Below are 243,793 nucleotides of genomic sequence, written 5' to 3' on the forward strand. Positions count from 1 at the left end.
AGTTTTGTGATCCCTCAGCACTTCGCCTTCACTCCCTCAGAGCACGTTGTACTGGAATTTATCTGCTTACTTCCGTATCTGTCTCTCCTACTGGTCTCTGAGCATTTCTAGGGAGAGAGCTACATAGGATCCCTCTTGTATCATCACCTCTCACCACAACACCTGACACTTAGATGATGGTCCAGTAATGATTACTGAGTATGTAGATGAGTACATTCTCTGAAGACAGCTCATGCTATACTTAAACAACTATAATCATTAGAAAATCCATCCTTACATTTTGCCTCCACCTCCTTTCCTGAAATTTCCATACAGTAGTCCTTATTCTGTCCTTGGACAAAGGGATAAAAGGACACTAGAATTCATCCAAACCTTCATTTTAACAGTTTTACATGAAGTCCAACTATTCTTCCATTAGCCATTCTTCCAATAGTTGTCATTTGCTTGGTTCCCATAATCCTCTCCTGAGCAAACTAACCTTTACCAGTGCCTTCCAAGTTCATCTACCTACGTGGCTTTAGCACCTCAACTCTGCAGTCATCCTGCTAGGGATGGGTTTCTCTTGGATAAGCCGAGCAAGTGCAGAGCTACTCAGAACTGCCCAGGTTTACTTCGAGCCCTTGGGATGCAATGCCTGCTGGGATAGTATGAGATGTTCATTCTCTGAGAGGACAGACACAAATGCTTAGGGGAAAAGGCAAAAGCTTCCCCTTAGTTCTGGCTACTTCAGTACTTCAGTTCTTCTCCGGACTTTCCTTCAAGCCAGCTTCAAGGGAAGGCCCTACGCAGCATCCTAGTGAATGAAGCAATAAACCTTAGAGCAAAGAGCCTGTACTCCACCCTGAGAGCCTGTGACATTCTCAGGCTCAGCCTTTTATTTGTAGGTCGATCAACAACATTTACTTCTAGTCTTGTCTGGGCCTATGATCTAACACAGGTTTAGTTCTCTTCCAACAGGAAACGTCTCTGCAAAGTGCTGCTGAGATAGGAATATATCCGTGTGTCTTAGCTGACTGGATCTCTCTCCTCAATACCCAGAGTACAAAGGAGAGGTGTGGTGAGGAAGTCAAATGACGCAGAAAGCAGGGAGATGGCCAAACCAGGCTTTATTGCACGGAACCAACCCCTGCCTTCACACTCACCAAAAGGCACTCATGAAACTTCTTTTCCTTACCATCTCCAGAGACAAATCTCTGAGCGTGTAGACCTGATTTTAGTCCCTCTCTTCACAACTGAAAGTTCTCTCCAGCCACTCCTTAATCATCTAAGTTCTTTTTCAGATTCCACTAAAAGGATGTCCTTATCAGAAATCCTACCAGGCTCTTGTTGGTTATATCAGCTTTCAAAACATGCCTGTCAAGTCAGAATAAAAGATCTGAATGCCTTTCTGAAGTCCAAGATACCACCTGTGCTTTGGAACCCACTCTGCATTTTGTAGTCTTCCATCCTACCATGGATTGAAATCAGTTATTTATACAAACATTTTCCCATGGGAATAGCCTATGAGCTTCTTCAGGGTAGGAACTTTATTTTGTCTTTGTATTAACAGGACCAAGTATAATCTCTGGCATGTAGGAAACACAGTCAGCACTGAGGAACAATTTGTAACAGCTCTCAAAATGCTTTCACACTGCTCACACCACAGGCTTGGTATATAGATGAGATTAATCTGGTAGAGAACTTTCTTTTTTATAAAAAAGATTTTATTTATTTATTTGAGAGGTAGAGTTACAGACAGAGAGAGGGCAAGACAGAGAGGAAGGTCTTTCATCCTCTGGTTCACTCCACAAATGTCCACAAGAGCCACACGAGTGCTGATCCAAAATCAGGAGCCAGGAGCTTCTTCCAGGTCTCCCACATAGGTGCAGAGGCCCAAGCACTTGTGCCATCTTCTACTGCTTTCCCAGGCCATTAGCAGAGAGCTGGATTGGGAGAGAAGTACCCAGTACTCTAACCAGCCCCCACTACACCACAGTGCTATCACCATGGAGAACTTTCTAGACATGTATAACATAATCTATTGATTCTGTTGTACTGGTAGGACCAGAAACTTGTATTGAATAAGCACCCAGATGATTCTGGTGTGGATATTCTTCATACCACATTTTGATAAGCAGGGACTATGCCACAACCTTCTTTCCCATCATGCTCTGGATTTAGGTAACTTCCTGTTTCAGATCCATAATGTTATTAGCCCAGCAGATTAGGGGCAAATTGTGGTATGTTAAATCTGGTACCAATTAAGGCAAGAGAGGCAGTCTCCTGGGAGACAGTGAGTTTAATAATAATTGGCTAGATATTATCAGTCAGGATAGGAGAGGGTATGCTGTGGTCACAAACAACCACAAAACTGCAGAAGCAAATGTAGTGAAATACTTCTCCCTCAGTGGGTGTAGCAGAGGACTCAGTTGTGTGTAGTCACTCAGGGAGCTGGAGTGGTAGAAGCTCCATAGCAACATGTGTTTCCAGAGTACAGGAGCATGGAGAAAATAATGTGGCAAGTCTTGCACTAGTCCCAAGGGTTTGGGCTGGAAGTGACACATCTTCATGTCATTAGTCAAAGCAAGCCCTGTGTCCACACCCAAACTCCAAGGGGAAGTGTAAACCTACAATGTGTCTGCAAGGAGGGAGCCCAAACACTAACAAACAGCAAAAATAGCTACCCATCTAAAATTGGAGAGGAGGCATCCGAGAGCCTAGTACAAAGTAGGGACTCAACAAACATTTACCAGATATGTAAAATAAGGAAAGCTAGCACCCATGTTGAGAATCCACTGTCACGGTCTTTCTGCTTAGGAAGAAGGTTATATTCTGTTTTAACACATGTTAAACGTTGTTGAGTGGGACACAGATTACAGGACATCTGCTGCTAGGGTTATGAATTCATTTAGGCTTACATATGTACACACAAGGCATGCAGAGAGAAATTAATGTTGTAAAGTGTGCATCATGAAGTTGTTAGTGTATTATTTTAGTCTTATGAGTTTTTAAGTAACTTTTCAAATTCTTTTTTTTTAAAGATTGATTTTATTTGTTTGAAAGACAGAGTTACAAAGAGAGGTAGAGACAGAGAGAAGGGTCTTCCATCCTCAGGTTCACTCCCCAGATGGTCCCAACTGCCGGAGCTGTGCTGATCTGAAGCCAGGAGCCAGGTCCCAAGGGCTTCCTCCAGGTCTCCCATGCGGGTGCAGGGGCCCAAGCACTTGGGCCATCTTCTACTGCTTTCCCAGACCATAGCAGAGAGCTGGATAAGAGGAGGAACAGCAAGGACTAGAACTGGTGTCCATATGGGATGCTGGTGCTTCAGGCCAGGGCTTTGACCCACTGCATCACAGCACCAGCCCCTCAAATTCTTTTTTCTCATAATATCTGGTATATTTTCAGTAAGTATGTTAATCACAGAATAACACTGAAGTCACTTGTGTTTTGGGAAAAGAATATACAAATCTCATTATCAGAGAATGAAATATACAATATCAATAAAAACATAAAAGGAAAAATATGAAAACAATATGATAATTACAAAAATATATAAAATAAGAGCAAGTTGAGAAAGCGACTGAGATACAAAACTGCCTTTCCAAGGATTTTCAGTGGGACACTTAGAGAAAATGTTATGATGTACATCACAAAATAAGTAAGTGCTCTAAGAATAACCTTGCCTCATGAAAACTATACAGGGCCCAGATGTAAGGGGTTCATAATGGCCAAACAGGGACAAGTAGAGCATTAAAATCACCAATTATAATGATGGGTTATAGCCCAATGAATAAAATAATCATTGGAGGCACATTACATTCAACACTCGTCACATGTTCTCAGTTCTCATATTACTTGATTGATCAAACTAGTCAACACAGATGGTCCCTCCCTCCCTCTTTAAATATTTCTTGCTAACTTTGCAGGATGAAATTATTCTGGCTTTCCTTCCAACTACTTACTTGCTCCTACTTCTCAGTCTTCTCCCTGTTTCTTTCTCCTCTCCTCATACTCAACATTGGATTCTCCAGGATTTTGTCCTCGGTTCTCTTCTCTTCTCACCTGCTCTTCTCTCATGATCTCCTATGGCTCATTGATTTAAACACCTACACATTGACAACTCCCAAATTTACATATACCATCCAAGCCTCTCTCTTATCCAATAGATGCATGTCTTTTCTTGGCCACTTAACAGCTGATGAACACCTAATGGACACCTCAAGTCCAATACATCCAAAACCAACCAACCAGTCCTTCTTCAAAAACCTACTCCACCCTCCACTTTGGCCCAAATTTGATGACATCTTCTTTATCCTTCTAGTTGCCCAAGTCAACACCCTGGAGCCTTCCACAGCTTCTCTTTTTCTCTCCCACTTTCCCACCTAATCTAACAGGAAATTTGGTGGGTTTTCTATCCAAATGTATCTAGAAACCAGTTGTCTTGTTACTTCCTTCACTGCTAGCTGTGAGTGTTTTGAATGCTCAGATAACCACTGGGCTCAATTCCTCACCTCAGTCAAGTTTTTACTCAGAAAACATCTTCATAGTAAGTCTACCTGTACCTGTTTGGATAAAAATGCATTCCAATCCCCAGTCCTTACACTGTTTGTTTGCTTTCTTCCTTCCTTTATTTTATTCTTTTTCTTCTTTGGTTGGAACATGTCACCTTCCTAGGTGCCATATGATTTGTTCTTCATTATGCTCATTGATGTCTGGCACAGCACAATATGAACTCCACAGCAAGTGGATCTTAACATAGGAGCTCTGATTTATTGCAGGTGCCACATAACAGACACTTAATAAAATTTGTTGATTGAAAATTACTATTAAAAGTTATCTATGACATATCATTGTATTTTATTGAGATTCTCCCAAGAAACAGAAGCTACTGCTTCTGCATGTGTGTATATGGATTTATTAGGGGATTGGCCAACATGATTCCCAAACCTGAAAGTTTCATAATAGGCTATTTGCAAGCTGAAGAACCAGAGAGGTTGGTAGCATGGTTCATTCCATGGGCATGAGAGCCTCAAAAGTAAGAAGGCCAGTGGTGCCACCTTCAGCCTAAGGCTGAAGGCCTGAGGGCTTCCAGACTTGTTGATCATAGTCACAGAGTGCAAAGGCTGAAGAAGCTGGAGTCTGATGTCCAAGGGCAGCAAGAAGAAAACCACACCTCTTTCCTTAAGGAAGACCTAGAGGGAGAGTCTCCTCCTTCTTCTGCTTTCCTAGTCCATCTGGGTTTTGGCCAATCAGATGGTGCTCACCAGCATTGAGGGAGGCTCTTCCCCACTCAAATCCCTGACCCACATGCCAATCTTCTCTGGAAATACCTTCCAGACATACCTAAAAGTAACATTTTACCGTTTGTCTAGGCATCCCTCAATCCAGTCAAGCTGACATCCAAAATTAACTGCTGTAATAGTTAGGGGGAAAGCCAATTACAAAACCATAGAGGTAAAATGATGATGTAGAAGGAGGAGGGGAATAGTGTATATGCAACAGACTATGTCATGGTGTAGAAGAACATTTAGCATGGTGTTTACAATGGCTTTCTCTGGGTAATGGGCTCCTTACATAGTATCTGCGCTCTTCTTTTGGCCTTTGGATTTGCTTTTAAAGAGCATGAATATTGTGTGTGGATGGCTCTTGTAGTGAGAAAAATGAATGCCTTTGTTTTTTCTTTTATGGAAAAAAATAAAATTAAAATATCATCCAGGAAACTACATATTTACGAAGAAATATGATGCATATTTATAACTAATTCCTGATGGGAATGAGGTTAGTGAGGGTGCTGTAGCATCATTGTTACGAATTTGGGGTTTGGATCCAGATTGTTGTATAACTTCTGATTCTACCACTTATTCTGACCTTAAGTTATTCCCTCATCAGTCTCTCTTGTCTTTCTGCCTTCAAACAAAATGTAAATAAGTAAATGTGTAAATTTTTTTTTTAATTTTTAAAAAGGTAAAAAAAAAAATCTAAATCTCTGTAAATCAAAGTTAACTGAGAAGCCCAAGTAAAACACTTTGTCTGGGATCTAAGTTAGTATCACAAATGCTGGCTTTATTACTTATCTCATACTACTTATCTTATTAAACCCTCCCAACAAGCTTAACAGGAGAAGTCATTAAGCCAGTTCTCAAATGAGGAAGGCAAGACTAAGTGGTTTCTTGTCCCAGTAAAGGTTAAATCCAAGATTTTCACCTCATTCTGCCTGATATAAGAACCCAGGCTCACAGCAGTGCACCATACTTCAATCCAAATCTGCACAAGCATCACAAAAGCTGTGGTTTGTCTGTGGACACAAAGGAATCAGTGAGAATCAGAGCATTTCTTCCCTGCATTTACTTTTTATTTAAGATTTGTTTATTTATTTGAAAGGCAGAATTACAGAGACAGACAGAGAGAGAGAGAGAGAGAGAGAGAGAGAGGTCTTCCATCCATTGATTCACTCCCAAATGGTTGCAATGGCCAGAGCTGGGCCAGCCCAAAGCCAGGAGCCAGTAACTTCTGCCAGTTCTCCCAATTGGTGCAGGGGTCCAACTACTTGGGTCATATTCCACTGATTTCCCAGAATCATTTATAGGGAGCTGGATCAGAAATGGAGCAGCCAGGATTCGAACTGGCACCCATATGGGATGCAGGTGCCACTGGTGGCGGTCTTACTTGCTCCACCACAGAACCGGGGTTCTTCTCTGCTGTTATTTTTAAGAGAGATAAAGTGGGTATCTAGAGTCATAGAGAGAGAGTGCTAAGAGTGTTTGGAGACATTGAGAGTAAGGAAATCAAGATATTGGGATTCATGGACTTTGCTAACATTGCCTGCCTGGGACCAGGCCTACAGCAGGTGTTGCTACCATCTGAGCCATTGAGCCAAGGTCCCTTCACACACTTCTGCAGGTGCCTGTGCTGCCTTGTGGGACCTCGTCCTCTCAGCCATATTTCCCCAGGGCCAAGAGCACAAGTCCTTCCTGTTTTCTTCCAAGCCTTGACTCATTTCCATGGGCCTCTATTGTTTCCATTTTTTTTTCTCTTGTCTTTAGTCTCTGAAACCCAACTAAGGAGCAGTTTGATACAAAGAGTGATTCTTGAATTGAGAAATAAATAAGAATGCATCTGCTAGGGGACAGCTGTGATGAGGGAAGAGAGACAGGCTCGAGAGCTTCCTCCCCTGTAGTTCATCTGGCCTTGAAAGGATCACTAGGAAAAAGGACTGGGACAGTCAGGGGAGTAAGAGAAAAATGAAATCTTAATTTTCAAAGAGCCCGGGGAATAAAGATTCTTAGAAAAAAGGTGATCCTTGCGAAGATAAGATGGAGAGAAGGGTCAATAAAACAAGTAGCTTTAAATGAAAACTTTTGACTGCTCTGTTTTCCAGTCTCATTCCCACCTGCCAGCATGCATTCATGCGCATTCATGTGCTCTCTCTCTCTCTCGGTCTCTCTCTCTCTGTCACACACACGTATATACAACTTGCTGCTATCATTATCATCATCACAGCACGTCCCAATTCAAGGTATTCTAATCGGCTGTGTATGTTGAGCTTCACTGGACAGACACTCTGGTCTAAAGAACACCTCTGCACACAGCACACATTCCACACGACTCTATCAGCTTTCTTTATCTCACTCCCGGTGGAAAACCACCTGATACTGAAGGTAGAGAGTCCCGTTTAACTAAACCAAAGAGAACTTAATGAAACTGTTCAACAGTTAACAGAAATGTCTTGAACCAGAAATCATGAGCTTCAAGCTTTATATCCTCACTTCATAAAATGTTGGGACCTCAAGCAATGGTTCCCTTTCCAAGTCCTCACCTGCCTCTATTGTGAAACAAAAGTGATAACACAATCTTGCCTACCATGAATCCCTTCCAGTTCTGAAATTTGTCTATTTAGTCAACAGTATTTTCTCTTTTTCCCCAGAAACCCTTAATTTAAGGAATACAAGCTTCATGTGTTTCATAAATAGAATTTAAGGAACATAGATAGTGATTCTTCCCACCATACCTGCCCTCCCACTCCCACTCCCACCCTTCTTCCTCCTCCCAATCCTATTCCCATCCTTATTTTTTACCAAGATCCTATTTTTTTTAAGATTTATTTATTTATTTGAAAGGCAGAGTTACACAGAGAGAGGAGAGGCAGAGAGAGAGAGAGAGGTCTTCCATCCGATGGTTCACTCTCCAATTGGCCACAACAGCTGGCGCTGCACCAATCTGAAGCCAGGATCCAGGAGCTTCTTCCAGGTCTCCCACACAGGTGCAGGGCCCCAAGAACTTGGGCCATCTTCCACTGCTCTACCAGGCTATAGTAGAGAGCGGGATCGGAAGTAGAGCAGCCAAGTCTCGAACCAGCGCCCATATGGGATGCTGGCACTTCAGGCCAGGGTGTTAACCTGCTGCACCACAGCACTGGCCCCATTAAGATCTACTTTTCAATTAACTTTATACACATGTGCTTAACTCTATATCAAGTAAAGAGTTCAACAAATTTTATGAAAAAATTTGTTCTTCAACAGTCAAGATAAGGGCTGTTCAAAGTCATTGCATTTTGAAGTGTTAATTTCACTTCTACAGATTATCCTTTAGGTGCTCCACTGGTTTTCACAAATCAGGGAAAGCATATGGTATTTGTCCTTTCGGGACTGGCTTATTTCACTAAGTATGATGTTTTCCAGTTTCATCCATTTTATTGCAAACAACAGGATTTCTTTTTTTTCACTGCTGTGTAGTATTCCACAGTTTCTTTATTCAGTCTTCAGTTGATGGACATTTGGGTTGATTCCATGTCTTAGCTACTGTGAATGGAGCTCCAGTAAACATGGGGGTAGAGATAACTCTTTCATATGTTGGTTTCATTTCCCTTGGATAAATTCCCAGGAGTGGGGTGGCTTGGTCATATAGTAGGGCTATATTCAGATTTCTGGGGCATCTCCATACTGTCTTCCACAGGGCTATACCGTTTTACCAGTGGCTGTATCAGTTTCTGTAGTATGAAATATCTTTTTACATCCTTTTACTTTCACTCTGAATGTATCTTTGTAGGAAAGATCTGTTTCTTTTAGGCAGCAAATAGATGGGTTATATTTTTAATCCATTTGGCCAGTCTGTATCTTTTAACTGGAAAGTTGAGGCCATTTACAATGAAGGTGACTATTGATAAGTAACAACTTGGCCCTGGCATTTTTCCATATATATTTCTATTGTTTACTTTGGATTTTCTTTGTACTTTTACTGGGAGATTTTCTCCCTTTGCCTTCATTCATAGTGTTGACCATGTTTCTGTGTTTCTGTGTGTAGCACATCCTTAAGCATCTTTTGTAAGGCTGGACAAGTGGTGACAAATTCTTTCAATTTCTGTTTGCTAGGAAGGTCATTATTTCACCTTCATTCATAAATAAGAGCTTTGCATGGTACAGTATTCTGGGTTGACAGTTTTTTATCTTTAGACGTGGAATATATATCAGCATTCTCTCCTAGCCTGTAGGGTTTTTGATGAGAAGTCAGATGTGAATCTAATTGGAGATACTCTGTAAATAATCTAGGTTTCTCTCATGTACATTTTAGAATCTTTTCTTTATGTTTTATTGTAGAGATTCTGACCTTAATGTGTCATGGTGAAGATCTTTTCTGGTCACATCATTAGGAGTTCTATGTGCTTCCTGTACTTGGATGTCCCTTTCTTTCTCCAAATTAGGGAACTTTTGTGTAATTATTTCACTAAAAAGGCCTTCTAATCCATTCTCTCTCTTTCCACTCCTTCAGGAACTTCTAAGACCCATATGCTGGGTCCTTTGATAGTATCCCATAAATGTCTGACACTGTTTCTTAGCTTTCTTATTTTTTTTTTTTTTTGGTCTGGATGTAAAATATCCAGAGATTTGTCTTCTAACTCAGATATTCTTTCTTCTGCCTCATTGAGTCTGTTCTTAAGGCTTCCCACTGTATTTTTTTATTTGTCCTATTGAATTTTTCATTTCCAATATTTCACTTTGATTTTTCTTTAAAATCTCAATGTCATGGGAAAAAATTTTATTCATGTCATGTACAGATTTCTTTAGTTCATGAATTTGATTTTTATTACTTCTAAGTAATCCTACAATCAGTTTTTTGAATTCCATTTATGGCATTTTATCAATCTCTTCATCTTAGCATTCTAGTATCTAAGTATTCTATTCTTTTGGGGGTGTCATGTTGTCTTCCTTATTCTTGTTTCTTGAATTGCTGCATTTATTATTAAGCATTTGTGGTGATACTTCTTAGCTTATTTTTCCTCTCTGATGGCTTTTGTCTTTGAACTATGCCTCTGTGGTTTAGTAGTGTCCACTCTTTCAGTGAATACCTAGAGGCATGTACTGGGTTTGCTCAGGGAGCTCTGTTCAGTGCTCCAGGATTAGGGGAGTGACTAAGGTGACGCCAAAGTTGGACATGGTAAATCTCTTTTTATTTTTTATCAGAGGGAAGGTTTGTTCAGATCTGTTGGCAAAGTCTCACACTCACCTCCTCTCCTCCAAGGAGACAAATGCCTGGATGCGGAAGGAGCAAGTCCATTCCCTAGGGTTAGGGAGGATAGCATCTCCAAAGGGACAAGAGGTCTCCCCCAAATCTGCTTCCTTCAGAAACTCTGGAAGCGTGAGCTCCTGGACTCCTCTGCTGAGCAAAGGTCACACGTTGGGAATTAAGGGAAAGAAACACCTCCCTTTTTTCCAAGACCCTGCTGGATTGCAGCTGCCTGTCTGGGGGCAGAGATTTTCCCAGAGTCTGGCTTCAGATGAGTCCTGTTTGTTCCCACCAGTTTCTCATGCAGAGAACTCTGGGAACAGCTCCCTTTCCAGCTCCTCAGAGAGTCACAATACAGCTTAGGAAGAAAACTTCCCTCTGGCTGCTCCCAACTGGGATCAGGGACCACATCCTCTTGACGCCAGGCAAACCTGTGGCTTGTCTGCCTGCGTGGAGCTTGCAAGGCCAAGCACTCTGACTGGAAGGAAATAAGCTAGTAAACAAATGAGCAAGCAAGGCTCCAAAATGCCTCGTAGACCTGCCTGCCAGCATGCCCCAAATCTTCCCTGTGTTCTCATCTTTTGAATCAGAACATTGAAATTTTATTTTATTTATTTATTTTTGACAGGCAGAGTGGATAGTGAGAGAGAGAGACAGAGAGGAAGGTCTTCCTTTTTGCCACTGGTTCACCCTCCAATGGCCGCTGCGGCCAGCGCATCTCGCTGATCCGAAGCCAGGAGCCAGGTGCTTCTCCTGGTCTCCTATGTGGGCGCAGGGCCCAAGGACTTGGGCCATCCTCCACTGCCTTCCCGGGCCATAGCAGAGAGCTGGCCTGGAAGAGGGGCAACCGGGACAGAATCCGGCGCCCCAACCGGGACTAGAACCTGGTGTGCCGGCGCCGCAAGGCGGAGGATTAGCCTGTTAAGCCACGGCGCCTGCCGAAATTGTATTTTTTTAAAAAGTAATTGCTTTTGGCGGGCGCCACGGCTCACTAGGCTAATCCTCTGCCTGCAGCACTGGCACTCTGGGTTCTAGTCCTGGTTGGGGCTCCGGTTCTGTCCCGGTTGCTCCTCTTCCAGTCCAGCTCTCTGCTGTGGTCCGAGAAGGCAGTGGAGGATGGCCCAGGTCCTTGGGCCCTGCACTCACATGGGAGACCGGGAGGAAGCACCTGGCTCCTGGCTTCAAATCAGCGCAGTGCACCAGCTGTGGCGACCATCTGGGGCGTGAACCAATGGAAGGAAGACCTTTCTCTCTATCTCTCTCTCTCACTGTCTAACTCTGCCTGTCCAAAAAAAAAAAAAAAAGTAATTGCTTTTGCTTTTGTATTTTAAAGATTGATTTATTTATCTGAAAGTCAGAGTTACAGTGAAAAAGAGAGAGGGACAGAGAGAGATGTTCCATCCACTGGCTTACCCCCAAGATGGCTGCCATGGCCAGGGCTGAGCCAGGCCAAAGCCAGGAGCCAGGAGCTTCTTCCAAGTCTCCCAGGTGGGTGGCAAGAACCTAAGCACTTGTGTTTTCCCCAGGCACATTAACTGAGTGCTGGATTGGAAGTGGAATATCCAGGACCTAAAGTGGTGCCCATGTGGGATGGCAACAACATAGACAGCAGCTTAACCGGCTATGCCACAGCTGCTGCTGCTGAAATTGCGTTAATAAACATGCAAACATGCAGTGTTAGAAACAAGTTAGAGTGTCTGCTTCAATGCTTGTAACAAATGGAGTGACCACCCCCGCCCCAAGAGATATGTCCACATCTTAATCCTGGAACACACACAGGACAAGGCCATGTGAAGATAGGGGCAGAGATTGGGATTATGAAGCCACAAACTGAGGATTGCCTGGAGCCCCCAGAAGCTGGAAGAGGCAAGATACGCTCCTCCCCTGGAGTCTCTGTAGAGTTGGCCCTGCCAGCAGCCTGACTTTGGACATTTCCACCTAGGCCTGCGAGAGAATAAATTTCTATTGTTTTAAGCCTCTGAGTTTGTACTAATTTATCACTGCAGGAACAATACAATACCTTAGTGTTCCTTTGCTATAATAGCTCCTGCTGCTTCCCTGGCCCTTACAGCTCTGGGGCCCCGGCACCTGCTGGTTTTATAGGGAAGGGAAAAGGAGCATCAGGGAGTGCTACAGAAGGAAGGTGTGAAGAGTGGACCCAGGCAGAGCACAGAAAGTGGCAGAGGGGCCACACCAGAACGCCCTGGGGAACAGGAGAACCAGGGCGCCTGGGGCTGAGTGCAAACAAGGCGCAGTAGGGAGGACCCCAACAGGGCACTAGGCGGGTAAACTCAACCAACCACACTCCTGTATACACTGGCCTGGATATTCCCACAGTTTCATGTCACTGCAGCTTCCAGCCCAAGGCTCTGGGAATTGGACTCATTCCCAGAAAGGACTTCGGGTCTCCCCGGAGGAGCAGCGGATCCAATCCAGCCTCTTCCAAACAGGCTCTGGGCTGAGCAAAATGATTGATTCACAGCCTCCGCGGCCTGCATTTCTCCAATGTGCAGACTTGAAGAGCCAGCTGACTTGTGTGTGAGGCAAGTTCACGGCTGTTGGCTTCCAAGGAAGAAGTCTCAGGCAGCCCAACCCCGATTTGGAAGACAGCTTGCCTGTGATTGTCACACAGAGCACTCTCCGGGGACGAGGCAGCAGTGCTGGAAGTAGCACTCTGGCACGTGTCCAGCTGTGAGTAGGAACATGGTCACCAGTCCAGGGCCCCAGACGGCTGAATCAGCCTGCCTGAATTCCTTTCCTCTGCTGAATTTGCAGGCAGTGATCAAACAGCCTCCTTGAGAAGCACCTTGGGGATACAGGGGAGAAGAAAGCTTCCTTTGGGGTTTCCAAAACACTCCCCTTTCGAGCTTATTTTTACTTAGTCATTGCCTCCCTCCTGGCCTCCAGCCCCGGAGCCTGCATCCTGCCTGTGCCAGGTAACCTGAGCTCTGAATGTGCACAAAGCACCACTATGCCCGAGTGATGTTATCAGGTAGGCCTGGCCTGCTCCACGCGGTAAGACAGCAGCTGAGCCAGGGTGGCCAGGCTTGGAGCTGAAACAGGACTCCCCATGCTGCTGACTGAGGACAGAGTGGCCTCTGTGAGGAGCAAATCATATTTAGGCTCAGTCCTTATTAACATTGCAGTCATCAGAGCATTTTCTTTCCCTACTTTTAGCTCTACAACTCTATAGGTTTCTGTAGGCTGTGGATCCGCCCTGGAATTGACATTGGATGGAATGGAAGACGTGACTCTCCTTGGCTCCAGTCTGGGAGCCCATCAGAATACTGAGTGTGACTATAAAGTTTGATGAGGAACAAACCTGGTGGCCAAACCGTAAAACGTGATTGGAAACTCAAGTAGAAAATCGTGTGATCATCACAGAGGAAAATGAAGTCTTTTATCAGTGAGACTGCAGGTTTTGGAACCATATGACCCTGTATATATCTTTGCACCCTCCCATAAATCAGCTATGTAGATTTGGTCAGGCCATAGCATCCTCACCTCTAAAATGCAGACAGCAGTATCTCTGGGTAGACAGTGCAGACAATTTGGCACATGATGATGGGTGCTCAAAGAAACAGTAGCTTTAGTATTCAGTGAGTTCTCCAGGTCTTTCTTCCATGAACTGCTAGTTCTCCATAGCTCTGTCACACTCATGGGTACTCATTGTAAGGTCTTAGCGATGTACAGTGTGGAATTTGACACAAATTAGGAGATGATCTGCAACTAAACCAGCAAGTGTATGAAAAGCCTCAAGTGTGATTGCATCATCCTTTAATTACAATAGGTTTTATGAGAAAGGTCATGTTGCATAAAAGGAAGAAATTCGTGCTTCAGCTTCTTAGTCTCCCACCTGCAACTCAGCTGACATCCACATGATCACACCTCCATATACAGGGCTTAGTCAGGGGGAACCTAATGACACAGCCATCAGGGACCTCCACTTGAAGTAATGTAAGAAGATAGCAAAGTGGTACAAAACTCAGCCTGAAAAAATAAGAGAGCCCCATGTCTTTGCCACACTTGCTAGCTATGTGACTTGGGTCATGTCGAATCACTTCTTGAATCTCAGCGTTCTCATCATACAAGGACAATAGCAGAAGTTCCTATCTCATGAGTAATTGTGAGTCCACAGACGTCCCCGTACATGGTGCTCACTATTTGCTGATTTAATGACTTTTTGGTGGGAATCAGGCTAGGAAGAAGAGAAAGGCAATAAAGGACACAATTGGAGGCAAGCGATGTTTGTGGGACTTCTTGTAGGTAGGAGGCAGAATGCCACTCAAATCAACATTCTTCTGTACATTTTGGAGAAAATGAGGCCAGCCTGAAACTTGACTCAGTGGAGAATGGGAAATGGGAAGGAAGTAGTGTTATTTATTGCCTGCTATATTCATGAAAGTGATACGGAAGATAGATAGATAGATAGATAGATAGATAGATAGATAGATAGATAGAGATAGCCATTTGGGGTGTGAACCAGTGCATGCAATCTCTCTCTCTCTCTCTCTCTCTCTCTCTCTCTCTCTCTCTCTCTCCCTCACCTTGTTTGTGACTCTGCCTTTCAAATAAGTAAACAGGTAGATAAGTAAATTTTTTTTAAATTCAAAGCCAAAATCATCTGATATCAAAATCCACGGGCTTTCTTCTCCTGCTCTATACATCGTCCACTAAACCAGTGGTTGCCAATATCTGGTATGCATCAGAATTGCCTGCAGAGTGTTTTTGGAAACTCAGATTATCAGACACTCCCCCCCCCCCCATTTACTGAATTAGAACTCCTGGGTCTGGGCTCAAGTTGAAGTGTTTTGTAACTGCTTCACAGGGCGTTTTTCACATGGCAAGGATGGAGAATCACTTCTCAAGCTGTGTTGAGTTTTCTTATGCTCTCCCAGGGTGTACTCTGAGGAGTAGAGTTCTCCCAGCCATGCCCAGGGCAGATGAACTTTGTCAAGCCTGGAGGCCACCTGGTCAGAACAGGAACTAGAGGAACTCTGGGAGAGGTCAGGGCATTTAACAAACCCACAACTTCTTTTGTCTTCACCGTTCTTGACCTTGAAGAAATAGCATAGTAAGAAATAAATGGGGGCCTAGAGAAACCATCCACAACTGTGTATGCATGTTCCCTTCTAATCTTGCTGTATGCTCAAAATTTTTATGCAATCAAAAACCTGGGGCAGATATTTTATTCCACTCTGTCACAGATATGAGCATTTCCCTATATTTTTATTTTTTGCATGTCTCTTTATAAGCTTTTTTTTATTAAACTTTTATTTAATGAATATAAATTTCCAAAGTATAGCTTATGGGTTACAATGGCTTCCCCCCTCCCATAACTTCCCTCCCGCCCACAACCCTCCCCTTTCCCACTCCCTTTCCCCTTCCATTCATGTAAAGATTCATTTTCAATTCTCTTTATATACAGAAGATCAGTTTAGTATATATTAGGTAAAGATTTCAACATTTTGCCCATATAGCAACATAAAGTGAAAAAACTACTATTGGATTACTAATTATAGCATTAAATAGCAATGTACAGCACATAAGCTTTATAACTATTTTCACTGGTGTGAAATATTCCTCTTAGTGGAAGGGTCATTAACCTTTTTCTCTACTGTTGGCCAACTTGGTATTCCTAATTTGTCAGTACAGGCTGAGTATCCCTTACCTGAAATGCTTGGGACCAGAAGTGCTTCTGATTTCAGCTTTTTTTTTCCAATGTGGGAATAGTTGTATATACTAGATATAATAAAATATCTCGGAGATGGGACCCAAATCTCAACACAAAATTTATTTATGCTTCATAAATACCTTATACACTTAGACTGAAGATAATTTTATACAATATTTTTACTGCACCTGTGTTTTGACTGTGTTGTGTCCCACGAGGTCAAATGTAGAATTTTCCACTTGTGACTTCATGCTGGTTCTCAGAAAGTTTCATACTTTGGACTTTCAGACCAGGGATGCCCAAATTACATTACGGATAATTTTGATGTGAGTACCTGCCCAGGAGTTTCAGTTCCCTCCTTTGCTTCCATCAATAGCCTCTATTTAACACCTGCTATCTACAGTTTCTACATTGAGCAATGGACAGAAAAACTGAAAAAGATCCAGCTCTAGCCTTTAAGATCATTTTCTAGAGAAAACGCTGGAAAAAGCAAGTTTTTAAAATACTTCAATTAAAACACAATGAGTAGATAATAAAAGTGGTTTGGTGAAACAAGGATATTGGACAAGAAAAAGGACACTAACTGTTCTGACTGGGGAGTTGGGGATGGCTTGGGCAAGGCTTCCCAGAGAAGGGGGTTATTGAGCTGTCTCCCACAGAGCCTATGGTCAGGGAAGATGAGCCGAAGGGGTGGTTTGGACTTGATTTCCTTTCAAATGAGCCTGTCAGCTTCCTTTCCCATTTGTAGAACAGACCTTCCTGCTGTTAGAGATGATAGGCAGGCTGCTCTTGTGAGACCAGCAACAGAGGCCCCATCACTTATGGGTAGAAGACCCTTCCACTGTCTGCCTAAGGCTGTGTTGGGCCCTTTTGGCTGTGTTGGATTCCCTTCTTGCTGTATAGGTTCAATAAAGGATTCTATGAAATGTTCTTAGTACTAGAGCTCCCTGACACCTGGCTGGCCAGCACACTTCACAGAGAATTTCATTCTTCCTTAAAGGCCAGGTCAAATCGCACCTTCCAGCCCCACCAGGAAAAACCCAGGGCTTATGCAACAGGTGTGCTCACAGCATATCCAGATTGTCTGAGATTAAAGCTTATTCAATTTATGGGAGGTGAAAAGGAGGACTTTTAAAAAACAAAGTACATAAAATTATAGTTCAATTTTGATAGGAAAGTAAATATTTATTGAGAACAAAGAAAGAAATATAAAAATTTAGAAACTGGAAAGTACAATAAACATCACAAAGTCAGGAAAACAATACATTTTTTATGAATTAACTATCTAATACATTTTTATAGCTTCCCATACATTTTTAGCTGCATATTATTTTGCATGTGTTTATATGTATATACTATTTTGTATTCATGCATACCATTACAATATTTTCTTTTTTAAATATTTATTTATTTATTTGAAAGGCAGAGTTACTGAGAGGCAGAGGTAGAGAGAGAGAGAGAGAAAGAGAGAGATATTCCATCTGCTAGTTTACTTCTCAAATAGCCACAACAACCTGGGCCAGGCCGAAGCCAGGAGCCAGGAACATCCTCTGGGTATCCAATGTGTTTTCAGGGACCCAAGCACTTAGGCTGTCTTCCACTGCTTTCCCAAGCACATTAGGGGACTTGGGTCAGAAGTGGAGTAGTCAGGACACAGCCAAGCACCCATACGGGATGCTGGCATCAAGGCAGCAGCTTTATCTGCTATGCCACAATGCTGGCCCCTATTCTAATACTTTATAAAAAAGAGAATTGAAAACTAGTTTACTCTGTATTTTAGGTTTGTTAAGTTAAAAAATTTTTAGATATTGGTAGCTAAGATGCATTAAAAGTATAAGTACATTGATTTACTTCATTTTATATATTTAATTTTTTTACATTTTTATTATTATTTGAAAGATACACACAGAAAGAAAGAAAGAGGAAAGCATTTTCTTCTACTGGTTGGCTCTCTAAATGCCCATAATATCCAGGATTAGGACTGCCCTGGAAGATAGGAACTCAACTCAGGCCTCCCACATGTGTGGCAGGGAACTAACAACTTGAAACATCACCACTGCCTGCATTAGCAGGAAGTTGGAGTCAGGAGTTGCAGCCAAGTATCAAAAGCAGGTACTCCAACACCGGGCACAGACACCTTAAAGCCAAATACTTGCCTTTAATTTTATATTATAGCTACTGAGTTGTCCCTCAAATCATAGGAATAAGGAACTCTGATCAATTCTCTCATGTAGTTACCATTTTACACACACACAAGACAAGAGACACACACACACACTCTACCTATGAAGTGGCTTAGCTGATAATTTCTCCAGGAAGTTGTTCCTGATGCCCTGGCCTGGAGAAGGTGTCCTGCCACCAGAGCCCCATGTGTCCGGACAGCAACCTGTCATTCCCTGGGATATAATCGCCTCTTTGTTGATCTGTCTCCCACTAGCCTATGTGCTCATTGAGGGCTAAAAGTACTTGAATAGTGATTGACAAACACCAGTGTCCTATAACTATTTGTCAATGGGCACACAAGTAAAGACAGGGTGAAAGTCAACTCTCCAACCCCTTGGCAGTATCAGAAGTGGCAGCATAAGGGTGAGAATCCTCTGGGACCATGGTTGGCGATTGGTCTGCTGGCTCAAAACCAAAGCAAACTTTCTCTGATCAGATGACAGAGGGCGAAAGGCCCACTCCCTGAGGGCCTCTCTTCAAGGACACCATTTGCTTAAGTCATTGACCCCAGACCTCAAAGGGCTTGCAGAGGTTGTTGAACTGAATGAAGGAACCTTGTACAGGTCAGGGATGCTTCCCTGATAACACAGTTCTCTCTGATGGCTGGGTGACCAGCCACACAAAGGAGCCTCAGGTGGTTGTAAGAGGTGTGGCATTCACTCAGTGGCCAGCCCTGGGGCCACTCTGAACAGGAAGAAGGGCTCTGCCTGCTATGGGAGCAGGGGGATAAAAGTGAGACATGGGTCATTAATCAGAAGACAAAGGCCCGAGGTCAGCCTTCTTTCAACCTGGGGGTACATCTCTAAGTTTCAGGATGTGGTCCACAAATCAACTTGTCTTCTGGAAAAGAGCCCACCTGTGCTTGGATAAGGCAGTGCGCAATGAAGCAGAAAGCCCCTTACGTCATGGGACTGTTTCTTAAAGATGCAACGGAGAGGCCACTTGACCCATTCCTGATTGTCCACTGTGGCCAGAAATTCCACAAGAACACACGTATTCCTTTCGTGTCATGTTTTCTCCCCTGATAGAATGCAAACATTCCTGGCAGTCTGTGCCTGGAGTCGTATCAGTCATTTACACTTTACGTCACTTGGAATCATGTACTCCTAGCCTTGGGATTTGCAGCCTGAGTCAAGAGATTTGGGAATACGCTGAAGAAGATTTCAACTATCAAAATCAATGTCCCACCTTATCAATTTTTCTAAGTGTTTTTCACCATACCTCATGTGGAATCCATGTTAGATACCAGAAATTCAATGATACTTTTTTCATATGGCTACTTAATCTTTTTCTTTCTCTGCACTTTCTACCTTCTCCATTGTTTCATTTTTTTATTGAATTCCTTCTGTGTTTCTCTTTCTACCATCAACAACAAGCCTACAGGAGCATTCATATACAAGGGTACTTCAAAAAGTTCAGGGGGAAATATAATTAAGTTTACTGGAGTACAAAATAATTCTTAAGTCTATACATAGTTTTTTCATTTATCCATCTTCCATGAATGTTTTGAAGACCTTGTGTGTATCCATGGACACTCTTTATTTTATTTATTTGACAGGTAGAGTTAGACAGTGAGAGAGAGAGAGACAGATAGAAAGGTCTTCCTTCCGTTGGTTCACCCCACAAATGGCCGTTACGGCCGGAACTACACTGATCCGAAGCCAGGAGCCAGGTGCTTCCTCCTGGTCTCCCACGACGGTGCAGGCACCCAAGCACTTGGGCCATCCTCCACTGCACTCCCAGGCCACAGCAGAGAGCTGGACTGGAACCCACTGCCCATATGGGATGCCAGTGCTGCAGGCAGAGGATTAACCGAGTGAGACACAGCGCCGGCCCTCCATGGACACTCTTTAACATAGGAGCAGTGGGGAGTATGATAAACAGCATAAAAGCTTTGAAGCCAGAAAGTCTGTCTTTAAACCTCAGTTTCATGGTTTGCTAGTTATATGATCTAGGATAAGTCAATAGTCTTATTTTCCTCATTTGGAAAATGATCAATAAAGTATACCAACCCAGCAGGGGTCTGTGAGGATTAAATGTCATGCAACCAATCTGTCTGTGTCCCATCAAATGCCTTCTCCTTTTCTCCCTATCTCCATCTGGGCCTGATAAGAGCACCAGTGAGCCCCATGAGCATTGCTCAGTGATGTCGACAGAAGATCATCGCTACCATGGGCCACTCTTATTTTTTTTTTCATTTTCCCTGATTTTAAACTCACCCTCACCCTAATAGTAGTTTTCTCAATGAGACTGCAATCACTCTGCAACATGTTAGTCTGATCTTGAAAATAAAGTTGCCTCTTCTGATCAACTGGCCAAATTGGAATAGAAGCCGTTTCAGAACAATGGCATCCGAAAGTGTAGAATTCGATTCAGCTACATCAGAATCTCTAGGCGCGTTGCAGAGCTGTGGACTTGTGGGCCCTATCCCACAGCTCCAAACGGGATCTCTGAGTACACAGCCGGGAATCCAAGTGATGCGGATACACTCTGAAGCTTGACATCTATTTCCCAGCAGGGTAAACCTAGGATCTAAACTGACTTTTCAAGGATAAAAAAGCATTCCCCAGCCCCACTGATCATTCCTAGCAGTGAGATGACCCTTTTCCCATGGCCAATGAAACCAAAGGCAATGACTTGCCTGAATGCCCGGAGCTGGTTAGTGATAGAAGAAAACCCAGGTCCTGTACTTCCAGGTGCAGCTGTCTTTCCACAGTACTGTGCTGTCTCACCCTCTTCCTGCTCTCAATCTTCCCCTCCAAAGAGTTCTTGGCACCTTACAAGGAACTCACAAGAGGCATAGAATCCATAGACAAAGGAATAAAACATGTGTGTGTGTGTGTGTGTGTGTGTAAAAAGAGAGACAGACACACAGAGGTACAGGGAGAGACAGACATATCTCCTTTTCCTTCCTGTGGTCATTACATTTTCTCTGAATTTCAAATCCCCCGTAGAGGGTAGATGCCTGATATGTTCTTTTTAAGTTCCTGAAAATGCAACTTCAGGTGAGTATAATCATAATTACATTCCATTACAGGGGAGGAATTTAGATGACTCACAGCAGTATTTCTTATAGATCTGATCTACCTGTCCATTTAGGTATCTTATGTGCTTCCTTATAGTTAGGAACTGTTCTATCAAGTTTCATGCTTCCACCTGATAAAAGATTTTTGGACCAAGGTAATCATTTAAAATATTAGCTATTATCTGACAGAGAAATTAATTTAATGAAGCCTTAGGAAGAGTGTAGTTGAAAGAGCAGTGATCTGAACACTAGCAGATCTTATATTCCAGCCCAAGGAATGAGCTCTAGAGCTCTGGAGTAAGTCACTTAGCCTCAGCAGGCCTCGGTTTCCCCATTGGAAAAATGAGACAGAAAAGCCAAGTGCATCTCTAACTACAAACATGTTGGCTGACATGTTCACTCCTGGGAAACATGGCATCCCAGTCTGGACACATAAGAGCTCTCAGAGGTTCTGAAGGGAAGAACCCAGTTTACCTTCTCTCATGTCCAGTTCACTCTCCTATTCAGGAAGTATTTGTTGAGCACCTGCTTTATACCAGTCACTCCTCCAGGAGCTGCAGATTCACCAGGGAACAGAACACCCAGAAATTCCTTCCTGCGGGGAACTTGCATCCTAGTGGAAGACACTTGTCACAAGCAAAAATGAAAATTAAATTATACAGCATATTAGGAAGTGGTGAGGCCTGTGGAATACAATGAATTAGGGAAGAGTACTGAGTTAGAAGGGAGGGTGAGTGAATAATAATATTCTTTGGGCCGGCGCTGTGGCACTGTGTATTAACGCCCTGGCCTGAAGCACGGCATCCCATATGGAAGCCAGTTCGAGTCCCGGCTGCTCCTCTTCTGATCCAGCTCTCTGCTATGGCCTGGGAAAGCAGTAGAAGATGGCCCAAGAGCTTGGGCCCCTGCACCCACGTGGGAGACCTGGAGGAAGCTCCTGGCTCCTGGCTTCGGATCAGCACAGCTCCAGCCATTGCAGTAAACTGGGGAGTGAACGAGCAGATGGAAGACCTCTCTCTCTGTGCCTATCCTCTCTCTGAGTAACTATGACTTTCAAATAAATAAATAAATACTTAAATGATAATAATATTCATTAAGATAATTCTCAGGGCAGGCATTTGGAGAAGCAGTTAAGATGCTGCTTGAGATGCCTGGGTCCCATATCAGAGGGTCCGGGTTCCAGTACTGGCTCCGCTCCTGATTCTAGCTTCCTACTAATGTACACCCTAGGAGGCAGACAGTGATGGCTCAAGTGCTTGGGTCCCTGCCACCCATTTAGGAGACCTAGATGAAGTTTCTGGCTCCTGGCGTTGGCCTGGCCCAGCCTCAGCTGTACAGGCATTTGGGGACAGGAACTGTGAATGGAAGATTCTCTCTCTCTCTCTCTCTCTCCCTCCCTCCCTCCCTCCCTCCCTCCCTCTCTTTTTCCCTTTATTCTATATCTATGTCTGCATTTCAGTTAAAGAAAAAGATTTTTAAAAGAATAATTATTTCTAATATCTCTGGATTTGACATGCAAAAATATGACCTGGGAAATCTCTGTACTCAAATATATTCCAGGGCCTTTCTTCTCCCCAAATCATCTACTTCTCCATGAATTATCTCACCAGGCATGTTACTGGTGAGTAGGGAGAGGAAGAACTTGTCTTTGGCAGGTTACTCCCACAGTATCACACAGTGGTGTAATTCAGTCCACTGACCCTAGCACTTAGCAAGATGCTGTTAGGAGACATGCTATGCAAGAGAGAGAAACCATTGCACCCACACCAGGCAGCAGAGAGTTTTGCTGGATGAAATCACTGAGAAGATAATTCTAGGCCAATGTCTGCAGTGCAGGGTGATACAGTGAAAGATATTAGGGAATAAATTATAAGGTTTATCATCCAGCATCATTTCTGCAACCCCAACCCAAATGAACCTCCATTCTGATGCACTGAAGATAAAGGTGTTGGACTAGGTGACCTCCTCAGTCACTTATACTGTTAAAACGCTATACTATATAATTGTATGTGAGATGGATTCCTTCACTTAGCAAGCATCTATTGGGTTCCCAGTGGTACTTGGCTCTAGAGACAAAATAAATAACCCAGGAACCCTTCTCTGATAAAACAAAAGCCACTCTCATTTAGTAATGCCATTGGATAACATTCACTAAGCAGTGACTAAGTGCCAAACACCATTCCGAATGCTTTTCATGCATAATTCAGAAACTTTTGAGTTAGACACAGTTGTGAGCTGTACTGTGGGAGGCAGGATTCTAAGATCCCCAATGACCCCCATCTTTGTAGCATGCCTCTGTTGAAGCTGTGTTGATGGGGCGGGGCTGGCGCTGTAGCACAGTGGGTTAAAGCTGTGGCCTGCAGCCCCAGCATCCCATATGGGCAGTGGTTTGAGTCCCAGCTGCTCCACTTCTGATCCAGCTCTCTGCTATGGCCTGGGAAAGCAGTAGAAGATGGCCCAACTCCTTGGGCCCCTGCACCCATGTGGGAGACCCAGAAGAAGTTCTTGGCTCCTGGCTTCAGATCAGTTCAGCTCTGGCCGTAGCAGTCATTTGGAAAGTGAACCAGCGGATGGAAGAACTCTCTCTCTCTCTCTCTCTCTCTCTCTCTGGCTCTACCTCTCTCTATAACTCTGTCTTTCAAATAAAATAAATCTTTTAAAAAAGGTGTGCTGAGATGTCACATCTGTGGCTGTGTGCAGGTGTCACCAATGTCTCTAGTCAACTTCAGGAAAGGGTGATTATCCCAAGTGAGCTTAACCCAATCAGATGGAATCTGAAAAGAGACGGGTCTTCCCAAAGAAATGCAAGGATGAGAGGGAGTTCATGAGAGAGAGAGAGAGAGAGATTGGCCACTGCTGGCTTGGACAAGGGAGAGGACCACACAGTGAAAGATGGAAAACAGCAACCAGGACTCTGGCCAACAGCCAGCAGAAAGGCAGGGACCTCAGCCCTGCAGCTGCAAGGAACTGCACTTGAACAAGTTTGCAAACAGATTCTTCCCTAATCAAATCCTCTAGATGAGAGTACAGTCTGGGGGACACCTTGCTTTCTACCTGCCAGGCCCCTGAGGCAAGGACCTGTGCCTGGGCTTCCTTTTTTTAAAAAAAAAAATTATTTATTTGAAAGATGGAGTTACAGAGAGTGAGAGAGAGAGAGAGAGGTGACACAGAAAGAGAGAGAGGTCTTTGATCTACTGGTTTACTCCCTAAATGGTCACAGTGGCTGCAGCTGAGCAATCCGAAGCCAGGAGCCAAGAGCTTCTTCCAGGTTTCCCAAGTCGGTGAAGGGGCCTGAGAACTTAAGCCATCCTCTGCTGCTTTCCCAGGTGCATTAGCAGGGAGCTGGATCAGAAGTGGAGCAGCCAGCACTCAAACAAGCTCACACATGGGATGCCGGTGCTGCAGGCCAGGACTTTAACCCACTGTGCCCCAGGGTCGGCCCCTTCCTTTTTTTTTTTTTTTAGATGAATTTATTTGAAAGGCAGAGAGCTAAAGGAAGGGAGAGAGACACACAAAGAGATCTTCCTCTTCCATCCACTGGTTTACTACCCAATTGGTCACAACAGCTTGGACTGGCCAGGTTAAAACCTAGATCTCCATCTGGGTCTCCCACATGGGTGGCAGGACCCAAGCAGTTGAGTCAGCATCCACTGCCTCCTCAGGTACATTAACAGGGAGCTGCATGGGAAGCCAGGACTTGAACCAGAACTCCAATATTGGATGCTGGCATTGCAAGTGGAGATTTAACCTACTGTGCCACAATGCCAGCCTCTATGCCCAGACTTTTGGCCAAAAAACCTATGGACTAATAAGTGGGTTCTGTTCTAGCAGTTGTGTTGATGGTGATTTATTGCACAGCGTCTTCATCTGTTTTCTGTTGCTATAGCAGAAGGCCTGAGACTGAGCTGTTTCTAATGGGAAGCAGTTTATTTAGTTTATGGTGCAGGAGGCTAGAAGTCCAAGATCAGGTAACATTGCATTTTGTGAGGGCCTAGTGGTGCACAACAACATAAGCAGAATGGTGGGAGGGCAAACGGGTTCCTGCGGAGAAACAAAACACAAGGGGAGACCTCATTTCATAACAAACCACTCTTGCAGTAACAAAACCTATCCCATGAGAAAAGCATTGAAATCCCTCTTAACAATCCAATCACCTCTTAAAGACCTTACATCTCAACACTGCCACAGCGTTGATCAAATTTCAGCATGAGTTTTGGAAAGGAGAAACCATAGCACAATCAAAACAGAACACAAAAACCAGATATACCCATTTTATGATTAGAAAACAGCCAGAAAAGGGTAAGCTGCTTGAGCAAGATCATATCACCAGGAAAAGCCAAGCCAGAATTATGAATCCATGTGTCTTGTTCCAGAGCCTGTGTTCTTATGCTCCACTTCCTAGAAGAGAACTAGACTATAATCAAGTACCTACATTACAGCTAACTAAGTACAATAACTAAAGTTAGTGGCTATAAAAATCAGTAGTTATCAACTCTATTAGGGAAATACATCAATCACGTCTTCAGCAGAATCCATTGTTAAATATTTAGGTGCTTTGCAAACTGGTCATTCAACGGTTGGCAGCTTTAAATAGATTATGGCAGAAGTATTGACCTCATGAAAATTGGTGATTACTCCAAATTGGGTTTCTTGCTTGTTCAGTGGAAGAGCAGGTTGACCAGCCCACCACTCAGATGAATGATTCTTCATATATAACACATGAAGACATATCATAGATAAGTGTTGTGCGGAATCTGAAGAAAGGATTATTGTGTGATAGGTCCAGTGAATGTTCTCATGAAAGATCAGAGCCTAGCTGGTTCATGGAATACAGCAGTGAATGTGGGAAGTGCATTTCAAAGGCAGGGGTGACACATTTGTACACTGGCACAGAGGTGGGGAGGAATGTCACATGTGTGAGCACCTGGAGCACAGTGTCGTGCTGGGCACATCATTCTCCATCATGAGATGCTGGCACGGCACTGCGTCATGAGAGCAGAGAGTGTTCTGCATGGGAGGGGCTTGGATGGATCCCAGCAACATACCAGATGGGGCAGGAGGTGGGGCGTTCATGACTGTCCATCATGTGAGACCCAGAGGCCCAGGGCATGGTATACTGGAATGGGAAGGTGGAGATCAGGGCCCCATCACAAAAGAAGAGTGCTAATATGAACCCAGCTTGAAACCAAGCTCATATCAGCTGGTACTGGCCTGGGTGTAGCTACTTGATGTAACAGATGCACTAACTGGACAATGGTTTAATTTCAGTCTTAATTTTTCCAATAATGGAAAAAGATAAAAATTGTTCAACATTTAATTGCACACCATTTATCAGAGCCTTACTGTATAAGGTGAAAATAATTTGTTGAAAAGAATAAATTTCAGTCTTACCCAGGTGTGTTATGGCTACATACAATAAAAACATCTTTGGGTGTGTTTTTTAATGTCCTCTATTGGACACCCCTTTTTACCTCTTTAGATCCTTTTAGCCAGCTGCTGCATCAAACTCCACAAAGGAATGATTGATAGTCCTCACATGACACCTTCACTTCTTGTGAAGAACTCCCATCTTTGGAGTTCTCTATTGACTCTGTGCCTTAAGACACTTCAGAAACCCATGTGAAACCCTCACCAGCACAACCCAGCATGCAAGGGTATTAATACTCTGACCAGTAGGAGACAGGAACCAGAGGCTAAGTCCTTTCCCTTTGCTCCCCCCATGAGTGGTCTTCAGATGTATGCCATAGGCTTCTCACACCATCCAGTGAGATCAAACAATCAGTCACCCATGTTGATGGCCAGCTCACCCCTCTCATGCTTTGTTATTCTTGTGCTACTCCCTGTAGCTCTACTCCCCAGAAGTTAGACTCAATTCTGCTTTCTGGGGAAGCCATGGTAAGACATATCTCAACTGGATGTGTTGTGATCATGTAGACATGAATATGGACAAAGGCTTTAATGACCAACCAACCTACCAGGAAGAGAGATTGCCACGATGGGACAATCATTAAAAACTTTCCAAGTGGAAAGCTAAATGGTTATGATTCTTCAATATTTCGTTCCCCAAACTTAGACCTATCCCATAAAGTTCAGATAACATGCAGCATGCTCACCATAGTTTAGAAGAGATAGTGCTTCATAGTTTAGGGAATACAAGAGTATCTTGTTTGGTTGTATTCGTAATGATGTGCTCAGAGCAGAATCACGCATACCATTGGAAAAAAGGAAATAGTTATATTGCTATAAATCTCTGACTTAATGAGTCTAAGAATTATGTTTATTTTGGAATATATTCTTTGGGTCACCTATTTTCCTCATTGCTTTGAAAATATACACATTCAAAGTTTAACAATTAACTTTCGTGGAGGGTTGTTTTTTTTTTTTTTGTTTGTTTGTTTTGACAGGCAGAGTGGACAGTGAGAGAGAGAGACAGAAAGAAAGGTCTTCCTTGTCCATTGGTTCACCCCTCAATGGCCGCTCTGGCCAGCGCACCGCACCGATCCAAAGCCAGGAGCCAGGTGCTTCTCCTGGTCTCCCATGCGGGTGCAGGGCCCAAGCACTTGGGCCATCCTCCACTGCACTCCCGGGCCACAGCAGAGAGCTGGACTAGAAGAGGAGCAACCGGGACAGAATCCGATGCCCTGACCAGGACTAGAACCTGGTGTGCCGGCGCTGCAGACAGAGGATTAGCCTAGTGAGCTGCGGTGCCAGCAAGGGTGTTTTTTTTTTTTGTTTGTTTTTGTTTTTGTTTTTTTAGGATTTATTTATTTGTTTGAAAGTCAGGTTCCTGAGTTACAGAGGAGAGGCAAAGAGAGAGAGAAAGAGAGAGAGATCTTCGACCCACTGGTGCACTCCCCAGATGGCTGCCACAGCCAGGTCTTGGCCAGGGCTGGGCCATGCCAAAGTTGATAGCAAGGATCTTCATCCGAGTCTCCCACATGGGATCAGGGGCCTAAGGACTTGGGCTATCTTCCACTGCTTTCCCAGGTGCATTAGCAGGGAGCTGGATCAGAAGTGGAGCAGCCAAAACTCAAACCAGTGCCCATATGGAATGCTGGTGCTGCAGGCAGTGGCCTGTCATATAATGGCTCTAACCAGGGAAAAGGGGCCCTGGTTGTTAGATCTGTTTGCTCACTAGCAAGGTGGGTCTTGGACTCAGCTACAAGATTCCTTACTTAACTGAGATACAATGAACAAACTTCTAATCCTGTCTCTGGGCATTTCTTCTCCTGGTGGATAGAGTGACACAGGGTTGATGGAGATGGAATGAGATGGTATAGTGACAGGGGGAGATTTCATGATGACCTCCCATGACTAGCAAAGGATGGCATACTATGATAGGAGGCTGAATAATGGCCCCCAGAGACGTCCATGTTCTAAAACTTAGAACCTGTGAATGTTACCTTACGTGCCAAGGTCTTGATTAAATTAAGGATTTGGGGAGGAGGCAGTTGGCTTGGGTTAAGCAGATGGATCCTAAATGTAACCATGAATGCCCTTATAAAGAGGGAGCAGAGAGCTCTTACTATAGAAGAGGGAGAGATGAGGGGGAAACAAGGGGCTGCAGCAATGGGAGGAGACAAGGAATGTTGGCAACCTCCAGAAGGTGGCAGGAGGTAAGGAGTAAATTCTCTCCCAGAGCCTCCAAAAGAAATTATCTCTGTGGATGTAAACCTTGACTGACCCCAAGAGACTCAGTTCAGACCTCTGGCTTCTTAACTGTAAGAGAACAGGCACAAGGTTTGTAGCTGTTTTGTTACAGCAGTTGTAGGAAACTCATCTGAGTGTTTATGATCTTGTGAACTGCTCCTATTGTCACTGTCCTGTCTGGTACCAAAACAGTATACCCCATTCTCATGCCTTTCCAAACAGGGCCTCAACTCATGCTTCCAAATAAGCCTTCTTTTGGATATGGTACCGTTTTTCTAGATAACGTCATCATTCTGCCTAACACTAATGGGACATACAGGAACCCAAATTTTCCAAAAATTCACATACATAGTACAGATTCTCCCAAATTCACAAAAGGAATAATAAAGACAGGAGACAGTTGAAGAAAACCCTAAAATGCTGCCTGTAATACATTTGTGTCAAACAAGCAACCGATCATCCATCCACCTGTTGGTCAACTGCTCATATCTGAGTAGTTGATGTATATGTGACAGTCACTGCAAGTCGACAAAAGGGTGCACAGCTTTCCTAAGGAAGAAACCAGTGTGCATTTGTGAGTCAACAGTAAAATGTAGTGCCAAAAAGTCTGGCCTCTAATTTGTCATATGGATTTGGGAAAGTCACCACCTTTCTGGGTCAGGCTTTTCCCTCTTCTTAAGAGTTGGGTTAGAACAGTAGATGACGTTTTCAGTTTTGCATTATCTTGCTTGCTATGTGAGCTTCTCTGTGAGTACCCACAACAGCACTGTAGGTGAAGTATTGTTAGGTTTATCTTAGAAGTGAGGAGTCGGGGCCGGAGCCGTGGCTCACTTGGTTAATCCTCCACCTGCCGGCATCCCATATGTGTGCCGGGTTCTAGTCCCGGCTGCTCCTCTTCCAGGCCAGCTCTCTGCTGTGGCCCGGGAAGGCAGTGGAGGATGGCCCAAGTGCTTGGGTCCCTGCACCCGCATGGGAGACCAGGAGAAGCACCTGGCTCCTGGCTTCGGATCTGTGCAGCCCCGGCCATAGCGGCCATTTGGGGAGTGAACCAATGGAAGGAAGACCTTTCTCTCTGTCTCTCTCTCTCTCATTTTCTATAACTCTACCTGTCAAATAAAAAAAAAAAGAAGTGAGGAGTCAAGCACCAGGTTCCCACACCTACAACTACCAAAATCAGTCCTATTCTCACTGCAGACTCCACTCTTTTCCCTTTGCATCACGGCACATGACATTAGTCAATCCCCATGGCCCCTCTTACCTTCAGCATTCTGTAGATCTCTCTGTGTTTGTCCAAACTATCTGTTCATTCTGCATAAAATGTACTTCCCTAGCCTTTGCTTGTTGAAAACCAACAAACACCATCACATCAATTTAGATTAATGACTCTTCTATGATATTTCATTAAAAACTTGCTTAAATCTTTTGTGTAATCCTTATTTAAGTTGATTTTGTAGAAAAACATTATGTCTGTTTAACTTCCCAAGCATATCATAAGACCAAAGGGTGGCCAGCACCATGGCTCACTAGGCTAATCCTCCACCTGCGACGCCAGTACTCCGGGTTCTATACCCGGTTGGGGTGCCAGATTCTATCCCGGTTGCCCCTCTTCCAGGCCAGCTCTCTGCTGTGGCCTGGGAAGGCAGTGGAGGATGGCCCAAGTGCTTGGGCCCTGCACCCGCATGGGAGACCAGGAGGAAGCACCTGGCTGCTGCTTCGGATCAGCACAGCATGCCGGCCATAGCAGCCATTTGGGGGGTGAACCAACAAAAGGAAGACCTTTCTCTCTGTCTCTCTCTCTCACTGTCTAACTCTGCCTGTGGAAAAAAAAAAAATAAAAAGACCAAAGGGCAATTATTTTGTACTCTCAAAGTGTAACTAGGTATATATGATTTAGACAGAAGGGGTGCATAGGAACAGGGGCAGAGACTCCCAAACCTTTTATTCTCTTGAGATTGTGTTTCAGAGGCTGTTCTAAGAAAGCTAATCTTGGAACATGGTACTCAGAGAGGGCCAGAACACCAGTTAGCCAAGGAAAGCTGCCAGAAACTCGTCTGAGTCAGAGTTTTCAACATCTAATGTATGACCATGTATGTTGCAAATAGGAAGAGCAGGAAGGGCCCTCCTGCTCCCAAATTTTTACATCCTGAACACTCCCCTAACCCTTGCTATAAAAGCCCTGGCAAAGTGCCTCTCAGGGAGGCAATCTCCTTAAGGTATGCATCTTTGCACTGTCATCTTTCTTTACCTCTATTAAGTATAGTTCTCCTCTGAGAAAATCTGAAGTTGATTATTTGGACCCCTTCTGTCTGCTCTCACCAGCACCATGTGTAACTCCCACACAGTGTGTACTCATTACCCATTAAATTAAATGTACAGTCTGGAACTGGGAGTCCAAGTGCCTAACTTCTAGATCCCTTGTTGCGTGGCTGCGTATGTGGGTGTTACACTGGTCTATGTATTCATGAATTTGGTCAAGCCTCCCCTTGACCAACCCTAATGTAACTGATTTCCTTCAAAGGATGTGTGTGTATCTGTGCCCAACATGAGTGTGTCAGAGAGCGTCAAGGCAGTGTATCGCCAGTGGGACTTCCCTATGCTTATAGGGCTGTAAGATCCAATTAAAGACATTTCTATAACATTCCAATTGTGAAACTAAGAAATGGTTCATATTTTCTCTAGATGAGTGGCATTTTTATCCCGAAAGAATAGGGACATACTGGAAATGAGTGACATAAGAGCAAGCTTCACAATGTCTAACCACTCCACTGTATAGTTCCAACTACTGTAGTGGAGGAGAAAGTCCTTCCGGTAGCCAGAGGATCTAAGAAACTGACATCTCTTTCATTCAGATGAGGAAGAGAATCCTGCAAACGTTGGGTGCTGTAACAGCAAGGATCGCGTGCATTCTTTGTGTCTCAGATTCCCTCATGAGGTCTGTGTAGCTCCTCTTATACAGGGATCCCTGGATCTACTCACTGCTGAGACAGGGCAGGGTGTTCCATCTCCAACACAGTGGTGGACCTATGTAACCCACAGACTGGATGATTTCTTTAGTATCTTGAGACACATTTCAAGAATATACAGCAAAATAAGGATGCCTCAAAAGTCAAAACCAAGGGAAGAGAGAGAGAAGCAGAATCCCAAAGCTATTACTCTGTCTGAAATCATATGCCTCACCCAGGATCTATGAGTTTAAATTTTATACCTTGCAGGACAAGCAGAATCACAGACAGACCAGGGAGTGCACAAGTTGTGGAGACTAGCAGGATATCTCAAATAAAGCTGGAACTCCAAAAGTTTGCAGCCTCAGTAGAGAGAGAAGAAGTCTTCCTCCATCCACCTAGGAAGAGGAAGGAAAATTAATGCTCACAAATCTGGGAGATGAAGTAAGCAAAAAGTCTTCCCTAAAAATTCAGCCAACCCTCATGGGAGTTTAAATCCAGACTCGGGTTGTCTGTGAAGTTCTGAGTCAAAAATGCAGTCATGGAGCAAGCCCCGGGTTGGTGGTATGTCCTGGTGAAATCAGACGTGACCCCTTAAAATCTACACAAAAATATGGACCTTTAAAGTTTCCCAGAAGTGCTATCTGGGGTGCCACATGTGCTACCAGAATTTGGGGTGCCATTCGATTTCACCATGAGCTTATTACTAAATCCCCAATGTTAATAAGCCTGAGAGGGTTCTTGCCTAATATTTAGAGAAGAATTCTAAATATCGGCACAGATGAATGAGGCAGCATGGTACGTTTTAGGCTTTATTAGTGAGAAAGATGCATAGGAGAGTGAGAGCTTTATTTAAGAGAGAGAGGTGAATAGGGGTTCATACCGAGCACCAGGAACCAGCCACGTGGATGAGCATCTAGGCCAGGGAGCCTAGAGCACATGGCCTAAAGGCCATGCACCCTGGAGGTGCAGGGATACAGCAAGCCCCCTCCTGGCAAGAGTCCAGGGAAGAAGAGAGCATAGACACACTGTGTCCCAGGCTTTTAACCCACTTCCAAAGGGGAGTGGTTAATTAGCCTGATTGGCTGGTTGGCACCCAGGTGTGGCCACATAGGGGGATGAGGTCACACAGGGGCATGGCAAAGGTATGGTCTTCCAGTTCACAAATCTAATCAATTTTAGCCTTTATGATTGCCTACTTCACTGGCACCTGCTACTTTCTGTCTGAAGGTGCCCATCTTCAGTTCAGGTCTCAAAGAATTCCCACAGATATGTGCCAAGCAAAGACCTCAGAATCAAAAAAAATTACAAAAGCTCAAAATTCCACAAGAAAACAAGGCACTGTGAGAACCAGTAGAAACAACGGATCAATCAGACCTGCCAAGACTTCAGCTGCTGAACCATTAGTCACACACCGTAAAATAAATATGCCAACTTGGTAAAAGAATGAAACATAAGAATTGAAAATCTGAGCCAGAAGTAAGAGACTATCAACTTCACCATACAGACTAAAAAAGACTAAGTAGGGGTTGAGGGATGTGCCTCATGACACAGTGGATTAAGCCACCTGTGACACCAGCATCCAACACCAGAGTGCTGGTTTGAGTCCTGGCTATTCCACTTCAAATCCAGCTCCCAAATAACGAGCCTGGGAAAGCAGCAGATGCCAATCCAAGTACTTGGATCCCTGCCACCCATGTGGGAGACCCAGATGGAGTTCCTGGCTCCTAGCTTCAGACTGGCCCAGCCCTGTTCAGGAGTTAACCAGTGAATGGAAGATCTCGCTCTCACACACACAAACTGCTTTTCAAATAAATAAATTGACTTATTTATTTATTTGAAAAGCAGAGTTGCAGAGAGGGAGAGGACGAAAGATAGAGATCTTCTATTCACTGGTTCACTCCCCAAATGACAGCAACAGCCAGGGCTGGACCAGGCCAGAGCCAAGAGCCATGGGCTTCTTCCCGGTCTTCCACATGGGTACAGGGGCCAAGTACTTGGGACATCTTCTGCTGCTTTCCCAGGCACATTATCAAAGAGTTGGATCCAAAGTGGAGCAGCAGGGGCTCAAACCAGTGCCCAGATGGGGTGCCAATGTTGCAGGCACCCACTATGCCGCAGTGCAGGCTCCATCATTTTTTTTAAAAAAGAAAAAGTAAATTGGGTTTCTAGAAAAAAAATGGATTTTTTAAATGGCTTTTGTTGCCAACAGCATGGTGGATTATATACTTGAACTAATCCTTTCCTTACATACAACTAAAAATGCTGATTTTTTTCTATCCTGCTAAATGCATCCATGAGCTAGTAAAAATGTAAGGAATTGTCAGGTCAACATCTAAGTGGAGGCAACCAAACCAGTTGTGTGAATTTGAACATCATTTTTCTCCGCTTTTCTAGGACCTGTGAGAGTTGCAACTTACTTGTCTACTATCAGTTCACCTACAAAGAATGGGGAACCCAGAGAGCCACAGGCTCAGCATAAAATCAGTTGTATCAAAGTCTGCATCGGAATGGAAGTCAGGTAATTATCTCCACTAAACACCAATGCTCAAGCAGGTTCTCATTCCACCCAGATGATTCAAAGGATCCTCAACCACAGTTCAACCTGTCCCAGAGTGACAGAAGCAAATGCAAATCTACCCGTAGAAACCCACCTCCATCCGGGCATTGGCTTTTCAAAGCTAAAATGTCAAAGAAAAACAAAAGCTCTCCATCAAAAATGATTATGTGGGGCCAGCACTCTGACAGTGTCAGCCTGTCAGCCTGCAGTGTCAGCATCCCATACGGATGCTGGTTCGATTCACAGCTGCTCCACTTCTGATCCAGCTTTCTATTATGTCCTGGAAAAGCAGTGGAAGATGGCCCAAGTGCTTGGGCCCCTGTATCCTTGTGGAAGATCTAGAAGAAGCTCCTGGCTCCTGGCTTCAAATTGGCCCAGCTCTGGCTGTTGTGGCCATTTGGGAATGGAAGACCTCCATCTCTCTGTCTCTGCCTCGTTCTCATTCTGCCTTTCAAATAAATAAATAAATCTTTAACAACAAGTGATTAAGTTACTGTGGAATCACACACCATGAGCAAATTCTGCATATGGCAAGATAAAATCTGCAAGTACATTAAAAATTAGAATTATCAACTCATGACTAGAGCCTAGGGAGATTACTGACGCCATGAACAGGAGTGTCAAATTGTTAAGTCAGCAACAGGAGTCACTGTGTACTTGCACCCCATGCGGGATCTGTCCCTAATGTGTCGTCTAAAGCCAAGTGATGCTATAACTAGTACTGAAACAGTATTTTTATACTTTGCGTTTCTGTGTGGGCACAAACTGATGAGGTCTTTACTAATTATATACTGAAGTGATCTTCTGTATATAAAGAGAATTGGAAATGAAAAAAAAAAAACAACAACATGGTGTTAAAATGGAAATGGCATAGAAAATTAATTAATTTGAAAAAAAATTATGTAGGATCTCTGTCTTTAATGTGCTGTACATTGCTATTTAATGCTATAATTAGTAATCAAAGGTAGTTTTTTCACTTTATGTTGCTATTTGGGCAAAATGTTGAAATCTTTACCTAATATATACTAAACTGATCTTCTGTATACAAAGAGAATTGAAAATGAATCTTTACATGAATGGAAGGGGAAAGGGAGCGGGAAAGGGGAGGGTTGCGGGCGGGAGGGAAGTTATGGGAGGGGGGAAGCCATTGTAACCCATAAGCTATACTTTGGAAATTTATATTCATTAAATAAAAGTTTAAAAAAAAAGAAATGCAAAAAAAAATTAGAATTATCATATGATAATATAAAATACGAGTAATAAAGTTTCAGCATACAAAACCTGAGAACTCAAAAAAATGCTGATGGAAATAATGAACCTAAATAGAATTCATAGGAGTAAAAAATAATCCCCCAAAGTGTCAACCATCAAAAATACAGTAAATTTAAATTAAAATTATCAATGTGTATTCACCAACAGAATTAAGAATGTAAAAAGAAAACCATAAGCTGGGAGAAGACATCTGTAACATGTATAAATAGACAAAGGGTTATATCTGGAATAGAGAACTCTTATCCATGCAAAATAACCAAAAAGTGCATCAAGACATAGTCCAGACATTTCACAGAAAAAATACAAAAGTGCTTCCATGAGCTCATGGAAAATAGAATGAAAATATGAGTTACCATTATAAAGTAAAAATAAATCACTGTTGTCAATTGAAGACTTTCTGTACTCATTAAATATTTGATGGATGAAAGAAAGGAGACAGGAAAGAAGGCAAGAAGGCAGGAAGTAAGACAGGACTGGAGGAAGAAGAAAGGAAGGAAGGGAGGGAGGGAGGGAGGGAGGGAGGCAGGGAGGGAGGGAGGGAAGGGCTGAGGGAGCACAGGTTCCATCTCAGGCTTTGCACTTTGCATTCTTGGGGTCTTTAAATTCCTATTCAGTTGCAATCCTGAGACTGAGTTTAGGCTCCGAGGTTTATAACCTTAGGAAGAAAATTAAATGCTAGGAACCTGTTTTCTGGGTTTAAAGAGGGCACAGACCCTATAGCTGTGTGTTGGAGAGGGTCAAGTGCAGCAAGGCTTGGAAGGCGGTGATCAGCTGGATGCAAATGTTAGTTGTTCCCTCAAGGCTTCAGCCCCAAGGTCTTAGACCTCCCTGTAAACAAGTTTCTGGATCATTGGTCTCCAGAGGCCCCAAGGGGTTTAAGCCCTGCCCCCTCCTTGGCCACAGCCTGAAATCCCTTGAATGGCAGACAAAGTCTTCCTCCTGCAAGCAGAGATAAGGAGACAGAAAGGGTGTTGACAATAAGCTTCATCAGACTCTAGGGACCTGCTTCCCGCAGGGGGCACAGCCAGGTCGGGAATAGACTTAGGTCAAGAAACTGAGAAGACCCCGGGGGCCAGGTTGAGGGCTGGAATTCAAACCCTTTCTTCACCTTAGGAGAAAGGCCTTCACCTGTGCCACTCACATACCCCCTGCCCCTGCACTCTGAAAGACTGGAGGCTTAGGAATGTCATCCAATCTGAGCCTAGCTGCAGTCCCAGACAGGAGGGCCTCAAGGATACAGGGAGGGAAGAATCATCCTGTGGCTCAAGCTTTCCCATCAGAAGAAGCCGGCATGTCCCAGAGGAGGGCTGCCTGAGAGCTGGGCAGAGACCCGCCAGCCAGCCCCTGTCCCAGGAGAGCGCATGTACTCCACACCCAAGGGCCAGGTGTTGGGACACTGCTGAAGAGTCTTCTCAGGTCAGTGGGACTCGGGCTGCAGGGCAGGTGGTAGCACGGCCACTTGAGCCACCCACTGTGCTGCGGCACAGGGAGTTACTCAGGTTCCTCAGGACAGGAAGGTACTGAGTCTGTCTTGTGAATCAGTGTGTCTGACTCCAGAACCCACTCTCCTAACTCTGCTCTTCTCCCTACTGGGAGCAGCAGTCTGTTCTGTGGTTAATTTTCTTTTATCTTCTTTTTTTTAAAGATTTATTTATTTATTTGAGAGGCACAGTTACAGAGAGGCAGAGGGAAAGAGAGAGAGAGGGAGGGAGAGGGGGAGGGAGAGAGAGAGAGAAGCCTTCCATCCACTGGTTCACTCCCCAGGTGGCTGCAATGGCTAGAGCTGCGCCGATCTGAAGCTAGGAACCAGGAGCTTCTGCCAGGTCTCCTACATGGGTGCAGGGGCCCAAGGACTTGGGCCATCTTCAACTGCTTTCCCATGCCACAGCAGAGAGCTGGATCGGAAGTGAAACAGCTGGGTTTTAAACCAGCACCCATATGGGATGCCAGCATTGCAGGTGGCAGCTTTACCCACTACACCACAGCCCTGGATAAATTTTTTGAAAAAAAAAAAAAGATTTATTTATTTATTTATTTGAAAGGCAGAGTTCCAGAGAGAGAGAGAGAGAATTTTCCATCTGCTTGTTCACTCTCCAAATGGCCACAGGAGGTGGGCCTGGGCTGGTCCAAAGCCAGGAGCCTGGAATTCCATACACATCTCTTGCTTGGGAGGCAAGAGCCCAAGCAGCATTTTCTGCTTTCCCAGGTGCATTAGCAGGGAGATGGGTTGGAAGAAGAGCAGCCAGGAATTGAATTGCTGCTCATTTGGGATGCTGGCATTGCTGGTGGTGACTTTAACCCACTGTACCACACCACCAGCCCCTGAAGTTGGTTTTCGGAACTGAGACCACTCTTATGAAGCCAGGAATAAGGCAGTGCCAGAATAGACAGGCCAAGCCCCCTCCTTTTGACAGACATCAGTGTTTGGAAGTGCCTGGCACAGGCTGGGAGCCAGAATATGAAATTGTGAGGCAGCCTTACCCTCACACAGCCTGTAACACAGCCCAGCCTGAGATTCCATGGAGGAGGGGCCGGCAGAGCCCTCAGAGAAGCAATATCTAATCTGCAACTTTAAGGTTGAGCTAATTAGCCAGGTGAGGGGAGAAGGTTTAGGGCCAACAACTATGCAAAGACCCAGTGCAGGGCATGGCTGGGAGGTGGGGAAAATGTGGAAAGAAAAGGCTTGATGTTTGAAGCTGGCAGTGACAGAACCAAATTTGCCTTCAAAAAATTGACTCTGGCTTCAGGGCATAAATGGGAAAAGAGGGTTATTACTCAACCTGGTCCGGGTGGTCAACAAGGAAGGAATAACAGTTACTGTGCCCAGGCTTCAGAGAAGGTATGGAGAAGGATCCCTAGAAGACTGGTAGAGCCTCTTTCTGCTCCCCATGGCCCCATAAACAGCCATCTGAGGAACCACAGAGCAGGCCTTTGGGGTCAAGAACCCACTCTCGCCATGCTCTGCCCCTAGGCCTGTTCCCAGAGGTATCCACAGAGGTACAAAGGCAGGTACCACGCTTAGGCTACCATGTCTGACCTGGCCAGAGAGCAAGCCCAGAGGAGCTGGGAAAAAGTGTCTGCCAGTTGTTACTGTTCACCATTTATTCTGGGGAGCATGGCGACCCACTCACCCACTACTTCCAGTCCCTTCTTCTCCAAATGATCCTTACATCTGCTGCCAGTGGGATATGGATGAACCATATCTCATCATTTCACTTTTCTGCTTAACAGAACTTCTGGAGCCTAAGCATGAACCCAGGCAGTAGCATCCAGCTGTGCTCAATCCTTGTCCTCCCTTCTGTATACTCTCATTGCATTAAAGAGGGATTGTTTAACTTAGCATTTAAAACACCAGCTAAGATGCTGGCATCCTATATTCAATTATCTGGATTCACTACTGGTAGCTTTGGGATCCACAGGAGAGAAGGCTCACATTCCGGGAATGGAGAGTCCCTACCCATAATCCAGGAATGAAAAGCCCTAGCAAAGGTCCCCATGGGCACCTAAAAGTCAACCAATGAGGATCAGACATACCTCAACTTTTAACCCCCACACCCTGTATCTACAAAAGGAGCCCTCCCAACCTCTGACACGCTATTTCCCCAGCTCTGTTGGGACTGGTGAACCGCACCCGGGAGTGGAATCCCAATAAAATCCTAGAAACTGATTCATTTGGCTGGGAAGATTTGTTACCCGCCTGACACCTTGCAACTACCTAGCTGTGAATCCTGGTTCTGGCTCCTTGGTAATGCAGACCTTGGGAGGCAGTGGGTGATAGCTCAGGAGGTTGGCTCCTTGTCACCCACATGGGAAACCTGGATTGGGTTCCTAGCTTTGGTCCAGCTCAGCCCTCACTCGTGTGGCCATTTGGGAGTGAACCAGCAGCTGGGAACTTTGTCTCTCTTTCTGTCTACATGTCTCTTCTTGTCTCTCCACCTCTCAAATAAATAAATTTAAAAGGTCATTTTCGCTTATGAATGTAATATATGAACCAATAAAAATTATTCCTTTCATTAAATCTCAAGCCTTGAGTACACATCTTTTTAATATTCAGAATGATGATAAACCCAGGAAGCATAAAACATGTGTGTGATTGCTGAAGTTGAGATGACTTAGCTGCTAGTGGAACAGCTCCCAATCGATGATGATATTAACAGATGTGATTTTTTAAAATATGGTGTAATAAAATTTGTCAACATTGGGAATATCTACATAACAGTGAACAACATTTTACAACATTTTCCAAAAGACCAATGAATAACATTGCAAAATTAAGCCTGGACTAAGAGACATATTCAAAGTCCAATATTGATCAGTGAGGGCGGATATGGGCTGCAGCGGTTAAAACCCAAGTTGGGTTGCCTGCATGGCATATGGGGGTGCCTGGTTTGAATCCTAGAAGCTACTATGTTTCCAATCCGGTTCCCTACTAATGTGCACCCTGGAAGGCAAGGGAAATTGCTCAAATACTGAGGTCCTTGTCACCTATGTGGGAGACGTAGATTGAGTTCTGGGCTCCTGGCTTTAGCTGGGCCCAACCATGGCTATTGCAGGCATCTGGGGAGGGAACCAGCTGATGGAAGATCTCTCTGTGTCTCTTTCTGGGTGTCTCTCTGCCTTTCTTTTTTTTTTAATTTTTTTTTTTGACAGGCAGAGTGGATAGTGAGAGAGAGAGACAGAGAGAAAGGTCTTCCTTTTTGCCGTTGGTTCACCCTCCAATGGCCGCCACGGCTGGCATATCTCGCTGATCCGAAGCCAGGAGCCAGGTGCTTCTCCTGGTCTCCCATGCGCGTGCAGGGCCCAAGGACTTGGGCCATCCTCCACTGCACTCCCGGGCCACAGCAGAGAACTGGCCTGGAAGAAGGGCAACCGGGACAGAATCCGGCGCCCCGACTGGGACTAGAACCTGGTGTGCGAGCGCCACAAGGTGGAGGATTAGCCTGTTAAGCCACGGCGCTGGCCCTCTCTGCCTTTCAATTGAAGTAAAAATAAATAAATAAAAAGTATAATAGCAGAGTAGTGAGTGGATTTTTTAAAATAAATTTTTATTTTTTAGAACAGGTTTAAATTTAGAGAAAAATGATAAAGATAGTACAAGGAGTTCCCATTTAACACACCAGCAGTTTCTCCTATTAAGATTTTAGCTGGCGCCATGGCTCACTAGACTAAGCCTCCACCTGTGGTGCCAGCACCCTGGGTTCTAGTCCCGGTCGGGGCGCTGGATGGCCCAAGTGCTTGGGCCCTGCCCCCACATGGGAGACCAGGAGGAAGCACCTGGCTCCTGGCTTCGGATCAGTGCAGCGCACCGGCTGTAGTGGCCATTTGGGGGGTGAACCAGCGGAAGGAAGACCTTTCTCTCTGTCTGTCTCTCTCTCACTGTCTAACTCTGCCTGGCCAAAAAAAAAAAAAATTTATATTGATGTGCTCCATTTGTGAAAGGTGATGAGCAGTGTTGATGCACTATTATTTATTAACTAAGTAATTTTTACTGTGGTTTCTTGGATTCTCCCTAATTCTCTTCTCCTGTTTGGTGTTTGGGTGTGTCTTGCAGGACACCACCTAACCTGCCATCTCCACGTCTCCTTGCACTCCTGTTGATCTGACTCCCCAGACTCTCCTTGTTTTGATGACCTTTACAAGTTTGAGGACTACTGACCGGGTATTTTGCAGACTGTCCTGGTGTTTTTCTCATGATTAAACTGGGGTCTGGTTTGTGAGATAAAGACCACAGAGGAACATTACCATTCTTACCTCATCGTTTGCAAGTTACTGTACCATCAGCCTGATTTATGAATGCTGATGCGACCTCAGGAACCTGCCGGAGCTCAGAGCTTGTGGTTTCTAAGCCTCTCCACTGTTGAGTTATCTTTTCCCCCCTTTTGTACTATCCTTTGTAAGGGAGTCACTGTCAAGCATTCTCACTTAAAGAATGTGTGAAGTTAAGGGAGTTAAACTCCACCTATCTAAGGGTACAGAATACATAGCAATTATGGGGAATTCATTTATTTATTCAATCATGCATTTATATCAATACAGATTCATGGGTATTTATTGGATTCTTAGAGTATCATTCAATACTATTTTTTAAAAAGATTTATTTATTTACTTAAAGGCGGACTGTCAGAGAGAAGGAGGGACAGATGGAGAGAGAGAAGAAATGTGTGCGTGTGAGAGAGAGAGAGAGTCAGAAAGATCTTCCATTTGCTGGTTCAGTCCTCAAATGGCCCAAATGGCTGGGACTGGGCCAAGCCTAACCCAGGAACTTGCTTTCCTAGGTGCACCATCTGTTACTTTCCTAAGTATATTAGCAGGTTGCTGGCTATGAAATGGAGTAGCTGGGACTGAAACTGGTACTCCGATAGGGGATGCCAGCATTGCAAGCAGTGCCACAACACCAGTCCCAATACCACTTGCTAATTCCGTTGTGTAAGTTGTGCTTCCTTTGGCCGTGACGTGCTGATCACTGCGAGTTTGAGTGTACACGTGTGCTATGAGTTTTGAACACCTCCTTACTTTCTGGTGTCACAAGATGCTCCAGGCTCATCCTGTATATTTCCTGCATAATATTTGGAATATATTGATTGTAATAAAACGTCTTGTTAACAGTATCCTTTTCTTTTACTCTTTTGTACACAGCTGCTGAAAGATGTGTAATTACGCAGGTGGCTGCCTGTATATTTTACTGGCCGGTGCAGATCTGGACCACAGCTTCAGCTCACCATCTGACAATCAGATTAGCAGAAGACCTGGTGTGAGTCATCCTTCCACCACACCCTGTTTCTCTACACTGGCCAGAAAACCCCTCCATTTAACTCTAAGCCAGGGCCCTGCCTGCCTTTGCAAAGCGAGGTAATTAACACAGGATCACTCAGAGCCAGCTCTTTCCCTCCCCTGATAACATCATGGGAACTCCCCACGTGAAAGGCAATCTCCCAGCAGATCTCAGGCTGGCCAGCAGGCAAGATGTGAGGACAAAGGAAGAACTGTTGATGGAATGTTCCAATCCTTACAGGAAGGTCAATCCAAATCTATCCTCTCTCCTCTCCTCCTGCACCTGTAGAGCTCCCCCTGAAAGTGACCCCCCATCTCTGAACCTCCCAGGCTTCGCCATGTGCCACAGATCTTAGTAGCAGCCCTGGGGTGGCAGGGAGAAGCCTTCTCACAAACGCCCTCTATGGAGTTCGCCTGGCCAGGTTGAATCCTAGACACCTGCCTGACATCCCACAAAGGGCTGGTTCAAATCCACTTCTCTGTTCTGAATATATTTGCCAAAGGCTATCTTTCTAAACCAAAGAGGAACACAGTGTTGTAGGATTTTCTCAGTGCTTCCTATTTTTTATATAAAATTATGTAGTTATTTTATTTGGAGGGCAAAGAGACAGTGAAAGAGAAACAGAAAGACACACAGACAGAGAGCTCTCCCACCTGCTGATTCACTCCCCAAATGTCCTCAACAGCTGGGTCTGGGCCAGGCCAAGCCCAGAAGCCAGGAACTCAGTCTGGGTCTCTCCCATGGGTGGCAGAGACCTAAGCATTGCAGCCGCCATCTGCTGCCAGGGCGCACCTTAACAGGAAGCTGGAATCAGCAGTGGAACCAGTGGAGTGCCCCCTGGCGCTCTTATGTGGGATACAGGTATCACAAGTGGTATTTTAACTGCTGTGCCCAACAGCTACCCTAGTGTTCCTGTTTTTAAGAGTACTCTCAGGGGCCGGCGCCGTGGCTCACTTGGTTAATCCTCCACCTGCGGCGCCAGCATCCCATATGGGCGCCAGGTTCTGGTCCCGGCTGCTCCTCTTCCAGGCCAGCTCTCTGCTGTGGCCCGGGAGTGCAGTGGAGGATGGCCCGGGTACTTGGGCCCCTGCACCCGCATGGGAGACCAGGAGGAGGTACCTGGTTCCTGGCTTCGGATTGGAGCAGCGCGCTGGCTGTAGCGGCCATTTGGAGGGGTGAACCTATGGAAGGAAGACTTTTCTGTCTCTCTCTTTCACTAACTCTACATGTCAAATTAAAAAAAAAAAAAAAAAAGAGTACTCTTAGGTTCCCAGTCACTAAAGTTCAAGATATCTTTAACTCTTGCTTGTCTGACAGGTGATCAACTCCAGTGACTTTTGCCACCAACTGACTCCGGAATCAGGAATCCTCTCTCTCCATTCCCACGGTCTTACATAAAGTCACCAGTGGGACTACAATAATTGCATGCATTCCTGGCAGCCACTTGTCTTGCACTTCTGTACCTTATACCTATCTGGAAAGCGGGCATCTTTATCCCCATCTGCTGATAACGAACAGGGATTTGACGGGGATAGAGTTATGGTATTAAATGGCGGATTTATAGCCTGAGTCTGTCTGATTCCAAAGCTTGTGCTCATTCCACACTGGTTTCCCTATCTCACTGTAATGAAAAAAGGGAATAGCTAAAGCCTCTTCTGTCTAAACTGTGTCCATTTATCCGCTGGTCCATGTCCGAGTGAAAGGTGAATAAGCTAATCCCTACCATCAGTTGTTTCAGGCATCCGGCTGTCAGGTTATGTGACAGCGACTGGAGGTCTGGCTTGCTGAGATTTATACTCAGGTCATGGTGATGTGGCTGACTTTGTTTTGTTTTATATGTATTCACTTTACACTTGTTGTTAAATAAATTGTCCTGTATGTGTTGTTAAATGTACTATAGATAATAATATGCCTTATCCCTTAACTTTTTTTAAAAGATTTATTTTTATTTATTTGAAAGACAGAGTAACAGAGAGAGGTAGAGACAGAGAGAGAGGTCTTCCATCTGCTGGTTCACTCCCCAGATGGCCGCAACGGCCGGAGCTGCATAGATCAGAAGCCAAGAGCCAGCAGCTTCTTCTGGGTTTCCCACGCTGGTGCAGGGGCCCAAGGACTTGGGCCATCTTCCACTGCTATCCCAGGCCATAGCAGAGAGCTGGATCAGAAGAGAAGCAGCTGGGACTATCAATGTCCATATGGGATGCTGGCACTTCAGGCCAGAGTGTTAACCTGCTGCGGCACAGTGCTGGCCCCTTACCCCTGACTTCTAAGCTTTGCAAGGCTAAAAGCTCCATCCTTGACTTACTGCATGTCATGGTACTGTCAGCTTCTAGCAGGTGCTCCACAAAGACCTGCTGATGCTTGGTAGCTAAAGCTCAATCTGTCAAGGAGGCATCCAAGGTCCTTCCCAAACTACCATGGCCCTAATTTCACAGCACTGTGGGACCCACTTCTCAACTACACTTCTTCATGCTTCCAACGTTGCAGCCATCTTTAACATAAACAGTAATTGTTGCTCATGCCCTAAATATTTCCTCTTTCTGGACTATCCTTCTCCACCCTGTATTCCTGGCATTCTCCTCACATTTCAAGGCCTAGATTAAATAGCACCTCCACTGTGATGCCATTCCTAACCGTCTTTGTTGACTTTGCCTTTGGAACTCTGCATATATCATAGTGAAGGACTCAATTGTCTCCTCGTGATGTTCACAGATCTTTTCTCACCAGATGAAAGTATTCTCTGCAAGGAGGATTATTTCCAGAACCCAGTGCATGAGGAAAACATATAACCCCCCCAACGTGATTTTATTCTATCTTAGCAATACTAAGCAAAAGTGTGTGAAGAAAGTTGCAGGATACAGACACAACATCTTAACCAGAAATATGATGGAGGAAAATATTTCCTCAGATTAAAATGGAAGTCCTTGGAGACCAGGAGAAGCACCTGGCTCCTGGCTTCGGATCAGTATGGTGCACCGGCCGCAGCGCACCGACCGCAGTGGCCATTGAGGGGTGAACCAATGGAAAAGGAAGACCTTTCTCTCTGTCTCTCTCTCTCATTGTCCACTCTGTCTGTCAAAAATAAAATAAAATAAAATATAAAAATAAAATGGAAGCCCTGGGGATAGGAGACCACAAAGTCTTCTTAGTAAAAGCTTTGGGAGACCTTAGAGAAATTACATCAAAATGTGCCCAGAGCATGGTGATAGATCATGATGGCTATGGACAAAGGTGTTGATGGTATTAATTACCATGATGGGTATTTCCCAGTGATGACAGAAGGCCCCTTCCTCTTATTCCTATGTTGTCTTAGCCTTTCTTAATCATGGCTGTAAAAAGGTCAGGCAGTTGGGTTAAGAAATCCAGTGTAGTGGGAAAGGGGGCTGAACCTAGATTATCATTCTGAAAACAGAAACGGCCAGGTGGGATTGGTGTCATGGTGTAGTGGATAAAGACGTTGCCTGTGACACCAACCTCCCATATGGGAGCCAGATTGTGCCCCGGCTGCTGCACTTCCAATCCAGCTCCCTGCTAATGGTCTGGGAAAAGCAGCAGAATGTGGACCAAGTGCTGGGGCCCCTGTCACCCAATGTGGGAGACCTGATGAAGCTCCTGGCTCCTGACTTCAGACCAACCCAGCCCTGGCCACAGCAGACATCTAGGGAGTGAACCAATGGATGGAATATCTCTCTCTCTCTCTCCTCTCTTTCTCTCTCTCCCCTCCCTTCTTCCTCCCTCTCTTTCTCTCCCTGTCTATCTGTATCTCTATCTCTACCTCTTTCTCCCCCTACTCTGTAACTCCGACTTTCAAATAAAATAAAATGAAGTCTTTAAAAAGTGTGGGGTGGGCAGATATGTGGTCCAGTGGTTATGTTGATGCTTGACACGGCCCCATCCCATATTGGTGTAGTGGGAAGGGGATTCCAGTCTAGGATACTCCACTTTCAATCCAGCTTACTGTAAATTCATACTCTGGAAGGCAGCAAGTGACGGCTCAAGTACTTGGGTCCCTGCCACCCACATGGGAGACCCAGATGGAGTTTCTGTCTCCTAGTTTTGGCCTGACCCAGCCCTAGCTATTGTGAGTATTTCAAGAGTGAACCAATGGGCAGATCTCTTTCCATCTGTCTTTGTCTCTCTCTGTCTGCCTTTCAAATAAAATTAAAATTTTTTAAATAAAGAGAGTTATAAATTTTACAAAGCTGTGTTTTTAAACTGAAATTCATACTCACTACCCTAGCCTAGTGACAGGCACAGTGAGTGTTAAGTGCATGAATGAAAATGGATTCACCGCACAATCGAGCCTTTTGTGGTGTGCCTGGTGATTACTCTATTATTGTAGTTTAAGGAGAACAATTAATAACATCATTGTCTTTGCTTCCCAAGATTGCAACTAACCAGAAAACATAAAGGAATTGGCCAAATTGAGTTTTGTTTTTTTTTTAAATTGGTCAAACTGAGGCAGAGTCAGGATCCCTGATGCAATCCCTTGAATGCAACTCTCCTTCAAACTTCATTTCTGCCTTACTAACCTCCACACAGATGAGCCAAGAACCCCAAGGTGCAGGCCACAGGGAGACAGTGGTGACCATAGATCCAGCAGTGCTAAGCCAAGCACACTGAGCTCCTCTACCTAAACCATCCAGCACATGCTTTCACCTCTTCCCACGGGGAGAAGCCGGTTAGTGATGAGAGCAGCCGGGAGTGTTTCTCTAGGAATTCTCCACACAGAAACCTGAGACCAGAGGAATGAAAGCCCCTCTCTAAAATCAACAAATACCTGCTTATTGACCTGACATACAAGTTGTGATGCATTCAGCTCCATGGGGCCTCCTGACTGCCTTAATCCTCTCCCAGTGCTGTTAGGTGGGTCCTCTACTCAGGCTGTCTGTTCGAGGTAGAGTGAGGTGAGGATCTTGGTGTCTTGAAGTCCTTGTTCCCACTTCAGAATGGACGCAAACTTTCTCCTCTCTTCTGCTCTTAGCCCCAGATTGCAGTTCATGGCTGGGAGAGGCTATCTTCACACCACAGGAGATGAAAAGAACAATTTGATTCTCTTTCATTCCTGTCTCTCCTGGATCCCTGACACACACACATACACACACACACAAAACCTGCCTCGGGTTTTGTCCAGATTATAATGTAGGGGGCTGGCATTAAGGGAGAACAACTGGCCAGCCATGGGACTGTGATGTCTAGCCAAAACTCCTTGTAAGACTGTGTGTATAAGCACATGTGTGTATGCAAACATGTCTGTATCCACAGACATGCATTTTATTAATAAAGTTACACTGAAACTGGAGTAAGCAGGAAATAGGATGTAAAATAGCTTGCTTATTTTCTTCCAGGAGGCTGGATAAGCTGATGAAATTCGGTATTGGTGGTGGATGCCCAAACTGTATTAGAGCATTTAGCAAAGTGTGTTGGGATGGCATGAGCAGGAAAACTGTCTCAATCTCCTTTAGAAGACAAAAGAACCCAACTGTAAATCCTGTGCCTTGCAGATCACCTGTACATTTGAAAGTCACGGGGTAATCATTCCATCTTCTGTCTACCTTGCCTTGGTGACTCCCACTACCTGAGATTGAGATTATATTGTCTTGATTTTTATCTCATTGGCATATACTGATATGCTTAGATTTTTTTTTCCTAACTACATTTGGCTGTGTGTATTGCTTAGGACTGGGTTTGGCTGTGAGTCAAAAAGCACAAAAAACAGTAACTTTAAAAAAGAGGAGTTTATTTCTCAAATTTTAAGTCAAGACATAGTTCAGAGTTGGATAGCAGCTTGGTTCCCTGGAGTCCGATGGAATCTAGGTGTCTTTTGCTTTGTTGTTTCACCATATGTGGTCTCCATTCACAGGTTCACCTCGTGGCCTACTGCAGTTGCTGTGGCTCCAGCCATCACATTTGCAGCCTAGCCGACCAGAAAGGAGCAAAATAGAAGAGGAAAAGGGCATGTGGCAGTTGTATTTCTGAAGAAGGTACCATGTGACACTTCTGTTATTTCACTGGCCAGGACACACTTTGCACTCTGAGAGATGTAGGCTTCAGTCCAAGTCACTTTGTGCTGGTGAAAAATGTCAGGTATCATTTTAAAGAGGTCATGGGAATGAGTACCAGCCTCAGTCACACAAGAAATAGAGCACCTTTGATCTGTACTGGAGAAATCCTGCCAATAGCCTGTCACCAACACCTTCACCATCAGCCTCAGCCAGGGCCTCTTATTCCACCAGAAGGTCTCTGTGCCTTCACATGTGACTATGGCTGACCTCTTCCCTCTGCAGTTTTACCTGCTCTGATCCTTTTGATTAGAACAGCAGCCTGTTTCCTCTCACCCTATCTGAATTCTTTGACGGCTCAGTGTAAGCTCCGCCTTCTTGGAGAACACTCTTTTTCCTTTCCTTTGTTCCGGGAATATCTCTCTTTGCGGAACTCCCATAGAACACGTTATCTACACCAGCAATCTCACACGTGCATAGGTAAACAAATGTGTTAAATTCATGTGACTGTCTTTCCCCTTTACCTAGACTGTAAGCTCCTTGTAGTCAGGAAAGATAGTCTAACTTCCCTGTGCCCCTCACAGTGCCTGGCCTGACAGATGCTCCTACACACCTTGTCACTTGGAAGTCAGGGCTTGGGAGACAAGCAGAGGAGCAGGAACCAGGAGAAATGAGTCAGAAACTCAGCTCGGACCCTAATTATCTCTGTGGTCTTGGGCAAAACACTTCTCTGAGAGTCAGGTTTCTCCCCTACAAAATGAAGAAGTACCTGCCTAACTAACCCAGAGGGCTGTAATAAGGAACCACACACACACACACACACACACACACCTTTGTATGGTATCAAACACTGCAAAAGCATGAAGGAATATAGCTTCCACGAGTATTTTCTTCTGCAAGTAACAGAGGCCACCAAGTCTGACTAACTGGAGCAGCAATGAGTCCCTATCAGACTAGCAGAGCAGACTGCTCATGGAATCATAGGGTATTTGGAGCCCAGTCTTGGACACAGATGGCTGCAGGGCAGCTCCAGGGGTCAGGTGGTGGGAACCGTCCGCCCCTCTCATCAGGCACATCGCCAGAGGTGAACTAGCTCCAAACCTCGCCAACATCGAGACCACTCTGTCAGATTCAAGTACCAGGAGGACATGGAAGGGGAGCTTTCTCTGCTCCTGGGGTATAGAAGCCCAGGTCACCTTGACTGACAGTCCTACAAAGACTGCCCACGATGGAGGAAGGTCAAGTTCCCCAAGGAAATCAGTGATGCTATCAGAAGGAGGGTGAGTGGATGCAAATGTCCTCTATGCAGGCTTAATAAACAGGTGATGAGTGAGTGACAGTGGCCCATTCCTTTGATTCTGAAGACATTCTGCAGACTCTACACTGCTTCTCTAGACCTTATCAGCAAACACCTTGGACAGCACCCATTAAACAGGTTCCTTCTACCCAGGGAAATTAGAACAAGACCTTAAGAAGGAGAAGCAGAATCACGACTTGACAGTGGGAGAGGTGACTAAAATCTCAGCTCTATTGGCACTGGCTCTGAGAAATCCTTTCCCACTTGCCTCCCTGCATTCTATTCTTACAGCTCTAAGCCTTCTTTGTGACTCACAATACAGCACATGTAAAATTTACTGGAATTTTTGGTCAATGGCTATTTTTTCCCATAAGCTATAATCTCCATGAGGCATAGCCAATGCTTCTTTTTGCACATGTCTTATTTCTATTACCTATCCAAGAGCCTGCCATACTCCAGATGTTTAATACTTATTAGATGGAGGAAATGAGTGAATAAATGAATCAATAATATACTAAAAGGGCCAAGGAAATTGGTCAGCTGCATAACTAACTGGCATAGTCGTTTCCACAACAAAACAGGGACGAACACCACCTTCCCTTCCTAAGCACAAGGAGTGACAGAAAGGAGGTAAAAAATAGTGATAGGTTAGCTAATGCACCACCCACTGGGGGCTGAGCCACACATGGCTCCTTTTCCAGAATTCTCCCCCAGGTCAGGGGTTGAGGTAGAAGGTTCATCAGGCAGTGGCAACTGTGATTTCCGGTGGCTGGAAGAGGAAAGACATTACTCGAAGTCTGATCAAGGATAGCCCCTCCTTGCAGGGGCAGCCTGCAAGCCGGAGCACTGTTTGTATGCATATCATGCCCCCCACCCCCCGCAGTGGCCCTATTCACAGGTGCCTCTTGAGACAAAATGCTAAGACACTGTCCAATTTGTATAAAACTTCACAGTCTGCAATGCTCTTTTGTGATTATTTCTTTGATGTTCACAAGGATCAAACCATAAGTTAGGCAAATGTTATTGGACTCATTTTATAGATGAAGAAATGAAGGCTCAGAGCTTTGCTTAAAGATACACATCTAGGGAACTCCACATACAACATTTATCAGGTCATCTTCAATTCTCCAAGCCATTCACTCACAGAAGGACTATATTTCACCGTTAGAGAGTTCGGGTCCTTCTGTTGAGCCCTAACACTAGCTCTCCCCTTCTAGTCACTGAACATAATGTTACAACATCACAGACAAGGAATTTACATTAATTTGGTTCTGACTCTGCTGCGACCCTGATGGTAAGTTTCATTGTTGTTAAATGATATTGCTTTTCATCCCAGGTTGAATTGAGTTAGAAAAAAAAAGACAGAAACGGATTTTGACTTCACTTGCAATTTGGTTAAAATTTTATTTTGTCTTTGGGTTTGGTCTGATGATTAACTGTATTTTCTTCTGAATTTTGATTCCTGTTAGGGCAACACAAATTTCTCCCAAGCAGTAGAGATTGTCTCTGGATCCAAGCTCTCCACTCTGCTCCCAGCCCTAATGTCTTCCTCTCTGATGCAAGTTGCGTAAAGGTGACACCGGTGGCTGGAGAAATCTCCTGTGACCTGACCACTTCTCCCAAGGGATCAGAGTGCTTAATGTGTCTTCACAATTGGATTTTACCCACATGCCTTGAGACCCAACACAAAATAAGCCACTCCCCCAAAATTCTGGCTCAAGCTGTGTAAGACTCTCACTGAGATTTAAGAAAGTTATGGTGAGAAGAGATGAGGGGACTCAGTGAACCAAGGTGTATTCTTTGTTTTCCTCAAATGTGGTCTGAGACCCCCAAAAGTCTTTAATCAATGGCCAAACCCCAAGGGCGGGTCTGGCTCATGGTTAGCAGCAAATGCATCTACTACTTACCATGTGCCAAGTGCAGGGCTAAGTGCTGTGCATGACTTTTCTCCCCTGTCTTCACAACCCCTTTGAGGCAGCAAAAAAGTATGATCTCTTTACCAAAAGCAAACAGTGTAGCAGAGAGAAGTATCTTGCCCACAGCCACACAGCCAGTAAGTGGAGGAGCTGGGATTTGGATCAGGACACAACCACTTCAGTTGCAAGGAGAGAAGAGAAAAGAAAACTGGCAACAACCAATCCCCAACAGGTTTGGAAGCCATGGGCAAAACCTTCATTCTGCATGGAGGAGAGGCAGCTTTCTTGCCCAGTTCCCTCCTGGGTCTTCTGCCTGAGTAAAACTGTATGTTTCTATCATGATTGAACTACTACAGCATTTGGAGATTTATTTGTTGCACTGAGTAGCATGAGCCTAATTCTCTACACAGGCACAAACCAGCCATTCAGGCTCCTTGAGAAGGCCAAGGACACTGAAGGACAAGTAGCTGGTTGTTGGTAACCAGGAGGGACAAAGGCAGGTGCAGGGGCTGGAGCAGGGAACTCAGGCCTGCTCAGTAGCGGACAGGCTGAGAAGCAGGCAGGTTCCTCGTGTCAGGGACAACAGGACTTGAACAACTGCAGATGAGAAAACATACACAGAATGATGCCACCATTTTAGTATGCCTCCTGCTCTTACATTAATACTGTTCCCTCACTTCTTTTCTCTACAGCCATAAAATTGCCCATCCATAAACATGCTGAATAGCCCTTATGGAAAATGCTTAGGACAAGAAATGCTTCTGATACCAGATTTTTTTGAGTATTTGCATAAACACAATACCTTGAAGATGAGGCTGAAGTCAAAACAAAACTTATTTGTTTCATAATCACTTTATATGACAGCCTGAAGGCAACTGTATACAATAGTCATATTTTTACTGCACCTATGTTTCAACTGCAACCTGCCACATGAGGTCAGGTGTGAAATTTTCCACTTCTTGCATCATGTCAGCATTCAGAGTTTCAGATTATATTTTGGATTTTCAAGATTAGGGGTGCTCAAACAACATCACATTTAAAATTGTAAATTAAATTTAAAATTTAAAAATGTAAAGTGCATTTGGCCCAGCAGTTAAGCTGCCAATTGGGACATCAGTGTCCCACACCTAAAGCTGGGTTGGATATCCAGTCTCAGCTTCAGATACCAACTTCTTGTTAATGCAGACTCTGGGAGGCAGTGGTGATGGCTCAAGTAATTGGGTTCTTGTCACCCACGTGGGAGACCAGGATTATGTGCTTGGTTCTTGCTTTTGACTTGGTTCAGCCTTGCCCATTCTAAGCCCTTGGAAACCAGTAGACAGCATATAAGAGTGTTTTGTGTGTGTGTGTGTGTGTTTCTATGTATCTGTTTCACTCAATCTCTCAAACAAAATAAAAATTTTAAATCATTGAGAATTTTGGAAGAATCTACCATGGAGCCACCATCTGCAGCTCTGCTCTCCCAACCTGGCCGGGCACCTGCCTTTAGCCCTGAATGGGGACTTTTTTTTCCTGCCCCATGACTCTGCCCTGACTTCCATGCACATGTTCATGCAATGCATGGTACAAAACACCATGCCACAAGTGCCCTCCATGGTGATGATGAAATGATCTCAGTGCCTGCTTCTGTGGGGGTGTGGTGATGACTGGGATCTCCATCCAACTGGCCGAAGGTGGAGGACCCCTTTCTCTGTATGTCTTGCTGCCATCATTCTCTCCATTCATTGAAAGCATGAAGACAAAACCCATCATGTGCCCCTGGTTGTCTGCCCATCATCCCAGCCCTGAATAAACAACAGTTCATTTGTGAGAGGTTTTTAATTTCATCTCGGTTTGCCATTAAGGAGTGGAATAAGGATCTCTATTCATTTTCACTCACATAGGATCTGCTACATTCTCCAACTGATCTTTACCACAGTAACCTGTGGAGCCACACAGCAGCTGTATAATTTCCACACATCACACTGATTTGCATTTCTTGGTGGTTTGCATAAATTATAAACAAGAGCACAAAAATCACACAACACAGACTCTATCATAAGGGACATGATCCCTCTAGCCTTGCAGAGAGTAGAGGGCATGTGTCGCTGAGTTCAAGACTCTGATGATGTCCCCAGAGATGAGAACAAGCCTGTCACAGCCCCTCTGAGACAAGTCCAAGCTGACCCTCTGTTTCTCCACCTACACACTCTGGCTTCCCAAGAAGACTCCTAACACAGAAGGTCCCCTCCTAGCACCACAATGGGAGATCAAGGTATAGAACTGGCTTCCTGTACAATGGCTGCTGGGTAATCTGTGCTCCAGGTCAGACAAGTGAGCCCAGAGGAAGAATTCTGGGTTTCTCTGTGAGCTTCCCTGTCTCCATGAGCTCTATGAGGTTGTTGAAAAACAAGACTCTCTACAATATGGGTCCTCAACCATGTTTCTACTGAGATGGCAAATCTCTCAGGCTATCTGGGCCACATACAATCATCACATTTTCCTTATTTTTTTTTTAATAATAATCCCTTAAAAAATAAAAATCAGGCCCTGAGGCCATAATTTATCCCTACCACGCCCTCTCCATGCCCTCAGCCTAGCCTCTTCTCCCTTGAAGGATGAAGCATCTCCCAAGTTGCCCCAGCTGCTGTTCCTGCCAGCCCAGGCAGTACAGAGGGAACTGGAAGGCAGTGCTGCCTTCCTGCTCTGCCTGCCGAATGGTGTGGGTGCATTTGAAGCCAACATCAGGTATCAGTCTCAGCTCTGCCCATGTGTCTTGGGGGTGCACTAACTCTGGGGTCCCCCGTGAGGTAGGTGTGTACTGTTAGCCTCATCCTCACTTGCAGATGCTGAAGCTCAAGGGCAGAACTGACCTTCCCAACACTGCCTGACAACCATGTGTCAGAACTGACAAGCAAGCCCAAGAGTCTGGGCTTCCCATTTTCCAAGAACATGATATGGGGTTGCTCCATCCCACCCCAGCCCAGTAATTCAACCCCCAAGTGAGCAAAAATCCACAAGAGAACACTATCAGCCACCTAGAGTTGCCTTCCAGACCTCAGTGACACTCTAAAGACAGAATAAACTCAAGCACTCAAAGCTACGGGGCTGGGTGGAGCGGCCCCCTCTGCCCTGCCGACAAGTCTCTTCAAACTAAAAATAAAGTTTATAAAAGTAAATTATCTCATTTTATAACTTAAGTGCATCAAGCATTTCCTTAAATATAGTTCACACTGAAAATAAAGTTACTTTTGCTGTACAGTTGGTGTCTGTTATAATTAGGAATAAACTTTGATGATAAAGTATGAAAGGTCACACACTCACACATCTATCTATCTGTCTGCCTATGGCGTGTAGGTGGATAGACATATGCACCTCTTGACAAGAGCTTCCCCAAAATGGCGGGAAGTTGTTAGGAGTCCCTAGGTATCTAGTTTGCATGAGAAGATCTATATTAAAAGTCCCTGTCCTTAATGATAAACACATCTTCATATCTAATGCTAAGACTCTTAATAGAAACATTAAACTATGCAATCCATAATGTATTCAGTTTTTGGAAATGCTGAACTACCCCATATCATTATACAACAGCATCTCCAACAAAACTCCCTCCCCAGCCCGCCGCTTTCCTAGCCTCCTGTCCTCAAGCCAGCAACCCCTTCCAAACTGTGGTGGTTGTTCCACGTGGGAGCCTAGCCATGGAACTCTAGGAAAAGACTCAAGAGGTGAAGTAAGAATTCTGCATGGAATACAGGTGGTCAATGGGGTTTCCCACTCTGGACTGCAGGGGCCCAGCTTCCGAGGTTGCTAGAAAACAGTCACCCAGGTTACTGAGGGAGGTGTCGTCACTATCCAGGTCATGGAAAAGGGGTTCAGCACCTGAAATGGAAATAAAACACTGGCATGAGGAGACGTCTAGAAGTGATTCAGGGTAGGTTTAGGAAATACAGCTGAATTCAACAGGGGTCCACCCCCAGGTGAAACTGTTGATTGGGTGCTGGGGAGCAGGTAGGGGTATGCAGGAGAACTACGCAGAAAACCAGGAGGTGGGCATCATCCTGAGCTCTGTAGCCTCTTTGTAGTACTTGTGTCCAAAGTGCAACAAGCGAAAACAGCACAAACTGAAATGTGACACGGTGCTTAATGGAGGGCAGCATAAGCAAATGTCCGATGTCCAGACAGTGAGCAGTGGGTGTAGGCAGGACTTTCACTAGAGATGGAGCCACAGGAGAGGGCTCATCCAGGACTTGGGCCTCAAAAATGGTTCTTCAAGGAGGATGCTAAGAAAACTAACGTCAGTTGTTTGAGTGAGGCTAAGGAAATCTCCCATGATAACATTTATCCTTTCAAATAGCTGATGTACCCTGATGCCGGCTACTTCCCAGACTTGTATTGCAGAGCAGAGGGAGGTCAGGATCCTGCACTCAGTTCATTTACATCCTTGTGGAGAAGCCAGCGGGGCCTCCTGTGAAATAGCTGGGGGACCACTGCAACCAGGACTTGGAGCAGTGTGTTTTACCTCTCCACTTCAAGTAAACAGGGCAGGGGAAAACCAGAGCTCATAAAACTTGTCATGGGGCTTTAGAAATTCATCTTGCTGGCCTGTGCCGCAGCTCAATAGGCTTATCCTCCACCTGGGGCGCTGGCACACTGGGTTCTAGTCCCAGTCAGGGCGCCAGATTCTGTCCCGGTTGCTCCTCTTCCAGTGCAGCTCTCTGCTATGGCCCGGGAATGCAGTGGAGGATGGCCCAAGTGCTTGGGCCCTGCACCCAATGGGAGACCAGGAGAAGCACCTGCCTCCTGGCTTCAGATCAGCACAGTACGCCATTGGAGGGTGAACCAATGGGAAAAGGAAGACCTTTCTCTCTGTCTCTCTCTCTCACTGTCCACTCTGCCTGTCAAAAAAAAAAAAATCATCTTGCTAAAGGACTCATCACAGAGCTTTTGTATGTAACAGGATCCTTGAGACTCTCACGCTTTCAGAATTTGCAAAAAACTGTTTGCCTCATTTTCCTATAGCTATGGAGTGAAGAATGATTCAAACATGGCTTGAGTCTTCCAAGGAAGTGCACAGGATGGATGTCACCAGACATCCCATACACATGTGTATTTACAGGTCTTTGAATGAATGAGGTTGGTCAACAAATGCCCTGCCAAGGCATTAAAAAATGGCTGCTGAATGTGTGCTGTGGGAAGGAAGGGTGATTTTTAATTGAACTTTTTTAAAAGAAAGGAAAAAAGAAGTTATTTGACAAAATCTGTGAGCTTTGGCATATGTCTCTGATATTAATGTCTTGCAGACCTGCTGAATAAAACTTTATTTTTTAGCTATCAGGGTACATTACCACAAATGACACAGTATAGATCAATGTGTTCCATTCACTACATACACCAGGGACTTTTTCTGTATAAAAATGTAGTAGTCTAGATTGTGGCCCAGAGGCTGAACCTGAGCCTTCACTCCCGAGTTCACCAGTTCACCCTACCCCACAAGACTCTCCAGACCCCAGCTGTTGTCTGTTGGCTTACATAGCAATTTGGGCAAGTGGTGGAAGCTCAGCTATGGACACACACAGCACTTAAATCAACCCAGTTCGAGAGAGGTGAACACAGGAAAGATATTTTTCACTTTACAAGACAGTTTATGTTTCATACAATTAGAGCCCCTACTAGTAGGACTATCCAATTAGAAACTCTGTCTTCTGTGCTTTCATGTATTTCATTTCTTTAGGTAAATGTTTGCTTAATTAAGGCCTTCTGCCTGTGTCAGCACTACTGTTCCCTGCAAATATGTAAATTGGTACCTGGCATGAAAGTTGTAGAATTCAAGCACAAGCTTCAGGTGCCCAATGAAAGCACAACTTCCTACTTAAAACCAACCAAAAACTGCTTGAAAAACTGGAATCAAATGGAAGTATACAAAATATGTGCACGGGTCTTTCTTTGGTAAGCCATTTGTGTCCATCTGTTATCCATGTAGGAGGGAATCTAGCGGTTTTTTGTAGGGCACTTATTCTGCTTTGTAGAGCTAGAAACTGCACAGATGTCTTTGGGAGAGGAGAAACTCACACTAACAAGTTGTGAGAGGGTCCCATGGGGCTTGAGAACCTCTTACCATAGGGGTGCATGTGGTCTCCAGGCATCTGGGGTGGAGTGAGACCCTGTCGGAAGGGATCGGAGCTGTAGACACTCTGCTCAATGGCCAGCAGCTGCTGTGGGGTGGGCAGGGCCGTGTAGGGGTTCATGATCCCTTCCATCCCAGCACTCCCGCTGCCATTTGTCTGAGCTGTGGGGCAAAGAAGAAGGCAGGTGACTCAGTGTGCAGCCCAGTGTCCCATGCTGAGAGACCATGGAGGGCCATGGAGCATCCTCACTGGCAGGTGTACGGAGCATCCTCGCTGGCAGGTGCATGGAGTATCTTCACTGGCAGGTGCTCACCCTTTTGCAGTGTGTGCACCTCTCCACAGGCTGTTTGAGCAGTCTCACAATCTGGCAGCCTGCATCCCCCAGAGTGAGTGAGCCGAGAAACACAGCTGAAGCCTTGATGACCTGCCTTCAAAAGTCACACTCTAGGCCAGATCTATTAAGTGCCAGAAGCAGCTACACAACAGTACAGGTACCACGTGGCAAGAACCACAGAGTGCCCCCACAGGTTGGGGATCAAGGCTAGGTAATTTCAGTTCCCTGGGTCCTGGTTCCCTCCCTTATAAAATGGAAATGAGTGAGGTAACATCAGTGCTTCCCAGCCCATATCCTGTCAAAAACCTTCTTTACCTTGGAGACGAGGGGTGATGGTGGTTGCTGGGTAGTTGAACTGAGAGCACCCTTGAAATATATCACTTAAACAAAGGATTTTGATGCTATACACATGTTTTCAAGCCTCTGGAGTGGATGAATCTAGAGATCCCCCTAGAAATAACCCAGTATAAACGCATCAGTCAAGTGGGAGTTGTGACACTGGCCGGCTGACCTTGGGGGATAATAAGATGATTCCATGAAATCGGGTGCATGTGCTTTGTGACCACAATTGCTTTGCTTGTATACAGAATTTTATGAGAAAAGAAGGGTTCAATTGTTACCTCCATATCTTGCTGTGGTTCTCTAACCTTCTTTCCATTAGCTCTCAGAGACTTTCCCACCAGCCTCTGCTTTCTTCAGTCTATACTAGGAGTTCTCTTGGAATGTTCTAACACAGGCCCAAGCACGTTGAGTTTGTGTTCTCGCAACACCTTGATGCATTCATCTCCGTCTGAGCTTGCTGGCCTACATGGAGTCAACGTGCCTGGTTCTTACTAAGGCCCTCCAAGATAGGGCTGTCAAGTATTATTATTCCATCCTAGGGACAAATAAACTGAGGCATCAAGTAGATGAAAAAGGTGGTCCCAAATCAAACAGCACTGGGAGTGGAGCTGAGGGCAGAATTCAGATCTGCTGACTCAGCTGCTCTACCCTACCCAACACTCATGGCCTTGTTTCAATTCTTTTCTCCCTATATCTACCTTGGTGCTAAAATACTATTTAGCCTAGGGGGTAAGAAGCTAAGAGAACTCCTGGATATGGGGCTCAAATTCTAGATTGAGCCTAGTTCAGGGGTCAAGCACAAGGCAAGGTCCATATGAAAATAAAGGGCTCTGTCAAGGGGCCCAAGAACCAACGTCACATTGTACAACTGGCATGGTATGGTCCCGTGGCCAGCAGCAATGGCATCACCCAGGGGAATGTTAAAAATGCAGACTCGCAGGCCCCACCCATAACTTAAGAATCCGAATCTGTACTTTACCAAGATCCCAGGTGATGTATTTGCACTTAAAGTACAGTATGGAGCATTCAAGAAATGCTCCTGGATGGCTGAGTGAAGAAGTATTTTTTCTTCAAGAATTACATTGTTCTAACACAGGATACACCCAAAAGTTTGTGGAAAAAAATGAATTGAAAGATAAGATTTTCTTGATGTTAAAAAAAAGACACTGAAATCCATAATTTTTCCTTAATAACTATTTTCCATGAATTTTTTTAAGATTCCCTCCTAAAAGTGTGTGACAAAGGAAGTGATGATCTTTTTAGTATCACTGTTCTACTATTTTATGCTATTCTGGAAAGGGGGAAGTCCTGTGTTAAAGTGGCTAGCATGGAAGGAGGACTTGGTGCTATAGCTTGGATGTGGTCTTTCCTCCAAGGGCTCATGTACTAGAGGCTTTATCCCCAGTGATATTAAGAGTGGTGCAAGGTCATTAGGTCACTGGGGGCATGGCCATCAAAGGGAATTAATGCTGATCTCCCACAGTGACTTAGTTCTTGTAAAAAGGGGTTACTAGGGTTGGTGCTGTGGTGGAGCAGGTTAGGTTGCCACCTGTGATGCCAGCATCCCATGTGGCCACCGGGTTGAGTCCCAACTGCTCTACTTCTGAGCTAGCTCTCTGCTAATGCACCTGGGAAAGCAGCGGAAGATGGCCCAAGTGCTTGGGCCCCTGCTCATGGGAGACCCACAAGAAGCTCCTGGCTTCAGTCTGGCCCAGCCCTAGCCATTGCAGGCATTTGGGGAGCGAACAAGCAGATGGAAGATCTCGATCTCTCCCTCTCTATAACTCTGCCTTTCAAATAACTAAAATAAATCTTTAAAAAAAAAAGAAGGAGCTGTTATAAAAGAGTGAGCCTGACCCCTGAAACTTCGGGCTTTCTCTCTCGCCACGGAATGGCCTCTTCTTCTGCAGGTGGTTGTTTCCCTTTCTGTTTCTCCTGGGTGTTGTGACACAAATGGGGCTGCCTGATCTTGGACTTTCAGTCTGTAAAACTGTGACGTGAATAAGCCCCTTTTCTTTAGAGAGTACTCAGCCTTGGGTATTTATTTACAGCCACAGCAAATGAACCAACACAACTGGAAAAGATGGGAGCTTGGACGGATCTTTGATTCTGTGCATAGGTCTGACTCATTGCCCTGACACTGTGGCAGGACCCAGGCCAGAGAGGGATTTGGATAAAGTAGGTGCCACCTCCAACTGGCAATTCCAAGCCTGCAACTCAGTGTCCTCAACCCTCTCACAGGGTCCTCATGGCTCCATCCTCCCTTGAAGGTCTCATCATCTCAGGCAGTGAGCACAGGGCTCACTGGGTGCAGATGTCCCTCCAGGAGCTGCGGAGTTGGAGGCTCCTGGTAGGTAAGGCTGGGATTCCAGCCAGGATTAGCTAGGAGGAGCCGCCAACTTACCAGAACTCAGCCGCTGCGTGTTCTGCTGATCCTGCTGCTGTTGCTGCTGCCGCCGGGCCAGCTTCTTCATCTGAGGAGGAGAGGGCCAGAGGATTAGAAGTCAAGGGACAGGCAGAAGCAGGCTCACATGATAAGGGGGAGGCAGGAAGAGATACCTGCCCTCGCGAGGGCTTGTTCACAAAGCAGAGTGCTTCCCCAGCTGTTACTCAGTAAAGGAGCCACACTTGAGGAACAGTCCCTCAAGTCTCAGGCAGCACAGCTGAGGGCTCATCTGCTCTGCAGATGGCCGGGGAGCAAAGGTGCAACTTGCCTTTGCACGGACAGAGAACTGTCCTGACTGACTCGGAAATGTAGGACCAGACTCGGCGGCCATGCCTAGATGTGGGGCCGTGTGCTGAGACCAGCATGTGATTTGGGGCAGGCCAAGCACCTGGTTTCCTCCCTCTCCCCTTATCCACCAGCCTTTGTGTTTGAGACAACTACAGGGCAATCCATGCCTCTTGTCTCCTAAGGAAACATTTGAACCCAGTGGTTCTCAAACAGTGCTCTGTGGAGCATTAGGGCTCCGTGAAATGTTCACACATACTTTGAAAGTGTGTGTGTGTGTGTGTGTAGGTGGAGAAAGCACTACATTTAAAGATGTTTCTCTACTGCAAGCTTTCCCAGAGCTTTGCAGGTACCCTTCTCTGCTTTGTGAGTTCATAGGCTACGGGGCCTCTCAAATGCACTGCACCGGGAATCCTGCAGTCATACCAGCAGCTGTGTTCTGAGGTTGCAGGTGGGGAAACACTACCTTAATGGTCATAATCAAACAATAAGATGATCATTTATCATTCATTAAAGGTCAGGGACCCAGAGAACAGGTCTCAGGATACACACATCCTGAGGCTGGCAGAGGAATAATGGAAGGTCTAAAGCAAAGACTGTGATGGGCGCATAGAGACCTTGGTAAGATACGGAGCACAGCATGATGCTTTGGGAGCATGTTGGTGGGGACGGCTCTGGGAACAGGGAGTGGAGGCAGGTGGTGCCCCACGCCTGGGTTGTGCTAGCCCATCACAGGTGCTACCTGAGTTGTAACACTTCCTTGACATTTCAAAAGAACTTTGGTATTGGAGTTAAACAGATGTAAATTAAAGAACATGCTTTTCACTAAGAGATACAGAGACACATTTATTCACACAGCTTCACAGTTATGGCCATGAGGAAAATAAAAGCCCCTTCACTAAAACAAATGCCTCATCTCTCCCCTTCTGCAAGGCTGCTGTGGCTGAAATAATGGTTGATGATGGGGTTATTGGATCAGAGGAACCATGCTATCAGCAGGACTCGGGTCAGAAAACCTGGCAGCAAGAAACCTACTGCAAGAAAGCGGCGACCCAGAGACAGACAAAAGTAATAAGCAGATTACCTTAGCTCTCTGGTTCTGGAACCACACCTGGACGACACGGACGCTCAGCCCCGTCTCTGCAGCCAGAGTTTCTCTCACCTTGAAAGAATTGGACATAGAAATGCAGAAACATGGGCAGATGACAGGACACGGCCTGAGTGGGTAGTGCAGGGGAGACCAACAGGCCACCTCTTTCATAGGTACTGACTCATATTTGGTGCTCAGCATACAACCAAAACCACTTCCCTGAGAATATAGACAGTCCTTCACCAGGTTACAAAGAAAAAAAAAAAAAGAACCAAGAACAATCATTAATTTAAAGGTGCATTCCTGCAGGGCGTTTCAGGTTTTCGCTCACCCTGGAAATCAGGCTTCTCAGTAGTTCTCAGACCTTAGCATGTGCATCCACCTCCTTAACGAGAACTGAGAGTGAAAATCACTTCCCCAAAAGACAAAGCTCTCTCTAACTCTCTTTCTGAAATTCATTAAACCTAAACTTTTCTTGTTTTGGCCCTCACAGTTTCTTTTTCTTTTCTTTTTTTTTTTTTTATTTGACAGAGTTATAGACAGTGAGAAAGAGAGACAGAGAGAAAGGTCTTCCTTCTGTTGGTTCACCCTCCAAATGGCTGCTACGGCCGGCACTGCCGATCCAAAGCCAGGAGCCAGGTGCTTCTTCCTGGTCTCCCATGGGGTGCAGGCACCCAAGCACTTGGGCCATCCTCCACTGCCTTCCCAGGCCACAGCAGAGAGCTGGACTGGAAGAGGAGCAACTGGGACTAGAACCCGGCGCCCATATGGGATGCCAGTGCCACAGGCGGAGGATTAACCAAGTGAGCCACAGCGCCGGCCCCAGCCCTCACAGTTTCAAGTGACTGTGGGTGTTTATGAATATTCACATTCCCAGCCACCCCCGGTGAATCCTACCCCAAAGAGAGGAAGATGAGACCACATGGAATATAACAAGGCCAGGCACTCAGTCTGAGGCAGGCACAGGCACTGGGGCCGACGCAACAGGGCGACAGGGACCCGGAGCATGAAGAGCTGTGTTTGAGCACTTGTCACCCAGGCACGGGCGTTGAGCATCGAGGTCAACTCTCCTTGGGATGTGGAGTGCCTGGGTTTGAGTCCAGCTCTACCCCCAATTCCAGCTTCCTGCTAGTGCACACCTGGGAGGCAGCAGGTGATGGTTCCAGTACATGGGTCCCTGCCACCTGTGTGGGACAACAGGATGGAGTCTCTGGCTCCTTAGTTTTGTCCTGGCCCAGCCTCAGCTGTTGAAACATTTGAAAGTGAACTGACAGATGGGAGATCTCTTTCTCTCTGTCTTTGCCTTTCAAATTAAAAAAAAAGCAAAAACATCTGCCAAGCAGACAGGCACATGGTAAGCTGGGGAGACAGGAAGGGGCAAGAAACACAGACTATAAGGAATGGACTCAAGGGATACTTCACCCTCTTGGTCTGATACTGGAGAGACAATTAAAAAGTTCCTGGGGCCAGCGCTGTGGCACAGCAGGTAAAGCCTCCATCCACAGTGCCATCATCCTATATGGGTGCCAGTTCAAGTTTTGGCTGCTCCACTTCTGATCCAGCTCTCTGCTATGTCTTGGGAAAGCAACAGAGGATGGCCTAAGTGCTTGGGCTCCTGTACCTGTGTATGAGGCCCAGAGGAAGCTCCTGGCTCCTGGCTTTGGATCAGCACATCTCCGGCCATTGCAGTCATTTGGGGAGTGAACCAGGGGATGGAAGACCTCTCTCTCTCCCTCTGCCTCTCTGTAACTCTGCCCTTCAAATAAATAAAAATAAATCTTAAGGCTGGCGCCGTGGCTTAACAGGCTAATCCTCCTCCTTGCGGCGCCGGCACACCAGGTTCTAGTCCCAGTTGGGGTGCGGATTCTATCCCGGTTGCCCCTCTTCCAGGCCAGCTCTCTGCTATGGCCTGGGAAGGCAGTGGAGGATGGCCCAAGTCCTTGGGCTCTGCACCCGCATGGGAGACCAGGAGAAGCACCTGGCTCCTGGCTTCGGATCAGCACGATGCACCAGCCGCAGCGGCCATTGGAGGGTGAACCAACGGCAAAAGGAAGAACCTTTCTCTCTGTCTCTCTCTTTCACTATCCACTCTGCCTGTCAAAAAAAAAAAAACAAAAACAAAAACAAAAAATCTTAAACAAAAGCTCCCGGAATAAATATGTGAGTTGAACGCACATGAAATACTTCACCTTTATCATGCTGCTGGGCTGGAAGCTAGGGAGAAGTGGGATGATCACACTAGATTTTTGAAGCACAGCCTTCTGATAAGCCGACTAACCCAGGGATGGACACAGTGGCCCCAGTTCCACTGGCTGAAACCCTATCCATGCCCCTGAGGTTCAGCTCAAAGCCACCTGTTCCACCAAGGTTTGCCTAATTTCCTATACACAAATGACCTCTCCCTGCCCTGTGGCTCCTGGCTGCCCCCCTGTTACGGTCCTTAGAGTTCTTTCCTCAGTGTTAAAGTTCATTGTGCACACACCTCCCCACACATGGCCTGGAAGCTATCTGGGGACAAGCAGCCAGCACCAGACCATGGAGAGGTTGGGACTTCAGGACATTCAGAATAAGTGAATCAGTGAAGCTGGTTGCAATTTGCCTGCTTTGGGGTGTTTCACCTGCTGGCAGGACCTGCCCTGGGGCAGATGGGGGTGCAAGGGCGGGGAAAGGAAGCGTTCTGCAGATGAAGCTCATCAGGGGTCTAAAGTTGTGGTAGACTGTACTATTGGCCAACAAGTCCCTAGCCTTCCCTCCTGTGTCCTTGTGGGGAGGGGATTCAGGGGTGTCACTGCTGCACCCTTGTTGAGCTAAACCACGTCACCAGTTATGGCCCATGGAGCACGTGTGCCTGTCAGCAGGGTTCCCCATGGGTTTCAACCTTGACATGGTCTCTTGGCTTTCTGCCATCTGCATGTGAACAACATGCCCCAAGAAGGCACTGCCCCTTCAGCCTGGACTTTCCAACAGGAGACAGTGGGACAACCTAACTTGAGCTCAGCCCAGGAGTAGCAAATAAACATTTTGGAGGGGCCCCTAAGACTTTGGGTAATTTTTTACATGCAGGGAAAGGGAGGCAGAGAAAACAATGTTAAGCTGCTTAAAATGTATTGCCTTTATGAATTTCATCAAAGAAAGCTTTCTTTTTATTGTATGAAAGATAACTTCCAGCATAGGGTAGGCAGTTGAAAGATGGCCAGCATTTAATCAATGGGCACAGTTATCTGTAGCAGAGACTGATAATTGTGCCCAGCTCCATTCTCCCCTTCTTCATGTCTGTAATTGAATCCCTAAGTTTTAGTAGAGCACGTGGCCACCCACATAGACTCATGTTTCCAGCTTCCCTTGCAGGAAGGCCACAGGGCTATGGTTCAGCCAACTCACAAGTAGAAGGGAATTGACCTTAACAAGGCAGCTTCTTGCCCTCCACTCCTTCCTTCTCTACCCTGGTGACTGGAAGAATGGTGACATGTGGAACAGTCCCTTAGACCCATCTTATTGACCACACAGCCACCAATCTTGGTTTGTTCACCTCTGAACAGTAACATAAGAAAAAAATAAACTCCTATCTCATTAAGCCATTGTATTTTTTTTTTTTGCATGAATGTTCACACTGGCCCTACTTGTAACAGCCCTGGGCAGCACACACAGCCCAAATGCCCATCAGCAGGTGTATGGACAAATAAGCTAGGGCATATCCATGCAGTCGGACCTTTCAACAACCAAGAGGAGTGAATTCCAATATGGATGAATCCCCAAAGCAACACACCAAATGGAACCAACCAGACCCTGCCAGCCACTGTGTTTTTTAGCTCTTTGTATCCTGGTGGACAGCAAAACTGGCACCTACTATGATTATCATTCCATTGTTCTACATGAAATGAAAGGGGTGAACCAGGGGCCTTTTGGAGTCAGTATGCACACATGAAAGAATAGGGAGTGCCTGTTACATCCCTGGCCACAGCTTTGTGATCTCTGGAGTCCCCAACAGGGCCCAGGTCCACTTGTGCAGGCTCTGTCTGCACAGCCCTCCCCACCACTCTGACCCCTCAAATGCCCACTGATGTCCCACAACAATCTAGGTGCACACAGAGAAGTGAGGCTTGGAGCCCTTCCTTCTCATCTCCCCTCCTGTACCTTCCTGCAGGGCTTGGAGGAGACTTCAAAGGAGGCCTTGAATGCTCTCCTCTGCTGTGTTGTCAGGATGGTTCTGGGGCGTTTGGGGCGCTTGTGGTCCTTGCCATCCTCAGCAGCTCCTTTCCCTGTCCCGTGGGCTGATTTGCAAAGACTTTCTTCATCATCACTTTTGCCTAAAAGAAGCAGAAAAAAGTATGTAAGCCCCCAAAAGCCACTTCCTGGAGCTATTTGTGATTCTACAGCAAGGCACTTGGGTCTCTTTCCAGGATGGCTTTCTGGGATACTGGTTTGAAAATTTCCAGCTTTGGACTAAGAAAAAGGCTTCAAAATCCCAGATATGAACCAGAAAGTCCATCTCTGCACCTCAGGCTTTACACATTTACTGGCCTTAGGCAAATTACTTCATTCTCTGCCACTCACTTTCCTCATCTGCAGAACCATGTAAGAAAACCTCCTTCACTGGAGTTGTCATGAGAATTAAATGAGTTGATACCAGTTAGGGACTCAGTATGCTGCTTGACATACAAGAATTGCTCAGTAAGTATCTGTTGTTAATATTATTTCTTAGATGACATTGCTCAAGACAAGACCTGAAGTACTTATGCAAAATTTCTAAGACACTGTGTCTGAAATTCTAGCCACTGGCAGGAAGTAAAAAATATTACTGTTCAGAATACCATAGAGGACTAGTATGAAATGACCTATAGTAGAGAATGGAAGACACAAATGATAATTAGGGTGACAACACTATGGTGCAGTGAGTTAAGCTCCAGCTTGGGAAACCAGCCTCCTATATTGGAGTGCTGGTTCAAGTCCTGGCTGCTCTGCTTCCAATCCAGCTCCCTACTAATGAGCCTTGGAAAGCAGCAGCAGATGATCCAAGTTTTTGGGCCTCTGCCACCAACTTGGGAGACCCAAATGCAGTTCCTGGCTTCTGTCTTGGGCCTGGCATTGGGGAAGCAGCAGATGATGACTCAAGTGCTTGGGTCCCTGCCACTCACTTGGGAGACTTGGCTGTCGTTCTTGGCTCATGGTTTTGGCCTGGCCTACTCCTGGATATTGCAGGCATTTGGGGAGTGAACCCAAGAGGCAAAAGATCTCTCTGTGTCTGTCTATCTCCCTGACTTTCAAATAAAATGAAAGCAAATAAATGTAAAGGTTTCAAAAATACATTAGTTCCCCCTCATTCAAAGGGAATACATTCTAAAATATTCCACAGATACTACCAAACACTATATATGGTTTCTTTCTTATACATAAATACCTATGTTAAAGCTTCAGTTATATGTCATTCGTAAGAGTGTTCATTGTTAAATTAACAATAGGAGTCACCTGTCCTCAATGAGTTGTATTATAAGAGTTTACTGTGATACTTGTCCTCAAACAGTTCTGTGTGTGTGTGTGTGTGCGTGTTTGTGCAAACTGTGGAAATCTTTACTTAGTATAGAGTTGGTCTTCTGTGTACAAAGTTAAATGGAAAATGATTTTTAATGGAGAATGGGACTGGGAAGGGGAGAGGGGGGAGGAGAAAGGGTTGTACTTATGAAATTTGTATTTCTTAAAAAATAATTAATTTTGGAGAGCAGCAAGATGGCGGAATAGGAAGGGATCACACTATTAGTCCAGGGGAGAGACAGGTTAATAAAAGTGGAGATACCGCAGGGTCAAGGAAGAGTAGGGGAAAAAACAGCAGAGGAAACTCTTCCGGAACTAGTGATTCACAGTGGACCTGTGTGGAGAGCATGGGAGCCCAAGTTCGGGACACCAGCAGCAGACTCAACACACCAGCGCTGGAACGCGAGGTGAGCCGAACCTCAATAGCCCAAGACACCAGCGGGAAAGTGGAAAGAGGAGACTAGAGGGAACGAGGCTTGAAACTCCGTGGGGAAAAGTTCACCAGGCTAACTAGAAGAGAGAGAGGAAAAAAAAAAAAAGTGACCGATACGGACACGAGTTTCTCTTTCTCTGCTCACCTCTCAAAGGTGAGCTAGACAAAGAGCAGGCGCCATTTTGGACATACGTCATAAGCAGAGCGACCTCAGGTCTGCACCGGCCCTGAGCCTAGCAGAAAAACCTGACTCTGGGGGGAGGGGTGAAATAACAGGAGATTAGGATCTAACTTGGCAACCCAGTGGGAGACTGCAGGAGAATGGGAGCCCACACTGAGGGCAGCACAGATTCCCTGTGTGGTCCTTGGGAAAGAGCTTCCAATCTCTGGCTCCTGTGGGTATATCATTTGCCTGCTAACTACCTCCAATTACGTTCAGCTGTGCGGAATTACTTCGCTTTTGAATCAAAAAAAGAAAGAAAGAGAGATTTACCACACCTAACCTGGGAGTGTCATCTTTGACACACCCTCAACCCTGAGGAACCAAACACAGCTCTCAGGCCACACTCATCTCAAGCCTCTAAGGCTCCACCGAAAGCAGACAGTCCACTTAATTTAGAGCCATAGTGTAACAAGAAAAAACACCACAGTAAAGAAACCAAATATCTCCAACATGCCAAACAACAAACGCAAAAACCGAGGTAACAAGAACAAGGAAGACACTATGATGCCCCCAAATGAAAAAGACACCCCAATTCAAGATTATGAAGATGATGAGATAGAAGAAATGCAAGAAGCGGATCTCAAAAAATTGATAAGAACTTTAAGAAGTTCTCAAAAACAAATTCTTGAACTACAGAAATCCTTAATGGACAAGATAGAAAATCTCTCTCGTGAAAATGAAATATTAAGGAGGAATCAAAATGAAATGAAACAACTAGTAGAACAAGAAACTGTGATAGTGACGAGAAATCATAATGAAATGAAGAATTCAATAGATCAAATGACAAACACATTAGAGAGCCTTAAAAACAGAATGGGCGAAGCAGAAGAGAGAATATCAGACTTAGAAGACAGAGAACAGGAAAGGAAACAGGCAAACCAAAGACAAGAAGAAGAAATCAGAAATCTAAAAAATATTGTTGGGAATCTACAGGATACTATTAAAAAACCCAACATTCGGGTTCTAGGAGTTCCGGAAGGCATGGAAAGGGAGAAAGGATTAGAAGGCATTTTCAGTGAGATACTAGCAGAAAATTTCCCAGGTTTGGAGAAGGACAGAGGCATCTTAGTACAGGAAGCTTATAGAACGCCTAATAAACATGACCAAAAGAGATCCTCACCACGACACATTGTAATCAAACTCACCACAGTGAAACATAAAGAAAAGATCCTAAAAGGTGCAAGAGAGAAACGTCAGATTACTCTTAGAGGATCTCCAATTAGACTCACAGCAGACTTCTCATCAGAAACCCTACAAGCTAGAAGGGAATGGTGAGACATAGCCCAGGTACTAAGAGAGAAAAACTGCCAGCCCAGAATATTATATCCTGCAAAGCTCTCATTTGTGAATGAAGGTGAAATTAAGACTTTTCATAGCAAACAGAAACTGAAAGAATTTGTTGCCACTCATCCTGCCCTGCAAAAGATGCTTAAAGATGTGTTACACACAGAAACACAGAAACATGGTCACCAATATGAAAGAAGGGAAAGGAAGGAAACCTCACAGCAAAAGATCACAGGAAGCTCAATTTCTCTTTGACATAGAATTAAACTCTGATGCTCTGTCAAAGCAATGTGTTAAAGTAATCTATTATGTTCTCTTGATGTCTGTTAAATTCTAATTGTTCAAAAACAGCTGAATTTTTATTAAGAGCTATGGGTTATTTAAATATGTGCTTATTTTCAAAGATTTGAATAATCACCTGTAACAATGATCAGATTTGGTCTATATTATGTCATGATTTTAAGGAATCTTATTTCAACCAGATATTTTGGATTTTGAGCCTTCTTGGCATTCTTGACAGGCATTCAAAAAATCAAAGTTTCAAACAATCTGGTCTCTAAAATTTCCAGTAAATCCTGGACTTTGGTTTTTCCAGTTTGGGCCCAACTGAAAAAATCGAAGGACCTATGTCTCTCATCTTATAGAGACACCAACTAATCAGGCTATTTGGATTATATTAGAAGTACTGTCAAGATGTGATGTGGTACCAAACTTTAAGTTTCTATAATGGAAAATGCCATTAATACAAATGTTTGAGAATTAAAAAGTCTAATGATCTTGTGTTACTAGACATGATAGTTATCTTAATGAGAAAGCCCCAGAGGCCTAAAGGGTTAAATAATTGTAAAATCCTACAGGTGCTTTCAAAAATACTGTGAAGTAAGCAAGTGCCTCTTGTTGGTTGATGAGTTTATAATTTTAAACATGGCGACTTAGTCTTTTGTCATCCACAGTTATATATGATTTGCTGCTCATAAAACTAAAGCGTTGTTGGTTCTGTGTTTAGCTGTCCTCCTATAGGTTCCTATGGACTTTTTCCAGCCACTTCTATTGTATTCAGTACTTTGGGATGGCTCTGTAAACAGATGAAGCCAATAATGTATTAACAGTACCAACTGAGAGAAAGTATGGTTAACTGAGGTTACTAAAAACAAAAGGCAATTCAAATCAATTGGCAATCTACAAAAAGAGTTAAAGATTTTAAAAGCTATTGTTAAAATTCTTATATTGGTCTATTATGCTGTTATATGTGTGTACATATTGTATGTCCACATGGGGAAATTTTATTAAGAGTTTTATTTTAAATGGCTTATAGATAAGATTGTCCATAAATTTAAGCTGCTAAAATCAATCAAAGATACATTTTAATTTGTGTGACCTGAATCTGTGTATCATATGTTTTAAACTTGTTGGTAGAAAGAAACTAAAAACATTTTATATGGTTGTGCTTAAGTTTACTGGTTAAACAAACTACACCATGTTAGATATTTAAGAGGTGTTTTCAAATACATGATTCTTAAAATTTATAGAAGGCATTGGACCTTCTGGTAAATGTTTTCTTAAGTTGTTATCTAAGGGTTGAAACTGTTTGCTAAGTATTCATGTGATATTGCTATTGTCAGCAAGTGATCTAGGACTTGCTCCCTCATTTCTCTATTCTAAGCCCAACTTGTTCTTTCATCTCTCTATTCTCTTCAAGGTATGAAACTAATTCTATTATGAAGGAATCTGTAGGACGCACAATTTAATCTTTAGACCTTATAAAAGAGATGGCTAACATTTTTCTGTAATAGCATAGCCAAAATAAGAACTTAAATAATAATCTCATAGCTAGATTCACTTCGCCATCAGCCAAGTATACAGTAAATAGAAAAAACCTCCTTTCAGATCAAAGGGAAAGAAAGTTTTAAAGTGAGAATATAATTTTCCTCATGGGCATTGTCTACCTTAGAAAAACTACTACAGAACATGCCTGTGACTATAGACTTGTAGTTCAGGCCACTGAAGATTAGAGATGGGACACGGGCACTCCCTTGACTTGCATCCTCTGGTCTGCTTTAACACAAACCAGGAGAAAAGAAAGCTAGGCATCAGAAGCAATGGGTGGCAGGTCTATTAATGGCTGATCTGTACAGTGATCTGCCCTCAAGGAGACCCAACAGGCCAGTCCCCTGCAGTGGCTTTCAATGTGGTAAGCCTGGGCTTCAGCAGAAGTCAGCTTGTGAAGAGCCCTGGCAGCTCTGCCAAGAGTTGGATCACTGGAAATGGACCTTCCCTGGAGTCGAAGGATGCCCAGGTCAGAGCCACAGATCTTATTGGCTCTAAGCTGAAAAGCCCTTCACTCAGCCCAACTTCCAAAATGACCACTGCAGCTGAGGGTATGGTCAAGTAGGGTCAGCAACATTGCAGGCAGAACTGTAAATTTCTTGTTAGAGATGCCACCTGCCTTTACCTGGCCAGCTCTCCTCCAAGGCCAGCCAAGTAATGAAAGTCAACAGAGTGCCTTCCCCTAGGAGGTTCACACCTCCCTTAGGATATACCCCATGCGAAGAGATAGGTAGGTCTGGGCCTCTTAACTTACAAGGCCTAAAGCCCACCAGATTATTATCAAGCCCCTTCTATCAGGTTCTATTTGCCTCTCAATCAGAAAACTTAATTGTAGCTTAGACAGCACCTTTCTTAGCTCCTCTAATAATGACTCTGTCCTTTTTTCTAGACCCTGTCTAGCATACTTGGGCCTCATTCCTTTGTAATCATAACCTCTACCACCAATGGCTCTACTCCCAACCTGTGTGTACTGATGGTCCTCTTCCCCACTTAATGCTGTATAATTGTTCAAACCTGGTAAATGCCACTCTTAGGATCATTGGTTACTATCCTCACTCTGTCTTTTATGACCTTGTCTAAATATGATCAGAGTCGGCAAACTTGGAAGGCTTCCATAGCCTTGGCAACTCATGATGACAGCCTAGGGTGGTTACTGGTGCCATAAACTAGAGTGTCAATTTGTTGGGTCAACAACAGGAGCCACTGTGCACTTGCTCCTCATGTGGGATCTCTGTGCTTAATGTGCTGTACATTTTGATTTAATGCTATAACTAGTGCTCAAACAGTATGTTTCACTTTGTGTTTCTATGTGGGTGCAAACTGTTGAAATCTTTATACTAAATTGATCTTCTGTATATAAAGAGAATTGAAAATGAATCTTGATGCAAATGGAAGGGGAGAGGCAGCGGGAGAGGAGAGGGTTGCGGGTGGGAGGGAAGTTATGGGAGGGGGAAGCCATTGTAATCCATAAGCTGTACACTGGAAATTTATATTCATTAAATAAAAGTTAAAAAAAAAGAAATGATAGTATATACACACACTGTGGAAAACTACACAGCAGTAAAATAAAAATGAAGTCCTGTCATTTGCAATAAAATGGATGCAACTGGAAATCATGTTTGTAATTATGAGAAGTGAAATAAGCCAGTCACAAAAAGACAAATACCATGATTTCTCTGATCGGTGGTAACTAATAGAGTACCTAAAAGGTGATCTCTAAGGGCAAAGCTGACACCTTGAGATGCGACGATTCTGAACAGCTCATGACTTGACTGCCGAGGAACAATTTTTTTGTTTGTTTGTTTGTTTCTTTTTTTTCTTCTTTTTTTCTTCACACTATTCAGTGAGCTCTCTAGTTAGTGTTAGGTTAATCTTATGAGTATAAAATCAACTGAAAACTTGCCTTTGTTAAAAATAATAACGGGAAAGGGAGAGGGAGGAGGAGAAAGAGTGGGAGTATGGTGGGAGGGAGGTGTATGGGGGAGAGTCATCGTGTTCCCAAAATTGTACATATTCAATGCATGAAGTTTGTATTCCTTAAATAAAATTTAAAAAAATAAAAAAATAATTAATTTTTAAAAGTTTTTTCTAAATTAGACATAGTAAGATATTAACAATAATAACATAATAAAATAGAACAGTTATAACAATATTCTGTAATAAAATATTAACAATGCTTATTTCTGAAACTTTTCATTTAAAAATTTTGAACCACAGTTGAGTGTGGCTAACAAATCACATGAAGCAACACTGTGAATAAGAGGGAACGACTGTGCAGTATACTTTACAATGCAATAATGGTATGTCCATAAATGTCATATCTGCATCAATAAAATGGTAAAGGGAATGTCCATGGAGCCGTCTTATTTTTCTGCAGTCATCCATCACAGAAGGTGACACAAATGTATATCGGTAACTCACGATAAGGTAACCGATGAAAATGCAAAACCTGAAATAATGGGAATGGTTCTTGCATGTTGATCCCACCCAGGCAAGCCAGGTGGCAGAGTGATATCTACAAGCATGGCTTTGGAGTCAGCAAAGACCCTAGCTCTGCTAGTCATTAGGTATAATTTTGAACCTATTTTCAAGATTGGTTTGTCAACAGGAAAAATATCTGTGTTGTTGGAATTAAATGAGATGGTATATGCAAAGGGTTTAGCACCTAGGTGCTCAATAAATATTATTATTTCAACATAAAAATGTATTCTTGGTCCTAGACACATGTTTTCAGTTAATAGCCTCATATCAATGAGGAATCTGAGTCTAGGTTTTATTTTTTTAATTATTTTTTATTCAAGAGACAGAAAGACAGACAAAGAGAGATGAAGAGATATACAGAGCACTCCCACCTTCAGGTTCATCCCCAAATGCCTGCAACAACCTGGGATTGGGCCAGTGCTGCAGCCAGAAGCCACACAATCCAGGTCTCCCACATGAATGGCAGCAGCCCAATTACCTGCTGCCTTCTGGGGCCTGCACTGGCAGGAAGCTGGGATGGGGAACTGGAACCAGGGATGGAGAACCAGGTACTCCGATATGGGACATGGGGACCTCAACCCACTTCTTAACTGCTAAGCCAAACACCCACCCCCCAAGTTCAGGTTTTACAGTGCAAAGATTCATTTCTCTGTGTTTGCAGATATGGCCCTAGCCAGCACAAGTCAGTGCTGTGGAAAGCGAGTGTGTAAGTGTTTGTGATAGGGAGAAGAAAGAGTTGGGGGAGAGTTGGGGCTGATTCCAGGAAGAAGATGTAACTCCTGAAGTGTGTTCAGAGGCAGGAAGGCTAGGGCCCTGGACTTCTTGGTTTGTTGTGCCTGCACTCAGCTTGGCCTAAGGCATGCAAACATTTCCATCATGAACCCAGGGGTGTCATCTTCTCTTCCAGCCATCAGTATTCATTTCCAGAGAAGACAGGAAGCCCAGCAGGTGGCTGTCCACACACCCCTTCCACACCCCTGAATGATGACAGGAGGGAAAACACATCTGTCTTTGGGAGAAGGAAGGGGAAGGACCATGGTGGCTTTCCTCCGGAGGGTGTCTACTGTTTGAAGTGCCCTTTCTCCTTGTGATTCTTCCCACCTGTTGTTCAGTATCTCCCTCTCTCCTCTGTCTCTGCAGGTCTCCTTTGCTGCCTTCCAAGAAGTACTCACACTCTAAGCCAGGAGTCTCCAAACTTTCCCTCTAACGTGTCAGATGGTGAAGGCTTCCGTCTTTGCAGGTCCCTGGTCTCCGTGGCAACTACTCAACTCTGCCATCACAGCATGAATGCAGCCACTGACCACGTGCACTGGCATGGCCATGTTCCCCTAGAGTTGTATTTCAAAAGCAGGCACCAGGCCAGATTTGGCCTGCACAGCATAGTTTCCTGACCCCTGCCCCAGAACTCTTCCTACTTCCTGTTCTCCACCAAAACATGCTCATCTTGCATCCCATTCTTTGGGCTCTGACTTTGGGTCTGAAAGCACAGCTCATCTGATGCACTGTGGACCAATGGTTAGCATGGTCTGATGGGCTGTCCCCGTGACCAACAACAAAGATACATCAGGCAGGAAAGCCTTCCATCCAAGCAGTCACCAACGTGGAATTTCACGTGTCCCAGCAGGTCAGAGTGACAGAGATTCCCGTACCTTGCAAGGTACAGACAGAGGCTGTGACCCAGCTGCAACAGAGATTTGGGCCATCACTAACTACCCCCCAGCTTCTGTCTATTGCATGTCAATAATGAGGTCTCAGTCCGAGCTTGACTTGCTGGTGGGGGTGGGGCTCAGGGGAGGGACTTTCAAGGTGCTCCTGGAATACCCACAGGGCCTTCTGTCTTCTCTTTCAACAGGGCAGACCTGCTTGGCTCAGCTCCCAACCTCTCCATGAAAACTGTGCAGTGTCTGAAATAAACACTTGTCACTTTGTACAAGGAAAGGGAAAGTTCTAGAGGAGCCAGGAGATTTCTCCTGGAACCAGCAGGAGTGCTGGGGAACAGAAGATGAAGAGACGCTTGAAAGCAGCGGAGGAGCCGAGCGGAGGGAGCGGCGGCCCCTCTCTGTTGCCTGAGACTCCCACACCCAGATGCAAGCCGAGCGATCCCTCATAATTCAGGCTGACACCCCTCAGCAGAGATGAAAGGAGCACCACTTGCTGCTCTCCAGCAACAAATGTCTGCATCCCTGGAGGCCATTTGGACACAAGCATGGCATAAATCTGACTCCTAGCGGGGAAGCCCAGAGATTGGGTCTCCTACCAGAGTGACATGAATTGGCTTGGCACAGAGTTGGAACATGTTTCTCAGGGCCTTTCTTCCCCTTTTCTTGTGGAAAAAAAAAACCTGGAGTGGTTCAGGGCGGTTGCTCCCCCATTGCCATCCCTCCCACTCGTTTATGACATAAGCAATTGCAGATGAAAGCCCCAGCCGTGGTTTATGGCTCCGAGACGGAGATGCACTACCTGTGGGGCCCTGTAGATTCATTCCACGTTGTTGGAAACCTCCCAGAGGCTCATAAACACGGCAAGAGATGTCTGAGCTTGGCCCAGGAGGCGAGGGTGAGGGAGGGGAAGGAGAGGCAGGAACGGGCCTCGGATGCTTCCCCAGTGATGAGCCTCATAAACGTCTCTGGGGCTGCAGGAGGAGAGGAAGGGGCTGGGATTTGCTGTGGGGGGAGGGAAAGAAACGGGGAGGAATTTATGAGGACAGGGTGTGGAGGAAGCTCTTTCAGCCCCTGCCCTGCACCACAGGACTGGAATTCCATTCACCCTGAGAACCACAGCGGTCAGCTCAGGATGTGACGAACTCAGAGCAGCACTGAAAACCCAAGAGGCAACAGTGCAGTTCTGTAGCAAGCAGAGTCCACCTAGCTACTGTTGGAGTTGTCTTACCCATAGTCATTCAAGGCAGTCTCAACTCAGACCTCAATCTAACTTACAACGGGCTCCTTCAATCACGCACTCAACAGGCATTTGCCGTGGGCTCTGCGCAGGACACACTGAGATATGGAGTGATGAAGGCTCAGCCTCTGTCTCCGTAGAGACCTCGAATAGGAGAGAAGAAAGACCCAGCACCAACACAGGGCAAACTCTGCTCAGAGCAGTGAGCGGTGGGGCCTGGGGAAAGCTACCCAGCACAGGTGTCACTCATGCTGGACGTGAACGGCATGAAAGGTGAAGGCAGGTTGCCAGGCAGAAAAGGAGAGAGAAGCCAGGTAAAACACAATGTTTCAGGGCCAGTGCTGTCGCATAGTGGGTAAAGCCACTGCTTGTAGTGTCCTATATGGGCTCTGGTTCGAGTCCCAGATGCTCCAGTTCTGATCCAGCTCCCTGCTAATGCACCTGGGAAGGCAGCAGAGGATAACTCAAGTGACTGGGCCCCTGCACCCACATGGGAAACCTGGGAGAAGCTCTTGGCTCCTGGCTCCGGCCTGGCCCAGTCCCTGGCTGTTACGGCTAATTGGGGAGTGAACCAGCAGATAGAAGATCTGTGTGTGTGTATGTGTGTGTGTGTGCGTGTGTATCTCCCTCTCTCTGTGTAACTCTGCCTTTCAAAATAAATAAAATAAAAATCTTAAAAAAAAAGAGAGAAAACATTTCACAGCACACAGGTAAGACATGAATGGGGGCAGGGAAGGGTGCAAGGCTCCTCAAATCTAAACCCTCCTGGCATGCCATGATGCCGTCACTGCTGTTGTGTGTACTGTGAAGGGATGAAAAGAAGTGAGACTAACCCTGGCTCTTAAGGAACAGAGCACTGCTTTAGAGAGAGTCAGCAAGGAAGAGGCAACTGAGACCCTGAAATAGTGCATGGTTAGGCTCTTCAGGCAGGACAGGAGGCAGAAGTGAAGACATGAGCATATTGAAAAGAGGAGACTGGGTCAGCCAGATGGGTTAATGAAGAAAGGAGACCCAAAGGCAGGGAGTAGCCATGATTGTGGGCAGTGGGTGTTTGATGCAGTGCTTAAGATGCTGTTTTGGAGTTCTGGGTTCAAGTCCTGGCTCACTTCCCATCCAAATTCCTGCTAATGTGCACCTTGGGAGGCAGCAGGTGATGGTTCAGGTCCCTGGATCCCTATCATCCACATGGGAGACCCACATGAAGTTCTGGGCTCCTACTTTCTGGCCCAACCCTGGGAGCTGGGGGCATTTGGAGAGGAAACCAGTGGATGGAAGATCCCCCTTTTTCTGTGTCTGCCTCTTCCTTTTGAATAAACAAAAATAATAAATAAACTTTTTTTAAAAAAGAAAGCCAGAGGGTAGGTAGCAGGTGTTCAGGAGAAGGGCTTATTTGGCTGGTGCCGCAGCTCACTAGGCTAATCCTCCACCTGCAGCGCCAGTACTTTGGGATCTATTCCCTGTTGGGGCGCCGGTTCTGTCCCGGTTGCTCTTCTTCCAGTCCAGCTCTCTGCTGTGGCCCGGGAAGGCAGTGGAGGATGGCCCAAGTGCTTGGACCCTGCACCCGCGTGGGAGACCAGGAGGAAGCGCCTGGCTCCTGGCTTCGGATCGGCGTAGCTCGCCGGCCATAGTGGCCATTTGGGGGGTGAACCAATGGATTGAAGACCTTTCTCTTTGTCTCTCTCTCTCACTGTCTAACTCTGCCTGTTAAAAAAAAGAGAGAGAGAGAGATAAGGGCTTATGTAATACTTGCGTAGTATCGATTTACAGTGGCATCATTTCACTGTTTCTGCTACAATCCTCTAAGAGGAAAGGCACTGCTACCCTTTTTTATTTTTCACAGATGAGTAAACAGGCCCAGGAGAGAGGGAAGGTGATCCCTCGCCCAAGGGCACACAGCTGGGATGCTTTTTCTTCACTCCCTGCCCCTCTACCTGCTTGAGCTCCTCACAGGGCTGCTGTGAAGATGCAAGGTGCTTGCAAAATAGCAGGTGTTTCCCGACCCAGGGAGAAGGGGGGCAGGAGGACAGTAGTACTATTATTAAAGAGTGAGGAAAGAAAAGGCTCCAAGGGAAGCTCGCTGGGGGAGGGTGGAGGTGGAACATCCACCCTGAGCCCCCGCTGGTAAAGCCCCTTTGTCCATTCCAAAAGGGACAGAGCTTATTTTGAATCCACATTGCCCCCTGCCCCCTGCAGTGCCCACGGGGTGAGAGCTCAGAGGAGCACTGCACTCACAGGGCAGAGGAGGGAAGCCGAGCTGCACTCCTGACTCAGGCTTTAGCTGGAGGTAAAGCATCTCAAGAAAGACACCTTTGTTCGGAGATGTCCACAGCAGATGGGGGTTCCTGTGCCAGGCAGGGGGAGGGGCCAGGTGGGTCAGAGCCAGGGCACTGCTGCTCAGACTAGCAGGCAGGCCCCAAAGGGGAGCCGTGTCTGCACTCTGTGAGTGCTGGCAGCCGGCCACCGCCGGGATGCTTCTGTTTTCGCTTTCCTCATCTGGCTGGTGCTCATAAAGACAGACCTTGTGCTTGGGAGGTTTGTAGGGAAACAGGACGGCACTGGTACTGATTGGTGGAATCACTGCTGATTGAGGCCTTTTCACATTTGAATTAGTCTTATGCTAATACCTACCTGGCCTCTCTCCCTTCCCCCTAAACATACACACACACACAGATGCGCATACACATGCACACTACATCTTTCCCTGTCTGAGCTTTTGCATATTCCTCCTTTCTATCCAATAGAAACATGGCCACGTGCACGCCAAACCGATGAGCACAGGTGTGTCCGCTGGCTGCACCCAGGCGTAGATTTGTCATAGGACGGAAACTGGCCTCTCAGAAGATCCCTCTGCACCAACGTCACTGTGCAACCCAGGCATGGACAAACACACTAAATGAAAGCCATACGTCTTCGGTTTTGATGTCGCTGGCCCCCAAGAGGGGGAGCTGTGAGGCTTATAAACGAGTTGATTCCGAGGTTTGGGCTGGGTGCTCACAGGAGATGAAGCCCGTTAGTCCTTCTGCCTGGCGCTCCAGCAGGCACAGGCTGTGGTTTGTGTGACACCATCTTAGGTTTCTATTGATAAGGTTTGACTGTGTTCACTCTGAACCGGGAAGTAATTTGAGTGCATCGCAACCCATCTCTCTTTGGAGTAGCTGAGTTCTACTTGTCTTCGGGAGGGCAAATTAGCTGAGAAAAGAGCACTGTTTCTAGGCTGGGCCGGAAGACATGGGGTTAATGATCCCTACCAATTAAAAAGAGACAGCAGTTTTCCAGGTGCCTGGGGAGTGAACGGGAGAGAGCTGACCAACACTCTAAATGTTCTCATGACAGAAGTGAGGCCTCCCTGGACAGTCACTGGATTTCATGATGAAGAGAGCTTGCCTGGATGCCCAAGCTGATCAGAATGCTTGAGCCCTTGACCAAAAGGCCCTGGCTCCAACCAGGCCTTTTGCCTGTCTGGAAAGGTAAGCTGAGGCCAATTTCCAGCTGGATCTGTGCCTCTGCACTCCAGTCCGTTCCACTGATAGGCTGTGTTGGAAAGAGCAGTGGAAAACAGGGTCAGACACCTAGCCTTTGTTCTTACCACCATTCCTCACCAGCTGTGCGACCTAAGGCAAATGGTCCAACCTCTCTGAGCATAGCTTTCTAATTGATAAAAAAATCACCTGTCAAGTGACCCTGATAGGACTACTATGAACTCAGTACAGATGGAGCAGGTAAAATCACTTTGAAAAAAAAAGTAATAAAAATGCAAGTCATCTAAAATATTTTTGATGATGCCTCTACCTGTCCAGAAACTTTCTGTAGGAATCCCCCCACCCCCTCCCACCTATGAAACTCAGACTCCTCACACGGAAGCTCCCCCATTCAACAGCTCCTTCTGAGCAAGCCTAGTGTATAGCAGCTTCTCGGCTGTGGTATAAGGAGGGAGACAAGATCAACAAAGTCTTTGCTTTCCTACTCTCATAGGAAAAGACTCACAGTGATTGCCTGAAGAAAAGAACATAATTTCATCTTTGGCAATATTAACTGTTGGGAGGAAAAGATAATAAAGCAATGGGCTGGAGAATGATGGGAGAGAATGGCAACAGCTTGTGTAGGGCCCATAACTCTGCCAACGAAGATGTCCAAATCTTCCTTTTCCTTGAAGCCTCCTCTGCCTCCTGTCTGCTGATTTCCTCCCTTTACAAACACCCAGAGCACGTGTTTGTCTGTCTCACTTTAGTTGTTCCAGTACCTTCAAATTAGAAGGGTAATTTTATATTAGTTATTCTCCAATTGTTTCAGTGGAAAATGTGAATTAAAAAAAAAAAAAAGAAAAAAAGGAAAAACAACTGGGTAGGCAATTGGCCTAGCATTCTACATTGGAGTGCCTGGGGTCAAGTCTGGGCTCCAGCTCCTGACTCTAGTTTCCTGGAGGGCAGTGGTGATAGCTCAAGTAGTTAGAATCCCGTCACCCACGTGGGAGACTCATTAAATTCCTAGCTTCTGGCTTCAGCATGACCCAGCCTTGGTCATTGCAGACATTTGAGGGAGCATTTTCTCTCTCTCTCTCTCTCTCTCTCTCTCTCTCTCTCTCTCTCTCTCTCTTTCTCTCTCTCAATAAATACATTTTTTAAAAATTTATTTTAAATTAAAATATAGGGTACTAGGCTAAGATTCTGGAGGCCATGTAGCAGAGTGGTTGAGAACAGTGCTTTGGACTCAAATGCTTCACTCCATCATTTACTAGCTACTGGTCTTGGATAAGTTGCCTTTGCATAGCCTTGATTTTATCCTCTATAAAATGGGTTTGAAAGCACCTACCCAATAAAATATTTCCAAGAATGAAATGAGACCATTTTTATGCAGTGCTTATGGTACAGAACTTATGCTAAGAATCCAATGAATGCTGGCTAATCACCATCATCACCATCATTCATGTGTCTTATAATAATATAATATAATATTATAATAATATTATGATATAATTATAATATAATAAGCTTCTGTACAACAGAGGTCAAGCCTAAATGATCTCTGAATCCTCCACAACACACTACCATGCTGAGCACTCAAGAAATTGATGATTAGCTATGAAATAGTTTGTGTTCAATTAATAAACAGAAACAGTGGTCACACCGGCAGTGCATTACATGGAAAAGCATGCTACAAAGTCCCACTTTGCCATTTTTTTCCCACAAATGTATTCACTAACATCAACTAAATTCCTGTGCCTGTAGAAATTATTGAAGAACTATTGGCTATGGTGAGAATTGAAGCTCAGCCAGAGTGAAATTAATTTCTCAGATTCTCCTTCACATTGATATTGATTCCGATGGTCCCATTTCATCAGTACCCAGCAAGTCGTAGAGCAGGTCACAAAAAGAAGAAGTCCAAGATTATGACAATTGGTGGAGGGAGACTGATGAAAGGAATATAGAAACAGGGGCAGAGTGGGAGAACAGCCCTGTAGAGCAGGAACCATGGTAAAACTCGCCTTCCAACCCCATGCCCAAAAGATTGGAACACATCGCATCCAGGCACAGCTGTGGGAAGGAGGGAACCTTGGCCAGGAGGACTTCAGCCCTTCCAGGCCAGGCTTCCTTCTTTACTGAGATACCTCCAACAGACATTACCACAGACACAGCTACTCAAGATTAGGTGAGGAGACCATAAATGTTCTCAGGGAGAGCTTTCCCTAAATTAACTACAAATGGAGGAGAACCGTGTTCAGTGAACTCCATCACAATCATTTGGGAGGCATTTACAGTTACTACCCTGAAATGAAATTAGGCATCGTGGGATTATTCCAATGTTGATGCAATCCTGACTGACAGCACCATCACAAACACTGCACACCGTTAGTTAGCCTTGAATTTCTAACCCCAAGAACTCCTCTTCCCAGTCCTGTCATCACTTATAAAGTACAGAGTTTATTGTGGAAAGAGGAATTAGATGATAAATGCCATTACCCTGATTCTAAGAGCACTGTACTTCAGCGTGCTCAAACCGAGCAGGCCTCAGGATCAGTCCCCTGAGGGGCTGCTCAAAACACAGACCTCTGGGCCCACCCCGCAAGGCTATGATTCCGCGGGTCTTGGGTGAGAGCTGTGACTTTCCATTTCTCACAGCTTCCTGGGGGATGCTGATACTGCTGGGCCAGGGACCACACTTCAAGAGTGACTGACTTCAAATGTTCTGGATCCTCTGCCTTTCCCCACTCCAGCGCTGCTGGCTTACCCAGGAGGTCTGGTAAGAGCTTCTGAAGAGATATAAACCACCCCACCTTTTAAATTCACTCACTTCATACCTTGTCAACTATTTCAACCAAATCTTCAGACTAATCCCTCCCAGAGGCGGTAATTAGGAGAGAATAGAACTACAGTTAAAATGTCATGCTTTCCACCCTTTGAAAACAAAGGTATAACTGGAGGAAGAAGTAAGGGTGAGCATTAAGATTGACTGGGGCAAAGGGCAGGGAACCAGCATTGTGGAACCAGCCTTGTAGTTTAACAGGTTAAGTCACCTCCTGGAACTCTGGCATCTCATATGGGTGCTGGTTCAAGTCCCAGCTGCTCCACTTCTGATCCAACTCCCCGATAATGTACCTGGGAAAGCAGTAGAAGATGGCCCAAGTGTTTGGGCTCTTGCACCCATGTGGGAGACCTGGAAGAAGCTCCTGGCTCCTGGCTTCAGCCTGGCCCAGCCCCAGCTGTTGAGGTCATTTGGTGAGTGAACCAGTGGATGGAAGATATCTCTCTCTCCTTGTCTCTGTCTCTCCCTCTCTTTCTTTCTGTAATTATGCCTTTCAAATAAATAAATAAATCTTAAAAAAAAAAAAAGATTGGAGCAGGACTTGCCTTTGGCCCGCACAGTCTTAAAGTGCCCTGTCAAGCACAAGTCAGTTCCCCCTGCTCTCTGTCAACACCACAGCTACAAACTCCAAAGGCGTGGCTACCTGTGCTGGTAAGAGTGCAGTGAGCCCTGAAAGGCATCATGATTCATCGCTCCTTTACCCTCCTGCTCAAGTTGCTCTCCTCCACCTCTCTTCATTATCACCTCTTCCAGGATAGAAGCAAAGTGCTGAGCGGCCCTTCTGCTTGCAAGACCCAGATGACTTCAAAGCTGAGCATCTCTCACAAAACAAGAATGTCATCCAAGGCGTCCATTTAGCTTAGTGTCCTAGGCCAAATCTTAACTGAGACCTCCCTCACAGTCAGCCTGTTTTATCTCCACGGCTGTCAGTAAGAGCTGGAGCAAAGAGTTTGTCAGGAAGCTTGGCAAGGGAGAGACAACTCGCCACGCTGTGTACAGCTGAGCTTTGGGGAAATGTAGGTCACTAATGGACCATACCAGCAGCTGCAGCTTAACCTTGCTATCAAGTTCTAAGTTAATTTAGCTTCTTTTGAAATCACACAACTTGCTTGGGAAGTTGTGTATAGAGTAACCTTTATGTCAAGCTGAATTTTATTCTCCCCTGGAAGGAGTTCTTACTTTTATAAAAGTTTTATCTTCAGGGGAAAACATATTTCAATAAACAGAAGGTCATCATACTCCTATCATTTATGCATTCCTTCAAAAACATTTATGTTGCAAAGTGTTTCATGTACATCCATGAACAAGGCAGAGTGCCTGTCTCAAGGAAATTGCAGTCTGGTGGAGGAGATGGCAGGTGAACAGGCCTTTACAAAACAGGATGAGAAGGGTTTTGATAAAGTATAGGACACTGGGGAATACAACAGAGGGACATCTAACGTGGTCGTAGGGAATTAGGGTGGCCTTCCTTATGAAGACCTGAGGAAAGAACAGGATGAGTTTAACAAAGTGATTTAACATAAAGGAGGAGAAAGCAAGAATATTCTGGCATAAGAGAGAAATGGGAGTATGAACAGTGGAGGAGGGTAAGCAGAGCTGACAAACGAGGGTCTTGTGCCTTATTTTCTAACACACAGAGGCAGCAGAAGGAAATGGTGAAGAGCAAGCTAGATACTCCAGAGTTAAAGAAACCTGAGTTCAACAGTAGCTCCTTGGGGGAATAAACTACTAAATTTCTCCCAATGTAGCTTCCTGTCCTTGCACGTAGTTAATTATTTAAGAAATTCAAACTATTTATACTCTAAGTCACAATGAAAGATCACAAAGCACTATTGTATACTTTCTCTAGGAGTCAATACATAGACACCAAAAGGTTTGCACTTGTTTTTATTCAAAAAGAAAAGAAGGAAGGAAAGCAGCGAAATCTTTATAAACTAGATAGATAGTCATTCAACATTAAAATATGTTTTTTAAAAAAAGTATTTGAGAATCAGAGAGGAGGGGGTGGTGGGGAATGGAGCTCCTGACTCACTGGTTCACTCTCAAAATGTCTGCAACAATCAGAGCGAGGCCAGGCAGAAGCCTGGAACCAAGAACTCAACCCAGGTCTCCCATGGTGGTGGCAGGAATTCAGTCACTTGAGCCATCACTGCTGCCTCCCTGGGTCTGCATAAGCAGGAAGCTGGAGTCAACAATTGAACCTAGGAACTCCAATATGGAACACAGGGGTCCTAAACAATGTCTTAAATGGTAGCCAAACACCTATGCCTAAAATATATTTTAAAGGTTTTTTTTTTCATTCATGCCCCAGGCAAACACTTACTGACCCCATATAATGTTGCATCCAGTGCTGGTCTAGGTTTTAGAAACACAGTACAATAGTGAATGAAGCAGATGAGGCCCTTGCTCTAGTGCAGCTAATCTATAAGTAAAGAATGAACCTCATCATTTTAGTCTATGATGGAATTAAACAGTGGAGTGACATGCAGAGATTGAAAATGGGTGGCTATGATGGAGAAATCAGTGATGAAGAATGACTATCACATTTTAAAAAATATTTTTAATTGACATTTGTACATATTTTTGGGCTATAGCATAATTTAATGTAAATATATAAAATGGATTATGATCAAATCAGGGTAATTCACATTTCCATCTCCTCAAACATATCATTTCTTTGCGTTAGGGAAATTTGAATTCTTCTGGTTATTTTAAAATACAACATAAATTGTTTTAGACTAGTTACACTACTATAGGGACCACCAGAACTAATTCCTGCTATTTAAGTATTTGGTGTCTATTATCTGACCTTCTCCACCTTCCCTGCCTCTTCCCTCCCAAGGGTACTATTGTAGATGGAGTGGTCAGCTTTCCCAGGGATCAAGGTCCTACAGAAAGGATGTTGTTTGAAGGTGACAACAAAGATTGAGCCAAGTAAAGAGCTCAGGAAGAATGTCCCCTGCAGAGGGACCATCCCAGGATCCATGTGTTTAGCTGTTACTTCCAGGTCATAATCCATGCAGAGAAGAGCAGGAGGTAAAGTGAAGAGGCAGGCGGCACACCACAGTAGGGCACCCAGGCCATGACCATGACTTTGCTTGTAGTGTAAGCACAATGGGAAACCCATAACTAATCAATGGAAACATCAAAGTAGAATCCCAGTCCCTGTCTCTTACTTCCCCAGTTCAGGTTTTCAAGTTTTCATTCCACGCCTTTGGATGCCTCTAATCTTCTCCCTATCTGTTCTATGGGTTTCACTAGTCAAATGCCATTCTTCGGCACTCAGATTCATTCCTCACCTTCCTTTTGTCTCTTTTGTATCACCAGAGAGCTGACCCTCATATGCTGCTGCATATGTCCGGCTTCAGCCAACAGGAGGCATCTTCAAGATAGTTGGTGACACCATGGTATTTCCTCAGCCTCCCTCTGCCTTAGGTGGTGTCTCTGGCAGCTGCTGCAACTCTTCCATGGTGACAGTTCACACTCAATAGGACTACTGCAGCTGCAGCTTCTACCAGATGTCCCAGAAGGTATATCACCTCCTTGCTGGGTCCCTCTGCTTAGGGGTGGCAGCAGCTGCCCTTTGTTGCTAAGCTGTAAATTGTCTCTCTATTCTGAACCAACTGCATTTCAACAACCTCATGGCAGTATAATCATGCCTCTGCAGTAAACTCTCCCTGTTTGAAATGTTGACAGCTGTGTCCTCTCCATGTTGGCCCCTGGTTGACTCAGTTCTTGAGAGTGACAAAGAACTGCACAGGTTTGACAACTGTCCCTTCATTTGCCAGGTCACCATTTCCAGACACTCCATTCCACTAGTCATACTGAAAACTAACTTAGTTAAAATCATATTCTCACTTCACTTCCTTTGTTACCTTCCTTGGAACTAGCTTTGTAAGGTTTATACCAGAGTGGCAGTTGGGTAATAAGATGTGGAAAACATTTACCCCAGGATGCAGACTTCAGGTCAAAAATTCGTAAGCAGTCAGCACCATGGCCAGATCCGAGAGGGTACAAATAAAAACTAGAGGACAGAAAGGACCTGAAAGGAGATTTATTCCAGGCACTGGAGAGAGAAAGTGGACAGCTTATCATTTTTGCTCGCAGAGTCTCTCTTAAATTTGTCTCCAGCATTCTTACTGCTGAGTCACACACAGACCGAATGATTACAAAGACAGGTTTTGCCCATGCTTCACCACCTCTAGGAACCGCTAAAATTAACACGATCTCTGCAATCTGTCATGGAAATGAGCTATTATATCTCATTAAATATAAAGCAACTTTAATCCTAAAAGATGCCATTATTTTATGGATCACCAAGAAAGAAAAATAATTGGCCAATTAAACTTAGATACAATGCTTTCTCATCACATTAGCTGTGAGTCATATTCCAATTCTGAATATGTTAAAATGCAACCAAGAGTGTCTTAGAAAATGGAGACACTGGAGTCACCCAGGTCCTCTTAAACTAGGTAAACTGTTTAAAGAACTGGTCATTCTAGAAAACCCCAAAGCTCAGGACCCTGGGAAGGATACCCACTGGTAGAAGTCATAGATGGCCCTTTGGTCATTTCCAATATTAGTCATAACTGCTTCACATGTTCCCAAACATCTCTTTGACCATATTTATACAACACCAAAGGAGGCAGCACAAGAGCCCTGCAGTGCAGGTGGGGAGTGGAAGAGGCCTGTTACTAATATTCCTCCCCAGTAACAATAATGAGGTCTTGGGTAATTTCCTCAAATAGGAAACGAGAGAGTACAGATAGAGGCTGCCTTAGATTCCTTTCAACGTGATATCCTATGTTTGTAAGTGAAAAGGGAAACATTAACAGATTTGCTACCTGGTTATGATCAGTAAATTGACCACGGGTTCTCAATCAGGAATGTTCTGACATCTGCAAACATATGAGAGCTGTTTGGGTGTTGGTGGATGGTGGCCATACAATGCCTAATTGTAAGTTGTCTCACCAAGAATGCTAACAGTGTTCCTCTTGAGAAATTCTGAGATGGTTGCAGACTGAATGTCTGGGTTCTCCTCAAGAGTCCTAGGTGGCAATTCCAAGCTCCAGTGTGATGGTATTGGAATGTGGGGCCTTTGTGATGGGGTCACCCTTGTGAATAGTATTAGTACCCTTATAAAATGTACCCCTGGGAGTTCTCTTGCTCTCTCTCTGCCACGAGAGGATTCAACAAAAAGTCTGCATGGAAGAGTACCCTCACCTGAAATTGGCCATGCTGGTACCTGATCTTGGATTTCCAGCCTCCAGAAAAGAAATAGACTTCTCTTGTCTATAAGCCACTAAGTCTGTAGCATTTTGCTATTGCAACTTGAGCAGACTGAGGAATCTTCTGAGATGTTTACGACAGTGAATGTGAATCTCTATGCTTATAATCTGTTTCTGTAAGTATTTCTTTTCAAATTTTATTTTATTGTAATGATCTAATGTGGATAGCTACAGGAGCTGTCACTTAGACAATTGTCTAGATGGTAATGTGAGTCTAACACTCTCCCATGAACTTTTCAAGTTTCACTTTCCCTGATGGAAGACCCAGCCCCACATGTGAGGGACTAACTCCCTGTGTGGCTGAGACAGTGGAACCCTCAGTTTTCCCATTTCCCTGTCAGGCTGATCACAAACCATCACCTGAATGTAGAATTACAACCTACTCTCCAGCCGCCCTTTGGTGGGAAGTGCTGGGAAACAGCACAGCATCAGAGAAGAAAGAAACGTGGAGAACACCCAGATAGACCGACAGCCTCACAGTCTTTCACACCTGAGAGATGAGGGAATTGAGGCCCAGGTAGGTAAAGGGGTGCATATATGTCCACTGACCAGGGAGTGGGTTCTTCTTGCTAACTTCATGAACTCAATCCAAAGAGTTGAGCAATAATACTCTTACCATGCAGTGATACAAGTTTTCTAATATAAATTATTTACCTTCCTGGTTTGTTAAAACAAGAGTTTATAGACATAGCTATAACTCATTGTTTTTGGTGGTTGTTCTTGATCTTTTAGTGAGCCCTGAAGGGCTGTGTCTTACATACAAGCAATTGTTTTACACAACTACACATGTAGAAAACAGTAAGTATAAGAAGTCAGGCGTATAGGAGATTAACTCTGGAAACATTTCTTCAAGTTTGTTGTTTGAAACAAATATTTGACACAAGCCTATATTCTGATGATTTTCTTATTTATACTAAAGGAGGATTTCAAATGATATATTCTATTTAATTGAGAATTCTGGTTAGTTTTTAGTTTCCCATGAACCTGTGTTTGATGCAAAATTACTTACTGTTATTAATTCCCAATAATCTTTTTCCTCCTTCCTAAAGTAATAAATATTTGTAAATATTCCAAAAATTCTAAATTTTAAAACTTATAGTTTGATAATTCAATGCTTTGAGACTCTGATATGATTTCTGCCAAGTTTCCATAAGTTTAATGACTACAATTCTGTTATTATTGGAAATTTGCTTATAAGGCTATTGAAATGCATCAAGTTCATCATAGCAATCGAAACCAGTATGTCTTCAGAGCTCCGACAAAGCATTCCTGAAAGGGGTTGTATCAGACAAGGAAAAGGAAAAATCCCCTTCTACTCTCATTGATCCATGGGTACATCTAAGGTCGATGAAAATGAACTGAGGCTCCTCTGAAGTCGATGGAGTGGGGAATTCCATAGATGTATCCATGGATACATACATCTATAGATGTATCCTATGCTAAAGGGTGCAAAGAGGACCTAGGGAGCCTCACCTCTTCAGGGGACAGCAGCACCCCTGCTGCTAGCCCTTCCCATTGGGAGTAACTGCATCCAGGCCCAGAGAAGCAGGGTTTAGCAGAGAGAGGGAATCAATTTCCATTCTTTCCCTCAACTCTTGGAAAAGCACTAGAAAATGCTGGTGCATGGTCCACCAGCCTCTGGAAGGGAAAATCAGGTTTCCAAGAATCTCCCTTACATGTGATATAGAATAAGCTTACAGCACCCTGGAGAGCCAAGGAAACCAGCAAAGAAAGGCACAGTGGAAGGTGACCAGAAGCTTTTCAGAGTAGGCTGCTTCCGGCATCAATGTCTGGTCTGCTTGTAGGGAATCACACACTTCCGCAAAGATGAGGAGTTCCTCAAGTTACAGTCTAAGAAGAAAATAGACTCAACTCAAAACAAACCAGTGCACTGTTTACACAGATCAAAGCCAATTCTTGAGGAAAGTGCTAGAGTCATGTCACACCCCTCCTTGGCACGTGTGTAGATTGTATCCCTCTGGTCACACCCCAGCTGTTAGATTAGGTAATGCCAGCTGTGGCTCCCTGTGTCATTGTCAAACGTCCTACATGAGGCTTTCCACTATTTGAAAAGGGCACTCTGGTAAGTCAGGAAGATGTCCTTGAAGTGTTGCCACTTCTTGGATTTCCTCTCTCCCCTTTGCCAGCCTATGAAAGACCCACATGCATAGTAATGGGCTCCCTCTACTGAGTGCTTACTCTGTGCCAGGCACCAGGACAAACACCTTAAATATAAATACACACACACACACACATATATAATATATATATATATATATATATATGAAACCATATGCAAGCCTCACAGCAGTTCACTTTTGAAAGTTCACTTTTGAAATCTCTAGCTTTCCTAGATATTAGTTGGAAGAATCGGGAATTAAATCCAGAAACTCACAACCTTAAGACCTTCATTTTCAAATCATGTGTTGATGCTAACGGCATCACTGACTACTCTTGTTCTCACCAGTTTCTCTCTTCTTGAAATCACTTCAACACTTGCACATCAATCATTGCCAGTATATTCACAGATAAGAAAGACCTATTTGTCAATTGCTTCAAGTGTGTTGAAGTTCATCGGGTTTACAAAGGCAGTGTCCTTTATGTACTTCATGCTCTCTGGGTGGCAGGGGGCTGGGCACAGAGGGTTGAATCAAGTGTTGCCTGAATGAATGACACTGGAGGTGATGGTAGTAAGAGAGGGACTTGTAGAAGGTGTGTGCGTGCATGCACGCTCGTGTGCACACACACTCTGTATCACACACTCACAACTAAAAGGGGTTTCAGAAACTGTCTTGTGTAAGTCTTATGCCTAAATTTTCTCACATCCATTCACTCACAAAAATACAGTCAGCACACTTAATTGGAATCTGAAGTGGATAGGACAGGGAGGAAGCCCCCCAGTGTTAGAGGATTATTCCAGAATGAAAAACAAATTGGGAACACTAACCTAACAACGCAGGGCTTAATAGCCAGGTCTGCACGTTCCTTGGAGGAATCAGAAGAACCCACAGCTGGATTGGGCTTAGACCACTGAGCCTTTGAAAACAGTGGTCATTAAGACTTGCAGAGAGCCGGCGCCGCAGCTCAGTAGGCTAATCCTCCGCCTTGTGGCGCCGGCACACCGGGTTCTAGTCCCTGTCGGGGCACCGGATTCTGTCCCGGTTGCCCCTCTTCCAGGCCAGCTCTCTGCTGTGGCCTGGGAGTGCAGTGGAGGATGGCCCAAGTGCTTGGGCCCTGCACCCCATGGGAGACCAGGATAAGCACCTGGCTCCTGCCTTCTGATCAGCGCGGTGCGCCGGTCGCAGCATGCCAGCCGCGGTGGCCATTGGAGGGTGAACCAACGGCAAAAGGAAGACCTTTCTCTCTGTCTCTCTCTCTCACTGTCCACTCTGTCAAAAAAAAAAAAAAAGACTTACAGAGGCCCATTGCTCATACTTGGGCTTCAGTCATTATGACTTGTATCTGATAAGCACCACAAAATGCTCTGCTTGAGTAATTCTCAAACTTTACAGGGCGACAAAATCACAGATTTCTGGCCCCACCCACAGTGTCACATGGTGGGTCTGGAGTGAAACCTATAAGCATGCGTTTCTAGCAAGCTCCCAAGGGATGCTCACATTTCTAGTGCAGGACATACTGAGAACCACTACTGTGCTCAATGTTTGTCCTCAGTGCCGTTATTGTGTATGTGTGTTCATTTCCCACAACTGCATGTGTGAATACACTGGTGAAAGGCTACCTGGCTTTAAATGTTTTGCTTTTCTGTGATTCCCAAATCCACGTCTAATCTCTCTCACGAACGCTGCAGCCATGTGTTCAACTGCTCACCAGATGTCCCCATCCACATGGTCCACACAAACCCTCAAACTTAGCATGCCCCGCTGAATTCATTATCAAAATCTCTTTTCTAAACTTCCTGTCTCTTCTTGTGACATCACTATTCATACAGTTTAGAAATCTCAAAATCACCCTGGACTTCAATCTCAATTTCTTTTAAATTCTGGAATTTAAACACCATGACAGCAGGTGTTTGGCCTGTTTTGTCTTTCACTGTATCCCCAACATTTTGAGTGATGCCTGGAACACAGGAGGATTTCACTAAATATTGAAGGAAAAGAAAGTGGATGAACTCTCTGAAGCCCTTCTTTAATCTGTGCTTTGGTTCAAATCTTCATCTCTTCCTGGGACATTGCAATAGCCTCCTGCCTACCATTCCTGCCAGAAACGTCAGCCCAACTCCAATTCTTTCCATCCCTACGTCTCCTTTGCAAGCACAGATTAACACTGCAACCCAGTTTAAAAACTTTTGATCTGACTGCCCACAACCATCAGAACAGATTCAAAGAAAATACATGAAACCCTTCCTGTTTTGGCATCAATCCTACCATCCACCAACACAACCATCTCGGACCCCAAGGGTACCTTACATTCCAGCCCTTCCTCACATGCCTGAGTACAACACTACCTCTGCAGCTGGTGGAGGCTAAGCAACAACCCCCTTTCTAAAAACAAATGCATCTGCCTTCCATCACATCAAACTACACTCTGTCAAGTCCTAAGTGCAATGTCAAAGCCATGGAAACCATGTCCCAAATAGTTCTCAGAGGGACTGGTATTGTGGTGGCCTCGTTAAGCTGCCAAATTTAATGGCAGCATCATATATGGATGCTGGTTCAAGTCATGGCTGCTAAACTTCTGATCCAGCTCCCTGACAATGCAAACAGGAAAGCAACAGAAAGTGGCCCAAGTACTTGGGCTCCTGCACTCATGTGGGAGACTCAGATGAAGCTGTTGACTCTGGGCTCCTGACTTCAGCCTGGCCCAGGCAGAGGAATGAATCAGTGGATGGAAGATGTGTGTGTGTGTGTGTATCCTTCTAACACTGCCTTTCAAATATTCTGCCCCTACCACACAGACACACACACACACCCTAACTGAAATCATTACTCCCATCTTGATTATGCCATAGCACTTTGCATCTCTAGTTCAGCATTTGTGCATTTTGCATTTTATTGTAATGTTTTGAAAGACACAGAGAGAAAGAGAGATATCTTCGTTCCATTTGCTCACTCACTCCCCAAATGCTCAGGGCAGCCGGTATGCGGGAGGCTGAAGTCAGGAGTCTGTAACTCCATCTGGGTCTCCCTCATAGGTGTAAAGGATCCAAGTACTTGAACCATCATCTGCGGCCGCCCAGGATGCACATTATCAGGGAACTTAGAGGGAAGCCAGGAACAGGGACTCCAACAAGGCACTTTGGTAGGGGATGCAGGCTTTCCAACTGGTTACATAACCCCTCTAATATCTGCCCCTATTGTAATTATTTTGTTGCAGGAATTTCTTTTCCCTGAGGAACCCAAATACCTGATTCACACAGGTGGTTCCCCTTCCTTTTGTAACCACTAGTATTTAACCCAATGTCTGACAGATGAGTCCTCAAAATATTTGCTGAATGGGCCTCAATTTAATTTAGTCAGCATCAGAGAGTAAGGAATAAACTCTCATGGCCTCAGTGAGAATAATTCTCTGAGGTCTTCACCGCCAAGGCCAAACTCAAAACTAAAGTAATTACTTGGGTAGATAATTCATGAAAGAGGGAAAACCATTTGCATTTGAATGATGTAGTGAGGATTTTCTGCTTATTGATGTTTCTGGAATTTTTCAGATAATGGCTTCAATTCTTTTATTCTTTCATGGCATAGAGAGTAGGCCAGAAAGTTAATCTATCAATCACTCTCCCATCTGAAACGGAGCAACTTTCAACCAGCTCTGCTGAACAGAAAACATCAATAGAAACCAAGGTTTTCGAATGTCCTAATGCAGGGGTCGAAGGGCCTGCCATGTTCAAGCTCGGAGCTTTCCAGAGCTCCTAGAGAATGAATGCCGGGGGTGTTAAGTTGCTTTCCTGATGTTTAAATAACCTCACATCTGGCCATCATTTATTTACGCCCTTAGAATTCCCAAAGCTGGGGGCAACAAGGACAGTGAGCAGCCAGAGCAGACCACGCAGTAAATGATACCCGCGACACAGCGGGCAGGAGAGCCTGGAGCTACAACCTAACCAGGACTCTAGGGCTGGGAGCCGAAAACCCAAGGCCAGGTTGCCAGCGTGTCCGTGCATCTTTTTCCAAGTGCGTGCGAGGTTTGCAGGCGTCAGAGTAAGCGGGGAGACAGTCACAAAAACGTCGGCATGGTCCTCCCTTAGAGCGCGCGGGCGCACACACGCACAGGCATACGCGCGCACAGACGCACCCACGCACAGGCACACACAGGCGCACACACAAATCCCCAGCACCTGCTTCGGAAAGCCCCCTGTCGCAGGCCCGCCGAAGGCGCGGCGCGGCCGGTGCAGAGCCGGCGGATTTACCGTGGCATTACTTTTAATTAACTCTGCGGCGCAGCGCGGGGAGCGCAGGGTGGGCCCTAATCCCGGGCCCGCCTGACGTCACCTGGGAACGCGCGGCGGCGCGGGGCGGCGCGGACCCGGGACGACCTCGCCGCGACCCGGCCGCGCCTCCGCCCGCGCGGGGCTTTGCTCGGCGGGAATTAAGGGAAGGAGAAATGTTAGTACACTTTTAATTGGAAACCGAGTTCTTCTTTCAGAGAGGCTTGTTTACTCAGGATTGGGCATTAGAACTCAGGGGAGGCTCTAATTGAAGGGACGGCTTTGCAGATTATGGGGAACATATGGCCCTACCGCCGGGCTCTTTATCTGAATTTTCTCATAAAACTGCCGTCCGTGTGTGTTTCTGCGCCCGGCCTCTTACATTTCTAAAGGGTCTTTGAAGAGCGGGCCGGTTGCGCGCGGGGGTAGGAGGCGCCCGCACCTTGCGCTCTGTGGCGCGGTCGAGAGCGCGGCGCGAGCCGCTCCTACACGCCTCGCCCGGACCAGACTGGCACCGAGGCCGCCTGCAGCCAGAGCGCTGGGAGCGAAAATGAGAGCTAGAAAGAAAAGAAAGCGAGCTGGTGACCGCCTGGCGGGGTGTAAGTCACGGTGGGGCGCAAACCGCAGGAGGGCGTTGCCAAGGGAACCGCCCGCCTGCCTCCAAGGCCCAGGAGAGGGGAGCCTGTCTTGGTTGGGGCCAAGCCCGCGTACACAAGGGAAATGGGAACACGGGTGGCTTGAGATAGAATTACATTTTTTTCTCCCTGTCATCCGCCCATCAATCAAACATTCATCCATGCACCCCTGCAGGCTCCAGCACTGATCGCCACCCTGTTGGCCCCACACCCCCAACCCAGAGCCAGAGCTGCCAGATAATATACAGGGCACATTGTTAAATTTGAATTTCCAATAGACTGTCACTTTTATATTGCATGTGACACGTGCATTCACAATTCATTGTTTATCAGAAATTCAAATTTAACCTTGGTACCCTGGAATTTTGTTGCTTCGTCTCCCAGTTCTAAGTAACTTGATCATTCTAAGAAAAATACTGTCTTCTGTCCTAGCTCCAGAATCTCCCCCATCTCAGCACCAAGCTGTGCAAATGGGAAGAAGAGCTATCGGAGGTACCCAACTCCTTCTGGGGCAGGGGTTTCCAATCTTGACTGCACAGCAGACTCAGGGAAGGAGGGAGCTCTTAAAAATCCCACATGCCAGGTTGCACCTCAAACCAATTGAATCCCCAAGGCCCATTCCACAGGAATCCAAAGTATTTTTAATGCATACGTAGAATAAATCTTATAGAATGACTACTTCGAAGAGTAACCCACAATCTTGTTTATATATTGGGTATGTATTGTATATGTATTTTCTTGTTTACATATTGGGTTACTGTCCGTCTCCTTCCACTAGCATATGAACTTCCTGAGAGCAGAACTATCACCCCAGCCCCTGCAGTAAGCCTGTTACATAGTTTGGGTTCCAATATACTTGCTCATAGACTTCTACATGTTGCACACCCCAAACTCAGTCCTGGCCCTGTGCAGATGTTCAGCAAATTCCTATAGATGGAAGATGGTAAGCTGGTTTAGCCATTGCTTTCCCATCCTCACTGATTGCTAAGAACAAATACTTGGGGGTGGGGGGAGGGGCCGGCGCCGTGGTGTAGCAGTAAATCCGCTGCCTGCAGTAATGGCATCCGATATGGGTGCTGGTTTGTGTCACGGCTGCTCCCTTTCTGATTCAGCTCTCTGCTATGGCCTGGGAAAAGCAGTAGAAGATGGCCCAAGCCTTTGGGCCCTGCACTCGTGTGGGAGACCTGGAAGAAGCTCCTGGCTCCTGGTTTGGGATTGGTGCAGCTCCGGCCATTGTGGCCATCTGGGGAGTAAACCAGTGATGGAAGATCTCTCTGTGTCTCTGCCTCTCTGTAACTCTGCCTTTCAAATTAAATTAAATTCAAAAAGAACGAATACTTGGTCCCTTTACCTTTGGGTCCACTGATCCTCTCTAGCATGCATACACATGCATCCACAATCCTCAAATCCCAGGTCAGAATTACCAAAAATCCTAAGCATGCCTGTGGCTCCCAATGTGCAAACCTCATGTTGGACCACTAAGAATCCAAACAGTTCAAATTACTCAGTTTTCATATACTTTTACAGCACCCAGTACCAAACTACTTAGAGGAAGTCATAACCTCTTTGCCACCAATCCCTGGTTAATGAGACTTTTGGGGTTTCTCCTGGGTTTTAGACACCAAAGGCTAGGGAAATACTAGAGGTGATTGTTCTACTTGCACAGTAAATTTTAAAACATCTTCAGTTCTATCTTAAACCTCTTGGTTGGAAATCTGTAATTTGATGGGATTGGCTGGAACGTCGGTGGGAACAAACCAGCATATTCCCTGCCCCTCCACTCAACCCTTACTAAACAAAAGCAGGAGAGTCCCTGATGGTTTAGCTCAGATATTGAAAATTTGAATTCATGGGTTGGATGTATGTGACCAGAGACTATGATTGCATATTCAACGGTCATATTGTGAGCCTTGCCATTATACCCAAGGAGGACCCAACGTCAAGGTGGATAGGTACAGGTACAAAATCATCATTACCACTGGAAAAACAAACTGGGTTCATTTCTGCAGAGCACAGGATCTTAACAGATGGTAAGACATTACATGTCAGCTTGTATAAAAAGCCCAGTAAAGGAAATGTTGATATGTACTGTTTGACTCCACTGTCAGACTTTTATTCACTTAATTAATAAGGTCTGTGGTTTGCACAGCTGATATTGCTCATCTGCACCAAAAGTTCAATTAGGTTTTCCTGCTATCATCAAATATGCTGCAGGAGAAGACCCAGAAGTTTGCTGAGTAATTGTAGAAATAAAACAAACAAAAAACTCAACACATGCACTTTCATTAAAGTGGTTCCACATTCACGAGCCATGCTGACTTTGGAGCCTTGAAAACTTCCTACGACCTTCCAGGAGGTGTGACAGTGACAGTGATTAATGATTAAGGGGAGGTTAGAACAGAAGGTGAACTTGCCACTGATTTTGGAATGGAATGAACACTCAGTTCACATCACCTTGTTCTCATTGCTTTAATTACACGTGAGAGGTTCTCTGGCTGAGGTCTCTTAGGTAGTAAGTGCTACTGAGCACCTGGAGCTCAGCCACAGCCGGCCATGGAGAGCTGGCAGTGAAACATGACAATAAAATAGGAGGCCTGAGATCATGTGTATGCACATTTTCAACAGCACAGTGCTTAATAACTCTGGGGATGGACTGCCTGGGTTCCATTCTGAACCTTTCAGTTACTAGCTATAGGACAGCAAGCAAATTACTAAATTTTCCATGTTCATTTCCCTCGTCTGTAGAATGGGAATCATCATAAGATTGATTCCTCATCAGCTTGATTTGAAGATGAAGTTAGTTAATTCAGGTAAAGTGCAATGCTTTGTTCAGCATAAGAGCTCAATAACTGTCAACATCATTATCATTGTCAGCAAACAGAAATCACCATCTTCAGTTGCTCACTTGGCCAATCTTTTCTTACAGAGCATCTGTGGGAGAAACGAATGCCCACAGAAAGTACACTGTTACAGAGTGAACATGCTATGAAGCAACTGTGCTAATTTTAAATTGGGATTTTTATTATTAATCTTCGTAAACAATTATTAAGTGTGACACTATTTCTAAAATTAACTTACAAGCAATGGAAAAGAGATAGTATGCTGTCTGAATCTGTATATTGCCTGTAACTTTTTAAGCAGCAAAGATAAACTCTACCCTGCTGACAATTATAGCAAGGGCTGAACCCTTCTGCTTCAGTATCAAGTGTCCTGACTCGGTAATTGGTAGAATTAAGTTCTTAGTCAGGCTTATCCCCAAGTCGAGTATCCTATGTCTTTATTTCTCTATCTATATTATGAAGACAAAACAAATACACTACAAGACAAAGGTTCTGTACAGAAAAGAAATGCTGAGCCCAACACTGAGAGCAACAAATAATTCTGGTAGTTAATTCTGTGGCTGTGATGCTAACAAGAGACAAAATTGTTGATTGTTGATCTGAAACAACCTCAAAGGCTCAGGCGGTTATAACTGCCTCTTGCCTACCGTCCAGAGAAGCCAAATTAATAAATCAGAAAAGGCTCATGCAGCTCTTCGTGCTACTCATGGTATAAATATGTGTGTCTCATGTCTCCGTAATAACAACAATGATAAAAAAGGATAACATTATCACATGTTTACTGTATGCCAGGCTCTGCACCAAGTCCTCAGGGGTCAAAGATGATCTCTTTTGTGTCTGTTGTTTTGGCCTAGGAACCTGTCATAGCACATACAATTAAAACATTTATGAGGTTGAAATTTAAAGAATGTATACCAATCCCAAGGCGTGGGGACAGTTTGTAAGTAATTGTGCTTCAAAGCAGTATTTTTCAAACTTCAGGCAGTAAATAATCCGTAGCTCATGAATATGGTGAGCTAAGACTAGCACTTAAACGTAAATAGAAAATATCAGTATGTAGGTCAAGCAGTGAGTCAGTCTAAGTGTTAAAATTACTTTATACATGCACATATGAATACAGACTTCAAAAAGTCCATGAGAATGTGTGTTATGAAAAAAGAATACGTAGATTGCAAAATTTTTTGCACCTAAATAAACATATCTTCTTTCACAAGTTTTTTGAAGTACTTTTTGGATTAGCCTATGATTAAAAATGTGTTTTTAAACTGAGCTGCTGTTAAAATTTTTAAAAATTGCTACTTCAGAGGAGAGACTTTTTTTTTTCCTTTTGGTGCACTTTATTGTGTTTTTTTTTAACTTTTATTTAATAAATAAAAATATCCAAAGTACAGCTTTTGGAATGCAGTGGCTTCCCCCGCCATAACCTCCCTTCCACCCACAACCCTCCCATCTCCCGCTCCCTCTCCCATTGCATTCACATCAAAATTCATTTTCAATTAAGTTTATATACAGAAGATCAATTTAGTATATATTAAGTAAAGATTTCAACCATTTGCACCAGAGAAGAGACTTTTAAAACTGTTGCATTAGAGGAAAATATAAAAAATTATTTAAATACATTTTTTCACAAATATATTGTTTATCAGAATATTCTGGGGACTGGCGTCATGGCATAACAGATTAAAACACTGCCTGCAATGCCAGCATACTACAGGGGCACTGGTTCAAGCCCCGGCTGCTCCACTTTCAATCCAGGTCTCTGCTAATGAGCCTGGTAAGATAGTGAAATATGATCCATGTCCTTGGGCTCCTGCACCCACGTGAGAGACCTTTGGCAGCTCTTGGCTCCTGGCTTTGGCGTGGCCCAGCTCCAGCCATTTGAGGAGTGAACCAGTAACACTCTCTCTATGTGTAGTCTGCCTTTCAAATAACTCTTTTTTTAAAAAAAATAAGAATATAATTTTTAAAAATAGGTAAATTGCACCTCATCAAAATTAAAAACTATAAAAAAGAATATTTTCTTTTTTTAATTTTTTTTTAATTTTTTGACAGGCAGATTTAGACAGGGAGAGAGAGACAGAGAGAAAGGTCTTCCTTCCGTTGGTTCACCCCCCCAAATGGCCACTACGGCCGGTGCGCTGCACCGATCCGAAGCCAGGGGCCAGGTGCTTCCTCCTGGTCTCCCATGCATGTGCAAGGCCATCCTCCACTGCCTTCCTGGGCCACAGCAGACAGCTGGACTGGAAGAGCAGCAACGAGGACAGAATCCGGTGTCCCAAACGGGACTAGAACCCAGAGTGCCAGCGCCGCAGGCAGAGGATTAGCCAAGTGAGCCGCAGCGCCGGCCAAAAAAGAATATTTTCAATATCTACTCGCTTTTTCTTAAGTGAACCTCCCCTTTGCTACTTGCATTTTTAAGATTTATTTACTTGAAAGATAGAGTGACAGAGAAAGAGGAAGAGACAGAGAGAGATCTTCCATTTGCTGGTTCACTCCTCAAATGGCCACAATGACAGAGGCTGAGCCAAGATGAAGCCAGGAGTCAGGAGCTTCTTCTGGGTCTCCCACGTGGGTGCAGGGCCCCAAGCACCCTGCTGCTCTCCCAGGCACATCAGCAGAGAGTTGGATCATCAGTGGAGCAGCTGGGACTTGAACCAGCACCCATGTGGGATGTTGGCACCACAAGTGGCTGCTTTACCTGCTATGTCACAGTGCCAGCCCCTCCTTTTGCTTCTTAAGGGGAAGAATGGCAAAGCTGTGTCGCCCTCTTTCACCTCCCAGCCCCTTTGTATAAGAGTTGGCCTGCTGTCCTCCGAAATTAGGATGTTGGCTTTGAGATATTTTTATTACTTGTGCTATTCCATATTCACCAAGTCTTCTGCCCCTCATTTTCTATAACTAACCCTGACACAATGCAAGTGTCTATAAGAAAATGTGTTGAATCAAAAGTTAGTAAGGCGGCTGTCTGGGAGGATATACATAGATCATGGTGTGTCAGAGGCAGCACTAATAGTCCTATTGAGGAATAAAGAGAATGACTTTGGCCTTGGCTGTACAATGCATTCACTTAACAGGTAGCTGTCAGATTCAATGTCCTTTCAAGACTTAGTGTTGCAGGAGAGAAGCCTAATCCACTCCAAAAGAAAATCATTCAAAGATGGGAGACACCACCCTCCTCAGATCAAGGGGCACAAAGTTTCCTCCGAGGATAACTAAGCCAAGGTCATGTTCAGGAATAAAAGTCACTTGGCCACACACCAAAGGTCAGGCCATAGTGCTGTGGGCATCGGGTTCCTCATCTACAGGACAGCAGCTAAGTCTGATAATTCATTTCCATCCTTGCTTGGGATTCCAATTAAGTCCCAGAAGTGATGACAAGTCTATTTCCTCCTGGTTTTCTGCCTTGGTTTTTCAGGATGCAACACCAGCTAGAATGCTCAGAAAGTGAAGTGTGCTTCTGAGACACACAAGGATTTGGTGTGAATCAGCCCAGCTCTTGTCCATACACTCACACAACCCAAAAAGACAGGCTCTGGCTGTTCAAACCCAGGTCAGCTGTCTCAAAGTATCCAAAACAGAAGAGCAAAGATAGAAGGTATTTGTGAGATTATGTATCTTGGTGAAATAAACTTATGAGCCATGAGCTACCAAAGATACAAGGAGACAATAATGGTAACTGCTATTGACTGGGCGCCAACCAAATTTAAGCCCTCAGTTTACATTATCTCTTTTTATCCTTGTAGGAACCCACAGAGGAAGCAGTCTAACCCTCTCCCTACTGACTAGGAAATACTGTACTGGCAAGGGGAAGTGGCCACACAGGGTTGCACTGCTTGTGAATGTAGGGCAAGACTAACAGTCAGTTCTAGCAGATCTTAGCCCTCAAATCCTGTGCACTACAACTCAGAGAATGAAACTTCCTCAAAAGTCCTTCTACCATTGCGGGGTGGGGGAAGTTGTGCATTGTAAAATTCATGACTGAACTGACATGAATAATTCCAGAAGAGTCTGTCATTTCCAGACCTTCTGAGATAACCACTGCCTCTCTAGTATAATTTATTGGAGACAAGAAGAGTTCCATGATAGATTAAAAGAAAATTTTTGCAATGAATTTAAATCTGCTCCAAGGTTGTAAAAGGAAATTGAGTGGCTGAATACGAGCAGTGACGAACGTGGCTCAGAAGAGGAGAAAGGGCTATATTACACAGTGAAAGCAGCAAGGGAGACGTATAGATCTTCCCAAGCACCAACATCCCACATCCCAGGGAAATGAGGAGAAAGAAGGATTTGTAAACTCTCACATGACTGAGGGATTTCCTAAAGTCGAATGCTTTTTTACTAAAGACCTCAGAGGCTAAAATGTACAGGATAAAGTTAATTTATCCTTCCAACAAGCAAACATTTACTGAGCACCTGTTGCATGCCAGGGACCATGCCAGAGCCAGGTAAAAGCAGAACACAAGGAGAGGTACAGCGTGTGCCTTCCAGTGCAGCCCAGGTTCCCTGGTCAGGAGAGGCTGTGAAATTGCTGCATTAATCCAAAACATACAACTTCCTCTGCAGAAAGGGGTACTCATGATAAGACCTTTACAACCCAGCCTTCCCCTGGGAAAATCTCTCAACAGCAGAACATCTGAAAAGCCAAGGAATAAATCCTAGGCATCATCTACAATGTATACTGGCCTTCAGAAAGGACACATTCAAAATGATGAACAAACGAAGCCCACAATAAACTAGGGAAAACACAGTTTGAGAGCAGGCATTTGGTGCAACAGTTAAGTTGCCACTTGAGACACCTACGTCCTGGTTTGAATTGAACTGAATGAGAATACCCTGTTGGTATGCTGGGGAGTTGCTTGCTGTGTGGGTATCTGATGACAGAGTGAGTATAGTGCAGAGAGCAGGAAAAGCTCTTTGGTGGTATTCCTTATGTCCCTTTAGCTTCCCATGGTTGGAGATACTCAAAGGCTGAGGGGCATGTTATAGGAGTTTGAACTGGATGCCCCACAATGTGCATACCAACTGCCAGAGCCTAGGACTCTGTGGTGAGAGAGAAGAGATCAAGCATGAAAGTCATAGGGTTTCTCCTGAAGACTGAGTATCCAAGTTTCCCAGTGAACCCAAACAATTTTCTCTGGCTCTGGCCACAAATTCCATTCATCTGCTTGGGAGGCTGCTTCAAGCCGAGGACAGGACTGAAGCGGCTGGACAGTACCAGAAAAGAGCATCCAGCAGCTGAACATCCCCTGAGTTAGGCATCCCATGTAGCTGTGACTGTGTCACAGTGTACGTCAGATCAGTCACTATCCTAACACAACAGATGGATCCTTAGAGGTCCTTAACAAGGTCCTCTACCAGCTGTAATTAAAATGGAAAGTCAGTTCATTTACACACAAGCAGTGCTATAGATTGACTAGGACTTGTCTCCCCAAAACTCATGCAGATGTTTAAACTCTGATGTCTTAATAGTTGCTGGACTGACATGATCATGGTATCTGATGGGTGGATTGGGTGGGAGGTCTTTAGGTCACTAGAGATGTGCCCTCAGAGGCTGGTTCTCTTGAGTAGGTTCTTTAGAGTTCAGGTTCTGGTCTGGTTCTTCCTTTCTCCCTCTTCCCTCTCTGTTTCCTGGCTCACCATGGTATCGTTCCTCTGCACCCAAGATGACCAGTCTCCTCCAGACACCAGACTAAGGGACCATCTGATCCTGAATTGTAACCTCCAAACTTCCCCAAGAAGCGTCTCTTGAGAATTTTCCTTGAAGTAACAAAAAGTAAGCTAATACAGGCAGTCCAGTCTGCGACCTTAATGCATGCAGTTCTACTCAGAGCCCAAATCATTTCACGCCCAGAATATGGTTATGCAACCTTGAATGTGACTCTCATTTATCCCTTAGCATTTTTTTTTAAAGATTGATATTATGTAAGTATTTGAAAGGCAGAATCAGAGAGCTGGACATCTTCCAAATACTAGTTCACTCCTCAAATACCCATAACAGCTAGGACTGGGGTAGACTGTTATCAAGAGCATGGAACTCTACCCAGGTCTTCCATGTAGACAGCAAGGACCCAAACACTTGGGCCATCATCAGTTACCTTCCCAGGTTCTGTAGCAGGAATCTGGATTGGAAGCAGGGTAGCCAGAACTTGAACTGGCACTCTGATAGTGAACATGGGTGTCCCAAGAGGCATGCTGGGACACAATGCCTGCCCCCCAACTTTATTTTTATAAAGCTAATATACTGTTTGTTTAATTATTTATCACTTAACAAACTAATTACTCTCATCAAGGCTCTCTCTAGTTAGCCATTTCCTGAAATGCATCATTTAAAATTAGCCCAAATATTCAAAATGTGCTCTGACCAACGTCAACAAAAATTATAATGGAATTATAATTACATGTTGAAAACACTATAAGTTCTGTCAATGAAGCATATGTCTTTTAGAATCTTGTTGATTTTATCAACTATAACCCCACATGGAATTCCATAAAAACAGGCTCCATTTCATACAATTACAATTGAATTTTGGATCTCAGTAGTTAAATTTTATCTTGCTGATGCTCTGCTTCTGTTAGCTTGTCAAAATCTTTTTGAATACTAAGAGTATCAGCTGCCACACCAGAATTCCCTGCCAGGTTTGTGTCATCTTCGATCGAACAAACCTGCCTTCTGTGTCTTCATCCAAGTCAATGATAAGAAGTTAACAAGGACAGGTTAGTCATTCATTCACTCAACAAATATTTATCAAGCACCAGCAATATTGTAAGGCACTCAAGACAGAAATCACAGGAGAAACTGTATTTGTATTGAGACTGGAACACCTTCAGCCTGAAGCAGTCACTCCAGTTAACCCAGAGGTTTGTGAATATCTGTGGTTGAGACTGATCATAACTTTTTCTGTTTTTTGTAATATGAACAGGGCTTCATTCCTTAAAGAGTTAACTCAGCTCATTAGGTACCTATCACTCATTTTAACCTTCTCTTGGCATCATGCTAAGCTTTAAAGGAACAAAGGAATTAAAACTATGGCCCTGTTCTCCAGAAGTTTGGCCTCTCACCGGTGAAGCAAGTTTTGGCACACAAAACACTTTATGATGTAAGATAAACAACCTTTCTAGAATTGACAGAAACAATTTAACTTGACTCTGGTTGAGACTTTATTGTCACTTCATCTAAGGCTACAAAAGCAATCAGAGATCTTTAGAGATGAACGGGAGGACAGAGGTCCTCTGGATCTCACCTCCCATTCCAACAATGTTAGTTTTGAAACCTGCAAGGTTGATGTTGAAAGTGGCTTAACTCTTTGTTAGACCTAACAACTAGACTAGCACTCCGGCATTCTCTGTCTGCAGTCAAAACTGCTTCCTGTACCTTTCTATATAAAGTGTAAGTACTCAATGATTTTGTTAAATAATTGGGTGAATGAATTCTAATTCTGCTCTCTGGAGTGACACAATCATAGGTGTGAGCTGACTACGTGAACACAACAACTGTGTCCTCATTTACTCTTTATCTTTGTAGCCTAAACATCTACATGCCTTCATTGCAATGGCTGTAAGACCTCCCCATTCATGCACCATTCTTTCATTTATAAGCATTCTTGATACATCTACTGAATGAATGCAAGGGTGAATGAATGGAGAGCTCCAGTTTTCCAATATCAACCTCAAAGAGGAAATACTCGGAACTGAATATATTGCTAAAAAGTACCCAAAAGACCCCTTCCAGTTCCCTTGATCTGAATATTAGAATTTTATCAGTGTTGCTAAAATCTAGTTTTTTATTTTTTTTGACAAATGATGGGGATAATATAATGCCTCATATCAAATTTGTGGTCAGTTCTCTCTCTGTCTCTCTCTCTCTTATGCTCTCTTTCTCCCTCTTTTCCTTCTTCACCCCTTCCCTCCAGTCTGTCAGGTTTCCTCCAATAAACCCTTTCCTTACAAAATAAAATTGTGGTCAGTTAAAGTCTGTAAATATTTAACATGGGGCCACATGGATAACCTAGTACTCAAATCCTACACAACAGTATTCAGAGGAAGAGTAGACCCTGGCATTTATTTCCTTGTAAGAAGGAACAGTAAGTCCCTCTGGGTGTGCACATCTTTCTAAGGTCATGCTGGCATTCTGACCACCATAGCACCTAAGCCCCTTTGGGAATTTAAAGATTTTGCAATACTCTGGGAGGGAGGCCTACGTGGGAGGACTCAGAAAGACATCTGAAGGGAAATGACAGGGTGAGCTGACCTTATGCCAAGCAGGGACCAGGAAGCCCAGTGCAGAATGAGCCTAATTCCCCCAGAAGGAGACACTCAATTTGCTAGTGCCAGTGTTCCAACCAAGAGAAATTTCCCCCGGCTTAAAACAAATCCAGGAAAATGTTACAACCAAGGAGCCCAGTAGGAATCAGGATTGTCCTGGTGTCAGCTTACTTGGGGCTTACAAGCAGGGTCAGGGGAGAAGAGCCAACTGGGAGGTAAAGCAAAAACAACTGCTATGAAGTCACTGACCCCAGGCCAGCAGATGGGAAGCACCAGTAGTGAATGCACACTGGATTTTTTTGGTATGCATTCTCTCCTTTATTCCCCTACGTAAACCTATTTGGTCCACATGATTATCAACAGCTTACAGTTGTGGAAATTGAGGCTCACACAGTTTCAGAAATTTACCCAAAATCACATAGCTATAAACGGTATGGCCAGGGAAAGACACCCACTTGCCTGTCTCCAAGGCTCTTTCACTTAAGCACCATGCCAGGATGCTTTTGTTTCAGGTGTTTATTTATTCTTTAACAGTTTATCTGGTGCCTCCAGTGTTCCAGGCCTGTGCTAAGCCCTGGGGACACACACTGTCTCTCATGGAGCTTAGTATTCTGGCAGGAATGACAAGCAACCAAGCGTGCAGGCACAATATGGTGGGGATAATGTCGCAGTTGGAGAAGTTAAGGGTGGGCTCACCCAGCTTCAGGAGTGGGGTGGGGTGCCTGATGAAGTATCCTGTAGAGGAAAGCTCAGAGGATGTGCTATCAAGACAAGAGTAACTGAGAAAGACAGGGAAGGCACAGACCTTTTTTAAGACCAGGCGGTGAGTGAGTGACAATACCAGGTGCTGGAGACCAGCAGGGCTGGAGGACAGAGTGGGAGGGACCACAGGCTCTCCAGAGGCTGAGGAGGTGTCCAGAGTGAGGCCTCAGAGAGGGCCTGGACACCAGTCAAGGGGTTTGGGAGTGAACTGGAGCTGGCAATGGCAAGAGCTAGGGAGGTCACCTGACTCTCTTGCAGGTATCGCCTCACTAGGTCTGATTTTCATGGGGAAGATAAACCCTGCGTTCCAGGGATAGCACCCTGGAAAGGAAGCCTGTGTCTCATTTACACAGCTGCATGTCACCTGAGTTCTCTGGTCTTGTGAAAGTGCTCTCTGTAAGATCTCTGAACCCCTCCACTCTCCTCCATTTCTCCCTCCCCTACAGCAGTCAGAGGTGAGAGCTGGGTGGGTGATGAACCTGAAAACCATCTGCAAGGATTCTAGCAGTTTGCAGAAAGATGGAGTTAAAAGATAATGTGGATTCCCCAAGAGCTTCTTGAAGTCCCCTCTTACATTCTGGTTCCTTCCTTTATGTGACTCACCAAGCCCGAGATGGAGTCGGTCTTTCCCACGTCACAGATGAGGAGGCAAAGTCTTAGAGTAGCTCAGTGACTGTGGTAGACTGAAATGCTGGCTCCAGTTCATCTCTGCCTGTAACAGTGTTGTGTGGGTGTACACAGTGTGTGAAAACAAGGCATGGAAGCCTAGCAAGGCTCTGTGCTACACTGTGTGTCTCCTCCCTGTGACCTTGGGTGGGATCCTGTACTTTGCTCTGGTCAATAGGATATTAGGAGACAAGATAAACGCCTGTGTATTTGGGTATGTGTTCTTGCACTTACATCTCAACCAGGAAATCACACCCAGCAGCTGCTGCTCCACAAACCTAAATGAATCACATAAAGAAGACCAGAACGTGGCCTGCAGTGCAGAGCTAAGCCCAGCCGAGATCAGCAGCTAGCTGAAACACCTTTGGCCTGAAGCAGTCACTCCAGTTAACCCAGAGGTTTGTGAATGTGTGTTTGTGGTTGTATGCCAGAGAATTGGGGGAAGGGGTTTGTTACACAGCTGCTGCTAAGAAATGATTCAGAGCTTGCAGAGAAAGTTGCTGGAATACCCAGAACTGCCTTGCCTTGGAGCAAGGCTGCCCACGTGGCTGTCCATCTGGGAAGGAAGCCATACGGGGGCAGAAGGCCAGACCCTTGGGCTTTCCCCCACGCCACTGCAGTGGCACTCACCTGAGTCTGAGGCTGCCGGGCTCACCAGGCTGAGAAGTTCCCGCTCCTTCTCGTAGTCCCCTTTGCAGAGTAGCTGGCCCTCCTTCAGGACAAACTCGTCACCCTTCTGAAGCTGTCGCTCACAGACACAGCAGCAGAAGCAGCTCAGGTGGTACACGCTCTTCTGGGCCCGCATAACAAACTCATTGGGTGCAATGGCTTCAAAGCATCCCCCGCATTTGACAGCAAACAGCCTGGCAGAAGGACACAAAAGAAGGACATGCACTGTGAGTAAGGTCTGGCCTGGGCCTGGGTCTCCTCTGAAGTCAGAATCAAAAGGAACTTCAAAGGGCAGGCATTTGGCATGGGGGACACTTGGAGGGCCTGCATCCTCTATTGGAGTGCCTGGGTTTGAGTCCTGGCTCCCCTCCCAATTCAAAGCTTCCAGATAACATGTAACCTGGGAGGCAGCAGGTGATGGCTCAAGCACTTAGATCCCTGACAACCACATGGGAGCCCTGGATTGAGTTCTTTGCTCCTGGTTTCACCCTGGCCTAACCCTGGAAGTGCTGGCATTTGGGACGTGAACAAGCAGGTGAAAGATCTTTCCTGTCTGTTTCTCTGCCTTTCAAATAAAATGAAAATAAAGAAATAAAGATAACAATGAAAAGGACCTTATTATCAGGCATGAAGAAGCTTGGCCTGGAACACATTTTACAACTACACTATTTATTCCCTGGGGAAGTTGGACTACAGCATTTAAGTGAGTCACTCTCTCAAAGGCTTAAGAGCAGAAGGGTGAGGGACATGAAGAACCATCTGAGACCAGTGGCCCATGACAATGCTACCGAGGACCAGTCTACAGATTGGTCCAGGCAGAGTACCTAGAATCCCTGAGAGAGCGTACAGGTGAAGTCAGCAATCACAGTACCCCAAGTAGGCAGGCCCCTCCTACCAGCATGCAAAGGGATGGACCACCAAATGTTTATGTTTAACAATCCCCCCAGATGTGTAGCTCCAGCTTTCACAATATGGGAATGGTAAGAGGATGTGAGGAGATTAGATAACAGGTACCAACTGCAGCTGGGAGAAGGTGATGGGTTCTAGGCTCCAGTGAGGGTCAGCATAGTCTACAATAAAATAAATGCAAGCGCTAATTGCCGCTATGATTGGTTCATGCTGTGTCTATCTGTTGAAATATTGCACTGTACACCATAATATGTACAGGTACTTTATGTTCACCCAAATTTAAAAATAAATTAAAAACCTAAACAAACAATTTTTAAAAATAACAGCCTAAGGACAGTGTTGGCTGGGGGGGGGGGGCAACTTTTGCTTATAACATAGAATAATACTGAATGTCTTTTAACTTAACATTTGGGAACTATGGAAGATATTGAGATTAATAATTGCTTTTCCTATGTATCTTTGGTACAATTTTATGTACCTTTATATATGGTTTATAGCACAATGTAATGTCTTTCTATTTGATGATGGTGAATTCACACACATCTACACAAACATCATATAATATAATATAAAATTAAAAGAAACTTTCATATACATGGATTTCATATAGCATTTATATGCTTAGAAATAACATCATTATGTTGCTGGAAAGATACTCTGTGTTCATGGATTGGAAGAACTAAATGTCCATGTTACTTAAAGCAATCTACAGATTCAATGCAGTGCCTACCAAAATACCAATGACATTCTTTAGAGAATGAGAAAGAACAATCCTAAAATTCATATGGAACCACAAAAGACCCAGAATAGCCAAAGCAATCCCACGGGGGAACAAGGCAAGCTGGAGTCATAACATTGCCTGATTTCAAAGCATACTACAAAGCTACAGTAATTAAAACAGCATGGTACTGGCATAAAAACTGACACATAAATCAATGGAACAGAATAGAGAGCCCAGAAATTAATCCATGCACATACAGCCAACTGACTTTTGACAAAGGTGCCAAGAACATAAATTGGAAAAAGGAGTTTTTTCAATAAATGGCACTGGCAAAGCTGTCTATACATATGTAGAGGAATGAAATTACATCCCTATCTCTCACCATGTACAAAAATCAACTCAAGATGCATCAAATACCTAAATATAAGATCTGAAATGATGAAATTGCTAGAAGAAAACATAGGGTAAATGTTTCAAGACATTGATGTAGGCAGTGAGTTTTTGGATAAGACCCCCAAACCTCAACAAAAGCAAAACTAGACAATAGGATTATATCAAACTCAGAAATTTCCATATAGCAAAGGAAAACTTCAAAAGACTGAGGACTTATACAATAGAGTGGGAGAAAATATTTGCAAGCTACTTATTTGACAAAGGATTAATATCCAGACTATATAAGAGACTCAGAAAGCTCAACAACAACAAAAAACAACCAATCCAGCTAAGCAATGGACAATGGACTGGTATAAACAGTTCTAAAAAGAAGAAATACAAATGTTCAACAGATGCATGAAAAAATGTTCATGACCACTAGACATCAGGGAAACATAAATCCAAATCACAGTGAGTAGCACCTCATCCCTGTCAGAATGGCTACTATCAAAGAGACAGAAAGCAGGGAATGCCACCAGAGAATGTGGAAAAAGAAGAACCCTAATACATTGTTGATGGGCATGTAAATTAGTGCAGCCACCATGAAAAACCATATGGAGATTTCTTTCAAAACTCAAAATGGAACTGCCACTAGACTCAACAATCCCACTACTGGGTATATATCCAAAATATATGAACTCATCATATCAGAGAGATTCCTGCACCACAATGTTTATAGCAGCACTTTTCACAGTAGCCAAAATATGGATCAACCAAGGTGTCCATCATCATATGAATGGATTTTTTTTTGACAGGCAGAGTTAGAAAGTGAGAGAGAGAGACAGAGAGAAAGGTCTTCCTTCCGTTGGATCACCCGCCAAATGGCCGCTATGGCCGGCGCTGAGCCAATCCGAAGCCAGGAGCAAGGTGCTTCCTCCTGGTCTCCCATGCAGGTACAGGGCCCAAGCACTTGGGTCATCCTCCACTGCCTTCCCGGGCCACTTAAAAAGCAGTGTACACGTACACACACACACACACACAATGGAATGCTAGTCAGCTATTAAAAATGAAATCCTGCAACGCAATGATTTGCAGCAAAATGGATGGAACTAGAGGACATCATGATAAGTGAAGTAAGTCAGACACAGAAAGACAAATACCACATGTTCTCTCTCACAAGTAGAAGCTAAGAGAAACCTCAGCATGAACACAGAATACTGATCACCAGAGCCTGGGAGGAGTGATAGTGATAGAGGGGGTCTGGGAAAGTAACCCGTGGCAGAATGAAAGGTGGGATGGAAATGAAAGTGGAGACATGAAAGAGAAGCTGAGAAACCATCAGAACCAGCACTCCTGGAGATGGTGCTTGAACCATCCTGGAGTTCCAGGCTCCTACCTTCAATCTGACCTAGTACTGGCTTTCACACCATTTGGGGAGTGAACAGTAAATGTAAGATCAGTCTCTCTCTCTCTCTCTCTCTCTCTCTCTCTCTCTCTCTCTTTCTCTCTCTCTCTCCCTTCCCCTCCTCCTCTCCTCCCCCATCTCTCTTTCTGTGTGTGTGTGTTGTGGGGGGGGGGATGTCTGTCTTTCAAATAAAATGAAAGTAAATAAAATTTTACAAAAAAAAAAAATCATCACTCACACAGCAATAGAGAAGCCAGGGAGACAGGGACAGAACCCACAGCTGGGAGACAGGGAACATGAGGGAGGCTCCCAGGGACTCTAAGTTGATAATGCCAGGGCTCCTATATATAACACTCTTCATTTCCCATCTCGGCCTTGTGTATGCCATTCCACCCCTTGGGAAAGCCTGTCCCTGTCTAATCTATCTAAACCCAAGCCATCCTCCATGACACAGCAGCTGCTTCTTGGATCCTACCCTCATCTCCCTTCCCCAGCCTGAAGCAAATGCCCTCTGTTTTGCATGCCTATACTAGGAGCTGTATGTGGGGCCCACTTGGCAGGTATTTGAAGATATCTCAAGACTTTCATACAAAACGTAGCAGGATCTGGAGTCTTGGCTTCTGCTGCTAGCTCTGCAGATGACCATGTGCACAAACCCTCAAGTAGGTTTCCTCCTTGTTTAACTTTCTTTTCTGTGGCTGTTTTGAAGACATTAGGCCAGACCAACTCTTGCAGCTCCAAGGGTCCTATAATTATTGCCTCCTACTGAGAACTCAAAGTATTATATTTTTGTTTTTAAGGTTTTCTTATTTATTTGGGAGGTAAAGTTATAGACAAAGAGTGGGAGAGAATGGGAGAAAGGTCTTACAAATCTGTTAGTTCACTCCCCAAATGGTCACAACAGCCAGAACTGGGCTGATTCCAAAGCCAGGAGCCAGGAGCTTCTTCCTGGATCCAAAGACTTGGGCCATCTCCCACTGCTTTCCCAGGCCATACCAGAGAGCTGGATCAAAAGAGAAGCATCAAGGACTAGAACCAGTGCCCATATGGGATGCTGGCACTGCAGGTGGAGGCTTAGCCCACTATGCCATTGCACTAGCCTCCTCAGAGTATTATCTTAATCCTGCCTTATCATTTAATATATTTCATGTTCATAATATATTTTTTCAACAACTTATATTTCTTTTTTTAGCTTTTTTTTTTAAAGATGCGTTTATTTATTTGAAAGTCAGAATTACGGTAAGAGAGAGAGAAAATCTTCCACCTGCTGGTCCACTTTCCAGGTGGCCACATGGGGCAGCACTGAGCCAGACAGAAGCCAGTAGCCAGGAATTTCATCTCTGTCTCCCACATGGGTAGCAGAGCCCCAAACATTTGGGCCATCTTCCATTGTTTTTCCCAGGCCCCTAGCAGAGAGCTGGAGGGAAGTGGAGCAGCCAGGACACAAAGATGTGTCCATATGGGATGCTGGCATTACAGGTGGTAGTTTTTACCCCACTATGCCACAATGCTGGGAACAACACAAATTTCAAGACAGTAAGGCCTGTAGAGTATGTATATATTCCACAGCCTCTTACACACAATGGGGACTCAAAAAAAATCAGATTTGATTTGATCTGTGGATCTAATTTGTTCACCCTCTTTCTTTTTTTAAATCAATTTTTCCAATTTTAAAATTTTTACTTATTTATTTGGGAAACTGAGATACAGAGAGAGAGAGAGACAGAGAGAGACAGAGAGAGAGATGGAGATAGAGAGAGAGAAAGAGACAGAGACGGAGACATAGAGAGAGAGAGAAAGTGTTCTCATCCACTGTTCATTCCCCCAAATGCCTGTTACAGCTGGGGCTGGGCCAAGGTCAGACACAGGAACCAGGAATTCAATCCAGATCTCCCAGATGATGGCAGGGACCCAGTGACTTGAGACATCACCTGTTGCCTCTCAGCATCGGCATTGGTAAGAAGTTAGAATTAGGAGCCAGAGCTGAGAAAAAATCGTAGGCACTTTGATATGCAGTGTAGGCATTTTTTTTTTTTTTGGCAGGCAGAGTTAGACAGTGAGAGAGAGAGAGAGAGACAGAGAGAAAGGTCTTCCTTCTGCTGGTTCACCCCCCAATTGGCCGCTGTGGCCGGCGCACTGCACAGATCCGAAACCAGGAGCCAGGTACCTCCTCCTGGTCTCCCATGCGGGTGCAGGGCCCAAGCACTTGAGCCATCCTCCACTGCCCTCCCGGGCCACAGCAAAGAGCCGGACTGGAAGAGGAGCAACTGGGACAGAATCTGGAGCCCCGACCAGGACTAGAACCTGGCGTGCCAGTGCCACAGGCGGAGGATTAGCCTAGTGAGCCGCGGTGCCAGCCACAGTGCCAGCCGCAGTGTAGGCATCTTAACAGGCATCTTCATTACTAGCCAAATGTCTACCCTTGTTAACATAGGAGCTGGCAGATAACAGGAGACCAATAAATGTCTCATCTCTCCCATGTCACCCATATCAGTAACAGTCCAGATTAGCTTATAAAAGCCCTAAAATTTAAAAATCTGCTTTTTCTTTCTTTTTTTAAGTTGGCTTATGATATCATAATTGCATTTGTCAAGGCTCTGACCTAAACACAGGGAAAATGAACCCTAAAAATATTTCTTGAATTTGTTCCTTATAGCATTCTTTATGCTGCTTCCAATTCAAGAGTTGTTTTCTTTGTTAAAGTAGCAGCACAATAGGAGGCAAAAACACTCTCAGAAACTCTCTGTGTTTGTCCCCACATACCAGAGGAGTCAATGCATGTGGACAGAAAGGCCAGATGGTGTAAGGGAAAGAATGGCAAGGAGGGCAGGAGCAGCCAGAGTGAGTACATGAAACTCTGCATCGCTCCGCTCCTTGTGCACAGACACAGCTGACTCAGGGCCGGTCCAGGGAGCGGATGCCAGTTTGCTCTGCTAGCGAGCCCCACCTTGGCAGGCGCTAAGGAAACATGAACAACTGAAGAGCATTTTCCTACAGACAGGCCAACTACCACGACAACCCAAGTGTGGCCAACCCATCGCAAAAGCTCATTCTCACTTTCAGCCTATCACATATTATTCTTCTCATTAATTCTCTTCTTTCTTCAGAAGCATCTCTGATACACCCTGCACCATGTATTCTGTCTCCTAACAGGGAAGGTAGGAAAAAAACCCACCACTCCAACAGCATCTACGTACATAAACAAGTCCATGTTGAGTGCCTGTTTTATGTCAGGCATTACCATAGGCACTGGAAGGCACAAGACAAATCCCCGACCCAGTGGACCACACGTGCTTGTAGGACCATAAATAAAACAAAATAAAAGTGACCAGATAAATAACATCTACCCCCAGGGATTTACCTTCAGAAAACAGGACATAGGAACAATGCAAAGCAATGTCCCATTGAATCAAGATAGAGTGACATAAAGCTGTAGGATATAGAAGCGCTTAAAACATTTGATCACTTCCCAGCTCTAAAGCAACAATCACTTATGACTCTAAGTTAGGACAGAGTGTTTATCTTGGAAGTGTCCTGGGAGAAGGGAAGTGTTTTTAGGGTGGAGTAAAGAGGAAGCTAAGGGGAAGTTCCCAGGGAGGCATGACACACAGATTGGCTAAAAAAAAAAAAAAAAAAAAAAAAAAAAAAAAAAAAAAAGAGGGACACCATTCACACTCTTTAGTGAAGGAAGAGAGCGCCCATGAGTCCACAGGGGAACCAGCTTCCAATCTGTGGGCTTGGAAGTACAGGTGTTGCACAAACACAGGCCTTCGGCCACCACACTGCCCTGCCCTACCCTTAGCCATCAGGAGCACCCCGAAACACCCATCTCAAGAAACACATCCTGCCCTTCCACTTCAGAAAGTGGTGTGGATTGTGTTTGGGGGTGGGTTAGTCCAAGGCATGGCTCTTTCATCACTCACAAGGCATGCAAGAGCCCCCAAAACACAACTCCAGGGACCAGCAGTTCCTCCTTCATCTGACCCCTCCCTCACCCCAGCGGCTCAGCATGGTTTTTCTCTCCATGTCTGCACCTCTGGGCACACCAGCCCCTTGAATATTTGCCTTTACTCTCTTCTCCTCCCCTCCCCTCCCCACAATGTGGACGCTGTGCATTGGGCAGAAAATCCACCCAGTTTATCCCTGGGCCCCATGTCCCTAGTCACTGTTTGCCAACCTGAGCAAACTAATCAACACTTTTCCAGGAGCTGGTCAAAGGCCCTTTGTCCCCAAGCCCTCCTTCTCCTCCCCTTGCCCTGGAATGGACTGTTAAACAGACTCAAGGCAAACGCTCCCAGGGAGTCAACAAGCACTTGAGAATCTGCAGCAGCAGGTGGTGGCATCTGTGCCTGTCTAACTTCTACTCTGCTAATCTCCTCCTCTTATGCTTCCCTTCTTAATTTCATCCCCCACTCCAAAAATTTCCCTGAAGTTGGAGAAGGGAGGGTTGGAGTGAGGTTGACAAAGACAGCCCGCCATGTTGACTCAGGAGCGGCTGGAGGAAGTGGTAGGAGTTGTCTGGACTAACGGTCATGGTCAGTGGGGATTACAAACTAGGAAGAGGGGGGCAGTCTCGGCTCTCTCCAGCCTCTCCATCAGCTCCGGGTCCAACCAGGTTAACCTCGCCTTCCTACCATGGCTCTTGGTACCCTCACTGACCCCCAGAGCAATCCAAGGAGAAAAGGCACATGTGGCCCACCACCACCTGTGTGCCAGATGTGTACACAGCTGTACGGGTACCACTGTGGACCCAGCTGCCGACTGCACACTTCCCACAAGTTGTTTTCCCTAAGGCTCAGACAAGCAGAGTAAAGAATTTGTTCCCAAGTCCAGGTCATAATTAAAACACAGCCTGTCTCTTCCCAATGCTTTGCATGGCATCCCTCACAGTCACTTCTCCCTCTGCATGCTAATGAGACGTCACTCTGGGTTCAGAGCCTGGACAACTGGCTGTACCCTCAAAAGCTGGGCAAGATTTTCAGAAACATCTAGCTCATCTAGGCATACACAACAGTGCTCAACTTCCCTCATCATTATAAATCTTCCTGGGGCTGCCGTTGTGGTTCAGCGGGTTAAGCCATTGCTTGCGATGCCAGCATCCAATATTGGCACACTGGTTCCAGTCCCAGCTCCTTTGTTTCTGATCCAGCTCCCTTCTAAGGAAGGCAGCAGATGATGGCCTCAAGTACTTCAGCCTTGCCATCCATGTGGGAGACCCAGATGGAATTCCAGGCTCCTGGCTTCAGCCTGACCCCGCTTTGGCTGTTGTGGCCATCTGGGGAGTGAACCAGCAGATGGAAGACCTCGCTCTCGCTCTCGTTCTCACTCTTGCTCTCGCTCTTGTTCTCCTCTTGCTCTCTCTGCCTCTGCCACTTCCTCTCTGTGACTCTGCCTTTCAAACAAATAAATAAATAAAAAAGAAATAGCTGGAAATGGCACTGGGGAGAGACTCATTCACTTAGCTTGGGCCAGCGCTGAGCCTCTTTGGTCTCCTCTTTTCTCTTCCTTGCCTTCCTCCCCTCTCTCCTCTCTACCCTTTCTCCTGCTTCCTTTTCCACTCACTCTGCCAGGCAGGGATAAAGCCTAGCCAAAACACCATGCAGTGGCCTGCTTACATCTCTCCTGGGACAGCCGCAAGCTGCACACCTGCAAGTTCAGGTGAGGGAGTCTGGACTCACTTCTGAGCAGTCTGACTCAGCGCACATCTCCTCCTCTCTTGCAGCCTCCCAAGATCGATGCCTGCATGCCTGGGTTGGTGAGGGTTCCATAAGAACCTGTGTGTGGTGTAATTTGTGATCAGAAAGGTATGGCATGATCTTCAGTCCTTTTTATTGGCCATGCCTCTGTCTTTGAATCCATGTAGATCTTTCTTTTTTTACCCCAAAGCTGGTTCTTGGTGCTTAAGTGTTTCCTAAGCCCCATACTAAGAGACTATTTTCTCTCCAGCAGTGTGAGCCCTAATGCCTATGACAATCAGCAAAGAGACCCAGAACTGGGGGAAGCAGAGCACACCCAGCAGGCAGGAACTACGTCAGCAAGGTGACAACATGCCAGGACACCTCTGGACATCTGGGTTTTGGTGTCTGTTGTATGATCTTAGGAAAACTACACCACTGTTCTGCACACTGGAGTCATCATGAGAATATATGTAAGGCCCCAAAATTGTGTTACTGCAAAGGAAAAGAAGCTTGCTGAGGACAAGAAAAGGAAAAATAATTTTTATGAAATGTCCACTCAGTGCCAGGAACTGGGTATTTATGTGTTATTTCACCAAATTTGTGGGATAGGAGTAAATCTGGAGGGTCTTCAAACAGTTCATGCTAGATTAGTATATGAAAAAACTATGCATGCATTCCAAACATTTTTTTCTCCAAAATGAATTTATCTTTTCATTCAATTCTTACAAGAATGTTTTGACATGCCCTCACAGGACTGGGGCAAGTAGGGCCCCAGGACCAAGGCCTTGAACAAGGCAAGAAAGGCAGAGGTCAGCTTTTTGGTGGTGCTGGCTGTGGGCTCAGAGGCCAGACTCAATAGTGTAATGGAGCCAAGAATACCTGCCAAGTCTGAGTTCTCACCTGCTGCAATGAGCTCAGGAGAGTATCTACGTGCAGCCTACCCACCAGGACTTATCTGGATTTACCTAACTGTGATGGTTAATTTTAGCTAGTAACATGACCAGGCAAGGGACTATGCCACTAGGTCGTAAAGCATTATTTCCTGGTATATCTGTGAGGGTGTTTCTGAAAGAGATCGGCCTTTGAGTCAGTGGATCGAGTAAGGAAGATCTGCCCCCAGCCATTGTGGACAGGCACCACCTGATAGGTTCTGCAGTCTTCAGACCCTGGGACTTGCATATTGGCCCTCCACGTTCTCAGGCCTTTGGCCTTGAACTGAGAGCTACACCACTGGCTTCCCCGGTTTTCCAGCTCATAGACAGTATTCCATAGGCTCTCTCAGCCTCCATAATCCCAGGAGCCAATTCCCATAATAAATCTCTTCTCATTGATCTGAATCTATCTCTATCTTTCTATTTCGTTTCTACAGAGAATCCAAATACACCCAGCTAACAGTTCTGGCACGGTTGTTTGAAATGTCTTCTTGTTCTATATATATCAAGAGGTGAACTGAAACATAATTTTCTACTCAGTATCAACTTGCCTGACTTTTCATCCATGCCTCATCTTCCACTAGACAACATACACTGAATACCTTGCCATCCCCATATCTACTTCCAGGGTTGGCAACAAAACTTCCCTGTGAAGGAATACTGCACATCCTTGTGCAAGCTCAGAGCTACTAACTTTATGATCCATGAGGAGTGAGCAAGGATATCAAGGGGATCCCATTACAACCCTCCTGAATAAGGAGTACATTTTTGTGACCTTGACCCAGAGTCTCCCAGACCTTCAGGCAAGCTTTTTCAAAGCCTCTACTCCACAGACAACCAAGTGGAAGGATGTAGGGTGACGTAAACACACGGATGCTAATTTGAGATAACTGTTGTGTAGCATTTGCACCCACCAAAATAAGAAATAAGAGAATCTTGTAGCCTTGGACAATAGGGTACTACAGATCATGCCTCCTTGCCTCTGGAATCACCAAAACGAGTTCTGATCAGGAATATGAACTCCTTAGTTTAGAAAGAAGGAGTAGGTCTTGGGTAGCTCTTTACCAAGAAGGCAGGAATCTGTAGTTTGCTCACTTTCCACCCTCTCCACCAGGGGGCAGCATAGCAGCATTCATTAAGCGCCATGTTGACTTGGTAACTGAGGTCACCCAGGCAGAGACAAGGATTGGCCATAAGCCAAAACTGTCTGCTGGAAAATCTGCTGCTGGGAGTCTGGGAGACCATGTGGCTAAACTGAAGGAGAGATGGTGAAAGAAGACCATTCAAAAGTACTGGGAACCAAAAGCATGGCTTGTGGCCTTAGAAGTAGTGACACAAGCAACCTTGTCAGCTGGCTCAAGGTCTCTGTCCTTGAGGCTGAGCCAACACCACCACAATAAGCCACTGAGCACGTGGTCCTGGGGCGGTGGGAAAGTCTGCAGGGACAATAGAAGTGGCAGGATCTTCTATAGGAGACGGTCTCAAGACTCTGCAGTGGTGAGAAAATGGAAAACAATAAGGGTCTGGCAGAGCCAATCAGAGTGTCTGTCTCCCTGCAGCTCCTGGGGAGCTGTATGGAGGACCATACAATGGGATGAACGAGTGGGAGAGAGAACTGCTAAGGATGATGACTGCACGTCCCAGGGCCTCTCTGAGCTATTGGCGTCCCAAAAAAAGCAGGGCAATGCACGTGGTGCTTCACCTCTCATAAATGTTGCAGGCATTGGGCATTTTTACCTAGAAATGGTAGACTTAGTACTTTCTTGCTCTCACAAAGCTTCTGTTCCACAGTCAGCAAGACATAGTGGGAGGAAGCCTATTGCACCTGCATTCAAATCTTGGTTCCACTTTTAAAAATGGGAGCAAGTCACACACTGCCTTGGAGCAGTGACATCATAACTACCTTAAGAGATATTTTGGAGATTAAATATCACCATGTATTTGTGATACCTGTCATATACTAGCTGCTCTCAATAACTAGTAGCTATTAATTCCCTTTATTGAAATCAATTTAACATATCTACCCATGTAAATATTTGAATGAGGTAATTTAATTCAAGATGATCAATTGAGCTGAAAATAGAACTTCGTATATATATCAAAGTTCTATTCTTCATTATTATAACAAGTTAAATCGACCTTTAACAAGTCTTTCATGCATTAGTGGAGAAGAGACCAAGAAACAAATAGGAAAGACCAAAGACAGAGCACTTGAGAGCAGTCTGGGGGTGCATTTCTCCCAGGCAGCCATGGCTATGGTCTACCTTACCCCAAGGTAAATATTGACATAGCTACCCAGTGTTGACCAACACCCGCATTCATTGCCTAACACCCAGCATATGTTCAGGAAGTCGGCAGCTCCATGTTTAGCCAACCAGCACCAGCAGTTGCTATTTGGTTAATGCTGACATTATCAGACAAATATTTGGGCCAGACCCTTCCCCTCGATCAGCTCGGAGATGATTGCTCCTTGTTGAGGCTGCTGACCACTCTGTGCACCTGCACTGAGACATCATGTTCTCACCTTGCTCCCCTCGCTATGAGGTGCCTCTCACCCTTCAGGAGATCAGTCAGCCTCCCCTCATCTTAGAAATGGAAAGAAACTGAAGTCAGGAAGGAGCAATGACCTACCCTCACCATGCAGAAAGCTAAGATTATTGGCAGGAAGCTAGAAGCTTAATGATCAAGAAATAAAAGAAGCTCAACCATGGATGGCAATGTATCTATTCCCCCAGGCTCTTCTGCTTAAGATTTATGTGTTTATTTGAAAGGCAGAGTGAGAGAGAGAGAGAATCTTCCATCTGGGAGATCACTCTCCAAATACTGGCAGGGGTTCAAGCATTTGGGCCATATTCCTCTGCTTTCTCAGGCACACTAGCAGGGAGCTGGATTGGAAGTGGAGAGGCTGGGACTCAAATCCATGCTCTGATAGGGGATGCTAGAATCACAGGAGATGGCTCAATCCAGTGTGCCATAATGCCACCACCCCCAATCCTGGGAGACTTTTTTTTAAAAAGATTTTATTTATTTATTTATTTATTTGAGAGGTAGTTACAGACAGAGAGAGACAGAGACAGAGAAAGGTCTTCCACCCACTGGTTCACTCCCCAAATGGCTCCAATGACCAGAGCTGGGACAACCCAAAGCCGGGAGCCAGGAATTTCCTCCAGGTCTCCCATGCAGGAGCAGAGGCCCAAGCACTTGGGCCATCCTCTACTGCTTTCCCAGGCCATAAGCAGAGAGCTGGATCGGAAGAGGAGCAGCCATGATATGCATAGGTACCCACATGGGATACCTGCGCCTCAGGTGGAGGCGCCACAACACTGGCCCCCTGGGGGGCTCTTGAACAATGCTCTGACCAATTAAACAAGTGGATGACAACAGACAGGCTGGATGAGCAGACAAAGCACGGGACAGAGCACCTCTCCTCCTCGGAAGCTTCCTTTTCCCTCTCCATCTCCTTCTTTGCCAAAACCTGTAAACTACCTACAAGTCAGGACACAGAACAAAACACTGCACTTTGAGTGTAGATTCCAATGCCTCAAGCCAAGGTGGCATGACTTACTTCATGGGCTTTCCATATTGTCAAACATTCATGCAAAAATGGCAAGAAACATAAAACAGACACTCAGAAAAATGTATGTTTTCTTTTTAGGCAGTGAAAGGTTTGGTTTCCTTTGAAAATGTCAGTTTTCCTTTCTCTCCATCCATATTAGCCTCCAGAGACACTCTTAAATGTACCCAGCAAACAACAGAAGAGGGGAATGAAGTATTTTTAGCAGATATTCTGGGCACAAGATTCCTATTGTTCCATAATTTTTGGCTTGCCTGTATGGCATGTGGCCAATACAAAAATATAAGCTCCCTTCAAATAATATATGCTTCCTGGGAGGTGGTGTGTGTGTGTGTGTGTTTGTGTGTAAAACATGAAGAACAAGGGCATTGTTGATGGTGTTTTGATGGGAAAGATTCTGAGATTCCAGCAGGGGGCAACACTGAGCTCTCCATGGGTCCTATTTGCTTTGGTCAACATTAATACCATTGTGCTATACACCCAGCATATATACTGTCAGATTTCAAAAACTCCTCAGAGTACCAACTGACACTAACAGCACGCACTATCGTAGGGACTAGATGTATCTAAAGGCCAATGACTAGGTTTCTAAATTATCTGGTGCACTGCCTAGCACATGGAAATTTTCTTTCTCTCTCTCTTTTTTTTTTTTTTTTTTTTTTTAGATTTTTGTTAATTTATTTGAGAGGTAGAGTTACAGACAGTGAGAGGGAGAGACAGAGAGGGCTTCTATCCACTGGTTCACTCCCTAAATGGCTTAATGGCCGGGGCTGAGCCAATCTGAAGCCAGGAGCCAGGAGCTTCTTCCTGGTCTTCACATGCAGGTGCAGGGGCCCAAGCACTTGGGCCATCTTCTACTGCTTTCCCAGGCCATAGCAGAGGGCTGGGTTGGAAGAGGAGCAGCCAGAATTAGAACCAGTGCCCATATGGGATGCCAGCGCTGCAGGCAGATTAACCTACTGTGCCACAGCTCTGACCCCGCACATGGTAATTTTCTAAACCCTGGCTAGCGCCGCGGCTCAATAGGCTAATCCTCCTCCTGTGGCGCTCGCACACCGGGTTCTAGTCCCAGTTGGGGCACCGGATTCTGTCCCGATTGCCCCTCTTCCAGTCCAGCTCTCTGCTGTGGCCCGGAAGTGCAGTGGAGGATGACCCAAGTGCTTGGGCCCTGCACCCGCATGGGAGACCAGGAGAAGCACCTGGTTCCTGACTTCGGATCAGCGCGATGCACCGGCCGCAGTGTGCCAGCCGCGGCGGCCATTGGAGGGTGAACCAACAGCAAAAAGGAAGACCTTTCTCTCTGTCTCTCTGTCTCTCTCTCTCTCACTGTCCACTCTACCTGTCAAAAAAATTTTTTTTTCAAAACCCTGATGGTTGCAACAGTCTCTCTCACTCTCCACACAATGCCTCTGCTCCAGGACCATGGTCTGCCATGGAAAGAGAGAGGTCCACTGTGACAGAAAAGCAGCAGGGAGCTGCTGAGGGACTTTTGCTCTCTAAGTGATGCTAGGAAGTATCTCCGGGTCATGTGAATTCCCAGAATGCTTGCCATTCAAGGATCTCAGAGCATCCCATCCCTAAAGTGAGAAGTCGGTCAGATCCTCGACCTGACTGTGATCCTCATCACACAGAGGCAAAATTGACACCAGAGAAGGTTGCTATGCTCTGTTCACACTCCCTGAGCCCCACAGAGGTAGAGCCTATGCATGGAGGCCCATGGCCCAGAAGCTCCTGCACACCTCCTACACTGCCTTCCTTTCAGCAAGACACTGGGTATCCTGGGAGCGCCATGAAGGCTTCCCTGAAGTCTGACCCAGTGGAAGTGGCACGGTTTTTGCTTCTTGTGTTCATATCTTTACCCTTCAGTTTTTAAAAAGTCTTTTTATTCTCCAGCTCTCTCTCTACCCATCCATTTCAATTCTTTCCCTCCCCATTAAAAACTAGCAACCACTACATCTTTTAGGATGACTACCATGAACAAGATAGGAGATCACAAGAGTTGACAGGGGTGTGGAGAAATTGTGCACAGTTCATGGGAATGTTAAATGGGCAGCCACTGTAGAATACTAGAGCAAGTTTCCTCAATAAAAAATAGAATGACTACATGATCCAGTAAACCACTTCTGCATATATACCCAAAAGAAAGAAGGCAGGGACTCAAAACGATAACTGTATAATCATATTCAGAGGGGTATTATTCACAATAGTCAAACAGATGAAAATATTTTGCTCAAGTGCCCATCAACAGATGAATAAAAAAATGTGGTGTTGTGTGTGAATAAACAAAATTGTGTACACATACAGGAGCACTCATGCATTGGGTGTAGACAATGGAATATTATTATTCAGCCTTAAAAAGGAAGAAAATTTGATACTTGCTACAAGATGAATATGTTATGCTAACTAAAATAAGCCAGTGCCACTGGAAAAGTATTGCGTGGGTCCACTTACATATGGTGCCTGAAGTAGTCAAATTCAGAGATGAAAGTAGTATGGTCATTCCTGGGGACTGGAAAGAGGTATTGTTTAATTGAGAATTCATTGAGAATTTATCAGTTTTGAAACATGGAAAGAGTGCAACTTAATGCCACAGAACTGTACACTTAATAATGGCTGTGATGGTAAATGTTTATGGATGTTTTATGAAAACATTTTTTAAGTTGCAAAAAAGAAAGTTTTTAAAACAATGGAAGACACAATGATCACTTAATACTTAACTTTCTGCAATCAAAATTTAGGTAATCACGTTCCAAGTTGAAAATCTGACTGACAAAGCCTCTCCTGCAGCTGAAGTGACCATGTGAAATAGCACATGGGTGGAGACAAGGAAGGGGAAGTTCTTAAACAGCTACTGCTGTCTTGAATTAGGAGACATACTTTTTATTAGCCTTAGCTCTTAGTTTAGCTAAGCTTTGCTTAACTCTTCGCCATTTACTCTTTTTGTGTCTGGAGTTAAAATGTGATACCTAGAGATGAAACAGCCATCTTGGCACTAAAAAAAATGAAAACTACCAATTAAGGAACAGAGCACAAAGAGAGAAGCCTGAATCCTCAGAAACAATCTTGAGCAATCCCACCTTCCTTAACCTTCCTACTTCTGGACTCCCTTTCAATGAGAAAAAAGCAAAGCTCTCTGTGGTTACCCCACTGTCCTGAGGAGAGAGTTACATGAAGCCACTCACAGCCCTGCTCCAGGCTCTTAGATGCTGACTTGCTAAAGGGACTCCCCCTTGCCATTTGATGTCTGCTGGGTCTTGCACGCCTACAAGGCCAGCCCCTCTCCTTAGGCACTAGACTTTAGCATTGCATGTTGACTCAAAGGCTATATCACATAATATCCCTCTTTGAAAATATGTTTTATAAACAAGAGTGCTTTAAAAAGTTTATGGGAAAGGGAATTAAAAGGCAAATGTATTTTGCTGCCAAGAAAATTAGAAATACATGCATTGGATGGACCTTCAAAAAGTCTGTGGAAATACATATTATTAAAAAATGAATGGTTTCAACAATTCTTGCACCAAAATACACATCTTTTAGTCCCATTTTCATGCACTGTCGGAAGTACCCTCATAGAAGCAGAATCTGAGCACACCTCACCTCACTGTGCCCACTTTAGGCCACGCTTCCTCCTATCTTCAAGACTACCTCAACGGCCTCTATTGAGAACACCTGCTTCCTCTGACCACTTGCCAAGCAGACATTCCACACAGCAGCCAGGGCCATCCTACCAAGAACTAAATCAGATCAACTCGTTCATCTGCTTCAAACTCATTCCCTTTATACTAGTGAGAAAAGCAGGACTTAAAAGGTTTAAGCAATAGCCTCAACTTTGCACAGATAGCAAATGGGGGTGATGGAATTCAAATCAAGCCTACCAATATATCCCTGCCTTGCTCAGCTCTGAGGGTTCTATGCATCCAGCGATAGGGCTGCCCTTTGCAAAGTGGAAGTTCTAAGAAACCTGAACCCAAGCTTCTGATAAGGCAGAGCTGAATGAGGCCATCAACAATACTGAAATATCTTATGTAGGAACAAAAGGTCCCGGCTGCCCTCTGATTCTTGAGAAATAGCCCAGGCTTTGAGAGCAATGCCCAGGCTGGGTCTAACCCAAGCGAGCATTAACCTTGGAGTTTGTGCTGAAACAAGCAAGTGGGGCCTGGGTGAAAATGGAAAAGCCAGCAGGAATGAAGGCAAGTGTATAGTGGCATCCAACACCCTACCCCCACCCAACTCCAACCACAGCCCTCATGTGCAAGTCTGAAATATAATTTTCATTTTGGATGCCTTTCATATGGCTCTGCTCCCCATACTCAGCTCCATTCAGAGGATTACCAAAAAGGGACAGAAATGAGGAGCTAAAGAACCACAAAAATCTCTGCGAAACAGGATTCCTAGCTTGAAATCACAGTGGCAAGTTATGTGTAAGACATTGAGTACGGCCTTGTACGTGCTCACAACATATGACTGATACACACACACACACACACACACGCTCTTATATTGGGGATCCAGTTTGGTTTCATAGGGTGCTAGAGCCGGAAGTTTGGAAGAAATTTTTGTAACCACACCTCTCCACCACAGACATAAATAATGAGAAGCTAGGGTACCCCCCAAACAAAAGGAAGTCTTGAAGACAGAACAAGTTTAGGGATGTATATGTTTAGTGAGCTCTCAGAATCCTTAAGATGGGAACAGCAGAAAGGTGCTGATAAAGGAAAAAGAGGCCCAGGAGTCCACTATTTCCTGCTTCCTGGAGACCTTCCAGTTCCAAGTTGCAATCTGACGAACAACTAGGAAGCTGCAGATCTGTTCCTTTGAGTCAGGACAAAAACCAGAGGTTCCTCTCACTGTTCCAAGACAAAATTTGCCTTCATCATGCAGGGCCCAGCAGTTCCCCTACAACCATACACCAATGCATGGAGTCTTTGCCCTGGTGCCAGAGGAGGAGGAAGCAGAGGAGCTTTGTGGAGCTGTCTCTCAAAGGCTGCAGACAGGAGCGGGCGTCTTGGTGCAGCTGGTTAAGCAGCAGCTTGGGACGATCACATACCATATTGGAATGCTGCTTCAAGTCTTGGCCAATTCACAGTTCTGATTCAGCTTCCTTCTAATGCAACTGGGAGGCAGCAGATGATGGCCCAAGTACTTGGGTCCTTGACACCCTCATGGGAGTCCCAGATGGAGCTCCTAGTCCCTGGCTTCAGCCTGGGTCAGCCCTAGAAGTTGCTGACATCTGGGGAATAAACCAGTAGACGGAAGATCTGTGTGTGTGTGTATGTGTGTGTGTCCCTCTCTGTCATTCTGCCTTTCAAATAAATATAAGCAGACATTGCCAGGTCAGCCAGGAAGAGGGGACTTGTCATCCAAACATGAGTACCTCTCTAAGTCATGCACATTCTTCCACTGTGAAGGGGCTGCCTGCACCAGCAACAGCTTCTATCCCCACCGTACTAACCACTCTATCCCAGTGTGCCAACTGTGCCACACTGCAAACAAACCTAGTCATTGTTATGGTACTGAAGTATACCACTGTGGAAACTACACTCATGGATCAATTCCTTCCTGATCTCCATGAAGAAAAATGTCCTTCCCCCAAACTGCAGTCATTGGGAAGAGCAGAGAGGAAAAAGGTTGGCTGAACACAACACATTCTCAAAACTGGAAAACAACTAAAAGCTCATGACCAACTCACCTATGGGCATTTGCAGGGGGATGAAGAATTCCATAGAATTCCTCACAAAGTCACTCAGAGATCCTCATAATTAGCAACTATTGGGAAGGGAAATTGGAACACCCAGAAGACAGATCATTTAAGAAAATGGCTTTTATTCATAAACATTTATTAATATTTGCAAAATATTTATTGGGTGCCTGCCATTCTGGTTGCTGATTTTGAGGCATTGTTGGGTGCAAGAATATAACAGTGAACAAAGCAATCCAAAGTCTCAGCCCTTGGAGTCTACATTGGATTGAAAACAAACAGGTATCAAAGGAAGTGTCATATGAGCACAGATGAAAATGAAGAAGCAAAGCAGGGCTGACCTTTAAGCAAAGACCTGAGGGAGCTGCACAGGTGTGAACCTTTCCAGTATCTGTGAGGAGAGCATTCTTGGAAGAGAGGAAGGCAGGTGCAAAGGCCCTGAGGTTGAAAGACAAGCAGCATGTTTTTGAAGCAGCATGGAATCCAGTGTGGCTCTCAGTGGATTGGGCAAGGAGAAGAGTGGTGAGAGCTGAAAGTCAAGTCAAAGGGGGAAAGCTGGGCAGGCCAGAGACAGCCTTGGAAGTCACACGGAGGACTTCGGTTTTTCCTCTAGAAGCCATGGGAGAGCACTCTGCAGAGTAGGGACATCTTCAATAAAACTTCCTTCTTCTTTTTCCTTGTTAATGTACAGAGGTGACATCCACATAACATATTCCAAATGGAATGATTTAATGGCATTTAGTATATTCACAGTGTTTCCAACCTCCACCTCTCTCTACCTCCCAGATATTTCCACCATTCCAAAATAAAATCTCTCACCCACAGGCAATTTCTCCCCCATTCTGCATTGGGGAAGCCATTCGCTTGTGTTCTGTCCTTATTAGTCCACCTATTATGGAGATCTCATGCAATCATATGATATGTCACCTTTAGTGTCTAGCTTCTCTCATTCATCATAATGTTTCCTAGGTTGACTGCATTCAATTGCACATATCCGTACTCTATTCCCTTTCCTGGATAAATAGTATTGCATTGTATACCACACATTCTGTTAATCCATTCATCCACTGGTGGACATCAGGGTTGTTTCCACTCTTTGGCTGCTCTGAAGAGTGCTGCTATGGGCAGGTGTGTGCATGCACTTATGGGAGTCCCTGCTTTCAATTCTTTGGATCTATATCTAGGATGAAGTTTCAATGGGATCTCTATCATGGCAGCATTGAGATATCTGGGAGGAGGAAGGGCAAGGACAGAAGGAGAAAAGTTAGATAGTTACTGAAATATTTTAGGTAAGAGCTGACAAAGAACAAGAAGCAGAAACTGGGGAGATGGGAGAAGACAGGAACATGGAGTGGAAGCCAAGCCAAGTGAACATTTCCAGGAGATGGGAGTGATGAAACCCATCCAATGCTGCTAACAGATCATGTAAGACAAGGACTGAATGTGGACCACTGGACTCAGCAGCATAGAGCCTCAGGGGGGTGGAAGGACATGGAGACAAAAGAGTAAACATCTTTTCTAAAGAACTTTTCCAACGGATGCCAAGAAATGGAGTGACAGACAGAGGGCGATTTAGAGTCAGAGATTGGAATAATTCTAGATGTTTGCCAATAAGAAGGATATGAGATGAGACAAACTTGCAGGATGTGGAGAGCCGTCATAAAGAAATGCTACAGTGATGTCCACAAGTAAATGGGAGGGGGAGGAATGGGAGCACACTCAGACAAGCATCCACTTTAACTTCTAGCAAGCAAAGCCTCCCAGATATGCAGGTAAAATACTTGGAAACTCATACTGAGAGCAGCCTAAGTCTGGGCCACCCTGGGTTATTTGATCTAATAATAAAGGAAACCAAGCTTACATCGAAATATTGCATAAACCAAAGGGCCAATATTTGACTGTGTGATATGCTTTGCCTCAGGTACTCTCCTCTCATGATGTTCTTGGGCCGATATTAAAGCCATAATCACAGATGTTAGAGCAGATGGTGCAGGAGTGAGCAGTGACGGGATAAACTAAACCCTACCTTAAACAGCAGGCACAATAGTGAGGCCATAGGAATGGCACTGAGAGACGTGGCTACTGCCTTGGTAGGATCATCAGTAAATATTCCCACATCCACTACCAATATGTACAAATATGAAGCAAGGTAGAGGAACCTTAAAATGCTTTTTTTTTAAAGAGAGACAGAAAGAAAGAGAGACAGACAAAACTCCTATTCACTGGCACATCCCCCAAGCACCCATAACTTCTGGGTTGACCAGGGCTGGAGCCAGGAGTGGGAACTCAATCCAGGTCTCCCACACAGCAGGCAGGCGCCCAACCACCTGGGGGCATCACAGCTGCCTCCCAGGGTCATATTAGCAGGAAGCTGGAGTCTGCAGCTGGAGCTAGGAATTAAATCCAAATATTCTGATGCTCCCAAATATCTTTTTGAAATATCATGTAAGGGGCAACTCTGGTATAGCAGAAAGAGCACCAAAAAGTAGGTTCAAGTCCCCGTTCTATCAGTTATTAGCTGTGTGACCTCAATGAAGCTAACTAACCTCTCTGAGCCTGAATGTTTTCAACTACAAAATGGGGTCAGTTATATTCATGCTACCAGTGGTTAACAGCAAATGAGGAGGTATCTCTAAATATAGTTGGTGAAATAGCAGATGGTTATCCTGATAACTAGGCTTTCGCTGTCTTTATGAGCATCATGTTTTTTAAAAAGATTTATTTTTATTTATTTGAAAGACAGAGTTACAGAAAAAGGTAGAGACAGAGAGAGAGATCTTCCATCTGCTGGTTCACTCCCCAAATGGCTACAGTGGCCAGAACTGAGCCAATCCGAAGTCAGGAGCCAGGAGCTTCTTCCAGGTTTCCAAGTAGGTGCAGGGGCCCAAAGACTTGGGCCATTTTCTACTGCTTTCCCAAGGCCATAGCAGAGAGCAGGATCAGAAGCGGAGTAGTCGGGACTAGAATCAGCACCCATGTGGGATGACGGCGCTTCAGGCTAGGGCCTTAACAGCCTGCGCCACTGCGCTGGCCCCTGTGCATCACATTTTTATGAAAATTTCTGGAAGCCATTGCAAATATTGTAAGAAATTGGATTCCTGAGGAGGAGAGCTGTACTTTCTAAGCACTCAACTCAAAGCCAAGGAACAGGACATGAAGATCCCCAACAGCACAGGCACGTGGTCTCTTCAGGAGTCTATACGCATTACCACCTCCCCAGTGAAGCCTCCAAAGACAGCAAGGGCTACCTGGAGGTGGATCTCCTGATTTGTCACTTAAGAGCATCATCTCACCAAATGGACTACAGTTTCCTAGAGGCTCTGAGCCAAAAGAGGGTGAAGATGATGCATGTAGACTCTCTCTCTCTGGAGACGGCTTCCAGAGGTGTGGCCCATCCCAGTGCCTACAACAGCACTACCCACAGCATCCTGCAAGAATCAGCTTCCTGAAGGCCTGCTTGCACAGGGCCTGCATTTCTATCCTTGTAATACGCATCCCCAGATCAGATAGTTCAGCGACCTAATAAGATGATTGGAACTGTAGGAACTGTCCTTGAATGTCCAGATTTCATGGACATGAATATCTCCCCTATATCTCCTCTAGTGACATTCTGCATGAGCACCATCCAGTAGGACATTCTGCAGCAATGGAAATGACTACTATCTGTGCTACCCAATATGGTAGCCACAAGGCAAGTCCACACACTGTTGGAGAAAGAGTAGTGAGATGCATGAAGGGGAAAGGAAAGCAGGAGAGCTCAAACTCTATCCTATAGATGGTTTCATCCTGCCCTGGTTACCTGCATGGCTGTGTTCACTACACCAACCCAAATCCTCCCCAGTCCTTAAGATTCCGCTCAAGCCTTGTATCCTACATAAAATCATCTACCCAACACCTCTCTGTGGCTCACAAGGGTACACAAATAATGAGGGCTTTAGAAATTTTTTAAAAACTCGAGGAAACTTCCTGGTGGGCCAATCAAGGAAATGTTATCCAAGAAAGTGATAAATGAGATCTGGAAATAGTAAGGAACTGAATAGGCAGAGTTGTAGGGTCAGACACATCAAGTGGATATTTAAGAGTAACAAAGGGTGTAAAGACAAAATGCCAGAGGTATGTTGAGCGGACAGGAAAATAGACCAGCTTAGAGTCAGCATTTGGTGTAGTGCTTAAGATGACACCCAAGATGCCCACATCCCATATTGGAGTGTCTGGGTTTGAGTCATGGCTCCACTTCCAATTCCAGTTTCCTGTTAATGTGCACCTTGGGAGGCAGCAGGTAATGTCTCGAGTACTTGGCTCCCTGCCACTTGCTTGAAAGATCTGGACTGAGTTCCAGTTCCAGCCTCAGCTTGGCTGAGCCCTGGCTAGTTTGGGTATTTGTGGAGTAAATCACCAGATGGAAGATCTCTGTCTGTCTCTCTATATCTGTCTCTCTGCCTTTCAAATAAACAAAGAAAACAGATCAGCTTGATTGATACCTGTTCTGCACAGGGGAGTACCAAGAGATAAAACAGGAAATTTGTGTTTCCTGCCAGATGTGAGGCTGCTGTAAGAGGAGAGGGGCCTTGAATGTCAAGCTGACTTCCACCTCTATTTTACAGGAAAAGGTGCATCTTCACATATTTTTGAGCAGAAGGGTAAGCTGAGAAAATAACTGCCAACTGGTTTAAGCCCCTGTCCATTCAGTTTTGTGACATTTGCAGTCCTGTACCTGCTAAACTCATATAGCTCACCTGGAACAGTCACAGGGCTGATCCATGGATCCTATTGCTAATTATGAAGGCATGTGGTTCCTAGGGGACATTCCTGGACTAGAAGCACAGTGCACCAACAACACAGGAGCTGGGCAGTGACTGAGACAGGAAGAAAACTTGATTAGGGCCAGCAGACAAGACAGATGAGAAGGAGCCTAGGGAAGTATAGATCCCGGTGATCCCGTGTCCCACCCACTTCTGATTCCCAGGAAAAATACTTCTCCCCTGAGCATCCAGTGACCATGGCCTCTATGGTGAGCACCCCACAGACCAGAGCAGACACTGCTGGCTACCTCCTCAAAGCCATTTCTCAGTCACTGCTGCACTTTGCTAAGAGGACCCTGAATCTGTCAGGCAGCAGGTGTTCTAACCCAGGGATGAGTCACATGGACTGAGCCAGGCAGACCAGTCTCTCCCCTTTGCTAGTGACTGGCATTGGGATAGATGTGGGGCCCAGTCATGGCCCAGGAGATATAAGTGAAAGTCTACTGGGGATTTTTGAGGATTTTCTTCCATGAGTGAGACGCAAACAGTAGGCCGGCGCCATGGCTTAACAGGCTAATCCTCCACCTGCGGTGCCAGCACTACGGGTTCTAGTCCTGGTTGGGGTGCCGGTTCTGTCCTGGTTGCTCCTCTTTCAGTCCAGCTCTCTGCTATGGCCCGGGAAGGCATGGCCCAGGTCCTTGGGCCCTGCACCCGCATGGGAGACCAGGAGAAGCACCTGGCTCCTGATTTCGGATCAGCACGATGAGCCGGCCACAGCGGCCATTGGAGGGTGAACCAACGGCAAAAAGGAAGACCTTTCTCTCTGTCTCTCTCTCTCACTATCCACTCTGCCTGTCAAAAAAAAAAAAGTAAACAGTGAAGAAAATCATGGTCCCTGTTCTTTCCTTCTCACTGTGGACCCATCTTGCAGGCTTTGGGGACAAGCTACACAATGGAGCCAACACAAAATAAAGGATAGAGGGTAGGAGTTTGGAGAAAGTTTGGACCACTGATGACAGTGTGGAACTGCCAAACCAATACAGTAACACATACTCCAGACTGCAGGCTCAGGGAGAACAGCAGCTCTCCCTACTGGTTTAAGCCCCTGTCCATTTAGTTTTATAATATCTGCAACCCCATACCTGCTAAACACATATTGATCACCTAGAATTTGGTCACAGGGCTGATCTCTGAATCCTATGCCCTATTGAGGCATATGGTTCCTGTTGGACATCCCTACAGTATGAGGCACTGTGCACCAAAAACATAGGAGGTGGGCAGTGGCTGGGACAGAGAAGCAAAAGTCATAAAGGCAAGAGGATGTTGACTCCCATCCTCAGAGCAAGAGAACCACACTTTGCCTTTGCTGCTAGACAGGTGGAAACACCTGCCAGGAAGAGGATTCACAGAGCCAGAGAAAGGGCTCAGGGCCCCAGCTGACTCACCTATGACCGCATAGCCCACCAAGAATCTCAGTGCTCCAAAAATCCCTCCCCACCCCCAGCTCAGCCCCTGGGACATGACGAGCAGGGTGCATTCCCTGCCAGATCCTCACTGTGAATCATGCTTTATGGACACAGAAACAAATTCCACCATATGTTAAAGTTAATTGCAAACATTTGCTGTTGAAGAGAGCGCCATTCTTCAAGAGCCCACAGAGATCTGGTTACACCAGTGGCTGAAGCATTAACTATCCTCACTCACTCATTGGAAGCAGCAGGGCCAAGGTGAGGGTGGCAATCTAGTTGTAGGAGGGACTGTTCCTCATTCCTCCCTCCTCTTCACCACACTCCCTTCCCCTCCCTCCAGTCTGTCCCTACTTCCACTGGCCTCAAACAAGTGCACGCTCCAGGTGCAACCCTGAGTGTGCAATCACTCTGTTCACATACAGGGAGAGACCACTGTAGGGGAGCTGGAAGAACTGGGGCGTGGGGGTGGGAGAGATGATGGCAGGAAAGGTAAAGGATGAAGATGGACTGGGAAGGCAGCTGGCTGTGCTCTGCTGTCCAGCGAGTGCTGACATTAGAGACACAGAGAAACCCGGCAGTCTCAGAGCAGCCAGGCTGGTTTGCTGGGGGTCCGCATGGGGTGTGTGAGTGATGGTTATTGACGATGTGGTTTAGGAAGAGGCCAGGAGGAAAAACCTGGGACTGACAAGGGCCTCAGCTTAGGATGCAGCCTGGGGAAATCTCCCAATAGTTTGCACAGCTGGGAAGAAGGCAGGACCTAGATCTCCCGTGAATATTTGTTTATGAGCTGTGGAGAGGCACATCCCTGGCAGCATGAAAAGGAAGGAGGAGCCTACGCATGGCACCCACACTCCCACCCATCCCAGGAGAAGCATCTTGTGGTTGGAATTTGCACGAACCCAGCTGGGTGGAGCTGCAGCACTAAGTGTTCTTGCTCCAAGACCAGCACCACAAAGGATGTCTCAGGAGCCATTCTTTGCCCTTGCTATGTAAATGAGCTCAAATATGGGTCTGACTGGCAGAGAACCCTCCATGAACAAGGTATTGGAGGAGGAATGTGTTACAAATGACGAGTCAAGCCTGGGGCCTCACTCCCCAGGCCTTTCCAAAGGGTGAGAAGTGTGGGTGGTCTCCAGCGAGAAGCTTGGGTGCCCAGCCTCACAGGAAACCCAACACCCCTGAATGGGCACCTCCCAACAACAAGTCCCCAGCCACTCAGTCTGTATCCTTCTGAAGCTCTCTCATCCAGCAGAGTCAAGTATACATGGAAGGGGGGAAAAAACCTGTCCAGAGAGTCAGGTCACACAATCAGGGGTTGGCTGCCTTTCCCCCAAGTTGGCCCTCACCTTCCCATCTGGGATCCTATGTGTTGGGCACAGACAGATCCAACTCTCCTGTTTTGTTTCCTGTGATGTGAGTGGTGCCTTTGACCAGACACTTTGCAGCACTTAGCTATTCACTATCTTACTCATGAGAAACACGTGTTGATAAAGCACCCACCATATTACAAAAACTTATACTGTCCCCTGCCAAGAGAAATCTAATATCTAATTGGAAGTTCAGAGCACATACATGAAAAAGCTAAGTTACAGTGCAAGAGCTGAGTAAGAGTTCAAGATGAAGTGATAAGAGGACATTCCATGGAGTGCCAGGCATAAAGCAGGCAACCCTGGGAGAGCATGCAGGACCAAAGAAAGCTGCCCACAAGGAAGGTCCAAGAGGAGATACAGTCTGTAGTCATAGCCATGTTCACTGAACCCTCGCATGTCCGGGATACTGCTCAAGGAAGCATCTAAAACGAGACTAAGTCATTCGTTCTTCAAAGCCATCTCATGAATCAAACACTATTCTCATTTTACAGGTTAAGGAATTGGACACATAGAGGCTTAAGAGACCACATAATCTTATCCTATCTTGACCATAATGTATCTGACCTTGGTTCTAGGGTATACACCTGCCTGGATCCCTGGAATGAATTTTTCCCTCTTATCTATCTTTTGAGTCCAAATGTGGCCTTCATTACCCAGCCCCCTCCCATTCCCATCCTGAGAACCTGTCACTCAGATACTTGTATTTTTGCTTTCATGTTCTAGGAATATTTTAGACACTTACTTTGGTTAAAAGTCACAATATTTGTATTTATCACCCTCACTATATTGTTTTTCTAAAATGAAAACATTCATTTTTTTATCCACAGTGCATAGTGTCATACCTAGTGTATGGTAATGGGTACTTAATAAACATTAGTCACATTGAATTAAACTCCATTGAACTGAACAGATTTGAGGTTTAAGATTGGGGGCAGAGAAGTCACGGTGTATTTCTGAGAGCTCAAGAATGACCAAACTGCCCTTAGCTAATCCACCTTCCCAGCCCTGGCCTCCAGGGGTGAGTATTTACGGCAGAACTCAGAAGTGGCAGCGGGACTGATGGATGGCCACCACCCTCATAAAGAGCTGTGGGATGCAGCCTCCAGCCACAGCCTCAGGGCTGCTAAGTCCCTTGAAACTTTATGGCATTGTTGCCATGGTGGTCACGGATGTAACGCACCATGGAGGCAAAAAATGAAATTCCCCTGGAGGTGAAATGCTGGTGGGAACTCTCACTGGCAGCCATGAGTTCCTGGACCGCTCTGAGCCTCAGTTTCCCCATCTGTAAAATGGAGATGATAGCACACATAAGGTAGTTGGGAGGATTAAATAAAAGAATACATATGAAGCATAGTACTCGGCACAGAATAGGACTCCAAAGGTTGAAAATAATCCCTATTTCCATACGATTTTCACTCTCCCAGAGCGAGTATTTTTGGTGTTGTTTTGAATTTTAATTTAAATACAGGATTTGTAATAACTCTTGGGGTGAATGGTGGAAGAAAACTTATGGTTTGCAGTAAATGAGGCTTCCCTTTGCCCAAACACAGCCAGGCTGACATCTGAAATTGCCACAGAAGAGCTACAGGATCCACCCTTTCCTAACTTCACAGCACCCAGCAGCCCTGAGTGCTGGGCTGGGCCTCTGCCAGGCAACTAATTTGCTTCTGGGTCCCTCTATCAAGTGTTTGACTTTGCGGGCTAATCCACTCATGGCCATTATTCATTAGCAAGTGTGAATAGCTTACCCCAGTAATAGATTACTCCAGTAATCAGCAGCCTGCATTTTGTCAGACAGTCCAATGGCTCATCAGGATTTGTGAAAAAGTAAACAAACACAATGGCACACCAAAGGATGTCACACTCCCTTCCAGGTAATTTCCAGTCATCTCACAATCCTTTCCTCTCCAGGTACCTCCACCAGGTGCCCTCCATCTCACTATGCTGAAGGGCGGCATGTCCGGCTCTCCAGCAAACCACTCTCTGCCACGGTATATCAAATCCAGACAGCAAAAACCAGGAATCCTTCTCCAGAGAGACAAGATTTGCTCTGCTGGCAGCTACATCAACCAGGTGGGCATGGAAGTGGGGGGGGGGGGGTTAGGAGGAAGGGAGGGCTGAGTATAGGGATGGAAAAGTGCAGCATCCAGGAAGACACCTGGGAAGACTGCTCCATGCCTCTGCTTTGTAGAATATTTGTGGAGTGTGTGTGTGTGTGTGTGTGTCTTCCCCAGTGAGGCTGGAGGAGGAAGTGGAAGGCAGAGGCCTATGAAATGTCATGAAGGAGAGAGGAAAAATCAAAAGTGCTTTCAGTGACTGACTACAGTCCCAAGAATGCATTTTTTTGGACAGGCAGAGAGAGTTAGATAGTGAGAGAGAGAGACAGAGAGAAAAGTCTTCCTTCCATTGGTTCACCCCCGAAATGGCCACTACGGCCGGCGCACTGTGCCGAACTGAAGCCAGGAGCCAGGTACTTCCTCCTGGTCTCCCATGCGGGTGCAAGGCCCAAGCACTTGGGCCATCTTCCACTGCCTTCCCGGGCTACAGCAGAGAGCTGGCCTGGAAGAGGAGCAACCGAGACAGAACCGGCACCACAACCAGGACTAGAACCTGTAGTGCTGGCACCGCAGGTGGAGGATTAGCCTTGTGAGCTGTGGCACCGGCCCCAAGAATGCATTTTCTGATTTTCTTTGCCAAACCAAAAAAGCATACTTTGGAAAGGGCCCGCTCTATATTTTCCAGTCAATCAATCGATTGATTGATCAAGAGGTCTTGGATACTTAGTAAGATAAGCTCCTCTCTTTATGACACAAAGAACATGCTGGGTTTTTAAAAACAGACCTTGAGGATGAAGAATTCTACACTTGATCTTAGCCAAAAGGCCAAGAAGTGATGATGAAAAATTCTTTAACATAAAAAGATTTCAGGGACTGGCATTGTGGCTGAGCAGGAAAGACACTGCTTGCAATCCTAGCATCTCACATGGGAACCCGTTCCGTGTTCCAGCTGCTCCACTTCCAATCCAGCTCCCTGCTAATGCCCTGGGAAAAGCAACAGAGGATGGTACATGTGTTGCTTGGGCCCCTGCTACCAACGTGGGAGATCTGGAAGAAGATCCTGGCTCCTGGCTTCAGCCTGGAGAGTGAACCAGCAGATGGAAGATCTCTCTCTCTCTCTCTCTCTCTCTCTCTCTCTCTCTCTGTCTCTCCCTCTCTCTGTAATTCTGACTTTCAAATAACTAAATAAATCTTAAAAAAAAAAAAGATTCCAGCCAGATTTCTACCAAGAGACAACCTCCCCTCCACCTTGATCCTTCTGTCTTTGGCAAAGCTCAGGCACAAGCATACAGCTGTGAGTTTTGAGAAGAATTAGCATGTGCAACCCCAATCATTGATAGCAATTCCCGTTTCCCAGTCTTATAAGAATGGACATCCAGAGGCCCCACAACTTTGATCAATTGTACTCTCACCCAGCATGAACATGGAAGTCAAAGTTAAGGTTATCATTGCCCTGGCCACCAAAATCACCTTGGATGATGTTGTACTACATCTACCTCTTGCAATATTTGTAAAGAAATGCAAAAAGGTTTTGCATGTAACTGATGGCCATCTTCTCAGCTTGAAATAAATTTCTCAGCTCTTAAGAGAGTGATTGGAAAAAAGGTACACATTCCTCAAGCCAAGAGGGAGGATAAGATTAGTAAAGCAATTCACGCTTCATGTGAACGTACTTCTTTTTTAAAGATTTATTTATTTATTTGGAGGCCAAGTTACAGAGAAACAGAGAGTGAGAGAGAGTGAGAGAGAGAGAGAGAGAGAGTCTTCCATCTGCTGGTTCACTCCCCAGATGGCCACAAAAGCCAGAGCTTCGCTGATCCAAAGCCAGGAGCCAGGAGCTTCTTCCGGGTCTCCCATGCCAGTGCAGGGACCCAAGGACTTGGGCCATCTTCCACTGCCTTCCCAGGCCATAGTACAGAGATGGATTGGAAGTGGAGCAGCCAGGAATCAAACGGGCACCTATATGGGATGCCGGCACTGCAGGCAGCAGCTTTACCCGCTACATCACAGCGCCGACCCCATGAATGTACTTTATAAAGTACATAGGAACTCTAAACACATCATTTGATATTGCTCTTGTTGAAAAGTCCGACTTACAGGAAGGGAAATGGGGCTTTGAACAATAAAGACACATACTGAAGCAAAGGCAGAGTTTCAAGATTTGGCTCTAAAGTCAGCCAAATGCACAGCACGCCACAATCATGATAATGTTGACAACTTGAGTATTCCAAGTTGTGTGCAGGGTGCCACAGTACAACAGCTTTGAAGATGTACACTTAACCAACTAAGACAGGGACACTGAGTGCCCAAAGAAGGGGTCTGTATGGGCTCATTCTTGAAAGGTACAAGTGGAGAGCTGATGTGCCAGTTCACTGGGACTCGTGGACTTGTGAATGCAGGGCAAGCCAGAAGGGGAAGACACTGGCGAGGGCCAGAAAGGCTCCGTGGGTGGCATGTCTACCCAATGAAGTTGTCTTGGCATCTGCCTCCCCCCGCCAACTCTCCACCAGGGCTCACTACCAGGAGTGCCAGCTTCTCTGCCAAATCGTCCTTCCCAGGAAGGGGCATTCCAGGGCCATGCAGATGTCTGGGAGACCGGTTGGGAGCCACAATCAGAGTACTCTGCCCCATGACAGCGTCACTCATTGGGTCTTCACTCCTGTCACACTCCTTCTCACCACGAGCACATGCATATTAGCTCAGAGACGTTTTTATCTCAGGTTTGTCCCTGCTCCACAGGAATCCCGCAGAGCACCTGGCTGCCAAGAAAATCCAAGTCCTGCTTTGTTCTGCCAGCCCTCTCTGGGTTTCAAATTCCTGGAACTCCGTGCTCCATCCATGATGGCCATAGGCGGTCCAATCCTTCTGCTGGGTGCACTCTCTTCCCCTCCTCCATGGCACCCTGCAGCACCTAAAACGCTTCCTGCTAGAAGAGCAGAGAAGGAGGTAGTGGGAATCTGGTGTCCTGTGGGGAGTAACCTACTTTATTCTGTTTTGCTGGGTGACATAAATGAAGATGTAAAATGGGATGCTTATCCAGGAGGTCCGTGGTTGGACAGCAGAGGCTCTACAAAGCCCCAGAAATTGTTTCTCAGTGTGGAGTTGCTTATGGGATGTTCTGGGAATAATTGTAACAGCTCATCTGTCAACTTCAATGTGCTGGGCTCTTTCCTAAGGGTACAACACCTACCAGCTTATCCAATCCTTACCTAGGAGATACAAACTGTGTGGACTCCACTTGAAAATTAGGAAGTGCAAGTACCAAGAGGCAAATAACTTCCTCAAGGCCACAGAGCTGGTAAGTGGTGGAGCAAGGGTTCAAACCAGGCCACCAGATTCCTCAGTCCCTGCTCCTAAAGTCACCTTGAAGTCCCGCCCTGTTTGCTTTGTATTCTCTTAGCTCCGTATTCTAGTGAGCAAGCATGTTGATGGCATCTTGCTGTCAACACCACACACACGGCTCTGCCTTGTGCACCTTCAAACACTGAGAAGCCAGACCTCCACCTGGCCCACAGGAGGCACCCAGGGCTACCCTACAGAAGAGTGGGATGGTGACTGCAAGCCAAGCTGTCTTTGGCAGCTTGCTGTTTCTTTATGAATCACCTCTGCCTTCCATTCTGTCACATCTGGGCACCCACGTGACACTAAGTCCTTAATGAAACACTGGATTTTCATCATCACAGGTTTGTTCCCCTCTGCCCGCCTGCTGCATCCACTCTCCTCTCAGTCTTCTCTCTTCCCCAGCCTCCCTTTTCTCTCTGAATCTCATTTGCTCCATAAACCCCAGGGGCAGCTCACAACACCCGCTTTCAGATCACCTCCAGGTTTGAGTGACAGTTGGATGGGAGGGGACAGGGCTGGATAAAACTCAGCATGGCCCTGCCTTCTCCCTGCAGGGCTGCCAGGGACAGCAATGCCTGGAGCACTATAGAGCAAAAGTCTTGTTTTCACCCCAAGAAAGCTCACCTGCCAGGCAGCCACTCAAGGAGGCCAAAAGGGCAGCACTGGAGCACTAACCTTTGTACCCAGAGCTGTGGTCCCTGAGGGCAGGGCGCATGGCAGCCAGAGGCTGAGCCCTGTTACACAAACCCTGGGGGAGTCTCAGCTCATGAGGTATCAGGAGAAAGCCACCCTGCCTGGGAGAAGACAGGCTTCTGCCTGGCAGTGAGAATCTTTTCTGGAATTTTTGCCTGAGGAGCCCATAAGTTAAACCATCACCACCAACTGCATTATCCTGTAGGCATCAATACATTCTCATTTGTCAATGAGTTCCAGAATGGAACGAGGAGCCTTTTGACTGTAGGTTGCAAACTCACCAAAGATGTCCAGCACATGCTGAAGTCTGTTACCCTGTGGTGAGGGCCCTGCGGCTTGTGAGCAATAAGTAGGTGGGGACTTCAGCCTGTGGGGAGAGACATCCTCAGAAACCACTGTGGCCAGCAAGCGGCCTGGCTTGGCTTCCTGTTCCAGCTGAGCCTCTGAAGAAGTCCCCGAGGCCCAGCTCAGTGCCCTAGTCATCCTCACGGTCACAGCATTTCCAGAACTCCAGAGTATACTTTCTCTTTTGCAGGCTTTTCAACCACAAGGGTGCTTGAGAAAAGACCAGAGGGAGGAGCTGGCATCACCTCTCCCTACAGTGCCATTCTCCCTAGAAAGAGGGAAGAGCGGTGCCAAAGCTTAGTTCATCTGTTCTCACCATGCATGAAGCTCAGCTTCTTTAGGCCTCAGTCTCCCCATCAGTTAAATGGGTTTCCTGCCATCTGTCCAGGACAACATTGTTCAAATGAGTGTATCTAAGATTGCAGAAATAGCATAGGGCAAACATCCCACTATAAGCACCCCTCTAATAATAAAAGTCACTTGTATCATCAGCTGGGACCAATGGCCTCTATTTGAGCCTAAACAGCAGTGTCCCTCCACATCAATAAACATATCAAGTGCCCTGAGGCTTTTGGAGCGTAGATTTGGGGGGAGGGCTCGAGCAAGGGGTTTACATGACCCTTTTCCATCTCGCGGTCCCCCTCTCCCTGGGGCGGGCAAGTGCTCGTTTTACTGCCTGGCAACCAGACTGGGACTAAGCTGGCTAAAATATGAGTGTTTTTTTGGCTGGAGTACCAGAGAGCCTGCAGCCCTACAGAGAGAGAAAAATTGAACACACCAGGCCGTGGCTCCAGAAAGGGGAAGAATTAGGCTTCACACCGAGCAGGCTGAACCATGGCATTCTTTAGATAATGCTTAACAAACCCCTAAACAAAGGCAGCCAACTTAGCTGCATGTTCGTAAAATGTATTCTCAGCAGATTCGGGCTTATTGAAGCACCGAGTTGCTCTCAGCCAGGGTCCCCAGCCGAAGCTTCCCGTTTTTCCGTGCCGTTCCCCTCCTTGAAATTCCTACAGATTCTGCCAATCAGAATTCCTCACCTCGGGCTCAGGGGGGCTTAGCAACCAAGGTAAATGGTGATTTTTTCAGATGTGATCCTAACTCTTAAAAACCAGCTTCCTCACCCCAAAGCATGCTCTCATCCCCAAACACCACCATGGGAGGCCAGTCCTGTTCAGTGAGTTGAGGGCCAACTTCTTAAAGACCAAGGAAGGGGTGTCCAGTTTAGGAAAGCACCTCCATATCTCCCCATTCTGCCCCCAGATACACCTCTCCCCAGTCACTCAGCACTATAGTAGGCTGTTTATTACCACGATCTTGGAAGCTCAACTTGAGCTTATGTATTTTGGGGCTTTGCTGCTGTCACTGTTAAGTTTAAAATGATGGTTATCATTAGTATTTTTACTACTCATGCACCCACATGGAAAGCCAACTTGACAAACTGGCAAGCATGGTTTTGTGGTTGAGTCTGGTTTTCTACTGCAGAATTTATAGGGTGAGATAGAAACGGCAAAAGGCATGGAAGCAGACTTCTACATGTGGGTAGGACCAAGCACAGACATCACCAGACTTCATTATTATTAAATGCAATGCTCATTCTTTTTTGTCCCCTTGTGATATTCCACAGGATGGGCCCTTTGGATCAGTCGTCAGAGACAGGACCATAAGGTCTGGAGACTATTTTAGGGCCCTTGTGCATGTACTGTCTGCAACATCGATGCTTCCCTGTAGAAGAGGGAATTGCTCCATTCCAGAACATGCAGAATTAGCCCTTGGGGCTAGGGTCCCACCAGTGCTCTGGCTAACTATAGGACCTTAGGCAGGATTCCCTGTTAGGGACCTCCTTCTCCATAATATAAGAATGCCAACTTCTTCCCACTTCATAGAACTCCTATTCAGGGGTGAATAGGAAAAGGAATAGAAGGCACTTTGAGTGCTTCTGAGAGAGAAGCTGCAGAAATGCAACATATTACACTCTCTGAAAAATTCCCAGGACTCTAGTTCCTGAAATGTCCTGAATGTGGCCATCCAGAATCTTCCACTGGAAAGTGTCCAGGAGGATGTGCACCCAGCCCCGAAGCCCAGCCCAGATCAGGGCTTCCATAGGAACAGGGAATGAGGTCTGTCTGGACTTGCAACCTCAATGTTCAGCAACTCAGGTCTGGTGTGTTTTTGAGGTGGCCACTGCAAACACAGAGCCTAGGAAGAATGGCAAGCACAGAACTTGGCGAGGGAGTCCAGCTCCATCCCCAGAGACAGGAGAGACTCCAGGACCCCTGGAAGTGAAGACCAGGTGACCTGCTTTGGAGGAGAGAGAAAAGCCGGCTTTACACAATGCTGCAAGTTTGCCAGGAGATCAATGTGGGCATTTATGTGTAAACAGGCACTGTTTGCTAAGGACCACCCCTCCACCAGATGTACACACAGGCAATATGTACATACGTGTGTGTATGCGTGTTAGTGTGTGTGTGTGTGTGTGTGGTTTGTGTGAGACACTGCAGGGTGCTGTCCTTTGAAAATAAAGGAATACAGCTTAGCAGATTCACATTGCCTCACCGGTAATAAAAGTTCAGTAAGTCTTTGTCTGATCTACAATTCTGCTTACTTTGGGATGCTCTTCCCCAGAAGTGGCAAACCCACCTTTCATCCAGCCCCCTGTGATCCATGGCCCCCCGGCTGCGAAGTGGGCGACTGGGGTCAGGGGAGCAGACACTGCAGGCAAGTGATAGAAGGAGGCACCACAGCACATTCCAGCCCCAGACACAGCCTCACCACTTCTGCCTCCTGCACGGACTGAGCCGCGGGCCTATGGCCCTGCTGCTACCCCCTCTCCATACTCTGCCCAGTTAGTACATTCATCCTCGTGGTATTCAATGCCACCTACAGCCTGATGAATCCCAAACCCCTACGTCTAGTCACTCCTCCAAACACGTACCATTTGCCTCCTTGCCCTCTCCAGCACACGTCTTCAACTCATATGGCACACAGAGCTCTCTACCTGATCTGCATCCACTCCTTAACCCACACACCGCCAGCTCCTGTCAGTCATTGCGGATTCCTCTCCACCCCCTACCTGGCCTATTCAAGACCCAGAGAGTGCATCAGACTACACCCACAGTTCTTTCCCGTCTCTCTGTTTACACTGCAACCTCCATCATTTGGCTGTCTCAGCCGGTCCTCGGCAGTCAGAGTGAGCTTTTTAAAACGTCCTCCAGGTATCAGTCACCACTTTGGCAAAAGCACTCCAGTGATTCTCCAGTGGGTTTAGAATAAAAGCCAAAATCCCTACTCTGATTCACATAAAGTTCCACTGTCCCCAACCCCATTGTATCACCCCCCCTTCTCATTCAGCATCTGCACACCGACTTCTTTCCATGCCCTAAATATGCCAAGCTTTTTTCCAAGATAGGCCTTTCACTGGCCACACTTCTTATCTGAACTTCCTCCTCCTTCTCTTCCTTCTTAGACCCTCCTCCTCCTCAGGGATGACTCCAGCATCCAGCACTTAGCTGAGCGCTCAACCTAAGGTACCCATCCAGTCCCTTCACCACATACTCTACACAGTAAAAATTGATTTTCTTATTCACTTCGTTACTCTTCCAATTCCGGTGTAACTCTGTGAGCAGAAAACCTACATCTGAGTGACTGCAACAGACAGCCTGGCATGTGACATGTTCCCAGCATAGTTTTCCAATATTTGGCTCTTTGCACTAATACAATACACGTACACTCCTCAGCACCAACATTTAGTCTGGAACACATTAGACAGGACTGTCCTCATTTTCCTTATGGTCCACAATCCGTCACAAATCACAGGCCAATGCTTGCTCTAGACCAGACACCCCTTTGTTACAGGTGGCAGAAGAAAGCAATTGCTGCAAAGTCATCACCTCCATTGGCAGGAAGTAAAGAACAGACACAGCCCTTCTCCTCTCCCTAACCTTCATCATAAATTCGATCTTGACCGTCCACTCAGGCACTGGTATTTAAGAAGCTGTGTGGAGGCAGCAGGATGAAGTCTGAATCCTGGGCTCAGACACTGATTACATATCAGATGCCAAAGAGGCTACACACCCTCTCTGAGCTATTTTCTTCTCATCTGTGAGATGATTATAATATCAGTCCTGCCCACCTGACAGGGTTGTAATAAGGAACAAATAAGTGTCGGAAAGCACTTTTGCATTCTGCACAGTAAAAACCATAAGCCGTATGGTAAGGATTATTAGCATGATTGAGACAAGTAGAATTTGCAGTGACTGCAAAAATCTACCTGATTATTGATTTCATTTGATGCCATGTGATTATTTTGGTTGTGTGTGTGTGTGTGTGTATGGTTGGAATAGGAGCTAAAAAAAAAAAATGTCCGCTAAAGAAGAATTTTGAAGAACATATCCTAACAACAAACAGTGCAGGCTCATTGTGGGAGTCAGAGCTAATATTAAGAGCGAGTGAGCAGGCAGGCTGCGGAGGTCAGAGTTAATTACAGCCAGCGGCATTTTACAAGGTGCTACCCAGGCCCCTCCACTGGGAACAGCCACATTCTGAATCGGGGCTGGCTGATATTAGTGAGTAGTGATTAGAATATGCCCACAGGGCCTTTTAAACTTTCCTCCTCTAGTTAAAGCATCTGTTTTCAGCAAGATTTATAGGCACGTCTGCTGAGCGTGAGCAGATTTGCCAACACGGAAGTCCTTCCCTCTACAAAGCCGTGGCTGCCCGGCACTCGCCTGAACACCGTCTTGGGAAGAAAGGCAGCGTCCATCTGGGTGTTGCTCTCTATCCCTGTGGACAAACAGCAGGCATTTTTCACATTTCTGATCATCCTGCAATAGCCACCAGACCCAGGAGCCATAGCCAGAGGAAAAATATGCAGCTCTCACCTTTAGGAGAGCCTGAGTCCCTCAGTCTCTCCATCTGTGAAATGGGTTGAAACTGCAAGCTCTGGTAGAGGGCAAGCACTTTATGTTTGAAAGAATGGCAGTTAAACCTTAGCCACACACTCACAGTGCTGTTCTCAAAAAGAGAACATGTGTTTCCCTGATTTAAATATTACTCTGAAACTGGCATCAGGATCTCCCAGCCTGGATGCAAATGTGGGAAATAAGAGAATTCTCACTTGCACAGTTATGGCCCATCACACACCTGGAAGGGCACCCTGAGGTGAAGAGAGTCCTGCAGAAATTCTAGATCCCACTTACACATGCTGGGTGAGTCTAGACCCTGAGGAATGAGTTTCAACTATAAAACAAGATGATTAGATCACACCGGACTGCACAATGCCTCCAGTTCCACCCCGTGTGGTTCTCTAATTCTTCTCATTGCTTCCCATAACACCCACACAATCAAGGCCCCTTCTGCAAAGAAATCAGAGACCGCTCAGAGACACTGCGAACCTTTTCTGATCTAGGAGCTGCTCTGTGTTGCAGGGGTACCTGGGGTCAGTCCACATTCTCAGAAGATGGGAGAAGGTTCTGTCCCCAAGGCGAACGTGTGCATATGGGCTTCCTCCTGGAGGATTATCATGGAGCCCGTGAGGACCAGCTGTCCACCCTCTCCACCGAGGATCAAACAGAAAGGAATGGGCTCAGCCCGATGGACGGGAGCTTAGGCTGGAGGTAGGGGAGCCTTCTCAGCCAGGATGGATGGTTAAACACAGCAACCCGTTACCGAAAGAAACATGTAAGCTCTTTCTGCGAATGCCTTTGTCGGCCCTTTGTGGTCCATCTGAGGGGGCTCTGTTGTCTGGGTATGGAAGTGAGTGGGAAAGGCAGATGTTATAAGATATCCCATCAATGCCAGCCATAGGGCACTGCTCCCTGCAACGGATCAGAGTACAGAATATTTCATTAGAGAGAAGAAAACCCCTCTCTTTGTCCAGTAAAGAAACACAGTCCAAGATTTATCCTGGTCCAAGGCTGAAATGCAAGGGGAAGCAAGACCCTGAGTAGTCAGTGTACATGGACAAGGACAAGTGGAATTGTCATGAAGGTCTATGTCTACAGTGCAGGGGCTGGGCTGAACCTCCACTTCTTCCACAATCTCTGTGCAAGGGTAGACCAAGTACCTAAAACCCTTGGACCTTTGTTTCCTCATCTGTTAAATGGGATCAATAATTCCAACCTTAAAGGCTTCTTGTATCTGCTGAGATAACATATGTACAAGCATACAATGTTGGGACACTCCGTAAACAGTTTCCTTCTTTTCTTCGTGGCCAGCCCTAAATCTGTGCCCTGATAGACTGCAGGAATCCTGTCTGGAAGACAGCAGCCAGGGAAGGCTCAGGGAGGCCCTGAGTCACATCAGGTTGGGCCCTCTCCTTGCCTCCGTTAGCCCAGCTCTGCACACCGGGACAATGGAAGACCACAGGTTCACCAACCAGAATCCAAGCTTTGCACACTCGGCTTTGTCTAGTATAGCTGTTTTAGCTCTCTGTGTCTCGGTTTCCTCTGAGTCAAGAAGGAACAAGAGTATCCAGAGTGAAGAGGACAGTGCCCACCACGTCCCAGGCTTGGTACTCAATTTGCCATTCCCTATGCTTTCTCTCATCAAACCCTCCCAATCATCCTGTAGGGTTGTTGCTATGGAGTCATTTTACAGAAAACTGAGGTTCAGGACAGTACATTACTTGAAACCACACAGATCGTGTTTGGCACCAGCATCCAAACCTAGCCTACTCAGCTTGGAAGACAAACCTCTCTCCAATGTATGAATACCTGCCAGAGGCCTTCTGCATATTTGTGAGATTGGGTCTGGAAATGATTAGAGAGAAGTACCTGATGATATCACGTTATGAAGGATATTTGGTGCGAAGAAGAGAACCAACCATTCTTAAGTACTGTAGAGTCAAAAGTGAATCCAACTTAAGTTCCTCACCTCTCTGCCCTTTCTCATCACCCAACTATGTTGAAGTCCAGGAGGTAAATATGATGCAATTGATATTCAGAATGTGTTAATAGAATGAAGAAATCAAGACAGTCCTCCAGTGTCTGTCTCAATAACGGGAAGCAAAGGAGCTTTAACAGTGCACAGGACTAACTGAATGACCTGTGAGTCTCCTGTTAGCGGGCAGCCACAGGTAGGGCAGGGGAGGCTTCCTTCCATACAGTCCCTCTGAGCCAGCCCAGATCTGGGCGCAGAAGGTGGGCAGTGACTTTACAAATCTTTGCACATGAGATAGTCCATTTTTCTAAGGGACTCAAAGAACTCAGCTCCCTCCCACTGTGTTCCAAGCAGGCAAATTGGAGCAGAGACTCTAACTCTTCTCAGAGAAAGAAGTTCAGATTCCAAAAGCAACTGACCAAAAGGGAGTAACAAGACTTGGTTGGAGCTGGGCCCTCAGGGTGGGTTATGACAGAACTGCTTTGTTCCTTTGTGTCCCAGAGCCCCAGTATTCCCTGCTTATTCAGCTGGGATGGGTGAAGGTGGATTCCCCCTGCCAGGTCTCCCATCCCAAACATTCCAGGACCCAGCAGTATTGCTGCATTGAGCTCCCAGGCAACATCTCCTATAAGAGTCACACCTGCCTCCACCCCAGCCACCTCCAAGCTCAAAACAGAGGCTCAATGAGAAATTAGCCTAGCCCAGCAAATCTATAAAAAGTCAACTAGGGAGAAATTACTCATGTTTCAAGATGCTTTGACTTTGCAAAAGGAAAAACAAAAAACTAACAGACAATAATAAACTTATAGACTACTATATTCCTCTCAAGACTTTTTTTTTATAAATCTGGTTTACAGACAATTTCCCAGGAATGTCGCTACTGTGTAAATTGAGGCACGCCTGTCCTGAGGGTGAGCCTCCCAGCCAGGGTCCCTTGTTTGGTTGTGTAGCTGTAGTCGGATTGAGTTATTCATTAACTTCCTGTATGAAAACCGAATAATAAAACTGAAGTGTGTTAAACAAATCCAGATGAAGGGGTTTAAATCACCTCCAAGTCACTAGGCTTAAAACTGCTGTCATTTCCCCGGGAACAAATCTGCTCTCCCTTGCTCAAGCCCCATGTTATTGAATGGAGATAACAGTATTTATACCCATCCCAGGGGGTCACGGAGATGGACAGCTCTCCCGGGCCAGGCTGGCTTGGATGAAGAATTGACAAGCAGTGAGGAAACGGGTAGGCAGTCTCCTGAGTCCACTTCCATCCCTGTGATTCCAAAACATGCACAGAGATTAGGGGTAGCAAGGTGTCTCGGGATGAGAAAGTGTGGTCTGCCAGAGCCAGAAACGTCGCTGTGACCGGCCGTGGGAGTCAAATCCATCGCCCCTCTGTAGCAACCACTTAGCTCTTATTTCTCCCCGGGGACTGATGTGTGAGTGAACAGCAGGCAGCTGTCTCCTCTGCCGGGGCTGCCACTGGGAACTTCAAGGCAACGGGAAGCCTCGTGGGCCAGCCCTGCAAGCAGCCAAGATGTGGTTCAAGATTCCAATTCTGGTGGGATCCCATGTCTCCTAGGTTACAGCGGAGGACTGTGTTTTCCTTTATTACTACAGAAAATGTGTGTTCCCCAGGGACTATTCAAACATCTGTACGAGGCGCGCATGCACACACACACACACTCACACACAAACTCACACACCTATGCTCACACACGCTCAGGCAGCAGCGGTTATCATGACCCAGCTCTTCAAATAACCCTCTGCAGATATTTAAAATCCACAGTGCCTTATTGCTGTTCCTGTAGCCAGCCTGCTACAGATGTGCAGGGCACACTTGGCGTCTGAGGCCAACAGTCTCAAAACTCTAATTAAAATAGAGGAAGTGATCTCCTCCTCAAATTTCCTTTAGAGTCAACTCCATAAAAAGTCACTAGGTAATATCCAATTGGCAGAGTAAATCATTGGAGCTAGCAGCTGCGCCTCACGGACACAGCAAACAGTCTTCCGGCCCCCACTGGGGGTGTCCTGAAAAAGAACCCACAGTACAGACTGCCTGCTTGCTCTGAGCCTTCCTCTAATCTTTTGTGGTCACATTTATGAAGTTATGGTTATGCGTCCATCTGGAATTGGGAGGGGGGAGGGTATTGCTCATTAAAATTGTTAAAAGCCACTGAGCTGAAGTCACTGAGTTGTGAGCTCAACTGCTTTAATCTGATTGTTGACTTAAAAACAAATAAATAAGAGGATTCTGTACTGTGGCATAGTAAGCTAAGCCTCCACCTGCGGCACCAGCATTCCATATGGGTGCTGGTTTGAGTCCTGGCTGCTCCTCTTCTGATTCAGCTCTCTGCTATGGCCTGGGAAAGCAGTAGAAGATGGCCCAAGTCCTTGGGCCTCTACATCCATGTGGGAGACCTGGAAGAAGCTCCTGGTTCCTGCCTTCCAATCAGCCTACTTCCAGCCATTGCAGCCATTTGGGGAGTGAACCAGCAGATGGAAGACCTTTCTCTCTCTGTGTGTCTCTCTGCCTATAACTTTGCCTTTTCAATAAAGTATTTCTCAAAAAAAAAAAAAGAAAGAAAAAAATAAGAACTAGTTGCCCTGAAATCTGCACAAGGAACCCAGCCCTGGGGATCGAGTTATCTCCAAAGCAGACCTTCTGCTGACGGGAGCACAGAATGTGTGTGTTGGGGGCCACTGTCACCCACAACCAGCAAAGGGTCAGAGGCAAAGCCCCAGGAACTAGTTCGATGGTGAACTTGAAACTCCCTCAGGAGACATCTGCTGAGCCTCCCGGCCTCAGGTCTCACCGCTTCTCCCGTCAGAAGTTTTAAATAGTTCATGTTTCCCATGTCCCACGTCCCAGGACTGACGATGATTCCATGTGCCCCACCACTAGGTACCCATAATTACACACAACTGCTGAGGGTAGCGACTTGGATGCACAGTCAGAGGACCAGTCACCTGGGCACCTCATTCTTCCTGAGACACCATATCCATCTGGAAAAGAGGCCCACCTGCCTCCTCGCTCAGAGGGTGTACTGGGGTTAAATCTGGTAGGCATGCCCGGCAGACACTGAAGCTGCTTGCACTTGGCTCTCGGAGGTCACCAGGAGCTTTGGTCGGTTTCCCTGAAGCAGCCTGATCTAGGTAGTTTTCAACCACGGCTGAGGGACTTCTTGAGCAAGAACAAAGCCTAGCACCCACCCCCTTAGGGATTCCTATTTATATGTGCTCATGTGCAGTTGGAGGTGACACCCACTGTGCTAGTGCAAAGAAACCGAGGTTGCTGTGGGCCCCCTGTCAGCAAACATCCGCAGTAGGTGTAGTGAGAAGGCACAACAAGCCCTTAGTTTGTGGGTCAGTTCAATGGACGCCGAAGTACCTCCACCTAGCTCCCCTGTTTATTTCACTCATGCTCCCCAAATGCAACATATGACCATAAATTTGGTGGCTTAAAGCAGAAAATTTATTCTCTCCCAGCTCCAGAGGGCGGAAGTCCAGAATCAGTTTCTCTAGACTGAAATGGAAGTCTCAGCAGGTCCACACTTCCTCTAGGGGCTCAAAGGGAAAATCTGCTCTCTGCCCCTGCTAGCTTCTGCTTCTCAGTGCCAGTGCTGACATCCCTTGGCTTGTGGCCACATCACTCCAATTTCTGCCGTGGCCATCACACTGCATAGCGCTCTCTCTCTCTCTCTCTCTCTCTCTGTGTGTGTATTTGTGTGTGTGTGTGTAATCTCCCTCCACTCTCTTACAAAGACACTTGTGACGGCATTAGGCTCACCCGGGATGGTGTCCTCAATGCAAGATCCTTGATGTAATCACATCTTCAGTATGGTAACATTTACTTGTTGCCACATTTGAAGGATCCTGCAGCCTCCTATGAGTCAGAAATTGTGTTAAGTGAAGAGAACACAGCAGACAACAGACTCCAGCGTACTCCCCAGGGGTGTTAAGAATGACTGATTCCCAGGGCCAGTGCTGTGCTGTAGTGGGCTCAGCCGCTGCCTGCAGTGCCTGCATCCCATACAGGCACCAATTCCAGTACCACTGCTCCATTTCAAATCCAGCTCTCTGCAATGGCCTGGGAAAGCAATAGAAGATGGCCCAAGTCCTTGGGCCCCTGTATCCATGTGAGAGACCTGGAAGAAGCTCTGGCTCCTGGTTTCATATCAGTGCAGCTCCAGCCATTGTGGCCATTTGGGGAGTGAACCAGCAGATGGAAGACCTCTCTCTCTCTTTCGGCTTCTGCCTCTCTGTAACTCTGCCTTTCAAATAAATAAATAAATAAATCTCTTTTTAAAAAAAATGGTCCCATTTATGAGGCTCCATGCCAAAGGTCTCTCATCTCCTAATACTATCATGTAGAGGGGCAGGATTCTAGCACATGAGCTGTGGGGTGGAGGGGATGCAAGCATCCAGACCATGGCCCTCTGTAGTATGCACACTAAGCTAAGTGCCAAGTAAGAGTCTTTCACTGGAGTCCCATGAAAGACCTGAGCACTGTCATTAGCTCCCTACAAAGGAACAGAGACACAGTTCGCACACCTTGTGCAAGGTAACACAGCTAGGAAGTAAAGCGACTAAAGTCAGAACCCAGCAACCGCATTCCTAACCATCACTGTCTGGTCAGCTCAGCACAAGAAGTGGCCGTGCTGACTCAGGGCACAAACCCAGAGCTCACAGCTACAAACTCAGGCACTTTCAGCTGAATCTCAGAAATCTCTGCAGTATTTTCAGGTGGCTGTGACTCCAACAGCCGTGCTAACTCTGCCATGCTAGAGAGCTGAGAGCCTGCACAGCTCGATGATAAATTCCAAAAGGTAACATCCAGAGCTGGTCAGGGTTGAAAACAAGCACCCTTCACTACTGCTAAGGTAGCCATGGAGTGATGGAAACTGCCACAGCAGTCCTCTGGGAAGACAATCTGGCAAGATCCTCAAAGCCTCAACCATGTACAGCTCATTTAAACTCGGCAAGTTTTCTTTGAAGAGTTTAACTGTGGCCCATTTCCTACCTGTGTCTGGCTCTTGAGCAGTTCAACCTTTGAGCATCTGACTCTTCTTCACATAAAAGTGAAATGCCCTGACCCTTGGCATGCAATCTCAGAGCATGCATTGATGTCAACCTGAAGGCCATCTCTGAGTTTCAGCTAAAAATCCCTAATGAAAAAAGCATCATTGATGCCCAACACCTGTATAAGATACATTACTTCAATTCAATGCCATATAGCTGTTTAAGCTGATGTTGGAAATGTGAAAGAACTTCTAATGACACTAAAATGTCCATGATAAATTGTGAAGGGCAGAAGCAGATTGTAAAATAAGATGTATTACATCCTAATCCCCACACATATATATGAGCAGGAGAAAAGAAAAAAAAAAAAAAACACAGAGAAGGTAGGACACCAAAACGCAATAGTGATTATTTCTGGATAGCGAAATGATAAATGGTCTTTGCTTCTTCTTTGTGATTTTTTCATATGATCCAAATTAGCTGCAAGAAATACATTGTCCTTTTACAGTCAGATATAATTATCTTTCAGAGAGAAAGAACTTAATGGCATTGCCTTAACAAGCTTGAAGTTTCATTTTTTTGCGAGTTCATGGCCTTCCCAAGGTGAAGGGCATTTGAGTCAAAGCCCCCTTGGATGCACAGTCACTGGATCCCAGGGCAGCCTGCAAACTCACAGCCATGTTTCTCTCTTAAGAGAGTGAGACAGTATATATCAAATGCATAAACAGAAAGGTGAGAGTCCCATCTGTTTAAGGAGACACTCCTCCTAGTGTCAGTGTGTGCCAAGGCCCAGGAGAAAACCAGCTCCCGTGGGCAGGCAGGAGGACAACTGGGGTAAGCATGAAGTCCCTGCCCCTGCCACTGTCGGGAGCATACGGAACAGATGGACCTGGAGTGTGTGCATCAGGTCTGGGGGCACTACAATTAACAACCATGCTGCACGCTTTCTGTTCCCTCGCTCTAAATATCTCTTCAGTCAGAACGGGCTTGTTGGAAACAGTTGTAATCTTTAGAGGATTGATGAAATATCTGGTTTATCAGTTAGCAGTCTCCACTCAAAACATAAACATGACAGAAACTGATAAACGGGATTTGCTATGTTATTTCCCAACTTCCTTTTCCTCCCCCTGACAAATTTCTTACGTGCTGTTCTCTTCAAAATACGAAGTGAGGGCCTGCATTGTGTCACAGTGGGTTAAGTCACCATCTGTGATGCCGTCATCCCATACTGGAGCACCTGTTTCAGTCCCAGCTGCTCCACTTCCAATCCAGCTCTCTGCTAATGTGCCTGGGAAAGCAGAAAATGGACCAAATATTTAGGTCTCCACCACCCATGTGGGAAACCTGGATGGAGTTTCAGGCTTTTGGTTTCAGCCTGGGCCAGCTGTAGCCATTACAGTCATTTGGGAAATGAACCAGCGGATGGAAGGTCTCTCTCTCCCACTCTGCCTTTCAAATAATTAAATAAATAAATCTTTTGGGGCCGGCGCCATGGCTCATTTGGTTAATCCTCCGCCTGCGGCACCGGCATCCCATATGGGCGCCGGTTATAGTCCTGGTTGCTCCTCTTCCAGTCCCGCTCTCTGTTGTGGCCCGGGAAGGCAGTGAAGAGTGGCCCAAGTGCTTGGGCCCCTGCACCCACATGGGAGACCTGGAAGAAGCACCTGGCTCCTGGCTTTGGATCAACACAGTGCTGGCCGTAGTGGCCATTTGGGGGGTGAACCAACAAAAGGAAGACCTTTATCTCTGTCTCTCTTTCTCTCACTGTTGATAACTCTACTTGTCAAATAAATTGAATAAATACATAAATCTTTTTTAAAAAATTCAAAATGAACAGTGAGTAGCAAACATACACAAAGTGTTTCTCTGAGTGCAAGTCTCAGCTGTAGCAAAACCTTCCTGTGAAACAGGGAGCCTGGTCTGAGTCTGAACAACAAAGGGGAGGTAGCAGGTTGAGGGGAGGTGGAAAGGATGTTAAAGACAGGGAAGAGTATGTTCAAGGCACAGATACACACGCCGGGGCCTGGTGAGGTAGGGACTGGCATGAAAGGAGACTAGGAAGGGCCCACAGGACACTTGAGAGTTTATCGTCTCAAAGGAGAGGGGCCAGCCATCCTGGCAAAGTGTTCAGTGTGCCACACGGAGGGGAGTATGGCCTAGGGAGAAGGATCTGCTCCTAGAAGCCAGCTCCAAATAATAACACCTAGGCTGTGAAGCCTTCTTCAATGTCTTCTAAGCATGGTATCCAGCGCAGTCCTCAGAACTCACTAGGTCCTGCAGGGATGAGCAAATAGTATTCCTGTCTCTACCTCTGCTCACATGGGCCCTTCCTACTTCTGCCCTGTGTCTATGCAGGTGCTCGGAATGTTCTCCCTTCAGAGATTAAAGGAGAAGCTCTCCAGCTCCTAGGGATGGCTTTAGCCACATTCCTAGACATTGGCCTGGGCAGGATTTGGAAATCAGTATTTTCTAAAGTCTGGACTGAAACTAGCTAAAATTAAGTGTCTGAAGGCCCCAGTTTGCAGGTAAGGATCAGAATCCTACACTGAAAAGCAAGGAGGCAGGTAAGGTCTCGGTGTGTCTGTTTGGGATGGAGACAGGGATCAGGATAGACAAGTAGTTGAACACTGGAAGAACAGAAACTCTAGGTTCCAACTTCAGCCTCTTAATGTGACCTTCAGGGCTGTGACCTAAATGACCTTCTCTAAGATCCTCCCCAAACAGTCTCCAGGGCATCCTGGAGATGGAGGGATGAGACCAGGAAGAAGCCTCACCCATCTCTGCCACCTCCAAGCTTTGAGTCAGTAGAATTGGGCCATAGAGCCAGCCTCCATGCTTTCTAATTGTGAGAACTCAGGCCAATCATTCAACCCACTCCCTGCCAGATTCCTCATCCATAAGATGGGAATAACGAAACCCAGCCCACTGCGTAGAGCTGGGAGAAGGCTTCCATGTGACAATGCAGGACAAGTGTCTATCTCATTAATTAATCAGCTCCTATTTCCTAAGCTGAGAAAGCAACTCTGGGCATATGACAATGGAAGGTGTTCCTGGAAGAAGTGGAGTTAACTTGAGCTAAGAGTTGAGGCCCGAAGTGTTCCCAAGAGGCATCTCGAGCTCACAGTTGATCTCCTTTCCGTTCATCAGCTGTGCCTGGGCCTCAGGACCATGTGCTGTGCTCTGATAGGATTGGTTTTTACACAGCCAGTCAGGAAGATGAGAGCTGATTTATTGCTTGTGAGGACCTCTGTCAACTGAAGACTGAAATGACTCCAGGGACTTCAAACACAGCTTTCAGCTTGTGGCCCAATCAGCGAGAAAACACAGCCTGGAACTGAAGCAGCCATCAGCGGAGTCAGTGGGAGGAATTCTGCACAGTCGGCCCAGGGGTTCGAAATAGAGAGCAGGATGTCCATGGTGCTGTGGGCCAGGATGCAAATGGTAAATGCAAGAACACAGTATGAACAGGGGACCGGAAATGCTGGCAGTGACACCATATGTGCCATTCTGGACTCTGGCAGCCCCCCCAACCCTCACCCAGGGCCAAGGCAGCCAGCCTGTGGGAAATGCTACCATATAATCCAAGATCATCCCTGTCACAGTGCTCCAAAAGAAACCACGGTGGCACTTTGTGTTACAAAGCCACACGAGGTCTAACTGCCCCTCAGACAGAGCCTCTGAGATCCACAGAAAGGATTGCAGCTTCTGGAAACAATCAAAATGACCAACAGTTATAAATTTAGCAAATTGCTATACATATAATGGGGCTGACACTAACAATGAAGGAGAGGCTGCAGAATCAAGGTGCCTACTTTATTACTTTTCTAAATTTAAAAAAAAAAGACAAAGACAGAGCTCCATCCACTGGCTCACTCCCCAGATGCCTGCAATGGCTGGGGCTGAAGCCATGAGCTAGGAACTCCAAACCCAGGTCTCCCAAGTGAGTGGCAGAGATTCAACTACTTGAGCCATCACTTCTGCCTCCCAGGGTCTCTATTAGCAGGAAGCTGGAGTTAGGATCCAGAGCCAGGAATCAAACTCGGGTATTACAATATTAGACACGGGTGTTTTAACTGGTATCTTAATTTCTGGGCCCAGGAAAGTGTTTATTTTAAAGAGTTAATGTATTAAAACAAGCCTGGCACCATGATTTCAGCTATATAAAGTGTGTTTGTATATGGGGAAGGAACAAATGTGACTATCTACTATATGCTGAGCTCTTTCCAAGAATAATTTTATTTACTCCTTATAACTTTAAGACCTATTTTTATTTTTCCCATTTTGTCAATGAAACACATAAACTCAAGGAGGCTAAATACTTTGTCCAAAGGTTCCTCATCTATGACTTTAACACAGCCAATGTTTTCCTGCTGTGTCTTAGACATCCCCTCTTCCCTCTTCCTTAACTATCTGCTCTCTGACAAGACTGTGGAGAGGGGCATTTACAAAGCAGTGTGAATTTAAGCCTTTACTTCCCCCAGGGTTTTTAAGAGGAAAATAGAGAGGCAGGCTCCCCTGCTAATGGACCTGAGGTTTCAGGAAGCATTTGGCAAACATGGAGTCCAGTACCCATTCCATTCTTGCAGCCAGTGCTTGCTGTATGGCTAGTTAGGGATCAGGGAGGAGGGAACCACAGTTCTCTTATTTCCCACCTAGACACTGGCCACAAGGCTATGCTCCATCATGGAAAGCCCTTAATACCACAAGGCGGAAGGTATTTTCTGCCTGAAAGATATCATTATTGAATAAAAGGGGAGGGAAAACAGAAAAAGGGCATCAAAGCCTAAACAAATAACATCAGCATGAAATCTTTAATGAACGGCTCACCCAATGCGATCTGCTGAAATCCAGAAGGTTTAGTAAAAGATGCCTTAAACCCAGTTCATACTGCAAATCAGCCATGAAGAAAAGTCAACATTCAGTTAATCCCCATTTAATAATTCAGTTTCAGGATGTTAAAACATATTTCTCTCACGGAGCTCCTACATGTATGACTGATAACAGGGCAACCAAGAAATACACTCAAAAAAAGAAAAAGAAATGCATTCTTCCAAGAACTCTGCCATAGTAGGTGGCAGTTGGTCTTTCTGACTTGACTTCATTTCCCAAATCCCTTCTTTTCTCCCTTTGTCTCCACTCTAGGCAGGAATACTTTGAGCCCTTTTGGGGGTCTGGCTGGAGACCACTATGATCACTGGTTCAGACCCCAGCGCTGGCTGCCCAAAAACCTCCCCTAGGAAAAGGGCCATTGGTTGGGAGACTTACGTAGGACCCCTTTGGGAAGTCATTCACATGAAGATTCTGATCCCTTCAGAAGCCTTCCAGAGCATGACTCCAGCAGCTCATCCCAGGCCATACTCTCACTGAACCAATCCTCAGATCACATGCCATTCTCAGCTGACATCCTGAGCTCTCATCAAATCATATGTAAGCTCTGAGCTGACCACAGCCTGCTATCAACTGAAATGTGCTAAGGCCTGAAGTGTGACCCATCCAATTAACTCTCCTCTACACCTTCTGGAGAGGTCTTTCTCATCACTAATGGTCATTTGGCCTGGAGTAGCTCCCAAGGCCTTCCTCAATAATGCTGCTCAAACTTGCAAGAAAATGGCTAACTCATCCCACTTCCCCCTCAAAACCTTGAGCTGACCCAGGTTAACCGCTCTTCTTCCTCCCAAGAAAATCACTCCTCTCCCTGCACTTGTATCTAAGTGCCGAGAATACTCTTGAGTGAAAGTGGTTCTCATCAACAACTCTCAGAAAAGCACACTTTATGCATAGGTCAGGCAGGAAGACGCATCGGTCAAGTCCATAACCAACCACAAAGCAGTCAGCTTCTCGCCTAGGCCCCCTGCTTCCCCACTCCCTGTGATAGTTCCCTGGATGGCTTGGCAGAGTTTGCAACTGCACAGAGGAGAAATTAAAAGCAAATTTGCATCACCTTTGCTCAGTGCTAGAGTGCTGGCTTTTCATTTGCATTTTATTTGCAGAGCACTTGCATATAATATTGTGGAAATGTGCAAACTCTCCCTCCCTTCTTCTCACTGAATCCAAGGCTCTCAGACTGCCTGTACACCCAGATACAATGCAGAGGGACTTAACACCCTGGAGAGCTAAACTGGAGAAGTTCTTGGTGGCATCCAAGGGCTAGAGAATCTGAGGGGCAGGAAGGAGTTGGTGGCAGTAGGTTCAATCTATGATGAAAGACAGCCCAGATAGCTGCTTTTCTTTTCCATGAAATCAGAGGAAAATCCTCCTCACTGCCCACTGTGCAAATATGCACAATGCTGACTCAAAACCATCCACTCTCAGGGCTGGCTTAACACAATTCCAAACCTGGTGAGAAGTCGCAAGGCACCTACATTGTGCCATCTGTGGAAACCCCTGATGGTCTGTTTTAATATCCCTTCCCCTTTAACAAGTGAACTTTCTACAACTCTGGTTCTGTGGAGTGTCATACCCACCTGCCTACCATCCCACCTGGCACCTGTATGGTTGAATGCCCAACTCCAGAGCCCCCTGCCCCTGCACAGTGTTTGGCTCACCCCAAAACTAGCCTTCATCCAAGACAACAATATTGAACACACACTCTTCTGCCAGTACAATACAAGACCTAAAGTTCATTTCAAACACACAGATACACACATACAGAGGACACGAGGGGGCTAGAAATACACTGCATCATCCGCAAGATATTGGTTCCTGCTCACTCAGCACTCATTCTGAGAAGTGCCCTCCTCCATTTACACAGTCAAGCAGCTTCCGACCTGCAGGAATTCAGTGTTCAAAAAAAAGTGAGAGTACTTTGCTAAATGCGCTCCTACAGTGTAAAAAATGACAGCCAGGTTCCAAGATATGTCCTTTAAAAAGAAAATGAAATCAAAGTGAAAACAATGGGATAGTGGGTAAATACAGATAGGACTTGTGGAGGGAAGGGGTGGGGGGAGAGAAAGAGAGACAGAGAGAGAGAGGCAGGTTAACTTGGTTCTCTTCTCCTTTCTTTGTTTTCAACTGTTGCCAAGTTATTTATCCCTGGAAACCACTTAGTTTTTCAAGGTGAAGTATTTCTTGGTGAGAGGGCTTCTCTCACTTGGTTCCACTTAAATCTGTGGCTCTCAGTTGAGGGGAAATAACAAATCACAGAATGCTGGAGTACAAAGGGATCTTCAAGCTGTCATTTGCCTTCTCTGTTTAGTGGGGAGGAAACTGAAAGGGCTGCATTTTGCTCAACCACAATTAAGTAACTTTCCCAAGTTCATGGAGACAGACCCTCCGATAGCAGAGACCATACAAGACCTGGGTCCTCCAATCCCCCTTATCTACTCTCCCTGTTTCTGTGCTCTTGAAAGCAGAGTGTGTTGGTGGGTCAGACCTCGCTCCTCACTGACTGACCGACCTTGACAGTGACACTCATTCCTTGCCCTCAATTTTCTCTTCCATTCGCTAAAACTATCTGAGCCCAGTCAATGTTTTTCTTTTTCTTTTACTTTGCTTGGGCTCCTGAAGATGAATGAATGGCATAACAGTGCAAGAACACTTTAAAAGAGTTTGTGAATTTAAATATTTTATTTTGGATGCAAAAATGTTTTTTGAAATTCATACACGAGGAGTTTTTTTTTAAGTTCATGAAAAATGCCTACTACGAAAAAATTATGCATGGGCTTCAATTATTTTGTGCCAAAACAAGCTTTTTAAATTCTCTCTTCCACAAACATTTGAAGTGCCCTCATATTACTGAATTTGGGGTAAGATTGTTTCTACAAGATTGCCGTCCAGTGAGTTGCCCAGTGACCCTAGTAACCATGCCTTCCTCCTTAGAGAGAAGTTCAGGGCAAAGTTCCTTCTCCTAATGCATGGGGAGGCTACCGATGGCTAGAAGTTGAGCTCCTTGTGATCAGCGTGGCTGTTTTTCTCCCTAGCTCCTGGAAAGCTCCAAACAAGGCTTCATACACTCAGCTGAGATGATGCCCTAGCCTATGTTTTCTGGAACATGTCTGGATCCACATCCCCTCCCCCCCCCCATCATTACTTTGCTCTCATTCTTTCACTCTTGTTCAATCACTTTATTGCCTCTTTGTCTTTATTGTAATTGCCTCAAATCTTCTTTGGAAGGGTATAGTATTATAATGAAACTCTCAAGACTTTTCAAGCTTTGAGGAGAAAGATAATGTATAATTTTCATGCATCTTGGTCCCAAACCAGGAATGCGGAGCTAGTGAGAACACTCCTTTTGTGCCAAGATTATGACATAAAACAGACGAGAACTCCAAGATGCTCCCGAATGTGAAGGTCAATCTGGGACCCACTCCCTGAGCCTCCACCTCTCCATGGCCCGCGGCATCCCTACTGCATCTGACCCACCTCCTTTAGGGCTCCCAAGCGGCATCGGACTTACCCCAAATGTGCTGGAGGATGGGAATGCTTTGTGGTTGGCTGACCTTGTACCCACGCTGGTGCTTTGAGTTGTTCGTGGATCCTCGTCAACGTTTACAAAAGTGCAAGACAGATGAGAAGGGGGAGGCACATTCTTCAGCTGGAAGAGTGGCCAAATAACCACAAACTCCAGGCCCTCCTGGGAGCCCGCTGGTCACGGACTTGGCTCCGGCAGACCAATGACTCGTTCCTCCAGACGCTGTCCATGCCTGCAGCCAGCTATTCCTCACTCAGACCACCAGCCCTTTGGGTCCCCAGGAGGCAAAGCATGATGGGAAGTAGCGGGTACTGGACAGGAATGTAAGAGGCCAAGGTAGGACCAAGAAGGAAGCTGTTTCCCCATGTCCAGTCCCCTACTGGCTTCTAGGAGTCCTCTGCCCTAATCACCATCTTCCTCCATTGTCTTGCTCGTAGCTGCAGAGCCTGAGATAAAGCAAGACTGCATAATGCATCCTCATCTTCCATACTGGACATTATATTGGGCCTATGGGTAGAATATCCTAGACCAAAGGCCATTGTTTTCTTAAAGCACAAAGATCATCCTATGCTCCATCTCAGGTGCTCAGACCCTGTGCAGCAGTCATATACGGTCACTGTGTCACAAACTATCTTAAAGGTCAGCTCTGGAGTTGATTAGAACAGTCTCTACTCTTTACTAAAGGGTCTCCCTGGAAAACTTATTTATACTCTCTGGGCCTCAATGTCCTCATCTGTAAAATGGGAACAATAATGGACCCAGTTCATAGGATCAGGAAGTCCTTAGTATGTGTAAGGCTCAGGGATCAGTGTCATAAACTTCAGCCTCTCCTTTCCAAAAAAAAGCCTTATCCTCTAAAATTATAGTCTGGTCTCAGAAAGAAAAAAGAACTCAATAACCATGAGAGTTCAGTCTTCTCTCAATTGTTTGCACAAACAAGGCATTTCCTGTGCCTCTTGTAAACTCTGTCATCAGGGATGGGATGGTCTGGGTGTGCCGTGAAAGATGGAAATGATTTATTATTGGGTCTGTGCCTTATTTCTATTCCTTAAACCCAGACAATTAAGAATTATTTACATGGTTAATGCTGTTATATAAACACAGTGTAAATTTTACCATGCCGCTCCCCTGCTTCAAGCCTTTCAACAGATCCCTAAATCCAAGCTCCTTACAAGACATCCAAGCATTTCCAAGTTCTCGCCCCTGTTGATCCTCCCTGCCTCATTATCTGCCCATCCCTATCTCAGTCTCCAAACCCCGCAATGCTAAGCTGCTGCACAAGATACTCCTCCTTGCCTGGTTCTCTTACTCATACTACCCAGCAGGCTGGAAAGCTTCTCCACTCTTTATCTGCCCATTCTGCTCAGGCATCCCCTCCTTCCAGACATCTGCCACATACCTCCCAGCAGGCTGGGGTGCATCTATCCCTGCTGTAAATATAACCCACATACCATTTTGCATTATAATGACCTCTATTCCTTGTCTTTGGGGCTCAGCAGAGTGCTGGCCCCCTGAGAGCAAGGAATGTGTCTTTCTTTCTTGTGTATGTTTGAGATACCCAGCACATAGTAGGTGTCTTTGGGAGGAAAAATAGGGAGGAAGGAGAGAAATGTGAAGTTGAATTGGTCTACAGGTAGGGATGACTCAGATAAATAGCACACTGCCCAAGTAATGGGATCTGATCCACTCCAACACACACTGCACCTAGCAGTGCAGGGCCCTGGAGAAGGGGCATCCTTACTAGAAATCTCCTCTTAGCATAGGGAAGGGAGGAAGAGAGGAGGACTGATGTGACACTGAGTGGGCTGCAATATTCTAGAAAACTAGAAGTGGAGGGTGGGGTTGGGGAAAACATCAAAAGGAAAACCTTGAAGCTTTAGTTTGAAAGGACCCCATAGGCCAAATATTGCATTTTAAAATAAACCTCTCCCTATAGACCTGAGGCAAAACAGGGGCTGTTTTGAGAAGCAAAGAAAGTCCTTACGTTGCTCCTGATGCGGCTCCTGGAAAGAACTTGGCCACACATTCACGATGGAAACATCAGATTGCATATCCATCGGTGGCTCTGACCCAAGTGCTGGCAGCATCCAACTTGAACCTGGCTTCTTTTGTCTTTATTATTGGTCTCACTGACAGGCGTAAAGCCCACATCACAGCTCCCTGGAAACTATAGCAGGCTGAATACCAGGATTCCAGTGTTAGGGCCTAAGATGAAAGGTGTGGTAAGCAGACCAAGGACTGACCAACCAAGAGTCCTGGCACCTGGGAACTACTATGGCCATCTGACCCAGATGTGCCTACAGAAAAAGTCAGCATTCTCACTGCCCAACTCCTGCCTGGTCCCTGAACCCTACCCCCCAGACAAACACACACACCCATTAGACATCCTTCTTCTACTCTCACCCTCCTCCTTCTTCCTCTCACCTACTCCTTTAATCTTCAGAGCCTGGGTTAATGAAATTTGTAGATGCAGAAATCTGTGTGACACTTTACATTATCACTCAGTAGATAACTCTTGTCCCATCATTTCCCTCTGATACAGAGTAAACGTCTCTTCCAGTGATAGTGGACTTCATCATATGATTTGTATGGTCAGTGCAAAGTGCCTAAATGTGAACACGTGGCTTGTCTCCTATCAACCTTGAGAGCTGCTGATTCAGAGATTGGTGACCAGAGACAAAACCAACCTGACACCTGGAACCAAGTCCAGGTGACCCTGAACCTGGAACAGAGTTCCACTGTCAAGCCAGAGATCCAAAAGCAAGAAGAATAGATGCTTGGTTTTCTAAGTCCCTGTGTTTCATGATGCTTTGTTACACAGCATTCCTGTGCCGATAGCTAACCAATATGCTCGAAAAACACTAAATTGATTGTTAGCTTATTATCTGTACCACACAATGTCATTCCTTCCCAATAGCAGTCTGCACAAGACGGTCTCTGAATCTCACCAAAAGCCTGTTAGTGGCTCTCACACCACCACGCTTCCAGCATATGGTGCCTAACACCTCCCAGGAATGAGATGGGTAGTGGTTTAGCTGGCTCTGTTGACTTCCCTCCATCAGCAAGATTTCCACTCCAGGCCTTATTAGAAGTTGTGTGTGCCACCCCACCCTCCTCCCACTGTCCAGGCGGCACACATTGTGAAGTGGACAGCAGGAGACAGGGCTCAGCTCTGAGCTGCTGGCAGCGACTCTCCCTACGTCCTCTCAGGCAGAAGACAGATGCTGTGCCTGTGCATATGGGCAGTGGTAATGAGAACTCCCTGTGGCTTCGTGCAAGGGAATCAGGCAGTGTAGGCAAAGCAGGCCAAACTTCCCTTCTTGTTCCAGAAACGACAGTGGAACAAATGGCAGGAAACTCATTCTGCTGACCAGCACAGGAAGGATTGCCAGGGCACAGCTCTGGAAGTGAGAGGAAAGATAAAAGGGAGCAAGAGACAATGAAGTGAGAGCGGAGCTCTGATTTTTGTGGGAAAATCAATCTATATTACATCATTGGCCTTCATAACTTGGTCCCTCCAAGCCTTACCACATCCAGTTCCAAAGACTTAAGTCTTATAAATATCTGCTATGCAGAAAACTTGGCTGACATTCCACAAGAATTCTGTATAGCTAAGGTGCCATATTGGCAGGGGAGAAAAAGGGCCGGTTGGAGCAAGTCCAAGGCCATAGTACAACTTGAGAATGTTATTAGCTCCAATACCCTTTCAACAGATCCATCTGGGTTTGCAAGCAAGCAGCCACCCTACTGCAGGTCAGCTGGTCCAAGCACTCTGCACCCACCCCCAGACTCCATCCATTGGAGCTGGGCCCACAGGAGGATGTGTCCAGAAGCTGTACAATGGGTTACTAGCATGAACCTCATCCAACCACCTGCATTTGAACTGGTATTTAGACTCAGTATTTAAATGAAAATGGTCCCTGTGCAACAACACATTTTAAAATTCAACTTTTAACCAAAGACTATGAAGGCCACTAACCCTGGCTATAAATGCTACTGCCTCCTTTCTCCTTGGTTCCATAAAAAGTGAGTCACAGAACCACTTCAAGGGCTCGGGTGGCCAGAGAATGGATTCTAGAGTCTGCTTGCCAATGTCAGAGGAAAAAAAAAAAAAAAGAAGGAGGAGGAAAGAAAGGAATTACCAGTGGAAGAAATCGTTATGAACGAAAACCAATCAGCATTTTCCTAAGGAAATCATTAATCCAGGCCTGAAACAGATTCACTGATGCTGGCCTATTCGACACTTCCAGTCCAGGAGGCCAGTCCATGGTCCACTGGCAAATACTCACTGGATGCTGAGGCATCCAGAGCCAGCCCTCTGAGAACGAGATGCTGGGGAGGGGAGCTGAGAACACCTGACCTAGGAGTCAGGACAGCCTACTCTGAGCAATGCTGGCCAGCACACTGGCATCCCCAGTTTCAGGGCCTCTAGTTTCTAGTCTCAGCTGCAAATGGGAGCAGTAAGTGCTAAAGCAGGAAGCAGATGGGAGAGTTCTGAGCTCCACAGGGCTCTCTACAAACTTCAGAGCCAGGGTTAACATGTGATTCTGCACAGTGTCTAGTGACAACCAAAGAGGGCAAGGCACTAAGGTAGAGTGATGAGAAAGATCCTGCTACTCAATGTAATTTCTAAAAGGCACAGCAAGCACTCATTTGGTGATTCACACATTCTAAAAGCTGGATCACGTAGTGTTCAGAACAGGGTTTTTTTGTTTGTTTGTTTAGATTTTTGTTTATTTATTTGACAGGTAGAATTACAGACAGTGTGAGAGAGAAACAGAGAGAAAGGTCTTCCTTCCGTTGGTTCACCCCCTAAATGGCTGCTACGGCCGGAGTTACGCTGATCTGAAGCCAGGAGCCAGGTGCCTCCTCCTGGTCTCCCATGCAGGGCAGGAGCCCAAGCATTTGGGCCATCCTCCACTGCCCTCCCGGGCCACAGCAGAGAGCTGGACTGGAAGGGGAGCAACCAGGACTAGAACCCGGTGCCCACATGGGATGCCGGTGCCGCAGGCAGAGGATTAACCAAGTGAGCCACGGTGCCAGCCCCCAGAATGTCTTTTTATAAAGCAGATGTTACAATCCCCATTTTGCTGGTAAGACCATTAAGGCGCAAAGAGAGGAAACGTCTCGATTAAAACTGCAAAGCTAATAATAAAGGCAATGTGGAGCTAACCTCCTGGACTTGAGATGTTTTATTCCCTAGCACTTCCATCCCACAGCTTGGGCCTGTGTGTGTCTCCTAAGTGACATGGATTGTGCCTATCTATCAAATTAGAGAGAGAGAGAGCCTGTGCCTGCACACTAACACTTAGAGTCTCTAGCTCAGAAGACGCTCAGGAGATAATGTGTCATTTCTGGAGAGCAGGCTGCTCATCCTGAACGCCTCTCCCAGGTCAGCTGAGGGGACCCGACACCACCCTGCATCATTGCTGCCTCCCCCTCCATTCTGTTGACACGGATATTATTATAGATGATGCTAAGAGAGGCTCATGGGCGTCTCATATTCTATTGTTGGTCCCCCTTGGAAAGAGGAGATGCTTATGGAAAACCTCCCTTTCCGTCCTTAGTCAAGACATTCCTTGGGTGATTGGAGGGGAGCCCCCTCCCCAGCCCGCCGCCATTTGGAAGTGATTACCACCGAGATACCCTGACAGAGTGAATGATGCTGAGGGCTCGCTCCTGGATGCTGAGCGAAGAGCTCGCTGCGCGCTCCCCACCCCCAGCCCTTGGCACACACTGCTATCGAGAGCCTGGAATCCCACTTGGATGCCGATTTCCAAGGCCTGCTTTCCACTTTCTGATACATGGGATCAACTTTAATAACAAAAACCTGGCAGGGAAGGCACCTCTGCCTTAGCAAGAGCCTCCAGTGGCAAAACCGAGGAAGTCCTGGTTGGGGGCTGCAGGGCAGACTGTCAGCTCATTTGTTACCTCCTGCCTGCAGTGCAAGGGCACCCTGTGACCTTCCCCCATGCCTTCTGCCTCCAATCCAACAGCAGCAGCAACTGTCTGCAGAGTGGCTTCTTCCCCTTTTCCTCAAGGAAGCTGCCTCTACCACCTCCAGCCAAGTAGCACCCAATCCTTGTAGCAGGTCCAGCTTGTGCTGAAGATTCCTGGAGCCATGTGCACTCCCCACATGGCTCCCAATGGTTTCCCCAGGCAGGAATCCAAAGCCCACCTGGGCCCTGACATTGCAGGTAGGCCAATGATCCTTTCACCTTCCTCGTGACCCAAACAAGCCATCACCTCCTTATGTCTAGAGTTGGATGCTTGTTGGAAGGCGGACTTTGGCAAGCCAAACCACAGCATCAAAATCCCTACAAAAACCTGGTGTTATAAAGACCCAGAGAGAAGACACATCCCACCCCACTGCCTTCATGAGGAAAAAGAGAAATGAGAAAAATGCTTGCCCACTACCCTGGAACAGCCATTTCTTCAAAGCTGCCTCATTTGATGTGCATGGCATCTCGTGACACAAATATTCCCCTCATTTTACTAATGAGCAAACCCCCAGGAATATAAAACACTGTACGAATTCCACTACCAATAAGTGACAGTCACAATTTGAATCCAGGTCTTGTGATGAAAGGCCACTGTGCTCTGCTCTCACAGTGTTTTAGGCTCTCTAAATTCTTGTCCACTTTAGTGGTTCCTTGAAAATAGGGACATTTGACAGTCCACCAAAATTTATCCTACCTCTTTGCAGTATAAACTCGAATTCTTTGTTAGTAATGAGTGACAATGACACTTCCTCCTTGACCCATGTTTGATCTCTTTCCATCTTCTTAATTTTCTGTACCCTCCTTCCAAGCTATGGATAGGAAGAATTGCATGCTTTGAATTGTAAAATAAAGGAGTGAGGTGAGCTGTCACGAAGCAACTTCTTTTTTTGTCTGTACCTGTTGTGTTCTCAATAGAAAGTCATTGGATGGAGCATTATAAATGGAGTTATCTCAATCAAAATCCACAGAGATCCAAGATGGGACAGGAAGTAGAAGTGAGCTACCATGCATGGATGGACATCATTCCTCCCTGAAAAAGGTGGAAACAAAGCAGGTTGGTCTTCCTGTATGGAATGAACAACCCACAGAAGGGTCCTGCCCCAACTGGAGAGAAATGCAGACGTCACTCACACACCTACCTCCTCCCTGTCCCTGTAGTTTTGGTCATGTTTTATCTTAGTGAATGATTTGGGGAGTTATGCAGGTGCTTCTGTCAAAAGATCCCGGGGTGTGTGAGGTGTGGGCCCTAAGCTCTGTTGAAATTAATTACAGTCGAATGCCAGAAGCAGAGTTTGAAGAGCTCAGCTCCCCTTTCATCAGCATGCACTCCAGTACCTGCAGTACAAAGGGTATTGTGTGGACAAGGACTCAGGAAAATATACTGCATCCAACTATGCTCCCCTAGAATAGTCCTGGGTAGGTGTGACCAGCCCCAGGGCACTGAAAGAACTTTATGTACAAAAGCTGCCATTATGACTACATCTATTACAGGGCTCCCAAATCCAAGAGTCTGTTTCTTCTGTGAAATCCCCCCTTCTTTTTGTTCTAACATCCAAAGAGTTTAATACTTATCTCTGGAATCTCACCCACTGATGTAATAGAATCCCAAAAAGTAAACATTTCACTCAACAGTATTCACATATTTTCTGTCCCCAAGGCCCCTTACTCTTCTCTAGGAATGCCTGCCTGGAATCAGAGTGGTCAGATAAACTGTGTCTACTCATCAGTGTATTTTACAGTGATGGACATTAAGGCCTGAAGTGATCAATACATTCATGATTACATGAAGAAGGATCTCCCCTGTGTAAAGACTACCCAGCCATTCTCACACCACATTCCCATCTCCACATGGGCTTGTGTGACAAGAAACTTCTACTCTACTGAGTTCAGAAACCACTGGAAGCCCCTGTGCCCAGTCTACTTCCATCTAACAGGCGACATGACAGGAGTATAGTGCCCTTTAGAGCTCCAGGTCCTGCCACCGTAAGAGATGGAGGATGGCTGGGTGGCTCTTAGCCTCATGCCCTAGAAGCTACTGCACAAACATGCCTGAAGGTAGGAGAACCAACCAAAGGGCTGTACACTCCAAACTTTGAGGCTTATCAACCTCCTTTCCAGAGGTTGCCTGGGGTCTGGCAAACACAAATTTGTAGATCTTGCATTGAGAGAGAAAGAGAGGGGTGTGCTTGTCCCAGATGTCCCTGGGAAAGTGAGCTCTCAAGGCTCCCCCTACAAAATGAAGAAAATGGGGACAACAATTGCTATAAGGCTCAATTCTGTGTGGAACTTCTCAGAGGGTACTGGTGTGTGATGTGCCCTTTGTGATGGCCAAGAGCTCCTCAGAAGCCTTCCATCTCAACTTACAGCTTCCAAGTCACCCAAAAGAGAACTCCTAGTACCATCATTGCCAAACAGCTTCTTGTCTCTGCAAGAACAAGAGGCTACCAGGTACTGTTACATGGTCATGTCACATAATCAGCCCAGACAAAGGAGAACTGGCTCTGTTTTTAATGATATGGATGTTTCTTTTGTTTTCTAAATGCCTAGATTCTATGTTAGCAGTTTGAAAAGAGTTCCGGAATATCTCCCTTATTACTACTATTCTAGTGTGCTTTGAGGTTGAGAATCAGGGCAATGAAGATGGAAAAGAGTTATTGTTCTTCATTAGATTAGCAAAATAGCAGTAGAGCCTGGTATACAGTAAAGTCTGGCAAATCAGAAGTTTATGAGCACTAAGTCTACTCTGACCCATATTTGCTGTTGCTCTGAGAAAGCTTTCATTGCACTACTGTCTTCTATTTTCTCATATATAAAATGGGCATACTTAATTTTGGCAGAATAAACATAACTTATCTTAAGTCCTTTGATTCTCTTCCCATCAAGAGTTGGGACTGGGGCTGGTGCTGTGGTGTAGTGGGTTAAAGCCCTGGCATGCAGCACCAGCATCCCATATGGGCGCCAGCTCAGGTCCCAGCTGCTCCACTTCCAATCCAGCTCTCTGCTATGGCCTGGGAAAAGCGGTAAAAGATGGCCCAAGTACTTGGGCCCCTGCATCTGAGTGGGGGACCCAGAAGAAATTCCTGGCTCCTGGCTTCGGATCAGCTCAGCTCTGGCCATTGCAGCCAATTGGGGAGTGATCCATCAGATGGAAGACCTCTCTCTCTCCCTCTGCCTCTCCTTCTCTTTGTGTAACTCTGACTTTCAAATAAATAAATAAATAAATATTTTTTTTAAAAAAGAGTTGGGACTATGATCCCTTGCCATGAATCTGGATGAGCTCAGTGACAGTGAAAATCATGATATACCAGTTCCCCAAACAGGTTTGAAGAAACTAGCAGCTTTCACTTTCTGTTGTTGTTTCATTCACACTTGAAATCCAACCCTATGCTGTAAAGAAGTCCAAAAAACCTGCTTAAGGGCTCACATGGCAAAGAAAAGGATCTCCCCCACCACCAACAATCCTGGCTGAGCTCCTAGGTTATACCCAGGGCCAACTTACCAGTTGCATGCATAGCCATCTTGGAAATAGATCCTCCACCCCAAGATGAGCCACCCAGCTGTGGTAAACAACCAAAAGCCATCCTTGCTGAGCCCTGCCTAAATTAGAACCTAATTAGCAAAATAAATGGTGGCAGCTATTTCAAGCCATCCCAATTGCACTGAACAACCAAAAACCATCCTTGCTGAGCCCTACCCAAATTTTAGACTAATTAGCAAAGTAAATGGTGATTGTTGTTTCAGGACACTAACTTTTGGTCTGGTTTGTTAAGTAGCAATAAGTAGCAGGAATTTACATTTAGATTTTTGGGAGGTGGAAAGAGAACTGAATTAAATATAGAAAAGACTTATCTTTTTTCAAGTATAGCTCTTGATCTCACATAAAGAGGCTGAACACCAGGGGAAAGTCTCCTGAAGAAGTAGGATTTTAGTCTAATGGCCTTTTATTACCATCACTGGCAGAAGGAATGAGGTTGCTCTCAGTTGTGAGAACAACTGAGAGCAATATCAACTGGAAGCAATATCAAGTCCACTGGCAAGTTTATCCCAGCAGGACCAACATAATTTAGGGGGCCCAGTGGCAAAGCAAAAATTCAGGGTCCTCATTAAAAAATTTGAATTAGAATTTATACTTATATAAAATTATAAAGAATTTTGAGAGGGGACAGCACAAAATTAAACTACAAAGCTGACCCTGCAACCCAGCTTAATGGCTTAGCTAAATTATATCCAAGGCACATACATTCTGAACCCTATGAACCCATATCCTCTGCTCATTACCTGAACTCATTCTGATAGTCTCATTTAAAGGAAGCTGCACTAAATCTGCCTCATGTTCTGACCCATTCTTAGAACAGATGGCCAACTTCATACTTAGCTAACCATACTCTTTTTTTTTTTTTTGAAATATGGGCAAAGTTTAAGGAAAACAACAGGTTTAGAAAGTTCACAGAGAGCTATGATCACCCCTAGGCTGGATGAGGCAAGGATAGGGAAGAGTTACCAGAACCCAGAGAGAGAACTGGATGGAGACATAGGACAGCAGCTAAGGATTCTGACGAAAAGGACAAAACCAACACATGGGGACCTCAAAGAGAATAAGCCAGGAATAAACAATCTTACAGTCTTTCTGCCTTAGCACTGCTATCAGCACTTCTCATTGGCCAAAGGGAGAAAAACCAGAGGAAAGCTACCTTCACAAGGGAAGCATCTTCAAACCAATTTCATAGGAGCACATTCTAAAGCTAGGCCTATTTTTAAGGAAACTGGTAAAGCCCTCTTGCATCACAGGAAGAATCCCTGGCTGCCATTTCCCAAGCTGTCTTTAGAAATGAGGGCTGAGCTGGGCATATGAGATGAGGCAGGCTGTGATGGTCATGCCAGAGATGCCAAGGCCCCACCTCGCTCACAGCCACAAGAAGGCATGTTTGCAGCAAACAGAGAGGCCACCACATGACTCCCTGAGCAAGACAGCAAATACCTCCCAAGCTGACACCTCCTTGAGAAATAGCTGCTGTCTCAGCCATTTGGGTGGGAGATACCTCTGGTGCAGGGAGGGGTGACAGTCAACACATGTGAGATTTCTGAGCTCCAAAACAAGGCAGAGAGAGTGGCAAAGGGCACATAGGAGTGTACTGTCAGACCCAACTTGACTCAAATTCCCAAGATGCTTCAAAACACACTTGAGCAACTTTGCCTCTGTGCCTGCCTTCTAAGCCTAGAATGCCTCCAATCTGAGTCACCCTTTCCTGATTTTAAGCTGTGACAGCAAATAGGATGCAGGAGCCCCCCTGTTAGACTGGCCCCCTTTCTCACTGGTCCTCCACTGCGTTGACTTGCTTCTTCCCTTCAGTCTTGGCTTCTATTTCTAGCTTTTCTTCCTCCCTTTATTTTTTTTCTTCCAGTGTCATTATTTTTCATTTCTATCTCTCATTCTGTGGCTCCACTCCCTTTTCTCTTGTTTCTTCCATACCTGAGCAGACAGAGAACAGAAATGCCCATTGTTTCCAGACCTGCAAGACTTCTTGGGTCCAGCTCTTTATGCAGAGCCACTTCCCTTCTCAGCACAACTTGGCACATTGCCTTCACACCTAGTAAGCCCTTGGTAGTAATTAGACCCAACACCTAAGGGCACACCTGGCAGGTAACGGATGATGGCATCTACACTACAACAGGTGGGAGCACAGAGATTACAGGAAGTCCTGCCTCATCCTGGAAAAAGCCATAGACAACACCACCCACGGGCTCCTGATGGATTGGCCACCTGGTTTCCACGAGGATTAGGTGGCTGACCAAATGTCCTGTACAAGAAAGGACAGTCTGAGGCTCTACCAGTGTCACTTCATGTGTCCAGAAAGACTTATCCTATCAATTCTGGCTCTTATGAGATCTGTTCCATTTCCTCATCATGACCTTTCATTCTGCTCTAACTCTCCCCAGTTAGTGACTACCATTCTGGTTAAGTCACAGCTTCTACATGTATGAAGCAGATGTCAGCACAGACCACACCACAACTCCCAGATCTCCTGGCTGGCCATGCCCTTCTTTGGCCCGGCTCCACCCTCCTTCCCCAAACCCCTCCCACAGCATCCACACTAACCAGAAGTACTCAAGAAAACTCCACTCCCTTTCATCTCCATCCACTCCAACCTTGGTTTAAAGCCCCCCAGGGACATCAGCACAGGAACTCCAGAAATCCTAAGTGTAGCTTTGTGCTTTGAGTTACTGGCTTTGAAGTATGTGCTAACAGCTGTAATTAGCATTATGGAAGAAGGTTAGAATAAATTACTTGTAGTTAAGGAGCCAGCAAAGTGAAAATTACCCAAGTCACCTTGTATTTGGTCCCTAATCCAACACTGTAAAACTAAATCCTTGTCACCCTGACTCCTTCTTTGTCTGAAGCATGGGGCAGGGTTTAACAATCCTACACTTGGACTCACAAACTTGCACTCAGGGCTCTCCAGACAGCCCGGAAAGCTCAAAACCAGCAAAGAGGCACCACGAGACTTCAGAGGCCCATCTGGTCCTGGCACGTGGAACCCACAGAGCCAGCAGCCAAGTGCTAATTCTCACCAGGGTGGGAACTGAAGAAATGTCTCAAGGAGCACCCCTGCAAGTGGTACTGGTTTTAAATCAAGGGTTCTGCAAATTGGCAGCCTGAACAGCCCCCATGGACTTCCTCTGTGGTGGTATTTCATGTACTGTCACTGGAGAAAGCTGGAGAAAGCTGAGCACTGTTCAAGTGAGGACCTACTGTCTGTCTCTTGCAGGGTACCACCAGAGTAAAGTCAGGCATTAGAACATCTACCCATCGCCCACAGTCTATCTGTGTGACATGGTGCATGCGGGAATTTCACTTTCTGATAGCAGGAAGAAAGATTTTCTTTTTAGTGAGGAGGCTTAGTCAATGATGTTGTGTGCATGTGAAAGAGAGAGATAGAGAGAGATTGAGGGCACACATCTAAAATAGAAACAGGTAGACACTGGGCAATGGAGGAGGTCACACAGTGTGTGTCCCCTCCTGAACCCGATGAGCGTGTTCAGAGAACTGACAATGGGTAAAAGGCTGGGAACTCTGTGTTGCTGCTTCAGGGCTCAGACACAGGGCACACACTCAGCTTCACAGGGAGCTAGCAGCATGGTCACCTTGAGGACTGGCAGACCTGGGGCCACTGCCCACTGGGCCCTACAGTAGCAACCTAGGGAACAGAGCCTGTGACTCCCCCAAGTGGTCCCAAGAGCAGAGGCAACTGCAGAAAAGAGCTGGGAAGGAGATAAAAGCCAGGAAATGTGCTAGGGGACTAAGGCTGCCAGGCAGGGATGGAGGCACACGCAGAGGACAGGGTGGGAGGTGGAAGAGGAGTCTATAAGGGATGGTGGAACTAGAAGAAGGAGCTGTATAAAGAGTTATTAATTTATTTATTTGAAAGAGTTACAAAGGAGAAGGAAAGACAGAGAGAGAATGAGATCTTCCATCCACTGGTTCATTCCTCCAAATGGCCACAATGGCCAGGGCTGGGCCAGGCTAAAGCCAGGAGCCTAGAATTCCATCCTTGTCTCCCTTGTGGGTGCAGAAGCCCAAGCACTTTGGCCATCTTCCACTGATTCCCAAGAGCATTACAAAGGAACTGGATGGAAAATGGAGCAGCCAGGACTTGAACCAACCATATGGGATGCCGGTGTCACAGGTGGTGGCTTAACCCACTGTGGCACAAAGCCGGCCTCAGAGATCTTTCTGTTAATAAGCCCTCATTCATACACCCATAGAGGCTGGGGCTGAGGGACATCTGAGCCACACATGAAGCTAGCCACAGAGCCATATGTACCTGTACTTCACAGTATTGGGGGAAAAATGGAAGGACTCAAAAGGTAGAGTCTGAGGGAAGCCTAGAAGCCACCCTTGTGCTGTATCAACACCTTCCTTCATGGGTTCCCAGGTGCACCTGCTCAGGAAAGTGTCTGCCCTTGACAGGGTTGAGATTCCCTTCTGTTTTGGTATTCATACACTACTGATCAGAATTTGGTTCAGCGAGGAGATTGCAAAAAAAAAAAAAAATTCCAGAAACAAGTGCCCTGACAGGATTATTAATGGAACTGATATTTGTAAATGACTCCAGAAAGCCACCACACTCGTATGACGCATAGTGCACCCTCTACCAACACTAACAATTCTGTCCCTCTCAGAGGTGCTCTGAGTTTGTGCAAATCCATCAGAGCCAGCAGAGAGAGATGAAAGCCAAAATAATTTCAAGCCTAGATTTTCTTTGGAGCCCACAGAAGCGCAGCTATCTGCAATACAATTAAAGCGCGCCCTCCCACTATTCCAATGGGATACATGGAGTATGACATCTGGACATTTTTCCAGGAGAAAATTGCAAAGAAAGCAGCACGACAGAGAAATCTGCATTCTGAATCTACCTTTTCCTTTGTATTGGTTAGAATCTTGGGCTTTGGGCCGGCTCTGCAGCTCAATAGGCTAATCCTCTGCCTGCGGCACCAGCACCCTGGGTTCTAGTCCCGGTCAGGGCGCCGGATTCTGTCCCGGTTGCTCCTCTTCCAGTCCAGCTCTCTGCTGTGGCCCGGGAAGGCAGTGGAGGATGGCCCAAGTCCTTGGGCCCTGCACCCGCATGGGAGACCAGGAGAAGCACCTGGCTCCTGCCATAGGATCAGCGCGTGCACTGGCCGCAGCGGCCATTTGGGGGGGGGCGGGGTGAACCAACGGAAAAGGAAGAACTTTCTCTCTCTCTTTCTCTCTCTCACTGTCCGCTCTGCCTGTCAAAAAAATAAAAATAAAAATAAAGAATCCTGGGCTTCAAAATGAGGTACAAGTGGGTATTTTTCAATCAGACAAAATAAACTATAGAGGCACAGAACACTGCTGCACATTAGGGCATTTCATATATGTCACCTGTAGGCACCACTGGGGACAGGTACAGCCCCAAAGTGTGAAGCATGCTCATGCCAGCGGATAAAATTGTTCTGAGTGAGCCTCTCAGCCCAGCAAATTTCTGCAAACTATTATCTAATTTGATTCCCCTCATTGCATTACAGGGGGATTTAAAACACATCACCTCCAGCTGAAATGGGTTCTGGTAAATTTCTTGCAAGCTCTCACGTCATCTTCTGGGTTCAGGGTCAACCCTATATTAATGACCCACCATTTATCCACTGGGTAATTCACTCCCTGGCAACCTGCTTTATTTATGCTGAATAAATTCAGGAAGCAATTAATAGTTGCAACAAAAGCAACGTGATTCAGGCTGCTATTCTCAATAGAATTTGAAGCAAGGCACTTCTTTTACTCCAAGGCAAAGAAGGGAGGAGAAGGACTAAATCATTTTGTTATGTGTTCTGTCTTCCTCCTGCTGGCTACAGAGAGCCATTCGCTGTGTCCTGCTCTTGGCACCTTATTTCTATTGCTTTTCAAAGGAATTACCTCTGTTGTTAACAGCTGTCCATGATCCCGTCTTTGACATCTTGCTCAGGCAAAAGTAATTTAATAACAACACTATCAAAATCATAAAGCGCAGTTTACTCATTAACCCAAACCAAATGATCCTAATGCAAAAAGGAAATGAAAATAGGAATACTTTCCGAATTTGACTTTAACTGCATTCACAAGCATCTTCCTAGGTAGCCAAGACAGGCTCCACCCCCACAGAGTTGACTGGCTCTGCATACAAGGTAAAAAACAAACAAAAAAAAATAGAATTCAAAAGTCAGCTGGCTCCAGGTTCTGAGGATTTTTAAAGGTATCGTAGTAATTCTCCTCCCAGGGCACTGGGGGTGAGGGTGGTTCTAAACCATTTGCTTGCAAACTATGGTGGATACTGTTGACCAACCTGCATCTTCAGACCCTTTCTCCCAAAATTCACTGTTAGGAGTTGCCTGATAGGCCCAATGAGATTTAAGTGAAAATCCCTGTCCTGTGTGTCTTATACCCTTAACATGATAAAGAATGGCAATCTTGGGGCCGGCACTGTAGTATAGCAGGTAAAGCTGCTGTCCTCAGTGCCAGCATCCAATATGGGTGCTGGTTCAAGTCCCAGCTGCTCCACTTCTGATCCAGCTCTCTGCTAATGGTCTGGGAAAGAGGAGAGCATGGCCCAAATCCTTGGACCTCTGTACCCATGTGGGAGACCCAGAAGAAGATCCAGGCTCCTTGCTTTGGATTGGCACAGCTCCAGCTACTGTCGCCATTTGGGGAGTGAACCAAAAGATGAGAGATCTCTCTCTCTCTCTCTCTATCCCCCTCTTTGCCTCTCTGCAACTCTGCCTTTCAAATAAATAATCTTAAAAAAAAGTGGTGATCTTAAATTGATAGTCAACATCATGCTTAAAAATTCAAAAGTCATTCATTTCCTCTTAACATCTAGGAAAAAGACAAGGTTTTTTTTTTTTTTTTTTTTTTTTTTTAAGGAAACAAGTGGTGGGCATTTGGCCTAGTGGTTAAGATGCCCATGTCCCACATCAGGTGGCTGGGTCAATATCTGCCTCTGGTTTCTGGCTCCAGTTTCCTGAAATGCAGACCCTGGGAGGCAGCTGTCATGGTTCAAGTAATTGGGTTCCCGACACCCATGTAAGAGACCAGATTGCAGTCCTGCCTCCCAACTTTGATCTCAGCCCAATTCAAGCTACCCCAGGCATTTGGAGAGTGAACCAGCAGATGGTAACTCTCTCTTTATCTCTCTCCTCTCTCCCTCTTTCCCTCTGTCTCTCTACTTCTCAGAGAAAAAGAGAGAGAGAGAGAGAATCTTTCATCTGTTGGTTCACTTTCCAGATGGCTGCAACTGCCAGGGCTGGGCCAGGCCAAAGCCTGGAGCTTCATTCAGGTCTCTCACATGGGTTGCAAGGGCCTAAGCATGTGAACCATCCTCTGCTGCTTTCCCCAGACCATTAGCATAGAGTTGGATAGAAAGTGGAGCAGCCAGGACATGCACTGGCAACCCATATGGGATGCTGGCATCGCAAGCAGCAGCTTTACTTGCTATGCCACAATGCCAGCCCCAAATAAATTAAATTTTAAAGGAAGTAAGACTCGGCCACTGTTTTGCTTGGCCTTTTAAACCTTACCTATTGGTCATGCCCTTTTTCCTCCCAGGAACATGGTCACAGGCTGCAGCTGAACAGTCTCTCTGTAACCATAAGAATAAAGACCTGTATGCTATGGGTGGAAAGAACTATAGAAAAGCCCTGGACTGCTGATGGCAATGAGGAGTCACTGTACCACCTTCACACTGCTGGGCTCCAGGCTTCCTGTAATGTGGGAAAAACAAACTCCACGTTCTGGCTAAACTATGGTTAATTGATTTTTCTGTTACCTGAAGCTGAAAGTTTTTCAGCTAAGATTTTCTCTCTCTCTCTCTCTCTCTCTCTCTCTCTCTCTCTCTCTCTCTCACACACACACACACACACACACACAGACACACTCAGACATATGCAAACATCACACCAACACCCACCAGTCTCTTAGAAAATACATTTAACATAATAAAGAATGTCGACTCTAAACTTACAGCCAATATCATACTTAAAAATTAAAAAGGGAGGCCAGTGTTGTAGCACAGCAGGTTAAGCCACTGCTTGCAATGCCAGCAACCCGTATCAGAGCACTGGTTTGAGTCACAGCTGCTCCACTTCCACTCCACCTTCCAACTAACGCACCTGAGAAGGCAATAGATGATGGCTCAAGAACTTATGCTGGATGGAGTTCCCGCCTCCTGGTTTCAGCCTGGCTAAGCCCTGACTATTGTAGGCATTTGGGGAGTGAACCAGTGGAGGGAGGATTTCTCTCTCTCTCTCTCTCTCTCTCTCTCTCTTTCTCTCTCTCTCTGTAACTCTTTCAAATAAATAAAAACCTTTAAAATAAATAAATAAATAAATGCAGAGACAGGTCATGCTCCCGAAGGAAAGAAAAATTTACTGAGACGCTTCTTTCACAAAGACAATTCTAGTCAAAATTCCAATCATATTATTTTCTCTAATTTGGCAAAGTGAATAAAAGTGCAGCACAAAGAATTGATTAAGAAGAACAACAACAACAAAAAAAAACTATAGTGATGAGGTCTTGCTCTATTACAATATTAGAATATGCATTACAAAGCAATAACAGTTAAAATAGTCTAGCCCTGGCAGCTCCAGTATGATGGACACTGCATAAATGAAACAACGGCAGTAGCCATGACAGATCCTCTCACGGACCCGAGAGATTGGCACATGGCAAGAAGGAGAGGGAAGAGATGTTAGTCTATAAAAGGTGACAGGAAAATCAGATCTTGAAGGAAAATAAAGTTTTTCCTCAATTAATGTGAGAATATAATCATATAATTCCAGAGCAGTGGAATGATTCCATGTATAAAGTGAAAGCTTAGGGAACAGGCATTGAGCTAAGGGGCTGATACCTGTGTCCCACACAAGAGTGTCTGGGTTCGAGCCCTGACTCCAGCTTCTTGCCAGTGCAGATCTGGGAAGGCAGTGGTAATTGAGTTCCTGCCATCCACCTGGGAGACCTGAACCCCAGCTTCAGCCCTGGCACAGCCTAGGCTGTTACAGGCATTTGGGAAGTGAACCAGCAAATGGCAGCATTCTCTCCCTCTCTCTCTGCCTCTCAAATATATAAATAAATAAAAAGGAAACTTTAAAAATGAATCTAAACTAAAGTTGTCAGAAGTTCAAGCTCCATGAAGGCAAGGCACATTTGCCTCTCATTGCTATTCACTTTCACTATTTCTTTTCCAGTGGTTGGCACAGTTCCTGGCACACAGGGTTTCCCCACATATTTGTTGGCAAATTAACATAAATGTCATGGAATAAAAGAAAGGGAACATTGAATTATGAAATAAAACATATGTTTACAATAAAATTATAAAGCAAATGAAAAACTGGAAAAAAGCATAGCCAATCAATGTGGATTGGCTAGATAAAAGGCTATTTCATGCATACAAATGAAGGAAAACACAAAATTGTGCTATAAAAAAGGAAAATCACAAAGCAAAAAGTACAAACGGCCAATAAACATTTGAAAATGTGTTTACATTTAATTATCCACCCTTCTAAATGATATGACTGTGTACTCATATTAAGTGAGGCGGTAAAACCGTTGATAACAGCTTTATTCATAATCACTAACTTTGGAAGCAACCATGATGCCCTTCGGTAAGTGAATAGATGGATAAACTGTGGTACATCTCAACAACGGAATATTATCTAACAATAAAAAGAATGGCTGTCAAGTCACGGAAAAGCACACAGGATATGTAAATACTGAGAAGTCTATATACTGGGGCCCAGCATTTGGTACAATTATTAAGATGCCAAACAGGGTGCCTATATTCCCTATTGGAGCACTGGTGTTCAAGTCCCAGCTCCACTTCCAATCAAGCATTTCTGTTAATGTACACCTTGGGAGGAAGCAGATGATGGCTTGAGCACTTGAGTCCCTGCCACCATTAAGGAAGTCCAGGATTAAGTTCCGGGCTCCCAGCTTCAGCCTGGTCCAGCCCTTGCAGTTGTAGGCATTTGGGGAGTGAAGTAGTAGATGAAAAGTCTGTCTCTCTCATTTTCTCTTTCTGTTTTTCTGCTTTTCAAAAAAAAAAAAAAACTAAATGATTTTTTTTTTGAATGGCCACAGCCTTTAGGCAGAACTATGAAGACAGTGGAAAGATGAGCATTTGATAGGGGTAAATGACTAGGCAGAGCACAGAGAATTTTCAGAGCAGCAAAACAACTATGGCAACAGCCATCACACATTTGTCCAAACCCACAGACTGTACCACACCAAGAGTGAACCGTGACATAAACTATGGACTTGGGGTGGTCAGGATGTGCCAGTGTAGGCTCATCAATTGTAATAAATGAACCACTTTGGTAAGGGATGTTGATAATCGGGGAATCCATGCATGCGTGGGGAAAGACGCTATTTGGGAAATCTCTACACCTTCAACTCAATATTGCTATTAATTTATACCACTCCAAACACTAATAGTCAACAAGGAAAAGAAGAAAAAGGCCTGACATCATGCACTGATGGATAGAAACTTTCTGCAAAGTACCTTACATACAGATACCATGAACCTTAGAAAATGTTAATATCTTTTATGTCTTAATCTTCCTGCTAGTAATGGAAAGAAATCATCCAAGATATAATAAGATATGTATTTTTAACTATGTACAAGGCATGTTATTGGTGGTGGATGTGCAAAATAATAGAAGTACCTTGAGAGATAATTTTAAGTTTCTTCCAAAATTAAACATACCATTACCATGCAACCCAGGAATTGTGCTTGCTGCTAGGTATTTATCCAAAGGAACTTGCTCACACAAAACAAACTGTTTACAAAACACCTTTCAGGCCACCTAAGTGTTAGTTACAATAACAAATGCCTAAATCACGCTGTTTCATAACCAGCAAGACTATACTTTTGAAACTAGTGCTGCAGGAAAACATTCACAATCCAGTGTGAAATGCAAATAGATGGCTATGAGAACATGCACACAATGTGAACAGACAGGCAAAAGGTAGACATACAGAAACACACATGAACAGAGGGGGAGGAAAGCCTGGAAAGAAAGACACCAAAGCACTGAGAAGGTAATCTGTGAATAGTGGGGGCACAGATGGTTTTAATTTTCTTTTTAATTTTGATATTTTCCAAATGTTTCCCAGTGAGCACTTAGTTACCTTAGAATTCAGTGTACCTAACCAGTACAACCACATGGACCACCAGCTTTAGCCAGGTTATAGCTTTCTGTGCAACAGCCACTAGGAGAGTATAATTCATACCTCCACTTAGATGACCTTTTTTTTTTTATTTTTCAGATCATAAGGCACACATGAGCGTACTTCAAAAGTTCATGGAAAATGGCCGGCGCCGCGGCTCACTAGGCTAATCCTCCGCCTTGCGGCGCCGGCACACCGGGTTCTAGTCCCGGTCGGGGCACCGATCCTGTCCCGGTTGCCCCTCTTCCAGGCCAGCTCTCTGCTGTGGCTAGGGAGTGCAGTGGAGGATGGCCCAAGTCCTTGGGTCCTGCACCCCATGGGAGACCAGGAGAAGCACCTGGCTCCTGCCATCGGAACAGCGCGGTGCGCCGGCCGCAGCGCGCTACCGCGGCGGCCATTGGAGGGTGAACCAACGGCAAAAGGAAGACCTTTCTCTCTGTCTCTCTCTCTCACTGTCCACTCTGCCTGTCAAAAAAAAAAAAAAAAGTTCATGGAAAATGAAATTAAAAGCTGTTTGCGTAGGCATTTTGAACAACACTTAAGATGCCATTGGGACACACCTACCCTACATCAGAGTGTCTGGGTCTTAGTTCTGGCTGTGCATCCAATTCCAGTTTCCTGCTAATGTGTACTCTGGCAGGCAGCAAATGATGGTTCAAGTACTTGGATTCCTGCCTCCCATGTGAGAGATCTGGATTGAGTTCCAGGCTGCTGGCTTTGACCTGGCCCAGCCCAGGCTGCTGTGAACATTTGCAAAGTGAGCCAGCAAATGAAGGATCTCTTCCGTTCTCTCTTCCTCCAAACTGCCTTTCAAATAAAATGAAAGTAAGTAATTTTTTAAAAAAGATTTATTTATTTGTTTGAAATTCAGAGTTAGAGAGAGAGAGACAGACAGACAGAGAGAGAGAGAGAGAGAGAGAGAGAGAGAGATCTTTCATCCTCTGATTCACTCCCCAAATGGCAGCAAAGGCCAGGGCTGGGCCAGGCCAGGTCAAAGCCAGAAGCTAGCAGCCTCCTCCAGGTCTCCCACATGGGTGCAGGGGCCCAAGCAGTTGGGCTGTCCACTGTTTCCCAGGCACATCAGCAGGAATCTGGATTGGAAGTGCAGCAGCCGAAACCGAAACTGGTACCCATATGGGTTGCCAGCATCATAGGTGGTTGCTTAACCTGATCAGTCAAAACACTGGGCCCCAAAGTAAGTAATTTTTTAAAAGTTTTATTCAATATACAATGTAATTTTGGTGCAAAAAAATTTGAAATCCATGCAAATTCATGGTATATATTTTCCATGAACTGTTTGAAAACCCCTCATATGCTTTCTCCCAATAGAAGGATAAAAGTAAAAAGAAAAAAATTCTTTCACAAACACTAAAAAGCTCAAGGAAATTTTTTTAAATGTGATCATTAAATTAAAAGACAGCAACAGATCTCTCACCGTGAGATCACTCATCTCATCACAGTATTGAGTACTGTAAGACATGTCTATACTATATAATCTGCATATCAATAACCTGAAAATCAGTTGATGCCCTTGTTATAATGTACTGAGCACAATTGCTAGCTGAGACATTCAAAACAAATTAAGCATAGGGATTGAAGTCACTTTTTTTTCTGCAAAAGTCAAGGTTCAGGATGGTAGTCTTGGGGCCAGCGCTGTGGTGCAGCAGGTAGAGCTGACGCCTGCAGTGCCAGCATCCTATATGCGTGCTGGTTCAAGTCCCAGCTGCTCCACTTCTGATTCAGCTCTCTGCTATGGCCTAGGAAAGCAGCAGAAGATGGTCTAAGTCCTTGGGCCCCTGCACCCACAAAGGAGACCTGGAAGAAGTTCCAGGCTCCTGACTTTGGATCGGCCCAGCTCCGGTCGCTGCAGCTATTTGGGGATGAACCAATGGATGGAGGATTTCCCTGCCTCTGCCTCTGCCTTTCTGTAACTCTGCCTTTCCAATAAATAAATAAATCTTTAAATAAAAAACAAAAGGATGGGAATCTTAAAGGATATTCTGAAAAAGAGAAGAATGAGAGAAAGAAAGAGACTATGAGTGCATGAGACCTTTTGCGGATGAGTAGTAACTGTTAATAGGTACAAGGTTTCTTTTAGGGGGCAAAGATGATGTTCTGGGGACTGGGGCTGTGGCGCAGCAGGTTAAAGCCCTGGCCTGAAGCACTGGCATCCCATATGGGTGCCGGTTCTAGTCCTGGCTGCTCCTCTTCCAATCCAGCTCTCTGCTATGGCCTAGGACAGCAGTGGAGGATGGCCCAAGTCCTTGGGCCACTGCACCTGCATGGGAGACCTGAAAGAAGCTCCTGGCTCCTGGCTCCTGGATGCTGGCTTCGGATTGGCGCAGCTCCAGCCGTTGCAGCCATCTGGGGAGTAAACCAGCGGATCGAAGATCTCTCTCTCTGTCTCTACCTCTCTCTGTAGCTCTGTCTTTCAAATAAATAAAATAAATCTTTAAAAAAAAAGATGATGTTCTAAAATGAAAATGGGGGTGATGGTTGCACAACTCTGAATACACTAAAACTAACTGAGCTGTACACCTTAAAAGAGTACATTTTTTCTAATTTTTTTTATTTTTAAGGAATGTATTAATAGATTCTCAGTCCCAGAAAATGCATGATAATTACAACACAATTCTTATCAATTCTCACATTAATGTTGTATTAATACAAAGAATACAAATTTAATATAGTTCATAGATACAATTCAAATCTGTGATTATTTTTAAATTTACTGGGTGTGAGTGAAATTGACATTTTTTTCATGTGATTATTGTTTGTAGTCTTTGTGTTTCCATTGAACTACAGTCTTTACTTTTTACATGTTGAACCTTTTATTTAGTGGAGCATTAAGCTTTTCTTCATAAAATAAGTCAAAAATATTTTATCTCAAAAATTGAAAAAGAGAAAAGTTGAGGAAGGGAGGAAGGAAAGTATAATTACATTCTTAGAAAAGAGTGAATTTTATGGTATGGTAATTGTATCTCAATAAAACAGTTTTTAAAATAAACCACATGCTTTGACTCCTCTCTACTCCACAGCATCTGGTTTTTCTCCCAGAACTTCTATTTCATTCTGAAGATTACAGCTGGAATAATCCTACTAAAATTACCATTATGTGATTTCTGTGGTCAAGAACCCACTACAGAGGTTGGTGTTGTGGCACAGTGGGTTAAGCTGTCACCTATGATGCCAGAATCCCATATGAGCACCTGTTCAAGTCCTGACTGTTTCACTTCCCATCTAGCTCCCTGTTAATGCACCTGGAAAATAAGCAGAAGATGCCCTGGCCATTGCACCCATTAGAAGAGTGAACCAGTGGATGGAAGATCTCTCTCTCCCTCTCTCTCTCTGTAACTTTGACTTTCAAAAAAAAATAAGTCTACAAAAGAGAGAGAGAGAGAGAAAGAGAGAGAGAGAGAGAGAGAGAGAGAGAGAGAGAGAGAGAGAGAGCCCACTATGGACTAAACTCACATATTATTAAAAAAAAAAAAAAAGAAGAAGAAGAAGAAGAAGAAGACCTAAATGAAAGATCTCTGTGAGTGAGATCCCAGTGGAAAGAATGGGGCCATCAAAGAAAGAGGTTCCTTTCTCTGAAGGGAGGAGAGAACTTCCACTTTGACTATGACCCTATTGGAATAAGATCGAAGTCGGCGAACCCTAAAGGCTTCCATAGCCTTGGCAACTCATGACTAGAGCCTAGGGAGATTACAGACACCATAAACAAGAATGTCAAATTGTTAAGTCAACAACAGGAGTCACTGTGTACTTATGTCCCATGTGGGATCTGTCCTTAATGTGTTGTCTAATGTGAAGTAATGCTATAACTAGTACTGAAACAGTATTTTTACACTTTGTGTTTCTGTGTGGGTGCAAACTGATGAAATCTTTACTTAGTGTATACTGAATTGATCTTCTGTATATAAAGATAATTGAAAATGAAAAAAAAAACCTGGTCTTAAATTGGAAATTGCATAGAAAATTAATTAATTTTTAAACATATCATGTAGGATCTCTGTCTTTAATGTGTTGTACACCGTTATTTAATGCTATAACTAGTACTCCAACAGTATTTTTCACTTTGTGTTGCTATGTGGGGGCAAACTGTTGAAATCTTTGCTTAATATATACTGAACTGATCTTCTGTTTATAAAGACAATTGAAAATGAATCTTGATGTGAATGGAAGGGGAGAGGGAGCAGGAAAGGGGAGGGTTGTGGATGGGAGGGAAGTTATGGGGGGGGGGAAGCCATTGTAATCCATAAGCTGTACTTTGGAAATTTATATTCATTAAATAAAAGTTAAAAAAAAGAAGCAATGCAAGCCAGAATGACAGCTTTAAAGCGATAAAAAAATAAATAAATAATAAAAACCTGAAAAAAATTAACTCAAAATAGACAAAGATTGAAGTGTAGGGACAAAATTTTTTTTTTATGAAAAAACTTCTTTTTTTATTTTTTTTAACTTTTATTTAATGAATATAAATTTCCATTGTACAGCTTATGGATTACAATGGCTTCCCCCTCCCATAGCTTCCCTCCCACCCGCAACCCTCCCCTCTCCCGCTCCCTCTCCCCTTCCATTTGCATCAAGATTCATTTTCAATTCTCTTTATATACAGAAGATCAATTTAGTATAAAGATTTCAACAGTTTGCACCCACATAGAAACACAAAGTGAAACATACTGTTTGAGAACTAGTTATAGCATTAAATCAAAATGTACAGCACATTAAGCAGGGAGATCCCACATGAGGAGCAAGTGCACAGTGGCTCCTGTTGTTGACCCAACAAATTGACACTCTAGTTTATGATGCCAGTAACCATCCTAGGCTGTCGTCATGAGTTGCCAAGGCTATGGAAGCCTTCCAAGTTTGCCAACTCTGATCATATTTAGACAAGGTCATAAAAGACAGAGTGAGGATAGTAACCAATGATCCTAAGAGTGGCATTTACCAGGTTTGAACCATTATACAGCATTAAGTGGGGAAGAGGACCATCAGTACACACAAGTTGGGAGTAGAGCCATTGGTGGTAGAGTAGAGGTTATGATTACAAAGGAATGAGGCCCAAGTGCACTAGACAGGGCCTAGAACAAAGGACAGAGTCATTATTAGAGGAGCTAAGAAAGGTGCTGTCTAAGCTACAAGTAATTTTTCTGATTGAGAGGCAAATAGAACCTGACAGAAGGGGCTTGATAATAATCTGGTGGGCTATAGGCCTTGTCAGTTAAGAGGCCCAGACCTATCTATCTCTTCACATGGGGTATATCCTAAGGGAGGTGTGAACCTCCTAGGGGAAGGCACTCTGTTGACTTTCATTACTTGGCTGGGCTGGGAAGAGAGCTGGCCAGGTAAAGGCAGGGGGCATCTCTAACAAGAAATTTACAGTTCTGCCTGCAATGTTGCTGACCCTACTTGACCATCCCCTCAGCTGCAGTGGTCACTTTGGAAGTTGGGCTGAGTGAAGGGCTTTTCAGCTTAGAGCCAATAAGATCTGTGGCTCTGACCTGGGCATCCTTCGACTCCAGGGCAGGTCCATTTCCAGTGATCCAACTCTTGGCAGAGCTGCCAGGGCTCTTCACAAGCTGACTTCTGCTGAAGCCCAGGCTTACCACTTTGAAAGCCACTGCAGGGGACTGGCCTGTTGGGTCTCCTTGAGGGCAGATCACTGTACAGATCAGCCATTAATAGGCCTGCCACCCATTGCTTCTGATGCCTAGCTTTCTTTTCTTCCTGGTTTGTGTTAAAGCAGACCAGAGGATGCAAGTCAAGGGAGTGCCCAAGTCCCATCTCTAATCTTCGGTGGCCTGAACTACAAGTCTATAGTCACAGGCATGTTCTGTAGTAGTTTTTCTAAGGTAGACAATGCCCATGAGGAAAATTATATTCTCACTTTAAAACTTTCTTTCCCTTTGGTCTGAAAGGGAGGTTTTTTCTACTTACTGTATACTTCGCTGATGGCGAAGTGAATCTAGCTATGAGATTATTATTTAAGTTCTTATTTTGGCTATGCTATTACAGAAAAATGTTAGCCATCTCTTTTTATAAGGTGTAAAGAATAAATTGTGCATCCTACAGATTCCTTCATAATAGAATTAGTTTCCTACCTTGAAGAGAATAGAGAAATGAAAGAACAAGTTGGGCTTAGAATAGAGAAATGAGGGAGCAAGTCCTAGATCACTTGCTGATAATAGCAATATTACATGAATACTTAGCAAACCGTTTCAACCATTAGATAACAACTTAAGAAAACATTTACCAGAAGGTCCAATGCAAAATTATAGAAAAAATTGTAAAATTCTTATTCAGAAAATATGAGAGCAACTCCTTGTATCTTTAGGCAATGGATTCTTGGATATGACACCAAAAATATAATAAACAAAAGAAAAAATATATAACTGGAACTCACTGAAACTAAAAACTTCTGTGCATCAAAAGACATAATTAAGAAAGTGAGACAACAACCCACAGAATGGGAGAAAATATTTACAAGTCATACAACTGATAATGGCCTAGTTTGCAAAATATCTAATATGAGGTTTTACAATTCAACAACAAAAAAAAATTAAAAAACAGGAAAGTATTTGACTAGTGACTTCTCCAATAATGACATCCAAATGGCTTATGTGAATATGAAAATATGTTCAATATCAGTGGTGGGTGTTACAGTCCAGCCTATTAAGTTACTCCATGGGACACCTCCATACTGGAGTGTTGGTTTGAGCCCCAGTCATTCCACTTCCAATCCAACTCCTTATTAATGCTCCTGGGAAGGTAGCAAATGATGGCCCAAGTACCTGGGTCACTACCACCTAATGGGAGGCCTGAATGGAGTTCCTGGCTCCTGGCTTTGGCCAGGCCCAGCCCTAGCTATTGTAAGCATTTGGGGAATGAACCCAAAATGGAAAATTCTCTCTCTCTCTCTCTCTCTCTCTCTACCCCACCCGTCTCTCCCATCTCTGTTTCTCTGCCTTTCAAAGAAATAAATAAATCTTAAAAAAAAAAAAAGCTGCTTGACATCATTAGTCATTGCAGAGATGCAAATCAAAAACAATGAGACAAGGCTGGTGCCGTGGCTCACTTGGTTAATCCTCTGCCTGTGGTGCCTGCATCTCATATGGGTTGCTGGTTCTAGACCCGGTTGCTCCTCTTCCAATCCAGCTCTCTGCTGTGGCCTGGGAAGGCAGTGGAGGATGGCCCAAGTGCTTGGGTCCCTGCACCCACATGGGAGACCAGGAGGAGGCACCTGGCTCCTGGCTTCAGATCGGTGTAGCTCCGGCCATAGCGGCCATTTGGGAAGTGAACCAACAGAAGGACGACCTTTCTCTTTGTCTCTCTCTCTCTCATTGTCTGTAACTCTGTCAAATAAATAAATAAAAATCTTTTAAAAAAAATGAGACGTTACTTCGCTCATACTAGAATGCCAATAATTCAAAAAATGAAAATAATAAGTATGGTAAGTAGGTGGAAAACTTTGAACCCTTAGACACTAATAGTGGTAATAAAAAATTGTGCATCTGCTGTAGAAAGTAGTTTGATGGTTACTCAAAAATTTAAACACTGAATTACCATCTGCCATGAAATCCTACTCCAAGGTATAGATCCTAGAGAACTGAAAAATAGGTAATGAAACAAACCTTGTACTTCAATGTTCTTATTAGCATTATTTATAATTGCAAAATAATACATATATCCATCAACTGATGAGTGATAAGCAAAATGTGGTCTATACATAGAGTAGAATATTATTCTTCCATAAAAAGTAATGAAACTCTGACACAAACTACAGCATGTATGAACCTTGAAAATACAACGCTAAGTGAAAGATGCCAGACTTAAAAGGTCATACATTGCATCAGTCAATTTACATGAAAAACTCAGAGCAGGCAAATTCATAGAAATGGAGTATAGTGCAGGGTTTGCCAGGGGCTGAGCTAAGGAGAGAAAAGAGAGTATTGTTTAATGGGCACATATTTTTTCAGAATGGTCGAAAGACATGTTCTAGAACTACACTGTGAATGCAAAAAAAAAAAGCCACTGAACTGAATTTAAATGGATAGAATGGTGAATTTCATGTTATATGACACTGACCTCAATAATTTAAAAGTAAAAGGAACCCTCCTTGGTGCCATACACCTAGTCTTTGAAATACTTTTTCCATTATCCCCACTTCTGTCTTTCCTAATTTTTCAGTTCAAGTGCAATTATGGGCTAAATCAGTATGCCAGTCTCTGGTACACCCCTTAGATCCAAACACAACCTGTTAATTCCAAACTCCATTTCTTCAAATGCCATTCCCTTTACCTACTCCCTTACTTGTCCACCACAGAATAACTACCTCAGAATCAAGAGGCCAGCAGCAATCTCGGGCCAGGCCACTGCTCACCGTATATCTCACCTTGAGTAGGTCGACTTCTCCAGGCCTCATTTCCATATAATAAGATGAGCACTCAAAATACAATTAAAAAAAAAAATGCCTACTTAAATTCTAGTTCGTGCTAGAATTAGCATCTGAAATTCCACCCTACAAAGTAATTATGAAGATAAAATACACTAAATATGCAAAAATGTTTTATAAACTATAAATTGCTATAAATCTAGGAGATAACATCATCCATGCCAGTGTCCATAAGCTTCAGGAATTTCTATGCTATGGACATGGCATATGCCACATATCTCACCACCTGTGCAATTGTAACCTATTTTTTTTTTAATTTTACTGACACAGATTTATTTTAAAATATAAATTTTATCTCCTTACCCTGATATCACTGGTTTAATGTTATAATTTTTCTATACAAAGGGCAGATGGTTGTTTAGTGTAGCAGTTAAGCTACCACTCCTACATAGCTGAGCTTGAGTCCCAGCTCCTCTTCCAACCCAACTTCTTGTTAATGCACACCTTGGAAGGCAGCAGATGATGGCTCACATGATTGGATCCCTTGCCACTCACATGGAAGACCTAGACTGAGTTCCCAATTCTTGACTTTGGCCTGATCCAGTCTGAGCTGTTTGGGGCATTTGGGAAGTGAACCAGCAGATGGTAGATTTCTCTGTATCTCTGTCTTTCACATAAATTAAATATAATTTGACAATTTTTCTATACATGTTACAAAGATACTATTTTTATATATAAAATATGTACCATAATATTTACCAAATATTTAATATATACCATAATATGAAATATGCACCCAGATGCCATTGAAGTTCCCTCCTGTACCACCGCTGGAAATACACCCGGGAAAACATTGCTCTCTGTAAGCTTTCTTCTTAATAACCTGAATACAAACTTATCTCCCCTAGAAAATCTCTCCTGTTCTACTTGTCAACCCCCTTTGTAGACTTCTTTGCTTCCTCATGATAAGGAAGTGTATTTGATTTACAGTCCATCACTTTTGCACATGTTGGTTTCATTGTTCTCAACACTTTCACATCTGTGCTTTCAACTCCTGCACCAGGTCATAAAATGTTTTTTTTTTTTTTCACATCACCTCCTGAATGAAAAAAGTCCCTACAAAATGGTCATCGGTATCTTGTTATCATCTTACTTCTAAAGTTACAGCAAAATTCACCCACATGATTGCCTAGTCTAAATGTAGCAACTTCAATACCCTAATACAGATCCAATCAGTGAGAAAGATGATGTGATTAAGATAATACCAGTGCTTGCACACAGCAGGAATTCAGTAGATTTTGTGCAATGGATGTTGAATAAAAGGGATGATGAGAGCAGGCCCTGCCTTCTCAGACAGACCACATGCAGAAGGTGATGAGCAGTCTAGCTGCATGAGAAGACTGATGAATGTCTGAGCTTTATCAAGGCCTGGCCCACACAGCTCAAACCAGGGCTGTTGTCAAAGCCTTCATGCACAAGCCCAAGAGTGTCCCTGCTCAGATGAGGGGCCCAGTCTTCAACTTGATACTCTCCTAATGAGAAGTAAATCCCTCTAATACTGGAGAGCCTTTGCGTGTCCACAGTGCATTTGGACCATGAGTCTCAAAGCACCGACAAAAGAAGCTGCAAGTGAAATTACTGATTGAATACATCCAGACACAGAGCAATCCCTGTGTCAATGTTGACAGAGCAGCTCTTTATCATCCAGCTCCATGAGAGTGGACGTATGGCGAAGCCACAGGAGGTGCAGGGAGAAAATGTTTGCAACGATGCAACTGTAGAGTCTGGGTGTCATACAACAACTGCAAATATTAATAGACAATCGCTGCTTTTAATCCTAAAGGCAGACTGTGCTTTATGGTCTACAAAATCCATTATCCCGTGCCATCCTACACTAGCCCTGTCAGAGATTTTTACAAAAGAAACTGAGACTCAATGGAAGTCTGAAAAACAGATGTATTTTCCTCAAAAACCAGTGCCATTTTTATCTCAGTGTCACTGTGTTGAACCAGTTTTCTTCTTTGTATTGAAATACAGTAGACAGTAAACAAATGCTTAATATAAGAAGGACTCTTAGGCCGGCGCCGTGGCTTAACAGGCTAATCCTCCGCCTTGTGGTGCCGGCACACCGGGTTCTAGTCCCGGTCCAGGCGCCGGATTCTATCCCGGTTGCCCCTCTTCCAGGCCAGCTCTCTGCCATGGCCCGGGAAGGCAGTGGAGGATGGCCCAAGTGCTTGGGCCCTGCACCCGCATGAGAGACCAGGAGAAGCACCTGGCCCCTGGCTTCCGATCAGCGAGATGCGCTGTCTGCAGCGGCCATTGGAGGGTGAACCAACGGCAAAAAGGAAGACCTTTCTCTCTGTCTCTCTCTCTCTCACTGTCCACTCTGTCAAAAAAAAAAAAAAAAAAAAAAAAAAAGGACTCTTGAATGCCTTCTGTATCAACTTCATAACAAAAGACTTGCTCCCTCTGAGTTTAAAAGCAGCATCACAAAGTCTTTCTTAAGTGAACTAAGCATCCCTCCACAGGGCCCCTTCTCACCCCTCAGCTCCAGATAACCACCATATCTTCATCTTTAAAGCACAGTCCCCAAATTGGACCCAAAGAAATTTAGCCTCCTATGTTCTGAAATCCCAATACTATGAGGTCAGTTTCAGAAATAACAAAAATCTATGCCAACATCCTCCTCCAAGCCATAATTCTCATCAAAATTTCTCTATCTGACCTCCCAGACTTTAGAATCAGGTTTCACCCTCCTTAGTCTGTACTAGTAAATAAGATCAGGGACAGAGATGGAATTTCTAATTCAACCAGTCTATCTTTTTAATTTTTCCCTTTTTTGTATTTTGTACCAGTGGTACCTAAGAGGTGGATAGGTGTGTTGCCTTTCCTGCACTGTTCAATTTAGATCTCTATTTATAAAACATACATATTTCTTCCGACACTGCAGTGCCCCCAGGATGAGGATTATTCGTGACAGCCCCACAGTCCTTGGATGAGAGAGAACAGAGCATCCTCTTCTCGCAGTTAATTACCATTTCTTGCCTGTGCATTTGATTTCAATAAAGTCTCTCTAATTACTTCAAATATCACCGCGCCTCCCTCCTCCCCTCTCTCCTGTGCCCCTCTTTCTCTTTGAGAGCTTGAGACTGATGAACTCAAACACACCAGCAAGCCTCAGGCATATGCCGTGACGAGCAAAGACTTCTCGAAGTTAATAAGCCAGGAGAGTTAATAAAGCAGACTTCCCAAAGTTAATAAACCTAGAAAACACAATTATTACTACTTTTACTATTCTTAAAAGATTGCCATTATCCTTGTTGTTGTGATTCTTTGCCTCATCTGCAGCTAGCCTAAGACCCTCCCCCACGCCTGCTGCCTCCCCGCCCTCTCCCCCCTCACCGGTGGCAGTAATATTGTGTGAGTAATCCCAGAGGGGCTCCCCAGCACTGCCCTGTTGGAGGAAGCAATATTGGAGCTCGTGCAGCCCCCAGTCCCTTCAGGCTCAGCTCTGCCCTTTTATATTACACACTGTTCAGTCAAATCCATCACGGGCCTCCCAGATCTTTCCAATAGGCTGGAGGAGGCTGGATGGAAACGATGATTAAAGGGGCTGGAGAGAGGGAGGAGGGGAAGCGGATGAGATAGGAGGGAAGATATTTGGGTTTGGACATGCCTGGGCTGTCAAAGAGTCCAATTTCCATGTGATGGCTTCTGGGACTCAGTGTTTCTCTGAGTCTTCTTGGAGAGGCATGGTTTACTCAGGACCAGCTAGAAACAGCTGTGAATCAGGGCACTATTATTCAAAACCGCATTACAGAGTCCAAGCAAATGTGTGCCTTCTTTACCTGCTCTTTGCCTATGAACCCATCTATCCATCCTTGGAGAACTGGCAACAATAAGAAAGAAGTGGAAAAGGACCCACAGGGTGGCAGGGCCTTGGGTTTCATCTAAGTCAACCGGATGTGGTTAAAGAAACAGAAGCCCAGCATAGCCAAGTGTGTGGGCTAGCTGGTTAAGGGGAGCCCCTGGGCTGAAGCCCTGGCCTTTTGATCCCCAGCACAACTTCTTTCTGCAAGTGAACAAACCCTTTTCTTCCCAGCTCTTCCCAGGCCCCCAACATCCTGTCTTCTATTAATACCCCTGGGTACCAAATCTGTTTCCCCAAAGCATGCTCAGCTCCACGTGGTTCCTATTCCAGTGATTAGTATTAACAGTCTCTAGTACACGCCAACTCAGGGAGACTACCTGCCAGGGGGGATGTGGCAATATCCACAGGCATTCGTGACTGTCACAACCGAGGTGGCTGCCAGCATCTAAAGGTTAGAGGCCAAGGATGCTGCCAACCATCCTACAATGCACAGGGCAGCCTGGCCCAAAACGGCGACACCATGAGAAGCACAACCACATCTAAACTGGCTGGGCAACTAAGTCACCTTCAAATCTCCTTGATGGGCTGCTGGAAACAGGGCTCCGTAATTGGGGATGGAGGTGGGCTTAGAAGGTTCGGGATCACAGTCAATGACCTAGTGATGACAGCTGCATTAGGGGAGTGGGCAAATCCACTGGTTGGGAGAAAGTGGGCAGAAGAGAGATAAGGAGAGGGGCCAAAAGGAGGAGGAAGAAGCACTCCAAGGAGGGGAAGAATCCTAGTCCAACCTGAACCATGGGCTAACTCTACCTCTGGCAATAACCAGAACCAGCTACAGGCTTCAAGGAGCCACCCTGACAGATACGGACACTCAGAAAAATCCCAAACCCAACTTCAGAGAGAGAGAGAGAGCCACTGGTGACAGAACTACCGCTGAGTCCTGAGAGTGAGACCTGAGCTCTGAAGCCCATGAGAACAGAAATTAGACCAAGGGGGCCCACTCTTTCATTGCTCTGAACACTCAGGAACCACCTCCCCAGGACAGTCTCTGGCTTCTGTCCTACTGGACCAGAGAAACCACGCAGGGTCTGTACACTTGCAGGCCGCCAGTGGGAAGAGAGAGACTCCCACACTGCTCTCAGCCCAACTCCAGTCCCCTTTTCAGAGGTAGTGACTGCCAGCAGGAGGCCTCAGAAAGAGTCAAGTGTAATTAAAAGCTGTGAAAGCAGCATTGTCTCAATTGTAAATCCTTCTCACCAAGAGGCCTTCACTGGGGAATTTTCAAAGGTAGGGAGAGACCAGAGCTGCCTGCACAGCCACCACCTACCTCTACTTTAAAAATCCAGCAAAGAACTTTAATGGAAAAATGCTTCCATCAATACAGAACTGGGAAACTGCACGACTTCTTTCTGTCTCTAGGGTTGAGACTGGGGGAGAAGGCAAGAGCAAGGAGAGAGGAAGGAGAGAGAAGGGAGAGCACGTGAACCACAAACTGAGATAAAGAAAAACTCATTAGCAGAAACACCAAGCTGTGCCGTTGTTTAGCTGTTTCCCACTATTTCCCACAGAAACTCTGGTATTCTGGTCAGTTACCCAGGGCCAAGCATCTGCTCTGTGATTGGAGCTGGAGTGTTCACTCATCTAGATTTTAGTCAGTCCCTGTGTGATGGGAGAGATCGCAGAAAGACGGGCACATTTCTGATGCTGTCACTGGGCATGAAGGCAGCCCCGCAGTGCTATGTTCCAGTACACTCTGCACCAGGGCAGGAAAGAGCCCAGAGCTGAAGCTGTAGGCACCTCCCCTCCAGAGAAGATGTGCAAAGAGTTGAAATAGCTAGCTTAGTCTCTATGCCAGACTGGGACTCTGTCTCCAAAACATGTCAGCAACCCCAAAGGCCATTCATTGAAGGACAGTTGGCATGACAAAGACCTGGGCTGGCCACTTCATGCATGAAGAAAAGAGAGTGAAACAAAACATGCCCACTAAATAGGAAAGGAGAATAGAACACTATGGTGAAGGTAGTGAGAGGTCATATGCAAAAAAATAAATAAATAGAGCTGGACTCTGCGGTGTAACAGGTTGAGCTGCCGCCTGTGGCACCAGCATCCCATATGGGCACTAGTTCATGTCCTGTCTGCTCTACTTCCAATATGGCTCCCTGCTGGTGTGCCTGGGAGGGCAGCAGAGGATGGTCCAGGTACTTGGGTCCTGCACCCACATCAGGGACCCAGAGGGAGCTCCTGGCTCCTGGCTTCAGTCTGGCCCAGCTCTGGCCGTTGCTTCCATTTGAGGAGTCAACCAGTGGATGTAAGATATCTCTCTCTCTCTCTCTCTCTCCCTCCCTCCCTCCCTCCCTTCCTCCTTTCCTCTCTCTCTCTCTCTCTCTCTCTCTCTCTCTCTCTCTCTCTGGCTCTGCCTTTCAAATAAATCTAAAAAAGTAAGTAAATAAACAAAAAATTCTTCCCTCAAAAATGCCTTACATGGATACAGGTGAATAAAGGGTAAAGAACAGAAGAAACAAAGAGTTTTGGTGGCATTGAACAGCAAAAGCTGTTATTAGCGAAACCCATCAGACTGCCTTCTCACCCACTTCCCCAACAATCAAAATTCATGGAAATCTAAAATTATTTATAGTGTTATAACATGACCATTATTGATGGACAGATGACTACCTCTAAGAGTGATGTAAGTTTTGGCTCCACTTCTGATTCCAGCTTCCTGCTAATGTGCACCCAGGGGAGGCAGCAGTGATATCACAGGTGGTTGGGTTCCTGCCACTCCTGTAGGAGACCTGCATGGTGGCTCCTGGCCCAGCCCTTGCATTCACCAGCATGAGAATGAACCAGTGAATGAGAACACTCTGAGTGTCTATCTGTATGTGTGCGTGGGCATGTGTGTGCTCCCCTCTCAAACAAATTTTTAAAATAATTTTTTAAAATGTACAATAAAAAATTCACCAGATAGACTTAACATCAGATTGGAGTAAAGGTAGAGTGATAGAAATAATCCAATCAGAAGGACAGAGAAGGAAAAATCTGACAAGTAGAGCCAAAGGAACAGCAGAAGAGAGAAAGTGGACATAAATACTTCCAAGGTTCCTAGTGCCTGTGCAGAGATACAATATTTACACTAAGTATATTAGGAATAGTTAAATATATATACATATTATATTTATATAAATATAAATATATATATACAAAGCAAATACAATATATATAGTAATCTTGGCATAACCACTACAACAACTGATTAAAAATGTAAAGACATACAGTTAAAAAGTCCACATGCAAATTAAAATGGAATTCTTTAAAAAAAAAAGTTAACCAAAAGAAGGCTTGCAAGGAAGAAGGGAGGAAAAACAACTCAGAGTGCATAAATAGAAAGCAAATAGCAAAATGATAGGCCTAAATCTAGGTAGATGGATAATTATATTAAATGTTAATGAATTAGACACACAAATTAAAAGGAAGGGGTTAGAATGGATTTTAAAAAGCAAGACTCAGCTAAACACTGTCTACTGGAGATGCATCTTGAAAAATAAAGATTAGAAACCAGGAACTATTTTTCCTATTTTTAACTATTACACTATACATGATCTATGAAATATCTTACATCTCTAAAATCCAACAATTTACATGTATATTAATATATGTCAGGATGCAGTTATAGTTATTAATGGCCAAATTTATGTATGCCCAAACCCAGCAGCAGTAATGGAAGGGACAATTTACTGAGTACAATCATCCATCATTGCTTAATTCATTCCCAATCAATAGTTATTTTGTCAAGTAATCAAATGGAGTTTTAAGGTAATTATGTCCAGAAACATCACCTCCCTTATTCTTGGAGAGTTGACTTAAACCCATTGGCACAGCAGCAGGACTGTCCCAGAACTGAATTTAAATTTTTATAGAAGGGACTGGCATGACCTTTCCACATAGCCTGGTGATTAGAGCAGACGGCATCTCCAGGGCTTTGCTTACAGACAAAACAGCTGTGAACAGAGCAAAGAGCACTGGACCCACCATTTGAAATCCTGGCCTGATTCCCATATTCACCACTTAGAAATCATGGGACACTGGGGCCATCACTTAGTCTCTTTAAGACTCAATCTTCTCGTAGCGAGTGAGAGTGTGGTGAGGAGCACATGACACAGCATCTGTTTCCACAGATCCCAAATCCTTTGCTCTCACCCCTCTTCCAGACTGCCCCCGCTCTTCTTCCTTATACTTGCTTTTGATTCTTCAAAGCCCCACTCAGGTCCATCTTTTTCATGGCAGCATGCCTTCGAATTCCAAGCAACATCAAACTCACTCTTTTGAATGAATTGTCATTTTAAAGCTAAATTTTTAAAAAGTTCCCATTGTGTCCACTGTCTCTTCTGTGTAGTCTTCTCTAAACGATATAGTCACTTGTTCTATGCATTTCATTTTTATACAACTGCATCCTCCAACATTTCATAGTTCTTGATGGCAAGGACAGTTGTCTAAACTCAGATGCACACACAGAAGACACAAAGCAAACTTCATTTCTACTAATATACCCCAGGGGTTTTCTTATAGACATACGATTTTTCAGTACTCAAGATCTCACAGCTGTGTGTGTTTTTACGGTTTTCGATGCATGTTTACTTAAAATTCTCATTTGACAGCCATATATGACATAAATTGATTGTTGCCTCCTTCAGAGAGGTGCATGCATTCAAGTAAAGGTAAAGTTAAACACAGTGGCCACCATGGATGCTAAGTGAAGAGCAGACTAGGAGTCAAACGACATGTAGACAAAGCTGGGAAAAGATGCACAAAATCCAGAATGAGTTAATATGCATTATTTACAGAAAACTGCCAACTGACCCACAACTCGTATAAACAAAGCAATTAGTGCACTGCTGCACAGAGCAACTGTCCGTGTCACAGTTCAGTTCAAAAGGCATAAGCAAAAACAGACAGATGCAGAGAATTCCAGCAACTTCAGTCACGATTGCCTTCAATTCCATGATAATGATGCTAATGATGATGATCAGAGTTAACATTTACTGTTTTAAGTTATGAACATTCATGTCTCATTTAAAACTCATAACATTCCTACATGGTTGGTAATATATTATCCTAATGTTACATGTGAAGATACTAAGACACAAAAACATCAAATAGTCCATTCAAGGTCACCCATCTAATAAGTAACAAGTCCAGGATTCAAGTCCAGGTTTGATTCTCAAGCACTCTGCCTTTTTTTCATATGACTCATTATGGGGAACGTTAAGTACTGTGCAATGGTGCTTACATTAAGTTCTTCTTAAGCTGAAGTTGTCCTGGCTATGAAAGGAGTTAAGAGTAGGTGCCCTCTTCTTTGTACCCAGCAAGTTGCAGCTGGAAAGATAGTGGTACAAGCTGGGGGATGAGGTCTCGGGGTCTCAGTCAACTTCTTGACTGACGGAGAGGGGAGGAAGCCCTCCAGGTCTGGCCACTCTCAAATCACCAGCCTGAGAGCTACAGTCCACCTCAAGTAGTCCCAGGTGGTCCAGAATCTCCAACAGAGGCTCCCATCCTGGAGCCCTCCCTGATGCAGTAAGAATTCCCATAAGGAATGAGCATTTTGACCTTGAATTGTGTCACTGAAACACCACCCCTTTGGGAAAAAAAGATTTTTAATATTTTTTTCTTTAGATTTATTTTATTTATTTGAAAGGAAGAATTAGAGACAGAGGAAGGGAGAGAAGAGAGTGACATCTTCTATCCACCGGTTTACTCTCCAAGTGGCAGCAACTGCCAGGGCTGGGACAAAAGCTGAAGCCAGGAGCTTCATCTGGGTCTCCCATGTGGGTGCAAGGGCCCAGGCATCTGGGCCATCCTCCATGGCTTTCTCAGGTGCATTAGTAGGGAACTGGGTCAGAAGTGGGGCAGCCAGGCCTCGAACCAGCATCCTTATGGGGTGAAGGCATTGCAGGTGGTGGCCTAACCCACTAAGCCACAATGACAGCCCTGTACAAAGAGATTTTATGGATTACTCAAATTTAGAGGGCAATCTCTTTTGTAAATTAGTTTGGGGTCTGAAATAGAAAGAAGACATGGTTGTAAGTTGGGACTGATTTGTATCATTTACTTAAAATATGACCTTCTACTCATTTAGGCTCTCTGTGTCTATTGTTAGTAGTTTTACATTACATAGTACTTTCAAAGCGACTAGTAGAAGGGTTGAGAGAAACTGTAGGTGATTTTAAAAAATACAAATTCAAAAACTTTGAACTCTTACAGAAAATACACCTTTATGAAAATGCACAGTGGATGCATAAATTAATGGATGTCATACACATACAAAGGGGCTTCAAAACATTCATGGAAAATGGAAATGAAAAATAAGTTTATTTTGGTGCACAAAAATTTTGAAATCCAGGGCTGGTGTTGTGGTATAGAGGGTTAAGCCTCCACCTGCGGTGCTGACATCCCATATGGGCACCGGTTCATGTCCCAGCCGCTCTTCTGATCCAGCTCTCTGCTATGGCCTGGCAAAGCAGTGGAAGATGGGCCAAGTGCATGGGCCCCTGCATGCACATGGAAGACCCAGAAGAAGCTCCTGGCTCCTGGCTTCAAATCAGCCCAGCTCTGGTCATGGAGGCCATTTAAGAAGTGAGCCATTGGATGGAAGACCTCTCTCTCTGTGTCTGTAATTCTGTCTCTCAAATAAATAAAAGTAATTCTTTTTTTTTTTTTTTTTTTGACAGGCAGAGTAGACAGTAGAGAGAGAGACGAGAGACAGAGAGAAAGGTCTTCCTTTTTGCCGTTGGTTCACCCTCCAATGGCCGCCATGGTAGGCGCGCTGTGGCTGGCGCACTGCGCTGTTCCGATGGCAGGAGCCAGGTGCTTCTCCCGGTCTCCCATGGGGTGCAGGGCCCAAGCACTTGGGCCATCCTCCACTGCACTCCCTGGCCTGGAAGAGGGGCAACCGGGACAGGATCGGTGCCCCGACCGGGACTAGAACCCGGTGTGCCGGCGCCGCAAGGCGGAGGATTAGCCTATTGAGCCGCGGCACCGGCTAAAAGTAATTCTTTAAAAATGTTTTTAAAATCCATGTACTATTTTTTCATAATACATATTTTCCATTAACTTTTTGAAGATCATTGGTATTTAAACATTGGAGTGTGTGTTCATTCACTGAATTAGTATTAGCAAGTTGATTAACTATGGTCCATTTTAGGATCTTTTTTATGAAGAATAGACAATAACTTGATAAGTTTCATCATTATGTGCACCTTCTGAGAAAGACCAGTACCCTGTTTAACATAAGATGAGATCTGGACAGTTCACACATGTTTGTGAAATCCAAGTGCATCAGTTCCTCCTGACAGCCGTATCAAGTCAGAAGAACTCAGTTCAATCTCCAGTTACCAACACATGATTGCAATTAGCAAAGAAGGGTAAACTTAATAAAGTTGCTAACTATCTCTCAGTGTAGGATGAATGTAACAAATAAATACTGGATGGTCACAGTTGAAGTTCATCACAGTTCATATAAATCAACAATGGTAAGTAGATTCCATCTGTTTCAATGCTCTGGTTCCAAGACCAAGTATTTCTTGCTCTTGATTTTTCTTTTTTAAATCTGATGTGTGTTTTTACTTTACAAGGCAATCTGTCGGCTTTTATATCCTTTTAAAATATTAGGTATATCCACTGAGAATTCTTAGAAAACTAATACTGAGGTTTTAAGGTAGTGAAAGAAACAAACCACTGGTATGAGAATAAAATTGCCCATATGGGCATAATCTACCATTGGCTTGTATTGCTAAACGTTAGCATACAAATTATTAGTATAATTAGCTACTATTTATTGAGAGCATTTACTAGATGCTTTATAAATACACATAATTTTCAACCCTACAACATAGATAGTTCCTTCCGTTTAGAAATAAGAAGGCAGATTCCTTGGAGCCTTTCAGAGCTAGGATTTAAATCCATGTCGCCATCTGTGTGTATGTGGCAGAGGGGTGGTAGTCTGAGGCTTCCTCACTCCACTATTTTTCCTTTAATTTGAGAGGCAGAGAGACAGGGACACCAAAAGAGAGACGGAGAGTCACACAGACACACATCGATCTTTTCATCTGGTGGTTCACTTCCCAAATGCCTGCAACTGCTGGGACTCTGCAGGCTGAAGCCAGGAGCTCCTTTTGGGGTCTTCCTCATGAGTAGTAGGAATCCCAAGTCCTTGAGCCATCATCTGCTGCCTCCCAGAGGAAGCTGGACTCAGGAATGGATCTAGGACTCAAACCCAGGGCACTCTAACATTGAAAGTGTGCATCCCAACCTCTAGGCCAGAAACATGTTCCATGCCCTCCATTCTTACTGTGTTGTTTTCTCCAGGAGAGATGGTGCCTAATACTTAGCACTTTCCCTTTCTTCAGATCACTAACTCTTAATCATTTGTGATCACAGGTGACTTCTAGGTCTGATCAGATCTATGTACCCTCTTCCCCAGAAGTACACACACACACACACACACTATCACACACGCTATCTTCTGGAAAAATAATTTGAAGGATTCATAGATATCCTACAGAGAAATCCAGATTTAACACCCCCAATTCAAACAGACTTCCTAAATACCAGTGTCACTGGATTTTTCACTCACTTGACTCCTTTCCACTTCCCCCTCCTTTTTGGCTTCTGGGGAAGTCTTTAAGTAATAAAAACCTGCATCTCCAAAGCATAATATTATCTCACCCACATTCAACAAAAGCCATGTTGTCCCATACCCTTCCTCCAATGTCCTCACCATCTCAGCCCCAGCGGAGCACTTTGGAATCACCTCCCTGCACTTTCTTCCACCACCTCATTCAATCACTCCAAGCCTTCCACAACAATCACCAGGTGCCAATCATGTTCCAGGCCTCAAACAGGTGAACAAAGAACCATCCCAGTGTTCAAAAGAGCTCAGAGTCTAATGGGCAGGACAAGCTAGACACTGGCCACTGAAGAGGGAAATTACAGCCCAGGCTCAAAGAGGATCAGTGCTCTGGGAGACGAGGGAGAGTAAACACACCAGGGGAATCAGACTTGAGGATATCTGCAGGAAGGTGTCTTTTTTTAAAGATTATTTTTTTATTTATTTGAAAGGCTGTGTGTGTGTGTGTGTGTGTGTGAGAGAGAGAGAGAGAGAGAGAATCTTTCATCTGCTGATTCACTCCCCAAACAGCCTCAACAGCCAGTTCTGAACCAGGCCAAAGCCAGGAGCCAGCAGCTTCTTCCAGATCTCCCATCTGGGTACAGGGGCCCAAGCACTTGGGCCATCTTCCGCTGCTTTCCCAGGCCATTAGCAGGGAGTTGGATAGGAAGCACAGCAGCCAGGACATGACCCAGCACCCATATGGAATGCCAGAGTTGCAGGTGATGGCTTAACCCACTATGCCACCATGCAGGCCTCAGGAAGGTGTCTTCTATTTGTTTGTGTCTTTTCTTCCCCTCTGGAATGTCAGCTCTGTGTAGTCAGAGATTCTCTTTCTGCCATTCTCTGCTGCTTCCTGAGTACCTAGAACGATGTCTAGCACACAGGAGGTACTCAAACTATATTAATTGAATAAATAATAAATAAGTTAAAACACATCTTTGAGGCTGATCAAAACTGAGGGCCAGAACCACAATTCTAAATCTTACCCTAAAAATAATAGCATCTTTCATTAAATGGCAATTTCAGAGCACGGAGGAAAGAAACTGAGTCACTATGAGTTCATTCTTTAGAAGGGTAGATTGAGGGCTGGCATTGCGGCACAGCAAGTTAAGCTACTACCTGTGACACCAGCAGGTATTGGAGTGCCAGTTCAAGTCCTGGCTGCTGCACTTCTGATTCAGCTCCCTACCAACACACCTGGGAAAGCAGCAGAAGACTGCCCAAGGACTTGGGTCCCTGATACCCATGTGGAAGTCCAGGATGGAGTTCCAGACTCCTGGTTTTGGCCTGGCCCAGTCCTTGCCATTGAGGCCATTTGGAGAGTGAACTAGTGGATGGAAGAACTCTTTCTCTGTTTCTCCCTCTCTTTCAAATAAATAAAAAAACAAATCTTAAAAAAGGATAGAAGATTGCTAGGTAATGGCACATGAAAAATTATAATAATCTGAACTCCAAGTTTAACCAAACAAGAAATAGGCTTCACAAAATAAACAGTAGATGCTGTACCAAGCAGAGTTGAAGTTTTTTAAGATATTTAAAAATATATTCATTTGAGGGGAGGGAGACAGAGAGAGAGTCCTCCATAAACAGAGAAAGAGTGTTGCTAGCTGCTGGTTCACTCCCCAAATGCTGGCAACAGCCAAGGCAGGTTCATGCCCAAGCCAGGAGCCAGGAACATAATCCACATCTCCATGTGAGTGGGAGGAACCCAATTACTTGGGCCATCACCACTGCCTCCCAAAGTCTATATTAGCAGGAAGCTGGAGTCATGATCTAGAGCCAGACATTGAGCCCAATTACTCCAATGTGCAAGGCAGGCATCTTAACAGCTAAGTTAGGGTTAGCATTGTGGCACAGCAGGTAAAGCTGGCATCCCATATAGAAGCTGGTTCAAGTCCCAGCTACTCCATTCCCAATCCAGTTCCCTGCTAATGGCCTGGGGAAAGCAGCAAAAGATGGCCCAAGTGGTTGGGCCCCTGCTACCCAGGTGAGAGACCTGGAAGAAGCTCCTGGCTCCTGACTTTGCACTGGCTCAGCTCCAATCATTGTGGTCATTTGGGGAGTAAACCAGCAGATGGAAGATCGATCTCTCTCTCTCTCTCTCTCTCTGCCATTCAAATAAATAAACTAAATCTTTAAAAAAAAAAAAACCTAAACACTTGCTCTCAGATAGAGTTTTAAAATTAGAAATGACCCTTGATGTCTAGAACTCCTAAGTGCTGAGTGATTCATCAATAAGACAGTCAGCAATGCTCAATGCCTCTTGCCATGGAGACTTGGTAAGTAAGACAGTAGCCATCAAGCTGGAAAGTGCTGCTGTGCTGTGATACCCTCACCCCTCACTGTATGCGCCATTATAGACCTGCATTTGCGGAGCACTCAGGGCATACCCATGGCCTTGAATGTTAAGCTTGTTTGTGGCTCATAAAGCCCCTTGGTGCTGGTGAATCTAAGGATATGGGTTGGGTTACCACAAAAACCAAGAGGACTTGAGTTAGTTCCCCAACCACAGGTTACACCTCCGCCTTTGCCGACTGATCCCACAGGTGTATATCCCCAGGTACACTGGGATGTGGCATGTGTGTGTGTGGGTGTTGGTGTCCATGTCTGTAACAATCAGAAAAGGCCAACTCAAAGCCCACACTTCATGTTTAAGGAGGCTGCAAGTGACTGCTGAGGACTGACTTATTACAACATCACATCAAGGCCCCACACACATCTCTTTCCAGGAGCTTCTCCTAAAAGTACTGTTCAATTCTAAGAAAGAGCCAGTAGCACCTACACAGATGCTATATGGACTGGAGGGCCACAGGCAGGGTATCTTCTCCCTCTGTCTTGTCCCCAGAAGTTAGCAAAACCTGGCACACCTCAGAATGTGAGCTCCCTGATCCCACTGCCTGTGACGGTGAGTCTCGCCATATTACAGGTAACACGAGCCTTGGAACCTTCTTCCCTCTCTGATTAACCAGCAATGTCAGGGCAAGCTGAAATCACTTCATCGTAACAGTTCAACCTCTGCAATACTGCACATCATTAAATTTTTAAGGGAGTTCATTGGGGAAGTCCTTTAATCCTTTAATAATTAAGTTGAGGGAAAGGGGCCAGTGATGGAGAGCCTTTACCTGAGCTGATATTAACTAGGTTCGGCTACTAATGGCTTTCCAACAATCCCACTGTGTCCATGTTGCCATTTAAAAGAGTGCATTCCATTTGGCCCTTGCTCTTTAACTGTCAACAGGGAAAGTAGAAAATCATATATTAGTAAGTATTGCCATTTGTATTATAGTTCTCCACCCAAGTCTCCCTTCTAGCACTACTGAGCTCAGTCTAAATTAAGCCCTAACAACCGGTTGACAAGTAGAAAAATTCATTCCATGAATCAGTTGGATATCTATGATATCAAATAACCCATCACTAATATATTTTCCACTGAATTTACTGGCCACCAAGGCAAAGCCATTGGAAAATACTTAGCTTCTTTGGCAGCACCAGTTCAGTTTAATTCCCTCTTGAGCCAAGAGGTCTGGTTCCTTATAACCTATCATCTTTTCTTTCTTAGGGTCATATGGATAGGATAGCCACATACCTAAGGAAGAATACCCATCTAAACCATACTGCTGCTCACCCACTCCCTGTCAGAACAATTAAGCCTCTACCACTGCACATTTCAGTTTGTTTGTCAGCCTCCATACCTGAGAGTGTTACAAGTAAAGGAATTGCAGTAAATGGGATCGTCTCAAAGAGGTTAAATGTTTTGCTCAGGCCCAACTAAGCAAAGCAGAGGAAAAGACAAGATTAAGGCTCAAGGATCCTGAAAAACCCAGTTATTCACTAGATCATGCTGGCCTCCAGGCAAGGGAACTAACCCTTTGAATCACCCAAGTGCACAAGACTGGGTAAGGAGATAGGGGCTCAGAGATGTGGTCAGCAAGGAGGATGGTGCCCACATCCTGAACTCCCTTCTCTTGAGAGTCCTCCCAAGTGCCACAGAAAGCAAAAGGTCTTCAAATGCCAGGCATAAAGCAGGTCTATTTGCCATGCACAGCTGACTGGTTCCTAGCCCTGGAAGGCCTGTAGACCTGTTCCAGGGAGTTGGCCCAAAGTGGTATACCTTAGACCCTGCTGTCACCAGATAGAGCTCTGCATAGATCAAGAACAGAAACAGGAAGAAGACAGACAAGTGAGGTCTACACAAAGATGGCTGGTATCTGAAAAAGAAGGAAATAGTCTGGAGCTTCACTTCTCAGGTCCAGGAACCAGAGTGGCCTTGGGAAAGAAGCTAGTTACAGTGGCTGCCCCCGGAGAAGCCCAAGGGAGCAAAGGGAAGCACACCCTTCACTGCCAGCCTCTGTCCTGTGGTCATCAGTTCTAGCTAATCCACAGGGAAATGCATAAAATAGCAAAGAGAATGGTTAGGAAAGAGCAAAGCAGTGGCATGACCCATGCCCTGGATGCTCTCTGACCTTCCCTGAGCTTCTCCTCTACCAAATAGATGCCTCTCCCTCTCCTGAATCTTCAGTCTTCTTTCTTTCCTGACTAAGCTTACCTGAGCCATCTTGTAGGTTCAAAAATACTCTGTCACCATCAATCTATCTCCAACCTAAGTACTATCTTTTTCCCTCCAATTGTTCTTTCACTATCTGTCTTCTGCAAAGCCTTGGCCACGTCTACCATCTACTTCTTCAACTGCTTTTACTGTACAGCCTACTAATTGCTGAACTTCCTGTACCCCATGCCTCTAACAAGACTATGCTTTATAAGTTTATCAGTGACTAACTGCCAATTCCAAGGGCAAATAGGTGGCCTCACTTCTTGAAGTTCCCCATTACTGCCCTGTCTTCCAGAACCCCATTTGCCCTACTGTTCTCCCTGCAGTAGGCTCTCCCAGGCCTCCCTGAAATATTGTGCTCCCCAGAGCTCCACCCTTGGCCCTCCTCTCATTCTATACACAAGTATCCCCTTGGGTATTCTCCTCTTCTCATATTAATAATAATAATGCATCTGAAGTTTTGAGTCCAGATTAGCTTGCAAATCTTCTTATACAATTGCCTCCTGGACATCTCTACTTGAATGTCTAACCAGTAACTTAGTATATCCATAATTATTCTCATTATTCACCTCTGCCTGTCCCAAATGCCTGCTCTACTTCTTGAATTCCCTGTATCAAGTATGGACATGATCATCCACCTCATCTCTTTTGGAGTATCCTCAAAACTTCCCTCTCAGTCACTACTTCCCACAATATTAAAAATCATTAAGTACAATTCATCATCTGTTGGGAATATTTTTTATCATGTTTGTTCTCTCCATTGCCAATGCCTCCATCTTTTTTAAAGATTTATTTATTTATGTTGCAACTCACAGTTACAAAGAGAGGGGGAGAGACAGAGAAAGGGATCTTTCATCCATTGGTTCACTCCCCAAATGGCCACAATGGCAAGGGCTGAGCCAGGCCAGAGCCAGGAGCCAGGAACTTATTCCTGGTCTCCTACCTGCATGCAGGGGACCAAGGACTTGGGCCATCTTCTGCTGCTTTCCCAGGCCACTAACAGGAAGCTGGATTGGAAGTGGAGCAGTGGAGACAAACAGGCACCTAAATGGGATGCTGCATTGAATTTGGCAGCTTTACCCACTACACCACAGCACCAGCCCCAATGCCTCCACCTTAATTCATATCCACATGATCCCCCATAGACTACAGCAACAATTGTCTGATGGGTCACTCTGCCCAGTCTCTACCCAGGCTCCTACTGGTGCCCTCATATGCCATAAGAATTACCTTCTGGAAAATAAGTATGCCCATACCATCCCTCTGCATAGAGATCTCTGCTGGTTGCCTCCTAGCCGCAGGATGAAGTTGGAAGCACATTGCATGTTACACAATGCTCCTCGTTGCTTGGTACTATTTGAAGTCCACATCCAGCCCACTCCCTAATATATTTGATGCTGTGACTACCACCATTTCCATGATTAGTGATTACAGGAACCAACATGCTTCCTTTTCAGGATGCTATCAACTTGCTCCTGATTCTTTCTCCACATCCAACTCTCCCACCCTTTCCCTTTTTCCTACATTCCCACTCATTCACCAAGAGACAATTAACATAACACCTCTTCTACACCTTTTCAACAATCCCAAGAAGTTGGTTGTTGAATTTATCTGTTCAAGCGGGAAGACTTTGTCAAATGCCTACTATCTGTCAAGTACTGTGCAAGATGCTGGGGAAGCAGGATTAAAAAACAAAATCAAACCATACAGAAAGGTGCTTTCCCTTATGTAGTTCATGATCTAGTGACACAGATAATAACCAATATATAAACAAGGGGACTTCAAAGATGCATGGAAAAATAGAATTAAGGGATAAGTTTGTTTTGGTGCAAAAAAAAATTGAAATTCATACATAGTTTTTTTCATAATGTGCATTTTCCATAAATTTTTTACAAACCATATATACACACATATAATGTATACACATACAATATATATGTCTATATACAAAGTATATGTATATTATATTTTTAATTGACAATCATTATAAAGATATTGAATAGCAATAGTAATACAGAACAAAGAGATTTAGATTCACTGCTCTGTCTCACTGACCATACCTCTCTTAAAAGAATTTTATTGGATTGGGGGAGCTGGCACTGTGACATAGCATGTTAAGCTACTGCTTGCAATATCAACATCTCATATTAGAGCACTGGTTCAAATGCCAGCTGCTCAGCTTCTGTCAGCTTCCTGCTAATGCACCCAAGAAGGTAGCAGATAATGTCCTCAGTACTTGAACTCCTGCCACCCATATGAGAGACCAGGGTGGAGCTCTGCACTCTGGGCTTCAGGCTGGCCCAGAGCTGGTTTTTGTGGCTATTTGGGGAGTGAACAAGCAAATGGAAGAGCAAATGTATGTGTGTGTGTGCGTGTGTGTGTACCTTCCTCTCTCTCTGACTCTCTGCCTTCCAAATAAATAAATCTTTATAAAAAAAGAATTTTGCTCTCGTTATAAAGCATCTGTTTATGTCTCTGCTAGACTGTTAACATATTAGTGTTTGTTTTGTTTTTTTAAAGATTTATTTATTTATTTACTTGAAAGGCAGAGTTACAGAGATGTAGAGGAAGAGGGAGAGAGAGAAGGGTCTTCCATCCATTGGTTCACTCCCCAAATGGCCACAAGAGTTGGAGCTGGGCCCATCCGAAACCAGGAGCCTGGAGCTTCTTCCAGGTCTCCCACATGGGTACCAGGGCCCAAACACTCGGGCCTTTTCCACTGCTTTCCCAGGCACATTAGCAGGGAGCTGGATTGGAAGTAGAGCAGCCAGGACTCAGACCGGCACCCATAAGGAATGCCAGCACTGCAGGCAGCAACTTTGTCTAGTACGCAACAGGGCCCGCCCCCAGTGTTATTTTACCCATTTTTGTATACAGGAGCTTAGAAAAATCTGATGATTAAATGAACAAATGAGTGATTTACTGAGCACCAAAGGGGAAACCTGTTGAAGTGAAATGGACACTATGAGAAACAGTGACTTGATCAGCTCTTGTCCTGACTGTTGATGTACAATGTAATACTTTATCCATTATAGTCTTTTTTTTGTTCTAGTGCTATTGGTTGAACTCTGTAATTAACACACAATTATTCTTAGGGAATAAGAGAGGGAAGGACATGCTCAATCGGACTTGCCCCAAATGGTGGCGTTAGAAGCATGCCAGGGGATTCCAATACAATCCCATCAAGGTGGCATGTACCAATGCCATCTCACTAGTCCAAGTGATCAATTTCAGTTCACAATTGATCACACTGATAGGTCTAAGAGTCAAAGGGATCACACAAACAAGACTAGTGTCTGTGAATACTAACTGATAGAATCAAAAAGGGAGAGAACGATCCATCATGGGAAGCAGGATACACAGCAGACTCATAGAATGGCAGATGTCCTAAATAGCACTCTGGCCTCAGAATCAGCCCTTAAGGCATTCGGATATGGCTGAAGAGCCCATGAGAGTATTTTAGGCATGGAAAGCCAAGATACTCTGGAAAAAAAAAGAAGAAGAAGAAGAAGAAGACCTAAATGAAAGATCTCTGCGAGTGAGATCCCAGCGGAAAGAAGGGGGCCATCAAAGAAGGAGGTACCTTTCTCTGAAGGGAGGAGAGAACTTCCACTTTGACTATGATCCTGTCAGAATAAGATCGAAGTCAGCGAACTCAAAAGGCTTCCATAGCCTTGGCAACTCATGACTAGAGCGTAGGGACATTACTGACGCCATAAACAAGAGTGTCAAATTGTTAAGTCAGCAACAGGAGTCACTGTGTACTTACTTCTCATGTGGGATCTGTCCTTAATGTGTTGTCCAATGTGAAGTAATGCTATAACTAGTACTGAAACAGTATTTTTACACTTTGTGTTTCTTTGTCGGTGCAAACTGATGAAACCTTTACTTAATAAATACTGAATCAACCTTCTGTATATAAAGAGAATTGAAAATGAAACGGCATCTGCGTAGTGCGTCCACCTCCCTTTCTGCCTCCGCTGCCGCCATGGCGCCCGTGAAAAAGCTTGTGGCGAAGGGGGGCAAAAATAGAAGCAGGTCCTGAAGTCCACCCTGCACTGCACCCACCCCGTGGAAGACGGGATCATGGCCGCAGCCAACTGCGAGCAGTTTCTCCAGGAGAGAATCAAAGTGAACGGAAAAGCCGGGAACCTCGGGGGCGGGGCCGTGACCATCCAGAGGAGCAAGAGCAAGATCACAGTGACTTCTGAGGTGCCTTTTTCCAAAAGGTATTTGAAATATCTCACCAAAAAATATTTGAAGAAGAATAATCTACGTGATTGGTTGCGTGTAGTTGCTAACAGCAAAGAGAGTTACGAATTACGATACTTCCAGATTAACCAGGACAAAGAAGAGGAGGAAGATGAGGGTTAAAACTCATTTATCTGGAAAATTTTGTATCAGTTCTTGAATAAAACTTGGGAACCAAAAAAAAAAGGAAAATGAATCTTGATGTAAATGGAATGGGAGAGGGAACGGGAGATGGGGGGGTGCAAGAGGGAGGGAAGTTATGGGGGGAAGCCATTGTAATCCATAAACTGTACTTTGGAAATTTATATTTACTAAATAAAAAATATGTATTATGAAAAATGTATGTATGGATTTCAATATATTTTTTGCACGAAAATAAACATTTAATTTTAATTTTTCACAAAAAAATAAAATAAATGAACAAATGAGTGATTTAATCAATGAGTTAACTGTTTTTAAGATTCTCTTTGGGGCCACATTGTGGCACAGAGGGTTAAGTCACAATCTGTACAGTCACCATCCCATACGGGTGCTGGCCATTTCAAGACTCAGTAGCTCCACTTCCAATCCAGCTCCCTGCTAAAGTGCCTAGGAAACCAGCAGAAGATGGCCCAAGTCCCTGGGCCCCTGTACCCACATGGGAGACCCAGAGGAAGCAACTGGACATTGGCTTCGGCCTGTCAACAGCTTTGGTCATGTGGCCATTTGGGGTGTGAACCAGCTAGTGGAAAATCTCTGTCTCCTTCTCTCTCTGCAACTCTACCTTTCAAATAAATATTTAAAAAGCTTAAAAAAAAAAGGAGTCCCTTTAATTCCAAATTTTGGAAATCCACATACAATGAGGGCAAATACATTCTGGCTGCTCATGTCTTACCTGAAATCTTCAGTTTCATTAACCATTAATTGACAAAGATTAAATTCAGACATACATTCATTTCATCTCTCTAAAATTGACTGGAGTTAGTTGGAAGATTAAAAAAATGTCAGCAGTGGTGGAAGAAGCAAGGCAATACAGGAATCCTGTGTCTCCTTATAAACCAAATTCCATGATCACTTTTCAATCCAGCCAGGCCAAGTAACAAACAAGAGGACTGTCAACAGTTCCGGAAACCAGGCTCACAGTGGGATCTTTCAAGCTAAGCCTGGGACTTGTTTGAAAACACAATGCAGTTCAGAAGAGAACTTGGAAAGGGGTTATCCCAGGAATGGATGGACAGCTGCTGATTAGTCCCAATGGAAGCTGCGTCTGGAAGGCTCTGGATCTGACATTTTACAGTTCTGCTGCCAAATGTGCAGACGGGCTCCCAGAACAAAAGTCACCAACAGCAAACCCTGGGAGCAGAGGAGGAAGAGTGCGGCTGGCTGTCTGTGTTCCTCTTCCGGTGGGAAAGCACTGTTACGTTAGAGGACAGTGGAGTCCAGTGCAGGTGGCATGGGCTGGGAGGGTGGGCCAGGGTGGGGCTGTCCCTGTGTGGGAGCTTGACCAACAGGAAGGATGAGCACACCCCAGCAGTGTTCACACACACACACACACACACACACTTGGGCAACCCCTCAACCCTGAAAACTTCCTTTAAAACCACAGAATACTCGAAACAGCTGACCACAGAAGGCTGCCTGAAAGCTCAAGTATCTAGCAGGTGGGGACTTGTTTTCCAAGAGCTGGTTCAACAGGACAAACTGAGAATTGTGATCTCACTGGGGTGTGAACACCAGAATAAAGCAGCAGATGGTGTGATTTAGTGGAAAGGCCATGGGACCAGGGGTCATGGCTGGGGAGAGCATCCCAGCTTCTCTCTCTACCAGCAGCGGGACCTCAGGCCACTTTCTAAACTCTGCAAACCTCAGTTTCCTTGGCTACAAAGTGTGAGAGGGAAAAACTGAAACTTTCTAACTTGGAACATTGCCCTGAGGATCAACAGTGATTACATACGTGAAACCTCTTTGAAACCCGAAAAGGATCATTTTTGTTCTCAACAAGTCCTTCTAGGGCATTTACTATGAGCCAAGAACTGACTTTGTGCTTTGTAAGTATTAACCCAAAATGACCCTAGAAGCATGGTGCTACCGTTCTCCCTGTCTTAGAGAAAAGAAACTGACACAGAGAAAGCAAGACCTTTGCTCAAGGTAACACAGGTGATGAACAGTGAGTGCAGCAAGGACTTGATCCCAGGTACATGGGACCATGGCACCGCGTGTGTGTGTGTGTGTGTGTGTAAGATTCACTCCAGAAAAATGGGCAGAGACAAAAAGAGAAAGAAATCTTTCACCTGTGTGGCAGGGACCCACTCACTTGTATCATCTTCCATTGTCCTCCTAGGCACGTTAGCAAGGAGCTGGATCAAAAGTGGAGCAGCCAGGACTCAACCTACTAAGCCATAATGCCAGCCCCTAGCACTATGTTTGTTTTTAACCATACTATGGAAGGTTATTGCACACAATTCTGAAGAATACGTATAGGTTTTTACTCATATAAGAAAAAAAACACTGATACCCAATCTTATATACTACTCTATACCCAAAAGCTTTTTATGTCTATTGCCAATAACAGACCACAAAGAAAATGAAACCCACAAGAAAGGGGGTGGTACCAAATCATGGCCAAGCTTTCACATGGACAAACAGGGAAGCTTCCTAAAAACCATAATTTGCATTCTGCCCGAAATCAACTCCTTCACTACTGGCCCCATCCTCCGGTCTAAAGGTCTGCCCTGTGATAGCGACTCCTCTGAATGAACATCTTTGCAGTTAGAAAGTGTCTTCAGAAGAATACCATGTTGTCACATACATCCCATTGTGAATCACTTCCTGTCATCTTCTCCAATGTGACAGCAGGCTCCAGGTTGCACATGGAGTCCTTCGAAATTTCAAAGGTCACAAAGATGAGTTCAGAGCATACGACAAAGCCGATTTGCGATCCTGAAAATGGGGTCAGAAAACCCGCGCTGGAGGGTGAGCCCAAGGATTTAAGGAGCACAGAGCTCCAGAGGAAAGAGAGGTACAGGGACCAAGAAAGGCAGGGGAGGGTTTTCTGGCTTGCCCTTCCCCTGTGGATTCCACAAGTTCACCTCCTGGCCCTGCTGCTGGTTTGCCTCCGCAGAGCTGTGCCTGTGTTGCTGTGAAGATGGTCGCTGTCATTTCAGGGGAACACATGCATAAAAGGAATCCCTGACACAATGTGAGGAGGGACAAGGAGAGAAAGGGTGGGGGGGAGCCAGCAGCAGGGGAGGGAACTCTAGATGGTTATGTTAAAAAGGATTTGTTCCACTGTCAAAACCAGAAAGCGCTCCCCAAGAGCCAGCTTTAGGGAAGGAAGCCTGAAATGACAGAGAGGGGGTGGGATGCTATTAAGGAGGGCTCTCTGGAGAGGAGGCTGAAAGGAGGGGAGGGGAAGCAGGAGAAAGGCAGGTGTGGCCAGAAAACCCACCTCTGGAGGGGTATGGACCGGGAATGCTTAGAGGATGCAGGGGAATTGGGTTTCGGTGTTGCTGAGGCCTGGGCCAAAGGGTCCCAGAGCCCCCATTTCTCTAGGACACGGACAGCTCTTCAATCCCAGCCAGCAGAGCACTCGCCCACTCCTGGTTCTCCCCATGGATTGGGTTAGGGCCCAATGAGAGCCAGGCTCCTACCACTGCAGAGACCACTTGTCTGTCCACACCCTCGCCTGTGCCCCATCCTGGGGAGAAACATCAAACTCTTCTCCCAGCCCAGAGCAGGGGGCCCAGGTCACACTGGCATGAGTCCCCACTTGGGCTGGGCTGTGCTGGTGCTCAAACAAATACATATTCGGACCCTCCCGTGGAGAGAAGGAGCGCTGTTGCTGGTCCCAGAGGGAGCTGGCCTTAATCTGCTGCACACTGAATGACAACAATGTTAAGAATGAAAATATGGTTTGGGGGTATAGTCCCCAGGAGCCCAACATTTTGGTATTTAAAGGAACTTTAATGAGCTTAAGAGGCTAATCTGGAGTTCGGGAGGGGGTGTTTTGTTTTGTTTTGTTTGGAAAAATCCTTTTAAAGGCTCCTGAGGCTCCACAAGGAAGGAGCAACTGCACTGAGTCCAGGAGTGGTGGAGGTGGAACTGAAGGGGCGGGATGGAATTAGGAGGGCAGCTGGAGCACTTCTTGCAGCCGCAGAACCAGGTGCTCCAGAGACAACGGGGGTTCCTTCCAGGGTGGAGAAGTGAGATCTTCAAAGAAACTGCAGAGTTGAGAACAAGTGACACAAAGACAGCCTGGCAGAATGCTAACCAGCCTTTTCACCCAATGAGTCCTCCTCCTGCCTTACTGGTGACAGCACCAGATGCAGCCTCTCGGACCCTCCCCTGTCCCCCAGGACACACCCTGTGGCCGAATACAACTCAGCATCCACTTAGGTGCCAGGAACATTCAGGAAGGTTTTGGTTGACCAAGGAGAAACGTGTAAAATGAGAGTAACACCCTTCACCAACTATTTATCTGAGCTCCATCTGGTAACTATTCCTTAACTGGGTGGTCATGTAGCAGGACCATTATTTGGTGCATCTGAAAGGCTACTTCAGTTCCTGCAATTAAGATATTCAAAGGGGCACTAACAGTCCACAAAGATGGCCTGGGACAAAGGAAATAAGGCTGTTGATGAGATGGAATTTAAGTAGTCTCTGGTGGTTGCAAGAGACAAGTTAACAGAGGTCCACAGAGCAAACATAGGAGTGGGCAAGCAGAATGGGGCAGGGCCAGATGTGAAGTCTAGTTATAGCATGTGCTACATTCCCAGCAAGGCTGGATGCTCTCAATTTTTTTTTAATATAGACAAGTCAGTCAAGGTGATCCAATGCACATTGGCCAGATATCTACCAGGGCTCATTCGTTACATGACAATAGCGATCAAACACAAGTCTAATGGGGTGGAGAGGCACTGCAGCCTAGTGCCAGAAGAGCCAGACATATTTGCTATTATCCCAAAATAGGATCCCCAACTGGTAGCTTGAAAGGTCGAAAGAGACCAACTCCAGTCATGTGGCTTCGGTTACAGGACCAGGAAAAGCACAGTCTACTTCATATTTGAACTTGTTATGACATAATGGTGCAATCATAGGGAATCTGGCCATGGTTTCATTCAATTCTGGCCAATCCAGGCATGACAGCCAGGTGATAAGCTCTACAGATGACTTGGTTGCCTCGTCCCCCACTGAAAGGAACAGCACAGAGGTGGGTTCCCCAAATCCTCTTTAACACTTCAGATTGGGGGGGGGGGTGTTTGTGATGGGACCCACAGGGTAAGAAACCAACTCAGGGCCACAGTTGCATTCCTTACACAATGTCTCCCCTAGTACCTCACTGTTTCTGCTGCATTCCAATTGCATCTGCTGTCTAATGCCAAAAGAAACCTAATCCCTATCCTAAGTCTCATTTTATTTATTTTCAGTAGTGTGAAAACAAACATGTAGCCAGATTATGGTGTTTACACCTCCTTTCTAGCCGATATAGCTCTAATCCTCCTGCTAATTAATGCCAGGGCCATGGCAGTTTTATTAATTTCATCTTAGTTAAAAATATAGAGACAGATCATTGTGCTGTACAAAAATAACAATTTGACATTTGGAAGGTGTTTGCTCCATTTCAGCTAGACATTTGGCTAGCTTTCGTTTAATATACGACAAAGAGACACAAAGCGGCAGTCGACACTGGTCAATGATAACATAACTAATTCTAATTGTGATAAGTTGACTAAAATGTCCCATATCATGCTAGGCAAAGAGGCTAAGGAGAAAATGCAAATCCTAAGGAACACGAAGTCAGATGCTCTTTCCAGCAAACAGGCCACTCTCAGGGACGTGAGATAGACAAGGGTCTTTTTTCCTTTGTCCTCTCTGACGGTCACTCAGGAACCTTTTCTAAAAATTGTTTCTAAAATCACTACCTCCCCCAAACCAAGTCTGAAGGAGCTGCTGACAACAACACTGTTCTGACATCCCTAAGAGAATTCCAGAAAAGCATACAGGGTACTCCTAGGGAGAAGTCTCCGGCCTGTTGGGAACAGATCAGGGCTCTCCCAAGGAAAGCCCCACTCCATCCAGCCCCCAACCTGCTCTATCTCACCCTGCAAGTAACTTACCTAAGAAACTCTCTCTGAAGATGTGAAAGCGCATTTTAAAAATCACTTCCACAACATGTTTTAAAAAATGAAAAACCAGTATAGTAGAGCTAACACTGTAGGTAAGGCAGAAATTACTTCCAAATCTGTCTACTGTGGATGTGACAGCACTTTGTTTCCCATCACTCATTCCCAGTGTGGCACAATTGTACTTGATAATCAAATCAACCTGAACTTGATAAAACTCAACAATAACATTTTGTAAGATGCATTTAGTCTAAGAACTTTAAATAAACTTCTGGTTGTGTAATGAGTATTTTAAACCCTTGGCTCTTTGCTCACTTCTAAACGCCATAACCCAAATAATTTCTTTGACCTTAAAAAATTAGCTGATGAATTAATAAATGAATTGTTCTCATCAGAAAAACAGGACCCGATCATTAGCTCCAAAAACCTTCTGAAAACTAGAAAAGCTACAACAAAGACACTTCCCTGAAGTTGGTAATAGTCTTTTAGCTAATACAGAAGTTGTAAATAAGAAAAATGAAAATAAAAAGCAAGACAATGAACTGTCAGAAATCTGAATGTAACACCAAAGAGGAAAATAACTGTTTTTTTAAAGTGTTGCATTTATCTAAGGATCAAAACTCTGCATAAGTCTACAACCAAAAGCAATGTTCATATTTAGAATTCTAATTTCCAGAACACTATTAACTCCTGCTATCTAATTTTATTTCAAAATTTTATGTCTGAGATTCCGAGAAAGTCTCAACCAGGAACAAACACATATAGAAAGAGAAAGCACCTACAAGCAGAAAATGCTTCCAATCACCCTCTAAAATTAAAACCAAAAACAAAAAGAGCTAAGTCTGCCTGCTCGAACACAGCCACAATCCATGCACCGCACTTATTCTGAGGTAAGCCTCCTACAATTCAATGCAGACATCAATTTATTACCTAGCTGTGTTTGATTTTCATGTTCCTTAAATTTTATTGTGCCAGGAGTGGGGCCAACAAAAGATAAAGTAGAGCAAAACTCTAACAATTGCCTCTGTAATTTTATCTTGAGTTTCTTTTATGAGTAACTGCATGCCCAATTCTGATCTCCAAGTAATGTCACAGTAATAAAATCAAACTAACTCCTCCTTACACACACATCCCCCATACACCACGTTGATAAAATGCAGAATTCACTCATTACTGACCCTAATAGAGATCATTACTAAAATTGTTTTCTCCCCAAGGCTGTCAATCAATCAGTAGTTCAAAAAAAAAAAAAAGGATAAAGAGAGAAAGATCTACATGTGATATCCACTTTCCCCTATTTCAGCCACTTTCTTTGGAAAATTGGGCTGCTCCAGGAGAAAGAAAAGAAAACATGGACCAGCCCTCTGAGGAAAGGTTTCCCAAGGCCTGTGATTTGCTGACATGTGGGGAGTTATGATGCTGTGAGAACAGCCCTGATGACAGCAATACTATCCCACACTGCTCCTTAGATGTCCAGAACAATCCAGAGGATAATGATAAACTTCATATGCGAGGGGAGAGGGCCCCGCCTGACCCACCAAGCTGCCAGGCACATGAAAGAAACAATATAAACTTGATTTAAATGTGGGATCCTTTCCAGAAGGCTTAATTATCCATTGTATTACCACACTCCTGTTATTCAGCAGTCTCTTCTGTCTCAGACTTAAGTCCAGCTACAGCATTTCTTTGGAACAAATTCAGGGAAAACTCAAAACTAACTAGATCGCAGAGGACTCAGTTAAATGGGGAACAACAGCCATATAAATAGAAGTCCCTCAGGCTGGAAAATATTTGGATTGTCTGGTAGCTTTCAGGAATGGGGAGACAGCTGACTCCAGCCCCTCAATATCCACACCTATAGCACCCTGATGCTTGATGCGATATGGCACATCTTCATCAGCTTTGTAAATGCCGTCATCCCACCTAACCAAGCTAGATTTCTTTCACGACTTATTGAACAGAAGACGTGGACTCCAGTTTTACTCTCTGAGGGTTCACAACTCAGTGTTGGCCACTCTTGCCTTAAATGCTTGCTTTGGATAATCAGAAGGGTGTCATAATGCATGAATATGACATTCTGAAATCTTCCAATGAGCTGTCCTGTGCCCAAGATGCCCTTATTGGTTTTTTTTTTATTAGAAAAACTTGATGTTTGACATCATGAATATGTAACAACTAAGTGTTAAAATACAGTTTTCACCTTTTTAACTGGCTGCCTGATACCATGGATACACAGTCAATAATCCAAATGCAGAATTGCCCAACACCCAGAAATGCACATACAAATGGCTAAGACAATTACAAGCCCACTCTGTTAATATATAAGCCCACTCAAGACTTCAAACGAACCATTTATTAGCCTTTCATTTCAATGTGTAGAAATAGCATTTGGACGTTATTAATTTTGGAGAGCAAGATGCGCCTGAACATACACTCTTTCTCAAGTGCCCCATAATGTAAGATCTCATCATTGCCCCACCACTTAACTTCCATCTCATTTTCCTCTCCATATCTTATCTGGGCTTCTAGTTTTTAAAAGATCCCCCTCCCCCCCCCACACCCCCCCAAAAAAACAAAGTTACTTTCATAAATGCAGTAGGGAGAAAAAGTGTGATCCTGTCCTGGCTGTTGTATAGAGTTGGGTTGTGTCCCCCTTGGGGATAAAAACCTGGTCATCCCACATGGCCTCTGGGCAATACTGAGTCCTGCACTCTTCCAGAGGAGACTTTCAAGAAATAGGTGCCAGTTAAAACAACACAGATGGAAAAAACTGCTAGGCTAGAAGCCTCCTGAAGGCAGGCTTAGTCTATCTCATTATTTTCTCCTCACCTAGTCCAGTGTTTTGCATATAGAAGCTCAACAAAAAGCTTGTTGAATAAAGGAATGTGCCCTCTGCCTAAATAACAACAAAAAGCAATCTTCTTTCTCATACAGCCACTATCATACAGGTTAATACCATTCAGATTATCAAATAAGTTAAAATGCTATTTTATTGGAAGAAGAGTAGAAATTGGGATGTGGAACAGAGGAGAAAAAGGGAATTTTTAAAAAGGAACAAATTCATCTAAGTGAATCTAAGAAGCAATGGAAAGGCTGGGCATAGACCAGTAATGACAGTGTGCCATGAGCAAAACAGTACCAGCAACAACATTGCTTCAAACTAGATTTTTACATGAAAATTATAAGCCTCCATTGTAACATCAACACCTTTCTGAACAATGTAGGTCACACCCCTCTATGAAATCTTCTTAGTTCTGGCCAACAGCTGGCAAGTTGATCCCTGCAATTTTCCCTTTGCAGAAATAGCTTTGTGCGGGGAGAACTGACCCTCGTGGGCTAATAAGCCCAAACCCCACCAAACCTGAAGGGCTGAGCTGGAAGGGACATTGTTGTGTTAAGTACTTTCCAACAACTGTTTCTTCTCCTCTTGACACAGCCTGACTTCCTTAAAGAAGATCTGACGGCCAGACAGCTGTGTTGACCCTTAAGCCTTCTTTGATTCGTGATTTTTTTTTTTAACAAACAGAATAGAAATTCACAACTCAAATCCTTTCCTAAGCTCCAATACTTCTGAGTTTGCTCCTGTTGTGCCTGAAGGATGTGGACACTTCAGTCATCGGTAAGCAGAAAGATAAAGATTGGGTCCACACAATAACAAAACCCTCAGATGAGAAACGCGAGAGAAAAGCGAGCAATCCCGCCCGCAGCTTTATCCGAAGATGATACATGGAGCTGTGTGGGTGAGATCCACTTCATTACTTAAAAGTTGTGTGCTTTTACACTCAAGTCGCTGTGGCAATAGACAGACTAGCAAGAACAGACAGGGGTACATCTGCTTTCAAAAAACGCTAACCATAATAACTACTTCGTGGAGTGCTCACTTCTTTACATATTTCTGTACTATCCCAACTCATCCAAAATTGGGCACATATTCTTTTTAGTTCTGAAAAATGCAGACGTATTATTTTCCCCAGACAATACTAAAAATGCCTAGGGTACTCTCCACGTAGGGGTGAAATTCAAGCGCTTTGTGGCAAAAGAACTCTGAATAGTGCAAATAATTTTAGTGTTGTCTGTAAGTCTAATACCTCTGACCCTGTGTGGTAAGTCTCATAGTCCTGACAACATAGAAACAAACATTTTTCTGCTCTTTCTGGGTGCTGTCGCACACCCGCTTTCATTGAGTGTTCCCTGGAACTTCGTTTTCATGCACGCCAACTCTCCCCGGGCTGCTGTCATAAAGTGTAGATCCTTTTATTCAAAATTCTGCGCGTGCACTCGCGCGCCTACAGCTCCCAGCCCTAATGTATCAAAACAGTGGCCTCCCTTTCAGCCACTTTTCTCTCCTTTAAAACCCCTCCACGGCCCTGCAAAGCCAATGCTCCTACTCATTAGCTATTGTCACAAGGAAAAATTAGTTCCCTCTCCTCTTATCCTCTGAGTTCCTTGCCGGGTGAGAACAAGAAAATCTGTCTAGCTCCCACTGCCTGTTCTCCTTCAGGCTTTAGGCATTACAGAAATGTAGATTCGAAATAATCCACTTTCTTAAACACCTGGCTCGGAATCCTCCTCGAACAAACCAGAACGTTCAGGTCCACTGGCGGGAGCCCGCCGCGTTGGCAGGCAGCAAAACACACCCTGACCGCAGCTAGGGTGGAGGCGCAGGATCGAGGAGGGGGCTTCAGGTAGGTCCTCAATTTCTGTCCTAACCGCCCCTGCGCCCGAGGGGGAGAAGGGGACAGAGGGGGACAGGAATCGGCAAAGCAAACGGTCGTGCGCTTAGCTTGGAGCTGCAGCAGCGTCCCGACTCTAGTGGACAAAACCGAACAGGACACAGCACACAGGAGACAGAAGCTGGGGGCTCCTGACAGCCTCCCCGCCCCGCACCAGCACGAGGGTGACCCAGACACCTGGGTAAGACGGAGCGGGAACCAGCAAAGAGGCACGCGTCACTGATAATTCCCACATTCCACCCCAGCCCACCTCCTGGGGCACCAGGTAAACAGGGAGACCAAGCCCGCAAGGGTCAGAGACCCCAAAGCAGTGGCGGCTGGGAACGGTCGAATCGAGGGAATAAGGCCTAAAGAGAACTGAAAGCTAAGTGAGCAGATCCGGGACGGCGACCACAGCGCGCGCTTCTGCGGTGCGGGGACCAAGGCTGTGCTCACTGGTGCTGATCCCCGCTGTCCAGGGCTATACACAGGACGCGGGTGCAGGGGAGTTGTCTCTGGGGTGTGGGTGCCTCTCGGAAAAGGAGGGGGTAAAGAAAGGTCGAAGTCGCGAAGCACACCGACGGCGACGCGGAGGGCGCGCTTCGGTGGCGAGGCCACTTACTTCTCGTAGTCATACTTGCAGTAGAGCTTCTTATCCCGGTAGAAGCAGGTGGTCTCCAGGGGCTCTTTGCAGGAGGCGCACTGCACGCACTGCTCATGCCAGAAGCTGTCGTTAAGCCGCAGGAGAAACCTGTCCGAGATGACCCGCTGACAGCCCTCGCAGACAGACTTGGGGCTCACCGCTCTGCCTGCAGCCGCAACAGAGATCGCGGGTGAGCCGCCCCGGCCGGTCAACCCCGCCAAACCCAGTGGAGACCCGCTCTCCATCCCTTCAGGCCCACGGATCCCCCCCCACCCCGGGCTCCAGCATGCCCCCATCCCCGGGAGAGTGCTCAACACATCAACCAAGCTGGGGCTTGGACAAATCAAGCCAATGTAAGTGGCGGCGTTTCTAACAAACCAGGACTTCGTGGGAAGTTCGTTCCTAGTTAGGGAGGCGATAGAAATTAATAAGCAGCTCTTAATTATCAAACGTACCCAGGTATGCGCGCGAGCGTGAGCGCATCCTGGAAAATTAGATTAAAAATAAATGTGCGCTCCCAGGTTTATCGCATCATAATTAATCTAAATCACTCACTATGCTTGTTGTCTTGACTTTTTTTTTTTTTTTAAACAAAAAATGAGTAAGAACCATCCGCTTTTTTCTTTCGTTAAAACGCAATTTTATTGGGGGGAGGGGTTGGAACAGACCTTAAAATTTCTTTTTTCTTCTTAAAATGTCCCGTGGGTACACGGGGAAAAAAAATACCACGTCGCCCCCGGGCAGGCAGAGGGTTCTTCAAACCAACGAACACCCAACTGCTGCCTCTTGGCGGCCGTGCAAATTGCAGATGGGTTGTTCATAATTAAGAAGCGTCAAAATACAGGGAAGAAAAAACAAACGGTTAAAAAACCGCGCCTGGAGACCTCCGGCCCGGACTCCGGATGTCAGTCGGGCACGCGCAGTAGCGGTGCGTGGCGCTAACCGTTCTGTCCTGCTCCCTGGTGTATTTGTTCGGTTCCTTGAGCTTGAGGAAGCAGAGGTGCCTTCTTCGGGGTGCCACTTGGCCGCCTTGGGTGGCACATTTCACAGCTATTTCAAGGCGGCCCTGTCCCACGGTAACAATGTCCTTGCGCGTGCTGTGCCAAAAGGCAGACCCCGGCCCATTTCCCTGCAATACACTTCTCGCTTTCTCCTTCGGGGTTAGAAGCGGGGCGGGTGGCTTTGAGGAGTGGGCAAGGAGGGCCAGGAGAAGCAGCGAGCTGGTTCTCAAGGCGAACCTTCTGTTTTCTTTCAGCCGGGTCTCGGCGTCCCCGGCCACGACCGGGGACGTTGGGAGCCGACGTGGGCCAGGCTGGAGGCTCCGGGCTAAATGTGACGCCTGCCGAGGACATCCCCAGGAGCTCCCCGCCGAGCCGGGGCCCCTCGAGGCTGGGCTAGGTTCGGAGGTTGCGGAAAGGTGCGTTGGAAGAAGGGAGCTCTAGGTGTAGGTGCGTGATTTCGATTGTCTGGAGCGTGGGGAGCCTGCGGATGCCTCTCTGTATAAAGTGTCTCCAGCCGAAACGTTTTAACCATGGCCATGGCGGTCCCGAGGGAGGGAAAAGGCCAAGAGATTGAAACGACAAAACGAAAAACTCCTTCCCGCTTAAAAAAAAAAAAATCCCTAAACATAAAATACCTGCTCCCCAAACTTGAAAAGTGCCATGGGCGGGGTAAAACCCGGTAATGGGAACCCCTGGCCTCAACTCTGGGAGCCCCGAGCCTGACACCCTTCGGGGGCCATTGACTTGCTGCTCCTCCGCGGTCACCGAGGGGTTGGGGCGGGGGTGGAGGGACCCGCTGGACCTGAGATCTAGCTCCAGTTAATTAAAGCCGAAGCGAGGGCCCCGCCGCGCGGGCTAATCCCCGAGCTGCGCTGCCCACCGGCCCGGAAAAGCCCCTCGGCCGTGCCCAAGACTGAAATTGGGGATGGGGTTGGGTTTGGTGGGGGCGAGAAGCTGCTTCGAACTTGGGCGCTCCCGGCCTCGGCTTTGAGATGCTTGACACAGGCCTCCAAGGAAAGGATGGCATTTAAGAGACGTCCATCAGCTCCGTGATTAAAAAAAAAAACCAGCCCTGGGTACTTTTAATCACTTGCCACTCAGACGCCTATGAACATAGCTCTCCGCTCCTCTCGACTAGAGGGAATTCAGTGCCCCGCGCCTGAGACCTGGGGCGGCTTGTGGGTTTTATTTGGGGAGGGACGACTCTAGAGGACTGACAGACTGCCAGGGAGTGCGGGAAGAGGGGCTGTAGCTCCTCGGTCGCCTAGCGGGTCCCAGAGAGCTGGGCTCCAAGCTCCGGACCTGGTGGAAATAAAGTGCGCCCGGGGCGCGTGGCCTGAACACTCACCCAGCAGTGAGGAGAAAGAGGCCGAGGTCTCGATGGCGCTCTGGAAGTTCTCCTCCATCTTCAGGCCGTCCAGCATGTTCGGGCCGCGCCGGGAGAACCTGTAAGTGGAGAGGAAACCAGGCGTCTGGCGTCCGTGCCCCCGGGACTCGGCGCCCGCAGCTGCCACACCCCTGGGAAAACACGGAGGGAGTGTCCAGGGCCACCAGAATGAGCCGGGGGGATAGAGTCCAGCCGAGAGCAGTGAGGGGTGGGAGGAGAGAGACGAGGCACAGCGAACTGCTCGGACTGATCTGAGTTCACTTGAAGTCCACGCGTTTTGTACTTAGGCCTCCGCCCCCCAACTGCGTTTCTCCTTCTCCAACCCTCCTCCCCTGTCCCCAGCCTCAGGTTTTCCATCCCGAGTCCGGCTCCGCCCCAACCTGTACGAACGCGGGCCCTAGGGAGATGTCTGCGGGAAACCAGCTGCTGCGGTGTTAAGGGGCATCACAGCATTGGGTGTCCTCCCTCGCGCGGCCGGGCCCAAGCACGCGGGACGACGGAATGTGCAACCCTTTGCCGCGGTCGCCAGGGTGGGCCCTCACCTGCCTGGGCTCGGGAAGGGGCAGGGTAAGGGACTGGCGGAGCGTCCCTCTTGCTTCCGGACTCCTGGCGCGGCGCGCTGCTGGGGGGCGCGCGGGAGCGGGCGTGCGGGGCGCGTGGGGAGGTCCTCCGGCCGGTCGACCAGTGCCGGGAATGTCCGGAGGAGCAGAGGAGTCGCCTCGGGGAGGAGCCGGGACTGGCCCGGCTCACTCTTGGATGCATTTCAATTCCACTTTCAGAAACACGCCCGCCAGAGCCCGAGCCCAGGACGGGCAGCCTTCCTTACCTGATGGGCGGGCGAGCTCGCAGCTGCCAGAGCGGAGTGGAGTTGCGGAGCGCCGGTCTGAGAAGGCGTTGCCCCCGCCGATGCAGCCCGAGCGGCCACCCCCGGCTCCGGCGCGCCGGAGAGGGAGCCGGAGCGAACGCCGGCCCCTGGCTCTGCTCCTCGCGCGCCCGGGCCGGGCCAGGACGTGGCCACGAGCGGCCGGCCTTCCCGGGACGTCCTGCCCGCCCGCGTCGCTCTTCAGGGGGAGGGGAGGGCCGGATGCTTCTCCGAGGCTTAGCGGAGAAGGCGGAGGCCCAGGGTCCTGGGTGCAAGTCGGCCCTGCTTCGCCGGGCGGATCCCGCCGTTTCTGACAGGGGCCGCGGCGCTGCGTGCGCGGCCGGGGAAAGGGGGTGGGGTGCGCAGGGCGGGGGGCTGGGAGCGCGTCCCGCGGCCGGGCTGCGGGGCTCTCTTTCCCTGCTTGGCTGAGCCGCCGACCTCGCGGCCGCAGCCCACTGCGTCCCTGCGCCGCCACGACCTCCCGGGCGCGCAAAGTTTCCTCCCCTCCACGTGGAACTGTTACCTCGGGGCGCCCCGGCAGGGCCTCCGCCGAGCTCTGCGCGCCACCTGGCCCGCGGCCGCTCTTCAGCCACTCACCGCTAGCGGTAACAGCGCGGCGGCCCGCACCGGCGGCGGGCAGTGCCCCGAGCTCTTGGCCGCGTGTGACTTGCGGGCGCCGGCAACCCCTTCCCGGTCGCCCAGGAGCTCCGGCAAGTTCCCAACTTCCACTGGGAAGCTATGGGACCCACAGCTGACGTTTGAACCAGGTCCGTGGGAGAGATGGGCTCTGACCCTCCGAGGATATGAACTCGCCAAGGCACTGAGCAATCAGCTACTGGGGACGCCCTTAGGGAAACTGAGTACCTGGGGGGAGAAAGCGTTCGGTTCCCCGAACCATCTACTTGAGCTCACAATGTCAGACCTGCAGCCCCTCCCAGGGGAGGCAGCAGACTCTCACTCTCAACACATCCTCCGTAGCACTGGCTGATGTTAGTGGAACACTTAGTTTCCTGCCAGGCGTGGTCCCATAGTCAACTCGTTCAGTCTTTACAACACTGTGAAGTGGAGGCAATTGTTATCCCAACAGTACAGGTGAGGGGAACAACATGGAGCCCCCCGGAAGCCATGTCCCAAGTTCAGTGGGATTCTCCAGGGGCCACACAGTTCCTAAACTGGACAGAGCTCACTTAGAATTGGAGGCACCTTGACGAAGTGAACCGGAAGACATGGCAGGTGGCAAGGGTTCTCCATGGCTGTCTCCAAGGCCTGGGCCCTTCCTCAGTTCTAAGGAGAAAGTACAGGCAGCAGCTTGTCCCAGGGGAGCAGTGACCCCACTTGCCATCTTGTGTTCCACCAGCAGGCACCAGCTAACGCTGACTTCAGAGAGACAAGGGGGAAAGATTGAAGACTGTAGTACCCTACAGCTGAAGACTACTTTGTACTTTTCGGGGTAGGTTCAGGTACATGATTTTGCTTGATCTCTCCAACAAAGCTATGAGGAAGGTAGAACAAATAGTTTTATCCATTGTTTCAGATGAGTCTTTGGGGCTTGGCATGGCTGGGAGATTTCTCTGACATGGCCCAGATGGTTTGTGGCATGCTTCTTAACACCTGACCTTGTCCTTACAACCACCCCAGCCTGGGCAGGGTGTGATGTGTGTGTGTGTGTGTATTTATATATATGTATATGTATATGTATGTATGTATATACACACACAAGTATCCTTAAGATAATATAGGGGGAAATTTTGCCAAGAAAAACAAAGTAGAGAAAATACAACCATAAGGGAAATTTGCAAATGGCCAACAGAATTTTGGTTCCACTGAAGGTCTTGAATCTATGTAATACATTGAACTAGCAGTAAGAATGTTCCTGTGGTAGCAACTACCTGGAAAGTGGATAGATTCTTGTTTGTTCTGAGACCCAGCTCTTTCCAACGGTTCTTGCATCTGGAAGACAGCCTGATTAGTGTCGATTACACAAGTTTTGGGTAGGAATGTTTTTCCGCAGCTGGCCATTGGGCACTTCGGCATGGGGACTGGGTCTCATGACCACATTAGAAGCTGCTGTTGTTCGTGTAGAGCCAGGCACACAGATGGGTTGAGCAAATACCATTTCCTTGGCTGAGGGACGAGTGGCGCTCTCGCTGTAGGTAGGAAGCCCTGCAGAGAAGGGAAGGGGCAGGATTGTGAGGACCTCAATGTCCATTCCCAGGTCTACCACTGAGTTTGGGCCATTGGTTCGACTCTCTGGACATCAGGACACGACATCTGGCGTGAAGACCCTGTGCAACATGATCTGAAAGACCAGCAGGCTGGGCAGCAGCCCCTACGGCTTAGAGTGTGCTAACTCCAACTCCAACTGCCTAGTGGTGCCTAGGTGTGGACTTGGCTGATGTGACTAAACCAATAAAGATGCAGCTTTCTTTGTTATGATTTATTTGAGGTTTCTTTCTTTTTTAAAAAATTTAATTTAATTTTTTGGCAATTTATTTCACCTCTGCCAGTTGGAGATCATGAATCCCACTCCTACCTAGGACAGATTTGCTTCAGTCCTAGCCACTTCAGTGACATGATGGGTGGACAGACAAATGGGACGTCCTGATCGTGCCTTGTGCTCCATTTGATCTCAGATGCTGTCATTTTGCCTTCTAATGAAAGAAGTGTCCACAGAGTCACTATCCTGAAGTCTTTTATGACGGATAATCTGTAGTCCTTCTTTTAATGGAAAGATGCATTTGTGAAAATGAGGTGAATGGCATTCAGAAGAGATCCTTCTCCCAAATTGTGCTTTTAGAGGTGGAAGTGATTTCAAGCACCTCTGGTGCAACTATTTAGTTTGCAATGGGTCAAAATAGATTTTCTGAAAGTTCCCACCCTCTGGTTCATTGATTCCTCAAGGTCACCCATTCACAAAGTCAGATTCTGCTTTCAAAACCTTCAGATGAGGGGATAGCTGCCCATTTCATTGTCCACTCTTCTCTGAACCTGATACAGCTTTTCTGTGTCTCCAAATTATGGCTCCCAGACCCATTGCAACTTTCTGGTGATGATGTGTTCAGAGTCTCATCTCCTTTCTTGGGGGAATGAAATACCCATCAAGGCAACCAGATTTCAGGTCAGCATTTCCAGTGGCTGCTGTTGACCCACACTGTATGACTTAGGAGCAAAACCTTCTCAGTCCTTTTCTACATGGGCTGATAAAGACACACATCTGCCACATTGCACTTGTACAGTTAGCATATGGGCTGAGTATGGCAGCGTGCACTGTTTGCTGCCAAGAGATAGGGCTCTGTTCTGAACATTGGGAATCTTGCATCTTCAAGCAGACCCCAAGAGATCTGAGAACCATGTCTTAAACCTAGTACTTTACTTTGAGGGGGGAATTGTGAGGCCTTGTCAGGTTGGTCTGGAAGCTGCCATCATTGGCAGAAGTTAGGCAAGGGCCAGTGAATGGGGACTATCTTTGGAGCCCATTGTGAACCTGGGGGCAGCTCTTCACATAGGAGGCCCCCGGATCCCACTCTGCCTTATCTTCTGTCTGAGGTCAAAATGAAATTTGTAGATGGGCTGTAGACCTGCTGTGGACCTGTCCCTTTAGTGGAAGAAAACAGACAAATGAAACACACCAGACTCACGAGTCTCTGGGCTGAGATTTGGGGAGAGGCTTGGGGATGAGGGCGCCAGAGACCGATGCTTGGTGGGAGGGAAGAGGAGAGGGAGGAGACGGACTTCCTGCTATAGAGTGGAGATGACAGGAACATGTTTTTTTACTTTCCTCTTCTTGCTCTCATTTCTGTGTTTTATTAAGGGAAACACAAAGGGAAAATTGTGTTATTTGTTACAAAGTGTCAAAGTGCATTTCTAGCAAGAGGAGAAGAAGCAGATACAGTACTGCCCAGACAGAGACAGCAATACTGTAACAGAGGCATCCAGAGGCTGGCGAGAGGAGGGATACACTTGAACTCCATGCTACTCTGAGCTCTGATTTCTTTTCCCGTGAGCCCCTGGTCCTGTGTTAACATTCAGATCTTTCAAAAAAGCTGGAGGACCAGGCACCTCAGCACTTTCTAGGGTGAAAGGGGACATCCCAGTCAGCTACTGGAAGAGGAAGGAAGTCACATGGTGCAAATGTGGACCTCTCCCTAAGTGTAAGACAGATGCTCCTACCAACACAGTAAGAACAGCCTTGGGCAAAGACGGAGCTCAGCCAGACCTGCACAGATACAGTTTAAACCAAAGGATGAATCCCACGTCTGTCTGACCCCAGGAGCCATCCTCTCAACCATTCTGCAGTGCCACGCTCCCAGCCATACAGTGCAGCCTTTGGACTTTACAGTGGAAATATCCACACACTTACTATCCTAGTCTCCATGCTCGACTATGAGCTCCCTCAGGATCCAAGTCAGACTCCTCTGTGATTCTCCTGTGCACAGCACAGTGCTTCTGCTAGACTTCTCCATGCCGTGACTCAGTGTGCTGGAGAGAGCAGGTGCAGGCTTCCGAAAGACTTGCATTCAAACTCCAGCTCTTACATTTGCAAGCTACTTGACCCTAAATTGTTCAACTTATGCTTCTGTTTCCTTATCTGTATATGGAAAGGATAAAAGAATGCTCCAGAGTTTTTGTGACAGTTTCTGGAGAGGGTGAGTGTGAAACATCCAACAGTCAGATCAACTTATCATTCCAATACCCTTTAGGTCACTTCCTAAATTCCCCCATGAACAAATGTATATTGCTTGTTGAAGGAAAATCACCTTGACTTTGCCCCATTCTCATGAGCAAACAGAATCCATGCCAGCATTCAGACCATGTCTGTGTGCCTAATGACAGCAGCTGTCACTGTGTGACTGAGGCGTTTCTATGCCTGGGATAGGCAGTGCTCTAATGGCTGGGAGGGGAGCTTTGCAGTTAGAACAGTGGGTCCTGAGGTCAGAGTTAGAATCCATGCTTAACTCTGCCACTTATGTTGGCATTGCTCCCCAAGCTTCAGTTTCCCAATATGAAGTATAGAGGGAATTATTGAGGTGTTTGTGTGCTAAATAAAATAGTGTATACAAAATAGCAAGCACAGTGATAGGTATGTAGCAAGAGATCAATGAACTTAGCTGCTATCATTATCAGTTTCATCATTATTGAACAATAAGCTCCTCCAAGGCAGCATTTTATTTAAGTCCACTGCCCTACTACCTAGCAATTGGACATAGGTGTCCAAAGAATGTGACTCCAATTAAGCTGAAGTGGATTGAAAACAGTCACTGGCAGTCAGTGACGTTCATGGGGCATCTGGCTCTTGGTTCTGGCCACAACAGACGTGCCAATGCTTTTGGTGCAACCCCACCAGCTCCCTGGCCAGGCTGCAGACTGCAGGCCCCGTGCATGAGCCCCGCACTCCTGGGCCCTATCAGGCCCTCTTTGACATCTACCCAGGATACCCTGGGGGTGGGGACTTGGAGATTAGAAGATAAGACACAAGGATTGAACACTTTAGGAACCCAAATGAGAGATCTGTGAAGAGGTGAGGTCTGTTGGCTCCTGGGCCCAGTTTCCATGCCAGGGCAATTCAGTTGCTATGCGGTAAACATGTGGGTGGATTACTCAAAGGCCCCTGGACTGAAGGCCAAGGGAAGCAGGTTGGGAACCTGGCAAAACCTTTCGCAGTGCTGGGGTGTCCAAGCCCCACAGGCAGGCACTGTTCAGGCAGAGGCAAAAGGTCAAGACAAACTCTAGGCTGAAACAGGTGCGAAGACCACTTCCACTATCTCCCTAGCAGGATGCCAGCTTCCCACAGGTAATCTTGGAAGGAAGGGACCTCCACCTGCAACTCCACACACTGAGGACATTAATGCACAGGGATGCACGAACAGACCCTAGTCACACATACTTCTACCCTGATATGCCTTGATATGCCTTGCTTACTCAAGTGCTAACTTATTTAACCACTACCATGTCGTATCCAGTTTCCATGCAGGATTTGAGTGACATAGAAATACTATCAATATTGAAATGAACTTTTAAAAAATTATAATTCTGTTCTGGAAACAGAAAAGCAAATCATCCCACAAAACGTAACTTGTAGCTCATATTTGAGTTGTGAGAGAATATCAAGCTTATTCTGTGTTTACAAGGTAAAACAGAAAAAGAAAAGCCCAACAAAATCACTGATTGGATCAAACTGTATATCAGTTATATTTATAAATTTCATTGGCTTTAAGAAAGCACCTATAATGAAAGAACAAAAATATAGAATTTATTTTTAAAAAATATTTATTTATTTACTTGAAAGAGTTACACAGAGGCAGAAGAAGAGGCAGAGAGAGGGAGAGGTCTTCCATCCACTGGTTCACTCCCCACTTGGCTGCAACAGCCAGAGCTGCGCTGATCCAAAGCCAGGAGCCGTGAGCTTCCTCAGGGTCTTCCCTTGCAGGTTCATGGGTCTCCAAGGACTTGGGCCATTTTCTACTGTTTTCCCAGGCCATAGCAGAGAGCTGGACCAGAAGTGGAGCAGCCGGGTCTTGGACCGGAGCCCATATGGGATGCCAGCACTGCAGGCGGTGGCTTTACTCGCTATGCCACAGTGCCAGCCCCTAGAATTTATTTTTTTAATATTTATTTATTTCAAAGGCAGAGTTACAGAAAGAGAGGGAGAGACACAGAGAGAGGTCTTCCCTCTGCTGGTTCACTCCCCATAGCTGGAGCTAAGCCGATCTGAAGCTAGGAGCCATGAGCCTACTGTGGGTCTCCCACATGAGTGCAAGGGCCCTAGCACTTGGGGCATCCTCCACTGCCCTCCCAGGCCATCAGCAGGGAGCTGGGTCAGAATTGGTGTCCACATGGGATGCCAGCATCACAGATGGAGGCTTAACCTACTACGCCACAGCACCAGCCCCAAATACAGAATTTCTGACAGTGGAGATCAAATGTGTGGCCCCATTAGCAGTATTTGAATATTTTTACCTTTATATATTGACTGCATCTTATCTCTTTTTAATTTTAGTGAACATGAAATTAATTACTAAAATAAAATTATAACATTGGGAGCAGAAAAAATGATCATGCAAAAGTGCTAAAGGTAATAGTTAATAGTTGTCTCTTTGGGGCAGGAACTATGGTGACATTGTTTGATCTAACATAATTCTTTTTATAAAAAACAATATTTTTTTATTTGAAAGGCATAATTACAGAGAAAGAGAGATCTTCCATCTGCTGGTTCACTCCCTGAATGGCCTCAACAGCTAACGCCAGGAGCCTGGAACTCCATCCAGGTCTTCCAAGGAGGTCCAGGGGTCCAAGCACTAGGGCTATCTTCTGCTGCTTTCTCAGGCTCATTAGAAAGGAGCCGGATCAGAAGTGGAGCAGCCAGGACCCAAACTGATGCCCATATGGGATGCTGGCATTGAAGGCAGCAGCTTAACCCACTGCACCACAACACCAGCCCCTAATATAGTTCTTAGTGTATACTTGGCACCTGGTATAGTGAATGCCTGGAGTGAGCAAATGAACACTGCAACTGCAGTTGAGAGTCTGATCTCCTCTGAGCTTCCTGGTACAAAGGGCAAAAAGAGAAAATATGTCTAGACATATTCTTTTGCACCAGTATTAGGATTATGATTGTGGATTTTTTTTACCCCTAATCCTGGTACCTCTAGATCCTGTACCCAAGTAAGTAAACAGAGAACCCTTTTCCAACCCACAAAATAAATATTTGCTGCACAAATCTGAGGTTACTAAAAGGAAAGCTTTTTGATGCATCTAAAATATGATTCCATCCCATCAATAACATATCTGCAACTCTTTAAGAACTTTGAAATTCAACGGGGGAGAATTTGTCAGGGAAGACATTCTGGGCAGATGGCACGACCTGAGCAAAGCCACAGTGGGCAGAAAACCAAGGCAAGTTTGGGGGTTCTTGGTGAACATGAGGAAGTGGGGTAATCCAGGAAGCTCGCATCACGAGGCTTTAGAGTTTATGACCCTGTAGGCAGTAGAAAGTCTGTAAAAGTTTTGGATTGGAGGAGTGAAATCTTCAAGAGTATAGTCTAAGATGACTAAGTCTTAGAAGACCCATGTGACTGATGAACTCAAAGGAAAAAAGAAAAGGGAGGTAGAGTGGATGCATTTCTCTTACTCAAGTGTAAGCAAGAGACGCGGGGCCTGGTCTACAGCAGTGCAGCAGAAATGGAAGGGGAGGGCCTCAGGAGCCAGCTCAGAAATGCCGTCAGCCACGTCCAGCGTCCAGCGGCTGATGAGCTGTGAGCGGAGGACTGAGCAAGGGAGAAAGGCATGGAGGACACTGGGGGAACGGTAGGACAGGAAGTGAAGTGGGAAACACTGGAAAAGAGCAGTGGGATGGGGTGCAATGCAAAGTTTGGCGACTTTCCCAGTGTTTGCACATTCATTATCTCACTGATTTCATATGCAAGTGGACTGAGATCCGCCCTCAGCGTCAGCTGTAGCTGCTCTGGCCCCATCAGAGCCGCCAAGTTTCAATGCCAAACTTCTGCCTGGAATCTTGCACCGGCACCAGGGCACCCACCTGCAGGTGCCCCGCCTGTTGCAGACAGCTCCGAGCCCTCTCCAAGGGGGCTCAGCCACTCCACACCGTTTCTGCAGCAACAGCAGCTAGAAGCCGAGGAGTGCAAACACTCCGGTCTGCCATGCTTGCCAGGAACAGGGCTGGGTGTGCCCCAGAGTTCAGCCAGAGTCTCCCAGAACATCTGGGCAGGGTGGGGAGGAGTCTTCTGCCGCATCTCATCTTTCCTCCCGCTGGGCAGCGGGCTCTGGTTTCACCCCTGACTCACTCCCAGGCACAGGCCAGTAGTTTTGTCCCAGGCTGCAGCTTCTCCCCTGAGCCCATGACAGATGCGTTTCTCACCTCCTCGTGCAGCGGGGCCTTGGTGAGAGAGCTCAGCGTGAGCCTCCTTGGATGCTACCAGCGATTGCATAAAGAGAGGAGACACTGGCCCTGGTCAGAAGTCAGCCCTGGATGGGACCCCAGCACTCCACCAGCCCAGCCTCTCCCTTCGCAGATGTGAGGGCCCCTGCCTGGAGCTGCCACTGCTCCACGCTCTGCTCTGCTAGCTTGCAGATCTTCCACACATACGTTCTGAGGCCTCGGGATTGAGCCCCGTTTCCCAGGGAAAGTCCATGTTTCTCTGCACAAACTGCCCCCAAGCAACCTTTCTAACCTCATCTCCGCCACCCACACCTTTTCTCTATCCTCCCCTCTCACACGCAACTCCGGGCTCCATCGGTGACAGAGATGCCACCAGCCAACATCCTAGTGACATCTCTGGCTGGTGTACAGGTCATGTCCCCAGCCAGGTGCCCCCTCCCCTTTTCCTCTGCTCTCACTGACCCCTGAAGCCCGCAGGCAGGCATGAGCACTTCCCCAAGCTCCCTTCGAGGGCTGCGCCATCTTTGTCTGGAGGCATCGCCAGCTTTCCTCCAGTGCCTGCCCCCTTCACCAGAGAACAAGCAGGTCTGGGACTTGGGAGTTCTGTGTCTTCAGCACCTCACAGGGTCAGGCCCAGGTGACAGAGGAGTGGGGGGGGGGGAGGGACAAGGCAGATGTTGACAGAGTTCAAAAGCCAGGACGCACCAGTGGGTACAGCAAAGTCTCCCACCTGCCCCTTCCTGACCAGCTTTCCCCTCATGTATAATAACCAGGTATTGGGCCACAGGCAGCCTTGCAGAATTTCTGTGTGCACATCCAAGAAAACACACTATGTAAACCACTTGCTTCCCACTCTGTAATCCACAATACCCTAAACAGACAGACAGACAGAGACAAAGAGCTCACACCAGCTAGTTCACTCCCCAGATGCCCACAGTGGAACAGTAACCAAGGCTGGGCTGGGCCAAAGCCCAGAGCTAGAAACTCAATCCATGTCTCCTGTGTAGGTGACAGGGACTCAACCACATGAGGCATCATTTGCACGTTAGCAAGAAGCTGGAATCAGAAACAGATCCAGGACCTGAACCCAGGCACTCCAACATGGAGTAACTGGGTACCTAACTGCTAGGCCAAACACTCATCACAATGATCTAAAGTTAAATGGAAACAAAGCTCTCTGTAAAGAGAGGGTAAAATCTGGAGCCGGAGTTTCTCCCACAGATAGCTCCTTAAACCTCAAAACCAGAGAGCTGATAGCCTTGACTGACACCACCCTTTGGGATCTTTGGAAGCAGATCCTGTGGTACCTGGGAACTGGCAATACAGTGTAGAAGCAGCATTGGCGATTTCAGCCCAGCCACCCTGGAAATCAGGACTTAATCAGGTACAGCCCTGGGTGCAGCCCAGCCCACTGCCTGCTGTTGCGCATCCTGTAAACTAAAGACATGGATTTTACAGCTGTAGATGGTTTTCAAAAAGTAAAAGGAGAATATTTCATGACACATGGAGCTGATAGGAAGCTTACACATCAGCATCTATGATATGCTTTATAGGAACACAGTTACCCGTGTGAGTTCCTGCACATATCAGGGCACTGTGGAATCGCTGGAACTGCAGACCGCGAGTCTAAGATATTTACAATCTAGCCCTTTATAGAAGAAGTTTGCCAATCAGTGTTCTAGACCCAAGCCAGATGTTGAGATGAAATGGATTATTCTTTCAGCTTTAGGTATCTATACCCGTCCAGCTAGGATCTCAGTGTTGAGATTTTTATTCCTTTAGAAGAAAGGCATCGAGGGTCCAGCTGACTTTTTTCAGCTGGTCAGCCCTGGAGTTCAAGATGTCCAAGATGCGCAGGTGAAATTGGGCCGGGCCGTCCACCCAGCCTGCACGCTGTGGGTCACATTGCCCTCCTGCAGAACCACAGGTGTCCACCAGAGGGCAGAAGCTCCCCCGGTTTGCAGTGCTCTGGCGGCCTTTCCAGCTTTGGAGGCTGGCCCAGCCGACGTCTCCGCTTTGCTATCTTCCACAGAGGTTTCTCTAGCTTGATGGCCAAGAATGGGGCCATGTTTCTCTGCAGGAACCCACATAGGCCTTTTGGCTCCAGGCAGCCAGCCTGACATCTTGATGGCTTATCATCAAATCTGTTATTCTTGAAATGTCAGTAATAAAAAAAAAAGGAAAAGAAAAAATATACTGATGGAATCTTTCTCATTTCTCACTCATTCCTGAGCCTCCTACTATTGCAGGCAAGCACAGTGTCCCAGATTTTAAGCCTCAAACCCACCCTTCTCCGCAGTTCCGGGATGGGACTCTGCTGGGCTGGTGGTGACTCGCTGGTTGGCTGTGCCAGTTAGGGAGAAGGAAGAAGACAATGGCCTCTTCCTAGATGCTGGCTTCTCTGAGCCGCCTTCCTTCCTTCCACCTGCTGCTCTGAGTGACACCCAGCAGCAGCAATTCCTCCCGTCCGCCCCTGAGTCCAGGCTGTGGCTTCCCCACCACTCACTTTGTCGTGCCCACTGCACAGACACACTCGTGGTTGTGCCACTCTGAGGGTCTGGGCCTCAGGTCCAGCAGGCCTCTCCTCCAAGGTGCTAATCTGAGCAATTCCAGCCTTCTCCCTGTGTCCCCAACCCTCAGGTACAGGGTTATAAGATCTCCCACACTTGCTGCATTTGTGATAACCTAGCATTCTCCTCCTGCCTTTTCCCTGCCTGTTTAGCTGTGTAATACCTTGTGAGCTCGTCTTCCTACCAAATTCCCACTGTTCAAGTAACTGGCGTAGCTTCTGCTTCCTTCGAGAACTCTGGCTGGTAGTAACGTTTCTGAGGTGTAAAGTCCACTGCGACCGGGGGACACAGATCCTCCTGGAGCACACCAGAACCATGAAATCCACAGACGCCCACTGGGCATCTGCACTCGAAAGACTCTGGGCTGGAAGCTGAGAAGTAGGCATGACTGATCCTCTCCAGTCTTGTGCTTTGGAGACCCTCCCCCTCTGACCTCTGACCCTGGCTCTCTGCCCAGCCCAGCAGGCTGCCTCACTGGGGGTGGTGAAGAACCCAGATCAGCAGGTGTCTCCTCTCCAAGACTGGTTCTTCCTTGTTCCTCTTGCCCGTTCTCACCAGCCCACCCAACCCCATCATCCACAGCAGAACTCAGGAAAACACAAGCACCCAGTGCCCCCACAATGCCTGATGAGAGAGATAAAGAGAGTCAAACTCCCACAGATCTTTTTGAAATTGTCTCTACCTCTCAAGCATGGCTCCTTCTAGGCAGCCCCATCCCTGGGAGAAAGCCTCTCTCTTGTGCACAAGAGAAATGGGCACGGAACTTCTCTCCCTGGTGGCAGGTCTGGGCCAGCACGGATCAAGAGCTGGAAGAGAAGGCTGGCAGGGACCAAGGAGGGCAGGGGAGAGGGCAGGGCTCTGCTAAAAGCCAAGGTGGACCCTGCAGAGGGCAACTTCAGTGCAGCCAGCACCCCATCTTCAGGAGCCATTGAAAATGATAAGTCGTCCCGGTTCAGCACTCAGAAAGCAGAATCTTCTCAACTGTCATTTCTGGGAGACACAGATTATTTATTGGATTCCTTTTCATGAACTCTGCCTCCTTTCCCAGAATGCTGCCCACCAGGGTAGCAGCAACCCGAAGACATTGCTGTGAACTTGAGCGCCCCCTGGTGGCAGGTGGCTGCAAGGGCACGAGGGCCATCTTCCCTGGCCTCGGTGGGCACCAGCTTGGGAGGCGAAAAGTTCCCCTTCCCAGACCTCTCTGTCCCCCTCATACTCCCTCTTCTTTCTGGTTCTCATCTATAGTTATTTCTCCAGTTGGCCTCTACCTTGCTTGATGCTATGTCAGTCTTCTTTCGGTGTTTAGGCTGCCAAAACTGGGCTCCTCGAGCCCCCCTGGGCACAGCTCTTGGGTCGCTAAGAGGACTGATTGTAGAGGGGCGGGGATGGGGAAAGGATTCTCTCTCAACTCACACAGCCTGGTTTTAGAGGCCTGGAAGAAGAGAACAAAGCATCCGGAATCAAGCACAGAAACTACACTGAGCAAACCACTCCAGCCACCCTCAGACCGTGAAAACCCTGGGCCAGAACAGCTGGCTGCTCAGCCACTCTCCCCTCTTCTGGGAGCCGTGGGCCATGGCTCTGAACAGGTGTGTGCCTGGGTCATCACGGCCCATCCCTAGCCAACTCAGGAATTGATCCCCTTTTTCACTGATTTCCAAAGGAATAGCAAGAGTTATAATTCCTTGCTTCTGTCTGTTTCGCCAGGAAGGGTGAAGTAGTAATAGTTCCCAAGCAGTCCTCTTCACTCTGGCTGTCCCTGTGCAGGGCGCAGGTTCTGGGAAAGCCAGATCAAGATGCAGGGGAGACAGTCTGGGCTGCAAGAGCAGGACTACGGTGGGTGTTGATCTTGTTCTGGTGTCGATGAACAAGGAGTCATCGTGGAACTCTGGCTGTCACACAAACACCTCCTCCTGAGACTGTCCTATTTCCAGGATGGCAAATACAAGGCCTTCCTGCCAACCCAGCCTGCTTTCCCACGGAAGATACAGCTAACTGCTGGCCGCTGTGAGCTGAGATGCACATCAGATCCCTGCTCCGTAGTACACATTCAACACCCACTCCAAATCCATTGCATCGGACAAACAAGACGACACCTTCTCACGGGGCCTGGCCTGCGTTTGAAACCAGGATCTTCAAAACCTGAATATCTGATGGATTGCCACCAGAACATCCAGTATTCCAAATCTGAGCCCCAAATCTGCTCTTTGATGTCTGGTAAACCTTTCAAATCCCTTTCCCTCTTCCCTTAAAATGTGGCACTCATCATTTCTCCAACATGCACTTTCTTAAAAAAGATTTATTTGAAAAGCAGTTACACAGAGAGAGAAGGAGAGGTGCAGAGAGAGAGAGAGAGAGAGAGAGAGAGGTCTTCCATCCACTGGCTCACTCCCCAATTCGCTGCAATGGCTGGAGCTGCGCCAATCTGAAGCCAGGAGCCAGGAGCTTCTTCCAGGTCTCATATGTGGGTGCAGGGACCCAAGCACTTGGGCCATCTTCTACTGTTTTCTAGGCCATAGCAGAGAGCTGGATTGGAAGTGGAGCAGCTGGGACTCAAACCGGCACCCATATGGGATGCTGGCACTGCAGGTGGCAGCTCTACCCGCTATACCACAGCGCTGGCCCCTCCAATATTATCTTGAATGTGATCCCACCCCCAGAGTCTTTTTCATTGGCTTCCCCTTCCAATCTGTCCCACTCCTCCCCTGGCCTTGTGCTCTCAATTCTTTAGGTCTTGTTCCATTATTGTCCCATCAGAGGAGGTATTCCTGGACTTCTGTAGGTCAACCTGCATGCACGCTCAACTCCATCTTCATTCTGTGATTTCTCACCCAGTGTTTCCTTCACGGCATCCATCATCACCCATTTCCATATTCAGGAGCCAGTGCTGTGGTGTAGTAGGTTAAGCCTCTGCCCACAGCACTGGCTGGCATTCCATAAGAGCACCAGTTGGAGTCCCGGCTGCTCCACTTCCAATCCAGCTCCCTGCTAATGTGCCTGGGAAAGCAGTAGAAGATGGCCCAAGTGCTTGGGCCCCTGCACCCACATTTGAGACCTGGAAGAAGCTCCTGGCTCCCAGCCACAGATGGGCCCAGCTCCAGCCATTGGGGAGTTTCTCCCTCTCTGTTTCTCCCTCCCTCTCTGTAGCTCTGCCTTTTGAATAAAATAAAAATACATCTTTACAACAATGATTTAAAAAGTCTGTATTCAGCTGTTGAAGAGCCGACTGTCTGTTTGCCCTGCTTGAAGACAGCGTCCATGAGAGCTGATTGCTGTTGCCATGGTACCCATCATAAGCTGTCGATAGACACGCTCTGTAAGTAACAATGAACACAGTCAGCCAACAAACACATCTGTGAATGGACAGATGAACCAAAGGGAAACGTTTGCCTCACTCTGCTCTCTGCGTGGAGTGACTGCAACAAACACGAGAAGCAAAGTGGACAACTTCCAAACGAGGTCTGCCCACACGGCATGGCCAGTGACTGCACAGTTATCACTCAGCTCATTGTACTAACTCAGCTGCGAATCCAAACATTCCCATTCTTCTTACTGATGTAAACAAAGACAGACAGCATTTACAAACCTACAAAACAGGCACCCTCAACACACATAACAATTCCGTACTCTCTCACATGAATGGGAAATGAGGCCACGGCAGATGATGGGGGAGACAGACTGTTAAATTTGTTAATGGAATACGCTTTTATTACTTTCAAATTCAGGGACACCCTCCTTGTTCAGCACTTAGACACTCAGTATCGCAATGCAATTTAATTCAATTCTTCTGCCAAGAAAAGCCACAAACCCAGAAGTAATCAAAGAATCCTTCAGCCATCAGCAGCAATGAAAATAGCAAAAAGCAGGAAATTTGCTGAGATCCAGTTATTTTGCTAACCAGAAAAAAAAAAAACAAAAAATCTGCGCTTCTCATCGACTGTCAATGCCTATAAAAATCAAACTGCAACATCCAAGTCAACAACAGGAAATAAATATAACAACAACAATGACTAACAGTAACCACAGCATGAACAATGGATATTTATTGAACACGTACTACATGGCAAGCCCTACTCCCATTGCTTTACATTTTTTCCCTATATGAGAGTACTTCAAAAGTCACAGAAAATGCAATTAAAAGAAATTTATTTTCGTGCAAAAATGCAAAATTTATGCACACTTGGGGGTCTCCAAAAAGTTCATGAAAATGCATATTATGAAAAATCCATTCATGGCTTTCCAATCTTTCTGCACCAAAATCAACTTTTTGGTTTTTTTTTAAGAGATTTATTTTATTGATTTGAAAGGCAGAGTGTTAGACAGAAGGAGAGAGACAGCAAAAAAAAAAAAAAAAAAAAAAAAAAAAAAAAAAAAAAAAAAACCTTCCATCTACTGGTTCACTCCCCAAGTGGGCCAGGCCAAAGCCAGGAGCCTAGAACTCCATCCAAGTCTCTCATGTGGGCAACAGAGGCCCAAGAACTTAGACCATTTTCCACTGCGTTCCCAAGCAGGAAGCTGGATAAGAAGCAGAGCAGCCAGGACTCAAACTGGTGTCACGAGCTGCAGCTTAACTCTCTGCACCACAACACCAGACTCGGCTTTAAATTTTCAGTTGTTAGAAGTAGCTCCTTTATTTCATGCAAAGGATACTTTTAAATGCCTTAAATGACT

The 243,793-nt window shown here is 45.7% G+C and overlaps 1 protein-coding gene and 1 pseudogene across 3 annotated transcripts; one reads left to right on the forward strand and one right to left on the reverse strand.

Annotated features, from left to right (window-relative positions):
• Positions 1 to 53,645: 53,645 nt before the first annotated feature.
• LMX1A (LIM homeobox transcription factor 1 alpha) lies at positions 53,646 to 227,686 on the reverse strand. Of its 3 annotated transcripts, none has more exons than XM_062193754.1 (9): positions 227,621 to 227,686; positions 226,756 to 226,853; positions 224,386 to 224,572; positions 108,857 to 109,089; positions 66,548 to 66,720; positions 62,408 to 62,485; positions 60,997 to 61,066; positions 57,907 to 58,077; positions 53,646 to 55,670 (listed from the first exon to the last, which is right to left on the reverse strand). In XM_062193754.1, the coding sequence occupies exons 2-9, from the start codon at positions 226,829 to 226,831 to the stop codon at positions 55,510 to 55,512; spliced, it is 1,149 nt and encodes a 382-aa protein (XP_062049738.1). In that variant the 5' UTR covers positions 226,832 to 226,853; positions 227,621 to 227,686; the 3' UTR covers positions 53,646 to 55,509. The 3 variants fall into 3 exon arrangements, with proteins under 3 accessions (XP_062049738.1, XP_062049737.1, XP_062049739.1); XM_062193753.1 differs by lacking the exon at positions 227,621 to 227,686 and adding an exon at positions 227,337 to 227,417; XM_062193755.1 differs by lacking the exon at positions 227,621 to 227,686 and adding an exon at positions 227,175 to 227,235.
• LOC133761093 (large ribosomal subunit protein eL22-like) lies at positions 212,688 to 213,120 on the forward strand (annotated as a pseudogene).
• Positions 227,687 to 243,793: the final 16,107 nt, after the last annotated feature.

Source organism: Lepus europaeus, chromosome 5 (assembly GCF_033115175.1).
Source record: "Lepus europaeus isolate LE1 chromosome 5, mLepTim1.pri, whole genome shotgun sequence".
Lineage (NCBI taxonomy): Eukaryota > Metazoa > Chordata > Mammalia > Lagomorpha > Leporidae > Lepus > Lepus europaeus.

Bases quoted from the DNA above. Each gene is read 5' to 3' on its own strand.
- LMX1A (XM_062193754.1), bottom strand. From the start codon at position 226,831: ATGCTGGACGGCCTGAAGATGGAGGAGAACTTCCAGAGCGCCATCGAG. The intron at 66,721-108,856 runs GTGAGTGCCACT...TGCTTCTTTTAG, and splicing joins CCCGGCAGCCTCAGACTCAG to GCAAAAGTGATGATGAAGAA. The intron at 55,671-57,906 runs GTAAGAGGTTCT...TTTCCATTTCAG, and splicing joins AGACCACATGCACCCCTATG to GTGCTGAACCCCTTTTCCAT.